Consider the following 288,358-nt stretch of genomic DNA (forward strand, 5'->3'; position numbering starts at 1 on the left):
TCACTTTCCTTTGAAAGTGCCTTAAGCTACTTACAAGCATTCCACAGAAATTCACATGCGTTTCTCTGAAAGAGAAGAAGTCTGTTCCAACACTTCAATTCACTGTGCGAAGTGAATGGAGTGTTGCTTCACTTTCTAAATGCTGTCCTTTCAGAGAAAATCACTTTCCTTTGAAAGTGCCTTAAGCTACGTACAAGCATTCACAAGAAACTCACATGCATTTTTCTGAAAGAGTAGTCTGTTCCAACACTTCAATTCACTGTGCGAAATGAATGGAGTGTTGCTTCACTTTCTAAATGCTGTCCTTTCTGAGAAAATCACTTTCTTTTGAAAGTGCCTTAGCTACTTACAAGCATTCAATAGAAATTAACATACGTTTCTATGAAAGAGAAGCTGTCTGTTCCAACACTTCAATTCACTGTGCGAAGTGAATGGAGTGTTGCTTCACTTTCTAAATGCTGTCCTTTCAGAGAAAATCACTTTCCTTTGAAAGTGCCTTAAGCTACTTACTAGCATTCACAAGAAACTCACATGCATTTTTCTGAAAGAGAAGCAGTCTGTTCCAACACTTCAATTCACTGTGCGTAGTGAATGGAGTGTTGCTTCACTTTCTAAATGCTGTCCTTTCTGAGAAAATCACTTCCTTTTGAAAGTGCCTTAGCTACTTACAAGCATTCAATAGAAATTCACATGCGTTTCTCTGAAAGAGAAGCAGTCTGTTCCAACTCTTCAATTCACTGTGCGAAGTGAATGGAGTGTTGCTTCACTTTCTAAATGCTGTCCTTTCAGAGAAAATCACTTTCCTTTGAAAGTGCCTTAAGCTACTTACAAGCATTCACAAAAAACTCATATTTGTTTCTGTGAAAGAGAAATGGTCTGTTCCAACACTTCAATTCACTGTGCGAAGTGAATGGAGAGTTGTTTCACTTTCTAAATGCTGTCCTTTCAGAGAAAATCACTTTCCTTTGAAAGTGCCTTAAGCTACTTACAAGCATTCCACAGAAATTCACATGCGTTTCTCTGAAAGAGAAGAAGTCTGTTCCAACACTTCAATTCACTGTGCGAAGTGAATGGAGTGTTGCTTCACTTTCTAAATGCTGTCCTTTCAGAGAAAATCACTTTCCTTTGAAAGTGCCTTAAGCTACGTACAAGCATTCACAAGAAACTCACATGCATTTTTCTGAAAGAGTAGTCTGTTCCAACACTTCAATTCACTGTGCGAAATGAATGGAGTGTTGTTTCACTTTCTAAATGCTGTCCTTTCAGAGAAAATCACTTTCCTTTGAAAGTGCCTTAAGCTACTTACAAGCATTCCACAGAAATTCACATGCGTTTCTCTGAAAGAGAAGAAGTCTGTTCCAACACTTCAATTCACTGTGCGAAGTGAATGGAGTGTTGCTTCACTTTCTAAATGCTGTCCTTTCAGAGAAAATCACTTTCCTTTGAAAGTGCCTTAAGCTACGTACAAGCATTCACAAGAAACTCACATGCATTTTTCTGAAAGAGCAGTCTGTTCCAACACTTCAATTCACTGTGCGAAATGAATGGAGTGTTGTTTCACTTTGTAATGCTGTCCTTTCAGAGAAAATCACTTTCCTTTGAAAGTTCCTTAAGCTACTTACAAGCATTCCACAGAAATTCACATGCGTTTCTCTGAAAGAGAAGCAGTCTGTTCCAACACTTCAATTCACTGTGCGAAGTGAATGGAGTGTTGTTTCACTTTCTAAATGCTGTCCTTTCAGAGAAAATCACTTTGCTTTGAACGTGCCTTAAGCTACTTACACACATTCACAGGAAACTCAAATGCGTTTCTATGAAAGAGAAGCTGTCTGTTCCAACACTTCAATTCACTGTGCGAAGTGAATGGAGAGTTGTTTCACTTTCTAAATGCTGTCCTTTCAGAGAAAATCACTTTCCTTTGAAAGTGCCTTAAGCTACTTACAAGCATTCCACAGAAATTCACATGCGTTTCTCTGAAAGAGAAGAATTCTGTTCCAACACTTCAATTCACTGTGTGAAGTGAATGGAGTGTTGTTTCACTTTCTAAATGCTGTCCTTTCAGAGAAAATCACTTTCCTTTGAAAGTGCCTTAAGCTACTTACAAGCATTCACAAGAAACTCACATGCATTTTTCTGAAAGAGAAACAGTCTGTTCCAACACTTCAATTCACTGTGCGTAGTGAATGAAGTGTTGCTTCACTTTCTAAATGCTGTCCTTTCTGAGAAAATCACTTTCTTTTGAAAGTGCCTTAGCTACCTACAAGCATTCAATAGAAATTAACAAGCGTTTCTATGAAAGAGAAGCTGTCTGTTCCAACACTTCAATTCACTGTGCGAAGTGAATGGAGTGTTGCATCACTTTCTAAATGCTGTCCTTTCAGAGAAAATCACTTTCCTTTGAAAGTGCCTTAAGCTACTTGCAAGCATTCCACAGAAATTCACATGCATTTCTCTGAAAAAGAAGCAGTCTGTTCCAACACTTCAGTTCACTGTGCGAAGTGAATGGAGTGTTGCTTCCCTTTCTAAATGCTGTCCTTTCAGAGAAAATCACTTTCCTTTGAAAGTGCCTTAAGCTACTAACAAGCATTCACAAGAAACTCACATGCATTTTTCTGAAAGAGAAGCAGTCTGTTCCAACACTTCAATTCACTGTGCGTAGTGAATGGAGTGTTGCTTCACTTTCTAAATGCTGTCCTTTCTGAGAAAATCACTTTGTTTTGAAAGTGCCTTAGCTACTTACAAGCATTCAATAGAAATTCACATGCGTTTCTATGAAAGAGAAGCTATCTGTTCCAACACTTCAATTCACTGTGCGAAGTGAATGGAGTGTTTCTTCACTTTCTAAATGCTGTCCTTTCGGAGAAAATCACCTTCCTTTGAAAGTGCCTTAAGCTACTTACAAGCATTCAACAGAAATTCACATGTGTTTCACTGAAAGAGAAGCAGTCTGTTCCAACACTTCAATTCACTGTGCGTAGTGATTGGAGTGTTGCTTCACTTTCTAAATGCTGTCCTTTCAGAGAAAATCACTTTCCTTTGAAAGTGCCTTAAGCTACTTACAAGCATTCAATAGAAATTTACATGCGTTTCTCTGAAAGAGAAGCAGTGTGTTCCAACACTTCAATTCACTGTGCGAAGTGAATGGAGTGTTGCTTCACTTTCTAAATGCTGTCCTTTCAGAGAAAATCACTTTCCTTTGAAAGTGCCTAAAGCTACTTACAAGCATTCACAAAAAACTCATATTTGTTTCTCTGAAAGAGAAATGGTCTGTTCCAACACTTCAATTCACTGTGCGAAGTGAATGGAGAGTTGTTTCACTTTCTAAATGCTGTCCTTTCAGAGAAAATCACTTTCCTTTGAAAGTGCCTTAAGCTACTTACAAGCATTCCACAGAAATTCACATGCGTTTCTCTGAAAGAGAAGAAGTCTGTTCCAACACTTCAATTCACTGTGCGAAGTGAATGGAGTGTTGCTTCACTTTCTAAATGCTGTCCTGTCAGAGAAAATCACTTTCCTTTGAAAGTGCCTTAAGCTACGTACAAGCATTCACAAGAAACTCACATGCATTTTTCTGAAAGAGAAGCAGTCTGTTCCAACACTTCAATTCACTGTGCGTAGTGAATGGAGTGTTGTTTCACTTTCTAAATGCTGTCCTTTCAGAGAAAATCACTTTCCTTTGAAAGTGCCTTAAGCTACTTACAAGCATTCAATAGAAATTCACATGTGTTTCTATGAAAAAGAAGCAGTCTGTTCTAACACTTCAATTCACTGTGCGAAGTGAATGGAGTGTTGCTTCTCTTTCTAAATGCTGTCCTTTCAGAGAAAATCACTTTCCTTTGAAAGTGCCTTAAGCTACTTACAAGCATTCAACAGAAATTCACATGCGTTTCACTGAAAGAGAAGCAGTCTGTTCCAACACTTCAATTCACTGTGCGAAGTGAATGGAGTGTTGCTTCACTTTCTAAATGCTGTCCTTTCAGAGAAAATCACTTTCCTTTAAAAGTGCCTTAAGCTACTTGCAAGCATTCCACAGAAATTCACATGCATTTCTCTGAAAAAGAAGCAGTCTGTTCCAACACTTCAATTCACTGTGCGAAGTGAATGGAGTGTTGCTTCTCTTTCTAAATGCTGTCCTTTCAGAGACAATCACTTTCTTTGGAAGTGCCTTAAGCTACTTACAAGCATTCACAAAAAACTCATATTTGTTTCTCTGAAAGAGAAATGGTCTGTTCCAACACTTCAATTCACTGTGCGAAGTGAATGGAGAGTTGTTTCACTTTCTAAATGCTGTCCTTTCAGAGAAAATCACTTTCCTTTGAAAGTGCCTTAATCTACTTACACACATTCACAGGAAACTCAAATGCGTTTCTCTGAAAGAGAAGAAGTCTGTTCCAACACTTCAATTCACTGTGCGAAGTGAATGGAGTGTTGCTTCACTTTCTAAATGCTGTCCTTTCAGAGAAAATCACTTTCCTTTGAAAGTGCCTTAAGCTACGTACAAGCATTCACAAGAAACTCACATGCATTTTTCTGAAAGAGAAGCAGTCTGTTCCAACACTTCAATTCACTGTGCGTAGTGAATGGAGTGTTGTTTCACTTTCTAAATGCTGTCCTTTCAGAGAAAATCACTTTCCTTTGAAAGTGCCTTAAGCTACTTACACACATTCACAAAAAACTCATATCTGTTTCTCTGAAAGAGAAGTAGTCTGTTCCCACACTTCAATTCACTGTGCGAAATGAATGGAGTGTTGTTTCACTTTCTAAATGCTGTCCTTTCAGAGAAAATCACTTTCCTTTGAAAGTGCCTTAAGCTACTTACAAGCATTCCACAGAAATTCACATGCATTTCTCTGAAAGAGAAGCAGTCTGTTCCAACACTTCAATTCACTGTGCGAAGTGAATGGAGTGTTGCTTCACTTTCTAAATGCTGTCCTTTTAGAGAAAATCGCTTTCCTTTGAAAGTGCCTTAAGCTACTTACAAGCATTCAACAGAAATTCACATGCGTTTCACTGAAAGAGAAGCATTCTGTTCCAACACTTCAATTCACTGTGCGAAGTGAATGGAGTGTTGCATCACTTTCTAAATGCTGTCCTTTCAGAGAAAATCACTTTCCTTTGAAAGTGCCTTAAGCTACTTACACACATTCACAGGAAACTCAAATGCGTTTCTATGAAAGAGAAGCTGTCTGTTCCAACATTTCAATTCACTGTGCGAAGTGAATGGAGTGTTGCTTCACTTTCTAAATGCTGTCCTTTCAGAGAAAATCACTTTCCTTTGAAAGTGCCTTAAGCTACTTACAAGCATTCAACAGAAATTCACATGTGTTTCACTGAAAGAGAAGCAGTCTGTTCCAACACTTCAATTCACTGTGCGAAGTGAATGGAGTGTTGCTTCACTTTCTAAATGCTGTCCTTTCAGAGAAAATCACTTTCCTTTGAAAGTGCCTTAAGCTACGTACAAGCATTCACAAGAAACTCACATGCATTTTTCTGAAAGAGTAGTCTGTTCCAACACTTCAATTCACTGTGCGAAATGAATGGAGTGTTGTTTCACTTTCTAAATGCTGTCCTTTCAGAGAAAATCCCTTTCCTTTGAAAGTGCCTTAAGCTACTTACAAGCATTCCACAGAAATTCACATGCGTTTCTCTGAAAGAGAAGCAGTCTGTTACAACACTTCAATTCACTGTGCGAAGTGAATGGAGTGTTGTTTCACTTTCTAAATGCTGTCCTTTCAGAGAAAATCACTTTCCTTTGAAAGTGCCTTAAGCTACTTACACACATTCACAGGAAACTCAAATGCGTTTCTATGAAAGAGAAGCTGTCTGTTCCAACACTTCAATTCACTGTGCGAAGTGAATGGAGTGTTACTTCACTTTCTAAATGCTGTCCTTTCAGAGAAAATCACTTTCCTTTGAAAGTGCCTTAAGCTACTTACAAGCATTCAACAGAAATTCACATGTGTTTCACTGAAAGAGAAGCAGTCTGTTCCAACACTTCAATTCACTGTGCGAAGTGAATGGAGTGTTGCTTCACTTTCTAAATGCTGTCCTTTCAGAGAAAATCACTTTCCTTTGAAAGTGCCTTAAGCTACTTACAAGCATTCACAGAAACTCACATGCATTTCTCTGAAAGAGAAGCAGTCTGTTCCAACACTTCAATTCACTGTGAGAAGTGAATGGAGTGTTGCTTCACTTTCTAAATACTGTCCTTTCAGAGAAAATCACTTTCCTTTGAAAGTGCCTTAAGCTTCTTACAACCATTCACAAGAAACTCACATGCATTTTTCTGAAAGAGAAGCAGTCTGTTCCAACACTTCAATTCACTGTGCGTAGTGATTGGAGTGTTGCTTCACTTTCTAAATGCTGTCCTTTCAGAGAAAATCACTTTCCTTTGAAAGTGCCTTAAGCTACTTGCAAGCATTCCACAGAAATTCACATGCGTTTCTCTGAAAAAGAAGCAGTCTGTTCCAACACTTCAATTCACTGTGCGAAGTGAATGGAGTGTTGCATCACTTTCTAAATGCTGTCCTTTCAGAGAAAATCACTTTCCTTTGAAAGTGCCTTAAGCTACTTACAAGCATTCACAAAAAACTCATATCTGTTTCTGTGAAAGAGAAATGGTCTGTTCCAACACTTCAATTCACTGTGCGAAGTGAATGGAGAGTTGTTTCACTTTCTAAATGCTGTCCTTTCAGAGAAAATCACTTTCCTTTGAAAGTGCCTTAAGCTACTTACAAGCATTCCACAGAAATTCACATGCGTTTCTCTGAAAGAGAAGAAGTCTGTTCCAACACTTCAATTCACTGTGCGAAGTGAATGGAGTGTTGCTTCACTTTCTAAATGCTGTCCTTTCAGAGAAAATCACTTTCCTTTGAAAGTGCCTTAAGCTACGTACAAGCATTCACAAGAAACTCACATGCATTTTTCTGAAAGAGTAGTCTGTTCCAACACTTCAATTCACTGTGCGAAATGAGTGGAGTGTTGCTTCACTTTCTAAATGCTGTCCTTTCTGAGAAAATCACTTTCTTTTGAAAGTGCCTTAGCTACTTACAAGCATTCAATAGAAATTAACATACGTTTCTATGAAAGAGAAGCTGTCTGTTCCAACACTTCAATTCACTGTGCGAAGTGAATGGAGTGTTGCTTCACTTTCTAAATGCTGTCCTTTCAGAGAAAATCACTTTCCTTTGAAAGTGCCTTAAGCTACTTACTAGCATTCACAAGAAACTCACATGCATTTTTCTGAAAGAGAAGCAGTCTGTTCCAACACTTCAATTCACTGTGCGTAGTGAATGGAGTGTTGCTTCACTTTCTAAATGCTGTCCTTTCTGAGAAAATCACTTCCTTTTGAAAGTGCCTTAGCTACTTACAAGCATTCAATAGAAATTCACATGCGTTTCTCTGAAAGAGAAGCAGTCTGTTCCAACTCTTCAATTCACTGTGCGAAGTGAATGGAGTGTTGCTTCACTTTCTAAATGCTGTCCTTTCAGAGAAAATCACTTTCCTTTGAAAGTGCCTTAAGCTACTTACAAGCATTCACAAAAAACTCATATTTGTTTCTGTGAAAGAGAAATGGTCTGTTCCAACACTTCAATTCACTGTGCGAAGTGAATGGAGAGTTGTTTCACTTTCTAAATGCTGTCCTTTCAGAGAAAATCACTTTCCTTTGAAAGTGCCTTAAGCTACTTACAAGCATTCCACAGAAATTCACATGCGTTTCTCTGAAAGAGAAGAAGTCTGTTCCAACACTTCAATTCACTGTGCGAAGTGAATGGAGTGTTGCTTCACTTTCTAAATGCTGTCCTTTCAGAGAAAATCACTTTCCTTTGAAAGTGCCTTAAGCTACGTACAAGCATTCACAAGAAACTCACATGCATTTTTCTGAAAGAGTAGTCTGTTCCAACACTTCAATTCACTGTGCGAAATGAATGCAGTGTTGTTTCACTTTCTAAATGCTGTCCTTTCAGAGAAAATCACTTTCCTTTGAAAGTGCCTTAAGCTACTTACAAGCATTCCACAGAAATTCACATGCGTTTCTCTGAAAGAGAAGAAGTCTGTTCCAACACTTCAATTCACTGTGCGAAGTGAATGGAGTGTTGCTTCACTTTCTAAATGCTGTCCTTTCAGAGAAAATCACTTTCCTTTGAAAGTGCCTTAAGCTACGTACAAGCATTCACAAGAAACTCACATGCATTTTTCTGAAAGAGTAGTCTGTTCCAACACTTCAATTCACTGTGCGAAATGAATGGAGTGTTGTTTCACTTTGTAATGCTGTCCTTTCAGAGAAAATCACTTTCCTTTGAAAGTTCCTTAAGCTACTTACAAGCATTCCACAGAAATTCACATGCGTTTCTCTGAAAGAGAAGCAGTCTGTTCCAACACTTCAATTCACTGTGCGAAGTGAATGGAGTGTTGTTTCACTTTCTAAATGCTGTCCTTTCAGAGAAAATCACTTTGCTTTGAACGTGCCTTAAGCTACTTACACACATTCACAGGAAACTCAAATGCGTTTCTATGAAAGAGAAGCTGTCTGTTCCAACACTTCAATTCACTGTGCGAAGTGAATGGAGAGTTGTTTCACTTTCTAAATGCTGTCCTTTCAGAGAAAATCACTTTCCTTTGAAAGTGCCTTAAGCTACTTACAAGCATTCCACAGAAATTCACATGCGTTTCTCTGAAAGAGAAGAATTCTGTTCCAACACTTCAATTCACTGTGTGAAGTGAATGGAGTGTTGTTTCACTTTCTAAATGCTGTCCTTTCAGAGAAAATCACTTTCCTTTGAAAGTGCCTTAAGCTACTTACAAGCATTCACAAGAAACTCACATGCATTTTTCTGAAAGAGAAACAGTCTGTTCCAACACTTCAATTCACTGTGCGTAGTGAATGAAGTGTTGCTTCACTTTCTAAATGCTGTCCTTTCTGAGAAAATCACTTTCTTTTGAAAGTGCCTTAGCTACCTACAAGCATTCAATAGAAATTAACAAGCGTTTCTATGAAAGAGAAGCTGTCTGTTCCAACACTTCAATTCACTGTGCGAAGTGAATGGAGTGTTGCATCACTTTCTAAATGCTGTCCTTTCAGAGAAAATCACTTTCCTTTGAAAGTGCCTTAAGCTACTTGCAAGCATTCCACAGAAATTCACATGCATTTCTCTGAAAAAGAAGCAGTCTGTTCCAACACTTCAGTTCACTGTGCGAAGTGAATGGAGTGTTGCTTCCCTTTCTAAATGCTGTCCTTTCAGAGAAAATCACTTTCCTTTGAAAGTGCCTTAAGCTACTAACAAGCATTCACAAGAAACTCACATGCATTTTTCTGAAAGAGAAGCAGTCTGTTCCAACACTTCAATTCACTGTGCGTAGTGAATGGAGTGTTGCTTCACTTTCTAAATGCTGTCCTTTCTGAGAAAATCACTTTGTTTTGAAAGTGCCTTAGCTACTTACAAGCATTCAATAGAAATTCACATGCGTTTCTATGAAAGAGAAGCTATCTGTTCCAACACTTCAATTCACTGTGCGAAGTGAATGGAGTGTTTCTTCACTTTCTAAATGCTGTCCTTTCGGAGAAAATCACCTTCCTTTGAAAGTGCCTTAAGCTACTTACAAGCATTCAACAGAAATTCACATGTGTTTCACTGAAAGAGAAGCAGTCTGTTCCAACACTTCAATTCACTGTGCGTAGTGATTGGAGTGTTGCTTCACTTTCTAAATGCTGTCCTTTCAGAGAAAATCACTTTCCTTTGAAAGTGCCTTAAGCTACTTACAAGCATTCAATAGAAATTTACATGCGTTTCTCTGAAAGAGAAGCAGTCTGTTCCAACACTTCAATTCACTGTGCGAAGTGAATGGAGTGTTGCTTCACTTTCTAAATGCTGTCCTTTCAGAGAAAATCACTTTCCTTTGAAAGTGCCTAAAGCTACTTACAAGCATTCACAAAAAACTCATATTTGTTTCTCTGAAAGAGAAATGGTCTGTTCCAACACTTCAATTCACTGTGCGAAGTGAATGGAGAGTTGTTTCACTTTCTAAATGCTGTCCTTTCAGAGAAAATCACTTTCCTTTGAAAGTGCCTTAAGCTACTTACAAGCATTCCACAGAAATTCACATGCGTTTCTCTGAAAGAGAAGAAGTCTGTTCCAACACTTCAATTCACTGTGCGAAGTGAATGGAGTGTTGCTTCACTTTCTAAATGCTGTCCTGTCAGAGAAAATCACTTTCCTTTGAAAGTGCCTTAAGCTACGTACAAGCATTCACAAGAAACTCACATGCATTTTTCTGAAAGAGAAGCAGTCTGTTCCAACACTTCAATTCACTGTGCGTAGTGAATGGAGTGTTGTTTCACTTTCTAAATGCTGTCCTTTCAGAGAAAATCACTTTCCTTTGAAAGTGCCTTAAGCTACTTACAAGCATTCAATAGAAATTCACATGTGTTTCTATGAAAAAGAAGCAGTCTGTTCTAACACTTCAATTCACTGTGCGAAGTGAATGGAGTGTTGCTTCTCTTTCTAAATGCTGTCCTTTCAGAGAAAATCACTTTCCTTTGAAAGTGCCTTAAGCTACTTACAAGCATTCAACAGAAATTCACATGCGTTTCACTGAAAGAGAAGCAGTCTGTTCCAACACTTCAATTCACTGTGCGAAGTGAATGGAGTGTTGCTTCACTTTCTAAATGCTGTCCTTTCAGAGAAAATCACTTTCCTTTAAAAGTGCCTTAAGCTACTTGCAAGCATTCCACAGAAATTCACATGCATTTCTCTGAAAAAGAAGCAGTCTGTTCCAACACTTCAATTCACTGTGCGAAGTGAATGGAGTGTTGCTTCTCTTTCTAAATGCTGTCCTTTCAGAGACAATCACTTTCTTTGGAAGTGCCTTAAGCTACTTACAAGCATTCACAAAAAACTCATATTTGTTTCTCTGAAAGAGAAATGGTCTGTTCCAACACTTCAATTCACTGTGCGAAGTGAATGGAGAGTTGTTTCACTTTCTAAATGCTGTCCTTTCAGAGAAAATCACTTTCCTTTGAAAGTGCCTTAATCTACTTACACACATTCACAGGAAACTCAAATGCGTTTCTCTGAAAGAGAAGAAGTCTGTTCCAACACTTCAATTCACTGTGCGAAGTGAATGGAGTGTTGCTTCACTTTCTAAATGCTGTCCTTTCAGAGAAAATCACTTTCCTTTGAAAGTGCCTTAAGCTACGTACAAGCATTCACAAGAAACTCACATGCATTTTTCTGAAAGAGAAGCAGTCTGTTCCAACACTTCAATTCACTGTGCGTAGTGAATGGAGTGTTGTTTCACTTTCTAAATGCTGTCCTTTCAGAGAAAATCACTTTCCTTTGAAAGTGCCTTAAGCTACTTACACACATTCACAAAAAACTCATATCTGTTTCTCTGAAAGAGAAGTAGTCTGTTCCCACACTTCAATTCACTGTGCGAAATGAATGGAGTGTTGTTTCACTTTCTAAATGCTGTCCTTTCAGAGAAAATCACTTTCCTTTGAAAGTGCCTTAAGCTACTTACAAGCATTCCACAGAAATTCACATGCATTTCTCTGAAAGAGAAGCAGTCTGTTCCAACACTTCAATTCACTGTGCGAAGTGAATGGAGTGTTGCTTCACTTTCTAAATGCTGTCCTTTTAGAGAAAATCGCTTTCCTTTGAAAGTGCCTTAAGCTACTTACAAGCATTCAACAGAAATTCACATGCGTTTCACTGAAAGAGAAGCATTCTGTTCCAACACTTCAATTCACTGTGCGAAGTGAATGGAGTGTTGCATCACTTTCTAAATGCTGTCCTTTCAGAGAAAATCACTTTCCTTTGAAAGTGCCTTAAGCTACTTACACACATTCACAGGAAACTCAAATGCGTTTCTATGAAAGAGAAGCTGTCTGTTCCAACATTTCAATTCACTGTGCGAAGTGAATGGAGTGTTGCTTCACTTTCTAAATGCTGTCCTTTCAGAGAAAATCACTTTCCTTTGAAAGTGCCTTAAGCTACTTACAAGCATTCAACAGAAATTCACATGTGTTTCACTGAAAGAGAAGCAGTCTGTTCCAACACTTCAATTCACTGTGCGAAGTGAATGGAGTGTTGCTTCACTTTCTAAATGCTGTCCTTTCAGAGAAAATCACTTTCCTTTGAAAGTGCCTTAAGCTACGTACAAGCATTCACAAGAAACTCACATGCATTTTTCTGAAAGAGTAGTCTGTTCCAACACTTCAATTCACTGTGCGAAATGAATGGAGTGTTGTTTCACTTTCTAAATGCTGTCCTTTCAGAGAAAATCCCTTTCCTTTGAAAGTGCCTTAAGCTACTTACAAGCATTCCACAGAAATTCACATGCGTTTCTCTGAAAGAGAAGCAGTCTGTTACAACACTTCAATTCACTGTGCGAAGTGAATGGAGTGTTGTTTCACTTTCTAAATGCTGTCCTTTCAGAGAAAATCACTTTCCTTTGAAAGTGCCTTAAGCTACTTACACACATTCACAGGAAACTCAAATGCGTTTCTATGAAAGAGAAGCTGTCTGTTCCAACACTTCAATTCACTGTGCGAAGTGAATGGAGTGTTACTTCACTTTCTAAATGCTGTCCTTTCAGAGAAAATCACTTTCCTTTGAAAGTGCCTTAAGCTACTTACAAGCATTCAACAGAAATTCACATGTGTTTCACTGAAAGAGAAGCAGTCTGTTCCAACACTTCAATTCACTGTGCGAAGTGAATGGAGTGTTGCTTCACTTTCTAAATGCTGTCCTTTCAGAGAAAATCACTTTCCTTTGAAAGTGCCTTAAGCTACTTACAAGCATTCACAGAAACTCACATGCATTTCTCTGAAAGAGAAGCAGTCTGTTCCAACACTTCAATTCACTGTGAGAAGTGAATGGAGTGTTGCTTCACTTTCTAAATACTGTCCTTTCAGAGAAAATCACTTTCCTTTGAAAGTGCCTTAAGCTTCTTACAACCATTCACAAGAAACTCACATGCATTTTTCTGAAAGAGAAGCAGTCTGTTCCAACACTTCAATTCACTGTGCGTAGTGATTGGAGTGTTGCTTCACTTTCTAAATGCTGTCCTTTCAGAGAAAATCACTTTCCTTTGAAAGTGCCTTAAGCTACTTACAAGCATTCAACAGAAATTCACATGCGTTTCACTGAAAGAGAAGCAGTCTGTTCCAACACTTCAATTCACTGTGCGAAGTGAATGGAGTGTTGCATCACTTTCTAAATGCTGTCCTTTAAGAGAAAATCACTTTCCTTTGAAAGTGCCTTAAGCTACTTGCAAGCATTCCACAGAAATTCACATGCGTTTCTCTGAAAAAGAAGCAGTCTGTTCCAACACTTCAGTTCACTGTGCGAAGTGAATGGAGTGTTGCTTACTTTCTAAATGCTGTCCTTTCAGAGAAAATCACTTTCCTTTGAAAGTGCCTTAAGCTACTTACAAGCATTCACAAAAAACTCATATCTGTTTCTCTGAAAGAGAAGTAGTCTGTTCCAACACTTCAATTCACTGTGCGAAATGAATGGAGTGTTGTTTCACTTTCTAAATGCTGTCCTTTCAGAGAAAATCACTTTCCTTTGAAAGTGCCTTAAGCTACTTACAAGCATTCCACAGAAATTCACTTGCGTTTCTCTGAAAAAGAAGCAGTCTGTTCCAACACTTCAATTCACTGTGCGAAGTGAATGGAGTGTTGCTTTACTTTCTAAATGCTGTTTTTTCAGAGAAAATCACTTTCCTTTGAAAGTGCCTTAAGCTACTTGCAAGCATTCCACAGAAATTCACATGCGTTTCTCTGAAAAAGAAGCATTCTGTTCCAACACTTCAGTTCACTGTGCGAAGTGAATGGAGTGTTGCTTCACTTTCTAAATACTGTCCTTTCAGAGAAAATCACTTTCCTTTGAAAGTGCCTTAAGCTACTTACAAGCATTCACAAGAAACTCACATGCATTTTTCTGAAAGAGAAGCAGTCTGTTCCAACACTTCAATTCACTGTGCGTAGTGAATGGAGTGTTGCTTCACTTTCTAAATGCTGTCCTTTCTGAGAAAATCACTTTCTTTTGAAAGTGCCTTAGCTACTTACAAGCATTCAATAGAAATTCACATGCGTTTCTATGAAAGAGAAGCTGTCTGTTCCAACACTTCAATTCACTGTGCGAAGTGAATGGAGTGTTTCTTCACTTTCTAAATGCTGTCCTTTCAGAGAAAATCACCTTCCTTTGAAAGTGCCTTAAGCTACTTACAAGCATTCAACAGAAATTCACATGTGTTTCACTGAAAGAGAAGCAGTCTGTTCCAACACTTCAATTCACTGTGCGTAGTGATTGGAGTGTTGCTTCACTTTCTAAATGCTGTCCTTTCAGAGAAAATCACTTTCCTTTGAAAGTGCCTTAAGCTACTTACAAGCATTCAATAGAAATTCACATGCGTTTCTCTGAAAGAGAAGCAGTCTGTTCCAACATTTCAATTCACTGTGCGAAGTGAATGGAGTGTTGCTTCACTTTCTAAATGCTGTCCTTTCAGAGAAAATCACTTTCCTTTGAAAGTGCCTTAAGCTACGTACAAGCATTCACAAGAAACTCACATGCATTTTTCTTAAAGAGAAGCAGTCTGTTCCAACACTTCAATTCACTGTGCGTAGTGAATGGAGTGTTGCTTCACTTTCTAAATGCTGTCCTTTCAGAGAAAATCACTTTCCTTTGAAAGTGCCTTAAGCTTCTTACAAGCGTTCAATAGAAATTCACATGTGTTTCTATGAAAAAGAAGCAGTCTGTTCTAACACTTCAATTCACTGTGCGAAGTGAATGGAGTGTTGCTTCTCTTTCTAAATGCTGTCCTTTCAGAGACAATCACTTTCCTTTGAAAGTGCCTTAGCTACTTACAAGCATTCACAAGAAACTCACATGCATTTTTCTGAAAGAGAAGCAGTCTGTTCCAACACTTCAATTCACTGTGCGTAGTGAATGGAGTGTTGCTTCACTTTCTAAATGCTGTCCTTTCAGAGAAAATCACTTTCCTTTGAAAGTGCCTTAAGCTACTTACAAGCATTCAACAAAAATTCACATGCGTTTCACTGAAAGAGAAGCAGTCTGTTCCAACACTTCAATTCACTGTGCGAAGTGAATGGAGTGTTGCATCACTTTCTAAATGCTGTCCTTTCAGAGAAAATCACTTTCCTTTGAAAGTGCCTTAAGCTACTTGCAAGCATTCCACAGAAATTCACATGCGTTTCTCTGAAAAAGAAGCATTCTGTTCCAACACTTCAGTTCACTGTGCGAAGTGAAAGGAGTGTTGCTTCACTTTCTAAATACTGTCCTTTCAGAGAAAATCACTTTCCTTTGAAAGTGCCTTAAGCTACTTACAAGCATTCACAAGAAACTCACATGCATTTTTCTGAAAGAGAAGCAGTCTGTTCCAACACTTCAATTCACTGTGCGTAGTGAATGGAGTGTTGCTTCACTTTCTAAATGCTGTCCTTTCTGAGAAAATCACTTTCTTTTGAAAGTGCCTTAGCTACTTACAAGCATTCAATAGAAATTCACATGCGTTTCTATGAAAGAGAAGCTGTCTGTTCCAACACTTCAATTCACTGTGCGAAGTGAATGGAGTGTTTCTTCACTTTCTAAATGCTGTCCTTTCGGAGAAAATCACCTTCCTTTGAAAGTGCCTTAAGCTACTTACAAGCATTCAACAGAAATTCACATGTGTTTCACTGAAAGAGAAGCAGTCTGTTCCAACACTTCAATTCACTGTGCGTAGTGATTGGAGTGTTGCTTCACTTTCTAAATGCTGTCCTTTCAGAGAAAATCACTTTCCTTTGAAAGTGCCTTAAGCTACTTACAAGCATTCAATAGAAATTCACATGCATTTCTCTGAAAGAGAAGCAGTCTGTTCCAACATTTCAATTCACTGTGCGAAGTGAATGGAGTGTTGCTTCACTTTCTAAATGCTGTCCTTTCAGAGAAAATCACTTTCCTTTGAAAGTGCCTTAAGCTACTTACAAGCATTCACAAAAAACTCATATTTGTTTCTCTGAAAGAGAAATGGTCTGTTCCAACACTTCAATTCACTGTGCGAAGTGAATGGAGAGTTGTTTCACTTTCTAAATGCTGTCCTTTCAGAGAAAATCACTTTCCTTTGAAAGTGCCTTAAGCTACTTACAAGCATTCCACAGAAATTCACATGCGTTTCTCTGAAAGAGAAGTCTGTTCCAACACTTCAATTCACTGTGCGAAGTGAATGGAGTGTTGCTTCACTTTCTAAATGCTGTCCTTTCAGAGAAAATCACTTTCCTTTGAAAGTGCCTTAAGCTACGTACAAGCATTCACAAGAAACTCACATGCATTTTTCTGAAAGAGAAGCAGTCTGTTCCAACACATCAATTCACTGTGCGTAGTGAATGGAGTGTTGCTTCACTTTCTAAATGCTGTCCTTTCAGAGAAAATCACTTTCCTTTGAAAGTGCCTTAAGCTACTTACAAGCATTCAATAGAAATTCACATGTGTTTCTATGAAAAAGAAGCAGTCTGTTCTAACACTTCAATTCACTGTGCGAAGTGAATGGAGTGTTGCTTCTCTTTCTAAATGCTGTCCTTTCAGAGACAATCACTTTCCTTTGAAAGTGCCTTAGCTACTTACAAGCATTCACAAGAAACTCACATGCATTTTTCTGAAAGAGAAGCAGTCTGTTCCAACACTTCAATTCACTGTGCGTAGTGAATGGAGTGTTGCTTCACTTTCTAAATGCTGTCCTTTCAGAGAAAATCACTTTCCTTTGAAAGTGCCTTAAGCTACTTACAAGCATTCAACAGAAATTCACATGCGTTTCACTGAAAGAGAAGCAGTCTGTTCCAACACTTCAATTCACTGTGCGAAGTGAATGGAGTGTTGCATCACTTTCTAAATGCTGTCCTTTCAGAGAAAATCACTTTCCTTTGAAAGTGCCTTAAGCTACTTGCAAGCATTCCACAGAAATTCACATGCGTTTCTCTGAAAAAGAAGCAGTCTGTTCCAACTCTTCAGTTCACTGTGCGAAGTGAATGGAGTGTTGCTTCACTTTCTAAATGCTGTCCTTTTAGAGAAAATCACTTTCCTTTGAAAGTGCCTTAAGCTACTTACAAGCATTCACAAAAAACTCATATCTGTTTCTCTGAAAGAGAAGTAGTCTGTTCCAACACTTCAATTCACTGTGCGAAATGAATGGAGTGTTGTTTCACTTTCTAAATGCTGTCCTTTCAGAGAAAATCACTTTCCTTTGAAAGTGCCTTAAGCTACTTACAAGCATTCCACAGAAATTCACATGCATTTCTCTGAAAGAGAAGCAGTCTGTTACAACACTTCAATTCACTGTGCGAAGTGAATGGAGTGTTGTTTCACTTTCTAAATGCTGTCCTTTCAGAGAAAATCACTTTCCTTTGAAAGTGCCTTAAGCTACTTACACACATTCACAGGAAACTCAAATGCGTTTCTATGAAAGAGAAGCTGTCTGTTCCAACACTTCAATTCACTGTGCGAAGTGAATGGAGTGTTGCTTCACTTTCTAAATGCTGTCCTTTTAGAGAAAGTCGCTTTCCTTTGAAAGTGCCTTAAGCTACTTACAAGCATTCAACAGAAATTCACATGCGTTTCACTGAAAGAGAAGCAGTCTGTTCCAACACTTCAATTCACTGTGCGAAGTGAATGGAGTGTTGCTTCACTTTCTAAATGCTGTCCTTTCAGAGAAAATCACTTTCCTTTGAAAGTGCCTTAAGCTACGTACAAGCATTCACAAGAAATTCACATGCATTTTTCTGAAAGAGTAGTCTGTTCCAACACTTCAATTCACTGTGCGAAATGAATGGAGTGTTGTTTCACTTTCTAAATGCTGTCCTTTCAGAGAAAATCACTTTCCTTTGAAAGTGCCTTAAGCTACTTACAAGCATTCCACAGAAATTCACATGCGTTTCTCTGAAAGAGAAGCAGTCTCTTACAACACTTCAATTCACTGTGCGAAGTGAATGGAGTGTTGTTTCACTTTCTAAATGCTGTCCTTTCAGAGAAAATCACTTTCCTTTGAAAGTGCCTTAAGCTACTTACACACATTCACAGGAAACTCAAATGCGTTTCTATGAAAGAGAAGCTGTCTGTTCCAACACTTCAATTCACTGTGCGAAGTGAATGGAGTGTTACTTCACTTTCTAAATGCTGTCCTTTCAGAGAAAATCACTTTCCTTTGAAAGTGCCTTAAGCTACTTACAAGCATTCAACAGAAATTCACATGTGTTTCACTGAAAGAGAAGCAGTCTGTTCCAACACTTCAATTCACTGTGCGAAGTGAATGGAGTTTTGCTTCACTTTCTAAATGCTGTCCTTTCAGAGAAAATCACTTTCCTTTGAAAGTGCCTTAAGCTACTTACACACATTCACAGGAAACTCAAATGCGTTTCTATGAAAGAGAAGCTGTCTGTTCCAACACTTCAATTCACTGTGCGAAGTGAATGGAGTGTTGCTTCACTTTCTAAATGCTGTCCTTTCAGAGAAAATCACTTTCCTTTGAAAGTGCCTTAAGCTACGTACAAGCATTCACAAGAAACTCACATGCATTTTTCTTAAAGAGAAGCAGTCTGTTCCAACACTTCAATTCACTGTGCGTAGTGAATGGAGTGTTGCTTCACTTTCTAAATGCTGTCCTTTCAGAGAAAATCACTTTCCTTTGAAAGTGCCTTAAGCTTCTTACAAGCGTTCAATAGAAATTCACATGTGTTTCTATGAAAAAGAAGCAGTCTGTTCTAACACTTCAATTCACTGTGCGAAGTGAATGGAGTGTTGCTTCTCTTTCTAAATGCTGTCCTTTCAGAGACAATCACTTTCCTTTGAAAGTGCCTTAGCTACTTACAAGCATTCACAAGAAACTCACATGCATTTTTCTGAAAGAGAAGCAGTCTGTTCCAACACTTCAATTCACTGTGCGTAGTGAATGGAGTGTTGCTTCACTTTCTAAATGCTGTCCTTTCAGAGAAAATCACTTTCCTTTGAAAGTGCCTTAAGCTACTTACAAGCATTCAACAAAAATTCACATGCGTTTCACTGAAAGAGAAGCAGTCTGTTCCAACACTTCAATTCACTGTGCGAAGTGAATGGAGTGTTGCATCACTTTCTAAATGCTGTCCTTTCAGAGAAAATCACTTTCCTTTGAAAGTGCCTTAAGCTACTTGCAAGCATTCCACAGAAATTCACATGCGTTTCTCTGAAAAAGAAGCATTCTGTTCCAACACTTCAGTTCACTGTGCGAAGTGAAAGGAGTGTTGCTTCACTTTCTAAATACTGTCCTTTCAGAGAAAATCACTTTCCTTTGAAAGTGCCTTAAGCTACTTACAAGCATTCACAAGAAACTCACATGCATTTTTCTGAAAGAGAAGCAGTCTGTTCCAACACTTCAATTCACTGTGCGTAGTGAATGGAGTGTTGCTTCACTTTCTAAATGCTGTCCTTTCTGAGAAAATCACTTTCTTTTGAAAGTGCCTTAGCTACTTACAAGCATTCAATAGAAATTCACATGCGTTTCTATGAAAGAGAAGCTGTCTGTTCCAACACTTCAATTCACTGTGCGAAGTGAATGGAGTGTTTCTTCACTTTCTAAATGCTGTCCTTTCGGAGAAAATCACCTTCCTTTGAAAGTGCCTTAAGCTACTTACAAGCATTCAACAGAAATTCACATGTGTTTCACTGAAAGAGAAGCAGTCTGTTCCAACACTTCAATTCACTGTGCGTAGTGATTGGAGTGTTGCTTCACTTTCTAAATGCTGTCCTTTCAGAGAAAATCACTTTCCTTTGAAAGTGCCTTAAGCTACTTACAAGCATTCAATAGAAATTCACATGCATTTCTCTGAAAGAGAAGCAGTCTGTTCCAACATTTCAATTCACTGTGCGAAGTGAATGGAGTGTTGCTTCACTTTCTAAATGCTGTCCTTTCAGAGAAAATCACTTTCCTTTGAAAGTGCCTTAAGCTACTTACAAGCATTCACAAAAAACTCATATTTGTTTCTCTGAAAGAGAAATGGTCTGTTCCAACACTTCAATTCACTGTGCGAAGTGAATGGAGAGTTGTTTCACTTTCTAAATGCTGTCCTTTCAGAGAAAATCACTTTCCTTTGAAAGTGCCTTAAGCTACTTACAAGCATTCCACAGAAATTCACATGCGTTTCTCTGAAAGAGAAGTCTGTTCCAACACTTCAATTCACTGTGCGAAGTGAATGGAGTGTTGCTTCACTTTCTAAATGCTGTCCTTTCAGAGAAAATCACTTTCCTTTGAAAGTGCCTTAAGCTACGTACAAGCATTCACAAGAAACTCACATGCATTTTTCTGAAAGAGAAGCAGTCTGTTCCAACACATCAATTCACTGTGCGTAGTGAATGGAGTGTTGCTTCACTTTCTAAATGCTGTCCTTTCAGAGAAAATCACTTTCCTTTGAAAGTGCCTTAAGCTACTTACAAGCATTCAATAGAAATTCACATGTGTTTCTATGAAAAAGAAGCAGTCTGTTCTAACACTTCAATTCACTGTGCGAAGTGAATGGAGTGTTGCTTCTCTTTCTAAATGCTGTCCTTTCAGAGACAATCACTTTCCTTTGAAAGTGCCTTAGCTACTTACAAGCATTCACAAGAAACTCACATGCATTTTTCTGAAAGAGAAGCAGTCTGTTCCAACACTTCAATTCACTGTGCGTAGTGAATGGAGTGTTGCTTCACTTTCTAAATGCTGTCCTTTCAGAGAAAATCACTTTCCTTTGAAAGTGCCTTAAGCTACTTACAAGCATTCAACAGAAATTCACATGCGTTTCACTGAAAGAGAAGCAGTCTGTTCCAACACTTCAATTCACTGTGCGAAGTGAATGGAGTGTTGCATCACTTTCTAAATGCTGTCCTTTCAGAGAAAATCACTTTCCTTTGAAAGTGCCTTAAGCTACTTGCAAGCATTCCACAGAAATTCACATGCGTTTCTCTGAAAAAGAAGCAGTCTGTTCCAACTCTTCAGTTCACTGTGCGAAGTGAATGGAGTGTTGCTTCACTTTCTAAATGCTGTCCTTTTAGAGAAAATCACTTTCCTTTGAAAGTGCCTTAAGCTACTTACAAGCATTCACAAAAAACTCATATCTGTTTCTCTGAAAGAGAAGTAGTCTGTTCCAACACTTCAATTCACTGTGCGAAATGAATGGAGTGTTGTTTCACTTTCTAAATGCTGTCCTTTCAGAGAAAATCACTTTCCTTTGAAAGTGCCTTAAGCTACTTACAAGCATTCCACAGAAATTCACATGCATTTCTCTGAAAGAGAAGCAGTCTGTTACAACACTTCAATTCACTGTGCGAAGTGAATGGAGTGTTGTTTCACTTTCTAAATGCTGTCCTTTCAGAGAAAATCACTTTCCTTTGAAAGTGCCTTAAGCTACTTACACACATTCACAGGAAACTCAAATGCGTTTCTATGAAAGAGAAGCTGTCTGTTCCAACACTTCAATTCACTGTGCGAAGTGAATGGAGTGTTGCTTCACTTTCTAAATGCTGTCCTTTTAGAGAAAGTCGCTTTCCTTTGAAAGTGCCTTAAGCTACTTACAAGCATTCAACAGAAATTCACATGCGTTTCACTGAAAGAGAAGCAGTCTGTTCCAACACTTCAATTCACTGTGCGAAGTGAATGGAGTGTTGCTTCACTTTCTAAATGCTGTCCTTTCAGAGAAAATCACTTTCCTTTGAAAGTGCCTTAAGCTACGTACAAGCATTCACAAGAAATTCACATGCATTTTTCTGAAAGAGTAGTCTGTTCCAACACTTCAATTCACTGTGCGAAATGAATGGAGTGTTGTTTCACTTTCTAAATGCTGTCCTTTCAGAGAAAATCACTTTCCTTTGAAAGTGCCTTAAGCTACTTACAAGCATTCCACAGAAATTCACATGCGTTTCTCTGAAAGAGAAGCAGTCTCTTACAACACTTCAATTCACTGTGCGAAGTGAATGGAGTGTTGTTTCACTTTCTAAATGCTGTCCTTTCAGAGAAAATCACTTTCCTTTGAAAGTGCCTTAAGCTACTTACACACATTCACAGGAAACTCAAATGCGTTTCTATGAAAGAGAAGCTGTCTGTTCCAACACTTCAATTCACTGTGCGAAGTGAATGGAGTGTTACTTCACTTTCTAAATGCTGTCCTTTCAGAGAAAATCACTTTCCTTTGAAAGTGCCTTAAGCTACTTACAAGCATTCAACAGAAATTCACATGTGTTTCACTGAAAGAGAAGCAGTCTGTTCCAACACTTCAATTCACTGTGCGAAGTGAATGGAGTGTTGCTTCACTTTCTAAATGCTGTCCTTTCAGAGAAAATCACTTTCCTTTGAAAGTGCCTTAAGCTACTTACAAGCATTCACAGAAACTCACATGAATTTCTCTGAAAGAGAAGCAGTCTGTTCCAACACTTCAATTCTCTGTGCGAAGTGAATGGAGTGTTGCTTCACTTTCTAAATACTGTCCTTTCAGAGAAAATCACTTTCCTTTGAAAGTGCCTTAAGCTTCTTACAACCATTCACAAGAAACTCACATGCATTTTTCTGAAAGAGAAGCAGTCTGTTCCAACACTTCAATTCACTGTGCGTAGTGAATGGAGTGTTGCTTCACTTTCTAAATGCTGTCCTTTCAGAGAAAATCACTTTCTTTTGAAAGTGCCTTAGCTACTTACAAGCATTCAATAGAAATTCACATGCGTTTCTATGAAAGAGAAGCTATCTGTTCCAACACTTCAATTCACTGTGCGAAGTGAATGGAGTGTTTCTTCACTTTCTAAATGCTGTCCTTTCGGAGAAAATCACCTTCCTTTGAAAGTGCCTTAAGCTACTTACAAGCATTCAACAGAAATTCACATGTGTTTCACTGAAAGAGAAGCAGTCTGTTCCAACACTTCAATTCACTGTGCGTAGTGATTGGAGTGTTGCTTCACTTTCTAAATGCTGTCCTTTCAGAGAAAATCACTTTCCTTTGAAAGTGCCTTAAGCTACTTACATGCATTCAATAGAAATTCACATGCGTTTCTCTGAAAGAGAAGAAGTCTGTTCCAACACTTCAATTCACTGTGCGAAGTGAATGGAGTGTTGCTTCACTTTCTAAATGCTGTCCTTTCAGAGAAAATCACTTTCCTTTGAAAGTGCCGTAAGCTACGTACAAGCATTCACAAGAAACTCACATGCATTTTTCTGAAAGAGAAGCAGTCTGTTCCAACACTTCAATTCACTGTGCGTAGTGAATGGAGTGTTGTTTCACTTTCTAAAAGCTGTCCTTTCAGAGAAAATCACTTTCCTTTGAAAGTGCCTTAAGCTACTTACAAGCATTCAATAGAAATTCACATGTGTTTCTATGAAAAAGAAGCAGTCTGTTCTAACACTTCAATTCACTGTGCGAAGTGAATGGAGTGTTGCTTCTCTTTCTAAATGCTGTCCTTTCAGAGACAATCACTTTCCTTTGAAAGTGCCTTAAGCTACTTACAAGCATTCACAAGAAACTCACATGCATTTTTCTGAAAGAGAAGCAGTCTGTTCCAACATTTCAATTCACTGTGCGTAGTGAATGGAGTGTTGCTTCACTTTCTAAATGCTGTCCTTTCAGAGAAAATCACTTTCCTTTGAAAGTGCCTTAAGCTACTTACAAGCATTCAACAGAAATTCACATGTGTTTCACTGAAAGAGAAGCAGTCTGTTCCAACACTTCAATTCACTGTGCGAAGTGAATGGAGTGTTGCATCACTTTCTAAATGCTGTCCTTTCAGAGAAAATCACTTTCCTTTGAAAGTGCCTTAAGCTACTTGCAAGCATTCCACAGAAATTCACATGCATTTCTCTGAAAAAGAAGCAGTCTGTTCCAACACTTCAGTTCACTGTGCGAAGTGAATGGAGTGTTGCTTCACTTTCTAAATGCTGTCCTTTCAGAGAAAATCACTTTCCTTTGAAAGTGCCTTAAGCTACTTACAAGCATTCACAAGAAACTCACATGCATTTTTCTGAAAGAGAAGCAGTCTGTTCCAACACTTCAATTCACTGTGCGTAGTGAATGGAGTGTTGCTTCACTTTCTAAATGCTGTCCTTTCTGAGAAAATCACTTTCTTTTGAAAGTGCTTTAGCTACTTACAAGCATTCAATAGAAATTCACATGCGTTTCTATGAAAGAGAAGCTATCTGTTCCAACACTTCAATTCACTGTGAGAAGTGAATGGAGTGTTTCTTCACTTTCTAAATGCTGTCCTTTCGGAGAAAATCACCTTCCTTTGAAAGTGCCTTAGCTACTTACAAGCATTCACAAGGAACTCACATGCATTTTTCTGAAAGAGAAGCAGTCTGTTCCAACACTTCAATTCACTGTGCGTAGTGAATGGAGTGTTGCTTCACTTTCTAAATGCTGTCCTTTCAGAGAAAATCACTTTCCTTTGAAAATGCCTTAAGCTACTTACAAGCATTCAACAGAAATTCACATGCGTTTCACTGAAAGAGAAGCAGTCTGTTCCAACACTTCAATTCACTGTGCGAAGTGAATGGAGTGTTGCATCACTTTCTAAATGCTGTCCTTTCATAGAAAATCACTTTCCTTTGAAAGTGCCTTAAGCTACTTGCAAGCATTCCACAGAAATTCACATGCGTTTCTCTGAAAAAGAAGCAGTCTGTTCCAACTCTTCAGTTCACTGTGCGAAGTGAATGGAGTGTTGCTTCACTTTCTAAATGCTGTCCTTTTAGAGAAAATCACTTTCCTTTGAAAGTGCCTTAAGCTACTTACAAGCATTCACAAAAAACTCATATCTGTTTCTCTGAAAGAGAAGTAGTCTGTTCCAACACTTCAATTCACTGTGCGAAATGAATGGAGTGTTGTTTCACTTTCTAAATGCTGTCCTTTCAGAGAAAATCACTTTCCTTTGAAAGTGCCTTAAGCTACTTACAAGCATTCCACAGAAATTCACATGCATTTCTCTGAAAGAGAAGCAGTCTGTTACAACACTTCAATTCACTGTGCGAAGTGAATGGAGTGTTGTTTCACTTTCTAAATGCTGTCCTTTCAGAGAAAATCACTTTCCTTTGAAAGTGCCTTAAGCTACTTACACACATTCACAGGAAACTCAAATGCGTTTCTATGAAAGAGAAGCTGTCTGTTCCAACACTTCAATTCACTGTGCGAAGTGAATGGAGTGTTGCTTCACTTTCTAAATGCTGTCCTTTTAGAGAAAGTCGCTTTCCTTTGAAAGTGCCTTAAGCTACTTACAAGCATTCAACAGAAATTCACATGCGTTTCACTGAAAGAGAAGCAGTCTGTTCCAACACTTCAATTCACTGTGCGAAGTGAATGGAGTGTTGCTTCACTTTCTAAATGCTGTCCTTTCAGAGAAAATCACTTTCCTTTGAAAGTGCCTTAAGCTACGTACAAGCATTCACAAGAAACTCACATGCATTTTTCTGAAAGAGTAGTGTGTTCCAACACTTCAATTCACTGTGCGAAATGAATGGAGTGTTGTTTCACTTTCTAAATGCTGTCCTTTCAGAGAAAATCACTTTCCTTTGAAAGTGCCTTAAGCTACTTACAAGCATTCCACAGAAATTCACATGCGTTTCTCTGAAAGAGAAGCAGTCTGTTACAACACTTCAATTCACTGTGCGAAGTGAATGGAATGTTGTTTCACTTTCTAAATGCTGTCCTTTCAGAGAAAATCACTTTCCTTTGAAAGTGCCTTAAGCTACTTACACACATTCACAGGAAACTCAAATGCGTTTCTATGAAAGAGAAGCTGTCTGTTCCAACACTTCAATTCACTGTGCGAAGTGAATGGAGTGTTACTTCACTTTCTAAATGCTGTCCTTTCGGAGAAAATCACCTTCCTTTGAAAGTGCCTTAAGCTACTTACAAGCATTCAACAGAAATTCACATGTGTTTCACTGAAAGAGAAGCAGTCTGTTCCAACACTTCAATTCACTGTGCGTAGTGATTGGAGTGTTGCTTCACTTTCTAAATGCTGTCCTTTCAGAGAAAATCACTTTCCTTTGAAAGTGCCTTAAGCTACTTACATGCATTCAATAGAAATTCACATGCGTTTCTCTGAAAGAGAAGCAGTCTGTTCCAACACTTCAATTCACTGTGCGAAGTGAATGGAGTGTTGCTTCACTTTCTAAATGCTGTCCTTTCAGAGAAAATCACTTTCCTTTGAAAGTGCCTTAAGCTACTTACAAGCATTCAGAAAAAACTCATATTTGTTTCTCTGAAAGAGAAATGGTCTGTTCCAACACTTCAATTCACTGTGCGAAGTGAATGGAGAGTTGTTTCACTTTCTAAATGCTGTCCTTTCAGAGAAAATCACTTTCCTTTGAAAGTGCCTTAAGCTACTTACAAGCATTCCACAGAAATTCACATGCGTTTCTCTGAAAGAGAAGAAGTCTGTTCCAACACTTCAATTCACTGTGCGAAGTGAATGGAGTGTTGCTTCACTTTCTAAATGCTGTCCTTTCAGAGAAAATCACTTTCCTTTGAAAGTGCCTTAAGCTACGTACAAGCATTCACAAGAAACTCACATGCATTTTTCTGAAAGAGAAGCAGTCTGTTCCAACACTTCAATTCACTGTGCGTAGTGAATGGAGTGTTGTTTCACATTCTAAAAGCTGTCCTTTCAGAGAAAATCACTTTCCTTTGAAAGTGCCTTAAGCTACTTACAAGCATTCAATAGAAATTCACATGTGTTTCTATGAAAAAGAAGCAGTCTGTTCTAACACTTCAATTCACTGTGCGAAGTGAATGGAGTGTTGCTTCTCTTTCTAAATGCTGTCCTTTCAGAGACAATCACTTTCCTTTGAAAGTGCCTTAAGCTACTTACAAGCATTCACAAGAAACTCACATGCATTTTTCTGAAAGAGAAGCAGTCTGTTCCAACATTTCAATTCACTGTGCGTAGTGAATGGAGTGTTGCTTCACTTTCTAAATGCTGTCCTTTCAGAGACAATCACTTTCCTTTGAAAGTGCCTTAAGCTACTTACAAGCATTCACAAGAAACTCACATGCGTTTCACTGAAAGAGAAGCAGTCTGTTCCAACACTTCAATTCACTATGCGAAGTGAATGGAGTGTTGCTTCACTTTCTAAATGCTGTACTTTCTGAGAAAATCACTTTCTTTTGAAAGTGCTTTAGCTACTTACAAGCATTCAATAGAAATTCACATGCGTTTCTATGAAAGAGAAGCTATCTGTTCCAACACTTCAATTCACTGTGAGAAGTGAATGGAGTGTTTCTTCACTTTCTAAATGCTGTCCTTTCGGAGAAAATCACCTTCCTTTGAAAGTGCCTTAGCTACTTACAAGCATTCACAAGAAACTCACATGCATTTTTCTGAAAGAGAAGCAGTCTGTTCCAACACTTCAATTCACTGTGCGTAGTGAATGGAGTGTTGCTTCACTTTCTAAATGCTGTCCTTTCAGAGAAAATCACTTTCCTTTGAAAGTGCCTTAAGCTACTTGCAAGCATTCCACAGAAATTCACATGCATTTCTCTGAAAGAGAAGCAGTCTGTTACAACACTTCAATTCACTGTGCGAAGTGAATGGAGTGTTGTTTCACTTTCTAAATGCTGTCCTTTCAGAGAAAATCACTTTCCTTTGAAAGTGCCTTAAGCTACTTACACACATTCACAGGAAACTCAAATGCGTTTCTATGAAAGAGAAGCTGTCTGTTCCAACACTTCAATTCACTGTGCGAAGTGAATGGAGTGTTGCTTCACTTTCTAAATGCTGTCCTTTTAGAGAAAGTCGCTTTCCTTTGAAAGTGCCTTAAGCTACTTACAAGCATTCAACAGAAATTCACATGCGTTTCACTGAAAGAGAAGCAGTCTGTTCCAACACTTCAATTCACTGTGCGAAGTGAATGGAGTGTTGCTTCACTTTCTAAATGCTGTCCTTTCAGAGAAAATCACTTTCCTTTGAAAGTGCCTTAAGCTACGTACAAGCATTCACAAGAAACTCACATGCATTTTTCTGAAAGAGTAGTCTGTTCCAACACTTCAATTCACTGTGCGAAATGAATGGAGTGTTGTTTCACTTTCTAAATGCTGTCCTTTCAGAGAAAATCACTTTCCTTTGAAAGTGCCTTAAGCGACTTACAAGCATTCCACAGAAATTCACATGCGTTTCTCTGAGAGAGAAGCAGTCTGTTACAACACTTCAATTCACTGTGCGAAGTGAATGGAGTGTTGTTTCACTTTCTAAATGCTGTCCTTTCAGAGAAAATCACTTTCCTTTGAAAGTGCCTTAAGCTACTTACACACATTCACAGGAAACTCAAATGCGTTTCTATGAAAGAGAAGCTGTCTGTTCCAACACTTCAATTCACTGTGCGAAGTGAATGGAGTGTTACTTCACTTTCTAAATGCTGTCCTTTCAGAGAAAATCACTTTCCTTTGAAAGTGCCTTAAGCTACTTACAAGCATTCAACAGAAATTCACATGTGTTTCACTGAAAGAGAAGCAGTCTGTTCCAACACTTCAATTCACTGTGCGAAGTGAATGGAGTGTTGCTTCACTTTCTAAATGCTGTCCTTTCAGAGAAAATCACTTTCCTTTGAAAGTGCCTTAAGCTACTTACAAGCATTCACAGAAACTCACATGCATTTCTCTGAAAGAGAAGCAGTCTGTTCCAACACTTCAATTCTCTGTGCGAAGTGAATGGAGTGTTGCTTCACTTTCTAAATACTGTCCTTTCAGAGAAAATCACTTTCCTTTGAAAGTGCCTTAAGCTTCTTACAACCATTCACAAGAAACTCACATGCATTTTTCTGAAAGAGAAGCAGTCTGTTCCAACACTTCAATTCACTGTGCGTAGTGAATGGAGTGTTGCTTCACTTTCTAAATGCTGTCCTTTCGGAGAAAATCACCTTCCTTTGAAAGTGCCTTAAGCTACTTACAAGCATTCAACAGAAATTCACATGTGTTTCACTGAAAGAGAAGCAGTCTGTTCCAACCCTTCAATTCACTGTGCGTAGTGATTGGAGTGTTGCTTCACTTTCTAAATGCTGTCCTTTCAGAGAAAATCACTTTCCTTTGAAAGTGCCTTAAGCTACTTACATGCATTCAATAGAAATTCACATGCGTTTCTCTGAAAGAGAAGCAGTCTGTTCCAACACTTCAATTCACTGTGCGAAGTGAATGGAGTGTTGCTTCACTTTCTAAATGCTGTCCTTTCAGAGAAAATCACTTTCCTTTGAAAGTGCCTTAAGCTACTTACAAGCATTCACAAAAAACTCATATTTGTATCTCTGAAAGAGAAATGGTCTGTTCCAACACTTCAATTCACTGTGCGAAGTGAATGGAGAGTTGTTTCACTTTCTAAATGCTGTCCTTTCAGAGAAAATCACTTTCCTTTGAAAGTGCCTTAAGCTACTTACAAGCATTCCACAGAAATTCACATGCGTTTCTCTGAAAGAGAAGAAGTCTGTTCCAACACTTCAATTCACTGTGCGAAGTGAATGGAGTGTTGCTTCACTTTCTAAATGCTGTCCTTTCAGAGAAAATCACTTTCCTTTGAAAGTGCCTTAAGCTACGTACAAGCATTCACAAGAAACTCACATGCATTTTTCTGAAAGAGAAGCAGTCTGTTCCAACACTTCAATTCACTGTGCGTAGTGAATGGAGTGTTGTTTCACTTTCTAAAAGCTGTCCTTTCAGAGAAAATCACTTTCCTTTGAAAGTGCCTTAAGCTACTTACAAGCATTCAATAGAAATTCACATGTGTTTCTATGAAAAAGAAGCAGTCTGTTCTAACACTTCAATTCACTGTGCGAAGTGAATGGAGTGTTGCTTCTCTTTCTAAATGCTGTCCTTTCAGAGAAAATCACTTTCCTTTGAAAGTGCCTTAAGCTACTTTCAAGCATTCCACAGAAATTCACATGCATTTCTCTGAAAAAGAAGCAGTCTGTTCCAACACTTCAGTTCACTGTGCGAAGTGAATGGAGTGTTGCTTCACTTTCTAAATGCTGTCCTTTCAGAGAAAATCACTTTCCTTTGAAAGTGCCTTAAGCTACTTACAAGCATTCACAAGAAACTCACATGCATTTTTCTGAAAGAGAAGCAGTCTGTTCCAACACTTCAATTCACTGTGCGTAGTGAATGGAGTGTTGCTTGACTTTCTAAATGCTGTCCTTTCTGAGAAAATCACTTTCTTTTGAAAGTGCTTTAGCTACTTACAAGCATTCAATAGAAATTCACATGCGTTTCTATGAAAGAGAAGCTATCTGTTCCAACACTTCAATTCACTGTGAGAAGTGAATGGAGTGTTTCTTCACTTTCTAAATGCTGTCCTTTCGGAGAAAATCACCTTCCTTTGAAAGTGCCTTAAGCTACTTACAAGCATTCAACAGAAATTCACATATGTTTCACTGAAAGAGAAGCAGTCTGTTCCAACACTTCAATTCACTGTGCGTAGTGATTGGAGTGTTGCTTCACTTTCTAAATGCTGTCCTTTCAGAGAAAATCACTTTCCTTTGAAAGTGCCTTAAGCTACTTACAAGCATTCAATAGAAATTCACATGCGTTTCTCTGAAATAGAAGCAGTCTGTTCCAACACTTCAATTCACTGTGCGAAGTGAATGGAGTGTTGCTTCACTTTCTAAATGCTGTCCTTTCAGAGAAAATCACTTTCCTTTGAAAGTGCCTTAAGCTACTTACAAGCATTCACAAAAAACTCATATTTGTTTCTCTGAAAGAGAAATGGTCTGTTCCAACACTTCAATTCACTGTGCGAAGTGAATGGAGAGTTGTTTCACTTTCTAAATGCTGTCCTTTCAGAGAAAATCACTTTCCTTTGAAAGTGCCTTAAGCTACTTACAAGCATTCCACAGAAATTCACATGCGTTTCTCTGAAAGAGAAGAAGTCTGTTCCAACACTTCAATTCACTGTGCGAAGTGAATGGAGTGTTGCTTCACTTTCTAAATGCTGTCCTTTCAGAGAAAATCACTTTCCTTTGAAAGTGCCTTAAGATACGTACAAGCATTCACAAGAAACTCACATGCATTTTTCTGAAAGAGAAGCAGTCTGTTCCAACACTTCAATTCACTGTGCGTAGTGAATGGAGTGTTGTTTCACTTTCTAAATGCTGTCCTTTCAGAGAAAATCACTTTCCTTTGAAAGTGCCTTAAGCTACTTACAAGCATTCAATAGAAATTCACATGTGTTTCTATGAAAAAGAAGCAGTCTGTTCTAACACTTCAATTCACTGTGCGAAGTGAATGGAGTGTTGCTTCTCTTTCTAAATGCTGTCCTTTCAGAGACAATCACTTTCCTTTGAAAGTGCCTTAAGCTACTTACAAGCATTCACAAGAAACTCACATGCATTTTTCTGAAAGAGAAGCAGTCTGTTCCAACACTTCAATTCACTGTGCGTAGTGAATGGAGTGTTGCTTCACTTTCTAAATGCTGTCCTTTCAGAGAAAATCACTTTCTTTTGAAAGTGCCTTAGCTACTTACAAGCATTCAATAGAAATTCACATGCGTTTCTATGAAAGAGAAGCTATCTGTTCCAACACTACAATTCACTGTGCGAAGGGAATGGAGTGTTTCTTCACTTTCTAAATGCTGTCCTTTCGGAGAAAATCACCTTCCTTTGAAAGTGCCTTAAGCTACTTACAAGCATTCAACAGAAATTCACATGTGTTTCACTGAAAGAGAAGCAGTCTGTTCCAACCCTTCAATTCACTGTGCGTAGTGATTGGAGTGTTGCTTCACTTTCTAAATGCTGTCCTTTCAGAGAAAATCACTTTCCTTTGAAAGTGCCTTAAGCTACTTACATGCATTCAATAGAAATTCACATGCGTTTCTCTGAAAGAGAAGCAGTCTGTTCCAACACTTCAATTCACTGTGCGAAGTGAATGGAGTGTTGCTTCACTTTCTAAATGCTGTCCTTTCAGAGAAAATCACTTTCCTTTGAAAGTGCCTTAAGCTACTTACAAGCATTCACAAAAAACTCATATTTGTATCTCTGAAAGAGAAATGGTCTGTTCCAACACTTCAATTCACTGTGCGAAGTGAATGGAGAGTTGTTTCACTTTCTAAATGCTGTCCTTTCAGAGAAAATCACTTTCCTTTGAAAGTGCCTTAAGCTACTTACAAGCATTCCACAGAAATTCACATGCGTTTCTCTGAAAGAGAAGAAGTCTGTTCCAACACTTCAATTCACTGTGCGAAGTGAATGGAGTGTTGCTTCACTTTCTAAATGCTGTCCTTTCAGAGAAAATCACTTTCCTTTGAAAGTGCCTTAAGCTACGTACAAGCATTCACAAGAAACTCACATGCATTTTTCTGAAAGAGAAGCAGTCTGTTCCAACACTTCAATTCACTGTGCGTAGTGAATGGAGTGTTGTTTCACTTTCTAAAAGCTGTCCTTTCAGAGAAAATCACTTTCCTTTGAAAGTGCCTTAAGCTACTTACAAGCATTCAATAGAAATTCACATGTGTTTCTATGAAAAAGAAGCAGTCTGTTCTAACACTTCAATTCACTGTGCGAAGTGAATGGAGTGTTGCTTCTCTTTCTAAATGCTGTCCTTTCAGAGAAAATCACTTTCCTTTGAAAGTGCCTTAAGCTACTTTCAAGCATTCCACAGAAATTCACATGCATTTCTCTGAAAAAGAAGCAGTCTGTTCCAACACTTCAGTTCACTGTGCGAAGTGAATGGAGTGTTGCTTCACTTTCTAAATGCTGTCCTTTCAGAGAAAATCACTTTCCTTTGAAAGTGCCTTAAGCTACTTACAAGCATTCACAAGAAACTCACATGCATTTTTCTGAAAGAGAAGCAGTCTGTTCCAACACTTCAATTCACTGTGCGTAGTGAATGGAGTGTTGCTTGACTTTCTAAATGCTGTCCTTTCTGAGAAAATCACTTTCTTTTGAAAGTGCTTTAGCTACTTACAAGCATTCAATAGAAATTCACATGCGTTTCTATGAAAGAGAAGCTATCTGTTCCAACACTTCAATTCACTGTGAGAAGTGAATGGAGTGTTTCTTCACTTTCTAAATGCTGTCCTTTCGGAGAAAATCACCTTCCTTTGAAAGTGCCTTAAGCTACTTACAAGCATTCAACAGAAATTCACATATGTTTCACTGAAAGAGAAGCAGTCTGTTCCAACACTTCAATTCACTGTGCGTAGTGATTGGAGTGTTGCTTCACTTTCTAAATGCTGTCCTTTCAGAGAAAATCACTTTCCTTTGAAAGTGCCTTAAGCTACTTACAAGCATTCAATAGAAATTCACATGCGTTTCTCTGAAATAGAAGCAGTCTGTTCCAACACTTCAATTCACTGTGCGAAGTGAATGGAGTGTTGCTTCACTTTCTAAATGCTGTCCTTTCAGAGAAAATCACTTTCCTTTGAAAGTGCCTTAAGCTACTTACAAGCATTCACAAAAAACTCATATTTGTTTCTCTGAAAGAGAAATGGTCTGTTCCAACACTTCAATTCACTGTGCGAAGTGAATGGAGAGTTGTTTCACTTTCTAAATGCTGTCCTTTCAGAGAAAATCACTTTCCTTTGAAAGTGCCTTAAGCTACTTACAAGCATTCCACAGAAATTCACATGCGTTTCTCTGAAAGAGAAGAAGTCTGTTCCAACACTTCAATTCACTGTGCGAAGTGAATGGAGTGTTGCTTCACTTTCTAAATGCTGTCCTTTCAGAGAAAATCACTTTCCTTTGAAAGTGCCTTAAGATACGTACAAGCATTCACAAGAAACTCACATGCATTTTTCTGAAAGAGAAGCAGTCTGTTCCAACACTTCAATTCACTGTGCGTAGTGAATGGAGTGTTGTTTCACTTTCTAAATGCTGTCCTTTCAGAGAAAATCACTTTCCTTTGAAAGTGCCTTAAGCTACTTACAAGCATTCAATAGAAATTCACATGTGTTTCTATGAAAAAGAAGCAGTCTGTTCTAACACTTCAATTCACTGTGCGAAGTGAATGGAGTGTTGCTTCTCTTTCTAAATGCTGTCCTTTCAGAGACAATCACTTTCCTTTGAAAGTGCCTTAAGCTACTTACAAGCATTCACAAGAAACTCACATGCATTTTTCTGAAAGAGAAGCAGTCTGTTCCAACATTTCAATTCACTGTGCGTAGTGAATGGAGTGTTGCTTCACTTTCTAAATGCTGTCCTTTCAGAGAAAATCACTTTCCTTTGAAAGTGCCTTAAGCTACTTACAAGCATACAACAGAAATTCACATGCGTTTCACTGAAAGAGAAGCAGTCTGTTCCAACACTTCAATTCACTGTGCGTAGTGAATGGAGTGTTGCTTCACTTTCTAAATGCTGTCCTTTCAGAGAAAATCACTTTCCTTTGAAAGTGCCTTAAGCTACTTACAAGCATTCAACAGAAATTCACATGCGTTTCACTGAAAGAGAAGCAGTCTGTTCCAACACTTCAATTCACTGTGCGAAGTGAATGGAGTGTTGCATCACTTTCTAAATGCTGTCCTTTCAGAGAAAATCACTTTCCTTTGAAAGTGCCTTAAGCTACTTGCAAGCATTCCACAGAAATTCACATGCATTTCTCTGAAAAAGAAGCAGTCTGTTCCAACACTTCAGTTCACTGTGCGAAGTGAATGGAGTGTTGCTTCACTTTCTAAATGCTGTCCTTTCAGAGAAAATCACTTTCCTTTGAAGTGCCTTAAGCTACTTACAAGCATTCACAAGAAACTCACATGCATTTTTCTGAAAGAGAAGCAGTCTGTTCCAACACTTCAATTCACTGTGCGTAGTGAATGGAGTGTTGCTTCACTTTCTAAATGCTGTCCTTTCTGAGAAAATCACTTTCTTTTGAAAGTGCTTTAGCTACTTACAAGCATTCAATAGAAATTCACATGCGTTTCTATGAAAGAGAAGCTATCTGTTCCAACACTTCAATTCACTGTGAGAAGTGAATGGAGTGTTTCTTCACTTTCTAAATGCTGTCCTTTCGGAGAAAATCACCTTCCTTTGAAAGTGCCTTAAGCTACTTACAAGCATTCAACAGAAATTCACATGTGTTTCACTGAAAGAGAAGCAGTCTGTTCCAACACTTCAATTCACTGTGCGTAGTGATTGGAGTGTTGCTTCACTTTCTAAATGCTGTCCTTTCAGAGAAAATCACTTTCCTTTGAAAGTGCCTTAAGCTACTTACAAGCATTCAATAGAAATTCACATGCGTTTCTCTGAAAGAGAAGCAGTCTGTTCCAACACTTCAATTCACTGTGCGAAGTGAATGGAGTGTTGCTTCACTTTCTAAATGCTGTCCTTTCAGAGAAAATCACTTTCCTTTGAAAGTGCCTTAAGCTACTTACAAGCATTCACAAAAAACTCATATTTGTTTCTCTGAAAGAGAAATGGTCTGTTCCAACACTTCAATTCACTGTGCGAAGTGAATGGAGAGTTGTTTCACTTTCTAAATGCTGTCCTTTCAGAGAAAATCACTTTCCTTTGAAAGTGCCTTAAGCTACTTACAAGCATTCCACAGAAATTCACATGCATTTCTCTGAAAGAGAAGAAGTCTGTTCCAACACTTCAATTCACTGTGCGAAGTGAATGGAGTGTTGCTTCACTTTCTAAATGCTGTCCTTTCAGAGAAAATCACTTTCCTTTGAAAGTGCCTTAAGCTACGTACAAGCATTCACAAGAAACTCACATGCATTTTTCTGAAAGAGAAGCAGTCTGTTCCAACACTTCAATTCACTGTGCGTAGTGAATGGAGTGTTGTTTCACTTTCTAAATGCTGTCCTTTCAGAGAAAATCACTTTCCTTTGAAAGTGCCTTAAGCTACTTACAAGCATTCAATAGAAATTCACATGTGTTTCTATGAAAAAGAAGCAGTCTGTTCTAACACTTCAATTCACTGTGCGAAGTGAATGGAGTGTTGCTTCTCTTTCTAAATGCTGTCCTTTCAGAGACAATCACTTTCCTTTGAAAGTGCCTTAAGCTACTTACAAGCATTCACAAGAAACTCACATGCATTTTTCTGAAAGAGAAGCAGTCTGTTCCAACATTTCAATTCACTGTGCGTAGTGAATGGAGTGTTGCTTCACTTTCTAAATGCTGTCCTTTCAGAGAAAATCACTTTCCTTTGAAAGTGCCTTAAGCTACTTACAAGCATTCAACAGAAATTCACATGCGTTTCACTGAAAGAGAAGCAGTCTGTTCCAACACTTCAATTCACTGTGCGTAGTGAATGGAGTGTTGCTTCACTTTCTAAATGCTGTCCTTTCAGAGAAAATCACTTTCCTTTGAAAGTGCCTTAAGCTACTTACAAGCATTCAACAGAAATTCACATGCGTTTCACTGAAAGAGAAGCAGTCTGTTCCAACACTTCAATTCACTGTGCGAAGTGAATGGAGTGTTGCATCACTTTCTAAATGCTGTCCTTTCAGAGAAAATCACTTTCCTTTGAAAGTGCCTTAAGCTACTTGCAAGCATTCCACAGAAATTCACATGCGTTTCTCTGAAAAAGAAGCAGTCAGTTCCAACTCTTCAGTTCACTGTGCGAAGTGAATGGAGTGTTGCTTCACTTTCTAAATGCTGTCCTTTTAGAGAAAATCACTTTCCTTTGAAAGTGCCTTAAGCTACTTACACACATTCACAAAAAACTCATATCTGTTTCTCTGAAAGAGATGTAGTCTGTTCCCACACTTCAATTCACTGTGCGAAATGAATGGAGTGTTGTTTCACTTTCTAAATGCTGTCCTTTCAGAGAAAATCACTTTCCTTTGAAAGGGCCTTAAGCTACTTACAAGCATTCCACAGAAATTCACATGCATTTCTCTGAAAGAGAAGCAGTCTGTTCCAACACTTCAATTCACTGTGCGAAGTGAATGGAGTGTTGTTTCACTTTCTAAATGCTGTCCTTTCAGAGAAAATCACTTTCCTTTGAAAGTGCCTTAAGCTACTTACACACATTCACAGGAAACTCAAATGCGTTTCTATGAAAGAGAAGCTGTCTTTTCCAACACTTCAATTCACTGTGCGAAGTGAATGGAGTGTTGCTTCACTTTCTAAATGCTGTCCTTTTAGAGAAAATCGCTTTCCTTTGAAAGTGCCTTAAGCTACTTACAAGCATTCCACAGAAATTCACATGCGTTTCACTGAAAGAGAAGCAGTCTGTTCCAACACTTCAATTCACTGTGCGAAGTGAATGGAGTGTTGCTTCACTTTCTAAATGCTGTCCTTTCAGAGAAAATCACTTTCCTTTGAAAGTGCCTTAAGCTACTTACACACATTCACAGGAAACTCAAATGCGTTTCTATGAAAGAGAAGCTGTCTGTTCCAACATTTCAATTCACTGTGGGAAGTGAATGGAGTGTTGCTTCACTTTCTAAATGCTGTCCTTTCAGAGAAAATCACTTTCCTTTGAAAGTGCCTTAAGCTACTTACAAGCATTCAACAGAAATTCACATGCGTTTCACTGAAAGAGAAGCAGTCTGTTCCAACACTTCAATTCACTGTGCGAAGTGAATGGAGTGTTGCTTCACTTTCTAAATGCTGTCCTTTCAGAGAAAATCACTTTCCTTTGAAAGTGACTTAAGCTACGTACAAGCATTCACAAGAAACTCACATGCATTTTTCTGAAAGAGTAGTCTGTTCCAACACTTCAATTCACTGTGCGAAGTGAATGGAGTGTTGCTTCACTTTCTAAATGCTGTCCTTTCAGAGAAAATCACTTTCCTTTGAAAGTGCCTTAAGCTACTTACAAGCATTCACAGAAACTCACATGCATTTCTCTGAAAGAGAAGCAGTCTGTTCCAACACTTCAATTCACTGTGCGAAGTGAATGGAGTGTTGCTTCACTTTCTAAATACTGTCCTTTCAGAGAAAATCACTTTCCTTTGAAAGTGCCTTAAGCTTCTTACAACCATTCACAAGAAACTCACATGCATTTTTCTGAAAGAGAAGCAGTCTGTTCCAACACTTCAATTCACTGTGCGTAGTGAATGGAGTGTTGCTTCACTTTCTAAATGCTGTCCTTTCAGAGAAAATCACTTTCCTTTGAAAGTGCCTTAAGCTACTTACAAGCATTCAACAGAAATTCACATGCGTTTCACTGAAAGAGAAGCAGTCTGTTCCAACACTTCAATTCACTGTGCGAAGTGAATGGAGTGTTGCATCACTTTCTAAATGCTGTCCTTTCATAGAAAATCACTTTCCTTTGAAAGTGCCTTAGCTACTTGCATGCATTCCACAGAAATTCTCATGCGTTTCTCTGAAAAAGAAGCAGTCTGTTCCAACACTTCAGTTCACTATGCGAAGTGAATGGAGTGTTGCTTCACTTTCTAAATGCTGTCCTTTCAGAGAAAATCACTTTCCTTTGAAAGTGCCTTAAGCTACTTACAAGCATTCACAAAAAACTCATATCTGTTTCTCTGAAAGAGAAGTAGTCTGTTCCAACACTTCAATTCACTGTGCGAAGTGAATGGAGTGTTGCTTCACTTTCTAAATGCTGTCCTTTCAGAGAAAATCACTTTCCTTTGAAGTGCCTTAAGCTACTTACAAGCATTCACAAGAAACTCACATGCATTTTTCTGAAAGAGAAGCAGTCTGTTCCAACACTTCAATTCACTGTGCGTAGTGAATGGAGTGTTGCTTCACTTTCTAAATGCTGTCCTTTCTGAGAAAATCACTTTCTTTTGAAAGTGCTTTAGCTACTTACAAGCATTCAATAGAAATTCACATGCGTTTCTATGAAAGAGAAGCTATCTGTTCCAACACTTCAATTCACTGTGAGAAGTGAATGGAGTGTTTCTTCACTTTCTAAATGCTGTCCTTTCGGAGAAAATCACCTTCCTTTGAAAGTGCCTTAAGCTACTTACAAGCATTCAACAGAAATTCACATGTGTTTCACTGAAAGAGAAGCAGTCTGTTCCAACACTTCAATTCACTGTGCGTAGTGATTGGAGTGTTGCTTCACTTTCTAAATGCTGTCCTTTCAGAGAAAATCACTTTCCTTTGAAAGTGCCTTAAGCTACTTACAAGCATTCAATAGAAATTCACATGCGTTTCTCTGAAAGAGAAGCAGTCTGTTCCAACACTTCAATTCACTGTGCGAAGTGAATGGAGTGTTGCTTCACTTTCTAAATGCTGTCCTTTCAGAGAAAATCACTTTCCTTTGAAAGTGCCTTAAGCTACTTACAAGCATTCACAAAAAACTCATATTTGTTTCTCTGAAAGAGAAATGGTCTGTTCCAACACTTCAATTCACTGTGCGAAGTGAATGGAGAGTTGTTTCACTTTCTAAATGCTGTCCTTTCAGAGAAAATCACTTTCCTTTGAAAGTGCCTTAAGCTACTTACAAGCATTCCACAGAAATTCACATGCATTTCTCTGAAAGAGAAGAAGTCTGTTCCAACACTTCAATTCACTGTGCGAAGTGAATGGAGTGTTGCTTCACTTTCTAAATGCTGTCCTTTCAGAGAAAATCACTTTCCTTTGAAAGTGCCTTAAGCTACGTACAAGCATTCACAAGAAACTCACATGCATTTTTCTGAAAGAGAAGCAGTCTGTTCCAACACTTCAATTCACTGTGCGTAGTGAATGGAGTGTTGTTTCACTTTCTAAATGCTGTCCTTTCAGAGAAAATCACTTTCCTTTGAAAGTGCCTTAAGCTACTTACAAGCATTCAATAGAAATTCACATGTGTTTCTATGAAAAAGAAGCAGTCTGTTCTAACACTTCAATTCACTGTGCGAAGTGAATGGAGTGTTGCTTCTCTTTCTAAATGCTGTCCTTTCAGAGACAATCACTTTCCTTTGAAAGTGCCTTAAGCTACTTACAAGCATTCACAAGAAACTCACATGCATTTTTCTGAAAGAGAAGCAGTCTGTTCCAACATTTCAATTCACTGTGCGTAGTGAATGGAGTGTTGCTTCACTTTCTAAATGCTGTCCTTTCAGAGAAAATCACTTTCCTTTGAAAGTGCCTTAAGCTACTTACAAGCATTCAACAGAAATTCACATGCGTTTCACTGAAAGAGAAGCAGTCTGTTCCAACACTTCAATTCACTGTGCGTAGTGAATGGAGTGTTGCTTCACTTTCTAAATGCTGTCCTTTCAGAGAAAATCACTTTCCTTTGAAAGTGCCTTAAGCTACTTACAAGCATTCAACAGAAATTCACATGCGTTTCACTGAAAGAGAAGCAGTCTGTTCCAACACTTCAATTCACTGTGCGAAGTGAATGGAGTGTTGCATCACTTTCTAAATGCTGTCCTTTCAGAGAAAATCACTTTCCTTTGAAAGTGCCTTAAGCTACTTGCAAGCATTCCACAGAAATTCACATGCGTTTCTCTGAAAAAGAAGCAGTCAGTTCCAACTCTTCAGTTCACTGTGCGAAGTGAATGGAGTGTTGCTTCACTTTCTAAATGCTGTCCTTTTAGAGAAAATCACTTTCCTTTGAAAGTGCCTTAAGCTACTTACACACATTCACAAAAAACTCATATCTGTTTCTCTGAAAGAGATGTAGTCTGTTCCCACACTTCAATTCACTGTGCGAAATGAATGGAGTGTTGTTTCACTTTCTAAATGCTGTCCTTTCAGAGAAAATCACTTTCCTTTGAAAGTGCCTTAAGCTACTTACAAGCATTCCACAGAAATTCACATGCATTTCTCTGAAAGAGAAGCAGTCTGTTCCAACACTTCAATTCACTGTGCGAAGTGAATGGAGTGTTGTTTCACTTTCTAAATGCTGTCCTTTCAGAGAAAATCACTTTCCTTTGAAAGTGCCTTAAGCTACTTACACACATTCACAGGAAACTCAAATGCGTTTCTATGAAAGAGAAGCTGTCTTTTCCAACACTTCAATTCACTGTGCGAAGTGAATGGAGTGTTGCTTCACTTTCTAAATGCTGTCCTTTTAGAGAAAATCGCTTTCCTTTGAAAGTGCCTTAAGCTACTTACAAGCATTCCACAGAAATTCACATGCGTTTCACTGAAAGAGAAGCAGTCTGTTCCAACACTTCAATTCACTGTGCGAAGTGAATGGAGTGTTGCTTCACTTTCTAAATGCTGTCCTTTCAGAGAAAATCACTTTCCTTTGAAAGTGCCTTAAGCTACTTACACACATTCACAGGAAACTCAAATGCGTTTCTATGAAAGAGAAGCTGTCTGTTCCAACATTTCAATTCACTGTGGGAAGTGAATGGAGTGTTGCTTCACTTTCTAAATGCTGTCCTTTCAGAGAAAATCATTTTCCTTTGAAAGTGCCTTAAGCTACTTACAAGCATTCAACAGAAATTCACATGCGTTTCACTGAAAGAGAAGCAGTCTGTTCCAACACTTCAATTCACTGTGCGAAGTGAATGGAGTGTTGCTTCACTTTCTAAATGCTGTCCTTTCAGAGAAAATCACTTTCCTTTGAAAGTGACTTAAGCTACGTACAAGCATTCACAAGAAACTCACATGCATTTTTCTGAAAGAGTAGTCTGTTCCAACACTTCAATTCACTGTGCGAAGTGAATGGAGTGTTGCTTCACTTTCTAAATGCTGTCCTTTCAGAGAAAATCACTTTCCTTTGAAAGTGCCTTAAGCTACTTACAAGCATTCACAGAAACTCACATGCATTTCTCTGAAAGAGAAGCAGTCTGTTCCAACACTTCAATTCACTGTGCGAAGTGAATGGAGTGTTGCTTCACTTTCTAAATACTGTCCTTTCAGAGAAAATCACTTTCCTTTGAAAGTGCCTTAAGCTTCTTACAACCATTCACAAGAAACTCACATGCATTTTTCTGAAAGAGAAGCAGTCTGTTCCAACACTTCAATTCACTGTGCGTAGTGAATGGAGTGTTGCTTCACTTTCTAAATGCTGTCCTTTCAGAGAAAATCACTTTCCTTTGAAAGTGCCTTAAGCTACTTACAAGCATTCAACAGAAATTCACATGCGTTTCACTGAAAGAGAAGCAGTCTGTTCCAACACTTCAATTCACTGTGCGAAGTGAATGGAGTGTTGCATCACTTTCTAAATGCTGTCCTTTCATAGAAAATCACTTTCCTTTGAAAGTGCCTTAGCTACTTGCATGCATTCCACAGAAATTCTCATGCGTTTCTCTGAAAAAGAAGCAGTCTGTTCCAACACTTCAGTTCACTGTGCGAAGTGAATGGAGTGTTGCTTCACTTTCTAAATGCTGTCCTTTCAGAGAAAATCACTTTCCTTTGAAAGTGCCTTAAGCTACTTACAAGCATTCACAAAAAACTCATATCTGTTTCTCTGAAAGAGAAGTAGTCTGTTCCAACACTTCAATTCACTGTGCGAAATGAATGGAGTGTTGTTTCACTTTCTAAATGCTGTCCTTTCAGAGAAAATCACTTTCCTTTGAAAGTGCCTTAAGCTACTTACAAGCATTCCACAGAAATTCACTTGCGTTTCTCTGAAAAAGAAGCAGTCTGTTCCAACACTTCAATTCACTGTGCGAAGTGAATGGAGTGTTGCTTCACTTTCTAAATGCTGTTTTTCAGAGAAAATCACTTTCCTTTGAAAGTGCCTTAAGCTACTTGCAAGCATTCCACAGAAATTCACATGCGTTTCTCTGAAAAAGAAGCATTCTGTTCCAACACTTCAGTTCACTGTGCGAAGTGAATGGAGTGTTGCTTCACTTTCTAAATACTGTCCTTTCAGAGAAAATCACTTTCCTTTGAAAGTGCCTTAAGCTAATTACAAGCATTCACAAGAAACTCACATGCATTTTTCTGAAAGAGAAGCAGTCTGTTCCAACACTTCAATTCACTGTGCGTAGTGAATGGAGTGTTGCTTCACTTTCTAAATGCTGTCCTTTCGGAGAAAATCACCTTCCTTTGAAAGTGCCTTAAGCTACTTACAAGCATTCAACAGAAATTCACATGTGTTTCACTGAAAGAGAAGCAGTCTGTTCCAACACTTCAATTCACTGTGCGTAGTGATTGGAGTGTTGCTTCACTTTCTAAATGCTGTCCTTTCAGAGAAAATCACTTTCCTTTGAAAGTGCCTTAAGCTACTTACAAGCATTCAATAGAAATTCACATGCGTTTCTCTGAAAGAGAAGCAGTCTGTTCCAACATTTCAATTCACTGTGCGAAGTGAATGGAGTGTTGCTTCACTTTCTAAATGCTGTCCTTTCAGAGAAAATCACTTTCCTTTGAAAGTGCCTTAAGCTACTTACAAGCATTCACAAAAAACTCATATTTGTTTCTCTGAAAGAGAAATGGTCTGTTCCAACACTTCAATTCACTGTGCGAAGTGAATGGAGAGTTGTTTCACTTTCTAAATGCTGTCCTTTCAGAGAAAATCACTTTCCTTTGAAAGTGCCTTAAGCTACTTACAAGCATTCCACAGAAATTCACATGCGTTTCTCTAAAAGAGAAGTCTGTTCCAACACTTCAATTCACTGTGCGAAGTGAATGGAGTGTTGCTTCACTTTCTAAATGCTGTCCTTTCAGAGAAATCACTTTCCTTTGAAAGTGCCTTAAGCTACGTACAAGCATTCACAAGAAACTCACATGCATTTTTCTGAAAGAGAAGCAGTCTGTTCCAACACTTCAATTCACTGTGCGTAGTGAATGGAGTGTTGCTTCACTTTCTAAATGCTGTCCTTTCAGAGAAAATCACTTTCCTTTGAAAGTGCCTTAAGCTACTTACACACATTCACAGGAAACTCAAATGCGTTTCTATGAAAGAGAAGCTGTCTGTTCCAACATTTCAATTCACTGTGGGAAGTGAATGGAGTGTTGCTTCACTTTCTAAATGCTGTCCTTTCAGAGAAAATCACTTTCCTTTGAAAGTGCCTTAAGCTACTTACAAGCATTCAACAGAAATTCACATGTGTTTCACTGAAAGAGAAGCAGTCTGTTCCAACACTTCAATTCACTGTGCGAAGTGAATGGAGTGTTGCTTCACTTTCTAAATGCTGTCCTTTCAGAGAAAATCACTTTCCTTTGAAAGTGCCTTAAGCTACGTACAAGCATTCACAAGAAACTCACATGCATTTTTCTGAAAGAGTAGTCTGTTCCAACACTTCAATTACTGTGCGAAATGAATGGAGTGTTGTTTCACTTTCTAAATGCTGTCCTTTCAGAGAAAATCCCTTTCCTTTGAAAGTGCCTTAAGCTACTTACAAGCATTCCACAGAAATTCACATGCGTTTCTCTGAAAGAGAAGCAGTCTGTTACAACACTTCAATTCACTGTGCTAAGTGAATGGAGTGTTGTTTCACTTTCTAAATGCTGTCCTTTCAGAGAAAATCACTTTCCTTTGAAAGTGCCTTAAGCTACTTACACACATTCACAGGAAACTCAAATGCGTTTCTATGAAAGAGAAGCTGTCTGTTCCAACACTTCAATTCACTGTGCGAAGTGAATGGAGTGTTACTTCACTTTCTAAATGCTGTCCTTTCAGAGAAAATCACTTTCCTTTGAAAGTGCCTTAAGCTACTTACAAGCATTCAACAGAAATTCACATGTGTTTCACTGAAAGAGAAGCAGTCTGTTCCAACACTTCAATTCACTGTGCGAAGTGAATGGAGTGTTGCTTCACTTTCTAAATGCTGTCCTTTCAGAGAAAATCACTTTCCTTTGAAAGTGCCTTAAGCTACTTACAAGCATTCACAGAAACTCACATGCATTTCTCTGAAAGAGAAGCAGTCTGTTCCAACAATTCAATACACTGTGCGAAGTGAATGGAGTGTTGCTTCACTTTCTAAATACTGTCCTTTCAGAGAAAATCACTTTCCTTTGAAAGTGCCTTAAGCTTCTTACAACCATTCACAAGAAACTCACATGCATTTTTCTGAGAGAGAAGCAGTCTGTTCCAACACTTCAATTCACTGTGCGTAGTGAATGGAGTGTTGCTTCACTTTCTAAATGCTGTCCTTTCAGAGAAAATCACTTTCCTTTGAAAGTGCCTTAAGCTACTTACAAGCATTCAACAGAAATTCACATGCGTTTCACTGAAAGAGAAGCAGTCTGTTCCAACACTTCAATTCACTGTGCGAAGTGAATGGAGTGTTGCATCACTTTCTAAATGCTGTCCTTTCAGAGAAAATCACTTTCCTTTGAAAGTGCCTTAAGCTACTTGCAAGCATTCCACAGAAATTCACATGCGTTTCTCTGAAAAAGAAGCAGTCTGTTCCAACACTTCAGTTCACTGTGCGAAGTGAATGGAGTGTTGCTTCACTTTCTTAATGCTGTCCTTTCAGAGAAAATCACTTTCCTTTGAAAGTGCCTTAAGCTACTTACAAGCATTCACAAAAAACTCATATCTGTTTCTCTGAAAGAGAAGTAGTCTGTTCCAACACTTCAATTCACTGTGCGAAATGAATGGAGTGTTGTTTCACTTTCTAAATGCTGTCCTTTCAGAGAAAATCACTTTCCTTTGAAAGTGCCTTAAGCTACTTACAAGCATTCCACAGAAATTCACTTGCGTTTCTCTGAAAAAGAAGCAGTCTGTTCCAACACTTCAATTCACTGTGCGAAGTGAATGGAGTGTTGCTTCACTTTCTAAATGCTGTTTTTTCAGAGAAAATCACTTTCCTTTGAAAGTGCCTTAAGCTACTTGCAAGCATTCCACAGAAATTCACATGCGTTTCTCTGAAAAAGTAGCATTCTGTTCCAACACTTCAGTTCACTGTGCGAAGTGAATGGAGTGTTGCTTCACTTTCTAAATACTGTCCTTTCAGAGAAAATCACTTTCCTTTGAAAGTGCCTTAAGCTACTTACAAGCATTCACAAGAAACTCACATGCATTTTTCTGAAAGAGAAGCAGTCTGTTCCAACACTTCAATTCACTGTGCAAAGTGAATGGAGAGTTGTTTCACTTTCTAAATGCTGTCCTTTCAGAGAAAATCACTTTCCTTTGAAAGTGCCTTAAGCTACTTACAAGCATTCCACAGAAATTAACATGCGTTTCTCTGAAAGAGAAGTCTGTTCCAACACTTCAATTCACTGTGCGAAGTGAATGGAGTGTTGCTTCACTTTCTAAATGCTGTCGTTTCAGAGAAAATCACTTTCCTTTGAAAGTGCCTTAAGCTACGTACAAGCATTCACAAGAAACTCACATGCATTTTTCTGAAAGAGAAGCAGTCTGTTCCCACACTTCAATTCACTGTGCGAAGTGAATGGAGTGTGGCTTCTCTTTCTAAATGCTGTCCTTTCAAAGACAATCACTTTCCTTTGAAAGTGCCTTAAGCTACTTACAAGCATTCACAAGAAACTCACATGCATTTTTCTGAAAGAGAAGCAGTCTGTTCCAACACTTCAATTCACTGTGCGTAGTGAATGGAGTGTTGCTTCACTTTCTAAATGCTGTCCTTTCAGAGAAAATCACTTTCCTTTGAAAGTGCCTTAAGCTACTTACATGCATTCAATAGAAATTCACATGTGTTTCTCTGAAAAAGAAGCAGTCTGTTCTAACACTTCAATCACTGTGCGAAGTGAATGGAGTGTTGCTTCTCTTTCTAAATGCTGTCCTTTCAGAGACAATCACTTTCCTTTGAAAGTGCCTTAAGCTACTTACAAGCATTCACAAGAAACTCACATGCATTTTTCTGAAAGAGAAGCAGTCTGTTCCAACACTTCAATTCACTGTGCGTAGTGAATGGAGTGTTGCTTCACTTTCTAAATGCTGTCCTTTCAGAGAAAATCACTTTCCTTTGAAAGTGCCTTAAGCTACTTACAAGCATTCAACAGAAATTCACATGCGTTTCACTGAAAGAGAAGCAGTCTGTTCCAACACTTCAATTCACTGTGCGAAGTGAATGGAGTGTTGCATCACTTTCTAAATGCTGTACTTTCAGAGAAAATCACTTTCCTTTGAAAGTGCCTTAATCTACTTGCAAGCATTGCACAGAAATTCACATGCGTTTCTCTGAAAAAGAAGCAGTCTGTTCCAACACTTCAGTTCACTGTGCGAAGTGAATGGAGTGTTGCTTCACTTTCTAAATGCTGTCCTTTTAGAGAAAATCACTTTCCTTTGAAAGTGCCTTAAGCTACTTACAAGCATTCACAAAAAATTCATATCTGTTTCTCTGAAAGAGAAGTAGTCTGTTCCAACACTTCAATTCACTGTGCGAAATGAATGGAGTGTTGTTTCACTTTCTAAATGCTGTCCTTTCAGAGAAAATCACTTTCCTTTGAAAGTGCCTTAAGCTACTTACAAGCATTCCACAGAAATTCACATGCATTTCTCTGAAAGAGAAGCAGTCTGTTCCAACATTTCAATTCACTGTGCGAAGTGAATGGAGTGTTGTTTCACTTTCTAAATGCTGTCCTTTCAGAGAAAATCACTTTCCTTTGAAAGTGCCTTAAGCTACTTACACACATTCACAGGAAACTCAAATGCGTTTCTATGAAAGAGAAGCTGTCTGTTCCAACACTTCAATTCACTGTGCGAAGTGAATGGAGTGGTGCTTCACTTTCTAAATGCTGTCCTTTCAGAGACAATCACTTTCCTTTGAAAGTGCCTTAAGCTACTTACAAGCATTCAACACAAATTCACATGTGTTTCACTGAAAGAGAAGCAGTCTGTTCCAACACTTCAATTCACTGTGCGAAGTGAATGGAGTGTTGCTTCACTTTCTAAATGCTGTCCTTTCAGAGAAAATCACTTTCCTTTGAAAGTGCCTTAAGCTACGTACAAGCATTCACAAGAAACTCACATGCATTTTTCTGAAAGAGTAGTCTGTTCCAACACTTCATTTCACTGTGCGAAATGAATGGAGTGTTGTTTCACTTTCTAAATGCTGTCCTTTCAGAGAAAATCCCTTTCCTTTGAAAGTGCCTTAAGCTACTTACAAGCATTCCACAGAAATTCACATGCGTTTCTCTGAAAGAGAAGCAGTCTCTTACAACACTTCAATTCACTGTGCGAAGTGAATGGAGTGTTGTTTCACTTTCTAAATGCTGTCCTTTCAGAGAAAATCACTTTCCTTTGAAAGTGCCTTAAGCTACTTACACACATTCACAGGAAACTCAAATGCGTTTCTATGAAAGAGAAGCTGTCTGTTCCAACACTTCAATTCACTGTGCGAAGTGAATGGAGTGTTACTTCACTTTCTAAATGCTGTCCTTTCAGAGAAAATCACTTTCCTTTGAAAGTGCCTTAAGCTACTTACAAGCATTCAACAGAAATTCACATGTGTTTCACTGAAAGAGAAGCAGTCTGTTCCAACACTTCAATTCACTGTGCGAAGTGAATGGAGTGTTGCTTCACTTTCTAAATGCTGTCCTTTCAGAGAAAATCACTTTCCTTTGAAAGTGCCTTAAGCTACTTACAAGCATTCACAGAAACTCACATGCATTTCTCTGAAAGAGAAGCAGTCTGTTCCAACACTTCAATTCACTGTGCGAAGTGAATGGAGTGTTGCTTCACTTTCTAAATACTGTCCTTTCAGAGAAAATCACTTTCCTTTGAAAGTGCCTTAAGCTTCTTACAACCATTCACAAGAAACTCACATGCATTTTTCTGAAAGAGAAGCAGTCTGTTCCAACACTTCAGTTCACTGTGCGTAGTGAATGGAGTGTTGCTTCACTTTCTAAATGCTGTCCTTTCAGAGAAAATCACTTTCCTTTGAAAGTGCCTTAAGCTACTTACAAGCATTCAACAGAAATTCACATGCGTTTCACTGAAAGAGAAGCAGTCTGTTCCAACACTTCAATTCACTGTGCGAAGTGAATGGAGTGTTGCATCACTTTCTAAATGCTGTCCTTTCAAAGAAAATCACTTTCCTTTGAAAGTGCCTTAAGCTACTTGCAAGCATTCCACAGAAATTCACATGCGTTTCTCTGAAAAAGAAGCAGTCTGTTCCAACACTTCAGTTCACTGTGCGAAGTGAATGGAGTGTTGCTTCACTTTCTAAATGCTGTCCTTTCAGAGAAAATCACTTTCCTTTGAAAGTGCCTTAAGCTACTTACAAGCATTCAACAGAAATTCACATGCGTTTCACTGAAAGAGAAGCAGTCTGTTCCAACACTTCAATTCACTGTGCGAAGTGAATGGAGTGTTGTTTCATTTTCTAAATGCTGTCCTTTCAGAGAAAATCACTTTCCTCTGAAAGTGCCTTAAGCTACTTACACACATTCACAGGAAACTCAAATGCGTTTCTATGAAAGAGAAGCTGTCTGTTCCAACACTTCAATTCACTGTGCGAAGTGAATGGAGTGTTGCTTCACTTTCTAAATGCTGTCCTTTCAGAGACAATCACTTTCCTTTGAAAGTGCCTTAAGCTACTTACAAGCATTCAACAGAAATTCACATGTGTTTCACTGAAAGAGAAGCAGTCTGTTCCAACACTTCAATTCACTGTGCGAAGTGAATGGAGTGTTGCTTCACTTTCTAAATGCTGTCCTTTCAGAGAAAATCACTTTCCTTTGAAAGTGCCTTAAGCTACGTACAAGCATTCACAAGAAACTCACATGCATTTTTCTGAAAGAGTAGTCTGTTCCAACACTTCAATTCACTGTGCGAAATGAATGGAGTGTTGTTTCACTTTCTAAATGCTGTCCTTTCAGAGAAAATCCCTTTCCTTTGAAAGTGCCTTAAGCTACTTACAAGCATTCCACAGAAATTCACATGCGTTTCTCTGAAAGAGAAGCAGTCTGTTACAACACTTCAATTCACTGTGCGAAGTGAATGGAGTGTTGTTTCACTTTCTAAATGCTGTCCTTTCAGAGAAAATCACTTTCCTTTGAAAGTGCCTTAAGCTACTTACACACATTCACAGGAAACTCAAATGCGTTTCTATGAAAGAGAAGCTGTCTGTTCCAACACTTCAATTCACTGTGCGAAGTGAATGGAGTGTTACTTCACTTTCTAAATGCTGTCCTTTCAGAGAAAATCACTTTCTTTGAAAGTGCCTTAAGCTACTTACAAGCATTCAACAGAAATTCACATGTGTTTCACTGAAAGAGAAGCAGTCTGTTCCAACACTTCAATTCACTGTGCGAAGTGAATGGAGTGTTGCTTCACTTTCTAAATGCTGTCCTTTCAGAGAAAATCACTTTCCTTTGAAAGTGCCTTAAGCTACTTACAAGCATTCACAGAAACTCACATGCATTTCTCTGAAAGAGAAGCAGTCTGTTCCAACACTTCAATTCACTGTGCGAAGTGAATGGAGTGTTGCTTCACTTTCTAAATACTGTCCTTTCAGAGAAAATCACTTTCCTTTGAAAGTGCCTTAAGCTTCTTACAACCATTCACAAGAAACTCACATGCATTTTTCTGAAAGAGAAGCAGTGTGTTCCAACACTTCAATTCACTGTGCGTAGTGAATGGAGTGTTGTTTCACTTTCTAAATGCTGTCCTTTCAGAGAAAATCACTTTCCTTTGAAAGTGCCTTAAGCTACTTACAAGCATTCAACAGAAATTCACATGCGTTTCACTGAAAGAGAAGCAGTCTGTTCCAACACTTCAATTCACTGTGCGAAGTGAATGGAGTGTTGCATCACTTTCTAAATGCTGTCCTTTCAAAGAAAATCACTTTCCTTTGAAAGTGCCTTAAGCTACTTGCAAGCATTCCACAGAAATTCACATGCGTTTCTCTGAAAAAGAAGCAGTCTGTTCCAACACTTCAGTTCACTGTGCGAAGTGAATGGAGTGTTGCTTCACTTTCTAAATGCTGTCCTTTCAGAGAAAATCACTTTCCTTTGAAAGTGCCTTAAGCTACTTACAAGCATTCACAAAAAAACTCATATCTGTTTCTCTGAAAGAGAAGTAGTCTGTTCCAACACTTCAATTCACTGTGCGAAATGAATGGAGTGTTGTTTCACTTTCTAAATGCTGTCCTTTCAGAGAAAATCACTTTCCTTTGAAAGTGCCTTAAGCTACTTACAAGCATTCCACAGAAATTCACTTGCGTTTCTCTGAAAAAGAAGCAGTCTGTTCCAACACTTCAATTCACTGTGCGAAGTGAATGGAGTGTTGTTTCACTTTCTAAATGCTGTCCTTTCAGAGAAAATCACTTTCCTCTGAAAGTGCCTTAAGCTACTTACACACATTCACAGGAAACTCAAATGCGTTTCTATGAAAGAGAAGCTGTCTGTTCCAACACTTCAATTCACTGTGCGAAGTGAATGGAGTGTTGCTTCACTTTCTAAATGCTGTCCTTTCAGAGACAATCACTTTCCTTTGAAAGTGCCTTAAGCTACTTACAAGCATTCAACAGAAATTCACATGTGTTTCACTGAAAGAGAAGCAGTCTGTTCCAACACTTCAATTCACTGTGCGAAGTGAATGGAGTGTTGCTTCACTTTCTAAATGCTGTCCTTTCAGAGAAAATCACTTTCCTTTGAAAGTGCCTTAAGCTACGTACAAGCATTCACAAGAAACTCACATGCATTTTTCTGAAAGAGTAGTCTGTTCCAACACTTCAATTCACTGTGCGAAATGAATGGAGTGTTGTTTCACTTTCTAAATGCTGTCCTTTCAGAGAAAATCCCTTTCCTTTGAAAGTGCCTTAAGCTACTTACAAGCATTCCACAGAAATTCACATGCGTTTCTCTGAAAGAGAAGCAGTCTGTTACAACACTTCAATTCACTGTGCGAAGTGAATGGAGTGTTGTTTCACTTTCTAAATGCTGTCCTTTCAGAGAAAATCACTTTCCTTTGAAAGTGCCTTAAGCTACTTACAAGCATTCAACAGAAATTCACATGCGTTTCACTGAAAGAGAAGCAGTCTGTTCCAACACTTCAATTCACTGTGCGAAGTGAATGGAGTGTTGCATCACTTTCTAAATGCTGTCCTTTCAAAGAAAATCACTTTCCTTTGAAAGTGCCTTAAGCTACTTGCAAGCATTCCACAGAAATTCACATGCGTTTCTCTGAAAAAGAAGCAGTCTGTTCCAACACTTCAGTTCACTGTGCGAAGTGAATGGAGTGTTGCTTCACTTTCTAAATGCTGTCCTTTCAGAGAAAATCACTTTCCTTTGAAAGTGCCTTAAGCTACTTACAAGCATTCAACAGAAATTCACATGCGTTTCACTGAAAGAGAAGCAGTCTGTTCCAACACTTCAATTCACTGTGCGAAGTGAATGGAGTGTTGTTTCATTTTCTAAATGCTGTCCTTTCAGAGAAAATCACTTTCCTCTGAAAGTGCCTTAAGCTACTTACACACATTCACAGGAAACTCAAATGCGTTTCTATGAAAGAGAAGCTGTCTGTTCCAACACTTCAATTCACTGTGCGAAGTGAATGGAGTGTTGCTTCACTTTCTAAATGCTGTCCTTTCAGAGACAATCACTTTCCTTTGAAAGTGCCTTAAGCTACTTACAAGCATTCAACAGAAATTCACATGTGTTTCACTGAAAGAGAAGCAGTCTGTTCCAACACTTCAATTCACTGTGCGAAGTGAATGGAGTGTTGCTTCACTTTCTAAATGCTGTCCTTTCAGAGAAAATCACTTTCCTTTGAAAGTGCCTTAAGCTACGTACAAGCATTCACAAGAAACTCACATGCATTTTTCTGAAAGAGTAGTCTGTTCCAACACTTCAATTCACTGTGCGAAATGAATGGAGTGTTGTTTCACTTTCTAAATGCTGTCCTTTCAGAGAAAATCCCTTTCCTTTGAAAGTGCCTTAAGCTACTTACAAGCATTCCACAGAAATTCACATGCGTTTCTCTGAAAGAGAAGCAGTCTGTTACAACACTTCAATTCACTGTGCGAAGTGAATGGAGTGTTGTTTCACTTTCTAAATGCTGTCCTTTCAGAGAAAATCACTTTCCTTTGAAAGTGCCTTAAGCTACTTACACACATTCACAGGAAACTCAAATGCGTTTCTATGAAAGAGAAGCTGTCTGTTCCAACACTTCAATTCACTGTGCGAAGTGAATGGAGTGTTACTTCACTTTCTAAATGCTGTCCTTTCAGAGAAAATCACTTTCCTTTGAAAGTGCCTTAAGCTACTTACAAGCATTCAACAGAAATTCACATGTGTTTCACTGAAAGAGAAGCAGTCTGTTCCAACACTTCAATTCACTGTGCGAAGTGAATGGAGTGTTGCTTCACTTTCTAAATGCTGTCCTTTCAGAGAAAATCACTTTCCTTTGAAAGTGCCTTAAGCTACTTACAAGCATTCACAGAAACTCACATGCATTTCTCTGAAAGAGAAGCAGTCTGTTCCAACACTTCAATTCACTGTGCGAAGTGAATGGAGTGTTGCTTCACTTTCTAAATACTGTCCTTTCAGAGAAAATCACTTTCCTTTGAAAGTGCCTTAAGCTTCTTACAACCATTCACAAGAAACTCACATGCATTTTTCTGAAAGAGAAGCAGTGTGTTCCAACACTTCAATTCACTGTGCGTAGTGAATGGAGTGTTGTTTCACTTTCTAAATGCTGTCCTTTCAGAGAAAATCACTTTCCTTTGAAAGTGCCTTAAGCTACTTACAAGCATTCACAAGAAACTCACATGCATTTTTCTGAAAGAGAAGCAGTCTGTTCCAACACTTCAATTCACTGTGCGTAGTGAATGGAGTGTTGCTTCACTTTCTAAATGCTGTCCTTTCAGAGAAAATCACTTTCCTTTGAAAGTGCCTTAAGCTACTTACATGCATTCAATAGAAATTCACATGTGTTTCTCTGAAAAAGAAGCAGTCTGTTCTAACACTTCAATCACTGTGCGAAGTGAATGGAGTGTTGCTTCTCTTTCTAAATGCTGTCCTTTCAGAGACAATCACTTTCCTTTGAAAGTGCCTTAAGCTACTTACAAGCATTCACAAGAAACTCACATGCATTTTTCTGAAAGAGAAGCAGTCTGTTCCAACACTTCAATTCACTGTGCGTAGTGAATGGAGTGTTGCTTCACTTTCTAAATGCTGTCCTTTCAGAGAAAATCACTTTCCTTTGAAAGTGCCTTAAGCTACTTACAAGCATTCACAGAAACTCACATGCGTTTCTCTGAAAAAGAAGCAGTCTGTTCCAACACTTCAGTTCACTGTGCGAAGTGAATGGAGTGTTGCTTCACTTTCTAAATGCTGTCCTTTTAGAGAAAATCACTTTCCTTTGAAAGTGCCTTAAGCTACTTACAAGCATTCACAAAAAATTCATATCTGTTTCTCTGAAAGAGAAGTAGTCTGTTCCAACACTTCAATTCACTGTGCGAAATGAATGGAGTGTTGTTTCACTTTCTAAATGCTGTCCTTTCAGAGAAAATCACTTTCCTTTGAAAGTGCCTTAAGCTACTTACAAGCATTCCACAGAAATTCACATGCATTTCTCTGAAAGAGAAGCAGTCTGTTCCAACACTTCAATTCACTGTGCGAAGTGAATGGAGTGTTGTTTCACTTTCTAAATGCTGTCCTTTCAGAGAAAATCACTTTCCTTTGAAAGTGCCTTAAGCTACTTACACACATTCACAGGAAACTCAAATGCGTTTCTATGAAAGAGAAGCTGTCTGTTCCAACACTTCAATTCACTGTGCGAAGTGAATGGAGTGTTGCTTCACTTTCTAAATGCTGTCCTTTCAGAGACAATCACTTTCCTTTGAAAGTGCCTTAAGCTACTTACAAGCATTCAACACAAATTCACATGTGTTTCACTGAAAGAGAAGCAGTCTGTTCCAACACTTCAATTCACTGTGCGAAGTGAATGGAGTGTTGCTTCACTTTCTAAATGCTGTCCTTTCAGAGAAAATCACTTTCCTTTGAAAGTGCCTTAAGCTACGTACAAGCATTCACAAGAAACTCACATGCATTTTTCTGAAAGAGTAGTCTGTTCCAACACTTCAATTCACTGTGCGAAATGAATGGAGTGTTGTTTCACTTTCTAAATGCTGTCCTTTCAGAGAAAATCCCTTTCCTTTGAAAGTGCCTTAAGCTACTTACAAGCATTCCACAGAAATTCACATGCGTTTCTCTGAAAGAGAAGCAGTCTGTTACAACACTTCAATTCACTGTGCGAAGTGAATGGAGTGTTGTTTCACTTTCTAAATGCTGTCCTTTCAGAGAAAATCACTTTCCTTTGAAAGTGCCTTAAGCTACTTACACACATTCACAGGAAACTCAAATGCGTTTCTATGAAAGAGAAGCTGTCTGTTCCAACACTTCAATTCACTGTGCGAAGTGAATGGAGTGTTACTTCACTTTCTAAATGCTGTCCTTTCAGAGAAAATCACTTTCCTTTGAAAGTGCCTTAAGCTACTTACAAGCATTCAACAGAAATTCACATGTGTTTCACTGAAAGAGAAGCAGTCTGTTCCAACACTTCAATTCACTGTGCGAAGTGAATGGAGTGTTGCTTCACTTTCTAAATGCTGTCATTTCAGAGAAAATCACTTTCCTTTGAAAGTGCCTTAAGCTACTTACAAGCATTCACAGAAACTCACATGCATTTCTCTGAAAGAGAAGCAGTCTGTTCCAACACTTCAATTCACTGTGCGAAGTGAATGGAGTGTTGCTTCACTTTCTAACTACTGTCCTTTCAGAGAAAATCACTTTCCTTTGAAAGTGCCTTAAGCTTCTTACAACCATTCACAAGAAACTCACATGCATTTTTCTGAAAGAGAAGCAGTCTGTTCCAACACTTCAGTTCACTGTGCGTAGTGAATGGAGTGTTGCTTCACTTTCTAAATGCTGTCCTTTCAGAGAAAATCACTTTCCTTTGAAAGTGCCTTAAGCTACTTACAAGCATTCAACAGAAATTCACATGCGTTTCACTGAAAGAGAAGCAGTCTGTTCCAACACTTCAATTCACTGTGCAAAGTGAATGGAGTGTTGCATCACTTTCTAAATGCTGTCCTTTCAAAGAAAATCACTTTCCTTTGAAAGTGCCTTAAGCTACTTGCAAGCATTCCACAGAAATTCACATGCGTTTCTCTGAAAAAGAAGCAGTCTGTTCCAACACTTCAGTTCACTGTGCGAAGTGAATGGAGTGTTGCTTCACTTTCTAAATGCTGTCCTTTCAGAGAAAATCACTTTCCTTTGAAAGTGCCTTAAGCTACTTACAAGCATTCAACAGAAATTCACATGCGTTTCACTGAAAGAGAAGCAGTCTGTTCCAACACTTCAATTCACTGTGCGAAGTGAATGGAGTGTTGTTTCACTTTCTAAATGCTGTCCTTTCAGAGAAAATCACTTTTCTCTGAAAGTGCCTTAAGCTACTTACACACATTCACAGGAAACTCAAATGCGTTTCTATGAAAGAGAAGCTGTCTGTTCCAACACTTCAATTCACTGTGCGAAGTGAATGGAGTGTTGCTTCACTTTCTAAATGCTGTCCTTTCAGAGACAATCACTTTCCTTTGAAAGTGCCTTAAGCTACTTACAAGCATTCAACAGAAATTCACATGTGTTTCACTGAAAGAGAAGCAGTCTGTTCCAACACTTCAATTCACTGTGCGAAGTGAATGGAGTGTTGCTTCACTTTCTAAATGCTGTCCTTTCAGAGAAAATCACTTTCCTTTGAAAGTGCCTTAAGCTACGTACAAGCATTCACAAGAAACTCACATGCATTTTTCTGAAAGAGTAGTCTGTTCCAACACTTCAATTCACTGTGCGAAATGAATGGAGTGTTGTTTCACTTTCTAAATGCTGTCCTTTCAGAGAAAATCCCTTTCCTTTGAAAGTGCCTTAAGCTACTTACAAGCATTCCACAGAAATTCACATGCGTTTCTCTGAAAGAGAAGCAGTCTGTTACAACACTTCAATTCACTGTGCGAAGTGAATGGAGTGTTGTTTCACTTTCTAAATGCTGTCCTTTCAGAGAAAATCACTTTCCTTTGAAAGTGCCTTAAGCTACTTACACACATTCACAGGAAACTCAAATGCGTTTCTATGAAAGAGAAGCTGTCTGTTCCAACACTTCAATTCACTGTGCGAAGTGAATGGAGTGTTACTTCACTTTCTAAATGCTGTCCTTTCAGAGAAAATCACTTTCCTTTGAAAGTGCCTTAAGCTACTTACAAGCATTCAACAGAAATTCACATGTGTTTCACTGAAAGAGAAGCAGTCTGTTCCAACACTTCAATTCACTGTGCGAAGTGAATGGAGTGTTGCTTCACTTTCTAAATGCTGTCCTTTCAGAGAAAATCACTTTCCTTTGAAAGTGCCTTAAGCTACTTACAAGCATTCACAGAAACTCACATGCATTTCTCTGAAAGAGAAGCAGTCTGTTCCAACACTTCAATTCACTGTGCGAAGTGAATGGAGTGTTGCTTCACTTTCTAAATACTGTCCTTTCAGAGAAAATCACTTTCCTTTGAAAGTGCCTTAAGCTTCTTACAACCATTCACAAGAAACTCACATGCATTTTTCTGAAAGAGAAGCAGTGTGTTCCAACACTTCAATTCACTGTGCGTAGTGAATGGAGTGTTGTTTCACTTTCTAAATGCTGTCCTTTCAGAGAAAATCACTTTCCTTTGAAAGTGCCTTAAGCTACTTACAAGCATTCAACAGAAATTCACATGCGTTTCACTGAAAGAGAAGCAGTCTGTTCCAACACTTCAATTCACTGTGCGAAGTGAATGGAGTGTTGCATCACTTTCTAAATGCTGTCCTTTCAAAGAAAATCACTTTCCTTTGAAAGTGCCTTAAGCTACTTGCAAGCATTCCACAGAAATTCACATGCGTTTCTCTGAAAAAGAAGCAGTCTGTTCCAACACTTCAGTTCACTGTGCGAAGTGAATGGAGTGTTGCTTCACTTTCTAAATGCTGTCCTTTCAGAGAAAATCACTTTCCTTTGAAAGTGCCTTAAGCTACTTACAAGCATTCACAAAAAAACTCATATCTGTTTCTCTGAAAGAGAAGTAGTCTGTTCCAACACTTCAATTCACTGTGCGAAATGAATGGAGTGTTGTTTCACTTTCTAAATGCTGTCCTTTCAGAGAAAATCACTTTCCTTTGAAAGTGCCTTAAGCTACTTACAAGCATTCCACAGAAATTCACTTGCGTTTCTCTGAAAAAGAAGCAGTCTGTTCCAACACTTCAATTCACTGTGCGAAGTGAATGGAGTGTTGTTTCACTTTCTAAATGCTGTCCTTTCAGAGAAAATCACTTTCCTCTGAAAGTGCCTTAAGCTACTTACACACATTCACAGGAAACTCAAATGCGTTTCTATGAAAGAGAAGCTGTCTGTTCCAACACTTCAATTCACTGTGCGAAGTGAATGGAGTGTTGCTTCACTTTCTAAATGCTGTCCTTTCAGAGACAATCACTTTCCTTTGAAAGTGCCTTAAGCTACTTACAAGCATTCAACAGAAATTCACATGTGTTTCACTGAAAGAGAAGCAGTCTGTTCCAACACTTCAATTCACTGTGCGAAGTGAATGGAGTGTTGCTTCACTTTCTAAATGCTGTCCTTTCAGAGAAAATCACTTTCCTTTGAAAGTGCCTTAAGCTACGTACAAGCATTCACAAGAAACTCACATGCATTTTTCTGAAAGAGTAGTCTGTTCCAACACTTCAATTCACTGTGCGAAATGAATGGAGTGTTGTTTCACTTTCTAAATGCTGTCCTTTCAGAGAAAATCCCTTTCCTTTGAAAGTGCCTTAAGCTACTTACAAGCATTCCACAGAAATTCACATGCGTTTCTCTGAAAGAGAAGCAGTCTGTTACAACACTTCAATTCACTGTGCGAAGTGAATGGAGTGTTGTTTCACTTTCTAAATGCTGTCCTTTCAGAGAAAATCACTTTCCTTTGAAAGTGCCTTAAGCTACTTACACACATTCACAGGAAACTCAAATGCGTTTCTATGAAAGAGAAGCTGTCTGTTCCAACACTTCAATTCACTGTGCGAAGTGAATGGAGTGTTACTTCACTTTCTAAATGCTGTCCTTTCAGAGAAAATCACTTTCCTTTGAAAGTGCCTTAAGCTACTTACAAGCATTCAACAGAAATTCACATGTGTTTCACTGAAAGAGAAGCAGTCTGTTCCAACACTTCAATTCACTGTGCGAAGTGAATGGAGTGTTGCTTCACTTTCTAAATGCTGTCCTTTCAGAGAAAATCACTTTCCTTTGAAAGTGCCTTAAGCTATTTACAAGCATTCACAGAAACTCACATGCATTTCTCTGAAAGAGAAGCAGTCTGTTCCAACACTTCAATTCACTGTGCGAAGTGAATGGAGTGTTGCTTCACTTTCTAAATACTGTCCTTTCAGAGAAAATCACTTTCCTTTGAAAGTGCCTTAAGCTTCTTACAACCATTCACAAGAAACTCACATGCATTTTTCTGAAAGAGAAGCAGTGTGTTCCAACACTTCAATTCACTGTGCGTAGTGAATGGAGTGTTGTTTCACTTTCTAAATGCTGTCCTTTCAGAGAAAATCACTTTCCTTTGAAAGTGCCTTAAGCTACTTACAAGCATTCAACAGAAATTCACATGCGTTTCACTGAAAGAGAAGCAGTCTGTTCCAACACTTCAATTCACTGTGCGAAGTGAATGGAGTGTTGCATCACTTTCTAAATGCTGTCCTTTCAAAGAAAATCACTTTCCTTTGAAAGTGCCTTAAGCTACTTGCAAGCATTCCACAGAAATTCACATGCGTTTCTCTGAAAAAGAAGCAGTCTGTTCCAACACTTCAGTTCACTGTGCGAAGTGAATGGAGTGTTGCTTCACTTTCTAAATGCTGTCCTTTCAGAGAAAATCACTTTCCTTTGAAAGTGCCTTAAGCTACTTACAAGCATTCACAAAAAAACTCATATCTGTTTCTCTGAAAGAGAAGTAGTCTGTTCCAACACTTCAATTCACTGTGCGAAATGAATGGAGTGTTGTTTCACTTTCTAAATGCTGTCCTTTCAGAGAAAATCACTTTCCTTTGAAAGTGCCTTAAGCTACTTACAAGCATTCCACAGAAATTCACTTGCGTTTCTCTGAAAAAGAAGCAGTCTGTTCCAACACTTCAATTCACTGTGCGAAGTGAATGGAGTGTTGCTTCACTTTCTAAATGCTGTTTTTTCAGAGAAAATCACTTTCCTTTGAAAGTGCCTTAAGCTACTTGCAAGCATTCCACAGAAATTCACATGCGTTTCTCTGAAAAAGAAGCATTCTGTTCCAACACTTCAGTTCACTGTGCGAAGTGAATGGAGTGTTGCTTCATTTTCTAAATACTGTCCTTTCAGAGAAAATCACTTTCCTTTGAAAGTGCCTTAAGCTACTTACAAGCATTCACAAGAAACTCACATGCATTTTTCTGAAAGAGAAGCAGTCTGTTCCAACACTTCAATTCACTGTGCGTAGTGAATGGAGTGTTGCTTCACTTTCTAAATGCTGTCCTTTCTGAGAAAATCACTTTCTTTTGAAAGTGCCTTAGCTACTTACAAGCATTCAATAGAAATTCACATGCGTTTCTATGAAAGAGAAGCTGTCTGTTCCAACACTTCAATTCACTGTGCGAAGTGAATGGAGTGTTTCTTCACTTTCTAAATGCTGTCCTTTCGGAGAAAATCACCTTCCTTTGAAAGTGCCTTAAGCTACTTACAAGCATTCACAAGAAACTCACATGCATTTTTCTGAAAGAGAAGCAGTCTGTTCCAACACTTCAATTCACTGTGCGTAGTGAATGGAGTGTTGCTTCACTTTCTAAATGCTGTCCTTTCAGAGAAAATCACTTTCCTTTGAAAGTGCCTTAAGCTACTTACAAGCATTCAACAGAAATTCACATGCGTTTCACTGAAAGAGAAGCAGTCTGTTCCAACACTTCAATTCACTGTGCGAAGTGAATGGAGTGTTGCATCACTTTCTAAATGCTGTCCTTTCAGAGAAAATCACTTTCCTTTGAAAGTGCCTTAAGCTACTTGCAAGCATTGCACAGAAATTCACATGCGTTTCTCTGAAAAAGAAGCAGTCTGTTCCAACACTTCAGTTCACTGTGCGAAGTGAATGGAGTGTTGCTTCACTTTCTAAATGCTGTCCTTTTAGAGAAAATCACTTTCCTTTGAAAGTGCCTTAAGCTACTTACAAGCATTCACAAAAAATTCATATCTGTTTCTCTGAAAGAGAATTAGTCTGTTCCAACACTTCAATTCACTGTGCGAAATGAATGGAGTGTTGTTTCACTTTCTAAATGCTGTCCTTTCAGAGAAAATCACTTTCCTTTGAAAGTGCCTTAAGCTACTTACAAGCATTCCACAGAAATTCACATGCATTTCTCTGAAAGAGAAGCAGTCTGTTCCAACACTTCAATTCACTGTGCGAAGTGAATGGAGTGTTGTTTCACTTTCTAAATGCTGTCCTTTCAGAGAAAATCACTTTCCTTTGAAAGTGCCTTAAGCTACTTACACACATTCACAGGAAACTCAAATGCGTTTCTATGAAAGAGAAGCTGTCTGTTCCAACACTACAATTCACTGTGCGAAGTGAATGGAGTGTTACTTCACTTTCTAAATGCTGTCCTTTCAGAGAAAATCACTTTCCTTTGAAAGTGCCTTAAGCTACTTACAAGCATTCAACAGAAATTCACATGTGTTTCACTGAAAGAGAAGCAGTCTGTTCCAACACTTCAATTCACTGTGCGAAGTGAATGGAGTGTTGCTTCACTTTCTAAATGCTGTCCTTTCAGAGAAAATCACTTTCCTTTGAAAGTGCCTTAAGCTACTTACAAGCATTCACAGAAACTCACATGCATTTCTCTGAAAGAGAAGCAGTCTGTTCCAACACTTCAATTCACTGTGCGAAGTGAATGGAGTGTTGCTTCACTTTCTAAATACTGTCCTTTCAGAGAAAATCACTTTCCTTTGAAAGTGCCTTAAGCTTCTTACAACCATTCACAAGAAACTCACATGCATTTTTCTGAAAGAGAAGCAGTCTGTTCCAACACTTCAGTTCACTGTGCGTAGTGAATGGAGTGTTGCTTCACTTTCTAAATGCTGTCCTTTCAGAGAAAATCACTTTCCTTTGAAAGTGCCTTAAGCTACTTACAAGCATTCAACAGAAATTCACATGCGTTTCACTGAAAGAGAAGCAGTCTGTTCCAACACTTCAATTCACTGTGCGAAGTGAATGGAGTGTTGCATCACTTTCTAAATGCTGTCCTTTCAAAGAAAATCACTTTCCTTTGAAAGTGCCTTAAGCTACTTGCAAGCATTCCACAGAAATTCACATGCGTTTCTCTGAAAAAGAAGCAGTCTGTTCCAACACTTCAGTTCACTGTGCGAAGTGAATGGAGTGTTGCTTCACTTTCTAAATGCTGTCCTTTCAGAGAAAATCACTTTCCTTTGAAAGTGCCTTAAGCTACTTACAAGCATTCAACAGAAATTCACATGCGTTTCACTGAAAGAGAAGCAGTCTGTTCCAACACTTCAATTCACTGTGCGAAGTGAATGGAGTGTTGTTTCACTTTCTAAATGCTGTCCTTTCAGAGAAAATCACTTTCCTTTGAAAGTGCCTTAAGCTACTTACACACATTCACAGGAAACTCAAATGCGTTTCTATGAAAGAGAAGCTGTCTGTTCCAACACTTCAATTCACTGTGCGAAGTGAATGGAGTGTTGCTTCACTTTCTAAATGCTGTCCTTTCAGAGACAATCACTTTCCTTTGAAAGTGCCTTAAGCTACTTACAAGCATTCAACAGAAATTCACATGTGTTTCACTGAAAGAGAAGCAGTCTGTTCCAACACTTCAATTCACTGTGCGAAGTGAATGGAGTGTTGCTTCACTTTCTAAATGCTGTCCTTTCAGAGAAAATCACTTTCCTTTGAAAGTGCCTTAAGCTACGTACAAGCATTCACAAGAAACTCACATGCATTTTTCTGAAAGAGTAGTCTGTTCCAACACTTCAATTCACTGTGCAAAATGAATGGAGTGTTGTTTCACTTTCTAAATGCTGTCCTTTCAGAGAAAATCCCTTTCCTTTGAAAGTGCCTTAAGCTACTTACAAGCATTCCACAGAAATTCACATGCGTTTCTCTGAAAGAGAAGCAGTCTGTTACAACACTTCAATTCACTGTGCGAAGTGAATGGAGTGTTGTTTCACTTTCTAAATGCTGTCCTTTCAGAGAAAATCACTTTCCTTTGAAAGTGCCTTAAGCTACTTACACACATTCACAGGAAACTCAAATGCGTTTCTATGAAAGAGAAGCTGTCTGTTCCAACACTTCAATTCACTGTGCGAAGTGAATGGAGTGTTACTTCACTTTCTAAATGCTGTCCTTTCAGAGAAAATCACTTTCCTTTGAAAGTGCCTTAAGCTACTTACAAGCATTCAACAGAAATTCACATGTGTTTCACTGAAAGAGAAGCAGTCTGTTCCAACACTTCAATTCACTGTGCGAAGTGAATGGAGTGTTGCTTCACTTTCTAAATGCTGTCCTTTCAGAGAAAATCACTTTCCTTTGAAAGTGCCTTAAGCTACTTACAAGCATTCACAGAAACTCACATGCATTTCTCTGAAAGAGAAGCAGGCTGTTCCAACACTTCAATTCACTGTGCGAAGTGAATGGAGTGTTGCTTCACTTTCTAATTACTGTCCTTTCAGAGAAAATCACTTTCCTTTGAAAGTGCCTTAAGCTTCTTACAACCATTCACAAGAAACTCACATGCATTTTTCTGAAAGAGAAGCAGTGTGTTCCAGCACTTCAATTCACTGTGCGTAGTGAATGGAGTGTTGCTTCACTTTCTAAATGCTGTCCTTTCAGAGAAAATCACTTTCCTTTGAAAGTGCCTTAAGCTACTTACAAGCATTCAACAGAAATTCACATGCGTTTCACTGAAAGAGAAGCAGTCTGTTCCAACACTTCAATTCACTGTGCGAAGTGAATGGAGTGTTGCATCACTTTCTAAATGCTGTCCATTCAAAGAAAATCACTTTCCTTTGAAAGTGCCTTAAGCTACTTGCAAGCATTCCACAGAAATTCACATGCGTTTCTCTGAAAAAGAAGCAGTCTGTTCCAACACTTCAGTTCACTGTGCGAAGTGAATGGAGTGTTGCTTCACTTTCTAAATGCTGTCCTTTCAGAGAAAATCACTTTCCTTTGAAAGTGCCTTAAGCTACTTACAAGCATTCACAAAAAAACTCATATCTGTTTCTCTGAAAGAGAAGTAGTCTGTTCCAACACTTCAATTCACTGTGCGAAATGAATGGAGTGTTGTTTCACTTTCTAAATGCTGTCCTTTCAGAGAAAATCACTTTCCTTTGAAAGTGCCTTAAGCTACTTACAAGCATTCCACAGAAATTCACTTGCGTTTCTCTGAAAAAGAAGCAGTCTGTTCCAACACTTCAATTCACTGTGCGAAGTGAATGGAGTGTTGCTTCACTTTCTAAATGCTGTTTTTTCAGAGAAAATCACTTTCCTTTGAAAGTGCCTTAAGCTACTTGCAAGCATTCCACAGAAATTCACATGCGTTTCTCTGAAAAAGAAGCATTCTGTTCCAACACTTCAGTTCACTGTGCGAAGTGAATGGAGTGTTGCTTCACTTTCTAAATACTGTCCTTTCAGAGAAAATCACTTTCCTTTGAAAGTGCCTTAAGCTACTTACAAGCATTCACAAGAAACTCACATGCATTTTTCTGAAAGAGAAGCAGTCTGTTCCAACACTTCAATTCACTGTGCGTAGTGAATGGAGTGTTGCTTCACTTTCTAAATGCTGTCCTTTCTGAGAAAATCACTTTCTTTTGAAAGTGCCTTAGCTACTTACAAGCATTCAATAGAAATTCACATGCGTTTCTATGAAAGAGAAGCTGTCTGTTCCAACACTTCAATTCACTGTGCGAAGTGAATGGAGTGTTTCTTCACTTTCTAAATGCTGTCCTTTCGGAGAAAATCACCTTCCTTTGAAAGTGCCTTAAGCTACTTACAAGCATTCAACAGAAATTCACATGTGTTTCACTGAAAGAGAAGCAGTCTGTTCCAACACTTCAATTCACTGTGCGTAGTTATTGGAGTGTTGCTTCACTTTCTAAATGCTGTCCTTTCAGAGAAAATCACTTTCCTTTGAAAGTGCCTTAAGCTACTTACAAGCATTCAATAGAAATTCACATGCGTTTCTCTGAAAGAAAAGCAGTCTGTTCCAACACTTCAATTCACTGTGCGAAGTGAATGGAGTGTTGCTTCACTTTCTAAATGCTGTCCTTTCAGAGAAAATCACTTTCCTTTGAAAGTGCCTTAAGCTACTTACAAGCATTCACAAAAAAACTCATATCTGTTTCTCTGAAAGAGAAGTAGTCTGTTCCAACACTTCAATTCACTGTGCGAAATGAATGGAGTGTTGTTTCACTTTCTAAATGCTGTCCTTTCAGAGAAAATCACTTTCCTTTGAAAGTGCCTTAAGCTACTTACAAGCATTCCACAGAAATTCACTTGCGTTTCTCTGAAAAAGAAGCAGTCTGTTCCAACACTTCAATTCACTGTGCGAAGTGAATGGAGTGTTGCTTCACTTTCTAAATGCTGTTTTTTCAGAGAAAATCACTTTCCTTTGAAAGTGCCTTAAGCTACTTGCAAGCATTCCACAGAAATTCACATGCGTTTCTCTGAAAAAGAAGCATTCTGTTCCAACACTTCAGTTCACTGTGCGAAGTGAATGGAGTGTTGCTTCACTTTCTAAATACTGTCCTTTCAGAGAAAATCACTTTCCTTTGAAAGTGCCTTAAGCTACTTACAAGCATTCACAAGAAACTCACATGCATTTTTCTGAAAGAGAAGCAGTCTGTTCCAACACTTCAATTCACTGTGCGTAGTGAATGGAGTGTTGCTTCACTTTCTAAATGCTGTCCTTTCTGAGAAAATCACTTTCTTTTGAAAGTGCCTTAGCTACTTACAAGCATTCAATAGAAATTCACATGCGTTTCTATGAAAGAGAAGCTGTCTGTTCCAACACTTCAATTCACTGTGCGAAGTGAATGGAGTGTTTCTTCACTTTCTAAATGCTGTCCTTTCGGAGAAAATCACCTTCCTTTGAAAGTGCCTTAAGCTACTTACAAGCATTCAACAGAAATTCACATGTGTTTCACTGAAAGAGAAGCAGTCTGTTCCAACACTTCAATTGACTGTGCGTAGTTATTGGAGTGTTGCTTCACTTTCTAAATGCTGTCCTTTCAGAGAAAATCACTTTCCTTTGAAAGTGCCTTAAGCTACTTACAAGCATTCAATAGAAATTCACATGCGTTTCTCTGAAAGAAAAGCAGTCTGTTCCAACACTTCAATTCACTGTGCGAAGTGAATGGAGTGTTGCTTCACTTTCTAAATGCTGTCCTTTCAGAGAAAATCACTTTCCTTTGAAAGTGCCTTAAGCTACTTACAAGCATTCACAAAAAACTCATATTTGTTTCTCTGAAAGAGAAATGGTCTGTTCCAACACTTCAATTCACTGTGCGAAGTGAATGGAGAGTTGTTTCACTTTCTAAATGCTGTCCTTTCAGAGAAAATCACTTTCCTTTGAAAGTGCCTTAAGCTACTTACAAGCATTCCACAGAAATTCACATGCGTTTCTCTGAAAGAGAAGTCTGTTCCAACACTTCAATTCATTGTGCGAAGTGAATGGAGTGTTGCTTCACTTTCTAAATGCTGTCCTTTCAGAGAAAATCACTTTCCTTTGAAAGTGCCTTAAGCTACGTACAAGCATTCACAAGAAACTCACATGCATTTTTCTGAAAGAGAAGCAGTCTGTTTCCACACTTCAATTCACTGTGCGAAGTGAATGGAGTGTTGCTTCTCTTTCTAAATGCTGTCCTTTCAGAGACAATCAATTTCCTTTGAAAGTGCCTTAAGCTACTTACAAGCATTCACAAGAAACTCACATGCATTTTTCTGAAAGAGAAGCAGTCTGTTCCAACACTTCAATTCACTGTGCGTAGTGAATGGAGTGTTGCTTCACTTTCTAAATGCTGTCCTTTCAGAGAAAATCACTTTCCTTTGAAAGTGCCTTAAGCTACTTACAAGCATTCAATAGAAATTCACATGTGTTTCTCTGAAAAAGAAGCAGTCTGTTCTAACACATCAATTCACTGTGCGAAGTGAATGGAGTGTTGCTTCTCTTTCTAAATGCTGTCCTTTCAGAGACAATCACTTTCCTTTGAAAGTGCCTTAAGCTACTTAAAAGCATTCACAAGAAACTCACATGCATTTTTCTGAAAGAGAAGCAGTCTGTTCCAACACTTCAATTCACTGTGCGTAGTGAATGGAGTGTTGCTTCACTTTCTAAATGCTGTCCTTTCAGAGAAAATCACTTTCCTTTGAAAGTGCCTTAAGCTACTTACAAGCATTCAACAGAAATTCACATGCGTTTCTCTGAAAGAGAAGCAGTCTGTTCCAACACTTCAATTCACTGTGCGAAGTGAATGGAGTGTTGCATCACTTTCTAAATGCTGTCCTTTCAGAGAAAATCACTTTCCTTTGAAAGTGCCTTAAGCTACTTGCCAGCATTCCACAGAAATTCACATGCGTTTCTCTGAAAAAAAAGCAGTCTGTTCCAACACTTCAGTTCACTGTGCGAAGTGAATGGAGTGTTGCTTCACTTTCTAAATGCTATCCTTTTAGAGAAAATCACTTTCCTTTGAAAGTGCCTTAAGCTACTTACAAGCATTCACAAAAAACTCATATCTGTTTCTCTGAAAGAGAAGTAGTCTGTTCCAACACTTCAATTCACTGTGCGAAATGAATGGAGTGTTGTTTCACTTTCTAAATGCTGTCCTTTCAGAGAAAATCACTTTCCTTTGAAAGTGCCTTAAGCTACTTACAAGCATTCCACAGAAATTCACATGCATTTCTCTGAAAGAGAAGCAGTCTGTTCCAACACTTCAATTCACTGTGCGAAGTGAATGGAGTGTTGTTTCACTTTCTAAATGCTGTCCTTTCAGAGAAAATCACTTTCCTTTGAAAGTGCCTTAAGCTACTTACACACATTCACAGGAAACTCAAATGCGTTTCTTTGAAAGAGAAGCTGTCTGTTCCAACACTTCAATTCACTGTGCGAAGTGAATGGAGTGTTGCTTCACTTTCTAAATGCTGTCCTTTCAGAGACAATCACTTTCCTTTGAAAGTGCCTTAAGCTACTTACAAGCATTCAACAGAAATTCACATGTGTTTCACTGGAAGAAAAGCAGTCTGTTCCCACACTTCAATTCACTGTGCGAAGTGAATGGAGTGTTGCTTCACTTTCTAAATGCTGTCCTTTCAGAGAAAATCACTTTCCTTTGAAAGTACCTTAAGTACGTACAAGCATTCACAAGAAACTCACATGCATTTTTCTGAAAGAGTATTCTGTTCCAACACTTCAATTCACTGTGCGAAATGAATGGAGTGTTGTTTCACTTTCTAAATGCTGTCCTTTCAGAGAAAATCCCTTTCCTTTGAAAGTGCCTTAAGCTACTTACAAGCATTCACAAGAAATTCACATGCGTTTCTCTGAAAGAGAAGCAGTCTGTTCCAACACTTCAATTCACTGTGCGAAGTGAATGGAGTGTTGCTTCACTTTCTAAATGCTGTCCTTTCAGAGAAAATCACTTTCCTTTGAAAGTGCCTTAAGCTACTTACACACATTCACAGGAAACTCAAATGCGTTTCTATGAAAGAGAAGCTGTCTGTTCCAACACTTCAATTCACTGTGCGAAGTGAATGGAGTGTTACTTCACTTTCTAAATGCTGTCCTTTCAGAGAAAATCACTTTCCTTTGAAAGTGCCTTTAGCTACTTACAAGCATTCAACAGAAATTCACATGTGTTTCACTGAAAGAGAAGCAGTCTGTTCCAACACTTCAATTCACTGTGCGAAGTGAATGGAGTGTTGCTTCACTTTCTAAATGCTGTCCTTTCAGAGAAAATCACTTTCCTTTGAAAGTGCCTTAAGCTACTTACAAGCATTCACAAGAAACTCACATGCATTTTTCTTAAAGAGAAGCAGTCTGTTCCAACACTTCAATTCACTGTGCGTAGTGAATGGAGTGTTGCTTCACTTTCTAAATGCTGTCCTTTCAGAGAAAATCCCTTTCCTTTGAAAGTGCCTTAAGCTACTTACAAGCATTCCACAGAAATTCACATGCGTTTCTCTGAAAGAGAAGCAGTCTGTTACAACACTTCAATTCACTGTGCGAAGTGAATGGAGTGTTGTTTCACTTTCTAAATGCTGTCCTTTCAGAGAAAATCACTTTCCTTTGAAAGTGCCTTAAGCTACTTACACACATTCACAGGAAACTCAAATGCGCTTCTATGAAAGAGAAGCTGTCTGTTCCAACACTTCAATTCACTGTGCGAAGTGAATGGAGTGTTACTTCACTTTCTAAATGCTGTCCTTTCAGAGAAAATCACTTTCCTTTGAAAGTGCCTTAAGCTACTTACAAGCATTCAACAGAAATTCACATGTGTTTCACTGAAAGAGAAGCAGTCTGTTCCAACATTTCAATTCACTGTGCGAAGTGAATGGAGTGTTGCTTCACTTTCTAAATGCTGTCCTTTCAGAGAAAATCACTTTCCTTTGAAAGTGCCTTAAGCTACTTACAAGCATTCACAGAAACTCACATGCATTTCTCTGAAAGAGAAGCAGTCTGTTCCAACACTTCAATTCACTGTGCGAAGTGAATGGAGTGTTGCTTCACTTTCTAAATACTGTCCTTTCAGAGAAAATCACTTTCCTTTGAAAGTGCCTTAAGCTTCTTACAACCATTCACAAGAAACTCACATGCATTTTTCTGAAAGAGAAGCAGTGTGTTCCAACACTTCAATCACTGTGCGTAGTGAATGGAGTGTTGCTTCACTTTCTAAATGCTGTCCTTTCAGAGAAAATCACTTTCCTTTGAAAGTGCCTTAAGCTACTTACAAGCATTCAACAGAAATTCACATGCGTTTCACTGAAAGAGAAGCAGTCTGTTCCAACACTTCAATTCACTGTGCGAAGTGAATGGAGTGTTGCATCACTTTCTAAATGCTGTCCTTTCAAAGAAAATCACTTTCCTTTGAAAGTGCCTTAAGCTACTTGCAAGCATTCCACAGAAATTCACATGCGTTTCTCTGAAAAAGAAGCAGTCTGTTCCAACACTTCAGTTCACTGTGCGAAGTGAATGGAGTGTTGCTTCACTTTCTAAATGCTGTCCTTTCAGAGAAAATCACTTTCCTTTGAAAGTGCCTTAAGCTACTTACAAGCATTCACAAAAAAACTCATATCTGTTTCTCTGAAAGAGAAGTAGTCTGTTCCAACACTTCAATTCACTGTGCGAAATGAATGGAGTGTTGTTTCACTTTCTAAATGCTGTCCTTTCAGAGAAAATCACTTTCCTTTGAAAGTGCCTTAATCTACTTACAAGCATTCCACAGAAATTCACTTGCGTTTCTCTGAAAAAGAAGCAGTCTGTTCCAACACTTCAATTCACTGTGCGAAGTGAATGGAGTGTTGCTTCACTTTCTAAATGCTGTTTTTTCAGAGAAAATCACTTTCCTTTGAAAGTGCCTTAAGCTACTTGCAAGCATTCCACAGAAATTCACATGCGTTTCTCTGAAAAAGAAGCATTCTGTTCCAACACTTCAGTTCACTGTGCAAAGTGAATGGAGTGTTGCTTCACTTTCTAAATACTGTCCTTTCAGAGAAAATCACTTTCCTTTGAAAGTGCCTTAAGCTACTTACAAGCATTCACAAGAAACTCACATGCATTTTTCTGAAAGAGAAGCAGTCTGTTCCAACACTTCAATTCACTGTGCGTAGTGAATGGAGTGTTGCTTCACTTTTTAAATGCTGTCCTTTCTGAGAAAATCACTTTCTTTTGAAAGTGCCTTAGATACTTACAGGCATTCAATAGAAATTCACATGCGTTTCTATGAAAGAGAAGCTGTCTGTTCCAACACTTCAATTCACTGTGCGAAGTGAATGGAGTGTTTCTTCACTTTCTAAATGCTGTCCTTTCGGAGAAAATCACCTTCCTTTGAAAGTGCCTTAAGCTACTTACAAGCATTCAACAGAAATTCACATGTGTTTCACTGAAAGAGAAGCAGTCTGTTCCAACACTTCAATTCACTGTGCGAAGTGAATGGAGTGTTGCTTCACTTTCTAAATGCTGTCCTTTCAGAGAAAATCACTTTCCTTTGAAAGTGCCTTAAGCTACTTACAAACATTCCACAGAAATTCACATGCGTTTCTCTGAAAGAGAAGTCTGTTCCAACACTTCAATTCACTGTGCGAAGTGAATGGAGTGTTGCTTCACTTTCTAAATGCTGTCCTTTCAGAGAAAATCACTTTCCTTTGAAAGTGCCTTAAGCTACGTACAAGCATTCACAAGAAACTCACATGCATTTTTCTGAAAGAGAAGCAGTCTGTTCCCACACTTCAATTCACTGTGCGAAGTGAATGGAGTGTTGCTTCTCTTTCTAAATGCTGTCCTTTCAGAGACAATCACTTTCCTTTGAAAGTGCCTTAAGCTACTTACAAGCATTCACAAGAAACTCACATGCATTTTTCTGAAAGAGAAGCAGTCTGTTCCAACACTTCAATTCACTGTGCGTAGTGAATGGAGTGTTGCTTCACTTTCTAAATGCTGTCCTTTCAGAGAAAATCACTTTCCTTTGAAAGTGCCTTAAGCTACTTACAAGCATTCAATAGAAATTCACATGTGTTTCTCTGAAAAAGAAGCAGTCTGTTCTAACACATCAATTCACTGTGCGAAGTGAATGGAGTGTTGCTTCTCTTTCTAAATGCTGTCCTTTCAGAGACAATCACTTTCCTTTGAAAGTGCCTTAAGCTACTTAAAAGCATTCACAAGAAACTCACATGCATTTTTCTGAAAGAGAAGCAGTCTGTTCCAACACTTCAATTCACTGTGCGTAGTGAATGGAGTGTTGCTTCACTTTCTAAATGCTGTCCTTTCAGAGAAAATCACTTTCCTTTGAAAGTGCCTTAAGCTACTTACAAGCATTCAACAGAAATTCACATGCGTTTCTCTGAAAGAGAAGCAGTCTGTTCCAACACTTCAATTCACTGTGCGAAGTGAATGGAGTGTTGCATCACTTTCTAAATGCTGTCCTTTCAGAGAAAATCACTTTCCTTTGAAAGTGCCTTAAGCTACTTGCAAGCATTCCACAGAAATTCACATGCGTTTCTCTGAAAAAGAAGCAGTCTGTTCCAACACTTCAGTTCACTGTGCGAAGTGAATGGAGTGTTGCTTCACTTTCTAAATGCTGTCCTTTCAGAGAAAATCACTTTCCTTTGAAAGTGCCTTAAGCTACTTACAAGCATTCACAAAAAACTCATATCTGTTTCTCTGAAAGTGAAGTAGTCTGTTCCAACACTTCAATTCACTGTGCGAAATGAATGGAGTGTTGTTTCACTTTCTAAATGCTGTCCTTTCAGAGAAAATCCCTTTCCTTTGAAAGTGCCTTAAGCTACTGACAAGCATTCCACAGAAATTCACATGCGTTTCTCTGAAAGAGAAGCAGTCTGTTACAACACTTCAATTCACTGTGCGAATTGAATGGAGTGTTGTTTCACTTTCTAAATGCTGTCCTTTCAGAGAAAATCACTTTCCTTTGAAAGTGCCTTAAGCTACTTACACACATTCACAGGAAACTCAAATGCGTTTCTATGAAAGAGAAGCTGTCTGTTCCAACACTTCAATTCACTGTGCAAAGAGAATGGAGTGTTACTTCACTTTCTAAATGCTGTCCTTTCAGAGAAAATCACTTTCCTTTGAAAGTGCCTTAAGCTACTTACAAGCATTCAACAGAAATTCACATGTGTTTCACTGAAAGAGAAGCAGTCTGTTCCAACACTTCAATTCACTGTGCGAAGTGAATGGAGTGTTGCTTCACTTTCTAAATGCTGTCCTTTCAGAGAAAATCACTTTCCTTTGAAAGTGCCTTAAGCTACTTACAAGCATTCACAGAAACTCACATGCATTTCTCTGAAAGAGAAGCAGTCTGTTCCAACACTTCAATTCACTGTGCGAAGTGAATGGAGTGTTGCTTCACTTTCTAAATACTGTCCTTTCAGAGAAAATCACTTTCCTTTGAAAGTGCCTTAAGCTTCTTACAACCATTCACAAGAAACTCACATGCATTTTTCTGAAAGAGAAGCAGTGGGTTCCAACACTTCAATTCACTGTGCGTAGTGAATGGAGTGTTGCTTCACTTTCTAAATGCTGTCCTTTCAGAGAAAATCACTTTCCTTTGAAAGTGCCTTAAGCTACTTACAAGCATTCAACAGAAATTCACATGCGTTTCACTGAAAGAGAAGCAGTCTGTTCCAACACTTCAATTCACTGTGCGAAGTGAATGGAGTGTTGCATCACTTTCTAAATGCTGTCCTTTCAAAGAAAATCACTTTCCTTTGAAAGTGCCTTAAGCTACTTGCAAGCATTCCACAGAAATTCACATGCGTTTCTCTGAAAAAGAAGCAGTCTGTTCCAACACTTCAGTTCACTGTGCGAAGTGAATGGAGTGTTGCTTCACTTTCTAAATGCTGTCCTTTCAGAGAAAATCACTTTCCTTTGAAAGTGCCTTAAGCTACTTACAAGCATTCACAAAAAAACTCATATCTGTTTCTCTGAAAGAGAAGTAGTCTGTTCCAACACTTCAATTCACTGTGCGAAATGAATGGAGTGTTGTTTCACTTTCTAAATGCTGTCCTTTCAGAGAAAATCACTTTCCTTTGAAAGTGCCTTAATCTACTTACAAGCATTCCACAGAAATTCACTTGCGTTTCTCTGAAAAAGAAGCAGTCTGTTCCAACACTTCAATTCACTGTGCGAAGTGAATGGAGTGTTGCTTCACTTTCTAAATGCTGTTTTTTCAGAGAAAATCACTTTCCTTTGAAAGTGCCTTAAGCTACTTGCAAGAATTCCACAGAAATTCACATGCGTTTCTCTGAAAAAGAAGCATTCTGTTCCAACACTTCAGTTCACTGTGCGAAGTGAATGGAGTGTTGCTTCACTTTCTAAATACTGTCCTTTCAGAGAAAATCACTTTCCTTTGAAAGTGCCTTAAGCTACTTACAAGCATTCACAAGAAACTCACATGCATTTTTCTGAAAGAGAAGCAGTCTGTTCCAACACTTCAATTCACTGTGCGTAGTGAATGGAGTGTTGCTTCACTTTCTAAATGCTGTCCTTTCTGAGAAAATCACTTTCTTTTGAAAGTGCCTTAGCTACTTACAAGCATTCAATAGAAATTCACATGCGTTTCTATGAAAGAGAAGCTGTCTGTTCCAACACTTCAATTCACTGTGCGAAGTGAATGGAGTGTTGCTTCACTTTCTAAATGCTGTCCTTTCGGAGAAAATCACCTTCCTTTGAAAGTGCCTTAAGCTACTTACAAGCATTCAACAGAAATTCACATGTGTTTCACTGAAAGAGAAGCAGTCTGTTCCAACACTTCAATTCACTGTGCGTAGTGATTGGAGTGTTGCTTCACTTTCTAAATGCTGTCCTTTCAGAGAAAATCACTTTCCTTTGAAAGTGCCTTAAGCTACTTACAAGCATTCAATAGAAATTCACATGCGTTTCTCTGAAAGAAAAGCAGTCTGTTCCAACACTTCAATTCACTGTGCGAAGTGAATGGAGTGTTGCTTCACTTTCTAAATGCTGTCCTTTCAGAGAAAATCACTTTCCTGTGAAAGTGCCTTAAGCTACTTACAAGCATTCACAAAAAACTCATATTTGTTTCTCTGAAAGAGAAATGGTCTGTTCCAACACTTCAATTCACTGTGCGAAGTGAATGGAGAGTTGTTTCACTTTCTAAATGCTGTCCTTTCAGAGAAAATCACTTTCTTTGAAAGTGCCTTAAGCTACTTACAAGCATTCCACAGAAATTCACATGCGTTTCTCTGAAAGAGAAGTCTGTTCCAACACTTCAATTCACTGTGCGAAGTGAATGGAGTGTTGCTTCACTTTCTAAATGCTGTCCTTTCAGAGAAAATCACTTTCCTTTGAAAGTGCCTTAAGCTACGTACAAGCATTCACAAGAAACTCACATGCATTTTTCTGAAAAAGAAGCAGTCTGTTCTAACACATCAATTCACTGTGCGAAGTGAATGGAGTGTTGCTTCTCTTTCTAAATGCTGTCCTTTCAGAGACAATCACTTTCCTTTGAAAGTGCCTTAAGCTACTTAAAAGCATTCACAAGAAACTCACATGCATTTTTCTGAAAGAGAAGCAGTCTGTTCCAACACTTCAATTCACTGTGCGTAGTGAATGGAGTGTTGCTTCACTTTCTAAATGCTGTCCTTTCAGAGAAAATCACTTTCCTTTGAAAGTGCCTTAAGCTACTTACAAGCATTCAACAGAAATTCACATGCGTTTCTCTGAAAGAGAAGCAGTCTGTTCCAACACTTCAATTCACTGTGCGAAGTGAATGGAGTGTTGCATCACTTTCTAAATGCTGTCCTTTCAGAGAAAATCACTTTCCTTTGAAAGTGCCTTAAGCTACTTGCAAGCATTCCACAGAAATTCACATGCGTTTCTCTGAAAAAGAAGCAGTCTGTTCCAACACTTCAGTTCACTGTGCGAAGTGAATGGAGTGTTGCTTCACTTTCTAAATGCTATCCTTTTAGAGAAAATCACTTTCCTTTGAAAGTGCCTTAAGCTACTTACAAGCATTCACAAAAAACTCATATCTGTTTCTCTGAAAGAGAAGTAGTCTGTTCCAACACTTCAATTCACTGTGCGAAATGAATGGAGTGTTGTTTCACTTTCTAAATGCTGTCCTTTCAGAGAAAATCACTTTCCTTTGAAAGTGCCTTAAGCTACTTACAAGCATTCCACAGAAATTCACATGCATTTCTCTGAAAGAGAAGCAGTCTGTTCCAACACTTCAATTCACTGTGCGAAGTGAATGGAGTGTTGCTTCACTTTCTAAATGCTGTCCTTTCAGAGAAAATCACTTTCCTTTGAAAGTGCCTTTAGCTACTTACAAGCATTCAACAGAAATTCACATGTGTTTCACTGAAAGAGAAGCAGTCTGTTCCAACACTTCAATTCACTGTGCGAAGTGAATGGAGTGTTGCTTCACTTTCTAAATGCTGTCCTTTCAGAGAAAATCACTTTCCTTTGAAAGTGCCTTAAGCTACTTACAAGCATTCACAAGAAACTCACATGCATTTTTCTGAAAGAGAAGCAGTCTGTTCCAACACTTCAATTCACTGTGCGTAGTGAATGGAGTGTTGCTTCACTTTCTAAATGCTGTCCTTTCAGAGAAAATCACTTTCCTTTGAAAGTGCCTTAAGCTACTTACAAGCATTCAACAGAAATTCACATGCGTTTCACTGAAAGAGAAGCAGTCTATTCCAACACTTCAATTCACTGTGCGAAGTGAATGGAGTGTTGCATCACTTTCTAAATGCTGTCCTTTCAGAGAAAATCACTTTCCTTTGAAAGTGCCTTAAGCTACATGCAAGCATTCCACAGAAATTCACATGCGTTTCTCTGAAAAAGAAGCAGTCTGTTCCAACACTTCAATTCACTGTGCGAAGTGAATGGAGTGTTGCTTCACTTTCTAAATGCTGTCCTTTCAGAGAAAATCACTTTCCTTTGAAAGTGCCTTAAGCTACTTACAAGCATTCACAAAAAACTCATATCTGTTTCTCTGAAAGAGAAGTAGTCTGTTCCAACACTTCAATTCACTGTGCGAAATGAATGGAGTGTTGTTTCACTTTCTAAATGCTGTCCTTTCAGAGAAAATCACTTTCCTTTGAAAGTGCCTTAAGCTACTTACAAGCATTCCACAGAAATTCACTTGCGTTTCTCTGAAAAAGAAGCTGTCTGTTCCAACACTTCAATTCACTGTGCGAAGTGAATGGAGTGTTGCTTCACTTTCTAAATGCTGTTTTTTCAGAGAAAATCACTTTCCTTTGAAAGTGCCTTAAGCTACTTACAAGCATTCAAAAGAAACTCACATGCATTTTTCTGAAAGAGAAGCAGTCTGTTCCAACAATTCAATTCACTGTGCGAAGTGAATGGAGTGTTGCTTCACTTTCTAAATGCTGTCCTTTCAGAGACAATCACTTTCCTTTGAAAGTGCCTTAAGCTACTTACAAGCATTCAACAGAAATTCACATGTGTTTCACTGAAAGAGAAGCAGTCTGTTCCAACACTTCAATTCACTGTGCGAAGTGAATGGAGTGTTGCTTCACTTTCTAAATGCTGTCCTTTCAGAGAAAATCACTTTCCTTTGAAAGTGCCTTAAGCTACGTACAAGCATTCACAAGAAACTCACATGCATTTTTCTGAAAGAGTAGTCTGTTCCAACACTTCAATTCACTGTGCGAAATGAATGGAGTGTTGTTTCACTTTCTAAATGCTGTCCTTTCAGAGAAAATCCCTAACCTTTGAAAGTGCCTTAAGCTACTTACAAGCATTCCACAGAAATTCACATGCGTTTCTCTGAAAGAGAAGCAGTCTGTTACAACACTTCAATTCACTGTGCGAAGTGAATGGAGTGTTGTTTCACTTTCTAAATGCTGTCCTTTCAGAGAAAATCACTTTCCTTTGAAAGTGCCTTAAGCTACTTACACACATTCACAGGAAACTCAAATGCGTTTCTATGAAAGAGAAGCTGTCTGTTCCAACACTTCAATTCACTGTGCGAAGTGAATGGAGTGTTACTTCACTTTCTAAATGCTGTCCTTTCAGAGAAAATCACTTTCCTTTGAAAGTGCCTTAAGCTACTTACAAGCATTCAACAGAAATTCACATGTGTTTCACTGAAAGAGAAGCAGTCTGTTCCAACACTTCAATTCACTGTGCGAAGTGAATGGAGTGTTGCTTCACTTTCTAAATGCTGTCCTTTCAGAGAAAATCACTTTCCTTTGAAAGTGCCTTAAGCTACTTACAAGCATTCACAGAAACTCACATGCATTTCTCTGAAAGAGAAGCAGTCTGTTCCAACACTTCAATTCACTGTGCGAAGTGAATGGAGTGTTGCTTCACTTTCTAAATACTGTCCTTTCAGAGAAAATCACTTTCCTTTGAAAGTGCCTTAAGCTTCTTACAACCATTCACAAGAAACTCACATGCATTTTTCTGAAAGAGAAGCAGTGTGTTCCAACACTTCAATTCACTGTGCGTAGTGAATGGAGTGTTGTTTCACTTTCTAAATGCTGTCCTTTCAGAGAAAATCACTTTCCTTTGAAAGTGCCTTAAGCTACTTACAAGCATTCAACAGAAATTCACATGCGTTTCACTGAAAGAGAAGCAGTCTGTTCCAACACTTCAATTCACTGTGCGAAGTGAATGGAGTGTTGCATCACTTTCTAAATGCTGTCCTTTCAAAGAAAATCACTTTCCTTTGAAAGTGCCTTAAGCTACTTGCAAGCATTCCACAGAAATTCACATGCGTTTCTCTGAAAAAGAAGCAGTCTGTTCCAACACTTCAGTTCACTGTGCGAAGTGAATGGAGTGTTGCTTCACTTTCTAAATGCTGTCCTTTCAGAGAAAATCACTTTCCTTTGAAAGTGCCTTAAGCTACTTACAAGCATTCACAAAAAAACTCATATCTGTTTCTCTGAAAGAGAAGTAGTCTGTTCCAACACTTCAATTCACTGTGCGAAATGAATGGAGTGTTGTTTCACTTTCTAAATGCTGTCCTTTCAGAGAAAATCACTTTCCTTTGAAAGTGCCTTAAGCTACTTACAAGCATTCCACAGAAATTCACTTGCGTTTCTCTGAAAAAGAAGCAGTCTGTTCCAACACTTCAATTCACTGTGCGAAGTGAATGGAGTGTTGTTTCACTTTCTAAATGCTGTCCTTTCAGAGAAAATCACTTTCCTCTGAAAGTGCCTTAAGCTACTTACACACATTCACAGGAAACTCAAATGCGTTTCTATGAAAGAGAAGCTGTCTGTTCCAACACTTCAATTCACTGTGCGAAGTGAATGGAGTGTTGCTTCACTTTCTAAATGCTGTCCTTTCAGAGACAATCACTTTCCTTTGAAAGTGCCTTAAGCTACTTACAAGCATTCAACAGAAATTCACATGTGTTTCACTGAAAGAGAAGCAGTCTGTTCCAACACTTCAATTCACTGTGCGAAGTGAATGGAGTGTTGCTTCACTTTCTAAATGCTGTCCTTTCAGAGAAAATCACTTTCCTTTGAAAGTGCCTTAAGCTACGTACAAGCATTCACAAGAAACTCACATGCATTTTTCTGAAAGAGTAGTCTGTTCCAACACTTCAATTCACTGTGCGAAATGAATGGAGTGTTGTTTCACTTTCTAAATGCTGTCCTTTCAGAGAAAATCCCTTTCCTTTGAAAGTGCCTTAAGCTACTTACAAGCATTCCACAGAAATTCACATGCGTTTCTCTGAAAGAGAAGCAGTCTGTTACAACACTTCAATTCACTGTGCGAAGTGAATGGAGTGTTGTTTCACTTTCTAAATGCTGTCCTTTCAGAGAAAATCACTTTCCTTTGAAAGTGCCTTAAGCTACTTACACACATTCACAGGAAACTCAAATGCGTTTCTATGAAAGAGAAGCTGTCTGTTCCAACACTTCAATTCACTGTGCGAAGTGAATGGAGTGTTACTTCACTTTCTAAATGCTGTCCTTTCAGAGAAAATCACTTTCCTTTGAAAGTGCCTTAAGCTACTTACAAGCATTCAACAGAAATTCACATGTGTTTCACTGAAAGAGAAGCAGTCTGTTCCAACACTTCAATTCACTGTGCGAAGTGAATGGAGTGTTGCTTCACTTTCTAAATGCTGTCCTTTCAGAGAAAATCACTTTCCTTTGAAAGTGCCTTAAGCTACTTACAAGCATTCACAGAAACTCACATGCATTTCTCTGAAAGAGAAGCAGTCTGTTCCAACACTTCAATTCACTGTGCGAAGTGAATGGAGTGTTGCTTCACTTTCTAAATACTGTCTTTTCAGAGAAAATCACTTTCCTTTGAAAGTGCCTTAAGCTTCTTACAACCATTCACAAGAAACTCACATGCATTTTTCTGAAAGAGAAGCAGTGTGTTCCAACACTTCAATTCACTGTGCGTAGTGAATGGAGTGTTGTTTCACTTTCTAAATGCTGTCCTTTCAGAGAAAATCACTTTCCTTTGAAAGTGCCTTAAGCTACTTACAAGCATTCAACAGAAATTCACATGCGTTTCACTGAAAGAGAAGCAGTCTGTTCCAACACTTCAATTCACTGTGCGAAGTGAATGGAGTGTTGCATCACTTTCTAAATGCTGTCCTTTCAAAGAAAATCACTTTCCTTTGAAAGTGCCTTAAGCTACTTGCAAGCATTCCACAGAAATTCACATGCGTTTCTCTGAAAAAGAAGCAGTCTGTTCCAACACTTCAGTTCACTGTGCGAAGTGAATGGAGTGTTGCTTCACTTCCTAAATGCTGTCCTTTCAGAGAAAATCACTTTCCTTTGAAAGTGCCTTAAGCTACTTACAAGCATTCACAAAAAAACTCATATCTGTTTCTCTGAAAGAGAAGTAGTCTGTTCCAACACTTCAATTCACTGTGCGAAATGAATGGAGTGTTGTTTCACTTTCTAAATGCTGTCCTTTCAGAGAAAATCACTTTCCTTTGAAAGTGCCTTAAGCTACTTACAAGCATTCCACAGAAATTCACTTGCGTTTCTCTGAAAAAGAAGCAGTCTGTTCCAACACTTCAATTCACTGTGCGAAGTGAATGGAGTGTTGCTTCACTTTCTAAATGCTGTTTTTTCAGAGAAAATCACTTTCCTTTGAAAGTGCCTTAAGCTACTTGCAAGCATTCCACAGAAATTCACATGCGTTTCTCTGAAAAAGAAGCATTCTGTTCCAACACTTCAGTTCACTGTGCGAAGTGAATGGAGTGTTGCTTCACTTTCTAAATACTGTCCTTTCAGAGAAAATCACTTTCCTTTGAAAGTGCCTTAAGCTACTTACAAGCATTCACAAGAAACTCACATGCATTTTTCTGAAAGAGAAGCAGTCTGTTCCAACACTTCAATTCACTGTGCGTAGTGAATGGAGTGTTGCTTCACTTTCTAAATGCTGTCCTTTCTGAGAAAATCACTTTCTTTTGAAAGTGCCTTAGCTACTTACAAGCATTCAATAGAAATTCACATGCGTTTCTATGAAAGAGAAGCTGTCTGTTCCAACACTTCAATTCACTGTGCGAAGTGAATGGAGTGTTTCTTCACTTTCTAAATGCTGTCCTTTCGGAGAAAATCACCTTCCTTTGAAAGTGCCTTAAGCTACTTACAAGCATTCACAAGAAACTCACATGCATTTTTCTGAAAGAGAAGCAGTCTGTTCCAACACTTCAATTCACTGTGCGTAGTGAATGGAGTGTTGCTTCACTTTCTAAATGCTGTCCTTTCAGAGAAAATCACTTTCCTTTGAAAGTGCCTTAAGCTACTTACAAGCATTCAACAGAAATTCACATGCGTTTCACTGAAAGAGAAGCAGTCTGTTCCAACACTTCAATTCACTGTGCGAAGTGAATGGAGTGTTGCATCACTTTCTAAATGCTGTCCTTTCAGAGAAAATCACTTTCCTTTGAAAGTGCCTTAAGCTACTTGCAAGCATTGCACAGAAATTCACATGCGTTTCTCTGAAAAAGAAGCAGTCTGTTCCAACACTTCAGTTCACTGTGCGAAGTGAATGGAGTGTTGCTTCACTTTCTAAATGCTGTCCTTTTAGAGAAAATCACTTTCCTTTGAAAGTGCCTTAAGCTACTTACAAGCATTCACAAAAAATTCATATCTGTTTCTCTGAAAGAGAATTAGTCTGTTCCAACACTTCAATTCACTGTGCGAAATGAATGGAGTGTTGTTTCACTTTCTAAATGCTGTCCTTTCAGAGAAAATCACTTTCCTTTGAAAGTGCCTTAAGCTACTTACAAGCATTCCACAGAAATTCACATGCATTTCTCTGAAAGAGAAGCAGTCTGTTCCAACACTTCAATTCACTGTGCGAAGTGAATGGAGTGTTGTTTCACTTTCTAAATGCTGTCCTTTCAGAGAAAATCACTTTCCTTTGAAAGTGCCTTAAGCTACTTACACACATTCACAGGAAACTCAAATGCGTTTCTATGAAAGAGAAGCTGTCTGTTCCAACACTTCAATTCACTGTGCGAAGTGAATGGAGTGTTGCTTCACTTTCTAAATGCTGTCCTTTCAGAGACAATCACTTTCCTTTGAAAGTGCCTTAAGCTACTTACAAGCATTCAACAGAAATTCACATGTGTTTCACTGAAAGAGAAGCAGTCTGTTCCAACACTTCAATTCACTGTGCGAAGTGAATGGAGTGTTGCTTCACTTTCTAAATGCTGTCCTTTCAGAGAAAATCACTTTCCTTTGAAAGTGCCTTAAGCTACGTACAAGCATTCACAAGAAACTCACATGCATTTTTCTGAAAGAGTAGTCTGTTCCAACACTTCAATTCACTGTGCGAAATGAATGGAGTGTTGTTTCACTTTCTAAATGCTGTCCTTTCAGAGAAAATCCCTTTCCTTTGAAAGTGCCTTAAGCTACTTACAAGCATTCCACAGAAATTCACATGCATTTCTCTGAAAGAGAAGCAGTCTGTTCCAACACTTCAATTCACTGTGCGAAGTGAATGGAGTGTTGTTTCACTTTCTAAATGCTGTCCTTTCAGAGAAAATCACTTTCCTTTGAAAGTGCCTTAAGCTACTTACACACATTCACAGGAAACTCAAATGCGTTTCTATGAAAGAGAAGCTGTCTGTTCCAACACTACAATTCACTGTGCGAAGTGAATGGAGTGTTACTTCACTTTCTAAATGCTGTCCTTTCAGAGAAAATCACTTTCCTTTGAAAGTGCCTTAAGCTACTTACAAGCATTCAACAGAAATTCACATGTGTTTCACTGAAAGAGAAGCAGTCTGTTCCAACACTTCAATTCACTGTGCGAAGTGAATGGAGTGTTGCTTCACTTTCTAAATGCTGTCCTTTCAGAGAAAATCACTTTCCTTTGAAAGTGCCTTAAGCTACTTACAAGCATTCACAGAAACTCACATGCATTTCTCTGAAAGAGAAGCAGTCTGTTCCAACACTTCAATTCACTGTGCGAAGTGAATGGAGTGTTGCTTCACTTTCTAAATACTGTCCTTTCAGAGAAAATCACTTTCCTTTGAAAGTGCCTTAAGCTTCTTACAACCATTCACAAGAAACTCACATGCATTTTTCTGAAAGAGAAGCAGTCTGTTCCAACACTTCAGTTCACTGTGCGTAGTGAATGGAGTGTTGCTTCACTTTCTAAATGCTGTCCTTTCAGAGAAAATCACTTTCCTTTGAAAGTGCCTTAAGCTACTTACAAGCATTCAACAGAAATTCACATGCGTTTCACTGAAAGAGAAGCAGTCTGTTCCAACACTTCAATTCACTGTGCGAAGTGAATGGAGTGTTGTTTCACTTTCTAAATGCTGTCCTTTCAGAGAAAATCACTTTCCTTTGAAAGTGCCTTAAGCTACTTACACACATTCACAGGAAACTCAAATGCGTTTCTATGAAAGAGAAGCTGTCTGTTCCAACACTTCAATTCACTGTGCGAAGTGAATGGAGTGTTGCTTCACTTTCTAAATGCTGTCCTTTCAGAGACAATCACTTTCCTTTGAAAGTGCCTTAAGCTACTTACAAGCATTCAACAGAAATTCACATGTGTTTCACTGAAAGAGAAGCAGTCTGTTCCAACACTTCAGTTCACTGTGCGAAGTGAATGGAGTGTTGCTTCACTTTCTAAATGCTGTCCTTTTAGAGAAAATCACTTTCCTTTGAAAGTGCCTTAAGCTACTTACAAGCATTCACAAAAAATTCATATCTGTTTCTCTGAAAGAGAATTAGTCTGTTCCAACACTTCAATTCACTGTGCGAAATGAATGGAGTGTTGTTTCACTTTCTAAATGCTGTCCTTTCAGAGAAAATCACTTTCCTTTGAAAGTGCCTTAAGCTACTTACAAGCATTCCACAGAAATTCACATGCATTTCTCTGAAAGAGAAGCAGTCTGTTCCAACACTTCAATTCACTGTGCGAAGTGAATGGAGTGTTGTTTCACTTTCTAAATGCTGTCCTTTCAGAGAAAATCACTTTCCTTTGAAAGTGCCTTAAGCTACTTACACACATTCACAGGAAACTCAAATGCGTTTCTATGAAAGAGAAGCTGTCTGTTCCAACACTTCAATTCACTGTGCGAAGTGAATGGAGTGTTGCTTCACTTTCTAAATGCTGTCCTTTCAGAGACAATCACTTTCCTTTGAAAGTGCCTTAAGCTACTTACAAGCATTCAACAGAAATTCACATGTGTTTCACTGAAAGAGAAGCAGTCTGTTCCAACACTTCAATTCACTGTGCGAAGTGAATGGAGTGTTGCTTCACTTTCTAAATGCTGTCCTTTCAGAGAAAATCACTTTCCTTTGAAAGTGCCTTAAGCTACGTACAAGCATTCACAAGAAACTCACATGCATTTTTCTGAAAGAGTAGTCTGTTCCAACACTTCAATTCACTGTGCGAAATGAATGGAGTGTTGTTTCACTTTCTAAATGCTGTCCTTTCAGAGAAAATCCCTTTCCTTTGAAAGTGCCTTAAGCTACTTACAAGCATTCCACAGAAATTCACATGCATTTCTCTGAAAGAGAAGCAGTCTGTTCCAACACTTCAATTCACTGTGCGAAGTGAATGGAGTGTTGTTTCACTTTCTAAATGCTGTCCTTTCAGAGAAAATCACTTTCCTTTGAAAGTGCCTTAAGCTACTTACACACATTCACAGGAAACTCAAATGCGTTTCTATGAAAGAGAAGCTGTCTGTTCCAACACTACAATTCACTGTGCGAAGTGAATGGAGTGTTACTTCACTTTCTAAATGCTGTCCTTTCAGAGAAAATCACTTTCCTTTGAAAGTGCCTTAAGCTACTTACAAGCATTCAACAGAAATTCACATGTGTTTCACTGAAAGAGAAGCAGTCTGTTCCAACACTTCAATTCACTGTGCGAAGTGAATGGAGTGTTGCTTCACTTTCTAAATGCTGTCCTTTCAGAGAAAATCACTTTCCTTTGAAAGTGCCTTAAGCTACTTACAAGCATTCACAGAAACTCACATGCATTTCTCTGAAAGAGAAGCAGTCTGTTCCAACACTTCAATTCACTGTGCGAAGTGAATGGAGTGTTGCTTCACTTTCTAAATACTGTCCTTTCAGAGAAAATCACTTTCCTTTGAAAGTGCCTTAAGCTTCTTACAACCATTCACAAGAAACTCACATGCATTTTTCTGAAAGAGAAGCAGTCTGTTCCAACACTTCAGTTCACTGTGCGTAGTGAATGGAGTGTTGCTTCACTTTCTAAATGCTGTCCTTTCAGAGAAAATCACTTTCCTTTGAAAGTGCCTTAAGCTACTTACAAGCATTCAACAGAAATTCACATGCGTTTCACTGAAAGAGAAGCAGTCTGTTCCAACACTTCAATTCACTGTGCGAAGTGAATGGAGTGTTGTTTCACTTTCTAAATGCTGTCCTTTCAGAGAAAATCACTTTCCTTTGAAAGTGCCTTAAGCTACTTACACACATTCACAGGAAACTCAAATGCGTTTCTATGAAAGAGAAGCTGTCTGTTCCAACACTTCAATTCACTGTGCGAAGTGAATGGAGTGTTGCTTCACTTTCTAAATGCTGTCCTTTCAGAGACAATCACTTTCCTTTGAAAGTGCCTTAAGCTACTTACAAGCATTCAACAGAAATTCACATGTGTTTCACTGAAAGAGAAGCAGTCTGTTCCAACACTTCAATTCACTGTGCGAAGTGAATGGAGTGTTGCTTCACTTTCTAAATGCTGTCCTTTCAGAGAAAATCACTTTCCTTTGAAAGTGCCTTAAGCTACGTACAAGCATTCACAAGAAACTCACATGCATTTTTCTGAAAGAGTAGTCTGTTCCAACACTTCAATTCACTGTGCAAAATGAATGGAGTGTTGTTTCACTTTCTAAATGCTGTCCTTTCAGAGAAAATCCCTTTCCTTTGAAAGTGCCTTAAGCTACTTACAAGCATTCCACAGAAATTCACATGCGTTTCTCTGAAAGAGAAGCAGTCTGTTACAACACTTCAATTCACTGTGCGAAGTGAATGGAGTGTTGTTTCACTTTCTAAATGCTGTCCTTTCAGAGAAAATCACTTTCCTTTGAAAGTGCCTTAAGCTACTTACACACATTCACAGGAAACTCAAATGCGTTTCTATGAAAGAGAAGCTGTCTGTTCCAACACTTCAATTCACTGTGCGAAGTGAATGGAGTGTTACTTCACTTTCTAAATGCTGTCCTTTCAGAGAAAATCACTTTCCTTTGAAAGTGCCTTAAGCTACTTACAAGCATTCAACAGAAATTCACATGTGTTTCACTGAAAGAGAAGCAGTCTGTTCCAACACTTCAATTCACTGTGCGAAGTGAATGGAGTGTTGCTTCACTTTCTAAATGCTGTCCTTTCAGAGAAAATCACTTTCCTTTGAAAGTGCCTTAAGCTACTTACAAGCATTCACAGAAACTCACATGCATTTCTCTGAAAGAGAAGCAGGCTGTTCCAACACTTCAATTCACTGTGCGAAGTGAATGGAGTGTTGCTTCACTTTCTAATTACTGTCCTTTCAGAGAAAATCACTTTCCTTTGAAAGTGCCTTAAGCTTCTTACAACCATTCACAAGAAACTCACATGCATTTTTCTGAAAGAGAAGCAGTGTGTTCCAACACTTCAATTCACTGTGCGTAGTGAATGGAGTGTTGCTTCACTTTCTAAATGCTGTCCTTTCAGAGAAAATCACTTTCCTTTGAAAGTGCCTTAAGCTACTTACAAGCATTCAACAGAAATTCACATGCGTTTCACTGAAAGAGAAGCAGTCTGTTCCAACACTTCAATTCACTGTGCGAAGTGAATGGAGTGTTGCATCACTTTCTAAATGCTGTCCTTTCAAAGAAAATCACTTTCCTTTGAAAGTGCCTTAAGCTACTTGCAAGCATTCCACAGAAATTCACATGCGTTTCTCTGAAAAAGAAGCAGTCTGTTCCAACACTTCAGTTCACTGTGCGAAGTGAATGGAGTGTTGCTTCACTTTCTAAATGCTGTCCTTTCAGAGAAAATCACTTTCCTTTGAAAGTGCCTTAAGCTACTTACAAGCATTCACAAAAAAACTCATATCTGTTTCTCTGAAAGAGAAGTAGTCTGTTCCAACACTTCAATTCACTGTGCGAAATGAATGGAGTGTTGTTTCACTTTCTAAATGCTGTCCTTTCAGAGAAAATCACTTTCTTTTGAAAGTGCCTTAGCTACTTACAAGCATTCAATAGAAATTCACATGCATTTCTATGAAAGAGAAGCTGTCTGTTCCAACACTTCAATTCACTGTGCGAAGTGAATGGAGTGTTTCTTCACTTTCTAAATGCTGTCCTTTCGGAGAAAATCACCTTCCTTTGAAAGTGCCTTAAGCTACTTACAAGCATTCAACAGAAATTCACATGTGTTTCACTGAAAGAGAAGCAGTCTGTTCCAACACTTCAATTCACTGTGCGTAGTTATTGGAGTGTTGCTTCACTTTCTAAATGCTGTCCTTTCAGAGAAAATCACTTTCCTTTGAAAGTGCCTTAAGCTACTTACAAGCATTCAATAGAAATTCACATGCGTTTCTCTGAAAGAAAAGCAGTCTGTTCCAACACTTCAATTCACTGTGCGAAGTGAATGGAGTGTTGCTTCACTTTCTAAATGCTGTCCTTTCAGAGAAAATCACTTTCCTTTGAAAGTGCCTTAAGCTACTTACAAGCATTCACAAAAAAACTCATATCTGTTTCTCTGAAAGAGAAGTAGTCTGTTCCAACACTTCAATTCACTGTGCGAAATGAATGGAGTGTTGTTTCACTTTCTAAATGCTGTCCTTTCAGAGAAAATCACTTTCCTTTGAAAGTGCCTTAAGCTACTTACAAGCATTCCACAGAAATTCACTTGCGTTTCTCTGAAAAAGAAGCAGTCTGTTCCAACACTTCAATTCACTGTGCGAAGTGAATGGAGTGTTGCTTCACTTTCTAAATGCTGTTTTTTCAGAGAAAATCACTTTCCTTTGAAAGTGCCTTAAGCTACTTGCAAGCATTCCACAGAAATTCACATGCGTTTCTCTGAAAAAGAAGCATTCTGTTCCAACACTTCAGTTCACTGTGCGAAGTGAATGGAGTGTTGCTTCACTTTCTAAATACTGTCCTTTCAGAGAAAATCACTTTCCTTTGAAAGTGCCTTAAGCTACTTACAAGCATTCACAAGAAACTCACATGCATTTTTCTGAAAGAGAAGCAGTCTGTTCCAACACTTCAATTCACTGTGCGTAGTGAATGGAGTGTTGCTTCACTTTCTAAATGCTGTCCTTTCTGAGAAAATCACTTTCTTTTGAAAGTGCCTTAGCTACTTACAAGCATTCAATAGAAATTCACATGCGTTTCTATGAAAGAGAAGCTGTCTGTTCCAACACTTCAATTCACTGTGCGAAGTGAATGGAGTGTTTCTTCACTTTCTAAATGCTGTCCTTTCGGAGAAAATCACCTTCCTTTGAAAGTGCCTTAAGCTACTTACAAGCATTCAACAGAAATTCACATGTGTTTCACTGAAAGAGAAGCAGTCTGTTCCAACACTTCAATTCACTGTGCGTAGTTATTGGAGTGTTGCTTCACTTTCTAAATGCTGTCCTTTCAGAGAAAATCACTTTCCTTTGAAAGTGCCTTAAGCTACTTACAAGCATTCAATAGAAATTCACATGCGTTTCTCTGAAAGAAAAGCAGTCTGTTCCAACACTTCAATTCACTGTGCGAAGTGAATGGAGTGTTGCTTCACTTTCTAAATGCTGTCCTTTCAGAGAAAATCACTTTCCTTTGAAAGTGCCTTAAGCTACTTACAAGCATTCACAAAAAACTCATATTTGTTTCTCTGAAAGAGAAATGGTCTGTTCCAACACTTCAATTCACTTTGCGAAGTGAATGGAGAGTTGTTTCACTTTCTAAATGCTGTCCTTTCAGAGAAAATCACTTTCCTTTGAAAGTGCCTTAAGCTACTTACAAGCATTCCACAGAAATTCACATGCGTTTCTCTGAAAGAGAAGTCTGTTCCAACACTTCAATTCACTGTGCGAAGTGAATGGAGTGTTGCTTCACTTTCTAAATGCTGTCCTTTCAGAGAAAATCACTTTCCTTTGAAAGTGCCTTAAGCTACGTACAAGCATTCACAAGAAACTCACATGCATTTTTCTGAAAGAGAAGCAGTCTGTTTCCACACTTCAATTCACTGTGCGAAGTGAATGGAGTGTTGCTTCTCTTTCTAAATGCTGTCCTTTCAGAGACAATCACTTTCCTTTGAAAGTGCCTTAAGCTACTTACAAGCATTCACAAGAAACTCACATGCATTTTTCTGAAAGAGAAGCAGTCTGTTCCAACACTTCAATTCACTGTGCGTAGTGAATGGAGTGTTGCTTCACTTTCTAAATGCTGTCCTTTCAGAGAAAATCACTTTCCTTTGAAAGTGCCTTAAGCTACTTACAAGCATTCAATAGAAATTCACATGTGTTTCTCTGAAAAAGAAGCAGTCTGTTCTAACACATCAATTCACTGTGCGAAGTGAATGGAGTGTTGCTTCTCTTTCTAAATGCTGTCCTTTCAGAGACAATCACTTTCCTTTGAAAGTGCCTTAAGCTACTTAAAAGCATTCACAAGAAACTCACATGCATTTTTCTGAAAGAGAAGCAGTCTGTTCCAACACTTCAATTCACTGTGCGTAGTGAATGGAGTGTTGCTTCACTTTCTAAATGCTGTCCTTTCAGAGAAAATCACTTTCCTTTGAAAGTGCCTTAAGCTACTTACAAGCATTCAACAGAAATTCACATGCGTTTCTCTGAAAGAGAAGCAGTCTGTTCCAACACTTCAATTCACTGTGCGAAGTGAATGGAGTGTTGCATCACTTTCTAAATGCTGTCCTTTCAGAGAAAATCACTTTCCTTTGAAAGTGCCTTAAGCTACTTGCCAGCATTCCACAGAAATTCACATGCGTTTCTCTGAAAAAAAAGCAGTCTGTTCCAACACTTCAGTTCACTGTGCGAAGTGAATGGAGTGTTGCTTCACTTTCTAAATGCTATCCTTTTAGAGAAAATCACTTTCCTTTGAAAGTGCCTTAAGCTACTTACAAGCATTCACAAAAAACTCATATCTGTTTCTCTGAAAGAGAAGTAGTCTGTTCCAACACTTCAATTCACTGTGCGAAATGAATGGAGTGTTGTTTCACTTTCTAAATGCTGTCCTTTCAGAGAAAATCACTTTCCTTTGAAAGTGCCTTAAGCTACTTACAAGCATTCCACAGAAATTCACATGCATTTCTCTGAAAGAGAAGCAGTCTGTTCCAACACTTCAATTCACTGTGCGAAGTGAATGGAGTGTTGTTTCACTTTCTAAATGCTGTCCTTTCAGAGAAAATCACTTTCCTTTGAAAGTGCCTTAAGCTACTTACACACATTCACAGGAAACTCAAATGCGTTTCTTTGAAAGAGAAGCTGTCTGTTCCAACACTTCAATTCACTGTGCGAAGTGAATGGAGTGTTGCTTCACTTTCTAAATGCTGTCCTTTCAGAGACAATCACTTTCCTTTGAAAGTGCCTTAAGCTACTTACAAGCATTCAACAGAAATTCACATGTGTTTCACTGGAAGAGAAGCAGTCTGTTCCAACACTTCAATTCACTGTGCGAAGTGAATGGAGTGTTGCTTCACTTTCTAAATGCTGTCCTTTCAGAGAAAATCACTTTCCTTTGAAAGTACCTTAAGTACGTACAAGCATTCACAAGAAACTCACATGCATTTTTCTGAAAGAGTATTCTGTTCCAACACTTCAATTCACTGTGCGAAATGAATGGAGTGTTGTTTCACTTTCTAAATGCTGTCCTTTCAGAGAAAATCCCTTTCCTTTGAAAGTGCCTTAAGCTACTTACAAGCATTCACAAGAAATTCACATGCGTTTCTCTGAAAGAGAAGCAGTCTGTTCCAACACTTCAATTCACTGTGCGTAGTGAATGGAGTGTTGCTTCACTTTCTAAATGCTGTCCTTTCAGAGAAAATCACTTTCCTTTGAAAGTGCCTTAAGCTACTTACACACATTCACAGGAAACTCAAATGCGTTTCTATGAAAGAGAAGCTGTCTGTTCCAACACTTCAATTCACTGTGCGAAGTGAATGGAGTGTTACTTCACTTTCTAAATGCTGTCCTTTCAGAGAAAATCACTTTCCTTTGAAAGTGCCTTTAGCTACTTACAAGCATTCAACAGAAATTCACATGTGTTTCACTGAAAGAGAAGCAGTCTGTTCCAACACTTCAATTCACTGTGCGAAGTGAATGGAGTGTTGCTTCACTTTCTAAATGCTGTCCTTTCAGAGAAAATCACTTTCCTTTGAAAGTGCCTTAAGCTACTTACAAGCATTCACAAGAAACTCACATGCATTTTTCTTAAAGAGAAGCAGTCTGTTCCAACACTTCAATTCACTGTGCGTAGTGAATGGAGTGTTGCTTCACTTTCTAAATGCTGTCCTTTCAGAGAAAATCCCTTTCCTTTGAAAGTGCCTTAAGCTACTTACAAGCATTCCACAGAAATTCACATGCGTTTCTCTGAAAGAGAAGCAGTCTGTTACAACACTTCAATTCACTGTGCGAAGTGAATGGAGTGTTGTTTCACTTTCTAAATGCTGTCCTTTCAGAGAAAATCACTTTCCTTTGAAAGTGCCTTAAGCTACTTACACACATTCACAGGAAACTCAAATGCGCTTCTATGAAAGAGAAGCTGTCTGTTCCAACACTTCAATTCACTGTGCGAAGTGAATGGAGTGTTACTTCACTTTCTAAATGCTGTCCTTTCAGAGAAAATCACTTTCCTTTGAAAGTGCCTTAAGCTACTTACAAGCATTCAACAGAAATTCACATGTGTTTCACTGAAAGAGAAGCAGTCTGTTCCAACATTTCAATTCACTGTGCGAAGTGAATGGAGTGTTGCTTCACTTTCTAAATGCTGTCCTTTCAGAGAAAATCACTTTCCTTTGAAAGTGCCTTAAGCTACTTACAAGCATTCACAGAAACTCACATGCATTTCTCTGAAAGAGAAGCAGTCTGTTCCAACACTTCAATTCACTGTGCGAAGTGAATGGAGTGTTGCTTCACTTTCTAAATACTGTCCTTTCAGAGAAAATCACTTTCCTTTGAAAGTGCCTTAAGCTTCTTACAACCATTCACAAGAAACTCACATGCATTTTTCTGAAAGAGAAGCAGTGTGTTCCAACACTTCAATCACTGTGCGTAGTGAATGGAGTGTTGCTTCACTTTCTAAATGCTGTCCTTTCAGAGAAAATCACTTTCCTTTGAAAGTGCCTTAAGCTACTTACAAGCATTCAACAGAAATTCACATGCGTTTCACTGAAAGAGAAGCAGTCTGTTCCAACACTTCAATTCACTGTGCGAAGTGAATGGAGTGTTGCATCACTTTCTAAATGCTGTCCTTTCAAAGAAAATCACTTTCCTTTGAAAGTGCCTTAAGCTACTTGCAAGCATTCCACAGAAATTCACATGCGTTTCTCTGAAAAAGAAGCAGTCTGTTCCAACACTTCAGTTCACTGTGCGAAGTGAATGGAGTGTTGCTTCACTTTCTAAATGCTGTCCTTTCAGAGAAAATCACTTTCCTTTGAAAGTGCCTTAAGCTACTTACAAGCATTCACAAAAAAACTCATATCTGTTTCTCTGAAAGAGAAGTAGTCTGTTCCAACACTTCAATTCACTGTGCGAAATGAATGGAGTGTTGTTTCACTTTCTAAATGCTGTCCTTTCAGAGAAAATCACTTTCCTTTGAAAGTGCCTTAATCTACTTACAAGCATTCCACAGAAATTCACTTGCGTTTCTCTGAAAAAGAAGCAGTCTGTTCCAACACTTCAATTCACTGTGCGAAGTGAATGGAGTGTTGCTTCACTTTCTAAATGCTGTTTTTTCAGAGAAAATCACTTTCCTTTGAAAGTGCCTTAAGCTACTTGCAAGCATTCCACAGAAATTCACATGCGTTTCTCTGAAAAAGAAGCATTCTGTTCCAACACTTCAGTTCACTGTGCAAAGTGAATGGAGTGTTGCTTCACTTTCTAAATACTGTCCTTTCAGAGAAAATCACTTTCCTTTGAAAGTGCCTTAAGCTACTTACAAGCATTCACAAGAAACTCACATGCATTTTTCTGAAAGAGAAGCAGTCTGTTCCAACACTTCAATTCACTGTGCGTAGTGAATGGAGTGTTGCTTCACTTTTTAAATGCTGTCCTTTCTGAGAAAATCACTTTCTTTTGAAAGTGCCTTAGATACTTACAGGCATTCAATAGAAATTCACATGCGTTTCTATGAAAGAGAAGCTGTCTGTTCCAACACTTCAATTCACTGTGCGAAGTGAATGGAGTGTTTCTTCACTTTCTAAATGCTGTCCTTTCGGAGAAAATCACCTTCCTTTGAAAGTGCCTTAAGCTACTTACAAGCATTCAACAGAAATTCACATGTGTTTCACTGAAAGAGAAGCAGTCTTTTCCAACACTTCAATTCACTGTGCGTAGTGATTGGAGTGTTGCTTCATTTTCTAAATACTGTCCTTTCAGAGAAAATCACTTTCCTTTGAAAGTGCCTTAAGCTACTTACAACCATTCACAAGAAACTCACATGCATTTTTCTGAAAGAGAAGCAGTCTGTTCCAACACTTCAGTTCACTGTGCGTAGTGAATGGAGTGTTGCTTCACTTTCTAAATGCTGTCCTTTCAGAGAAAATCACTTTCCTTTGAAAGTGCCTTAAGCTACTTACAAGCATTCAATAGAAATTCACATGCGTTTCTATGAAAGAGAAGCTGTCTGTTCCAACACTTCAATTCACTGTGCGAAGTGAATGGAGTGTTGCTTCACTTTCTAAATGCTGTCCTTTCAGAGAAAATCACTTTCCTTTGAGAGTGCCTTAAGCTACTTACAAGCATTCCACAGAAATTCACATGCGTTTCTCTGAAAGAGAAGTCTGTTCCAACACTTCAATTCACTGTGCGAAGTGAATGGAGTGTTGCTTCACTTTCTAAATGCTGTCCTTTCAGAGAAAATCACTTTCCTTTGAAAGTGCCTTAAGCTACGTACAAGCATTCACAAGAAACTCACATGCATTTTTCTGAAAGAGAAGCAGTCTGTTCCCACACTTCAATTCACTGTGCGAAGTGAATGGAGTGTTGCTTCTCTTTCTAAATGCTGTCCTTTCAGAGACAATCACTTTCCTTTGAAAGTGCCTTAAGCTACTTACAAGCATTCACAAGAAACTCACATGCATTTTTCTGAAAGTGAAGCAGTCTGTTCCAACACTTCAATTCACTGTGCGTAGTGAATGGAGTGTTGCTTCACTTTCTAAATGCTGTCCTTTCAGAGAAAATCACTTTCCTTTGAAAGTGCCTTAAGCTACTTACAAGCATTCAATAGAAATTCACATGTGTTTCTCTGAAAAAGAAGCAGTCTGTTCTAACACATCAATTCACTGTGCGAAGTGAATGGAGTGTTGCTTCTCTTTCTAAATGCTGTCCTTTCAGAGAAAATCACTTTCCTTTGAAAGTGCCTTAAGCTACTTGCAAGCATTCCACAGAAATTCACATGCGTTTCTCTGAAAAAGAAGCAGTCTGTTCCAACACTTCAGTTCACTGTGCGAAGTGAATGGAGTGTTGCTTCACTTTCTAAATGCTGTCCTTTCAGAGAAAATCACTTTCCTTTGAAAGTGCCTTAAGCTACTTACAAGCATTCACAAAAAACTCATATCTGTTTCTCTGAAAGTGAAGTAGTCTGTTCCAACACTTCAATTCACTGTGCGAAATGAATGGAGTGTTGTTTCACTTTCTAAATGCTGTCCTTTCAGAGAAAATCCCTTTCCTTTGAAAGTGCCTTAAGCTACTGACAAGCATTCCACAGAAATTCACATGCGTTTCTCTGAAAGAGAAGCAGTCTGTTACAACACTTCAATTCACTGTGCGAATTGAATGGAGTGTTGTTTCACTTTCTAAATGCTGTCCTTTCAGAGAAAATCACTTTCCTTTGAAAGTGCCTTAAGCTACTTACACACATTCACAGGAAACTCAAATGCGTTTCTATGAAAGAGAAGCTGTCTGTTCCAACACTTCAATTCACTGTGCGAAGTGAATGGAGTGTTACTTCACTTTCTAAATGCTGTCCTTTCAGAGAAAATCACTTTCCTTTGAAAGTGCCTTAAGCTACTTACAAGCATTCAACAGAAATTCACATGTGTTTCACTGAAAGAGAAGCAGTCTGTTCCAACACTTCAATTCACTGTGCGAAGTGAATGGAGTGTTGCTTCACTTTCTAAATGCTGTCCTTTCAGAGAAAATCACTTTCCTTTGAAAGTGCCTTAAGCTACTTACAAGCATTCACAGAAACTCACATGCATTTCTCTGAAAGAGAAGCAGTCTGTTCCAACACTTCAATTCACTGTGCGAAGTGAATGGAGTGTTGCTTCACTTTCTAAATACTGTCCTTTCAGAGAAAATCACTTTCCTTTGAAAGTGCCTTAAGCTTCTTACAACCATTCACAAGAAACTCACATGCATTTTTCTGAAAGAGAAGCAGTGTGTTCCAACACTTCAATTCACTGTGCGTAGTGAATGGAGTGTTGCTTCACTTTCTAAATGCTGTCCTTTCAGAGAAAATCACTTTCCTTTGAAAGTGCCTTAAGCTACTTACAAGCATTCAACAGAAATTCACATGCGTTTCACTGAAAGAGAAGCAGTCTGTTCCAACACTTCAATTCACTGTGCGAAGTGAATGGAGTGTTGCATCACTTTCTAAATGCTGTCCTTTCAAAGAAAATCACTTTCCTTTGAAAGTGCCTTAAGCTACTTGCAAGCATTCCACAGAAATTCACATGCGTTTCTCTGAAAAAGAAGCAGTCTGTTCCAACACTTCAGTTCACTGTGCGAAGTGAATGGAGTGTTGCTTCACTTTCTAAATGCTGTCCTTTCAGAGAAAATCACTTTCCTTTGAAAGTGCCTTAAGCTACTTACAAGCATTCACAAAAAAACTCATATCTGTTTCTCTGAAAGAGAAGTAGTCTGTTCCAACACTTCAATTCACTGTGCGAAATGAATGGAGTGTTGTTTCACTTTCTAAATGCTGTCCTTTCAGAGAAAATCACTTTCCTTTGAAAGTGCCTTAAGCTACTTACAAGCATTCCACAGAAATTCACTTGCGTTTCTCTGAAAAAGAAGCAGTCTGTTCCAACACTTCAATTCACTGTGCGAAGTGAATGGAGTGTTGTTTCACTTTCTAAATGCTGTTTTTTCAGAGAAAATCACTTTCCTTTGAAAGTGCCTTAAGCTACTTGCAAGCATTCCACAGAAATTCACATGCGTTTCTCTGAAAAAGAAGCATTCTGTTCCAACACTTCAGTTCACTGTGCGAAGTGAATGGAGTGTTGCTTCACTTTCTAAATACTGTCCTTTCAGAGAAAATCACTTTCCTTTGAAAGTGCCTTAAGCTACTTACAAGCTTTCACAAGAAACTCACATGCATTTTTCTGAAAGAGAAGCAGTCTGTTCCAACACTTCAATTCACTGTGCGTAGTGAATGGAGTGTTGCTTCACTTTCTAAATGCTGTCCTTTCTGAGAAAATCACTTTCTTTTGAAAGTGCCTTAGCTACTTACAAGCATTCAATAGAAATTCACATGCGTTTCTATGAAAGAGAAGCTGTCTGTTCCAACACTTCAATTCACTGTGCGAAGTGAATGGAGTGTTTCTTCACTTTCTAAATGCTGTCCTTTCGGAGAAAATCACCTTCCTTTGAAAGTGCCTTAAGCTACTTACAAGCATTCAACAGAAATTCACATGTGTTTCACTGAAAGAGAAGCAGTCTGTTCCAACACTTCAATTCACTGTGCGTAGTGATTGGAGTGTTGCTTCACTTTCTAAATGCTGTCCTTTCAGAGAAAATCACTTTCCTTTGAAAGTGCCTTAAGCTACTTACAAGCATTCAATAGAAATTCACATGCGTTTCTCTGAAAGAAAAGCAGTCTGTTCCAACACTTCAATTCACTGTGCGAAGTGAATGGAGTGTTGCTTCACTTTCTAAATGCTGTCCTTTCAGAGAAAATCACTTTCCTGTGAAAGTGCCTTAAGCTACTTACAAGCATTCACAAAAAACTCATATTTGTTTCTCTGAAAGAGAAATGGTCTGTTCCAACACTTCAATTCACTGTGCGAAGTGAATGGAGAGTTGTTTCACTTTCTAAATGCTGTCCTTTCAGAGAAAATCACTTTCTTTGAAAGTGCCTTAAGCTACTTACAAACATTCCACAGAAATTCACATGCGTTTCTCTGAAAGAGAAGTCTGTTCCAACACTTCAATTCACTGTGCGAAGTGAATGGAGTGTTGCTTCACTTTCTAAATGCTGTCCTTTCAGAGAAAATCACTTTCCTTTGAAAGTGCCTTAAGCTACGTACAAGCATTCACAAGAAACTCACATGCATTTTTCTGAAAAAGAAGCAGTCTGTTCTAACACATCAATTCACTGTGCGAAGTGAATGGAGTGTTGCTTCTCTTTCTAAATGCTGTCCTTTCAGAGACAATCACTTTCCTTTGAAAGTGCCTTAAGCTACTTAAAAGCATTCACAAGAAACTCACATGCATTTTTCTGAAAGAGAAGCAGTCTGTTCCAACACTTCAATTCACTGTGCGTAGTGAATGGAGTGTTGCTTCACTTTCTAAATGCTGTCCTTTCAGAGAAAATCACTTTCCTTTGAAAGTGCCTTAAGCTACTTACAAGCATTCAACAGAAATTCACATGCGTTTCTCTGAAAGAGAAGCAGTCTGTTCCAACACTTCAATTCACTGTGCGAAGTGAATGGAGTGTTGCATCACTTTCTAAATGCTGTCCTTTCAGAGAAAATCACTTTCCTTTGAAAGTGCCTTAAGCTACTTGCAAGCATTCCACAGAAATTCACATGCGTTTCTCTGAAAAAGAAGCAGTCTGTTCCAACACTTCAGTTCACTGTGCGAAGTGAATGGAGTGTTGCTTCACTTTCTAAATGCTATCCTTTTAGAGAAAATCACTTTCCTTTGAAAGTGCCTTAAGCTACTTACAAGCATTCACAAAAAACTCATATCTGTTTCTCTGAAAGAGAAGTAGTCTGTTCCAACACTTCAATTCACTGTGCGAAATGAATGGAGTGTTGTTTCACTTTCTAAATGCTGTCCTTTCAGAGAAAATCACTTTCCTTTGAAAGTGCCTTAAGCTACTTACAAGCATTCCACAGAAATTCACATGCATTTCTCTGAAAGAGAAGCAGTCTGTTCCAACACTTCAATTCACTGTGCGAAGTGAATGGAGTGTTGCTTCACTTTCTAAATGCTGTCCTTTCAGAGAAAATCACTTTCCTTTGAAAGTGCCTTTAGCTACTTACAAGCATTCAACAGAAATTCACATGTGTTTCACTGAAAGAGAAGCAGTCTGTTCCAACACTTCAATTCACTGTGCGAAGTGAATGGAGTGTTGCTTCACTTTCTAAATGCTGTCCTTTCAGAGAAAATCACTTTCCTTTGAAAGTGCCTTAAGCTACTTACAAGCATTCACAAGAAACTCACATGCATTTTTCTGAAAGAGAAGCAGTCTGTTCCAACACTTCAATTCACTGTGCGTAGTGAATGGAGTGTTGCTTCACTTTCTAAATGCTGTCCTTTCAGAGAAAATCACTTTCCTTTGAAAGTGCCTTAAGCTACTTACAAGCATTCAACAGAAATTCACATGCGTTTCACTGAAAGAGAAGCAGTCTATTCCAACACTTCAATTCACTGTGCGAAGTGAATGGAGTGTTGCATCACTTTCTAAATGCTGTCCTTTCAGAGAAAATCACTTTCCTTTGAAAGTGCCTTAAGCTACATGCAAGCATTCCACAGAAATTCACATGCGTTTCTCTGAAAAAGAAGCAGTCTGTTCCAACACTTCAATTCACTGTGCGAAGTGAATGGAGTGTTGCTTCACTTTCTAAATGCTGTCCTTTCAGAGAAAATCACTTTCCTTTGAAAGTGCCTTAAGCTACTTACAAGCATTCACAAAAAACTCATATCTGTTTCTCTGAAAGAGAAGTAGTCTGTTCCAACACTTCAATTCACTGTGCGAAATGAATGGAGTGTTGTTTCACTTTCTAAATGCTGTCCTTTCAGAGAAAATCACTTTCCTTTGAAAGTGCCTTAAGCTACTTACAAGCATTCCACAGAAATTCACTTGCGTTTCTCTGAAAAAGAAGCTGTCTGTTCCAACACTTCAATTCACTGTGCGAAGTGAATGGAGTGTTGCTTCACTTTCTAAATGCTGTTTTTTCAGAGAAAATCACTTTCCTTTGAAAGTGCCTTAAGCTACTTACAAGCATTCAAAAGAAACTCACATGCATTTTTCTGAAAGAGAAGCAGTCTGTTCCAACAATTCAATTCACTGTGCGTAGTGAATGGAGTGTTGCTTCACTTTCTAAATGCTGTCCTTTCAGAGAAAATCACTTTCCTTTGAAAGTGCCTTAAGCTACTTACAAGCATTCAATAGAAATTCACATGTGTTTCTCTGAAAAAGAAGCAGTCTGTTCCAACACTTCAATTCACTGTGCGAAGTGAATGGAATGTTGCTTCACTTTCTAAATGCTGTCCTTTCAGAGACAATCACTTTCCTTTGAAAGTGCCTTAAGCTACTTACAAGCATTCACAAGAAACTCACATGCATTTTTCTGAAAGAGAAGCAGTCTGTTCCAACACTTCAATTCACTGTGCGTAGTGAATGGAGTGTTGCTTCACTTTCTAAATGCTGTGCTTTCAGAGAAAATCACTTTCCTTTGAAAGTGCCTTAAGCTACTTACAAGCATTCAACAGAAATTCACATGCGTTTCACTGAAAGAGAAGCAGTCTGTTCCAACACTTCAATTCACTGTGCGAAGTGAATGGAGTGTTGCATCACTTTCTAAATGCTGTCCTTTCAGAGAAAATCACTTTCCTTTGAAAGTGCCTTAAGCTACTTGCAAGCATTCCACAGAAATTCACATGCGTTTCTCTGAAAAAGAAGCAGTCTGTTCCAACACTTCAGTTCACTGTGCGAAGTGAATGGAGTGTTGCTGCACTTTCTAAATGCTGTCCTTTTAGAGAAAATCACTTTCCTTTGAAAGTGCCTTAAGCTACTTACAAGCATTCACAAAAAACTCATATCTGTTTCTCTGAAAGAGAAGTAGTCTGTTCCAACACTTCAATTAACTGTGCGAAATGAATGGAGTGTTGTTTCACTTTCTAAATGCTGTCCTTTCAGAGAAAATCACTTTCCTTTGAAAGTGCCTTAAGCTACTTACAAGCATTCCACAGAAATTCACATGCATTTCTCTGAAAGAGAAGCAGTCTGTTCCAACACTTCAATTCACTGTGCGAAGTGAATGGAGTGTTGTTTCACTTTCTAAATGCTGTCCTTTCAGAGAAAATCACTTTCCTTTGAAAGTGCCTTAAGCTACTTACACACATTCACAGGAAACTCAAATGCGTTTCTTTGAAAGAGAAGCTGTCTGTTCCAACACTTCAATTCACTGTGCGAAGTGAATGGAGTGTTGCTTCACTTTCTAAATGCTGTCCTTTCAGAGACAATCACTTTCCTTTGAAAGTGCCTTAAGCTACTTACAAGCATTCAACAGAAATTCACATGTGTTTCACTGGAAGAGAAGCAGTCTGTTCCAACACTTCAATTCACTGTGCGAAGTGAATGGAGTGTTGCTTCACTTTCTAAATGCTGTCCTTTCAGAGAAAATCACTTTCCTTTGAAAGTACCTTAAGTACGTACAAGCATTCACAAGAAACTCACATGCATTTTTCTGAAAGAGTATTCTGTTCCAACACTTCAATTCACTGTGCGAAATGAATGGAGTGTTGTTTCACTTTCTAAATGCTGTCCTTTCAGAGAATATCCCTTTCCTTTGAAAGTGCCTTAAGCTACTTACAAGCATTCCACAGAAATTCACATGCGTTTCACTGAAAGAGAAGCAGTCTGTTCCAACACTTCAATTCACTGTGCGAAGTGAATGGAGTGTTGTTTCACTTTCTAAATGCTGTCCTTTCAGAGAAAATCACTTTCCTTTGAAAGTGCCTTAAGCTACTTACACACATTCACAGGAAACTCAAATGCGTTTCTATGAAAGAGAAGCTGTCTGTTCCAACACTTCAATTCACTGTGCGAAGTGAATGGAGTGTTACTTCACTTTCTAAATGCTGTCCTTTCAGAGAAAATCACTTTCCTTTGAAAGTGCCTTTAGCTACTTACAAGCATTCAACAGAAATTCACATGTGTTTCACTGAAAGAGAAGCAGTCTGTTCCAACACTTCAATTCACTGTGCGAAGTGAATGGAGTGTTGCTTCACTTTCTAAATGCTGTCCTTTCAGAGAAAATCACTTTCCTTTGAAAGTGCCTTAAGCTACTTACAAGCATTCACAAGAAACTCACATGCATTTTTCTGAAAGAGAAGCAGTCTGTTCCAACACTTCAATTCACTGTGCGTAGTGAATGGAGTGTTGCTTCACTTTCTAAATGCTGTCCTTTCAGAGAAAATCACTTTCCTTTGAAAGTGCCTTAAGCTACTTACAAGCATTCAACAGAAATTCACATGCGTTTCACTGAAAGAGAAGCAGTCTATTCCAACACTTCAATTCACTGTGTGAAGTGAATGGAGTGTTGCATCACTTTCTAAATGCTGTCCTTTCAGAGAAAATCACTTTCCTTTGAAAGTGCCTTAAGCTACTTGCAAGCATTCCACAGAAATTCACATGCGTTTCTCTGAAAAAGAAGCAGTCTGTTCCAACACTTCAGTTCACTGTGCGAAGTGAATGGAGTGTTGCTTCACTTTCTAAATGCTGTCCTTTCAGAGAAAATCACTTTCCTTTGAAAGTGCCTTAAGCTACTTACAAGCATTCACAAAAAACTCATATCTGTTTCTCTGAAAGAGAAGTAGTCTGTTCCAACACTTCAATTCACTGTGCGAAGTGAATGGAGTGTTGCTTCACTTTCTAAATGCTGTTTTTTCAGAGAAAATCACTTTCCTTTGAAAGTGCCTTAAGCTACTTACAAGCATTCAAAAGAAACTCACATGCATTTTTCTGAAAGAGAAGCAGTCTGTTCCAACAATTCAATTCACTGTGCGTAGTGAATGGAGTGTTGCTTCACTTTCTAAATGCTGTCCTTTCAGAGAAAATCACTTTCCTTTGAAAGTGCCTTAAGCTACTTACAAGCATTCAATAGAAATTCACATGTGTTTCTCTGAAAAAGAAGCAGTCTGTTCCAACACTTCAATTCACTGTGCGAAGTGAATGGAGTGTGGCTTCACTTTCTAAATGCTGTCCTTTCAGAGACAATCACTTTCCTTTGAAAGTGCCTTAAGCTACTTACAAGCATTCACAAGAAACTCACATGCATTTTTCTGAAAGAGAAGCAGTCTGTTCCAACACTTCAATTCACTGTGCGTAGTGAATGGAGTGTTGCTTCACTTTCTAAATGCTGTGCTTTCAGAGAAAATCACTTTCCTTTGAAAGTGCCTTAAGCTACTTACAAGCATTCAACAGAAATTCACATGCGTTTCACTGAAAGAGAAGCAGTCTGTTCCAACACTTCAATTCACTGTGCGAAGTGAATGGAGTGTTGCATCACTTTCTAAATGCTGTCCTTTCAGAGAAAATCACTTTCCTTTGAAAGTGCCTTAAGCTACTTGCAAGCATTCCACAGAAATTCACATGCGTTTCTTTGAAAAAGAAGCAGTCTGTTCCAACACTTCAGTTCACTGTGCGAAGTGAATGGAGTGTTGCTGCACTTTCTAAATGCTGTCCTTTTAGAGAAAATCACTTTCCTTTGAAAGTGCCTTAAGCTACTTACAAGCATTCACAAAAATCTCATATCTGTTTCTCTGAAAGAGAAGTAGTCTGTTCCAACACTTCAATTAACTGTGCGAAATGAATGGAGTGTTGTTTCACTTTCTAAATGCTGTCCTTTCAGAGAAAATCACTTTCCTTTGAAAGTGCCTTAAGCTACTTACAAGCATTCCACAGAAATTCACATGCATTTCTCTGAAAGAGAAGCAGTCTGTTCCAACACTTCAATTCACTGTGCGAAGTGAATGGAGTGTTGCTTCACTTTCTAAATGCTGTCCTTTCAGAGAAAATCACTTTCCTTTGAAAGTGCCTTAAGCTACTTACACACATTCACAGGAAACTCAAATGCGTTTCTATGAAAGAGAAGCTGTCTGTTCCAACACTTCAATTCACTGTGCGAAGTGAATGGAGTGTTGCTTCACTTTCTAAATGCTGTCCTTTTAGAGAAAATCGCTTTCCTTTGAAAGTGCCTTAAGCTACTTACAAGCATTCAACAGAAATTCACATGCGTTTCACTGAAAGAGAAGCAGTCTGTTCCAACACTTCAATTCACTGTGCGAAGTGAATGGAGTGTTGCTTCACTTTCTAAATGCTGTCCTTTCAGAGAAAATCACTTTCCTTTGAAAGTGCCTTAAGCTACTTACAAGCATTCAACAGAAATTCACATGTGTTTCACTGAAAGAGAAGCAGTCTGTTCCAACACTTCAATTCACTGTGCGAAGTGAATGGAGTGTTGCTTCACTTTCTAAATGCTGTCCTTTCAGAGAAAATCACTTTCCTGTGAAAGTGCCTTAAGCTACGTACAAGCATTCACAAGAAACTCACATGCATTTTTCTGAAAGAGTAGTCTGTTCCAACACTTCAATTCACTGTGCGAAATGAATGGAGTGTTCTTTCACTTTCTAAATGCTGTCCTTTCAGAGAAAATCCCTTTCCTTTGAAAGTGCCTTAAGCTACTTACAAGCATTCCACAGAAATTCACATGCGTTTCTCTGAAAGAGAAGCAGTTTGTTACAACACTTCAATTCACTGTGCGAAGTTAATGGAGTGTTGTTTCACTTTCTAAATGCTGTCCTTTCAGAGAAAATCACTTTCCTTTGAAAGTGCCTTAAGCTGCTTACACACATTCACAGGAAACTCAAATGCGTTTCTCTGAAAGAGAAGCTGTCTGTTCCAACACTTCAATTCACTGTGCGAAGTGAATGGAGTGTTACTTCACTTTCTAAATGCTGTCCTTTCAGAGAAAATCACTTTCCTTTGAAAGTGCCTTAAGCTACTTACAAGCATTCACAGAAACTCACATGCATTTCTCTGAAAGAGAAGCAGTCTGTTCCAACACTTCAATTCACTGTGCGAAGTGAATGGAGTGTTGCTTCACTTTCTAAATACTGTCCTTTCAGAGAAAATCACTTTCCTTTGAAAGTGCCTTAAGCTTCTTACAACCATTCACAAGAAACTCACATGCATTTTTCTGAAAGAGAAGCAGTCTGTTCCAACACTTCAATTCACTGTGCGTAGTGAATGGAGTGTTGCTTCACTTTCTAAATGCTGTCCTTTCAGAGAAAATCACCTTCCTTTTAAAGTGCCTTAAGCTACTTACAAGCATTCAACAGAAATTCACATGCGTTTCACTGAAAGAGAAGCAGTCTGTTCCAACACTTCAATTCACTGTGCGAAGTGAATGGAGTGTTGCATCACTTTCTAAATGCTGTCCTTTCAGAGAAAATCACTTTCCTTTGAAAGTGCCTTAAGCTACTTGCAAGCATTCCACAGAAATTCACATGCGTTTCTCTGAAAAAGAAGCAGTCTGTTCCAACACTTCAGTTCACTGTGCGAAGTGAATGGAGTGTTGCTTCACTTTCTAAATGCTGTCCTTTCAGAGAAAATCACTTTCCTTTGAAAGTGCCTTAAGCTACTTACAAGCATTCATAAAAAACTCATATCTGTTTCTCTGAAAGTGAAGTAGTCTGTTCCAACACTTCAATTCACTGTGCGAAATGAATGGAGTGTTGTTTCACTTTCTAAATGCTGTCCTTTCAGAGAAAATCCCTTTCCTTTGAAAGTGCCTTAAGCTACTTACAAGCATTCCACAGAAATTCACTTGCGTTTCTCTGAAAAAGAAGCAGTCTGTTCCAACACTTCAATTCACTGTGCGAAGTGAATGGAGTGTTGCTTCACTTTCTAAATGCTGTCCTTTCAGAGAAAATTACTTTGCTTTGAAAGTGCCTTAAGCTACTTACAAGCATTCACAAGAAACTCACATGCATTTTTCTGAAAGAGAAGCAGTCTGTTCCAACAATTCAATTCACTGTGCGTAGAGAATGGAGTGTTGCTTCACTTTCTAAATGCTGTCCTTTCAGAGAAAATCACTTTCCTTTGAAAGTGCCTTAAGCTACTTACAAGCATTCAATAGAAATTCACATGTGTTTCTCTGAAAAAGAAGCAGTCAGTTCCAACACTTCAATTCACTGTGCGAAGTGAATGGAGTGTTGCTTCACTTTCTAAATGCTGTCCTTTCAGAGACAATCACTTTCCTTTGAAAGTGCCTTAAGCTACTTACAAGCATTCAACAGAAATTCACATGTGTTTCACTGGAAGAGAAGCAGTCTGTTCCAACACTTCAATTCACTGTGCGAAGTGAATGGAGTGTTGCTTCACTTTCTAAATGCTGTCCTTTCAGAGAAAATCACTTTCCTTTGAAAGTACCTTAAGTACGTACAAGCATTCACAAGAAACTCACATGCATTTTTCTGAAAGAGTATTCTGTTCCAACACTTCAATTCACTGTGCGAAATGAATGGAGTGTTGTTTCACTTTCTAAATGCTGTCCTTTCAGAGAAAATCCCTTTCCTTTGAAAGTGCCTTAAGCTACTTACAAGCATTCCACAGAAATTCACATGCGTTTCTCTGAAAGAGAAGCAGTCTGTTCCAACACTTCAATTCACTGTGCGAAGTGAATGGAGTGTTACTTCACTTTCTAAATGCTGTCCTTCAGAGAAAATCACTTTCCTTTGAAAGTGCCTTTAGCTACTTACAAGCATTCATCAGAAATTCACATGTGTTTCACTGAAAGAGAAGCAGTCTATTCCAACACTTCAATTCACTGTGCGAAGTGAATGGAGTGTTGCTTCACTTTCTAAATGCTGTCCTTTCAGAGAAAATCACTTTCCTTTGAAAGTGCCTTAAGCTACTTACAAGCATTCACAAGAAACTCACATGCATTTTTCTGAAAGAGAAGCAGTCTGTTCCAACACTTCAATTCACTGTGCGTAGTGAATGGAGTGTTGCTTCACTTTCTAAATGCTGTCCTTTCAGAGAAAATCACTTTCCTTTGAAAGTGCCTTAAGCTTCTTACAAGCATTCAACAGAAATTCACATGCGTTTCACTGAAAGAGAAGCAGTCTGTTCCAACACTTCAATTCACTGTGCGAAGTGAATGGAGTGTTGCATCACTTTCTAAATGCTGTCCTTTCAGAGAAAATCACTTTCCTTTGAAAGTGCCTTAAGCTACTTGCAAGCATTCCACAGAAATTCACATGCATTTCTCTGAAAAAGAAGCAGTCTGTTCCAACACTTCAGTTCACTGTGCGAAGTGAATGGAGTGTTGCTTCACTTTCTAAATGCTGTCCTTTCAGAGAAAATCACTTTCCTTTGAAAGTGCCTTAAGCTACTTACAAGCATTCACAAAAAACTCATATCTGTTTCTCTGAAAGAGAAGTAGTCTGTTCCAACACTTCAATTCACTGTGCGAAATGAATGGAGTGTTGTTTCACTTTCTAAATGCTGTCCTTTCAGAGAAAATCACTTTCCTTTGAAAGTGCCTTAAGCTACTTACAAGCATTCCACAGAAATTCACTTGCGTTTCTCTGAAAAAGAAGCAGTCTGTTCCAACACTTCAATTCACTGTGCGAAGTGAATGGAGTGTTGCTTCACTTTCTAAATGCTGTTTTTTCAGAGAAAATCACTTTCCTTTGAAAGTGCCTTAAGCTACTTACAAGCATTCAAAAGAAACTCACATGCATTTTTCTGAAAGAGAAGCAGTCTGTTCCAACAATTCAATTCACTGTGCGTAGTGAATGGAGTGTTGCTTCACTTTCTAAATGCTGTCCTTTCAGAGAAAATCACTTTCCTTTGAAAGTGCCTTAAGCTACTTACAAGCATTCAATAGAAATTCACATGTGTTTCTCTGAAAAATAAGCAGTCTGTTCCAACACTTCAGTTCACTGTGCGAAGTGAATGGAGTGTTGCTTCACTTTCTAAATGCTGTCCTTTCAGAGACAATCACTTTCCTTTGAAAGTGCCTTAAGCTACTTACAAGCATTCACAAGAAACTCACATGCATTTTTCTGAAAGAGAAGCAGTCTGTTCCAACACTTCAATTCACTGTGCGTAGTGAATGGAGTGTTGCTTCACTTTCTAAATGCTGTCCTTTCAGAGAAAATCACTTTCCTTTGAAAGTGCCTTAAGCTACTTACAAGCATTCAACAGAAATTCACATGCGTTTCACTGAAAGAGAAGCAGTCTGTTCCAACACTTCAATTCACTGTGCGAAGTGAATGGAGTGTTGCATCACTTTCTAAATGCTGTCCTTTCAGAGAAAATCACTTTCCTTTGAAAGTGCCTTAAGCTACTTGCAAGCATTCCACAGAAATTCACATGCGTTTCTCTGAAAAAGAAGCAGTCTGTTCCAATACTTCAGTTCACTGTGCAAAGTGAATGGAGTGTTGCTTCACTTTCTAAATGCTGTCCTTTTAGAGAAAATCACTTTCTTTGAAAGTGCCTTAAGCTACTTACAAGCATTCACAAAAAACTCATATCTGTTTCTCTGAAAGAGAAGTAGTCTGTTCCAACACTTCAATTCACTGTGTGAAATGAAGGGAGTGTTGTTTCACTTTCTAAATGCTGTCCTTTCAGAGAAAATCACTTTCCTTTGAAAGTGCCTTAAGCTACTTACAAGCATTCCACAGAAATTCACATGCATTTCTCTGAAAGAGAAGCAGTCTGTTCCAACACTTCAATTCACTGTGCGAAGTGAATGGAGTGTTGCTTCACTTTCTAAATGCTGTCCTTTCAGAGAAAATCACTTTCCTTTGAAAGTGCCTTAAGCTACATACACACATTCACAGGAAACTCAAATGCGTTTCTATTTAGAGAAGCTGTCTGTTCCAACACTTCAATTCACTGTGCGAAGTGAATGGAGTGTTGCTTCACTTTCTAAATGCTGTCCTTTTAGAGAAAATCGCTTTCCTTTGAAAGTGCCTTAAGCTACTTACAAGCATTCAACAGAAATTCACATGCGTTTCACTGAAAGAGAAGCAGTCTGTTCCAACACTTCAATTCACTCTGCGAAGTGAATGGAGTGTTGCTTCACTTTCTAAATGCTGTCCTTTCAGAGAAAATCACTTTCCTTTGAAAGTGCCTTAAGCTACTTACAAGCATTCCACAGAAATTCACATGCATTTCTCTGAAAGAGAAGCAGTCTGTTCCAACACTTCAATTCACTGTGCGAAGTGAATGGAGTGTTGTTTCACTTTCTAAATGCTGTCCTTTCAGAGAAAATCCCATTACTTTGAAAGTGCCCTAAGTTAGTTACACACATTCACAGGAAACTCAAATGCGTTTCTATGAAAGAGAAGCTGTCTGTTCCAACACTTCAATTCACTGTGCGAAGTGAATGGAGTGTTGCTTCACTTTCTAAATGCTGTCCTTTTAGAGAAAATCGCTTTCGTTTGAAAGTGCCTTAAGCTACTTACAAGCATTCAACAGAAATTCACATGCGTTTCACTGAAAGAGAAGCAGTCTGTTCCAACACTTCAATTCACTGTGCGAAGTGAATGGAGTGTTGCTTCACTTTCTAAATGCTGTCCTTTCAGAGAAAATCACTTTCCTTTGAAAGTGCCTTAAGCTACTTACACACATTCAACAGAAATTCACATGTGTTTCACTGAAAGAGAAGCAGTCTGTTCCAACACTTCAATTCACTGTGCGAAGTGAATGGAGTGTTGCTTCACTTTCTAAATGCTGTTTTTTCAGAGAAAATCACTTTCCATTGAAAGTGCCTTAAGCTACGTACAAGCATTCACAAGAAACTCACATGCATTTTTCTGAAAGAGTAGTCTGTTCCAACACTTCAATTCACTGTGCGAAATGAATGGAGTGTTCTTTCACTTTCTAAATGCTGTCCTTTCAGAGAAAATCCCTTTCCTTTGAAAGTGCCTTAAGCTACTTACAAGCATTCCACAGAAATTCACATGCGTTTCTCTGAAAGAGAAGCAGTCTGTTACAACACTTCAATTCACTGTGCGAAGTGAATGGAGTGTTGTTTCACTTTCTAAATGCTGTCCTTTCAGAGAAAATCACTTTCCTTTGAAAGTGCCTTAAGCTGCTTACACACATTCACAGGAAACTCAAATGCGTTTCTCTGAAAGAGAAGCTGTCTGTTCCAACACTTCAATTCACTGTGCGAAGTGAATGGAGTGTTACTTCACTTTCTAAATGCTGTCCTTTCAGAGAAAATCACTTTCCTTTGAAAGTGCCTTAAGCTACTTACAAGCATTCACAGAAACTCACATGCATTTCTCTGAAAGAGAAGCAGTCTGTTCCAACACTTCAATTCACTGTGCGAAGTGAATGGAGTGTTGCTTCACTTTCTAAATACTGTCCTTTCAGAGAAAATCACTTTCCTTTGAAAGTGCCTTAAGCTTCTTACAACCATTCACAAGAAACTCACATGCATTTTTCTGAAAGAGAAGCAGTCTGTTCCAACACTTCAATTCACTGTGCGTAGTGAATGGAGTGTTGCTTCACTTTCTAAATGCTGTCCTTTCAGAGAAAATCACTTTCCTTTGAAAGTGCCTTAAGCTACTTACAAGCATTCACAAAAAACTCATATCTGTTTCTCTGAAAGTGAAGTAGTCTGTTCCAACACTTCAATTCACTGTGCGAAATGAATGGAGTGTTGTTTCACTTTCTAAATGCTGTCCTTTCTGAGAAAATCACTTTCCTTTGAAAGTGCCTTAAGCTACTTACAAGCATTCCACAGAAATTCACTTGCGTTTCTCTGAAAAAGAAGCAGTCTGTTCCAACACTTCAATTCACTGTGCGAAGTGAATGGAGTGTTGCTTCACTTTCTAAATGCTGTTTTTTCAGAGAAAATTACTTTGCTTTGAAAGTGCCTTAAGCTACTTACAAGCATTCACAAGAAACTCACATGCATTTTTCTGAAAGAGAAGCAGTCTGTTCCAACAATTCAATTCACTGTGCGTAGAGAATGGAGTGTTGCTTCACTTTCTAAATGCTGTCCTTTCAGAGAAAATCACTTTCCTTTGAAAGTGCCTTAAGCTACTTACAAGCATTCAATAGAAATTCACATGTGTTTCTCTGAAAAAGAAGCAGTCAGTTCCAACACTTCAATTCACTGTGCGAAGTGAATGGAGTGTTGCTTCACTTTCTAAATGCTGTCCTTTCAGAGACAATCACTTTCCTTTGAAAGTGCCTTAAGCTACTTACAAGCATTCACAAGAAACTCACATGCATTTTTCTGAAAGAGAAGCAGTCTGTTCCAACACTTCAATTCACTGTGCGTAGTGAATGCAGTGTTGCTTCACTTTCTAAATGCTGTCCTTTCAGAGAAAATCACTTTCCTTTGAAAGTGCCTTAAGCTACTTACAAGCATTCAACAGAAATTCACATGCGTTTCACTGAAAGAGAAGCAGTCTGTTCCAACACTTCAATTCACTGTGCGAAGTGAATGGAGTGTTGCATCACTTTCTAAATGCTGTCCTTTCAGAGAAAATCACTTTCCTTTGAAAGTGCCTTAAGCTACTTGCAAGCATTCCACAGAAATTCACATGCGTTTCTCTGAAAAAGAAGCAGTCTGTTCCAATACTTCAGTTCACTGTGCAAAGTGAATGGAGTGTTGCTTCACTTTCTAAATGCTGTCCTTTTAGAGAAAATCACTTTCTTTGAAAGTGCCTTAAGCTACTTACAAGCATTCACAAAAAACTCATATCTGCTTCTCTGAAAGAGAAGTAGTCTGTTCCAACACTTCAATTCACTGTGCGAAATGAATGGAGTGTTGTTTCACTTTCTAAATGCTGTCCTTTCAGAGAAAATCACTTTCCTTTGAAAGTGCCTTAAGCTACTTACAAGCATTCCACAGAAATTCACTTGCGTTTCTCTGAAAAAGAAGCAGTCTGTTCCAACACTTCAATTCACTGTGCGAAGTGAATGGAGTGTTGCTTCACTTTCTAAATGCTGTTTTTTCAGAGAAAATCACTTTCCTTTGAAAGTGCCTTAAGCTACGTACAAGCATTCACAAGAAACTCACATGCATTTTTCTGAAAGAGTAGTCTGTTCCAACACTTCAATTCACTGTGCGAAATGAATGGAGTGTTCTTTCACTTTCTAAATGCTGTCCTTTCAGAGAAAATCCCTTTCCTTTGAAAGTGCCTTAAGCTACTTACAAGCATTCCACAGAAATTCACATGCGTTTCTCTGAAAGAGAAGCAGTCTGTTACAACACTTCAATTCACTGTGCGAAGTGAATGGAGTGTTGTTTCACTTTCTAAATGCTGTCCTTTCAGAGAAAATCACTTTCCTTTGAAAGTGCCTTAAGCTGCTTACACACATTCACAGGAAACTCACATGCGTTTCTCTGAAAGAGAAGCTGTCTGTTCCAACACTTCAATTCACTGTGCGAAGTGAATGGAGTGTTACTTCACTTTCTAAATGCTGTCCTTTCAGAGAAAATCACTTTCCTTTGAAAGTGCCTTAAGCTACTTACAAGCATTCACAGAAACTCACATGCATTTCTCTGAAAGAGAAGCAGTCTGTTCCAACACTTCAATTCACTGTGCGAAGTGAATGGAGTGTTGCTTCACTTTCTAAATACTGTCCTTTCAGAGAAAATCACTTTCCTTTGAAAGTGCCTTAAGCTTCTTACAACCATTCACAAGAAACTCACATGCATTTTTCTGAAAGAGAAGCAGTCTGTTCCAACACTTCAATTCACTGTGCGTAGTGAATGGAGTGTTGCTTCACTTTCTAAATGCTGTCCTTTCAGAGAAAATCACCTTCCTTTTAAAGTGCCTTAAGCTACTTACAAGCATTCAACAGAAATTCACATGCGTTTCACTGAAAGAGAAGCAGTCTGTTCCAACACTTCAATTCACTGTGTGAAGTGAATGGAGTGTTGCATCACTTTCTAAATGCTGTCCTTTCAGAGAAAATCACTTTCCTTTGAAAGTGCCTTAAGCTACTTGCAAGCATTCCACAGAAATTCACATGCGTTTCTCTGAAAAAGAAGCAGTCTGTTCCAACACTTCAATTCACTGTGCGAAGTGAATGGAGTGTTGCTTCACTTTCTAAATGCTGTTTTTTCAGAGAAAATCACTTTCCTTTGAAAGTGCCTTAAGCTACGTACAAGCATTCACAAGAAACTCACATGCATTTTTCTGAAAGAGTAGTCTGTTCCAACACTTCAATTCACTGTGCGAAATGAATGGAGTGTTCTTTCACTTTCTAAATGCTGTCCTTTCAGAGAAAATCCCTTTCCTTTGAAAGTGCCTTAAGCTACTTACAAGCATTCCACAGAAATTCACATGCGTTTCTCTGAAAGAGAAGCAGTCTGTTACAACACTTCAATTCACTGTGCGAAGTGAATGGAGTGTTGTTTCACTTTCTAAATGCTGTCCTTTCAGAGAAAATCACTTTCCTTTGAAAGTGCCTTAAGCTGCTAACACACATTCACAGGAAACTCAAATGCGTTTCTCTGAAAGAGAAGCTGTCTGTTCCAACACTTCAATTCACTGTGCGAAGTGAATGGAGTGATACTTCACTTTCTAAATGCTGTCCTTTCAGAGAAAATCACTTTCCTTTGAAAGTGCCTTAAGCTACTTACAAGCATTCACAGAAACTCACATGCATTTCTCTGAAAGAGAAGCAGTCTGTTCCAACACTTCAATTCACTGTGCGAAGTGAATGGAGTGTTGCTTCACTTTCTAAATACTGTCCTTTCAGAGAAAATCACTTTCCTTTGAAAGTGCCTTAAGCTTCTTACAACCATTCACAAGAAACTCACATGCATTTTTCTGAAAGAGAAGCAGTCTGTTCCAACACTTCAATTCACTGTGCGTAGTGAATGGAGTGTTGCTTCACTTTCTAAATGCTGTCCTTTCAGAGAAAATCACCTTCCTTTTAAAGTGCCTTAAGCTACTTACAAGCATTCAACAGAAATTCACATGCGTTTCACTGAAAGAGAAGCAGTCTGTTCCAACACTTCAATTCACTGTGCGAAGTGAATGGAGTGTTGCATCACTTTCTAAATGCTGTCCTTTCAGAGAAAATCACTTTCCTTTGAAAGTGCCTTAAGCTACTTACAAGCATTCAACAGAAATTCACATGCGTTTCACTGAAAGAGAAGCAGTCTGTTCCAACACTTCAATTCACTGTGCTAAGTGAATGGAGTGTTGCATCACTTTCTAAATGCTGTCCTTTCAGAGAAAATCACTTTCCTTTGAAAGTGCCTTAAGCTACTTGCAAGCATTCCACAGAAATTCACATGCGTTTCTCTGAAAAAGAAGCAGTCTGTTCCAATACTTCAGTTCACTGTGCAAAGTGAATGGAGTGTTGCTTCACTTTCTAAATGCTGTCCTTTTAGAGAAAATCACTTTCTTTGAAAGTGCCTTAAGCTACTTACAAGCATTCACAAAAAACTCATATCTGTTTCTCTGAAAGAGAAGTAGTCTGTTCCAACACTTCAATTCACTGTGTGAAATGAAGGGAGTGTTGTTTCACTTTCTAAATGCTGTCCTTTCAGAGAAAATCACTTTCCTTTGAAAGTGCCTTAAGCTACTTACAAGCATTCCACAGAAATTCACATGCATTTCTCTGAAAGAGAAGCAGTCTGTTCCAACACTTCAATTCACTGTGCGAAGTGAATGGAGTGTTGCTTCACTTTCTAAATGCTGTCCTTTCAGAGAAAATCACTTTCCTTTGAAAGTGCCTTAAGCTACTTACACACATTCACAGGAAACTCAAATGCGTTTCTATTTAGAGAAGGTGTCTGTTCCAACACTTCAATTCACTGTGCGAAGTGAATGGAGTGTTGCTTCACTTTCTAAATGCTGTCCTTTTAGAGAAAATCGCTTTCCTTTGAAAGTGCCTTAAGCTACTTACAAGCATTCAACAGAAATTCACATGCGTTTCACTGAAAGAGAAGCAGTCTGTTCCAACACTTCAATTCACTGTGCGAAGTGAATGGAGTGTTGCTTCACTTTCTAAATGCTGTCCTTTCAGAGAAAATCACTTTCCTTTGAAAGTGCCTTAAGCTACTTACAAGCATTCCACAGAAATTCACATGCATTTCTCTGAAAGAGAAGCAGTCTGTTCCAACACTTCAATTCACTGTGCGAAGTGAATGGAGTGTTGTTTCACTTTCTAAATGCTGTCCTTTCAGAGAAAATCACTTTACTTTGAAAGTGCCCTAAGTTAGTTACACACATTCACAGGAAACTCAAATGCGTTTCTATGAAAGAGAAGCTGTCTGTTCCAACACTTCAATTCACTGTGCGAAGTGAATGGAGTGTTGCTTCACTTTCTAAATGCTGTCCTTTTAGAGAAAATCGCTTTCGTTTGAAAGTGCCTTAAGCTACTTACAAGCATTCAACAGAAATTCACATGCGTTTCACTGAAAGAGAAGCAGTCGGTTCCAACACTTCAATTCACTGTGCGAAGTGAATGGAGTGTTGCTTCACTTTCTAAATGCTGTCCTTTCAGAGAAAATCACTTTCCTTTGAAAGTGCCTTAAGCTACTTACACACATTCACAGGAAACTCAAATGCGTTTCTATGAAAGAGAAGCTGTCTGTTCCAACACTTCAATTCACTGTGCGAAGTGAATGGAGTGTTGCTTCACTTTCTAAATGCTGTCCTTTCAGAGAAAATCACTTTCCTTTGAAAGTGCCTTAAGCTACTTACAAGCATTCAACAGAAATTCACATGTGTTTCACTGAAAGAGAAGCAGTCTGTTCCAACACTTCAATTCACTGTGCGAAGTGAATGGAGTGTTGCTTCACTTTCTAAATGCTGTCCTTTCAGAGAAAATCACTTTCCTTTGAAAGTGCCTTAAGCTACTTGCAAGCATTCCACAGAAATTCACATGCGTTTCTCTGAAAAAGAAGCAGTCTGTTCCAACACTTCAGTTCAGTGTGAGAAGTGAATGGAGTGTTGCTTCACTTTCTAAATGCTGTCCTTTCAGAGAAAATCACTTTCCTTTGAATGTGCCTTAAGCTACTTACAAGCATTCACAAAAAACTCATATCTGTTTCTCTGAAAGAGAAGTAGTCTGTTCCAACACTTCAATTCACTTTGCGAAATGAATGGAGGGTTGTTTCACTTTCTAAATGCTGTCCTTTCAGAGAAAATCACTTTCCTTTGAAAGTGCCTTAAGCTACTTACAAGCATTCCACAGAAATTCACTTGCGTTTCTCTGAAAAAGAAGCAGTCTGTTCCAACACTTCAATTCACTGTGCGAAGTGAATGGAGTGTTGCTTCACTTTCTAAATGCTGTTTTTTCAGAGAAAATCACTTTCCTTTGAAAGTGCCTTAAGCTACTTACAAGCATTCACAAGAAACTCACATGCATTTTTCTGAAAGAGAAGCAGTCTGTTCCAACACTTCAATTCACTGTGCGTAGTGAATGGAGTGTTGCTTCACTTTCTAAATGCTGTCCTTTCAGAGAAAATCACTTTCCTTTGAAAGTGCCTTAAGCTACTTGCAAGCATTCAATAGAAATTCACATGTGTTTCTCTGAAATAGAAGCAGTCTGTTCCAACACTTCAATTCACTGTGCGAAGTGAATGGAGTGTTGCTTCACTTTCTAAATGCTGTCCTTTCAGAGACAATCACTTTCCTTTGAAAGTGCCTTAAGCTACTTACAAGCATTCACAAGAAACTCACATGCATTTTTCTGAAAGAGAAGCAGTCTGTTCCAACACTTCAATTCACTGTGCGTAGTGAATGGAGTGTTGCTTCACTTTCTAAATGCTGTCCTTTCAGAGAAAATCACGTTCCTTTGAAAGTGCCTTAAGCTACTTACAAGCATTCAACAGAAATTCACATGCGTTTCACTGAAAGAGAAGCAGTCTGTTCCAACACTTCAATTCACTGTGCGAAGTGAATGGAGTGTTGCATCACTTTCTAAATGCTGTCCTTTCAGAGAAAATCACTTTTCTTTGAAAGTGCCTTAAGCTACCTGCAAGCATTCCACAGAAATTCACATGCGTTTCTCTGAAAAAGAAGCAGTCTGTTCCAACACTTCAGTTCACTGTGCGAAGTGAATGGAGTGTTGCTTCACTTTCTAAATGCTGTCCTTTTAGAGAAAAACACTTTCCTTTGAAAGTGCCTTAAGCTACTTACAAGCATTCACAAAAAACTCATATCTGTTTCTCTGAAAGAGAAGTAGTCTGTTCCAACACTTCAATTCACTGTGTGAAATGAAGGGAGTGTTGTTTCACTTTCTAAATGCTGTCCTTTCAGAGAAAATCACTTTCCTTTGAAAGTGCCTTAAGCTACTTACAAGCATTCCACAGAAATTCACATGCATTTCTCTGAAAGAGAAGCAGTCTGTTCCAACACTTCAATTCACTGTGCGAAGTGAATGGAGTGTTGCTTCACTTTCTAAATGCTGTCCTTTCAGAGAAAATCACTTTCCTTTGAAAGTGCCTTAAGCTACTTACACACATTCACAGGAAACTCAAATGCGTTTCACTGAAAGAGAAGCAGTCTGTTCCAACACTTCAATTCACTGTGCGAAGTGAATGGAGTGTTGCTTCACTTTCTAAATGCTGTCCTTTTAGAGAAAATCGCTTTCCTTTGAAAGTGCCTTAAGCTACTTACAAGCATTCAACAGAAATTCACATGCGTTTCACTGAAAGAGAAGCAGTCTGTTCCAACACTTCAATTCACTGTGCGAAGTGAATGGAGTGTTGCTTCACTTTCTAAATGCTGTCCTTTCAGAGAAAATCACTTTCCTTTGAAAGTGCCTTAAGCTACTTACAAGCATTCCACAGAAATTCACATGCATTTCTCTGAAAGAGAAGCAGTCTGTTCCAACACTTCAATTCACTGTGCGAAGTGAATGGAGTGTTGTTTCACTTTCTAAATGCTGTCCTTTCAGAGAAAATCACTTTACTTTGAAAGTGCCCTAAGTTAGTTACACACATTCACAGGAAACTCAAATGCGTTTCTATGAAAGAGAAGCTGTCTGTTCCAACACTTCAATTCACTGTGCGAAGTGAATGGAGTGTTGCTTCACTTTCTAAATGCTGTCCTTTTAGAGAAAATCGCTTTCGTTTGAAAGTGCCTTAAGCTACTTACAAGCATTCAACAGAAATTCACATGCGTTTCACTGAAAGAGAAGCAGTCGGTTCCAACACTTCAATTCACTGTGCGAAGTGAATGGAGTGTTGCTTCACTTTCTAAATGCTGTCCTTTCAGAGAAAATCACTTTCCTTTGAAAGTGCCTTAAGCTACTTACACACATTCACAGGAAACTCAAATGCGTTTCTATGAAAGAGAAGCTGTCTGTTCCAACACTTCAATTCACTGTGCGAAGTGAATGGAGTGTTGCTTCACTTTCTAAATGCTGTCCTTTCAGAGAAAATCACTTTCCTTTGAAAGTGCCTTAAGCTACTTACAAGCATTCAACAGAAATTCACATGTGTTTCACTGAAAGAGAAGCAGTCTGTTCCAACACTTCAATTCACTGTGCGAAGTGAATGGAGTGTTGCTTCACTTTCTAAATGCTGTCCTTTCAGAGAAAATCACTTTCCTTTGAAAGTGCCTTAAGCTACTTGCAAGCATTCCACAGAAATTCACATGCGTTTCTCTGAAAAAGAAGCAGTCTGTTCCAACACTTCAGTTCAGTGTGAGAAGTGAATGGAGTGTTGCTTCACTTTCTAAATGCTGTCCTTTCAGAGAAAATCACTTTCCTTTGAAAGTGCCTTAAGCTACTTACAAGCATTCACAAAAAACTCATATCTGTTTCTCTGAAAGAGAAGTAGTCTGTTCCAACACTTCAATTCACTTTGCGAAATGAATGGAGTGTTGTTTCACTTTCTAAATGCTGTCCTTTCAGAGAAAATCACTTTCCTTTGAAAGTGCCTTAAGCTACTTACAAGCATTCCACAGAAATTCACTTGCGTTTCTCTGAAAAAGAAGCAGTCTGTTCCAACACTTCAATTCACTGTGCGAAGTGAATGGAGTGTTGCTTCACTTTCTAAATGCTGTTTTTTCAGAGAAAATCACTTTCCTTTGAAAGTGCCTTAAGCTACTTACAAGCATTCACAAGAAACTCACATGCATTTTTCTGAAAGAGAAGCAGTCTGTTCCAACACTTCAATTCACTGTGCGTAGTGAATGGAGTGTTGCTTCACTTTCTAAATGCTGTCCTTTCAGAGAAAATCACTTTCCTTTGAAAGTGCCTTAAGCTACTTGCAAGCATTCAATAGAAATTCACATGTGTTTCTCTGAAATAGAAGCAGTCTGTTCCAACACTTCAATTCACTATGCGAAGTGAATGGAGTGTTGCTTCACTTTCTAAATGCTGTCCTTTCAGAGACAATCACTTTCCTTTGAAAGTGCCTTAAGCTACTTACAAGCATTCACAAGAAACTCACATGCATTTTTCTGAAAGAGAAGCAGTCTGTTCCAACACTTCAATTCACTGTGCGTAGTGAATGGAGTGTTGCTTCACTTTCTAAATGCTGTCCTTTCAGAGAAAATCACTTTCCTTTGAAAGTGCCTTAAGCTACTTACAAGCATTCAACAGAAATTCACATGCGTTTCACTGAAAGAGAAGCAGTCTGTTCCAACACTTCAATTCACTGTGCGAAGTGAATGGAGTGTTGCATCACTTTCTAAATGCTGTCCTTTCAGAGAAAATCACTTTTCTTTGAAAGTGCCTTAAGCTACTTGGAAGCATTCCACAGAAATTCACATGCGTTTCTCTGAAAAAGAAGCAGTCTGTTCCAACACTTCAGTTCACTGTGCGAAGTGAATGGAGTGTTGCTTCACTTTCTAAATGCTGTCCTTTTAGAGAAAAACACTTTCCTTTGAAAGTGCCTTAAGCTACTTACAAGCATTCACAAAAAACTCATATCTGTTTCTCTGAAAGAGAAGTAGTCTGTTCCAACACTTCAATTCACTGTGTGAAATGAAGGGAGTGTTGTTTCACTTTCTAAATGCTGTCCTTTCAGAGAAAATCACTTTCCTTTGAAAGTGCCTTAAGCTACTTACAAGCATTCCACAGAAATTCACATGCATTTCTCTGAAAGAGAAGCAGTCTGTTCCAACACTTCAATTCACTGTGCGAAGTGAATGGAGTGTTGCTTCACTTTCTAAATGCTGTCCTTTCAGAGAAAATCACTTTCCTTTGAAAGTGCCTTAAGCTACTTACACACATTCACAGGAAACTCAAATGCGTTTCACTGAAAGAGAAGCAGTCTGTTCCAACACTTCAATTCACTGTGCGAAGTGAATGGAGTGTTGCTTCACTTTCTAAATGCTGTCCTTTTAGAGAAAATCGCTTTCCTTTGAAAGTGCCTTAAGCTACTTACAAGCATTCAACAGAAATTCACATGCGTTTCACTGAAAGAGAAGCAGTCTGTTCCAACACTTCAATTCACTGTGCGAAGTGAATGGAGTGTTGCTTCACTTTCTAAATGCTGTCCTTTCAGAGAAAATCACTTTCCTTTGAAAGTGCCTTAAGCTACTTACAAGCATTCCACAGAAATTCACATGCATTTCTCTGAAAGAGAAGCAGTCTGTTCCAACACTTCAATTCACTGTGCGAAGTGAATGGAGTGTTGTTTCACTTTCTAAATGCTGTCCTTTCAGAGAAAATCACTTTACTTTGAAAGTGCCCTAAGTTAGTTACACACATTCACAGGAAACTCAAATGCGTTTCTATGAAAGAGAAGCTGTCTGTTCCAACACTTCAATTCACTGTGCGAAGTGAATGGAGTGTTGCTTCACTTTCTAAATGCTGTCCTTTTAGAGAAAATCGCTTTCGTTTGAAAGTGCCTTAAGCTACTTACAAGCATTCAACAGAAATTCACATGCGTTTCACTGAAAGAGAAGCAGTCTGTTCCAACACTTCAATTCACTCTGCGAAGTGAATGGAGTGTTGCTTCACTTTCTAAATGCTGTCCTTTCAGAGAAAATCACTTTCCTTTGAAAGTGCCTTAAGCTACTTACACACATTCACAGGAAACTCAAATGCGTTTCTATGAAAGAGAAGCTGTCTGTTCCAACACTTCAATTCACTGTGCGAAGTGAATGGAGTGTTGCTTCACTTTCTAAATGCTGTCCTTTCAGAGAAAATCACTTTCCTTTGAAAGTGCCTTAAGCTACTTACAAGCATCAACAGAAATTCACATGTGTTTCACTGAAAGAGAAGCAGTCTGTTCCAACACTTCAATTCACTCTGCGAAGTGAATGGAGTGTTGCTTCACTTTCTAAATGCTGTCCTTTCAGAGAAAATCACTTTCCTTTGAAAGTGCCTTAAGCTACTTACAAGCATTCCACAGAAATTCACATGCATTTTTCTGAAAGAGAAGCAGTCTGTTCCAACACTTCAATTCACTGTGCGAAGTGAATGGAGTGTTGTTTCACTTTCTAAATGCTGTCCTTTCAGAGAAAATCACTTTACTTTGAAAGTGCCCTAAGTTAGTTACACACATTCACAGGAAACTCAAATGCGTTTCTATGAAAGAGAAGCTGTCTGTTCCAACACTTCAATTCACTGTGCGAAGTGAATGGAGTGTTGCTTCACTTTCTAAATGCTGTCCTTTTAGAGAAAATCGCTTTCGTTTGAAAGTGCCTTAAGCTACTTACAAGCATTCAACAGAAATTCACATGCGTTTCACTGAAAGAGAAGCAGTCTGTTCCAACACTTCAATTCACTCTGCGAAGTGAATGGAGTGTTGCTTCACTTTCTAAATGCTGTCCTTTCAGAGAAAATCACTTTCCTTTGAAAGTGCCTTAAGCTACTTACGCACATTCACAGGAAACTCAAATGCGTTTCTATGAAAGAGAAGCTGTCTGTTCCAACACTTCAATTCACTGTGCGAAGTGAATGGAGTGTTGCTTCACTTTCTAAATGCTGTCCTTTCAGAGAAAATCACTTTCCTTTGAAAGTGCCTTAAGCTACTTACAAGCATTCAACAGAAATTCACATGTGTTTCACTGAAAGAGAAGCAGTCAGTTCCAACACTTCAATTCACTGTGCGTAGTGAATGGAGTGTTGCTTCACTTTCTAAATGCTGTCCTTTCAGAGAAAATCACTTTCCTTTGAAAGTGCCTTAAGCTACTTACAAGCATTCAAAAGAAATTCACATGCGTTTCACTGAAAGAGAAGCAGTCTGTTCCAACACTTCAATTCACTGTGCGAAGTGAATGGAGTGTTGCATCACTTTCTAAATGCTGTCCTTTCAGAGAAAATCACTTTCCTTTGAAAGTGCCTTAAGCTACTTACAAGCATTCCACAGAAATTCACATGCGTTTCTCTGAAAAAGAAGCAGTCTGTTCCAACACTTCAGTTCACTGTGCGAAGTGAATGGAGTGTTGCTTCACTTTCTAAATGCTGTCCTTTCAGAGAAAATCACTTTCCTTTGAAAGTGCCTTAAGCTACTTACAAGCATTCACAAAAAACTCATATCTGTTTCTCTGAAAGAGAAGCAGTCTGTTCCAACACTTCAATTCACTGTGCGAAATGAATGGAGTGTTGTTTCACTTTCTAAATGCTGTCCTTTCAGAGAAAATCACTTTCCTTTGAAAGTGCCTTAAGCTACTTACAAGCATTCCACAGAAATTCACTTGCGTTTCTCTGAAAAAGAAGCAGTCTGTTCCAACACTTCAATTCACTGTGCGAAGTGAATGGAGTGTTGCTTCACTTTCTAAATGCTGTTTTTTCAGAGAAAATCACTTTCCTTTGAAAGTGCCTTAAGCTACTTACAAGCATTCACAAGTAACTCACATGCATTTTTCTGAAAGAGAAGCAGTCTGTTCCAACACTTCAATTCACTGTGCGTAGTGAATGGAGTGTTGCTTCACTTTCTAAATGCTGTCCTTTCAGAGAAAATCACTTTCCTTTGAAAGTGCCTTAAGCTACTTACAAGCATTCAATAGAAATTCACATGTGTTTCTCTGAAAAAGAAGCAGTCTGTTCCAACACTTCAATTCACTGTGCGAAGTGAATGGAGTGTTGCTTCACTTTCTAAATGCTGTCCTTTCAGAGACAATCACTTTCCTTTGAAAGTGCCTTAAGCTACTTACAAGCATTCACAAGAAACTCACATGCATTTTTCTGAAAGAGAAGCAGTCTGTTCCAACACTTCAATTCACTGTGCGTAGTGAATGGAGTGTTGCTTCACTTTCTAAATGCTGTCCTTTCAGAGAAAATCACTTTCCTTTGAAAGTGCCTTAAGCTACTTACAAGCATTCCACAGAAATTAACATGCATTTCTCTGAAAGAGAAGCAGTCTGTTCCAACACTTTAATTCACTGTGCGAATTGAATGGAGTGTTGTTTCACTTTCTAAATGCTGTCCTTTCAGAGAAAATCACTTTCCTTTGAAAGTGCCTTAAGCTACTTACACACATTCACAGGAAACTCAAATGCGTTTCTATGAAAGAGAAGCTGTCTGTTCCAACACTTCAATTCACTGTGCGAAGTGAATGGAGTGTTGCTTCACTTTCTAAATGCTGTCCTTTTAGAGAAAATCGCTTTCCTTTGAAAGTGCCTTAAGCTACTTACAAGCATTCAACAGAAATTCACATGCGTTTCACTGAAAGAGAAGCAGTCTGTTCCAACACTTCAATTCACTGTGCGAAGTGAATGGAGTGTTGCTTCACTTTCTAAATGCTGTCCTTTCAGAGAAAATCACTTTCCTTTGAAAGTGTCTTAAGCTACTTACACACATTCACAGGAAACTCAAATGCGTTTCTATGAAAGAGAAGCTGTCTGTTCCAACACTTCAATTCACTGTGCGAAGTGAATGGAGTATTGCTTCACTTTCTAAATGCTGTCCTTTCAGAGAAAATCACTTTCCTTTGAAAGTGCCTTAAGCTACTTACAAGCATTCCACAGAAATTAACATGCATTTCTCTGAAAGAGAAGCAGTCTGTTCCAACACTTTAATTCACTGTGCGAATTGAATGGAGTGTTGTTTCACTTTCTAAATGCTGTCCTTTCAGAGAAAATCACTTTCCTTTGAAAGTGCCTTAAGCTACTTACACACATTCACAGGAAACTCAAATGCGTTTCTATGAAAGAGAAGCTGTCTGTTCCAACACTTCAATTCACTGTGCGAAGTGAATGGAGTGTTGCTTCACTTTCTAAATGCTGTCCTTTTAGAGAAAATCGCTTTCCTTTGAAAGTGCCTTAAGCTACTTACAAGCATTCAACAGAAATTCACATGCGTTTCACTGAAAGAGAAGCAGTCTGTTCCAACACTTCAATTCACTGTGCGAAGTGAATGGAGTGTTGCTTCACTTTCTAAATGCTGTCCTTTCAGAGAAAATCACTTTCCTTTGAAAGTGCCTTAAGCTACTTACACACATTCACAGGAAACTCAAATGCGTTTCTATGAAAGAGAAGCTGTCTGTTCCAACACTTCAATTCACTGTGCGAAGTGAATGGAGTATTGCTTCACTTTCTAAATGCTGTCCTTTCAGAGAAAATCACTTTCCTTTGAAAGTGCCTTAAGCTACTTACAAGCATTCAACAGAAATTCACATGTGTTTCACTGAAAGAGAAGCAGTCTGTTCCAACACTTCAATTCACTGTGCGAAGTGAATGGAGTGTTGCTTCACTTTCTAAATGCTGTCCTTTCAGAGAAAATCACTTTCCTTTGAAAGTGCCTTAAGCTACTTACACACATTCACAAGAAACTCAAATGCGTTTCTATGAAAGAGAAGCTGTCTGTTCCAACACTTCAATTCACTGTGCGAAGTGAATGGAGTGTTGCTTCACTTTCTAAATGCTGTCCTTTCAGAGAAAATCACTTTCCTTTGAAAGTGCCTTAACCTACGTACAAGCATTCACAAGAAACTCACATGCATTTTTCTGAAAGAGTAGTCTGTTCCAACACTTCAATTCACTGTGCGAAGTGAATGGAGTGTTGCTTCACTTTCTAAATGCTGTCCTTTTAGAGAAAATCGCTTTCCTTTGAAAGTGCCTTAAGCTACTTACAAGCATTCAACAGAAATTCACATGCGTTTTACTGAAAGAGAAGCAGTCTGTTCCAACACTTCAATTCACTGTGCGAAGTGAATGGAGTGTTGCTTCACTTTCTAAATGCTGTCCTTTCAGAGAAAATCACTTTCCTTTGAAAGTGCCTTAAGCTACTTACACACATTCACAGGAAACTCAAATGCGTTTCTATGAAAGAGAAGCTGTCTGTTCCAACACTTCATTTCACTGTGCAAAGTGAATGGAGTGTTGCTTCACTTTCTAAATGCTGTCCTTTCAGAGAAAATCACTTTCCTTTGAAAGTGCCTTAAGCTACTTACAAGCATTCAACAGAAATTCACATGTGTTTCACTGAAAGAGAAGCAGTCTGTTCCAACACTTCAATTCACTGTGCGAAGTGAATGGAGTGTTGCTTCACTTTCTAAATGCTGTCCTTTCAGAGAAAATCACTTTCCTTTGAAAGTGCCTTAAGCTACTTACACACATTCACAGCAAACTCAAATGCGTTTCTATGAAAGAGAAGCTGTCTGTTCCAACACTTCAATTCACTGTGCGAAGTGAATGGAGTGTTGCTTCACTTTCTAAATGCTGTCCTTTCAGAGAAAATCACTTTCCTTTGAAAGCGCCTTAACCTACGTACAAGCATTCACAAGAAACTCACATGCATTTTTCTGAAAGAGTAGTCTGTTCCAACACTTCAATTCACTGTGCGAAATGAATGGAGTGTTGCTTCACTTTCTAAATGCTGTCCTTTCAGAGAAAATCCCTTTCCTTTGAAAGTGCCTTAAGCTACTTACAAGCATTCCACAGAAATTCACATGCGTTTCTCTGAAAGAGAAGCAGTCTGTTACAACACTTCAATTCACTGTGCGAAGTGAATGGAGTGTTACTTCACTTTCTAAATGCTGTCCTTTTAGAGAAAATCGCTTTCCTTTGAAAGTGCCTTAAGCTACTTACAAGCATTCAACAGAAATTCACATGTGTTTCACTGAAAGAGAAGCAGTCTGTTCCAACACTTCAATTCACTGTGCGAAGTGAATGGAGTGTTGCTTCACTTTCTAAATGCTGTCCTTTCAGAGAAAATCACTTTCCTTTGAAAGTGCCTTAAGCTTCTTACAACCATTCACAAGAAACTCACATGCATTTTTCTGAAAGAGAAGCAGTCTGTTCCAACACTTCAATTCACTGTGCGTAGTGAATGGAGTGTTGCTTCACTTTCTAAATGCTGTCCTTTCAGAGAAAATCACTTTCCTTTGAAAGTGCCTTAAGCTACTTACAAGCATTCAACAGAAATTCACATGCATTTCACTGAAAGAGAAGCAGTCTGTTCCAACACTTCAATTCACTGTGCGAAGTGAATGGAGTGTTGCATCACTTTCTAAATGCTGTCCTTTCAGAGAAAATCACTTTCCTTTGAAAGTGCCTTAAGCTACTTGCAAGCATTCCACAGAAATTCACATGCGTTTCTCTGAAAAAGATGCAGTCTGTTCCAACACTTCAGTTCACTGTGCGAAGTGAATGGAGTGTTGCTTCACTTTCTAAATGCTGTCCTTTCAGAGAAAATCACTTTCCTTTGAAAGTGCCTTAAGCTACTTACAAGCATTCACAAAAAACTCATATCTGTTTCTCTGAAAGAGAAGTAGTCTGTTCCAACACTTCAATTCAAAGTGCGAAATGAATGGAATGTTGTTTCACTTTCTAAATGCTATCCTTTCAGAGAAAATCACTGTCCTTTGAAAGTGCCTTAAGATACTTACAAGCATTCCACAGAAATTCACTTGCGTTTCTCTGAAAAAGAAGCAGTCTGTTCCAACACTTCAATTCACTGTGCGAAGTGAATGGAGTGTTGCTTCACTTTCTAAATGCTGTTTTTTCAGAGAAAATCACTTTCCTTTGAAAGTGCCTTAGCTACTTACAAGCATTCACAAGAAACTCACATGCATTTTCCTGAAAGAGAAGCAGTCTGTTCCAACACTTCAATTCACTGTGCGTAGTGAATGGAGTGTTGCTTCACTTTCTAAATGCTGTCCTTTCAGAGAAAATCACTTTCCTTTGAAAGTGCCTTAAGCTACTTACAAGCATTCAATAGAAATTCACATGTGTTTCTCTGAAAAAGAAGCAGTCTGTTCCAACACTTCAATTCACTGTGCGAAGTGAATGGAGTGTTGCTTCACTTTCTAAATGCTGTCCTTTCAGAGACAATCACTTTCCTTTGAAAGTGCCTTAAGCTACTTACAAGCATTCACAAGAAACTCACATGCATTTTTCTGAAAGAGAAGCAGTCTGTTCCAACACTTCAATTCACTGTGCGTAGTGAATGGAGTGTTGCTTCACTTTCTAAATGCTGTCCTTTCAGAGAAAATCACTTTCCTTTGAAAGTGCCTTAAGCTACTTACAAGCATTCAACAGAAATTCACATGCGTTTCACTGAAAGAGAAGCAGTCTGTTCCAACACTTCAATTCACTGTGCGAAGTGAATGGAGTGTTGCATCACTTTCTAAATGCTGTCCTTTCAGAGAAAATCACTTTCCTTTGAAAGTGCCTTAAGCTACTTGCAAGCATTCCACAGAAATTCACATGCGTTTCTCTGAAAAAGAAGCAGTCTGTTCCAACACTTCAGTTCACTGTGCGAAGTGAATGGAGTGTTGCTTCACTTTCTAAATGCTGTCCTTTTAGAGAAAATCACTTTCCTTTGAAAGTGCCTTAAGCTACTTACAAGCATTCACAAAAAACTCATATCTGTTTCTCTGAAAGAGAAGTAGTCTGTTCCAACACTTCAATTCACTGTGCGAAATGAATGGAGTGTTGTTTCACTTTCTTAATGCTGTCCTTTCAGAGAAAATCACTTTCCTTTGAAAGTGCCTTAAGCTACTTACAAGCATTCCACAGAAATTCACATGCATTTCTCTGAAAGAGAAGCAGTCTGTTCCAAAACTTCAATTCACTGTGCGAATTGAATGGAGTGTTGTTTCACTTTCTAAATGCTGTCCTTTCAGAGAAAATCACTTTCCTTTGAAAGTGCCTTAAGCTACTTACACACATTCACAGGAAACTCAAATGCGTTTCTATGAAAGAGAAGCTGTCTGTTCCAACACTTCAATTCACTGTGCGAAGTGAATGGAGTGTTGCTTCACTTTCTAAATGCCGTCCTTTTAGAGAAAATCGCTTTCCTTTGAAAGTGCCTTAAGCTACTTACAAGCATTCAACAGAAATTCACATGCGTTTCTCTGAAAGAGAAGCAGTCTGTTCCAACACTTCAATTCACTGTGCGTAGTGAATGGAGTGTTGCTTCACTTTCTAAATGCTGTCCTTTCAGAGAAAATCACTTTCCTTTGAAAGTGCCTTAAGCTACTTACAAGCATTCAATAGAAATTCACATGTGTTTCTCTGAAAAAGAAGCAGTCTGTTCCAACACTTCAATTCACTGTGCGAAGTGAATGGAGTGTTGCTTCACTTTCTAAATGCTGTCCTTTCAGAGACAATCACTTTCCTTTGAAAGTGCCTTAAGCTACTTACAAGCATTCACAAGAAACTCACATGCATTTTTCTGAAAGAGAAGCAGTCTGTTCCAACACTTCAATTCACTGTGCGTAGTGAATGGAGTGTTGCTTCACTTTCTAAATGCAGTCCTTTCAGAGAAAATCACTTTCCTTTGAAAGTGCCTTAAGCTACTTACAAGCATTCAACAGAAATTCACATGCGTTTCACTGAAAGAGAAGCAGTCTGTTCCAACACTTCAATTCACTGTGCGAAGTGAATGGAGTGTTGCATCACTTTCTAAATGCTATCCTTTCAGAGAAAATCACTTTCCTTTGAAAGTGCCTTAAGCTACTTGCAAGCATTCCACAGAAATTCACATGCGTTTCTCTGAAAAAGAAGCAGTCTGTTCCAACACTTCAGTTCACTGTGCGAAGTGAATGGAGTGTTGCTTCACTTTCTAAATGCTGTCCTTTTAGAGAAAATCACTTTCCTTTGAAAGTGCCTTAAGCTACTTACAAGCATTCACAAAAAACTCATATCTGTTTCTCTGAAAGAGAAGTAGTCTGTTCCAACTCTTCAATTCACTGTGCGAAATGAATGGAGTGTTGTTTCACTTTCTTAATGCTGTCCTTTCAGAGAAAATCCCTTTCCTTTGAAAGTGCCTTAAGCTACTTACAAGCATTCCACAGAAATTCACATGCGTTTCTCTGAAAGAGAAGCAGTCTGTTACAACACTTCAATTCACTGTGCGAAGTGAATGGAGTGTTACTTCACTTTCTAAATGCTGTCCTTTTAGAGAAAATCGCTTTCCTTTGAAAGTGCCTTAAGCTACTTACAAGCATTCAACAGAAATTCACATGTGTTTCACTGAAAGAGAAGCAGTCTGTTCCAACACTTCAATTCACTGTGCGAAGTGAATGGAGTGTTGCTTCACTTTCTAAATGCTGTCCTTTCAGAGAAAATCACTTTCCTTTGAAAGTGCCTTAAGCTTCTTACAACCATTCACAAGAAACTCACATGCATTTTTCTGAAAGAGAAGCAGTCTGTTCCAACACTTCAATTCACTGTGCGTAGTGAATGGAGTGTTGCTTCACTTTCTAAATGCTGTCCTTTCAGAGAAAATCACTTTCCTTTGAAAGTGCCTTAAGCTACTTACAAGCATTCAACAGAAATTCACATGCATTTCACTGAAAGAGAAGCAGTCTGTTCCAACACTTCAATTCACTGTGCGAAGTGAATGGAGTGTTGCATCACTTTCTAAATGCTGTCCTTTCAGAGAAAATCACTTTCCTTTGAAAGTGCCTTAAGCTACTTGCAAGCATTCCACAGAAATTCACATGCGTTTCTCTGAAAAAGATGCAGTCTGTTCCAACACTTCAGTTCACTGTGCGAAGTGAATGGAGTGTTGCTTCACTTTCTAAATGCTGTCCTTTCAGAGAAAATCACTTTCCTTTGAAAGTGCCTTAAGCTACTTACAAGCATTCACAAAAAACTCATATCTGTTTCTCTGAAAGAGAAGTAGTCTGTTCCAACACTTCAATTCAAAGTGCGAAATGAATGGAATGTTGTTTCACTTTCTAAATGCTATCCTTTCAGAGAAAATCACTGTCCTTTGAAAGTGCCTTAAGATACTTACAAGCATTCCACAGAAATTCACTTGCGTTTCTCTGAAAAAGAAGCAGTCTGTTCCAACACTTCAATTCACTGTGCGAAGTGAATGGAGTGTTGCTTCACTTTCTAAATGCTGTTTTTTCAGAGAAAATCACTTTCCTTTGAAAGTGCCTTAGCTACTTACAAGCATTCACAAGAAACTCACATGCATTTTCCTGAAAGAGAAGCAGTCTGTTCAAACACTTCAATTCACTGTGCGTAGTGAATGGAGTGTTGCTTCACTTTCTAAATGCTGTCCTTTCAGAGAAAATCACTTTCCTTTGAAAGTGCCTTAAGCTACTTACAAGCATTCAATAGAAATTCACATGTGTTTCTCTGAAAAAGAAGCAGTCTGTTCCAACACTTCAATTCACTGTGCGAAGTGAATGGAGTGTTGCTTCACTTTCTAAATGCTGTCCTTTCAGAGACAATCACTTTCCTTTGAAAGTGCCGTAAGCTACTTACAAGCATTCACAAGAAACTCACATGCATTTTTCTGAAAGAGAAGCAGTCTGTTCCAACACTTCAATTCACTGTGCGTAGTGAATGGAGTGTTGCTTCACTTTCTAAATGCTGTCCTTTCAGAGAAAATCACTTTCCTTTGAAAGTGCCTTAAGCTACTTACAAGCATTCAACAGAAATTCACATGCGTTTCACTGAAAGAGAAGCAGTCTGTTCCAACACTTCAATTCACTGTGCGAAGTGAATGGAGTGTTGCATCACTTTCTAAATGCTGTCCTTTCAGAGAAAATCACTTTCCTTTGAAAGTGCCTTAAGCTACTTGCAAGCATTCCACAGAAATTCACATGCGTTTCTCTGAAAAAGAAGCAGTCTGTTCCAACACTTCAGTTCACTGTGCGAAGTGAATGGAGTGTTGCTTCACTTTCTAAATGCTGTCCTTTTAGAGAAAATCACTTTCCTTTGAAAGTGCCTTAAGCTACTTACAAGCATTCACAAAAAACTCATATCTGTTTCTCTGAAAGAGAAGTAGTCTGTTCCAACACTTCAATTCACTGTGCGAAATGAATGGAGTGTTGTTTCACTTTCTTAATGCTGTCCTTTCAGAGAAAATCACTTTCCTTTGAAAGTGCCTTAAGCTACTTACAAGCATTCCACAGAAATTCACATGCATTTCTCTGAAAGAGAAGCAGTCTGTTCCAAAACTTCAATTCACTGTGCGAATTGAATGGAGTGTTGTTTCACTTTCTAAATGCTGTCCTTTCAGAGAAAATCACTTTCCTTTGAAAGTGCCTTAAGCTACTTACACACATTCACAGGAAACTCAAATGCGTTTCTATGAAAGAGAAGCTGTCTGTTCCAACACTTCAATTCACTGTGCGAAGTGAATGGAGTGTTGCTTCACTTTCTAAATGCCGTCCTTTTAGAGAAAATCGCTTTCCTTTGAAAGTGCCTTAAGCTACTTACAAGCATTCAACAGAAATTCACATGCGTTTCTCTGAAAGAGAAGCAGTCTGTTCCAACACTTCAATTCACTGTGCGTAGTGAATGGAGTGTTGCTTCACTTTCTAAATGCTGTCCTTTCAGAGAAAATCACTTTCCTTTGAAAGTGCCTTAAGCTACTTACAAGCATTCAATAGAAATTCACATGTGTTTCTCTGAAAAAGAAGCAGTCTGTTCCAACACTTCAATTCACTGTGCGAAGTGAATGGAGTGTTGCTTCACTTTCTAAATGCTGTCCTTTCAGAGACAATCACTTTCCTTTGAAAGTGCCTTAAGCTACTTACAAGCATTCACAAGAAACTCACATGCATTTTTCTGAAAGAGAAGCAGTCTGTTCCAACACTTCAATTCACTGTGCGTAGTGAATGGAGTGTTGCTTCACTTTCTAAATGCAGTCCTTTCAGAGAAAATCACTTTCCTTTGAAAGTGCCTTAAGCTACTTACAAGCATTCAACAGAAATTCACATGCGTTTCACTGAAAGAGAAGCAGTCTGTTCCAACACTTCAATTCACTGTGCGAAGTGAATGGAGTGTTGCATCACTTTCTAAATGCTATCCTTTCAGAGAAAATCACTTTCCTTTGAAAGTGCCTTAAGCTACTTGCAAGCATTCCACAGAAATTCACATGCGTTTCTCTGAAAAAGAAGCAGTCTGTTCCAACACTTCAGTTCACTGTGCGAAGTGAATGGAGTGTTGCTTCACTTTCTAAATGCTGTCCTTTTAGAGAAAATCACTTTCCTTTGAAAGTGCCTTAAGCTACTTACAAGCATTCACAAAAAACTCATATCTGTTTCTCTGAAAGAGAAGTAGTCTGTTCCAACTCTTCAATTCACTGTGCGAAATGAATGGAGTGTTGTTTCACTTTCTTAATGCTGTCCTTTCAGAGAAAATCACTTTCCTTTGAAAGTGCCTTAAGCTACTTACAAGCATTCCACAGAAATTCACATGCATTTCTCTGAAAGAGAAGCAGTCTGTTCCAACACTTCAATTCACTGTGCGAATTGAATGGAGTGTTGTTTCACTTTCTAAATGCTGTCCTTTCAGAGAAAATCACTTTCCTTTGAAAGTGCCTTAAGCTACTTACACACATTCACAGGAAACACAAATGCGTTTCTATGAAAGAGAAGCTGTCTGTTCCAACACTTCAATTCACTGTGCGACTTGAATGGAGTGTTGCTTCACTTTCTAAATGCTGTCCTTTTAGAGAAAATCGCTTTCCTTTGAAAGTGCCTTAAGCTACTTACAAGCATTCAACAGAAATTCACATGCGTTTCACTGAAAGAGAAGCAGTCTGTTCCAACACTTCAATTCACTGTGCGAAGTGAATGGAGTGTTGCTTCACTTTCTAAATGCTGTCCTTTCAGAGAAAATCACTTTCCTTTGAAAGTGCCTTAAGCTACTTACAAGCATTCAACAGAAATTCACATGTGTTTCACTGAAAGAGAAGCAGTCTGTTCCAACACTTCAATTCACTGTGCTAAGTGAATGGAGTGTGGCTTCACTTTCTAAATGCTGTCCTTTCAGAGAAAATCACTTTCCTTTGAAAGTGCCTTAAGCTACGTACAAGCATTCACAAGAAACTCACATGTATTTTTCTGAAAGAGTAGTCTGTTCCAACACTTCAATTCACTGTGCGAAATGAATGGAGTGTTGTTTCACTTTCTAAATGCTGTCCTTTCAGAGAAAATCTTTATCCTTTGAAAGTGCCTTAAGCTACTTACAAGCATTCCACAGAAATTCACTTGCGTTTCTTTGAAAGAGAAGCAGTCTGTTACAACACTTCAATTCACTGTGCGAAGTGAATGGAGTGTTGTTTCACTTTCTAAATGCTGTCCTTTCAGAGAAAATCACTTTCCTTTGAAAGTGCCTTAAGCTACTTACACACATTCACAGGAAACTCAAATGCGTTTCTATGAAAGAGAAGCTGTCTGTCATAACACTTCAATTCACTGTGCGAAGTGAATGGAGTGTTACTTCACTTTCTAAATGCTGTCCTTTCAGAGAAAATCACTATCCTTTGAAAGTGCCTTAAGCTACTTACAAGCATTCAACAGAAATTCACATGTGTTTCACTGAAAGAGAAGCAGTCTGTTCCAACACTTCAATTCACTGTGCGAAGTGAATGGAGTGTTGCTTCACTTTCTAAATGCTGTCCTTTCAGAGAAAATCACTTTCCTTTGAAAGTGCCTTAAGCTGCTTACAAGCATTCACAAGAAACTCACATGCATTTTTCTGAAAGAGAAATGGTCTGTACCAACACTTCAATTCACTGTGCGAAGTGAATTGAGAGTTGTTTCACTTTCTAAATGCTGTCCTTTCAGAGAAAATCACTTTCCTTTGAAAGTGCCTTAAGCTACTTACAAGCATTCCACAGAAATACACATGCGTTTCTCTGAAAGAGAAGAAGTCTGTTCCAACACTTCAATTCACTGTGCGAAGTGAATGGAGTGTTGTTTCACTTTCTAAATGCTGTCCTTTCAGAGAAAATCACTTTGCATTGAAAGTGCCTTAAGCTACTTACACACATTCACAGGAAACTCAAATGCGTTTCTACGAAAGAGAAGCTGTCTGTTCCAACACTTCAATTCACTGTGCGAAGTGAATGGAGTGTTGCTTCACTTTCTAAATTCTGTCCTTTCAGAGAAAATCACTTTCCTTTGAAAGTGCCTTAAGCTACTTACAAGCATTCCACAGAAATTCACATGCATTTCTCTGAAAGAGAAGCAGTCTGTTCCAACACTTCAATTCACTGTGCGAAGTGAATGGAGTGTTGTTTCACTTTCTAAATGCTGTCCTTTCAGAGAAAATCACTTTCCTTTGAAAGTGCCTTAAGCTACTTACACACATTCACAGGAAACTCAAATGCGTTTCTATGAAAAAGAAGCTGTTTGTTCCAACACTTCAATTCACTGTGCGAAGTGAATGGAGTGTTGCTTCACTTTCTAAATGCTGTCCTTTTAGAGAAAATCGCTTTCCTTTGAAAGTGCCTTAAGCTACTTACAAGCATTCAACAGAAATTCACATGCGTTTCACTGAAAGAAAAGCAGTCTGTTCCAACACTTCAATTCACTATGCGAAGTGAATGGAGTGTTGCTTCACTTTCTAAATGCTCTCCTTTCAGAGAAAATCACTTTCCTTTGAAAGTGCCTTAAGCTACTTACACACATTCACAGGAAACTCAAATGCGTTTCTATGAAAGAGAAGCTGTCTGTTCCAACACTTCAATTCACTGTGCGAAGTGAATGGAGTGTTGCTTCACTTTCTAAATGCTGTCCTTTCAGAGAAAATCACTTTCCTTTGAAAGTGCCTTAAGCTACTTACAAGCATTCAACAGAAATTCACATGTGTTTCACTGAAAGAGAAGCAGTCTGTTCCAACACTTCAATTCACTGTGCGAAGTGAATGGAGTGTTGCTTCACTTTCTAAATGCTGTCCTTTCAGAGAAAATCACTTTCCTTTGAAAGTGCCTTAAGCTACTTACAAGCATTCCACAGAAATTCACATGCGTTTCTCTGAAAAAGAAGCAGTCTGTTCCAACACTTCAGTTCACAGTGCGAAGTGAATGGAGTGTTGCTTCACTTTCTAAATGCTGTCCTTTTAGAGAAAATCACTTTCCTTTGAAAGTGCCTTAAGCTACTTACAAGCATTCACAAAAAACTCATATCTGTTTCTCTGAAAGAGAAGTAGTCTGTTCCAACACTTCAATTCACTGTGCGAAATGAATGGAGTGTTGTTTCACTTTCTAAATGCTGTCCTTTCAGAGAAAATCACTTTCCTTTGAAAGTGCCTTAAGCTACTTACAAGCATTCCACAGAAATTCACATGCATTTCTCTGAAAGAGAAGCAGTCTGTTCCAACACTTCAATTCACTGTGCGAAGTGAATGGAGTGTTGTTTCACTTTCTAAATGCTGTCCTTTCAGAGAAAATCACTTTCCTTTGAAAGTGCCTTAAGCTACTTACACACATTCACAGGAAACTACAATGCATTTCTATGAAAGAGAAGCTGTCTGTTCCAACACTTCAATTCACTGTGCGAAGTGAATGGAGTGTTGCTTCACTTTCAAAATGCTGTCCTTATAGAGAAAATCGCTTTCCTTTGAAAGTGCCTTAAGCTACTTACAAGCATTCAACAGAAATTCACATGCGTTTCACTGAAAGAGAAGCAGTCTTTTCCAACACTTCAATTCACTGTGCGAAGTGAATGGAGTGTGGCTTCACTTTCTAAATGCTGTCCTTTCAGAGAAAATCACTTTCCTTTGAAAGTGCCTTAAGCTACTTACAAGAATTCCACAGAAATTCACATGCGTTTCTCTGAAAAAGAAGCAGTCTGTTCCAACACTTCAGTTCACTGTGTGAAGTGAATGGAGTGTTGCTTCACTTTCTAAATGCTGTCTTTTTAGAGAAAATCTCTTTCCTTTGAAAGTGCCTTAAGCTACTTACAAGCATTCACAAAAAACTCATATCTGTTTCTCTGAAAGAGAAGTAGTCTGTTCCAACACTCCAATTCACTGTGCGAAATGAATGGAGTGTTGTTTCACTTTCTAAATGCTGTCCTTTCAGAGAAAATCACTTTCCTTTGAAAGTGCCTTAAGCTACTTACAAGCATTCCACAGAAATTCACATGCATTTCTCTGAAAGAGAAGCAGTCTGTTCCAACACTTCAATTCACTGTGCGAAGTGAATGGAGTGTTTTTTCACTTTCTAAATGCTGTCCTTTCAGAGAAAATCACTTTCCTTTGAAAGTGCCTTAAGCTACTTACACACATTCACAGGAAACTCAAATGCGTTTCTATGAAAGAGAAGCTGTCTGTTCCAACACTTCAATTCACTGTGCGAAGTGAATGGAGTGTTGCTTCACTTTCTAAATGCTGTCCTTTTAGAGAAAATCGCTTTCCTTTTAAAGTGCCTTAAGCTACTTACAAGCATTCCACAGAAATTCACATGCGTTTCACTGAAAGAGAAGCAGTCTGTTCCAACACTTCAATTCACTGTGCGAAGTGAATGGAGTTTTGCTTCACTTTCTAAATGCTGTCCTTTCAGAGAAAATCACTTTCCTTTGAAAGTGCCTTAAGCTACTTACACACATTCACAGGAAACTCAAATGTGTTTCTATGAAAGAGAAGCTGTCTGTTCCAACACTTCAATTCACTGTGCGAAGTGAATGGAGTGTTGCTTCACTTTCTAAATGCTGTCCTTTCAGAGAAAATCACTTTCCTTTGAAAGTGCCTTAAGCTACTTACAAGCATTCAACAGAAATTCACATGTGTTTCACTGAAAGGGAAGCAGTCTGTTCCAACACTTCAATTCACTGTGCGAAGTGAATGGAGTGTTGCTTCACTTTCTAAATGCTGTCCTTTCAGAGAAAATCACTTTCCTTTGAAAGTGCCTTAAGCTACTTGCAAGCATTCCACAGAAATTCACATGCGTTTCTCTGAAAAAGAAGCAGTCTGTTCCAACATTTCAGTTCACTTTGCGAAGTGAATAGAGTGTTGCTTCACTTTCTAAATGCTGTCCTTTTAGAGAAAATCACTTTCCTTTGAAAGTGCCTTAAGCTACTTACAAGCATTCACAAAAAACTCATATCTGTTTCTCTGAAAGAGAAGCAGTCTGTTCCAACACTTCAATTCACTGTGCGAAGTGAATGGAGTGTTTCTTCACTTTCTAAATGCTGTCCTTTCAGAGAAAATCACTTTCCTTTGAAAGTGCCTTAAGCTACTTACAAGCATTCAACAGAAATTCACATGCGTTTCACTGAAAGAGAAGCAGTCTGTTCCAACACTTCAATTCACTGTGCGAAGTGAATTCAGTGTTGCATCACTTTCTAAATGCTGTCCTTTCAGAGAAAATCACTTTCCTTTGAAAGTGCCTTAAGCTACTTGCAAGCATTCCACAGAAATTCACATGCGTTTCTCTGAAAAAGAAGCAGTCTGTTCCAACACTTCAGTTCACTGTGTGAAGTGAATGGAGTGTTGCTTCACTTTTTAAATGCTGTCCTTTTAGAGAAAATCTCTTTCCTTTGAAAGTGCCTTAAGCTACTTACAAGCATTCACAAAAAACTCATATCTGTTTCTCTGAAAGAGAAGTAGTCTGTTCCAACACTTCAATTCACTGTGCGAAATGAATGGAGTGTTGTTTCACTTTCTAAATGCTGTCCTTTCAGAGAAAATCGCTTTCCTTTGAAAGTGCCTTAAGCTACTTACAAGCATTCCACAGAAATTCACATGCATTTCTCTGAAAGAGAAGCAGTCTGTTCCAACACTTCAATTCACTGTGCGAAGTGAATGGAGTGTTGTTTCACTTTCTAAATGCTGTCCTTTCGGAGAAAATCACTTTCCTTTGAAAGTGCCTTAAGCTACTTACACACATTCACAGGAAACTCAAATGCGTTTCTATGAAAGAGAAGCTGTCTGTTCCAACACTTCAATTCACTGTGCGAAGTGAATGGAGTGTTGCTTCACTTTCTAAATACTGTCCTTTCAGAGAAAATCACTTTCCTTTGAAAGTGCCTTAAGCTACTTACAAGCATTCAACAGAAATTCACATGCGTTTCTCTGAAAAAGAAGCAGTCTGTTCCAACACTTCAGTTCACTGTGCGAAGTGAATGGAGTGTTGCTTCACTTTCTAAATGCTGTCCTTTCAGAGAAAATCACTTTCCTTTGAAAGTGCCTTAAGCTAATTGCAAGCATTCCACAGAAATTCACATGCGTTTCTCTGAAAAAGAAGCAGTCTGTTCCAACACTTCAGTTCACTGTGCGAAGTGAATGGAGTGTTGCTTCACTTTCTAAATACTGTCCTTTCAGAGAAAATCACTTTCCTTTGAAAGTGCCTTAAGCTACTTACAACCATTCACAAGAAACTCACATGCATTTTTCTGAAAGAGAAGCAGTCTGTTCCAACACTTCAGTTCACTGTGCGTAGTGAATGGAGTGTTGCTTCACTTTCTAAATGCTGTCCTTTCAGAGAAAATCACTTTCCTTTGAAAGTGCCTTAAGCTACTTACAAGCATTCAATAGAAATTCACATGCGTTTCTATGAAAGAGAAGCTGTCTGTTCCAACACTTCAATTCACTGTGCGAAGTGAATGGAGTGTTTCTTCACTTTCTAAATGCTGTCTTTTCGGAGAAAATCACCTTCCTTTGAAAGTGCCTTAAGCTACTTACAAGCATTCAACAGAAATTCACATGTGTTTCACTGAAAGAGAAGCAGTCTTTTCCAACACTTCAATTCACTGTGCGTAGTGATTGGAGTGTTGCTTCATTTTCTAAATGCTGTCCTTTCAGAGAAAATCACTTTCCTTTGAAAGTGCCTTAAGCTACTTACAAGCATTCAATAGAAATTCACATGCGTTTCTCTGAAAGAGAAGCAGTCTGTTCCAACACTTCAATTCACTGTGCGAAGTGAATGGAGTGTTGCTTCACTTTCTAAATGCTGTCCTTTCAGAGAAAATCACTTTCCTTTGAAAGTGCCTTAAGGTACTTACAAGCATTCACAAAAAACTCATATCTGTTTCTCTGAAAGAGAAATGGTCTGTTCCAACACTTCAATTCACTGTGCGAAGTGAATGGAGAGTTGTTTCACTTTCTAAATGCTGTCCTTTCAGAGAAAATCACTTTCCTTTGAAAGTGCCTTAAGCTACTTACAAGCATTCCACAGAAATTCACATGCGTTTCTCTGAAAGAGAAGAAGTCTGTTCCAACACTTCAATTCACTGTGCGAAGTGAATGGAGTGTTGTTTCACTTTCTAAATGCTGTCCTTTCAGAGAAAATCACTTTGCATTGAAAGTGCATTAAGCTACTTACACACATTCACAGGAAACTCAAATGCGTTTCTACGAAAGAGAAGCTGTCTGTTCCAACACTTCAATTCACTGTGCGAAGTGAATGGAGTGTTGCTTCACTTTCTAAATGCTGTCCTTTCAGAGAAAATCACTTTCCTTTGAAAGTGCCTTAACCTACTTACAAGCATTCCACAGAAATTCACATGCATTTCTTTGAAAGAGAAGCAGTCTGTTCCAACACTTCAATTCACTGTGCGAAGTGAATGGAGTGTTGTTTCACTTTCTAAATGCTGTCCTTTCAGAGAAAATCACTTTCCTTTGAAAGTGCCTTAAGCTACTTACACACATTCACAGGAAACTCAAAAGCGTTTCTACGAAACAGAAGCTGTCTGTTCCAACACTTCAATTCACTGTGCAAAGTGAATGGAGTGTTGCTTCACTTTCTAAATGCTGTCCTTTCAGAGAAAATCACTTTCCTTTGAAAGTGCCTTAAGCTACTTACAAGCATTCCACAGAAATTCACATGCATTTCTCTGAAAGAGAAGCAGTCTGTTCCAACACTTCAATTCACTGTGCGAAGTGAGTGGAGTGTTGCTTCACTTTCTAAATGCTGTCCTTTCACAGAAAATCACTTTCCTTTGAAAGTGCCTTAAGCTACTTACAAGCATTCAACAGAAATTCACATGCGTTTCACTGAAAGAGAAGCAGTCTGTTCCAACACTTCAATTCACTGTGCGAAGTGAATGGAGTGTGGCTTAACTTTCTTAATGCTGTCCTTTCAGAGAAAATCACTTTCCTTTGAAAGTGCCTTAAGCTACTTACAAGCATTCAACAGAAATTCACATGCGTTTCACTGAAAGAGAAGCAGTCTGTTCCAACACTTCAATTCACTGTGCGAAGTGAATTGAGTGTTGCATCACTTTCTAAATGCTGTCCTTTCAGAGAAAATCACTTTCCTTTGAAAGTGCCTTAAGCTACTTGCAAGCATTCCACCGAAATTCACATGCGTTTCTCTGAAAAAGAAGCAGTCAGTTCCAACACTTCAGTTCACTGTGTGAAGTGAATGGAGTGTTGCTTCACTTTCTAAATGCTGTCCTTTTAGAGAAAATCTCTTTCCTTTGAAAGTGCCTTAAGCTACTTACAAGCATTCACAAAAAACTCATACCTGTTTCTCTGAAAGAGAAGTAGTCTGTTCCAACACTTCAATTCACTGTGCGAAATGAATGGAGTGTTGTTTCACTTTCTAAATGCTGTCCTTTCAGAGAAAATCGCTTTCCTTTGAAAGTGCCTTAAGCTACTAACAAGTATTCCACAGAAATTCACATGCATTTCTCTGAAAGAGAAGCAGTCTGTTCCAACACTTCAATTCACTGTGCGAAGTGAATGGAGTGTCGTTTCACTTTCTAAATGCTGTCCTTTCAGAGAAAATCACTTTCCTTTGAAAGTGCCTTAAGCTACTTACACACATTCACAGGAAACTCAAATGCGTTTCTATGAAAGAGAAGCTGTCTGTTCCAACACTTCATTTCACTGTGCGAAGTGAATGGAGTGTTGCTTCACTTTCTAAATGCTGTCCTTTTAGAGAAAATCGCTTTCCTTTTAAAGTGCCTTAAGCTACTTACAAGCATTCAACAGAAATTCACATGCGTTTCACTGAAAGAGAAGCAGTCTGTTCCAACACTTCAATTCACTGTGCGAAATGAATGGAGTGTTGCTTCACTTTCTAAATGCTGTCCTTTTAGAGAAAATCGCTTTCGTTTGAAAGTGCCTTAAGCTACTTACAAGCATTCAACAGAAATTCACATGCGTTTCACTGAAAGAGAAGCAGTCGGTTCCAACACTTCAATTCACTGTGCGAAGTGAATGGAGTGTTGCTTCACTTTCTAAATGCTGTCCTTTCAGAGAAAATCACTTTCCTTTGAAAGTGCCTTAAGCTACTTACACACATTCACAGGAAACTCAAATGCGTTTCTATGAAAGAGAAGCTGTCTGTTCCAACACTTCAATTCACTGTGCGAAGTGAATGGAGTGTTGCTTCACTTTCTAAATGCTGTCCTTTCAGAGAAAATCACTTTCCTTTGAAAGTGCCTTAAGCTACTTACAAGCATTCAACAGAAATTCACATGTGTTTCACTGAAAGAGAAGCAGTCTGTTCCAACACTTCAATTCACTGTGCGAAGTGAATGGAGTGTTGCTTCACTTTCTAAATGCTGTCCTTTCAGAGAAAATCACTTTCCTTTGAAAGTGCCTTAAGCTACTTGCAAGCATTCCACAGAAATTCACATGCGTTTCTCTGAAAAAGAAGCAGTCTGTTCCAACACTTCAGTTCAGTGTGAGAAGTGAATGGAGTGTTGCTTCACTTTCTAAATGCTGTCCTTTCAGAGAAAATCACTTTCCTTTGAAAGTGCCTTAAGCTACTTACAAGCATTCACAAAAAACTCATATCTGTTTCTCTGAAAGAGAAGTAGTCTGTTCCAACACTTCAATTCACTTTGCGAAATGAATGGAGTGTTGTTTCACTTTCTAAATGCTGTCCTTTCAGAGAAAATCACTTTCCTTTGAAAGTGCCTTAAGCTACTTACAAGCATTCCACAGAAATTCACTTGCGTTTCTCTGAAAAAGAAGCAGTCTGTTCCAACACTTCAATTCACTGTGCGAAGTGAATGGAGTGTTGCTTCACTTTCTAAATGCTGTTTTTTCAGAGAAAATCACTTTCCTTTGAAAGTGCCTTAAGCTACTTACAAGCATTCATAAGAAACTCACATGCATTTTTCTGAAAGAGAAGCAGTCTGTTCCAACACTTCAATTCACTGTGCGTAGTGAATGGAGTGTTGCTTCACTTTCTAAATGCTGTCCTTTCAGAGAAAATCACTTTCCTTTGAAAGTGCCTTAAGCTACTTGCAAGCATTCAATAGAAATTCACATGTGTTTCTCTGAAATAGAAGCAGTCTGTTCCAACACTTCAATTCACTATGCGAAGTGAATGGAGTGTTGCTTCACTTTCTAAATGCTGTCCTTTCAGAGACAATCACTTTCCTTTGAAAGTGCCTTAAGCTACTTACAAGCATTCACAAGAAACTCACATGCATTTTTCTGAAAGAGAAGCAGTCTGTTCCAACACTTCAATTCACTGTGCGTAGTGAATGGAGTGTTGCTTCACTTTCTAAATGCTGTCCTTTCAGAGAAAATCACTTTCCTTTGAAAGTGCCTTAAGCTACTTACAAGCATTCAACAGAAATTCACATGCGTTTCACTGAAAGAGAAGCAGTCTGTTCCAACACTTCAATTCACTGTGCGAAGTGAATGGAGTGTTGCATCACTTTCTAAATGCTGTCCTTTCAGAGAAAATCACTTTTCTTTGAAAGTGCCTTAAGCTACTTGGAAGCATTCCACAGAAATTCACATGCGTTTCTCTGAAAAAGAAGCAGTCTGTTCCAACACTTCAGTTCACTGTGCGAAGTGAATGGAGTGTTGCTTCACTTTCTAAATGCTGTCCTTTTAGAGAAAAACACTTTCCTTTGAAAGTGCCTTAAGCTACTTACAAGCATTCACAAAAAACTCATATCTGTTTCTCTGAAAGAGAAGTAGTCTGTTCCAACACTTCAATTCACTGTGTGAAATGAAGGGAGTGTTGTTTCACTTTCTAAATGCTGTCCTTTCAGAGAAAATCACTTTCCTTTGAAAGTGCCTTAAGCTACTTACAAGCATTCCACAGAAATTCACATGCATTTCTCTGAAAGAGAAGCAGTCTGTTCCAACACTTCAATTCACTGTGCGAAGTGAATGGAGTGTTGCTTCACTTTCTAAATGCTGTCCTTTCAGAGAAAATCACTTTCCTTTGAAAGTGCCTTAAGCTACTTACACACATTCACAGGAAACTCAAATGCGTTTCACTGAAAGAGAAGCAGTCTGTTCCAACACTTCAATTCACTGTGCGAAGTGAATGGAGTGTTGCTTCACTTTCTAAATGCTGTCCTTTTAGAGAAAATCGCTTTCCTTTGAAAGTGCCTTAAGCTACTTACAAGCATTCAACAGAAATTCACATGCGTTTCACTGAAAGAGAAGCAGTCTGATCCAACACTTCAATTCACTGTGCGAAGTGAATGCAGTGTTGCTTCACTTTCTAAATGCTGTCCTTTCAGAGAAAATCACTTTCCTTTGAAAGTGCCTTAAGCTACTTACAAGCATTCCACAGAAATTCACATGCATTTCTCTGAAAGAGAAGCAGTCTGTTCCAACACTTCAATTCACTGTGCGAAGTGAATGGAGTGTTGTTTCACTTTCTAAATGCTGTCCTTTCAGAGAAAATCACTTTACTTTGAAAGTGCCCTAAGTTAGTTACACACATTCACAGGAAACTCAAATGCGTTTCTATGAAAGAGAAGCTGTCTGTTCCAACACTTCAATTCACTGTGCGAAGTGAATGGAGTGTTGCTTCACTTTCTAAATGCTGTCCTTTTAGAGAAAATCGCTTTCGTTTGAAAGTGCCTTAAGCTACTTACAAGCATTCAACAGAAATTCACATGCGTTTCACTGAAAGAGAAGCAGTCTGTTCCAACACTTCAATTCACTCTGCGAAGTGAATGGAGTGTTGCTTCACTTTCTAAATGCTGTCCTTTCAGAGAAAATCACTTTCCTTTGAAAGTGCCTTAAGCTACTTACACACATTCACAGGAAACTCAAATGCGTTTCTATGAAAGAGAAGCTGTCTGTTCCAACACTTCAATTCACTGTGCGAAGTGAATGGAGTGTTGCTTCACTTTCTAAATGCTGTCCTTTCAGAGAAAATCACTTTCCTTTGAAAGTGCCTTAAGCTACTTACAAGCATTCAACAGAAATTCACATGTGTTTCACTGAAAGAGAAGCAGTCTGTTCCAACACTTCAATTCACTCTGCGAAGTGAATGGAGTGTTGCTTCACTTTCTAAATGCTGTCCTTTCAGAGAAAATCACTTTCCTTTGAAAGTGCCTTAAGCTACTTACAAGCATTCCACAGAAATTCACATGCATTTCTCTGAAAGAGAAGCAGTCTGTTCCAACACTTCAATTCACTGTGCGAAGTGAATGGAGTGTTGTTTCACTTTCTAAATGCTGTCCTTTCAGAGAAAATCACTTTACTTTGAAAGTGCCCTAAGTTAGTTACACACATTCACAGGAAACTCAAATGCGTTTCTATGAAAGAGAAGCTGTCTGTTCCAACACTTCAATTCAGTGTGCGAAGTGAATGGAGTGTTGCTTCACTTTCTAAATGCTGTCCTTTTAGAGAAAATCGCTTTCGTTTGAAAGTGCCTTAAGCTACTTACAAGCATTCAACAGAAATTCACATGCGTTTCACTGAAAGAGAAGCAGTCTGTTCCAACACTTCAATTCACTCTGCGAAGTGAATGGAGTGTTGCTTCACTTTCTAAATGCTGTCCTTTCAGAGAAAATCACTTTCCTTTGAAAGTGCCTTAAGCTACTTACGCACATTCACAGGAAACTCAAATGCGTTTCTATGAAAGAGAAGCTGTCTGTTCCAACACTTCAATTCACTGTGCGAAGTGAATGGAGTGTTGCTTCACTTTCTAAATGCTGTCCTTTCAGAGAAAATCACTTTCCTTTGAAAGTGCCTTAAGCTACTTACAAGCATTCAACAGAAATTCACATGTGTTTCACTGAAAGAGAAGCAGTCTGTTCCAACACTTCAATTCACTGTGCGAAGTGAATGGAGTGTTGCTTCACTTTCTAAATGCTGTCCTTTCAGAGAAAATCACTTTCCTTTGAAAGTGCCTTAAGCTTCTTACAACCATTCACAAGAAACTCACATGCATTTTTCTGAAAGAGAAGCAGTCAGTTCCAACACTTCAATTCACTGTGCGTAGTGAATGGAGTGTTGCTTCACTTTCTAAATGCTGTCCTTTCAGAGAAAATCACTTTCCTTTGAAAGTGCCTTAAGCTACTTACAAGCATTCAAAAGAAATTCACATGCGTTTCACTGAAAGAGAAGCAGTCTGTTCCAACACTTCAATTCACTGTGCGAAGTGAATGGAGTGTTGCATCACTTTCTAAATGCTGTCCTTTCAGAGAAAATCACTTTCCTTTGAAAGTGCCTTAAGCTACTTACAAGCATTCCACAGAAATTCACATGCGTTTCTCTGAAAAAGAAGCAGTCTGTTCCAACACTTCAGTTCACTGTGCGAAGTGAATGGAGTGTTGCTTCACTTTCTAAATGCTGTCCTTTCAGAGAAAATCACTTTCCTTTGAAAGTGCCTTAAGCTACTTACAAGCATTCACAAAAAACTCATATCTGTTTCTCTGAAAGAGAAGCAGTCTGTTCCAACACTTCAATTCACTGTGCGAAATGAATGGAGTGTTGTTTCACTTTCTAAATGCTGTCCTTTCAGAGAAAATCACTTTCCTTTGAAAGTGCCTTAAGCTACTTACAAGCATTCCACAGAAATTCACTTGCGTTTCTCTGAAAAAGAAGCAGTCTGTTCCAACACTTCAATTCACTGTGCGAAGTGAATGGAGTGTTGCTTCACTTTCTAAATGCTGTTTTTTCAGAGAAAATCACTTTCCTTTGAAAGTGCCTTAAGCTACTTACAAGCATTCACAAGTAACTCACGTGCATTTTTCTGAAAGAGAAGCAGTCTGTTCCAACACTTCAATTCACTGTGCGTAGTGAATGGAGTGTTGCTTCACTTTCTAAATGCTGTCCTTTCAGAGAAAATCACTTTCCTTTGAAAGTGCCTTAAGCTACTTACAAGCATTCAATAGAAATTCACATGTGTTTCTCTGAAAAAGAAGCAGTCTGTTCCAACACTTCAATTCACTGTGCGAAGTGAATGGAGTGTTGCTTCACTTTCTAAATGCTGTCCTTTCAGAGACAATCACTTTCCTTTGAAAGTGCCTTAAGCTACTTACAAGCATTCACAAGAAACTCACATGCATTTTTCTGAAAGAGAAGCAGTCTGTTCCAACACTTCAATTCACTGTGCGTAGTGAATGGAGTGTTGCTTCACTTTCTAAATGCTGTCCTTTCAGAGAAAATCACTTTCCTTTGAAAGTGCCTTAAGCTACTTACAAGCATTCAACAGAAATTCACATGCATTTCACTGAAAGAGAAGCACTCTGTTCCAACACTTCAATTCACTGTGCGAAGTGAATGGAGTGTTGCATCACTTTCTAAATGCTGTCCTTTCAGAGAAAATCACTTTTCTTTGAAAGTGCCTTAAGCTACTTGCAAGCATTCCACAGAAATTCACATGCGTTTCTCTGAAAAAGAAGCAGTCTGTTCCAACACTTCAGTTCACTGTGCGAAGTGAATGGAGTGTTGCTTCACTTTCTAAATGCTGTCCTTTTAGAGAAAAACACTTTCCTTTGAAAGTGCCTTAAGCTACTTACAAGCATTCACAAAAAACTCATATCTGTTTCTCTGAAAGAGAAGTAGTCTGTTCCAACACTTCAATTCACTGTGCGAAATGAATGGAGTGTTGTTTCACTTTCTAAATGCTGTCCTTTCAGAGAAAATCACTTTCCTTTGAAAGTGCCTTAAGCTACTTACAAGCATTCCACAGAAATTAACATGCATTTCTCTGAAAGAGAAGCAGTCTGTTACAACACTTTAATTCACTGTGCGAATTGAATGGAGTGTTGTTTCACTTTCTAAATGCTGTCCTTTCAGAGAAAATCACTTTCCTTTGAAAGTGCCTTAAGCTACTTACACACATTCACAGGAAACTCAAATGCGTTTCTATGAAAGAGAAGCTGTCTGTTCCAACACTTCAATTCACTGTGCGAAGTGAATGGAGTGTTGCTTCACTTTCTAAATGCTGTCCTTTTAGAGAAAATCGCTTTCCTTTGAAAGTGCCTTAAGCTACTTACAAGCATTCAACAGAAATTCACATGCTTTTCACTGAAAGAGAAGCAGTCTGTTCCAACACTTCAATTCACTGTGCGAAGTGAATGGAGTGTTGCTTCACTTTCTAAATGCTGTCCTTTCAGAGAAAATCACTTTCCTTTGAAAGTGCCTTAAGCTACTTACACACATTCACAGGAAACTCAAATGCGTTTCTATGAAAGAGAAGCTGTCTGTTCCAACACTTCAATTCACTGTGCGAAGTGAATGGAGTGTTGCTTCACTTTCTAAATGCTGTCCTTTCAGAGAAAATCACTTTCCTTTGAAAGTGCCTTAAGCTACTTACAAGCATTCAACAGAAATTCACATGTGTTTCACTGAAAGAGAAGCAGTCTGTTCCAACACTTCAATTCACTGTGCGAAGTGAATGGAGTGTTGCTTCACTTTCTAAATGCTGTCCTTTCAGAGAAAATCACTTTCCTTTGAAAGTGCCTTAAGCTACTTACACACATTCACAAGAAACTCAAATGCGTTTCTATGAAAGAGAAGCTGTCTGTTCCAACACTTCAATTCACTGTGCGAAGTGAATGGAGTGTTGCTTCACTTTCTAAATGCTGTCCTTTCAGAGAAAATCACTTTCCTTTGAAAGTGCCTTAACCTACGTACAAGCATTCACAAGAAACTCACATGCATTTTTCTGAAAGAGTAGTCTGTTCCAACACTTCAATTCACTGTGCGAAGTGAATGGAGTGTTGCTTCACTTTCTAAATGCTGTCCTTTTAGAGAAAATCGCTTTCCTTTGAAAGTGCCTTAAGCTACTTACAAGCATTCAACAGAAATTCACATGCGTTTTACTGAAAGAGAAGCAGTCTGTTCCAACACTTCAATTCACTGTGCGAAGTGAATGGAGTGTTGCTTCACTTTCTAAATGCTGTCCTTTCAGAGAAAATCACTTTCCTTTGAAAGTGCCTTAAGCTACTTACACACATTCACAGGAAACTCAAATGCGTTTCTATGAAAGAGAAGCTGTCTGTTCCAACACTTCATTTCACTGTGCAAAGTGAATGGAGTGTTGCTTCACTTTCTAAATGCTGTCCTTTCAGAGAAAATCACTTTCCTTTGAAAGTGCCTTAAGCTACTTACAAGCATTCAACAGAAATTCACATGTGTTTCACTGAAAGAGAAGCAGTCTGTTCCAACACTTCAATTCACTGTGCGAAGTGAATGGAGTGTTGCTTCACTTTCTAAATGCTGTCCTTTCAGAGAAAATCACTTTCCTTTGAAAGTGCCTTAAGCTACTTACACACATTCACAGCAAACTCAAATGCATTTCTATGAAAGAGAAGCTGTCTGTTCCAACACTTCAATTCACTGTGCGAAGTGAATGGAGTGTTGCTTCACTTTCTAAATGCTGTCCTTTCAGAGAAAATCACTTTCCTTTGAAAGCGCCTTAACCTACGTACAAGCATTCACAAGAAACTCACATGCATTTTTCTGAAAGAGTAGTCTGTTCCAACACTTCAATTCACTGTGCGAAATGAATGGAGTGTTGCTTCACTTTCTAAATGCTGTCCTTTCAGAGAAAATCCCTTTCCTTTGAAAGTGCCTTAAGCTACTTACAAGCATTCCACAGAAATTCACATGCGTTTCTCTGAAAGAGAAGCAGTCTGTTACAACACTTCAATTCACTGTGCGAAGTGAATGGAGTGTTACTTCACTTTCTAAATGCTGTCCTTTTAGAGAAAATCGCTTTCCTTTGAAAGTGCCTTAAGCTACTTACAAGCATTCAACAGAAATTCACATGTGTTTCACTGAAAGAGAAGCAGTCTGTTCCAACACTTCAATTCACTGTGCGAAGTGAATGGAGTGTTGCTTCACTTTCTAAATGCTGTCCTTTCAGAGAAAATCACTTTCCTTTGAAAGTGCCTTAAGCTTCTTACAACCATTCACAAGAAACTCACATGCATTTTTCTGAAAGAGAAGCAGTCTGTTCCAACACTTCAATTCACTGTGCGTAGTGAATGGAGTGTTGCTTCACTTTCTAAATGCTGTCCTTTCAGAGAAAATCACTTTCCTTTGAAAGTGCCTTAAGCTACTTAAAAGCATTCACAAAAAACTCATATCTGTTTCTCTGAAAGAGAAGTAGTCTGTTCCAACACTTCAATTCAAAGTGCGAAATGAATGGAGTGTTGTTTCACTTTCTAAATGCTATCCTTTCAGAGAAAATCACTGTCCTTTGAAAGTGCCTTAAGATACTTACAAGCATTCCACAGAAATTCACTTGCGTTTCTCTGAAAAAGAAGCAGTCTGTTCCAACACTTCAATTCACTGTGCGAAGTGAATGGAGTGTTGCTTCACTTTCTAAATGCTGTTTTTTCAGAGAAAATCACTTTCCTTTGAAAGTGCCTTAGCTACTTACAAGCATTCACAAGAAACTCACATGCATTTTCCTGAAAGAGAAGCAGTCTGTTCCAACAGTTCAATTCACTGTGCGTAGTGAATGGAGTGTTGCTTCACTTTCTAAATGCTGTCCTTTCAGAGAAAATCACTTTCCTTTGAAAGTGCCTTAAGCTACTTACAAGCATTCAATAGAAATTCACATGTGTTTCTCTGAAAAAGAAGCAGTCTGTTCCAACACTTCAATTCACTGTGCGAAGTGAATGGAGTGTTGCTTCACTTTCTAAATGCTGTCCTTTCAGAGACAATCACTTTCCTTTGAAAGTGCCTTAAGCTACTTACAAGCATTCACAAGAAACTCACATGCATTTTTCTGAAAGAGAAGCAGTCTGTTCCAACACTTCAATTCACTGTGCGTAGTGAATGGAGTGTTGCTTCACTTTCTAAATGCTGTCCTTTCAGAGAAAATCACTTTCCTTTGAAAGTGCCTTAAGCTACTTACAAGCATTCAACAGAAATTCACATGCGTTTCACTGAAAGAGAAGCAGTCTGTTCCAACACTTCAATTCACTGTGCGAAGTGAATGGAGTGTTGCATCACTTTCTAAATGCTGTCCTTTCAGAGAAAATCACTTTCCTTTGAAAGTGCCTTAAGCTACTTGCAAGCATTCCACAGAAATTCACATGCGTTTTTCTGAAAAAGAAGCAGTCTGTTCCAACACTTCAGTTCACTGTGCGAAGTGAATGGAGTGTTGCTTCACTTTCTAAATGCTGTCCTTTTAGAGAAAATCACTTTCCTTTGAAAGTGCCTTAAGCTACTTACAAGCATTCACAAAAAACTCATATCTGTTTCTCTGAAAGAGAAGTAGTCTGTTCCAACACTTCAATTCACTGTGCGAAATGAATGGAGTGTTGTTTCACTTTCTTAATGCTGTCCTTTCAGAGAAAATCACTTTCCTTTGAAAGTGCCTTAAGCTACTTACAAGCATTCCACAGAAATTCACATGCATTTCTCTGAAAGAGAAGCAGTCTGTTCCAAAACTTCAATTCACTGTGCGAATTGAATGGAGTGTTGTTTCACTTTCTAAATGCTGTCCTTTCAGAGAAAATCACTTTCCTTTGAAAGTGCCTTAAGCTACTTACACACATTCACAGGAAACTCAAATGCGTTTCTATGAAAGAGAAGCTGTCTGTTCCAACACTTCAATTCACTGTGCGAAGTGAATGGAGTGTTGCTTCACTTTCTAAATGCCGTCCTTTTAGAGAAAATCGCTTTCCTTTGAAAGTGCCTTAAGCTACTTACAAGCATTCAACAGAAATTCACATGCGTTTCTCTGAAAGAGAAGCAATCTGTTCCAACACTTCAATTCACTGTGCGTAGTGAATGGAGTGTTGCTTCACTTTCTAAATGCTGTCCTTTCAGAGAAAATCACTTTCCTTTGAAAGTGCCTTAAGCTACTTACAAGCATTCAATAGAAATTCACATGTGTTTCTCTGAAAAAGAAGCAGTCTGTTCCAACACTTCAATTCACTGTGCGAAGTGAATGGAGTGTTGCTTCACTTTCTAAATGCTGTCCTTTCAGAGACAATCACTTTCCTTTGAAAGTGCCTTAAGCTACTTACAAGCATTCACAAGAAACTCACATGCATTTTTCTGAAAGAGAAGCAGTCTGTTCCAACACTTCAATTCACTGTGCGTAGTGAATGGAGTGTTGCTTCACTTTCTAAATGCAGTCCTTTCAGAGAAAATCACTTTCCTTTGAAAGTGCCTTAAGCTACTTACAAGCATTCAACAGAAATTCACATGCGTTTCACTGAAAGAGAAGCAGTCTGTTCCAACACTTCAATTCACTGTGCGAAGTGAATGGAGTGTTGCATCACTTTCTAAATGCTATCCTTTCAGAGAAAATCACTTTCCTTTGAAAGTGCCTTAAGCTACTTGCAAGCATTCCACAGAAATTCACATGCGTTTCTCTGAAAAAGAAGCAGTCTGTTCCAACACTTCAGTTCACTGTGCGAAGTGAATGGAGTGTTGCTTCACTTTCTAAATGCTGTCCTTTTAGAGAAAATCACTTTCCTTTGAAAGTGCCTTAAGCTACTTACAAGCATTCACAAAAAACTCATATCTGTTTCTCTGAAAGAGAAGTAGTCTGTTCCAACTCTTCAATTCACTGTGCGAAATGAATGGAGTGTTGTTTCACTTTCTTAATGCTGTCCTTTCAGAGAAAATCACTTTCCTTTGAAAGTGCCTTAAGCTACTTACAAGCATTCCACAGAAATTCACATGCATTTCTCTGAAAGAGAAGCAGTCTGTTCCAACACTTCAATTCACTGTGCGAATTGAATGGAGTGTTGTTTCACTTTCTAAATGCTGTCCTTTCAGAGAAAATCACTTTCCTTTGAAAGTGCCTTAAGCTACTTACACACATTCACAGGAAACACAAATGCGTTTCTATGAAAGAGAAGCTGTCTGTTCCAACACTTCAATTCACTGTGCGAAGTGAATGGAGTGTTGCTTCACTTTCTAAATGCTGTCCTTTTAGAGAAAATCGCTTTCCTTTGAAAGTGCCTTAAGCTACTTACAAGCATTCAACAGAAATTCACATGCGTTTCACTGAAAGAGAAGCAGTCTGTTCCAACACTTCAATTCACTGTGCTAAGTGAATGGAGTGTTGCTTCACTTTCTAAATGCTGTCCTTTCAGAGAAAATCACTTTCCTTTGAAAGTGCCTTAAGCTACGTACAAGCATTCACAAGAAACTCACATGTATTTTTCTGAAAGAGTAGTCTGTTCCAACACTTCAATTCACTGTGCGAAATGAATGGAGTGTTGTTTCACTTTCTAAATGCTGTCCTTTCAGAGAAAATCTTTATCCTTTGAAAGTGCCTTAAGCTACTTACAAGCATTCCACAGAAATTCACTTGCGTTTCTCTGAAAGAGAAGCAGTCTGTTACAACACTTCAATTCACTGTGCGAAGTGAATGGAGTGTTGTTTCACTTTCTAAATGCTGTCCTTTCAGAGAAAATCACTTTCCTTTGAAAGTGCCTTAAGCTACTTACACACATTCACAGGAAACTCAAATGCGTTTCTATGAAAGAGAAGCTGTCTGTCATAACACTTCAATTCACTGTGCGAAGTGAATGGAGTGTTACTTCACTTTCTAAATGCTGTCCTTTCAGAGAAAATCACTTTCCTTTGAAAGTGCCTTAAGCTACTTACAAGCATTCAACAGAAATTCACATGTGTTTCACTGAAAGAGAAGCAGTCTGTTCCAACACTTCAATTCACTGTGCGAAGTGAATGGAGTGTTGCTTCACTTTCTAAATGCTGTCCTTTCAGAGAAAATCACTTTCCTTTGAAAGTGCCTTAAGCTGCTTACAAGCATTCACAAGAAACTCACATGCATTTTTCTGAAAGAGAAATGGTCTGTACCAACACTTCAATTCACTGTGCGAAGTGAATTGAGAGTTGTTTCACTTTCTAAATGCTGTCCTTTCAGAGAAAAACACTTTCCTTTGAAAGTGCCTTAAGCTACTTACAAGCATTCCACAGAAATACACATGCGTTTCTCTGAAAGAGAAGAAGTCTGTTCCAACACTTCAATTCACTGTGCGAAGTGAATGGAGTGTTGTTTCACTTTCTAAATGCTGTCCTTTCAGAGAAAATCACTTTGCATTGAAAGTGCCTTAAGCTACTTACACACATTCACAGGAAACTCAAATGCGTTTCTACGAAAGAGAAGCTGTCTGTTCCAACACTTCAATTCACTGTGCGAAGTGAATGGAGTGTTGCTTCACTTTCTAAATGCTGTCCTTTCAGAGAAAATCACTTTCCTTTGAAAGTGCCTTAAGCTACTTACAAGCATTCCACAGAAATTCACATGCATTTCTCTGAAAGAGAAGCAGTCTGTTCCAACACTTCAATTCACTGTGCGAAGTGAATGGAGTGTTGTTTCACTTTCTAAATGCTGTCCTTTCAGAGAAAATCACTTTCCTTTGAAAGTGCCTTAAGCTACTTACACACATTCACAGGAAACTACAATGCATTTCTATGAAAGAGAAGCTGTCTGTTCCAACACTTCAATTCACTGTGCGAAGTGAATGGAGTGTTGCTTCACTTTCAAAATGCTGTCCTTATAGAGAAAATCGCTTTCCTTTGAAAGTGCCTTAAGCTACTTACAAGCATTCAACAGAAATTCACATGCGTTTCACTGAAAGAGAAGCAGTCTTTTCCAACACTTCAATTCACTGTGCGAAGTGAATGGAGTGTGGCTTCACTTTCTAAATGCTGTCCTTTCAGAGAAAATCACTTTCCTTTGAAAGTGCCTTAAGCTACTTACAAGAATTCCACAGAAATTCACATGCGTTTCTCTGAAAAAGAAGCAGTCTGTTCCAACACTTCAGTTCACTGTGTGAAGTGAATGGAGTGTTGCTTCACTTTCTAAATGCTGTCTTTTTAGAGAAAATCTCTTTCCTTTGAAAGTGCCTTAAGCTACTTACAAGCATTCACAAAAAACTCATATCTGTTTCTCTGAAAGAGAAGTAGTCTGTTCCAACACTCCAATTCACTGTGCGAAATGAATGGAGTGTTGTTTCACTTTCTAAATGCTGTCCTTTCAGAGAAAATCACTTTCCTTTGAAAGTGCCTTAAGCTACTTACAAGCATTCCACAGAAATTCACATGCATTTCTCTGAAAGAGAAGCAGTCTGTTCCAACACTTCAATTCACTGTGCGAAGTGAATGGAGTGTTTTTTCACTTTCTAAATGCTGTCCTTTCAGAGAAAATCACTTTCCTTTGAAAGTGCCTTAAGCTACTTACACACATTCACAGGAAACTCAAATGCGTTTCTATGAAAGAGAAGCTGTCTGTTCCAACACTTCAATTCACTGTGCGAAGTGAATGGAGTGTTGCTTCACTTTCTAAATGCTGTCCTTTTAGAGAAAATCGCTTTCCTTTTAAAGTGCCTTAAGCTACTTACAAGCATTCCACAGAAATTCACATGCGTTTCACTGAAAGAGAAGCAGTCTGTTCCAACACTTCAATTCACTGTGCGAAGTGAATGGAGTTTTGCTTCACTTTCTAAATGCTGTCCTTTCAGAGAAAATCACTTTCCTTTGAAAGTGCCTTAAGCTACTTACACACATTCACAGGAAACTCAAATGTGTTTCTATGAAAGAGAAGCTGTCTGTTCCAACACTTCAATTCACTGTGCGAAGTGAATGGAGTGTTGCTTCACTTTCTAAATGCTGTCCTTTCAGAGAAAATCACTTTCCTTTGAAAGTGCCTTAAGCTACTTACAAGCATTCAACAGAAATTCACATGTGTTTCACTGAAAGGGAAGCAGTCTGTTCCAACACTTCAATTCACTGTGCGAAGTGAATGGAGTGTTGCTTCACTTTCTAAATGCTGTCCTTTCAGAGAAAATCACTTTCCTTTGAAAGTGCCTTAAGCTACTTGCAAGCATTCCACAGAAATTCACATGCGTTTCTCTGAAAAAGAAGCAGTCTGTTCCAACATTTCAGTTCACTTTGCGAAGTGAATAGAGTGTTGCTTCACTTTCTAAATGCTGTCCTTTTAGAGAAAATCACTTTCCTTTGAAAGTGCCTTAAGCTACTTACAAGCATTCACAAAAAACTCATATCTGTTTCTCTGAAAGAGAAGCAGTCTGTTCCAACACTTCAATTCACTGTGCGAAGTGAATGGAGTGTTTCTTCACTTTCTAAATGCTGTCCTTTCAGAGAAAATCACTTTCCTTTGAAAGTGCCTTAAGCTACTTACAAGCATTCAACAGAAATTCACATGCGTTTCACTGAAAGAGAAGCAGTCTGTTCCAACACTTCAATTCACTGTGCGAAGTGAATTCAGTGTTGCATCACTTTCTAAATGCTGTCCTTTCAGAGAAAATCACTTTCCTTTGAAAGTGCCTTAAGCTACTTGCAAGCATTCCACAGAAATTCACATGCGTTTCTCTGAAAAAGAAGCAGTCTGTTCCAACACTTCAGTTCACTGTGTGAAGTGAATGGAGTGTTGCTTCACTTTTTAAATGCTGTCCTTTTAGAGAAAATCTCTTTCCTTTGAAAGTGCCTTAAGCTACTTACAAGCATTCACAAAAAACTCATATCTGTTTCTCTGAAAGAGAAGTAGTCTGTTCCAACACTTCAATTCACTGTGCGAAATGAATGGAGTGTTGTTTCACTTTCTAAATGCTGTCCTTTCAGAGAAAATCGCTTTCCTTTGAAAGTGCCTTAAGCTACTTACAAGCATTCCACAGAAATTCACATGCATTTCTCTGAAAGAGAAGCAGTCTGTTCCAACACTTCAATTCACTGTGCGAAGTGAATGGAGTGTTGTTTCACTTTCTAAATGCTGTCCTTTCGGAGAAAATCACTTTCCTTTGAAAGTGCCTTAAGCTACTTACACACATTCACAGGAAACTCAAATGCGTTTCTATGAAAGAGAAGCTGTCTGTTCCAACACTTCAATTCACTGTGCGAAGTGAATGGAGTGTTGCTTCACTTTCTAAATACTGTCCTTTCAGAGGAAATCACTTTCCTTTGAAAGTGCCTTAAGCTACTTGCAAGCATTCCACAGAAATTCACATGCGTTTCTCTGAAAAAGAAGCAGTCTGTTCCAACACTTCAGTTCACTGTGCGAAGTGAATGGAGTGTTGCTTCACTTTCTAAATGCTGTCCTTTCAGAGAAAATCACTTTCCTTTGAAAGTGCCTTAAGCTAATTGCAAGCATTCCACAGAAATTCACATGCGTTTCTCTGAAAAAGAAGCAGTCTGTTCCAACACTTCAGTTCACTGTGCGAAGTGAATGGAGTGTTGCTTCACTTTCTAAATACTGTCCTTTCAGAGAAAATCACTTTCCTTTGAAAGTGCCTTAAGCTACTTACAACCATTCACAAGAAACTCACATGCATTTTTCTGAAAGAGAAGCAGTCTGTTCCAACACTTCAGTTCACTGTGCGTAGTGAATGGAGTATTGCTTCACTTTCTAAATGCTGTCCTTTCAGAGAAAATCACTTTCCTTTGAAAGTGCCTTAAGCTACTTACAAGCATTCAATAGAAATTCACATGCGTTTCTATGAAAGAGAAGCTGTCTGTTCCAACACTTCAATTCACTGTGCGAAGTGAATGGAGTGTTTCTTCACTTTCTAAATGCTGTCTTTTCGGAGAAAATCACCTTCCTTTGAAAGTGCCTTAAGCTACTTACAAGCATTCAACAGAAATTCACATGTGTTTCACTGAAAGAGAAGCAGTCTGTTCCAACACTTCAATTCACTGTGCGTAGTGATTGGAGTGTTGCTTCATTTTCTAAATGCTGTCCTTTCAGAGAAAATCACTTTCCTTTGAAAGTGCCTTAAGCTACTTACAAGCATTCAATAGAAATTCACATGCGTTTCTCTGAAAGAGAAGCAGTCTGTTCCAACACTTCAATTCACTGTGCGAAGTGAATGGAGTGTTGCTTCACTTTCTAAATGCTGTCCTTTCAGAGAAAATCACTTTCCTTTGAAAGTGCCTTAAGGTACTTACAAGCATTCACAAAAAACTCATATCTGTTTCTCTGAAAGAGAAATGGTCTGTTCCAACACTTCAATTCACTGTGCGAAGTGAATGGAGAGTTGTTTCACTTTCTAAATGCTGTCCTTTCAGAGAAAATCACTTTGCATTGAAAGTGCATTAAGCTACTTACACACATTCACAGGAAACTCAAATGCGTTTCTACGAAAGAGAAGCTGTCTGTTCCAACACTTCAATTCACTGTGCGAAGTGAATGGAGTGTTGCTTCACTTTCTAAATGCTGTCCTTTCAGAGAAAATCACTTTCCTTTGAAAGTGCCTTAACCTACTTACAAGCATTCCACAGAAATTCACATGCATTTCTTTGAAAGAGAAGCAGTCTGTTCCAACACTTCAATTCACTGTGCGAAGTGAATGGAGTGTTGTTTCACTTTCTAAATGCTGTCCTTTCAGAGAAAATCACTTTCCTTTGAAAGTGCCTTAAGCTACTTACACACATTCACAGGAAACTCAAAAGCGTTTCTACGAAAGAGAAGCTGTCTGTTCCAACACTTCAATTCACTGTGCGAAGTGAATGGAGTGTTGCTTCACTTTCTAAATGCTGTCCTTTCAGAGAAAATCACTTTCCTTTGAAAGTGCCTTAAGCTACTTACAAGCATTCCACAGAAATTCACATGCATTTCTCTGAAAGAGAAGCAGTCTGTTCCAACACTTCAATTCACTGTGCGAAGTGAGTGGAGTGTTGCTTCACTTTCTAAATGCTGTCCTTTCACAGAAAATCACTTTCCTTTGAAAGTGCCTTAAGCTACTTACAAGCATTCAACAGAAATTCACATGCGTTTCACTGAAAGAGAAGCAGTCTGTTCCAACACTTCAATTCACTGTGCGAAGTGAATGGAGTGTGGCTTAACTTTCTTAATGCTGTCCTTTCAGAGAAAATCACTTTCCTTTGAAAGTGCCTTAAGCTACTTACAAGCATTCAACAGAAATTCACATGCGTTTCACTGAAAGAGAAGCAGTCTGTTCCAACACTTCATTTCACTGTGCGAAGTGAATTGAGTGTTGCATCACTTTCTAAATGCTGTCCTTTCAGAGAAAATCACTTTCCTTTGAAAGTGCCTTAAGCTACTTGCAAGCATTCCACCGAAATTCACATGCGTTTCTCTGAAAAAGAAGCAGTCAGTTCCAACACTTCAGTTCACTGTGTGAAGTGAATGGAGTGTTGCTTCACTTTCTAAATGCTGTCCTTTTAGAGAAAATCTCTTTCCTTTGAAAGTGCCTTAAGCTACTTACAAGCATTCACAAAAAACTCATACCTGTTTCTCTGAAAGAGAAGTAGTCTGTTCCAACACTTCAATTCACTGTGCGAAATGAATGGAGTGTTGTTTCACTTTCTAAATGCTGTCCTTTCAGAGAAAATCGCTTTCCTTTGAAAGTGCCTTAAGCTACTAACAAGTATTCCACAGAAATTCACATGCATTTCTCTGAAAGAGAAGCAGTCTGTTCCAACACTTCAATTCACTGTGCGAAGTGAATGGAGTGTCGTTTCACTTTCTAAATGCTGTCCTTTCAGAGAAAATCACTTTCCTTTGAAAGTGCCTTAAGCTACTTACACACATTCACAGGAAACTCAAATGCGTTTCTATGAAAGAGAAGCTGTCTGTTCCAACACTTCATTTCACTGTGCGAAGTGAATGGAGTGTTGCTTCACTTTCTAAATGCTGTCCTTTTAGAGAAAATCGCTTTCCTTTTAAAGTGCCTTAAGCTACTTACAAGCATTCAACAGAAATTCACATGCGTTTCACTGAAAGAGAAGCAGTCTGTTCCAACACTTCAATTCACTGTGCGAAGTGAATGGAGTTTTGCTTCACTTTCTAAATGCTGTCCTTTCAGAGAAAATCACTTTCCTTTGAAAGTGCCTTAAGCTACTTACACACATTCACAGGAAACTCAAATGCGTTTCTATGAAAGAGAAGCTGTCTGTTCCAACACTTCAATTCACTGTGCGAAGTGAATGGAGTGTTGCTTCACTTTCTAAATGCTGTCCTTTCAGAGAAAATCACTTTCCTTTGAAAGTGCCTTAAGCTACTTACAAGCATTCAACAGAAATTCACATGTGTTTCACTGAAAGGGAAGCAGTCTGTTCCAACACTTCAATTCACTGTGCGAAGTGAATGGAGTGTTGCTTCACTTTCTAAATGCTGTCCTTTCAGAGAAAATCACTTTTCTTTGAAAGTACCTTAAGCTACTTGCAAGCATTCCACAGAAATTCACATGAGTTTCTCTGAAAAAGAAGCAGTCTGTTCTAACACTTCAATTCACTGTGCGAAGTGAATGGAGTGTTGCTTCACTTTCTAAATACTGTCCTTTCAGAGAAAATCACTTTCCTTTGAAAGTGCCTTAAGCTACTTACAACCATTCACAAGAAACTCACATGCATTTTTCTGAAAGAGAAGCAGTCTGTTCCAACACTTCAGTTCACTGTGCGTAGTGAATGGAGTGTTGCTTCACTTTCTAAATGCTGTCCTTTCAGAGAAAATCACTTTCCTTTGAAAGTGCCTTAAGCTACTTACAAGCATTCAATAGAAATTCACATGCGTTTCTATGAAAGAGAAGCTGTCTGTTCCAGCACTTCAATTCACTGTGCGAAGTGAATGGAGTGTTTCTTCACTTTCTAAATGCTGTCTTTTCGGAGAAAATCACCTTCCTTTGAAAGTGCCTTAAGCTACTTACAAGCATTCAACAGAAATTCACATGTGTTTCACTGAAAGAGAAGCAGTCTGTTCCAACACTTCAATTCACTGTGCGTAGTGATTGGAGTGTTGCTTCACTTTCTAAATGCTGTCCTTTCAGAGAAAATCACTTTCCTTTGAAAGTGCCTTAAGCTACTTACAAGCATTCAATAGAAATTCACATGTGTTTCTCTGAAAGAGAAGCAGTCTGTTCCAACACTTCAATTCACTGTGCGAAGTGAATGGAGTGTTGCTTCACTTTCTAAATGCTGTCCTTTCAGAGAAAATCACTTTCCTTTGAAAGTGCCTTAAGCTACTTACAAGCATTCACAAAAAACTCATATCTGTTTCTCTGAAAGAGAAATGGTCTGTTCCAACACTTCAATTCACTGTGCGAAGTGAATGGAGAGTTGTTTCACTTTCTAAATTCTGTCCTTTCAGTGAAAATCACTTTCCTTTGAAAGTGCCTTAAGCTACTTACAAGCATTCCACAGAAATTCACATGCGTTTCTCTGAAAGAGAAGAAGTCTGTTCCAACACTTCAATTCACTGTGCGAAGTGAATGGAGTGTTGTTTCACTTTCTAAATGCTGTCCTTTCAGAGAAAATCACTTTGCATTGAAAGTGCCTTAAGCTACTTACACACATTCACAGGAAACTCAAATGCGTTTCTACGAAAGAGAAGCTGTCTGTTCCAACACTTCAATTCACTGTGCGAAGTGAATGGAGTGTTGCTTCACTTTCTAAATGCTGTCCTTTCAGAGAAAATCACTTTCCTTTGAAAGTGCCTTAAGCTACTTACAAGCATTCCACAGAAATTCACATGCGTTTCTCTGAAAGAGAAGCAGTCTGTTCCAACACTTCAATTCACTGTGCGAAGTGAATGGAGTGTTGTTTCACTTTCTAAATGCTGTCCTTTCAGAGAAAATCACTTTCCTTTGAAAGTGCCTTAAGCTACTTACAAGCATTCAACAGAAATTCACATGAGTTTCACTGAAAGAGAAGCAGTCTGTTCCAACACTTCAATTCACTGTGCGAAGTGAATGGAGTGTTGCTTCACTTTCTAAATGCTGTCCTTTCAGAGAAAATCACTTTCCTTTGAAAGTGCCTTAAGCTACTTACAAGCATTCACAAAAAACTCATATCTGTTTCTCTGAAAGAGAAATGGTCTGTTCCAACATTTCAATTCACTGTGCGAAGTGAATGGAGCATTGTTTCACTTTCTAAATGCTGTCCTTTCAGAGAAAATCACTTTCCTTTGAAAGTGCCTTAAGCTACTTGCAAGCATTCCACAGAAATTCACATGCGTTTCTCTGAAAGAGAAGAAGTCTGTTCCAACACTTCAATTCACTGTGCGAAGTGAATGGAGTGTTGTTTCACTTTCTAAATGCTGTCCTTTCAGAGAAAATCACTTTGCATTGAAAGTGCCTTAAGCTATTTACACACATTCACAGGAAACGCAAATGCGTTTCTACGAAAGAGAAGCTGTCTGTTCCAACACTTCAATTCACTGTGCGAAGTGAATGGAGTGTTGCTTCACTTTCTAAATGCTGTTCTTTCAGAGAAAATCACTTTCCTTTGAAAGTGCCTTAAGCTACTTACAAGCATTCCACAGAAATTCACATGCATTTCTCTGAAAGAGAAGCAGTCTGTTCCAACACTTCAATTCACTGTGCGAAGTGAATGGAGTGTTGTTTCACTTTCTAAATGCTGTCCTTTCAGAGAAAATCCCTTTCCTTTGAAAGTGCCTTAAGCTACTTACACACATTCACAGGAAACTCAAATGCGTTTCTATGAAGAGAAGATGTCTGTTCCAACACTTCAATTCACTGTGCGAAGTGAATGGAGTGTTGCTTCACTTTCTAAATGCTGTCCCTTTAGAGAAAATCGCTTTCCTTTGAAAGTGCCTTAAGCTACTTACAAGCATTCAACAGAAATTCACATGCGTTTCACTGAAAGAGAAGCAGTCTGTTCCAACACTTCAATTCACTGTGCGAAGTGAATGGAGTGTTGCTTCTCTTTCTAAATGCTGTCCTTTCAGAGAAAATCACATTCCTTTGAAAGTGCCTTAAGCTACTTACAAGCATTCAACAGAAATTCACATGCGTTTCACTGAAAGAGAAGCAGTCTGTTCCAACACTTCAGTTCACTGTGCGAAGTGAATGGAGTGTTGTTTCACTTTCTAAATGCTGTCCTTTTAGAGAAAATCACTTTCCTTTGAAAGTGCCTTAAGCTACTTACAAGCATTCACAAAAAACTCATATCTGTTTCTCTGAAAGAGAAGTAGTCTGTTCCAACACTTCAATTCACTGTGCGAAATGAATGGAGTGTTGTTTCACTTTCTAAATGCTGTCCTTTCAGAGAAAATCACTTTCCTTTGAAAGTGCCTTAAGCTACTTACAAGCATTCCACAGAAATTCACATGCATTTCTCTGAAAGAGAAGCAGTCTGTTCCAACACTTCAATTCACTGTGCGAAGTGAATGGAGTGTTGTTTCATTTTCTAAATGCTGTCCTTTCAGAGAAAATCACTTTACTTTGAAAGTGCCCTAAGTTAGTTACACACATTCACAGGAAACTCAAATGCGTTTCTATGAAAGAGAAGCTGTCTGTTCCAACACTTCAATTCACTGTGCGAAGTGAATGGAGTGTTGCTTCACTTTCTAAATGCTGTCCTTTTAGAGAAAATCGCTTTCGTTTGAAAGTGCCTTAAGCTACTTACAAGCATTCAACAGAAATTCACATGCGTTTCACTGAAAGAGAAGCAGTCTGTTCCAACACTTCAATTCACTGTGCGAAGTGAATGGAGTGTTGCTTCACTTTCTAAATGCTGTCCTTTCAGAGAAAATCACTTTCCTTTGAAAGTGCCTTAAGCTACTTACACACATTCACAGGAAACTCAAATGCGTTTCTATGAAAGAGAAGCTGTCTGTTCCAACACTTCATTTCACTGTGCGAAGTGAATGGAGTGTTGCTTCACTTTCTAAATGCTGTCCTTTCAGAGAAAATCACTTTCCTTTGAAAGTGCCTTAAGCTACTTACAAGCATTCAACAGAAATTCACATGTGTTTCACTGAAAGAGAAGCAGTCTGTTCCAACACTTCAATTCACTGTGCGAAGTGAATGGAGTGTTGCTTCACTTTCTAAATGCTGTCCTTTCAGAGAAAATCACTTTCCTTTGAAAGTGCCTTAAGCTAATTGCAAGCATTCCACAGAAATTCACATGCGTTTCTCTGAAAAAGAAGCAGTCAGTTCCAACACTTCAGTTCACTGTGCGAAGTGAATGGAGTGTTGCTTCACTTTCTAAATGCTGTCCTTTTAGAGAAAATCACTTTTCTTTGAAAGTGCCTTAAGCTACTTACAAGCATTCACAAAAAACTCATATCTGCTTCTCTGAAAGAGAAGTAGTCTGTTCCAACACTTCAATTCACTGTGCGAAATGAATGGAGTGTTGTTTCACTTTCTAAATGCTGTCCTTTCAGAGAAAATCACTTTCCTTTGAAAGTGCCTTAAGCTACTTACAAGCATTCCACAGAAATTCACATGCATTTCTCTGAAAGAGAAGCAGTCTGTTCCAACACTTCAATTCACTGTGCGAAGTGAATGGAGTGTTGTTTCACTTTCTAAATGCTGTCCTTTCAGAGAAAATCACTTTCCTTTGAAAGTGCCTTAAGCTACTTACACACATTCACAGGAAACTACAATGCATTTCTATGAAAGAGAAGCTGTCTGTTCCAACACTTCAATTCACTGTGCGAAGTGAATGGAGTGTTGCTTAACTTTCTAAATGCTGTCCTTTTAGAGAAAATCGCTTTCCTTTGAAAGTGCCTTAAGCTACTTACAAGCATTCAACAGAAATTCACATGCGTTTCACTGAAAGAGAAGCAGTCTGTTCCAACACTTCAATTCACTGTGCGAAGAGAATGGAGTGTTGCTTCACTTTCTAAATGCTGTCCTTTCAGAGAAAATCACTTTCCTTTGAAAGTGCCTTAAGCTACTTACAAGCATTCAACAGAAATTCACATGCGTTTCACTGAAAGAGAAGCAGTCTGTTCCAACACTTCAATTCACTGTGCGAAGTGAATGGAGTTTTGCTTCACTTTCTAAATGCTGTCCTTTCAGAGAAAATCACTTTCCTTTGAAAGTGCCTTAAGCTACTTACACACATTCACAGGAAACTCAAATGCGTTTCTATGAAAGAGAAGCTGTCTGTTCCAACACTTCAATTCACTGTGCGAAGTGAATGGAGTGTTGCTTCACTTTTTAATGCTGTCCTTTCAGAGAAAATCACTTTCCTTTGAAAGTGCCTTAAGCTACTTACAAGCATTCAACAGAAATTCACATGCGTTTCACTGAAAGAGAAGCAGTCTGTTCCAACACTTCAATTCACTGTGCGAAGTGAATGGAGTTTTGCTTCACTTTCTAAATGCTGTCCTTTCAGAGAAAATCACTTTCCTTTGAAAGTGCCTTAAGCTACTTACACACATTCACAGGAAACTCAAATGCGTTTCTATGAAAGAGAAGCTGTCTGTTCCAACACTTCAATTCACTGTGCGAAGTGAATGGAGTGTTGCTTCACTTTCTAAATGCTGTCCTTTCAGAGAAAATCACTTTCCTTTGAAAGTGCCTTAAGCTACTTGCAAGCATTCCAAAGAAATTCACATGCGTTTCTCTGAAAAAGAAGCAGTCTGTTCCAACACTTCAGTTCACTGTGCGAAGTGAATGGAGTGTTGCTTCACTTTCTAAATGGTGTCCTTTTAGAGAAAATCACTTTCCTTTGAAAGTGCCTTAAGCTACTTACAAGCATTCACAAAAAACTCATATCTGTTTCTCTGAAAGAGAAGTAGTCTGTTCCAACACTTCAATTCACTGTGCGAAATGAATGGAGTGTTGTTTGACTTTCTAAATGCTGTCCTTTCAGAGAAAATCACTTTCCTTTGAAAGTGCCTTAAGCTACTTACAAGCATTCCACAGAAATTCACATGCATTTCTCTGAAAGTAAAGCAGTCTATTCCAACACTTCAATTCACTGTGCAAAGTGAATGGAGTGTTGTTTCACTTTCTAAATGCTGTCCTTTCAGAGAAAATCACTTTCCTTTGAAAGTGCCTTAAGCTACTTACACACATTCACAGGAAACTACAATGCATTTCTATGAAAGAGAAGCTGTCTGTTCCAACACTTCAATTCACTGTGCGAAGTGAATGGAGTGTTGCTTCCCTTTCTAAATGCTGTCCTTTTAGAGAAAATCGCTTTCCTTTGAAAGTGCCTTAAGCTACTTACAAGCATTCACCAGAAATTCACATGCGTTTCACTGAAAGAGAAGCAGTCTGTTCCAACACTTCAATTCACTGTGCGAAGTGAATGGAGTGTTGCTTCACTTTCTAAATGCTGTCCTTTCAGAGAAAATCACTTTCCTTTGAAAGTGCCTTAAGCTACTTAAAAGCATTCAACAGAAATTCACATGCGTTTCACTGAAAGAGAAGCAGTCTGTTCCAACACTTCAATTCACTGTGCGAAGTGAATTGAGTGTTGCATCACTTTCTAAATGCTGTCCTTTCAGAGAAAATCACTTTCCTTTGAAAGTGCCTTAAGCTACTTGCAAGCATTCCACAGAAATTCACATGCGTTTCTCTGAAAAAGAAGCAGTCTGTTCCAACACTTCAGTTCGGTGTGCGAAGTGAATGGAGTGTTGCTTCACTTTCTAAATACTGTCCTTTCAGAGAAAATCACTTTCCTTTGAAAGTGCCTTACGCTACTTACAACCATTCACAAGAAACTCACATGCATTTTTCTGAAAGAGAAGCAGTCTGTTCCAACACTTCAGTTCACTGTGCGTAGTGAATGGAGTGTTGCTTCACTTTCTAAATGCTGTATTTTCAGAGAAAATCACTTTCCTTTGAAAGTGCCTTAAGCTACTTACAAGCATTCAATAGAAATTCACATGCGTTTCTATGAAAGAGAAGCTGTCTGTTCCAACACTTCAATTCACTGTGCGAAGTGAATGGAGTGTTTCTTCACTTTCTAAATGCTGTCTTTTCGGAGAAAATCACCTTCCTTTGAAAGTGCCTTAAGCTACTTACAAGCATTCAACAGAAATTCACATGTGTTTCACTGAAAGAGAAGCAGTCTGTTCCAACACTTCAATTCACTGTGCATAGTGATTGGAGTGTTGCTTCACTTTCTAAATGCTGTCCTTTCAGAGAAAATCACGTTCCTTTGAAAGTGCCTTAAGCTACTTACAAGCATTCAATAGAAATTCACATGTGTTTCTCTGAAAGAGAAGCAGTCTGTTCCAACACTTCAATTCACTGTGCGAAGTGAATGGAGTGTTGCTTCACTTTCTAAATGCTGTCCTTTCAGAGAAAATCACTTTCCTTTGAAAGTGCCTTAAGCTACTTACAAGCATTCACAAAAAACTCATATCTGTTTCTCTGAAAGAGAAATGGTCTGTTCCAACACTTCAATTCACTGTGCGAAGTGAATGGAGAGTTGTTTCACTTTCTAAATGCTGTCCTTTCAGAGAAAATCACTTTCCTTTGAAAGTGCCTTAAGCTACTTACAAGCATTCCACAGAAATTCACATGCGTTTCTCTGAAAGAGAAGAAGTCTGTTCCAACACTTCAATTCACTGTGCGAAGTGAATGGAGTGTTGTTTCACTTTCTAAATGCTGTCCTTTCAGAGAAAATCACTTTGCATTGAAAGTGCCTTAAGCTACTTACACACATTCACAGGAAACTCAAATGCGTTTCTATGAAAGAGAAGCTGTCTGTTCCAACACTTCAATTCACTGTGCGAAGTGAATGGAGTGTTGCTTCACTTTCTAAATGCTGTCCTTTCAGAGAAAATCACTTTTCTTTTAAAGTGCCTTAAGCTACTTACAAGCATTCCACAGAAATTCACATGCATTTCTCTGAAAGAGAAGCAGTCTGTTCCAACACTTCAATTCACTGTGCGAAGTGAATGGAGTGTTGTTTCACTTTCTAAATGCTGTCCTTTCAGAGAAAATCACTTTCATTTGAAAGTGCCTTAAGCTACTTACACACATTCACAGGAAACTCAAATGCGTTTCTATGAAAGAGAAGCTGTCTGTTCCAACACTTCAATTCACTGTGCGAAGTGAATGGAGTGTTGCTTCACTTTCTAAATGCTGTCCTTTTAGAGAAAATCGCTTTCCTTTGAAAGTGCCTTAAGCTACTTACAAGCATTCAACAGAAATTCACATGCGTTTCACTGAAAGAGAAGCAGTCTGTTCCAACACTTCAATTCACTGTGCGAAGTGAATGGAGTGTTGCTTCACTTTCTAAATGCTGTCCTTTCAGAGAAAATCACTTTCCTTTGAAAGTGCCTTAAGCTACTTACAAGCATTCACAAAAAACTCATATCTGTTTCTCTGAAAGAGAAATGGTCTGTTCCAACATTTCAATTCACTGTGCGAAGTGAATGGAGAGTTGTTTCACTTTCTAAATGCTGTCCTTTCAGAGAAAATCACTTTCCTTTGAAAGTGCCTTAAGCTACTTGCAAGCATTCCACAGAAATTCACATGCGTTTCTCTGAAAGAGAAGAAGTCTGTTCCAACACTTCAATTCACTGTGCGAAGTGAATGGAGTGTTGTTTCACTTTCTAAATGCTGTCCTTTCAGAGAAAATCACTTTGCATTGAAAGTGCCTTAAGCTATTTACACACATTCACAGGAAACGCAAGTGCGTTTCTACGAAAGAGAAGCTGTCTGTTCCAACACTTCAATTCACTGTGCGAAGTGAATGGAGTGTTGCTTCACTTTCTAAATGCTGTTCTTTCAGAGAAAATCACTTTCCTTTGAAAGTGCCTTAAGCTACTTACAAGCATTCCACAGAAATTCACATGCATTTCTCTGAAAGAGAAGCAGTCTGTTCCAACACTTCAATTCACTGTGCGAAGTGAATGGAGTGTTGTTTCACTTTCTAAATGCTGTCCTTTCAGAGAAAATCCTTTTCCTTTGAAAGTGCCTTAAGCTACTTACACACATTCACAGGAAACTCAAATGCGTTTCTATGAAAGAGAAGCTGTCTGTTCCAACACTTCAATTCACTGTGCGAAGTGAATGGAGTGTTGCTTCACTTTCTAAATGCTGTCCTTTCAGAGAAAATCACTTTCCTTTGAAAGTGCCTTAAGCTACTTACAAGCATTCAACAGAAATTCACATGTGTTTCACTGAAAGGGAAGCAGTCTGTTCCAACTTCAATTCACTGTGCGAAGTGAATGGAGTGTTGCTTCACTTTCTAAATGCTGTCCTTTCAGAGAAAATCACTTTCCTTTGAAAGTGCCTTAAGCTACTTGCAAGCATTCCACAGAAATTCACATGCGTTTCTCTGAAAAAGAAGCAGTCTGTTCCAACACTTCAGTTCACTGTGCGAAGTGAATGGAGTGTTGCTTCACTTTCTAAATGGTGTCCTTTTAGAGAAAATCACTTTCCTTTGAAAGTGCCTTAAGCTACTTACAAGCATTCACAAAAAACTCATATCTGTTTCTCTGAAAGAGAAGTAGTCTGTTCCAACACTTCAATTCACTGTGCGAAATGAATGGAGTGTTGGTTGACTTTCTAAATGCTGTCCTTTCAGAGAAAATCACTTTCCTTTGAAAGTGCCTTAAGCTACTTACAAGCATTCCACAGAAATTCACATGCATTTCTCTGAAAGTAAAGCAGTCTATTCCAACACTTCAATTCACTGTGCAAAGTGAATGGAGTGTTGTTTCACTTTCTAAATGCTGTCCTTTCAGAGAAAATCACTTTCCTTTGAAAGTGCCTTAAGCTACTTACACACATTCACAGGAAACTACAATGCATTTCTATGAAAGAGAAGCTGTCTGTTCCAACACTTCAATTCACTGTGCGAAGTGAATGGAGTGTTGCTTCCCTTTCTAAATGCTGTCCTTTTAGAGAAAATCGCTTTCCTTTGAAAGTGCCTTAAGCTACTTACAAGCATTCAACAGAAATTCACATGCGTTTCACTGAAAGAGAAGCAGTCTGTTCCAACACTTCAATTCACTGTGCGAAGTGAATGGAGTGTTGCTTCACTTTCTAAATGCTGTCCTTTCAGAGAAAATCACTTTCCTTTGAAAGTGCCTTAAGCTACTTACAAGCATTCAACAGAAATTCACATGCGTTTCACTGAAAGAGAAGCAGTCTGTTCCAACACTTCAATTCACTGTGCGAAGTGAATTGAGTGTTGCATCACTTTCTAAATGCTGTCCTTTCAGAGAAAATCACTTTCCTTTGAAAGTGCCTTAAGCTACTTGCAAGCATTCCACAGAAATTCACATGCGTTTCTCTGAAAAAGAAGCAGTCTGTTACAACACTTCAGTTCGGTGTGCGAAGTGAATGGAGTGTTGCTTCACTTTCTAAATACTGTCCTTTCAGAGAATATCACTTTCCTTTGAAAGTGCCTTACGCTACTTACAACCATTCACAAGAAACTCACATGCATTTTTCTGAAAGAGAAGCAGTCTGTTCCAACACTTCAGTTCACTGTGCGTAGTGAATGGAGTGTTGCTTCACTTTCTAAATGCTGTATTTTCAGAGAAAATCACTTTCCTTTGAAAGTGCCTTAAGCTACTTACAAGCATTCAATAGAAATTCACATGCGTTTCTATGAAAGAGAAGCTGTCTGTTCCAACACTTCAATTCACTGTGCGAAGTGAATGGAGTGTTTCTTCACTTTCTAAATGCTGTCTTTTCGGAGAAAATCACCTTCCTTTGAAAGTGCCTTAAGCTACTTACAAGCATTCAACAGAAATTCACATGTGTTTCACTGAAAGAGAAGCAGTCTGTTCCAACACTTCAATTCACTGTGCATAGTGATTGGAGTGTTGCTTCACTTTCTAAATGCTGTCCTTTCAGAGAAAATCACTTTCCTTTGAAAGTGCCTTAAGCTACTTACAAGCATTCAATAGAAATTCACATGTGTTTCTCTGAAAGAGAAGCAGTCTGTTCCAACACTTCAATTCACTGTGCGAAGTGAATGGAGTGTTGCTTCACTTTCTAAATGCTGTCCTTTCAGAGAAAATCACTTTCCTTTGAAAGTGCCTTAAGCTACTTACAAGCATTCACAAAAAACTCATATCTGTTTCTCTGAAAGAGAAATGGTCTGTTCCAACACTTCAATTCACTGTGCGAAGTGAATGGAGAGTTGTTTCACTTTCTAAATGCTGTCCTTTCAGAGAAAATCACTTTCCTTTGAAAGTGCCTTAAGCTACTTACAAGCATTCCACAGAAATTCACATGCGTTTCTCTGAAAGAGAAGAAGTCTGTTCCAACACTTCAATTCACTGTGCGAAGTGAATGGAGTGTTGTTTCACTTTCTAAATGCTGTCCTTTCAGAGAAAATCACTTTGCATTGAAAGTGCCTTAAGCTACTTACACACATTCACAGGAAACTCAAATGCGTTTCTACGAAAGAGAAGCTGTCTGTTCCAACACTTCAATTCACTGTGCGAAGTGAATGGAGTGTTGCTTCACTTTCTAAATGCTGTCCTTTCAGAGAAAATCACTTTTCTTTTAAAGTGCCTTAAGCTACTTACAAGCATTCCACAGAAATTCACATGCATTTCTCTGAAAGAGAAGCAGTCTGTTCCAACACTTCAATTCACTGTGCGAAGTGAATGGAGTGTTGTTTCACTTTCTAAATGCTGTCCTTTCAGAGAAAATCACTTTCCTTTGAAAGTGCCTTAAGCTACTTACACACATTCACAGGAAACTCAAATGCGTTTCTATGAAAGAGAAGCTGTCTGTTCCAACACTTCAATTCACTGTGCGAAGTGAATGGAGTGTTGCTTCACTTTCTAAAGCTGTCCTTTTAGAGAAAATCGCTTTCCTTTGAAAGTGCCTTAAGCTACTTACAAGCATTCAACAGAAATTCACATGCGTTTCACTGAAAGAGAAGCAGTCTGTTCCAACACTTCAGTTCACTGTGCGAAGTGAATGGAGTGTTGCTTCACTTTCTAAATGCTGTCCTTTTAGAGAAAATCACTTTCCTTTGAAAGTGCCTTAAGCTACTTACAAGCATTCACAAAAAACTCATATCTGTTTCTCTGAAAGAGAAGTAGTCTGTTCCAACACTTCAATTCACTGTGCGAAATGAATGGAGTGTTGTTTCACTTTCTAAATGCTGTCCTTTCAGAGAAAATCACTTTCCTTTGAAAGTGCCTTAAGCTACTTACAAGCATTCAACAGAAATTCACATGCGTTTCACGGAAAGAGAAGCAGTCTGTTCCAACACTTCAATTCACTGTGCGAAGTGAATGGAGTGTTGCTTCACTTTCTAAATGCTGTCCTTTCAGAGAAAATCACTTTCCTTTGAAAGTGCCTTAAGCTACTTACACACATTCACAGGAAACTCAAATGCGTTTCTATGAAAGAGAAGCTGTCTGTTCCAAAACTTCAATTCACTGTGCGAAGTGAATGGAGTGTTGCTTCACTTTCTAAATGCTGTCCTTTCAGAGAAAATCACTTTCCTTTGAAAGTGCCTTAAGCTACTTACAAGCATTCCACAGAAATTCACATGTGTTTCACTGAAAGAGAAGCAGTCTGTTCCAACACTTCAATAAACTGTGCGAAGTGAATGGAGTGTTGCTTCACTTTCTAAATGCTGTCCTTTCAGAGAAAATCACTTTCCTTTGAAAGTGCCTTAAGCTACTTGCAAGCATTCCACAGAAATTCACATGCGTTTCTCTGAAAAAGAAGCAGTCTGTTCCAACACTTCAATTCACTGTGCGAAGTGAATGGAGTGTTGCTTCACTTTCTAAATGCTGTCCTTTTAGAGAAAATCACTTTCCTTTGAAAGTGCCTTAAGCTACTTACAAGCATTCCACAGAAATTCACATGCATTTCTCTGAAAGAGAAGCAGTCTGTTCCAACACTTCAATTCACTGTGCGAAGTGAATGGAGTGTTGTTTTACTTTCTAAATGCTGTCCTTTCAGAGAAAATCACTTTCCTTTGAAAGTGCCTTAAGCTACTTACACACATTCACAGGAAACTACAATGCATTTCTATGAAAGAGAAGCTGTCTGTTCCAACACTTCAATTCACTGTGCGAAGTGAATGGAGTGTTGCTTAACTTTCTAAATGCTGTCCTTTTAGAGAAAATCGCTTTCCTTTGAAAGTGCCTTAAGCTACTTACAAGCATTCAACAGAAATTCACATGCGTTTCACTGAAAGAGAAGCAGTCTGTTCCAACACTTCAATTCACTGTGCGAAGTGAATGGAGTGTTGCTTCACTTTCTAAATGCTGTCCTTTCAGAGAAAATCACGTTCCTTTGAAAGTGCCTTAAGCTACTTACAAGCATTCAACAGAAATTCACATGCGTTTCACTGAAAGAGAAGTAGTCTGTTCCAACACTTCAGTTCACTGTGCGAAGTGAATGGAGTGTTGCTTCACTTTCTAAATACTGTCCTTTCAGAGAAAATCACTTTCCTTTGAAAGTGCCTTAAGCTACTTACAACCATTCACAAGAAACTCACATGCATTTTTCTGAAAGAGAAGCAGTCTGTTCCAACACTTCAATTCACTGTGCGAAGTGAATGGAGAGTTGTGTCACTTTCTAAATGCTGTCCTTTCAGAGAAAGTCACTTTCCTTTGAAAGTGCCTTAAGCTACTTACAAGCATTCCACAGAAATTCACATGCGTTTCTCTGAAAGAGAAGAAGTCTGTTCCAACACTTCAATTCACTGTGCGAAGTGAATGGAGTGTTGTTTCACTTTCTAAATGCTGTCCTTTCAGAGAAAATCACTTTGCATTGAAAGTGCCTTAAGCTACTTATACACATTCACAGGAAACTCAAATGCGTTTCTACGAAAGAGAAGCTGTCTGTTCCAACACTTCAATTCACTGTGCGAAGTGAATGGAGTGTTGCTTCACTTTCTAAATGCTGTCCTTTCAGAGAAAATCACTTTCCTTTGAAAGTGCCTTAAGCTACTTGCAAGCATTCCACAGAAATTCACATGCGTTTCTCTGAAAAAGAAGCAGTCTATTCCAACACTTCAGTTCACTGTGCGAAGTGAATGGAGTGTTGCTTCACTTTCTAAATGCTGTCCTTTTAGAGAAAATCACTTTCCTTTGAAAGTGCCTTAAGCTACTTACAAGCATTCACAAAAAACTCATATCTGTTTCTCTGAAAGAGAAGTAGTCTGTTCCAACACTTCAATTCACTGTGCGAAATGAATGGAGTGTTGTTTCACTTTCTAAATGCTGTCCTTTCAGAGAAAATCACTTTCCTTTGAAAGTGCCTTAAGCTACTTACAAGCATTCCACAGAAATTCACATGCATTTCTCTGAAAGAGAAGCAGTCTGTTCCAACACTTCAATTCACTGTGCGTAGTGAATGGAGTGTTGTTTCACTTTCTAAATGCTGTCTTTTCAGAGAAAATCACTTTCCTTTGAAAGTGCCTTAAGCTACTTACACACATTCACAGGAAACTACAATGCATTTCTATGAAAGAGAAGCTGTGTGTTCCAACACTTCAATTCACTGTGCGAAGTGAATGGAGTGTTGCTTCACTTTCTAAATGCTGTCCTTTTAGAGAAAATCGCTTTCCTTTGAAAGTGCCTTAAGCTACTTACAAGCATTCAACAGAAATTCACATGCGTTTCACTGAAAGAGAAGCAGTCTGTTCCAACACTTCAATTCACTGTGCGAAGTGAATGGAGTGTTGCTTCACTTTCTAAATGCTGTCCTTTCAGAGAAAATCACTTTCCTTTGAAAGTGCCTTAAGCTACTTACAAGCATTCAACAGAAATTCACATGCGTTTCACTGAAAGAGAAGCAGTCTGTTCCAACACTTCAATTCACTGTGCGTAGTGAATTGAGTGTTGCATCACTTTCTAAATGCTGTCCTTTCAGAGAAAATCACTTTCCTTTGAAAGTGCCTTAAGCTACTTGCAAGCATTCCACAGAAATTCACATGCGTTTCTCTGAAAAAGAAGCAGTCTGTTCCAACACTTCAGTTCACTGTGCGAAGTGAATGGAGTGTTGCTTCACTTTCTAAATGCTGTCCTTTCAGAGAAAATCACTTTCCTTTGAAAGTGCCTTAAGCTACTTACAAGCATTCACAAAAAACTCATATCTGTTTCTCTGAAAGAGAAGTAGTCTGTTCCAACACTTCAATTCACTGTGCGAAGTGAATGGAGTGTTGTTTCACTTTCTAAATGCTGTCCTTTCAGAGAAAATCACTTTCCTTTGAAAGTGCCTTAAGCTACTTACAAGCATTCCACAGAAATTCACATGCATTTCTCTGAAAGAGAAGCAGTCTGTTCCAACACTTCAGTTCACTGTGCGAAGTGAATGGAGGAGTGTTGTTTAACTTTCTAAATGCTGTCCTTTCAGAGAAAATCACTTTCCTTTGAAAGTGCCTCAAGCTACTTACACACATTCACAGGAAACTCAAATGCGTTTCTATGAAAGAGAAGCTGTCTGTTCCAACACTTCAATTCACTGTGGGAAGTGAATGGAGTGTTGCTTCACTTTCTAAATGCTGTCCTTTTAGAGAAAATCGCTTTCCTTTGAAAGTGCCTTAAGCTACTTACAAGCATTCAACAGAAATTCACATGTGTTTCACTGAAAGAGAAGCAGTCTGTTCCAACACTTCAATTCACTGTGCGAAGTGAATGGAGTGTTGCTTCACTTTCTAAATGCTGTCCTTTCAGAGAAAATCACTTTCCTTTGAAAGTGCCTTAAGCTACTTGCAAGCATTCCACAGAAATTCACATGCATTTCTCTGAAAAAGAAGCAGTCTGTTCCAACACTTCAGTTCACTGTGCGAAGTGAATGGAGTGTTGCTTCACTTTCTAAATGCTGTCCTTTTAGAGAAAATCACTTTCCTTTGAAAGTGCCTTAAGCTACTTACAAGCATTCACAAAAAACTCATATCTGTTTCTCTGAAAGAGAAGTAGTCTGTTCCAACACTTCAATTCACTGTGCGAAATGAATGGAGTGTTGTTTCACTTTCTAAATGCTGTCCTTTCAGAGAAAATCACTTTCCTTTGAAAGTGCCTTAAGCTACTTACAAGCATTCCACAGAAATTCAAATGCATTTCTCTGAAAGAGAAGCAGTCTGTTCCAACACTTCAATTCACTGTGCGAAGTGAATGGAGTGTTGTTTCACTTTCTAAATGCTGTCCTTTCAGAGACAACCACTTTCCTTTGAAAGTGCCTTAAGCTACTTACACACATTCACAGGAAACTACAATGCATTTCTATGAAAGAGAAGCTGTCTGTTCCAACACTTCAATTCACTGTGCGAAGTGAATGGAGTGTTGCTTCACTTTCTAAATGCTGTCCTTTTAGAGAAAATCGCTTTCCTTTGAAAGTGCCTTAAGCTACTTACAAGCATTCAACAGAAATTCACATGCGTTTCACTGAAAGAGAAGCAGTCTGTTCCAACACTTCAATTCACTGTGCGAAGTGAATGGAGTGTTGCTTCACTTTCTAAATGCTGTCCTTTCAAAGACAATCACTTTCCTTTGAAAGTGCCTTAAGCTACTTACAAGCATTCACAAGAAACTCACATGCATTTTTCTGAAAGAGAAGCAGTCTGTTCCAACACTTCAATTCACTGTGCGTAGTGAATGGAGTGTTGCTTCACTTTCTAAATGCTGTCCTTTCTGAGAAAATCACTTCCTTTTGAAAGTGCCTTAGCTACTTACAAGCATTCAATAGAAATTCACATGCGTTTCTCTGAAAGAGAAGCAGTCTGTTCCAACACTTCAATTCACTGTGTGAAGTGAATGGAGTGTTTCTTCACTTTCTAAATGCTGTCTTTTCGGAGAAAATCACCTTCCTTTGAAAGTGCCTTAAGCTACTTACAAGCATTCAACAGAAATTCACATGTGTTTCACTGAAAGAGAAGCAGTCTGTTCCAACACTTCAATTCACTGTGCGTTGTGATTGGAGTGTTGCTTCACTTTCTAAATGCTGTCCTTTCAGAGAAAATCACTTTCCTTTGAAAGTGCCTTAAGCTACTTACAAGCATTCAATAGAAATTCACATGCGTTTCTCTGAAAGAGAAGCAGTCTGTTCTAACACTTCAATTCACTGTGCGAAGTGAATGGAGTGTTGCTTCACTTTCTAAATGCTGTCCTTTCAGAGACAATCACTTTCCTTTGAAAGTGCCTTAAGCTACTTACAAGCATTCACAAAAAACTCATATCTGTTTCTCTGAAAGAGAAATGGTCTGTTCCAACACTTCAATTCACTGTGCGAAGTGAATGGAGAGTTGTTTCACTTTCTAAATGCTGTCCTTTCAGAGAAAATCACTTTCCTTTGAAAGTGCCTTAAGCTACTTACAAGCATTCCACAGAAATTCACATGCGTTTCTCTGAAAGAGAAGAAGTCTGTTCCAACACTTCAATTCACTGTGCGAAGTGAATGGAGTGTTGTTTCACATTCTAAATGCTGTCCTTTCAGAGAAAATCACTTTGCATTGAAAGTGCCTTAAGCTACTTACACACATTCACAGGAAACTCAAATGCGTTTCTACGAAAGAGAAGCTGTCTGTTCCAACACTTCAATTCACTGTGCGAAGTGAATGGAGTGTTGCTTCACTTTCTAAATGCTGTCCTTTCAGAGAAAATCACTTTCCTATGAAAGTGCCTTAAGCTACTTACAAGCATTCAACAGAAATTCACATGTGTTTCACTAAAAGAGAAGCAGTCTGTTCCAACACTTCAATTCACTGTGCGAAGTGAATGGAGTGTTGCTTCACTTTCTAAATGCTGTCCTTTCAGAGAAAATCACTTTCCTTTGAAAGTGCCTTAAGCTACTTACAAGCATTCCACAGAAATTCACATGCATTTCTCTGAAAGAGAAGCTGTCTGTTCCAACACTTCAATTCACTGTGCGAAGTGAATGGAGTGTTGTTTCACTTTCTAAATGCTGTCCTTTCAGAGAAAATCACTTTCCTTTGAAAGTGCCTTAAGCTACTTGCAAGCATTCACAGGAAACTACAATGCATTTCTATGAAAGAGAAGCTGTCTGTTCCAACACTTCAATTCACTGTGCGAAGTGAACGGAGTGTTGCGTCACTTTCTAAATGCTGTCCTTTTAGAGAAAATCGCTTTCCTTTGAAAGTGCCTTAAGCTACTTACAAGCATTCAACAGTAATTCACATGCGTTTCACTGAAAGAGAAGCAGTCTGTTCCAACACTTCAATTCACTGTGCGAAGTGAATGGAGTGTTGCTTCACTTTCTAAATGCTGTCCTTTCAGAGAAAATCACTTTCCTTTGAAAGTGCCTTAAGCTACTTACAAGCATTCAACAGAAATTCACATGCGTTTCACTGAAAGAGAAGCAGTCTGTTCCAACACTTCAATTCACTGTGCGAAGTGAATTGAGTGTTGCATCACTTTCTAAATGCTGTCCTTTCAGAGAAAATCACTTTCCTTTGAAAGTGCCTTAAGCTACTACAAGCATTCCACAGAAATTCACATGCGTTTCTCTGAAAAAGAAGCAGTCTGTTCCAACACTTCAGTTCACTGTGCGAAGTGAATGGAGTGTTGCTTCACTTTCTAAATGCTGTCCTTTTAGAGAAAATCACTTTCCTTTGAAAGTGCCTTAAGCTACTTACAAGCATTCACAAAAAACTCATATCTGTTTCTCTGAAAGAGAAATGGTCTGTTCCAACACTTCAATTCACTGTGCGAAGTGAATGGAGAGTTGTTTCACTTTCTAAATGCTGTCCTTTCAGAGAAAATCACTTTCCTTTGAAAGTGCCTTAAGCTACTTACAAGCATTCACAAAAAACTCATATCTGTTTCTCTGAAAAAGAAATGGTCTGTTCCAACACTTCAATTCACTGTGCGAAGTGAATGGAGAGTTGTTTCACTTTCTAAATGCTGTCCTTTCAGAGAAAATCACTTTCCTTTGAAAGTGCCTTAAGCTACTTACAAGCATTCCACAGAAATTCACATGCGTTTCTCTGAAAGAGAAGAAGTCTGTTCCAACACTTCAAATCACTGTGCGAAGTGAATGGAGTGTTGTTTCACTTTCTAAATGCTGTCCTTTCAGAGAAAATCACTTTGCATTGAAAGTGCCTTAAGCTACTTACACACATTCACAGGAAACTCAAATGCGTTTCTACGAAAGAGAAGCTGTCTGTTCCAACACTTCAATTCACTGTGCGAAGTGAATGGAGTGTTGCTTCACTTTCTAAATGCTGTCCATTCAGAGAAAATCACTTTCCTTTGAAAGTGCCTTAAGCTACTTACAAGCATTCAACAGAAATTCACATGTGTTTCACTGAAAGAGAAGCAGTCTGTTCCATACTTCAATTCACTGTGCGAAGTGAATGGAGTGTTGCTTCACTTTCTAAATGCTGTCCTTTCAGAGAAAATCACTTTCCTTTGAAAGTGCCTTAAGCTACTTACAAGCATTCCACAGAAATTCACATGCATTTCTCTGAAAGAGAAGCTGTCTGTTCCAACACTTCAATTCACTGTGCGAAGTGAATGGAGTGTTGTTTCACTTTCTAAATGCTGTCCTTTCAGAGAAAATCACTTTCCTTTGAAAGTGCCTTAAGCTACTTACACACATTCACAGGAAACTACAATGCATTTCTATGAAAGAGAAGCTGTCTGTTCCAACATTTCAATTCACTGTGCGAAGTGAATGGAGTGTTGCTTCACTTTCTAAATACTGTCCTTTCAGAGAAAATCACTTTCCTTTGAAAGTGCCTTAAGCTACTTACAAGCATTCAACAGAAATTCACATGTGTTTCACTGAAAGAGAAGCAGTGTGTTCCAACACTTCAATTCACTGTGCGAAGTGAATGGAGTGTTGCTTCACTTTCTAAATGCTGTCCTTTCAGAGAAAATCACTTTCCTTTGAAAGTGCCTTAAGCTACTTGCAAGCATTCCACAGAAATTCACATGCGTTTCTCTGAAAAAGAAGCAGTCTGTTCCAACACTTCAGTTCACTGTGCGAAGTGAATGGAGTGTTGCTTCACTTTCTAAATGGTGTCCTTTTAGAGAAGATCACTTTCCTTTGAAAGTGCCTTAAGCTACTTACAAGCATTCACAAAAAACTCATATCTGTTTCTCTGAAAGAGAAGTAGTCTGTTCCAACACTTCAATTCACTGTGCGAAATGAATGGAGTGTTGTTTCACTTTCTAAATGCTGTCCTTTCAGAGAAAATCACTTTCCTTTGAAAGTGCCTTAAGCTACTTACAAGCATTCCACAGAAATTCACATGCATTTCTCTGAAAGATAAGCAGTCTGTTCCAACACTTCAATTCACTGTGCGAAGTGAATCTAGTGTTGTTTCACTTTCTAAATGCTGTCCTTTCAGAGAAAATCACTTTCCTTTGAAAGTGCCTTAAGCTACTTACACACATTCACAGGACACTACAATGCATTTCTATGAAAGAGAAGCTGTCTGTTCCAACACTTCAATTCACTGTGCGAAGTGAATCTAGTGTTGCTTCACTTTCTAAATGCTGTCCTTTTAGAGAAAATCGCTTTCCTTTGAAAGTGCCTTAAGCTACTTACAAGCATTCAACAGAAATTCACATGCGTTTCACTGAAAGAGAAGCAGTCTGTTCCAACACTTCAATTCACTGTGCGAAGTGAATGGAGTGTTGCTTCACTTTCTAAATGCTGTCCTTTCAGAGAAAATCACTTTCCTTTGAAAGTGCCTTAAGCTACTTACACACATTCACAGGAAACTCAAATGCGTTTCACTGAAAGAGAAGCAGTCTGTTCCAACACTTCAATTCACTGTGCAAAGTGAATTGAGTGTTGTATCACTTTCTAAATGCTGTCCTTTAAGAGAAAATCACTTTCCTTTGAAAGTGCCTTAAGCTACTTACACACATTCACAGGAAACTCAAATGCGTTTCTATGAAAGAGAAGCTCTCTGTTCCAACACTTCAATTCACTGTGCGAAGAGAATGGAGTGTTACTTCACTTTCTAAATGCTGTCCTTTCAGAGAAAATCACTTTCCTTTGAAAGTGCCTTAAGCTACTTACAAGCATTCACAAAAAACTCATATCTGTTTCTCTGAAAGAGAAGTAGTCTGTTCCAACACTTCAATTCACTGTGCGAAATGAATGGAGTGTTGCATCACTTTCTAAATGCTGTCCTTTCAGAGAAAATCACTTTCCTTTGAAAGTGCCTTAAGCTACTTGCAAGCATTCCACAGAAATTCACATGCGTTTCTCTGAAAAAGAAGCAGTCTGTTCCAACACTTCAGTTCACTGTGCGAAGAGAATGGAGTGTTGCTTCACGTTCTAAATGCTGTCCTTTTAGAGAAAATCACTTTCCTTTGAAAGTGCCTTAAGCTACTTACAAGCATTCACAAAAAACTCATATCTGTTTCTCTGAAAGAGAAGTAGTCTGTTCCAACACTTCAATTCACTGTGCGAAATGAATTGAGTGTTGTTTCACTTTCTAAATGCTGTCCTTTCAGAGAAAATCACTTTCCTTTGAAAGTGCCTTAAGCTACTTACAAGCATTCAACAGAAATTCACATGCGTTTCACTGAAAGAGAAGCAGTCAGTTCCAACACTTCAATTCACTGTGCGAAGTGAATTGAGTGTTGCATCACTTTCTAAATGCTGTCCTTTCAGAGAAAATCACTTTCCTTTGAAAGTGCCTTAAGCTACTACAAGCATTCCACAGAAATTCACATGCGTTTCTCTGAAAAAGAAGCAGTCTGTTCCAACACTTCAGTTCACTGTGCGAAGTGAATGGAGTGTTGCTTCACTTTCTAAATACTGTCCTTTTAGAGAAAATCACTTTCCTTTGAAAGTGCCTTAAGCTACTTACAAGCATTCACAAAAAACTCATATCTGTTTCTCTGAAAGAGAAATGGTCTGTTCCAACACTTCAATTCACTGTGCGAAGTGAATGGAGAGTTGTTTCACTTTCTAAATGCTGTCCTTTCAGAGAAAATCACTTTCCTTTGAAAGTGCCTTAAGCTACTTACAAGCATTCACAAAAAACTCATATCTGTTTCTCTGAAAAAGAAATGGTCTGTTCCAACACTTCAATTCACTGTGCGAAGTGAATGGAGAGTTGTTTCACTTTCTAAATGCTGTCCTTTCAGAGAAAATCACTTTCCTTTGAAAGTGCCTTAAGCTACTTACAAGCATTCACAAAAAACTCATATCTGTTTCTCTGAAAAAGAAATGGTCTGTTCCAACACTTCAATTCACTGTGCGAAGTGAATGGAGAGTTGTTTCACTTTCTAAATGCTGTCCTTTCAGAGAAAATCACTTTCCTTTGAAAGTGCCTTAAGCTACTTACAAGCATTCCACAGAAATTCACATGCGTTTCTCTGAAAGAGAAGAAGTCTGTTCCAACACTTCAAATCACTGTGCGAAGTGAATGGAGTGTTGTTTCACTTTCTAAATGCTGTCCTTTCAGAGAAAATCACTTTGCATTGAAAGTGCCTTAAGCTACTTACACACATTCACAGGAAACTCAAATGCGTTTCTACGAAAGAGAAGCTGTCTGTTCCAACACTTCAATTCACTGTGCGAAGTGAATGGAGTGTTGCTTCACTTTCTAAATGCTGTCCATTCAGAGAAAATCACTTTGCATTGAAAGTGCCTTAAGCTACTTACAAGCATTCAACAGAAATTCACATGTGTTTCACTGAAAGAGAAGCAGTCTGTTCCATACTTCAATTCACTGTGCGAAGTGAATGGAGATTTGCTTCACTTTCTAAATGCTGTCCTTTCAGAGAAAATCACTTTCCTTTGAAAGTGCCTTAAGCTACTTACAAGCATTCCACAGAAATTCACATGCATTTCTCTGAAAGAGAAGCTGTCTGTTCCAACACTTCAATTCACTGTGCGAAGTGAATGGAGTGTTGTTTCACTTTCTAAATGCTGTCCTTTCAGAGAAAATCACTTTCCTTTGAAAGTGCCTTAAGCTACTTACACACATTCACAGGAAACTACAATGCATTTCTATGAAAGAGAAGCTGTCTGTTCCAACATTTCAATTCACTGTGCGAAGTGAATGGAGTGTTGCTTCACTTTCTAAATACTGTCCTTTCAGAGAAAATCACTTTCCTTTGAAAGTGCCTTAAGCTACTTACAAGCATTCAACAGAAATTCACATGTGTTTCACTGAAAGAGAAGCAGTGTGTTCCAACACTTCAATTCACTGTGCGAAGTGAATGGAGTGTTGCTTCACTTTCTAAATGCTGTCCTTTCAGAGAAAATCACTTTCCTTTGAAAGTGCCTTAAGCTACTTGCAAGCATTCCACAGAAATTCACATGCGTTTCTCTGAAAAAGAAGCAGTCTGTTCCAACACTTCAGTTCACTGTGCGAAGTGAGTGGAGTGTTGCTTCACTTTCTAAATGGTGTCCTTTTAGAGAAAATCACTTTCCTTTGAAAGTGCCTTAAGCTACTTACAAGCATTCACAAAAAACTCATATCTGTTTCTCTGAAAGAGAAGTAGTCTGTTCCAACACTTCAATTCACTGTGCGAAATGAATGGAGTGTTGTTTCACTTTCTAAATGCTGTCCTTTCAGAGAAAATCACTTTCCTTTGAAAGTGCCTTAAGCTACTTACAAGCATTCCACAGAAATTCACATGCATTTCTCTGAAAGATAAGCAGTCTGTTCCAACACTTCAATTCACTGTGCGAAGTGAATGGAGTGTTGTTTCACTTTCTAAATGCTGTCCTTTCAGAGAAAATCACTTTCCTTTGAAAGTGCCTTAAGCTACTTACACACATTCACAGGACACTACAATGCATTTCTATGAAAGAGAAGCTGTCTGTTCCAACACTTCAATTCTCTGTGCGAAGTGAATCTAGTGTTGCTTCACTTTCTAAATGCTGTCCTTTTAGAGAAAATCGCTTTCCTTTGAAAGTGCCTTAAGCTACTTACAAGCATTCAACAGAAATTCACATGCGTTTCACTGAAAGAGAAGCAGTCTGTTCCAACACTTCAATTCACTGTGCGAAGTGAATGGAGTGTTGCTTCACTTTCTAAATGCTGTCCTTTCAGAGAAAATCACTTTCCTTTGAAAGTGCCTTAAGCTACTTACACACATTCACAGGAAACTCAAATGCGTTTCACTGAAAGAGAAGCAGTCTGTTCCAACACTTCAATTCACTGTGCAAAGTGAATTGAGTGTTGTATCACTTTCTAAATGCTGTCCTTTAAGAGAAAATCACTTTCCTTTGAAAGTGCCTTAAGCTACTTACACACATTCACAGGAAACTCAAATGCGTTTCTATGAAAGAGAAGCTCTCTGTTCCAACACTTCAATTCACTGTGCGAAGTGAATTGAGTGTTGCATCACTTTCTAAATGCTGTCCTTTCAGAGAAAATCACTTTCCTTTGAAAGTGCCTTAAGCTACTACAAGCATTCCACAGAAATTCACATGCGTTTCTCTGAAAAAGAAGCAGTCTGTTCCAACACTTCAGTTCACTGTGCGAAGTGAATGGAGTGTTGCTTCACTTTCTAAATGCTGTCCTTTTAGAGAAAATCACTTTCCTTTGAAAGTGCCTTAAGCTACTTACAAGCATTCACAAAAAACTCATATCTGTTTCTCTGAAAGAGAAATGGTCTGTTCCAACACTTCAATTCACTGTGCGAAGTGAATGGAGAGTTGTTTCACTTTCTAAATGCTGTCCTTTCAGAGAAAATCACTTTCCTTTGAAAGTGCCTTAAGCTACTTACAAGCATTCACAAAAAACTCATATCTGTTTCTCTGAAAAAGAAATGGTCTGTTCCAACACTTCAATTCACTGTGCGAAGTGAATGGAGAGTTGTTTCACTTTCTAAATGCTGTCCTTTCAGAGAAAATCACTTTCCTTTGAAAGTGCCTTAAGCTACTTACAAGCATTCCACAGAAATTCACATGCGTTTCTCTGAAAGAGAAGAAGTCTGTTCCAACACTTCAAATCACTGTGCGAAGTGAATGGAGTGTTGTTTCACTTTCTAAATGCTGTCCTTTCAGAGAAAATCACTTTGCATTGAAAGTGCCTTAAGCTACTTACACACATTCACAGGAAACTCAAATGCGTTTCTACGAAAGAGAAGCTGTCTGTTCCAACACTTCAATTCACTGTGCGAAGTGAATGGAGTGTTGCTTCACTTTCTAAATGCTGTCCATTCAGAGAAAATCACTTTGCATTGAAAGTGCCTTAAGCTACTTACAAGCATTCAACAGAAATTCACATGTGTTTCACTGAAAGAGAAGCAGTCTGTTCCATACTTCAATTCACTGTGCGAAGTGAATGGAGATTTGCTTCACTTTCTAAATGCTGTCCTTTCAGAGAAAATCACTTTCCTTTGAAAGTGCCTTAAGCTACTTACAAGCATTCCACAGAAATTCACATGCATTTCTCTGAAAGAGAAGCTGTCTGTTCCAACACTTCAATTCACTGTGCGAAGTGAATGGAGTGTTGTTTCACTTTCTAAATGCTGTCCTTTCAGAGAAAATCACTTTCCTTTGAAAGTGCCTTAAGCTACTTACACACATTCACAGGAAACTACAATGCATTTCTATGAAAGAGAAGCTGTCTGTTCCAACATTTCAATTCACTGTGCGAAGTGAATGGAGTGTTGCTTCACTTTCTAAATACTGTCCTTTCAGAGAAAATCACTTTCCTTTGAAAGTGCCTTAAGCTACTTACAAGCATTCAACAGAAATTCACATGTGTTTCACTGAAAGAGAAGCAGTGTGTTCCAACACTTCAATTCACTGTGCGAAGTGAATGGAGTGTTGCTTCACTTTCTAAATGCTGTCCTTTCAGAGAAAATCACTTTCCTTTGAAAGTGCCTTAAGCTACTTGCAAGCATTCCACAGAAATTCACATGCGTTTCTCTGAAAAAGAAGCAGTCTGTTCCAACACTTCAGTTCACTGTGCGAAGTGAGTGGAGTGTTGCTTCACTTTCTAAATGGTGTCCTTTTAGAGAAAATCACTTTCCTTTGAAAGTGCCTTAAGCTACTTACAAGCATTCACAAAAAACTCATATCTGTTTCTCTGAAAGAGAAGTAGTCTGTTCCAACACTTCAATTCACTGTGCGAAATGAATGGAGTGTTGTTTCACTTTCTAAATGCTGTCCTTTCAGAGAAAATCACTTTCCTTTGAAAGTGCCTTAAGCTACTTACAAGCATTCCACAGAAATTCACATGCATTTCTCTGAAAGATAAGCAGTCTGTTCCAACACTTCAATTCACTGTGCGAAGTGAATGGAGTGTTGTTTCACTTTCTAAATGCTGTCCTTTCAGAGAAAATCACTTTCCTTTGAAAGTGCCTTAAGCTACTTACACACATTCACAGGACACTACAATGCATTTCTATGAAAGAGAAGCTGTCTGTTCCAACACTTCAATTCTCTGTGCGAAGTGAATCTAGTGTTGCTTCACTTTCTAAATGCTGTCCTTTTAGAGAAAATCGCTTTCCTTTGAAAGTGCCTTAAGCTACTTACAAGCATTCAACAGAAATTCACATGCGTTTCACTGAAAGAGAAGCAGTCTGTTCCAACACTTCAATTCACTGTGCGAAGTGAATGGAGTGTTGCTTCACTTTCTAAATGCTGTCCTTTCAGAGAAAATCACTTTCCTTTGAAAGTGCCTTAAGCTACTTACACACATTCACAGGAAACTCAAATGCGTTTCACTGAAAGAGAAGCAGTCTGTTCCAACACTTCAATTCACTGTGCAAAGTGAATTGAGTGTTGTATCACTTTCTAAATGCTGTCCTTTAAGAGAAAATCACTTTCCTTTGAAAGTGCCTTAAGCTACTTACACACATTCACAGGAAACTCAAATGCGTTTCTATGAAAGAGAAGCTCTCTGTTCCAACACTTCAATTCACTGTGCGAAGAGAATGGAGTGTTACTTCACTTTCTAAATGCTGTCCTTTCAGAGAAAATCACTTTCCTTTGAAAGTGCCTTAAGCTACTTACAAGCATTCACAAAAAACTCATATCTGTTTCTCTGAAAGAGAAGTAGTCTGTTCCAACACTTCAATTCACTGTGCGAAATGAATGGAGTGTTGCATCACTTTCTAAATGCTGTCCTTTCAGAGAAAATCACTTTCCTTTGAAAGTGCCTTAAGCTACTTGCAAGCATTCCACAGAAATTCACATGCGTTTCTCTGAAAAAGAAGCAGTCTGTTCCAACACTTCAGTTCACTGTGCGAAGAGAATGGAGTGTTGCTTCACGTTCTAAATGCTGTCCTTTTAGAGAAAATCACTTTCCTTTGAAAGTGCCTTAAGCTACTTACAAGCATTCACAAAAAACTCATATCTGTTTCTCTGAAAGAGAAGTAGTCTGTTCCAACACTTCAATTCACTGTGCGAAATGAATTGAGTGTTGTTTCACTTTCTAAATGCTGTCCTTTCAGAGAAAATCACTTTCCTTTGAAAGTGCCTTAAGCTACTTACAAGCATTCAACAGAAATTCACATGCGTTTCACTGAAAGAGAAGCAGTCTGTTCCAACACTTCAATTCACTGTGCGAAGTGAATTGAGTGTTGCATCACTTTCTAAATGCTGTCCTTTCAGAGAAAATCACTTTCCTTTGAAAGTGCCTTAAGCTACTACAAGCATTCCACAGAAATTCACATGCGTTTCTCTGAAAAAGAAGCAGTCTGTTCCAACACTTCAGTTCACTGTGCGAAGTGAATGGAGTGTTGCTTCACTTTCTAAATGCTGTCCTTTTAGAGAAAATCACTTTCCTTTGAAAGTGCCTTAAGCTACTTACAAGCATTCACAAAAAACTCATATCTGTTTCTCTGAAAGAGAAATGGTCTGTTCCAACACTTCAATTCACTGTGCGAAGTGAATGGAGAGTTGTTTCACTTTCTAAATGCTGTCCTTTCAGAGAAAATCACTTTCCTTTGAAAGTGCCTTAAGCTACTTACAAGCATTCACAAAAAACTCATATCTGTTTCTCTGAAAAAGAAATGGTCTGTTCCAACACTTCAATTCACTGTGCGAAGTGAATGGAGAGTTGTTTCACTTTCTAAATGCTGTCCTTTCAGAGAAAATCACTTTCCTTTGAAAGTGCCTTAAGCTACTTACAAGCATTCCACAGAAATTCACATGCGTTTCTCTGAAAGAGAAGAAGTCTGTTCCAACACTTCAAATCACTGTGCGAAGTGAATGGAGTGTTGTTTCACTTTCTAAATGCTGTCCTTTCAGAGAAAATCACTTTGCATTGAAAGTGCCTTAAGCTACTTACACACATTCACAGGAAACTCAAATGCGTTTCTACGAAAGAGAAGCTGTCTGTTCCAACACTTCAATTCACTGTGCGAAGTGAATGGAGTGTTGCTTCACTTTCTAAATGCTGTCCATTCAGAGAAAATCACTTTCCTTTGAAAGTGCCTTAAGCTACTTACAAGCATTCAACAGAAATTCACATGTGTTTCACTGAAAGAGAAGCAGTCTGTTCCATACTTCAATTCACTGTGCGAAGTGAATGGAGATTTGCTTCACTTTCTAAATGCTGTCCTTTCAGAGAAAATCACTTTCCTTTGAAAGTGCCTTAAGCTACTTACAAGCATTCAACAGAAATTCACATGTGTTTCACTGAAAGAGAAGCAGTGTGTTCCAACACTTCAATTCACTGTGCGAAGTGAATGGAGTGTTGCTTCACTTTCTAAATGCTGTCCTTTCAGAGAAAATCACTTTCCTTTGAAAGTGCCTTAAGCTACTTGCAAGCATTCCACAGAAATTCACATGCGTTTCTCTGAAAAAGAAGCAGTCTGTTCCAACACTTCAGTTCACTGTGCGAAGTGAGTGGAGTGTTGCTTCACTTTCTAAATGGTGTCCTTTTAGAGAAAATCACTTTCCTTTGAAAGTGCCTTAAGCTACTTACAAGCATTCACAAAAAACTCATATCTGTTTCTCTGAAAGAGAAGTAGTCTGTTCCAACACTTCAATTCACTGTGCGAAATGAATGGAGTGTTGTTTCACTTTCTAAATGCTGTCCTTTCAGAGAAAATCACTTTCCTTTGAAAGTGCCTTAAGCTACTTACAAGCATTCCACAGAAATTCACATGCATTTCTCTGAAAGATAAGCAGTCTGTTCCAACACTTCAATTCACTGTGCGAAGTGAATGGAGTGTTGTTTCACTTTCTAAATGCTGTCCTTTCAGAGAAAATCACTTTCCTTTGAAAGTGCCTTAAGCTACTTACACACATTCACAGGACACTACAATGCATTTCTATGAAAGAGAAGCTGTCTGTTCCAACACTTCAATTCACTGTGCGAAGTGAATCTAGTGTTGCTTCACTTTCTAAATGCTGTCCTTTTAGAGAAAATCGCTTTCCTTTGAAAGTGCCTTAAGCTACTTACAAGCATTCAACAGAAATTCACATGCGTTTCACTGAAAGAGAAGCAGTCTGTTCCAACACTTCAATTCACTGTGCGAAGTGAATGGAGTGTTGCTTCACTTTCTAAATGCTGTCCTTTCAGAGAAAATCACTTTCCTTTGAAAGTGCCTTAAGCTACTTACACACATTCACAGGAAACTCAAATGCGTTTCACTGAAAGAGAAGCAGTCTGTTCCAACACTTCAATTCACTGTGCAAAGTGAATTGAGTGTTGTATCACTTTCTAAATGCTGTCCTTTAAGAGAAAATCACTTTCCTTTGAAAGTGCCTTAAGCTACTTACACACATTCACAGGAAACTCAAATGCGTTTCTATGAAAGAGAAGCTCTCTGTTCCAACACTTCAATTCACTGTGCGAAGAGAATGGAGTGTTACTTCACTTTCTAAATGCTGTCCTTTCAGAGAAAATCACTTTCCTTTGAAAGTGCCTTAAGCTACTTACAAGCATTCACAAAAAACTCATATCTGTTTCTCTGAAAGAGAAGTAGTCTGTTCCAACACTTCAATTCACTGTGCGAAATGAATGGAGTGTTGCATCACTTTCTAAATGCTGTCCTTTCAGAGAAAATCACTTTCCTTTGAAAGTGCCTTAAGCTACTTGCAAGCATTCCACAGAAATTCACATGCGTTTCTCTGAAAAAGAAGCAGTCTGTTCCAACACTTCAGTTCACTGTGCGAAGAGAATGGAGTGTTGCTTCACGTTCTAAATGCTGTCCTTTTAGAGAAAATCACTTTCCTTTGAAAGTGCCTTAAGCTACTTACAAGCATTCACAAAAAACTCATATCTGTTTCTCTGAAAGAGAAGTAGTCTGTTCCAACACTTCAATTCACTGTGCGAAATGAATTGAGTGTTGTTTCACTTTCTAAATGCTGTCCTTTCAGAGAAAATCACTTTCCTTTGAAAGTGCCTTAAGCTACTTACAAGCATTCAACAGAAATTCACATTCGTTTCACTGAAAGAGAAGCAGTCTGTTCCAACACTTAAATTCACTGTGCGAAGTGAATGGAGTGTTGCTTCACTTTCTAAATGCTGTCCTTTCAGAGAAAATCACTTTCCTTTGAAAGTGCCTTAAGCTACTTACACACATTCACAGGAAACTCAAATGCGTTTCTATGAAAGAGAAGCTGTCTGTTCCAACACTTCAATTCACTGTGCGAAGTGAATGGAGTGTTGCTTCACTTTCTAAATGCTGTCCTTTCAGAGAAAATCACTTTCCTTTGAAAGTGCCTTAAGCTACTTACAAGCATTCAACAGAAATTCACATGTGCTTCACTGAAAGAGAAGCAGTCTGTTCCAACACTTCAATTCACTGTGCGAAGTGAATGGAGTGCTGCTTCACTTTCTAAATGCTGTCCTTTCAGAGAAAATCACTTTCCTTTGAAAGTGCCTTAAGCTACGTACAAGCATTCACAAGAAACTCACATGCATTTTTCTGAAAGAGAAGTCTGTTCCAACACTTCAATTCACTGTGCGAAATGAATGGAGTGTTGTTTCACTTTCTAAATGCTGTCCTTTCAGAGAAAATCCCTTTCCTTTGAAAGTGCCTTAAGCTACTTACAAGCATTCCACAGAAATTCACATGCGTTTCTCTGAAAGAGAAGCAGTCTGTTACAACACTTCAATTCACTGTGCGAAGTGAATGGAGTGTTACTTCACTTTCTAAATGCTGTCCTTTCAGAGAAAATCACTTTCCTTTGAATGTGCCTTAAGCTACTTACAAGCATTCAACAGAAATTCACATGTGTTTCACTGAAAGAGAAGCAATCTGTTCCAACATTTCAATTCACTGTGCGAAGTGAATGGAGTGTTGCTTCACTTTCTAAATGCTGTCCTTTCAGAGAAAATCACTTTCCTTTGAAAGTGCCTTAAGCTACGTACAAGCATTCACAAGAAACTCACATGCATTTTTCTGAAAGAGAAGTAGTCTGTTCCAACACTTCAATTCACTGTGCAAAATGAATGGAGTGTTGTTTCACTTTCTAAATGCTGTCCTTTCAGAGAAAATCACTTTCCTTTGAAAGTGCCTTAAGCTACTTACAAGCATTCAACAGAAATTCACATGCGTTTCTTTGAAAGAGAAGCAGTCTGTTCCAACACTTCAATTCACTGTGCGAAGTGAATGGAGTGTTGTTTCACTTTCTAAATGCTGTCCTTTCAGAGAAAATCACTTTCCTTTGAAAGTGCCTTAAGCTGCTTACACACATTCACAGGAAACTCAAATGCGTTTCTATGAAAGAGAAGCTGTCTGTTCCAACACTTCAATTCACTGTGCGAAGTGAATGGAGTATTGTTTCACTTTCTAAATGCTGTCCTTTCAGAGAAAATCACTTTCCTTTGAAAGTGCCTTAAGCTACTTACAAGCATTCACAAAAAACTCATATCTGTTTCTCTGAAAGAGAAGTAGTCTGTTCCAACACTTCAATTCACTGTGCGAAATGAATTGAGTGTTGTTTCACTTTCTAAATGCTGTCCTTTCAGAGAAAATCACTTTCCTTTGAAAGTGCCTTAAGCTACTTACAAGCATTCAACAGAAATTCACATTCGTTTCACTGAAAGAGAAGCAGTCTGTTCCAACACTTAAATTCACTGTGCGAAGTGAATGGAGTGTTGCTTCACTTTCTAAATGCTGTCCTTTCAGAGAAAATCACTTTCCTTTGAAAGTGCCTTAAGCTACTTACACACATTCACAGGAAACTCAAATGCGTTTCTATGAAAGAGAAGCTGTCTGTTCCAACACTTCAATTCACTGTGCGAAGTGAATGGAGTGTTGCTTCACTTTCTAAATGCTGTCCTTTCAGAGAAAATCACTTTCCTTTGAAAGTGCCTTAAGCTACTTACAAGCATTCAACAGAAATTCACATGTGCTTCACTGAAAGAGAAGCAGTCTGTTCCAACACTTCAATTCACTGTGCGAAGTGAATGGAGTGCTGCTTCACTTTCTAAATGCTGTCCTTTCAGAGAAAATCACTTTCCTTTGAAAGTGCCTTAAGCTACGTACAAGCATTCACAAGAAACTCACATGCATTTTTCTGAAAGAGAAGTCTGTTCCAACACTTCAATTCACTGTGCGAAATGAATGGAGTGTTGTTTCACTTTCTAAATGCTGTCCTTTCAGAGAAAATCCCTTTCCTTTGAAAGTGCCTTAAGCTACTTACAAGCATTCCACAGAAATTCACATGCGTTTCTCTGAAAGAGAAGCAGTCTGTTACAACACTTCAATTCACTGTGCGAAGTGAATGGAGTGTTACTTCACTTTCTAAATGCTGTCCTTTCAGAGAAAATCACTTTCCTTTGAATGTGCCTTAAGCTACTTACAAGCATTCAACAGAAATTCACATGTGTTTCACTGAAAGAGAAGCAATCTGTTCCAACATTTCAATTCACTGTGCGAAGTGAATGGAGTGTTGCTTCACTTTCTAAATGCTGTCCTTTCAGAGAAAATCACTTTCCTTTGAAAGTGCCTTAAGCTACGTACAAGCATTCACAAGAAACTCACATGCATTTTTCTGAAAGAGAAGTAGTCTGTTCCAACACTTCAATTCACTGTGCAAAATGAATGGAGTGTTGTTTCACTTTCTAAATGCTGTCCTTTCAGAGAAAATCACTTTCCTTTGAAAGTGCCTTAAGCTACTTACAAGCATTCAACAGAAATTCACATGCGTTTCTTTGAAAGAGAAGCAGTCTGTTCCAACACTTCAATTCACTGTGCGAAGTGAATGGAGTGTTGTTTCACTTTCTAAATGCTGTCCTTTCAGAGAAAATCACTTTCCTTTGAAAGTGCCTTAAGCTGCTTACACACATTCACAGGAAACTCAAATGCGTTTCTATGAAAGAGAAGCTGTCTGTTCCAACACTTCAATTCACTGTGCGAAGTGAATGGAGTATTGTTTCACTTTCTAAATGCTGTCCTTTCAGAGAAAATCACTTTCCTTTGAAAGTGCCTTAAGCTACTTACAAGCATTCACAAAAAACTCATATCTGTTTCTCTGAAAGAGAAGTAGTCTGTTCCAACACTTCAATTCACTGTGCGAAATGAATGGAGTGTTGTTTCACTTTCTAAATGCTGTCCTTTCAGAGAAAATCACTTTCCTTTGAAAGTGCCTTAAGCTACTTACAAGCATTCCACAGAAATTCACTTGCGTTTCTCTGAAAAAGAAGCAGTCTGTTCCAACACTTCAATTCACTGTGCGAAGTGAATGGAGTGTTGCTTCACTTTCTAAATGCTGTTTTTTCAGAGAAAATCACTTTCCTTTGAAAGTGCCTTAAGCTACTTACAAGCATTCACAAGAAACTCACATGCATTTTTCTGAAAGAGAAGCAGTCTGTTCCAACACTTCAATTCACTGTGCGAAGTGAATGGAGTGTTGCTTCACTTTCTAAATGCTGTTTTTTCAGAGAAAATCACTTTCCTTTGAAAGTGCCTTAAGCTACTTACAAGCATTCAATAGAAATTCACATGTGTTTCTCTGAAAAACAAGCAGTCTGTTCCAACACTTCAATTCACTGTGCGAAGTGAATGGAGTGTTGCTTCACTTTCTAAATGCTGTCCTTTCAGAGACAATCACTTTCCTTTGAAAGTGCCTTAAGCTACTTACAAGCATTCACAAGAAACTCACATGCATTTTTCTGAAAGAGAAGCAGTCTGTTCCAACACTTCAATTCACTGTGCGTAGTGAATGGAGTGTTGCTTCACTTTCTAAATGCTGTCCTTTCAGAGAAAATCACTTTCCTTTGAAAGTGCCTTAAGCTACTTACAAGCATTCAACAGAAATTCACATGCGTTTCACTGAAAGAGAAGCAGTCTGTTCCAACACTTCAATTCACTGTGCGAAGTGAATGGAGTGTTGCATCACTTTCTAAATGCTGTCCTTTCAGAGAAAATAACTTTCCTATGAAAGTGCCTTAAGCTACTTGCAAGCATTCCACAGAAATTCACATGCGTTTCTCTGAAAAAGAAGCAGTCTGTTCCAACACTTCAGTTCACTGTGCAAAGTGAATGGAGTGTTGCTTCACTTTCTAAATGCTGTCCTTTTAGAGAAAATCACTTTCCTTTGAAAGTGCCTTAAGCTACTTACAAGCATTCACAAAAAACTCATATCTGTTTCTCTGAAAGAGAAGTAGTCTGTTCCAACACTTCAATTCACTGTGCGAAATGAATGGAGTGTTGTTTCACTTTCTAAATGCTGTCCTTTCAGAGAAAATCACTTTCCTTTGAAAGTGCCTTAAGCTACTTACAAGCATTCCACAAAAATTCACATGCATTTCTCTGAAAGAGAAGCAGTCTGTTCCAACACTTCAATTCACTGTGCGAAGTGAATGGAGTGTTGTTTCACTTTCTAAATGCTGTCCTTTCAGAGAAAATCACTTTCCTTTGAAAGTGCCTTAAGCTACTTACACACATTCACAGGAAACTCAAATGCGTTTCTATGACAGAGAAGCTGTCTGTTCCAACACTTCAATTCACTGTGCGAAGTGAATGGAGTGTTGCTTCACTTTCTAAATGCTGTCCTTTTAGAGAAAATCGCTTTCCTTTGAAAGTGCCTTAAGCTACTTACAAGCATTCCACAGAAATTCACATGCGTTTCACTGAAAGAGAAGCAGTCTGCTCCCACACTTCAATTCACTGTGCGAAGTGAATGGAGTGTTGCTTCACTTTCTAAATGCTGTCCTTTCAGAGAAAATCACTTTCCTTTGAAAGTGCCTTAAGCTACTTACACACATTCACAGGAAACTCAAATGCGTTTCTATGAAAGAGAAGCTGTCTGTTCCAACACTTCAATTCACTGTGCGAAGTGAATGGAGTGTTGCTTCACATTCTAAATGCTGTCCTTTCAGAGAAAATCACTTTCCTTTGAAAGTGCCTTAAGCTACTTACAAGCATTCAACAGAAATTCACATGTGTTTCACTGAAAGAGAAGCAGTCTGTTCCAACACTTCAATTCACTGTGCGAAGTGAATGGAGTGCTGCTTCACTTTCTAAATGCTGTCCTTTCAGAGAAAATCACTTTCCTTTGAAAGTGCCTTAAGCTACTTACAAGCATTCACAAGAAAGTCACATGCATTTTTCTGAAAGAGTAGTCTGTTCCAACACTTCAATTCACTGTGCGAAATGAATGGAGTGTTGTTTCACTTTCTAAATGCTGTCCTTTCAGAGAAAATCCCTTTCCTTTGAAAGTGCCTTAAGCTACTTACAAGCATTCCACAGAAATTCACATGCGTTTCTCTGAAAGAGAAGCAGTCTGTTACAACACTTCAATTCACTGTGCGAAGTGAATGGAGTGTTGTTTCACTTTCTAAATGCTGTCCTTTCAGAGAAAATCACTTTCCTTTGAAAGTGCCTTAAGCTACTTACACACATTCACAGGAAACTCAAATGCGTTTCTATGAAAGAGAAGCTGTCTGTTCCAACACTTCAATTCACTGTGCGAAGTGAATGGAGTGTTACTTCCCTTTCTAAATGCTGTCCTTTCAGAGAAAATCACTTACTTTTGAAAGTGCCTTAAGCTACTTACAAGCATTCAACAGAAATTCACATGTGTTTCACTGAAAGAGAAGCAGTCTGTTCCAACACTTCAATTCACTGTGCGAAGTGAATGGAGTGTTGCTTCACTTTCTAAATGCTGTCCTTTTAGAGAAAATCGCTTTCCTTTGAAAGTGCCTTAAGCTACTTACAAGCATTCCACAGAAATTCACTTGCGTTTCTCTGAAAGAGAAGCAGTCTGTTACAACACTTCAATTCACTGTGCGAAGTGAATGGAGTGTTGTTTCACTTTCTAAATGCTGTCCTTTCAGAGAAAATCACTTTCCTTTGAAAGTGCCTTAAGCTACTTACACACATTCACAGGAAACTCAAATGCGTTTCTTTGAAAGAGAAGCTGTCTGTTCCAACACTTCAATTCACTGTGCGAAGTGAATGGAGTGTTACTTCACTTTCTAAATGCTGTCCTTTCAGAGAAAATCACTTTCCTTTGAAAGTGCCTTAAGCTACTTACAAGCATTCACAAAAAACTCATATCTGTTTCTCTGAAAGAGAAGTAGTCTGTTCCAACACTTCAATTCACTGTGCGAAATGAATGGAGTGTTGTTTCACTTTCTAAATGCTGTCCTTTCAGAGAAAATCACTTTCCTTTGAAAGTGCCTTAAGCTACTTACAAGCATTCCACAGAAATTCACTTGCGTTTCTCTGAAAAAGAAGCAGTCTGTTCCAACACTTCAATTCACTGTGCGAAGTGAATGGAGTGTTGCTTCACTTTCTAAATGCTGTTTTTTCAGAGAAAATCACTTTCCTTTGAAAGTGCCTTAAGCTACTTACAAGCATTCACAAGAAACTCACATGCATTTTTCTGAAAGAGAAGCAGTCTGTTCCAACACTTCAATTCACTGTGCGAAGTGAATGGAGTGTTGCTTCACTTTCTAAATGCTGTTTTTTCAGAGAAAATCACTTTCCTTTGAAAGTGCCTTAAGCTACTTACAAGCATTCAATAGAAATTCACATGTGTTTCTCTGAAAAAGAAGCAGTCTGTTCCAACACTTCAATTCACTGTGCGAAGTGAATGGAGTGTTGCTTCACTTTCTAAATGCTGTCCTTTCAGAGACAATCACTTTCCTTTGAAAGTGCCTTAAGCTACTTACAAGCATTCACAAGAAACTCACATGCATTTTTCTGAAAGAGAAGCAGTCTGTTCCAACACTTCAATTCACTGTGCGTAGTGAATGGAGTGTTGCTTCACTTTCTAAATGCTGTCCTTTCAGAGAAAATAACTTTCCTTTGAAAGTGCCTTAAGCTACTTGCAAGCATTCCACAGAAATTCACATGCGTTTCTCTGAAAAAGAAGCAGTCTGTTCCAACACTTCAGTTCACTGTGCAAAGTGAATGGAGTGTTGCTTCACTTTCTAAATGCTGTCCTTTTAGAGAAAATCACTTTCCTTTGAAAGTGCCTTAAGCTACTTACAAGCATTCACAAAAAACTCATATCTGTTTCTCTGAAAGAGAAGTAGTCTGTTCCAACACTTCAATTCACTGTGCGAAATGAATGGAGTGTTGTTTCACTTTCTAAATGCTGTCCTTTCAGAGAAAATCACTTTCCTTTGAAAGTGCCTTAAGCTACTTACAAGCATTCCACAGAAATTCACATGCATTTCTCTGAAAGAGAAGCAGTCTGTTCCAACACTTCAATTCACTGTGCGAAGTGAATGGAGTGTTGTTTCACTTTCTAAATGCTGTCCTTTCAGAGAAAATCACTTTCCTTTGAAAGTGCCTTAAGCTACTTACACACATTCACAGGAAACTCAAATGCGTTTCTATGAAAGAGAAGCTGTCTGTTCCAACACTTCAATTCACTGTGCGAAGTGAATGGAGTGTTGCTTCACTTTCTAAATGCTGTCCTTTCAGAGAAAATCACTTTCCTTTGAAAGTGCCTTAAGCTACTTACAAGCATTCAACAGAAATTCACATGTGTTTCACTGAAAGAGAAGCAGTCTGTTCCAACACTTCAATTCACTGTGCGAAGTGAATGGAGTGCTGCTTCACTTTCTAAATGCTGTCCTCTCAGAGAAAATCACTTTCCTTTGAAAGTGCCTTAAGCTGCTTACAAGCATTCACAAGAAAGTCACATGCATTTTTCTGAAAGAGTAGTCTGTTCCAACACTTCAATTCACTGTGCGAAATGAATGGATTGTTGTTTCACTTTCTAAATGCTGTCCTTTCAGAGAAAATCCCTTTCCTTTGAAAGTGCCTTAAGCTACTTACAAGCATTCCACAGAAATTCACATGCGTTTCTCTGAAAGAGAAGCAGTCTGTTACAACACTTCAATTCACTGTGCGAAGTGAATGGAGTGTTGTTTCACTTTCTAAATGCTGTCCTTTCAGAGAAAATCACTTTCCTTTGAAAGTGCCTTAAGCTACTTACACACATTCACAGGAAACTCAAATGCGTTTCTATGAAAGAGAAGCTGTCTGTTCCAACACTTCAATTCACTGTGCGAAGTGAATGGAGTGTTACTTCCCTTTCTAAATGCTGTCCTTTCAGAGAAAATCACTTACTTTTGAAAGTGCCTTAAGCTACTTACAAGCATTCAACAGAAATTCACATGTGTTTCACTGAAAGAGAAGCAGTCTGTTCCAACACTTCAATTCACTGTGCGAAGTGAATGGAGTGTTGCTTCACTTTCTAAATGCTGTCCTTTTAGAGAAAATCGCTTTCCTTTGAAAGTGCCTTAAGCTACTTACAAGCATTCCACAGAAATTCACTTGCGTTTCTCTGAAAGAGAAGCAGTCTGTTACAACACTTCAATTCACTGTGCGAAGTGAATGGAGTGTTGTTTCACTTTCTAAATGCTGTCCTTTCAGAGAAAATCACTTTCCTTTGAAAGTGCCTTAAGCTACTTACACACATTCACAGGAAACTCAAATGCGTTTCTTTGAAAGAGAAGCTGTCTGTTCCAACACTTCAATTCACTGTGCGAAGTGAATGGAGTGTTACTTCACTTTCTAAATGCTGTCCTTTCAGAGAAAATCACTTTCCTTTGAAAGTGCCTTAAGCTACTTACAAGCATTCACAAAAAACCCATATCTGTTTCTCTGAAAGAGAAGTAGTCTGTTCCAACAATTCAATTCACTGTGCGAAATGAATGGAGTGTTGTTTCACTTTCTAAATGCTGTCCTTTCAGAGAAAATCACTTTCCTTTGAAAGTGCCTTAAGCTACTTACAAGCATTCCACAGAAATTCACTTGCGTTTCTCTGAAAAAGATGCAGTCTGTTCCAACACTTCAATTCACTGTGCGAAGTGAACGGAGTGTTGCTTCACTTTCTAAATGCTGTCCTTTCAGAGACAATCACTTTCCTTTGAAAGTGCCTTAAGCTACTTACAAGCATTCACAAGAAACTCAGATGCATTTTTCTGAAAGAGAAGCAGTCTGTTCCAACACTTCAATTCACTGTGCGTAGTGAATGGAGTGTTGCTTCACTTTCTAAATGCTGTCCTTTCAGAGAAAATCACTTTCCTTTGAAAGTGCCTTAAGCTACTTACAAGCATTCAACAGAAATTCACATGCGTTTCACTGAAAGAGAAGCAGTCTGTTCCAACACTTCAATTCACTGTGCGAAGTGAATGGAGTGTTGCATCACTTTCTAAATGCTGTCCTTTCAGAGAAAATCACTTTCCTTTGAAAGTGCCTTAAGCTACTTGCAAGCATTCCACAGAAATTCACATGCGTTTCTCTGAAAAAGAAGCAGTCTGTTCCAACACTTCAGTTTACTGTGCAAAGTGAATGGAGTGTTGCTTCACTTTCTAAATGCTGTCCTTTTAGAGAAAATCACTTTCCTTTGAAAGTGCCTTAAGCTACTTACAAGCATTCACAAAAAACTCATATCTGTTTCTCTGAAAGAGAAGTAGTCTGTTCCAACACTTCAATTCACTGTGCGAAATGAATGGAGTGTTGTTTCACTTTCTAAATGCTGTCCTTTCAGAGAAAATCACTTTCCTTTGAAAGTGCCTTAAGCTACTTACACACATTCACAGGAAACTCAAATGCGTTTCTATGAAAGAGAAGCTGTCTGTTCCAACACTTCAATTCACTGTGCGTAGTGAATGGAGTGTTGCTTCACTTTCTAAAAGCTGTCCTTTCAGAGAAAAACACTTTCCTTTGAAAGTGCCTTAAGCTACTTACAAGCATTCAACAGAAATTCACATGTGTTTCACTGAAAGAGAAGCAGTCTGTTCCAACACTTCAATTCACTGTGCGAAGTGAATGGAGTGTTGCTTCACTTTCTAAATGCTGTCCTTTTAGAGAAAATCGCTTTCCTTTGAAAGTGCCTTAAGCTACTTACAAGCATTCCACAGAAATTCACTTGCGTTTCTCTGAAAGAGAAGCAGTCTGTTACAACACTTCAATTCACTGTGCGAAGTGAATGGAGTGTTGTTTCACTTTCTAAATGCTGTCCTTTCAGAGAAAATCACTTTCCTTTGAAAGTGCCTTAAGCTACTTACACACATTCACAGGAAACTCAAATGCGTTTCACTGAAAGAGAAGCAGTCTGTTCCAACACTTCAATTCACTGTGCGAAGTGAATGGAGTGTTGCATCACTTTCTAAATGCTGTCCTTTCACAGAAAATCACTTTCCTTTGAAAGTGCCTTAAGCTACTTGCAAGCATTCCACAGAAATTCACATGTGTTTCTCTGAAAAAGAAGCAGTCTGTTCCAACACTTCAGTTCACTGTGCAAAGTGAATGGAGTGTTGCTTCACTTTCTAAATGCTGTCCTTTTAGAGAAAATCACTTTCCTTTGAAAGTGCCTTAAGCTACTTACAAGCATTCACAAAAAACTCATATCTGTTTCTCTGAAAGAGAAGTAGTCTGTTCAAACACTTCAATTCACTGTGCGAAATGAATGGAGTGTTGTTTCACTTTCTAAATGCTGTCCTTTCAGAGAAAATCACTTTCCTTTGAAAGTGCCTTAAGCTACTTACAAGCATTCCACAGAAATTCACATGCATTTCTCTGAAAGAGAAGTAGTCTGTTCCAACACTTCAATTCACTCTGCGAAGTGAATGGAGTGTTGTTTCACTTTCTAAATGCTGTCCTTTCAGAGAAAATCACTTTCCTTTGAAAGTGCCTTAAGCTACTTACACACATTCACAGGAAACTCAAATGCGTTTCTATGAAAGAGAAGCTGTCTGTTCCAACACTTCAATTCACTGTACGAAGTGAATGGAGTGTTGCTTCACTTTCTAAATGCTGTCCTTTTAGAGAAAATCGCTGTCCTTTGAAAGTGCCTTAAGCTACTTACAAGCATTCCACAGAAATTCACATGTGTTTCACTGAAAGAGAAGCAGTCTGTTCCAACACTTCAATTCACTGTGCGAAGTGAATGGAGTGTTGCTTCACTTTCTAAATGCTGTCCTTTCAGAGAAAATCACTTTCCTTTGAAAGTGCCTTAAGCTACTTACACACATTCACAGGAAACTCAAATGCGTTTCTATGAAAGAGAAGCTGCCTGTTCCAACACTTCAATTCACTGTGCGAAGTGAATGGAGTGTTGCTTCACTTTCTAAATGCTGTCCTTTCAGAGAAAATCACTTTCCTTTGAAAGTGCCTTAAGCTAATTACAAGCATTCAACAGAAATTCACATGTGTTTCACTGAAAGAGAAGCAGTCTGTTCCAACACTTCAATTCACTGTGCGAAGTGAATGGAGTGTTGCTTCACTTTCTAAATGCTGTCCTTTCAGAGAAAATCACTTTCCTTTGAAAGTGCCTTTAGCTACTTACAAGCATTCACAAGAAACTCACATGCATTTTTCTGAAAGAGAAGCAGTCTGTTCCAACACTTCAGTTCACTGTGCGTAGTGAATGGAGTGTTGCTTCACTTTCTAAATGCTGTCCTTTCAGAGAAAATCACTTTCCTTTGGAAGTGCTTTAAGCTACTTACAAGCATTCAATAGAAATTCACATGTGTTTCACTGAAAGAAAAGCAGTCTGTTCCAACACTTCAATTCACTGTGCGAAGTGAATGGAGTGTTGCTTCACTTTCTAAATGCTGTTTTTTCAGAGAAAATCACTTTCCTTTGAAAGTGCCTTAAGCTACTTACAAGCATTCACAAGAAACTCACATGCATTTTTCTGAAAGAGAAGCAGTCTGTTCCAACACTTCAATTCACTGTGCGTAGTGAATGGAGTGTTGCTTCACTTTCTAAATGCTGTCCTTTCAGAGAAAATCACTTTCCTTTGAAAGTGCCTTAAGCTACTTACAAGCATTCAACAGAAATTCACATGTGTTTCACTGAAAGAGAAGCAGTCTGTTCCAACACTTCAATTCACTGTGCGAAGTGAATGGAGTGTTGCTTCACTTTCTAAATGCTGTCCTTTAGAGAAAATCACTTTCCTTTGAAAGTGCCTTAAGCTGCTTACAAGCATTCACAAGAAACTCACATGCATTTTTCTGAAAGAGAAGCAGTCTGTTCCAACACTTCAATTCACTGTGCGAAGTGAATGGAGTGTTGCTTCACTTTCTAAATGCTGTCCTTTTAGAGAAAATCGCTTTCCTTTGAAAGTGCCTTAAGCTACTTACAAGCATTCCACAGAAATTCACTTGCGTTTCTCTGAAAGAGAAGCAGTCTGTTACAACACTTCAATTCACTGTGCGAAGTGAATGGAGTGTTGTTTCACTTTCTAAATGCTGTCCTTTCAGAGAAAATCACTTTCCTTTGAAAGTGCCTTAAGCTACTTACACACATTCACAGGAAACTCAAATGCGTTTCACTGAAAGAGAAGCAGTCTGTTCCAACACTTCAATTCACTGTGCGAAGTGAATGGAGTGTTGCATCACTTTCTAAATGCTGTCCTTTCACAGAAAATCACTTTCCTTTGAAAGTGCCTTAAGCTACTTGCAAGCATTCCACAGAAATTCACATGTGTTTCTCTGAAAAAGAAGCAGTCTGTTCCAACACTTCAGTTCACTGTGCAAAGTGAATGGAGTGTTGCTTCACTTTCTAAATGCTGTCCTTTTAGAGAAAATCACTTTCCTTTGAAAGTGCCTTAAGCTACTTACAAGCATTCACAAAAAACTCATATCTGTTTCTCTGAAAGAGAAGTAGTCTGTTCAAACACTTCAATTCACTGTGCGAAATGAATGGAGTGTTGTTTCACTTTCTAAATGCTGTCCTTTCAGAGAAAATCACTTTCCTTTGAAAGTGCCTTAAGCTACTTACAAGCATTCCACAGAAATTCACATGCATTTCTCTGAAAGAGAAGTAGTCTGTTCCAACACTTCAATTCACTCTGCGAAGTGAATGGAGTGTTGTTTCACTTTCTAAATGCTGTCCTTTCAGAGAAAATCACTTTCCTTTGAAAGTGCCTTAAGCTACTTACACACATTCACAGGAAACTCAAATGCGTTTCTATGAAAGAGAAGCTGTCTGTTCCAACACTTCAATTCACTGTACGAAGTGAATGGAGTGTTGCTTCACTTTCTAAATGCTGTCCTTTTAGAGAAAATCGCTGTCCTTTGAAAGTGCCTTAAGCTACTTACAAGCATTCCACAGAAATTCACATGTGTTTCACTGAAAGAGAAGCAGTCTGTTCCAACACTTCAATTCACTGTGCGTAGTGAATGGAGTTTTGCTTCACTTTCTAAATGCTGTCCTTTCAGAGAAAATCACTTTCCTTTGAAAGTGCCTTAAGCTACTTACGCACATTCACAGGAAACTCAAATGCGTTTCTATGAAAGAGAAGCTGCCTGTTCCAACACTTCAATTCACTGTTCGAAGTGAATGGAGTGTTGCTTCACTTTCTAAATGCTGTCCTTTCAGAGAAAATCACTTTCCTTTGAAAGTGCCTTAAGCTACTTACAAGCATTCAACAGAAATTCACATGTGTTTCACTGAAAGAGAAGCAGTCTGTTCCAACACTTCAATTCACTGTGCGAAGTGAATGGAGTGTTGCTTCACTTTCTAAATGCTGTCCTTTCAGAGAAAATCACTTTCCTTTGAAAGTGCCTTTAGCTACTTACAAGCATTCACAAGAAACTCACATGCATTTTTCTGAAAGAGAAGCAGTCTGTTCCAACACTTCAGTTCACTGTGCGTAGTGAATGGAGTGTTGCTTCACTTTCTAAATGCTGTCCTTTCAGAGAAAATCACTTTCCTTTGGAAGTACTTTAAGCTACTTACAAGCATTCAACAGAAATTCACATGTGTTTCACTGAAAGAGAAGCAGTCTGTTCCAACACTTCAATTCACTGTGCGAAGTGAATGGAGTGTTGCTTCACTTTCTAAATGCTGTTTTTTCAGAGAAAATCACTTTCCTTTGAAAGTGCCTTAAGCTACTTACAAGCATTCACAAGAAACTCACATGCATTTTTCTGAAAGAGAAGCAGTCTGTTCCAACACTTCAATTCACTGTGCGAAGTGAATGGAGTGTTGCTTCACTTTCTAAATGCTGTCCTTTAGAGAAAATCACTTTCCTTTGAAAGTGCCTTAAGCTGCTTACAAGCATTCACAAGAAACTCACATGCATTTTTCTGAAAGAGAAGCAGTCTGTTCCAACACTTCAATTCACTGTGCATAGTGAATGGAGTGTTGCTTCACTTTATAAATGCTGTCCTTTCAGAGAAAATCACTTTCCTTTGAAAGTGCCTTAAGCTACTTACAAGCAATCAACAGAAATTCACATGCGTCTCACTAAAAGAGAAGCAGTCTGTTCCAACACTTCAATTCACTGTGCGAAGTGAATGGAGTGTTGCTTCACTTTCTAAATGCTGTCCTTTCAGAGAAAATCACTTTCCTTTGAAAGTGCCTTAAGCTACTTACAAGCATTCACAAGAAACTCACATGCATTTTTCTGAAAGAGAAGCAGTCTGTTCCAACACTTCAATTCACTGTTCGTAGTGAATGGAGTGTTGCTTCACTTTCTAAATCCTGTCCTTTCTGAGAAAATCACTTCCTTTTGAAAGTGCCTTAGCTACTTACAAGCATTCAATAGAAATTCACATGCGTTTCTATGAAAGAGAAGCTGTCTGTTCCAACACTTCAATTCACTGTGCGAAGTGAATGGAGTGTTTCTTCACTTTCTAAATGCTGTCTTTTCGGAGAAAATCACCTTCCTTTGAAAGTGCCTTAAGCTACTTACAAGCATTCAACAGAAATTCACATGTGTTTCACTGAAAGAGAAGCAGTCTGTTCCAACACTTCAATTCACTGTGCGTAGTGATTGGAGTGTTGCTTCACTTTCTAAATGCTGTCCTTTCAGAGAAAATCACTTTCCTTTGAAAGTGCCTTAAGCTACTTACAAGCATTCAATAGAAATTCACATGCGTTTCTCTGAAAGAGAAGCAGTCTGTTCCAACACTTCAATTCACTGTGCGAAGTGAATGGAGTGTTGCTTCACTTTCTAAATGCTGTCCTTTCAGAGAAAATCACTTTCCTTTGAAAGTGCCTTAAGCTACTTACAAGCATTCACAAAAAACTCATATCTGTTTCTCTGAAAGAGAAATGGTCTGTTCCAACACTTGAATTCACTGTGCGAAGTGAATGAAGAGTTGTTTCACTTTCTAAATGCTGTCCTTTCAGAGAAAATCACTTTCCTTTGAAAGTGCCTTAAGCTACTTACAAGCATTCCACAGAAATTCACATGCGTTTCTCTGAAAGAGAAGAAGTCTGTTCCAACACTTCAATTCACTGTGCGAAGTGAATGGAGTGCTGTTTCACTTTCTCAATGCTGTCCTTTCAGAGAAAATCACTTTGCATTGAAAGTGCCTTAAGCTACTTACACACATTCACAGGAAACTCAAATGCGATTCTACGAAAGAGAAGCTGTCTGTTCCAACACTTCAATTCACTGTGCGAAGTGAATGGAGTGTTGCTTCACTTTCTAAATGCTGTCCTTTCAGAGAAAATCACTTTCCTTTGAAAGTGCCTTAAGCTACTTACAAGCATTCAACAGAAATACACATGTGTTTCACTGAAAGAGAAGCAGTCTGTTCCAACACTTCAATTCACTGTGCGAGGTGAATGGAGTGTTGCTTCACTTTCTAAATGCTGTCCTTTCAGAGAAAATCACTTTCCTTTGAAAGTGCCTTAAGCTACTTACAAGCATTCCACAGAAATTCACATGCATTTCCCTGAAAGAGAAGCTGTCTGTTCCAACACTTCAATTCACTGTGCGGAGTGAATGGAGTGTTGTTTCACTTTCTAAATGCTGTCCTTTCAGAGAAAATCACTTTCCTTTGAAAGTGCCTTAAGCTACTTACACACATTCACAGGAAACTACAATGCATTTCTATGAAATAGAAGCTGTCTGTTCCAACACTTCAATTCACTGTGCGAAGTGAATGGAGTGTTGTTTCACTTTCTAAATGCTGTCCTTTTAGAGAAAATCGCTTTCCTTTGAAAGTGCCTTAAGCTACTTACAAGCATTCAACAGAAATTCACATGTGTTTCACTGAAAAAGAAGCAGTCTGTTCCAACACTTCAATTCACTGTGCGAAGTGAATGGAGTGTTGCTTCACTTTCTAAATGCTGTCCTTTAAGAGAAAATCACTTTCCTTTGAAAGTGCCTTAAGCTACTTACAAGCATTCAACAGTAATTCACATGCATTTCACTGAAAGAGAAGCAGTCTGTTCCAACACTTCAATTCACTGTGCGAAGTGAATTGAGTGTTGCATCCCTTTCTAAATGCTGTCCTTTCAGAGAAAATCACTTTCCTTTGAAAGTGCCTTAAGCTACTACAAGCATTCCACAGAAATTCACATGCGTTTCTCTGAAAAAGAAGCAGTCTGTTCCAACACTTCAGTTCACTGTGCGAAGTGAATGGAGTGTTGCTTCACTTTCTAAATGCTGTCCTTTCAGAGAAAATCACTTTCCTTTGAAAGTGCCTTAAGCTACGTACAAGCATTCACAAGAAACTCACATGCATTTTTCTGAAAGAGAAGTAGTCTGTTCCAACACTTCAATTCACTGTGCAAAATGAATGGAGTGTTGTTTCACTTTCTAAATGCTGTCCTTTCAGAGAAAATCACTTTCCTTTGAAAGTGCCTTAAGCTAATTACAAGCATTCCACAGAAATTCACATGCATTTCTCTGAAAGAGAAGCAGTCTGTTCCAACACTTCAATTCACTGTGCGAAGTGAATGGAGGAGTGTTGTTTCACTTTCTAAATGCTGTCCTTTCAGAGAAAATCACTTTCCTTTGAAAGTGCCTTAAGCTACTTACACACATTCACAGGAAACTCAAATGAGTTTCTATGAAAGAGAAGCTGTCTGTTCCAACACTTCAATTCACTGTGCGAAGTGAATGGAGTGTTGCTTCACTTTCTAAATGCTGTCCTTTTAGAGAAAATCGCTTTCCTTTAAAGTGCCTTAAGCTACTTACAAGCATTCAACAGAAATTCACATGCGTTTCACTGAAAGAGAAGCAGTCTGTTCCAACACTTCAATTCACTGTGCGAAGTGAATGGAGTGTTGCTTCACTTTCTAAATGCTGTCCTTTCAGAGAAAATCACTTTCCTTTGAAAGTGCCTTAAGCTACTTACACACATTCACAGGAAACTCAAATGCGTTTCTATGAAAGAGAAGCTGTCTGTTCCAACACTTCAATTCACTGTGCGAAGTGAATGGAGTGTTGCTTCACTTTCTAAATGCTGTCCTTTCAGAGAAAATCACTTTCCTTTGAAAGTGCCTTAAGCTACTTACAAGCATTCAACAGAAATTCAAATGTGTTTCACTGAAAGAGAAGCAGTCTGTTCCAACACTTCAATTCACTGTGCGAAGTGAAAGGAGTGTTGCTTCACTTTCTAAATGCTGTCCTTTCAGAGAAAATCACTTTCCTTTGAAAGTGCCTTAAGCTACTTACAAGCATTCACAAAAAACTCATATCTGTTTCTCTGAAAGAGAAGTAGTCTGTTCCAACACTTCAATTCACTGTGCGAAATGAATGGAGAGTTGTTTCACTTTCTAAATGCTGTCCTTTCAGAGAAAATCACTTTCCTTTGAAAGTGCCTTAAGCTACTTACAAGCATTCCACAGAAATTCACATGCATTTCTCTGAAAGAGAAGCAGTCTGCTCCAACACTTCAATTCACTTTGCGAAGTGAATGGAGTGTTGTTTCACTTTCTAAATGCTGTCCTTTCAGAGAAAATCACTTTCCTTTGAAAGTGCCTTAAGCTACTTACAAGCATTCACAAGAAACTCACATGCATTTTTCTGAAAGAGAAGCTGTCTGTTCCAACACTTCAATTCACTGTGCGAAGTGAATGGAGTGTTGCTTCACTTTCTAAATGCTGTCCTTTTAGAGAAAATCGCTTTCCTTTGAAAGTGCCTTAAGCTACTTACAAGCATTCAACAGAAATTCACATGCGTTTCACTGAAAGAGAAGCAGTCTGTTCCAACACTTCAATTCACTGTGCGAAGTGAATGGAGTGTTGCTTCACTTTCTAAATGCTGTCCTTTCAGAGAAAATCACTTTCCTTTGAAAGTGCCTTAAGCTACTTACAAGCATTCAACAGAAATTCACATGCGTTTCTCTGAAAGAGAAGCAGTCTGTTCCAACACTTCAATTCACTGTGCGAAGTGAATTGAGTGTTGCATCACTTTCTAAATGCTGTCCTTTCAGAGAAAATCACTTTCCTTTGAAAGTGCCTTAAGCTACTTACACACATTCACAGGAAACTCAAATGCGTTTCTATGAAAGAGAAGCTGTCTGTTCCAACACTTCAATTCACTGTGCGAAGTGAATGGAGTGTTTCTTCACTTTCTAAATGCTGTCCTTTCAGAGAAAATCACTTTCCTTTGAAAGTGCCTTAAGCTACTTACAAGCATTCACAAAAAACTCATATCTGTTTCTCTGAAAGAGAAGTAGTCTGTTCCAACACTTCAATTCACTGTGCGAAATGAATGGAGTGTTTCATCACTTTCTAAATGCTGTCCTCTCAGAGAAAATCACTTTCCTTTGAAAGTGCCTTAAGCTACTTGCAAGCATTCCACAGAAATTCACAAGCGTTTCTCTGAAAAAGAAGCAGTCTGTTCCAACACTTCAGTTCATTGTGCGAAGTGAATGGAGTGTTGCTTCACTTTCTAAATGCTGTCCTTTTAGAGAAAATCACTTTACTTTGAAAGTGCCTTAAGCTACTTACAAGCATTCACAAAAAACTCATGTCTGTTTCTCTGAAAGAGAAGTAGTCTGTTCCAATACTTCAATTCACTGTGCGAAATGAATGGAGTGTTGTTTCACTTTCTAAATGCTGTCCTTTCAGAGAAAATCACTTTCCTTTGAATGTGCCTTAAGCTACTTACAAGCATTCAACAGAAATTCACATGCGTTTCACTGAAAGAGAAGCAGTCTGTTCCAACACTTCAATTCACTGTGCGAAGTGAATGGAGTGTTGCTTCACTTTCTAAATGCTGTCCTTTCAGAGAAAATCACTTTCCTTTGAAAGTGCCTTAAGCTACTTACACACATTCACAGGAAACTCAAATGCGTTTCTATGAAAGAGAAGCTGTCTGTTCCAACACTTCAATTCACTGTGTTAAGTGAATGGAGTGTTGCTTCACTTTCTAAATACTGTCCTTTCAGAGAAAATCACTTTCCTTTGAAAGTGCCTTTAGCTACTTACAAGCATTCAACAGAAATTCACAAGTGTTTCACTGAAAGAGAAGCAGTCTGTTCCAACACTTCAATTCACTGTGCGAAGTGAATGGAGTGCTGCTTCACTTTCTAAATGCTGTCCTTTCAGAGAAAATCACTTTCCTTTGAAAGTGCCTTAAGCTACTTACACACATTCACAGGAAACTCAAATGCGTTTCACTGAAAGAGAAGCAGTCTGTTCCAACACTTCAATTCACTGTGCGAAGTGAATGGAGTGTTGCATCACTTTCTAAATGCTGTCCTTTCAGAGAAAATCACTTTCCTTTGAAAGTGCCTTAAGCTACTTGCAAGCATTCCACAGAAATTCACATGCGTTTCTCTGAAAGAGAAGCAGTCTGTTCCAACACTTCAGTTCTCTGTGCAAAGTGAATGGAGTGTTGCTTCACTTTCTAAATGCTGTCCTTTTAGAGAAAATCACTTTCCTTTGAAAGTGCCTTAAGCTACTTACAAGCATTCACAAAAAACTCATATCTGTTTCTCTGAAAGAGAAGTAGTCTGTTCCAACACTTCAATTCACTGTGCGAAATGAATGGAGTGTTGTTTCACTTTCTAAATGCTGTCCTTTCAGAGAAAATCACTTTCCTTTGAAAGTGCCTTAAGCTACTTACAAGCATTCCACAGAAATTCACATGCATTTCTCTGAAAGAGAAGCAGTCTGTTCCAACACTTCAATTCACTGTGCGAAGTGAATGGAGTGTTGTTTGACTTTCTAAATGCTGTCCTTTCAGAGAAAATCACTTTCCTTTGAAAGTGCCTTAAGCTACTTACACACATTCACAGGAAACTCAAATGCGTTTCTATGAAAGAGAAGCTGTCTGTTCCAACACTTCAATTCACTGTGCGAAGTGAATGGAGTGTTGCTTCACTTTTTAAATGCTGTCCTTTTAGAGAAAATCGCTGTCCTTTGAAAGTGCCTTAAGCTACTTACAAGCATTCCACAGAAATTCACATGCGTTTCACTGAAAGAGAAGCAGTCTGTTCCAACACTTCAATTCACTGTGCGAAGTGAATGGAGTGTTGCTTCACGTTCTAAATGCTGTCCTTTCAGAGAAAATCACTTTCCTTTGAAAGTGCCTTAAGCTACTTACACACATTCACAGGAAACTCAAATGCGTTTCTATGAAAGAGAAGCTGTCTGTTCCAACACTTCAATTCACTGTGCGAAGTGAATGGAGTGTTGCTTCACTTTCTAAATGCTGTCCTTTCAGAGAAAATCACTTTCCTTTGAAAGTGCCTTAAGCTACTTACATGCATTCAACAGAAATTCACATGCGTTTCACTGAAAGAGAAGCAGTCTGTTCCAACACTTCAATTCACTGTGCGAAGTGAATGGAGTGCTGCTTCACTTTCTAAATGCTGTCCTTTCAGAGAAAATCACTTTCCTTTGAAAGTGCCTTAAGCTACGTACAAGCATTCAGAAGAAACTCACATGCATTTTTCTGAAAGAGTAGTCTGTTCCAACACTTCAATTCACTGTGCGAAATGAATGGAGTGTTGTTTCACTTTCTAAATGCTGTCCTTTCAGGGAAAATCCCTTTCCTTTGAAAGTGCCTTAAGCTACTTACAAGCATTCCACAGAAATTCACATGCGTTTCTCTGAAAGAGAAGCAGTCTGTTACAACACTTCAATTCACTGTGCGAAGTGAATGGAGTGTTGTTTCACTTTCTAAATGCTGTCCTTTCAGAGAAAATCACTTTCCTTTGAAAGTGCCTTAAGCTACTTACACACATTCACAGGAAACTCAAATGCGTTTCTATGAAAGAGAAGCTGTCTGTTCCAACACTTCAATTCACTGTGCGAAGTGAATGGAGTGTTGCTTCACTTTCTAAATGCTGTCCTTTTAGAGAAAATCGCTTTCCTTTGAAAGTGCCTTAAGCTACTTACAAGCATTCAACAGAAATTCACATGCGTTTCACTGAAAGAGAAGCAGTCTGTTCCAACACTTCAATTCACTGTGCGAAGTGAATGGAGTGTTGCTTCACTTTCTAAATGCTGTCCTTTCAGAGAAAATCACTTTCCTTTGAAAGTGCCTTAAGCTACTTACAAGCATTCAACAGAAATTCACATGCGTTTCTCTGAAAGAGAAGCAGTCTGTTCCAACACTTCAATTCACTGTGCGAAATGAATGGAGTGTTGCATCACTTTCTAAATGCTGTCCTTTCAGAGAAAATCACTTTCCTTTGAAAGTGCCTTAAGCTACTTGCAAGCATTCCACAGAAATTCACATGCGTTTCTCTGAAAAAGAAGCAGTCTGTTCCAACACTTCAGTTCACTGTGCGAAGTGAATGGAGTGTTGCTTCACTTTCTAAATGCTGTCCTTTTAGAGAAAATCACTTTCCTTTGAAAGTGCCTTAAGCTACTTACAAGCATTCACAAAAAACTCATATCTGTTTCTCTGAAAGAGAAGTAGTCTGTTCCAATACTTCAATTCACTGTGCGAAATGAATGGAGTGTTGTTTCACTTTCTAAATGCTGTCCTTTCAGAGAAAATCACTTTCCTTTGAAAGTGCCTTAAGCTAATTACAAGCATTCAACAGAAATTCACATGCGTTTCACTGAAAGAGAAGCAGTCTGTTCCAACACTTCAATTCACTGTGCGAAGTGAATGGAGTGTTGCTTCACTTTCTAAATGCTGTCCTTTCAGAGAAAATCACTTTCCTTTGAAAGTGCCTTAAGCTACTTACACACATTCACAGGAAACTCAAATGCGTTTCTATGAAAGAGAAGCTGTCTGTTCCAACACTTCAATTCACTGTGTTAAGTGAATGGAGTGTTGCTTCACTTTCTAAATACTGTCCTTTCAGAGAAAATCACTTTCCTTTGAAAGTGCCTTTAGCTACTTACAAGCATTCAACAGAAATTCACAAGTGTTTCACTGAAAGAGAAGCAGTCTGTTCCAACACTTCAATTCACTGTGCGAAGTGAATGGAGTGTTGCTTCACTTTCTAAATGCTGTCCTTTCAGAGAAAATCACTTTCCTTTGAAAGTGCCTTAAGCTACTTACAAGCATTCACAAGAAACTCACATGCATTTTTCTGAAAGAGAAGCAGTCTGTTCCAACACTTCAATTCACTGTGCGAAGTGAATGGAGTGTTGCTTCACTTTCTAAATGCTGTCCTTTCAGAGAAAATCACTTTCCTTTGAAAGTGCCTTAAGCTACTTACAAGCATTCAACAGAAATTCACATGTGTTTCACTGAAAGAGAAGCAGTCTGTTCCAACACTTCAATTCACTGTGCGAAGTGAATGGAGTGTTGCTTCACTTTCTAAATGCTGTTTTTTCAGAGAAAATCACTTTCCTTTGAAAGTGCCTTAAGCTACTTACAAGCATTCACAAGAAACTCACATGCATTTTTCTGAAAGAGAAGCAGTCTGTTCCAACACTTCAATTCACTGGTCGTAGTGAATGGAGTGTTGCTTCACTTTCTAAATGCTGTCCTTTCAGAGAAAATCACTTCCCTTTGAAAGTGCCTTAAGCTACTTACAAGCATTCAATAGAAATTCACATGTGTTTCTCTGAAAAAGAAGCAGTCTGTTCCAAAACTTCAATTCACTGTGCGAAGTGAATGGAGTGTTGCTTCACTTTCTAAATGCTGTCCTTTCAGAGACAATCACTTTCCTTTGAAAGTGCCTTAAGCTACTTACAAGCATTCACAAGAAACTCACATGCATTTTTCTGAAAGAGAAGCAGTCTGTTCCAACACTTCAATTCACTGTGCGTAGTGAATGGAGTGTTGCTTCACTTTATAAATGCTGTCCTTTCAGAGAAAATCACTTTCCTTTGAAAGTGCCTTAAGCTACTTACAAGCATTCAACAGAAATTCACATGCGTTTCACTGAAAGAGAAGCAGTCTGTTCCAACACTTCAATTCACTGTGCGAAGTGAATGGAGTGTTGCTTCACTTTCTAAATGCTGTCCTTTCAGAGAAAATCACTTTCCTTTGAAAGTGCCTTAAGCTACTTACAAGCATTCACAAGAAACTCACATGCATTTTTCTGAAAGAGAAGCAGTCTGTTCCAACACTTCAATTCACTGTGCGTAGTGAATGGAGTGTTGCTTCACTTTCTAAATCCTGTCCTTTCTGAGAAAATCACTTCCTTTTGAAAGTGCCTTAGCTACTTACAAGCATTCAATAGAAATTCACATGCGATTCTATGAAAGAGAAGCTGTCTGTTCCAACACTTCAATTCACTGTGCGAAGTGAATGGAGTGTTTCTTCACTTTCTAAATGCTGTCTTTTCGGAGAAAATCACCTTCCTTTGAAAGTGCCTTAAGCTACTTACAAGCTTTCAACAGAAATTCACATGTGTTTCACTGAAAGAGAAGCAGTCTGTTCCAACACTTCAATTCACTGTGCGTAGTGATTGGAGTGTTGCTTCACTTTCTAAATGCTGTCCTTTCAGAGAAAATCACTTTCCTTTGAAAGTGCCTTAAGCTACTTACAAGCATTCAATAGAAATTCACATGCGTTTCTCTGAAAGAGAAGCAGTCTGTTCCAACACTTCAATTCACTGTGCGAAGTGAATGGAGTGTTGCTTCACTTTCTAAATGCTGTCCTTTCAGAGAAAATCACTTTCCTTTGAAAGTGCCTTAAGCTACTTACAAGCATTCACAAAAAACTCATATCTGTTTCTCTGAAAGAGAAATGGTCTGTTCCAACATTTCAATTCACTGTGCGAAGTGAATGGAGAGTTGTTTCACTTTCTAAATGCTGTCCTTTCAGAGAAAATCACTTTCCTTTGAAAGTGCCTTAAGCTACTTACAAGCATTCCACAGAAATTCACATGCGTTTCTCTGAAAGAGAAGAAGTCTGTTCCAACACTTCAATTCACTGTGCGAAGTGAATGGAGTGTTGTTTCACTTTCTCAATGCTGTCCTTTCAGAGAAAATCACTTTGCATTGAAAGTGCCTTAAGCTCCTTACACACATTCACAGGAAACTCAAATGCGTTTCTACGAAAGAGAAGCTGTCTGTTCCAACACTTCAATTTACTGTGCGAAGTGAATGGAGTGTTGCTTCACTTTCTAAATGCTGTCCTTTCAGAGAAAATCACTTTCCTTTGAAAGTGCCTTAAGCTACTTACAAGCATTCAACAGAAATTCACATGTGTTTCACTGAAAGAGAAGCAGTCTGTTCCAACACTTCAATTCACTGTGCGAAGTGAATGGAGTGTTGCTTCACTTTCTAAATGCTGTCCTTTCAGAGAAAATCACTTTCCTTTGAAAGTGCCGTAAGCTACTTACAAGCATTCCACAGAAATTCACATGCATTTCTCTGAAAGAGAAGCTGTCTGTTCCAACACTTCAATTCACTGTGCAAAGTGAATGGAGTGTTGTTTCACTTTCTAAATGCTGTCCTTTCAGAGAAAATCACTTTCCTTTGAAAGTGCCTTAAGCTACTTACACACATTCACAGGAAACTACAATGCATTTCTATGAAAGAGAAGCTGTCTGTTCCAACACTTCAATTCACTGTGCGAAGTGAATGGAGTGTTGCTTCACTTTCTAAATGCTGTCCTTTCAGAGAAAATCACTTTCCTTTGAAAGTGCCTTAAGCTACTTACAAGCATTCAACAGAAATTTACATGTGTTTCACTAAAAGAGAAGCAGTCTGTTCCAACACTTCAATTCACTGTGCGAAGTGAATGGAGTGTTGCTTCACTTTCTAAATGCTGTCCTTTCAGAGAAAATCACTTTCCTTTGAAAGTGCCTTAAGCTACTACAAGCATTCCACAGAAATTCACATGCGTTTCTCTGAAAAAGAAGCAGTCTGTTCCAACATTTCAGTTCACTGTGCGCAGTGAATGGAGTGTTGCTTCACTTTCGAAATGCTGTCCTTTTAGAGAAAATCACTTTCCTTTGAAAGTGCCTTAAGCTACTTACAAGCATTCACAAAAAACTCATATCTGTTTCTCTGAAAGAGAAGTAGTCTGTTCCAACACTTCAATTCACTGTGCGAAATGAATGGAGTGTTGTTTCACTTTCTAAATGCTGTCCTTTCAGAGAAAATCACTTTCCTTTGAAAGTGCCTTAAGCTAATTACAAGCATTCCACAGAAATTCACATGCATTTCTCTGAAAGAGAAGCAGTCTGTTCCAACACTTCAATTCACTGTGCGAAGTGAATGGAGGAGTGTTGATTCACTTTCTAAATGCTGTCCTTTCAGAGAAAATCACTTTCCTTTGAAAGTGCCTTAAGCTACTTACACACATTCACAGGAAACTCAAATGCGTTTCTATGAAAGAGAAGCTGTCTGTTCCAACACTTCAATTCACTGTGCGAAGTGAATGGAATGTTGCTTCACTTTCTAAATGCTGTCCTTTTAGAGAAAATCGCTTTCCTTTGAGAGTGCCTTAAGCTACTTACAAGCATTCAACAGAAATTCACATGCGTTTCACTGAAAGAGAAGCAGTCTGTTCCAACACTTCAATTCACTGTGCGAAGTGAATGGAGTGTTGCTTCACTTTCTAAATGCTGTCCTTTCAGAGAAAATCACTTTCCTTTGAAAGTGCCTTAAGCTACTTACACACATTCACAGGAAACTCAAATGCGTTTCTATGAAAGAGAAGCTGTCTGTTCCAACACTTCAATTCACTGTGCGACGTGAATGGAGTGTTGCTTCACTTTCTAAATGCTGTCCTTTCAGAGAAAATCACTTTCCTTTGAAAGTGCCTTAAGCTACTTGCAAGCATTCCACAGAAATTCACATGCGTTTCTCTGAAAAAGAAGCAGTCTGTTCCAACACTTCAGTTCACTGTGCAAAGTGAATGGAGTGTTGCTTCACTTTCTAAATGCTGTCCTTTCAGAGAAAATCACTTTCCTTTGAAAGTGCCTTAAGCTACTTACAAGCATTCACAAAAAACTCATGTCTGTTTCTCTGAAAGAGAAGTAGTCTGTTCCAACACTTCAATTCACTGTGCGAAATGAATGGAGTGTTGTTTCACTTTCTAAATGCTGTCCTTTCAGAGAAAATCACTTTCCTTTGAAAGTGCCTTAAGCTACTTACAAGCATTCCACAGAAATTCACATGCATTTCTCTGAAAGAGAAGCAGTCTGTTCCAACACTTCAATTCACTGTGCGAAGTGAATGGAGTGTTGTTTCACTTTCTAAATGCTGTCCTTTCAGAGAAAATCACTTTCCTTTTAAAGTGCCTTAAGCTACTTACACACATTCACAGGAAACTACAATGCATTTCTATGAAAGAGAAGCTGTCTGTTCCAACACTTCAATTCACTGTGCGAAGTGAATGGAGTGTTGTTTCACTTTCTCAATGCTGTCCTTTCAGAGAAAATCACTTTGCATTGAAAGTGCCTTAAGCTACTTACACACATTCACAGGAAACTCAAATGCGTTTCTACGAAAGAGAAGCTGTCTGTTCCAACACTTCAATTCACTGTGCGAAGTGAATGGAGTGTTGCTTCACTTTATAAATGCTGTCCTTTCAGAGAAAATCACTTTCCTTTCAAAGTGCCTTAAGCTACTTACAAGCATTCAACAGAAATTCACATGTGTTTCACTGAAAGAGAAGCAGTCTGTTCCAACACTTCAATTCACTGTGCGAAGTGAATGGAGTGTTGCTTCACTTTCTAAATGCTGTCCTTTCAGAGAAAATCACTTTCCTTTGAAAGTGCCTTAAGCTACCTACAAGCATTCCACAGAAATTCACATGCATTTCTCTGAAAGAGAAGCTGTCTGTTCCAACACTTCAATTCACAGTGCAAAGTGAATGGAGTGTTGTTTCACTTTCTAAATGCTGTCTTTTCAGAGAAAATCACTTTCCTTTGAAAGTGCCTTAAGCTACTTACACACATTCACAGGAAACTACAATGCATTTCTCTGAAAGAGAAGCTGTCTGTTCCAACACTTCAATTCACTGTGCGAAGTGAATGCAGTGTTGCTTCACTTTCTAAATGCTGTCCTTTTAGAGAAAATCGCTTTCCTTTGAAAGTGCCTTAAGCTACTTACAAGCATTCAACAGAAATTCACATGCGTTTCACTGAAAAAGAAGCAGTCTGTTCCAACACTTGAATTCACTGTGCGAAGTGAATGGAGTGTTGCTTCACTTTCTAAATGCTGTCCTTTCAGAGAAAATCACTTTCCTTTGAAAGTGCCTTAAGCTACTTACAAGCATTCAACAGAAATTCACATGCGTTTCACTGAAAGAGAAGCAGTCTGTTCCAACACTTCAATTCACTGTGCGAAGTGAATTGAGTGTTGCATCACTTTCTAAATGTTGTCCTTTCAGAGAAAATCACTTTCCTTTGAAAGTGCCTTAAGCTACTACAAGCATTCCACAGAAATTCACATGCGTTTCTCTGAAAAAGAAGCAGTCTGTTCCAACATTTCAGTTCACTGTGCGCAGTGAATGGAGTGTTGCTTCACTTTCTAAATGCTGTCCTTTTAGAGAAAATCACTTTCCTTTGAAAGTGCCTTAAGCTACTTACAAGCATTCACAAAAAACTCATATCTGTTTCTCTGAAAGAGAAGTAGTCTGTTCCAACACTTCAATTCACTGTGCGAAATGAATGGAGTGTTGTTTCACTTTCTAAATGCTGTCCTTTCAGAGAAAATCACTTTCCTTTGAAAGTGCCTAAGCTAATTACAAGCATTCCACAGAAATTCACATGCATTTCTCTGAAAGAGAAGCAGTCTGTTCCAACACTTCAATTCACTGTGCGAAGTGAATGGAGGAGTGTTGATTCACTTTCTAAATGCTGTCCTTTCAGAGAAAATCACTTTCCTTTGAAAGTGCCTTAAGCTACTTACACACATTCACAGGAAACTCAAATGCGTTTCTATGAAAGAGAAGCTGTCTGTTCCAACACTTCAATTCACTGTGCGAAGTGAATGGAGGAGTGTTGATTCACTTTCTAAATGCTGTCCTTTTAGAGAAAATCGCTTTCCTTTGAAAGTGCCTTAAGCTACTTACAAGCATTCAACAGAAATTCACATGCGTTTCACTGAAAGAGAAGCAGTCTGTTCCAACACTTCAATTCACTGTGCGAAGTGAATGGAGTGTTGCTTCACTTTCTAAATGCTGTCCTTTCAGAGAAAATCACTTTCCTTTGAAAGTGCCTTAAGCTACTTACACACATTCACAGGAAACTCAAATGCGTTTCTATGAAAGAGAAGCTGTCTGTTCCAACACTTCAATTCACTGTGCGAAGTGAATGGAGTGTTGCTTCACTTTCTAAATGCTGTCCTTTCAGAGAAAATCACTTTCCTTTGAAACTGCCTTAAGCTACTTGCAAGCATTCCACAGAAATTCACATGCGTTTCTCTGAAAAAGAAGCAGTCTGTTCCAACACTTCAGTTCACTGTGCAAAGTGAATGGAGTGTTGCTTCACTTTCTAAATGCTGTCCTTTTAGAGAAAATCACTTTCCTTTGAAAGTGCCTTAAGCTACTTACAAGCATTCACAAAAAACTCATGTCTGTTTCTCTGAAAGAGAAGTAGTCTGTTCCAACACTTCAATTCACTGTGCGAAATGAATGGAGTGTTGTTTCACTTTCTAAATGCTGTCCTTTCAGAGAAAATCACTTTCCTTTGAAAGTGCCTTAAGCTACTTACAAGCATTCCACAGAAATTCACATGCATTTCTCTGAAAGAGAAGCAGTCTGTTCCAACACTTCAATTCACTGTGCGAAATGAATGGAGTGTTGTTTCACTTTCTAAATGCTGTCCTTTCAGAGAAAATCACTTTCCTTTGAAAGTGCCTTAAGCTACTTACAAGCATTCAACAGAAATTCACATGCGTTTCACTGAAAGAGAAGCAGTCTGTTCCAACACTTCAATTCACTGTGCGAAGTGAATGGAGTGTTGCTTCACTTTCTAAATGCTGTCCTTTCAGAGAAAATCACTTTCCTTTGAAAGTGCCTTAAGCTACTTACACACATTCACAGGAAACTCAAATGCGTTTCTATGAAAGAGAAGCTGTCTGTTCCAACACTTCAATTCACTGTGCGAAGTGAATGGAGGAGTGTTGATTCACTTTCTAAATGCTGTCCTTTTAGAGAAAATCGCTTTCCTTTGAAAGTGCCTTAAGCTACTTACAAGCATTCAACAGAAATTCACATGCGTTTCACTGAAAGAGAAGCAGTCTGTTCCAACACTTCAATTCACTGTGCGAAGTGAATGGAGTGTTGCTTCACTTTCTAAATGCTGTCCTTTCAGAGAAAATCACTTTCCTTTGAAAGTGCCTTAAGCTACTTACACACATTCACAGGAAACTCAAATGCGTTTCTATGAAAGAGAAGCTGTCTGTTCCAACACTTCAATTCACTGTGCGAAGTGAATGGAGTGTTGCTTCACTTTCTAAATGCTGTCCTTTCAGAGAAAATCACTTTCCTTTGAAACTGCCTTAAGCTACTTGCAAGCATTCCACAGAAATTCACATGCGTTTCTCTGAAAAAGAAGCAGTCTGTTCCAACACTTCAGTTCACTGTGCAAAGTGAATGGAGTGTTGCTTCACTTTCTAAATGCTGTCCTTTTAGAGAAAATCACTTTCCTTTGAAAGTGCCTTAAGCTACTTACAAGCATTCACAAAAAACTCATGTCTGTTTCTCTGAAAGAGAAGTAGTCTGTTCCAACACTTCAATTCACTGTGCGAAATGAATGGAGTGTTGTTTCACTTTCTAAATGCTGTCCTTTCAGAGAAAATCACTTTCCTTTGAAAGTGCCTTAAGCTACTTACAAGCATTCCACAGAAATTCACATGCATTTCTCTGAAAGAGAAGCAGTCTGTTCCAACACTTCAATTCACTGTGCGAAATGAATGGAGTGTTGTTTCACTTTCTAAATGCTGTCCTTTCAGAGAAAATCACTTTCCTTTGAAAGTGCCTTAAGCTACTTACAAGCATTCAACAGAAATTCACATGCGTTTCACTGAAAGAGAAGCAGTCTGTTCCAACACTTCAATTCACTGTGCGAAGTGAATGGAGTGTTGCTTCACTTTCTAAATGCTGTCCTTTCAGAGAAAATCACTTTCCTTTGAAAGTGCCTTAAGCTACTTACACACATTCACAGGAAACTCAAATGCATTTCTATGAAAGAGAAGCTGTCTGTTCCAACACTTCAATTCACTGTGCGAAGTGAATGGAGTGTTGCTTCACTTTCTAAATGCTGTCCTTTCAGAGAAAATCACTTTCCTTTGAAAGTGCCTTAAGCTACTTACAAGCATTCAACAGAAATTCACATGTGTTTCACTGAAAGAGAAACAGTCTGTTCCAACACTTCAATTCACTGTGCGAAGTGAATGGAGTGCTGCTTCACTTTCTAAATGCTGTCCTTTCAGAGAAAATCACTTTCCTTTGAAAGTGCCTTAAGCTACGTACAAGCATTCACAAGAAACTCACATGCATTTTTCTGAAAGAGAAGTCTGTTCCAACACTTCAATTCACTGTGCGAAATGAATGGAGTGTTGTTTCACTTTCTAAATGCTGTCCTTTCAGAGAAAATCCCTTTCCTTTGAAAGTGCCTTAAGCTACTTACAAGCATTCCACAGAAATTCACATGCGTTTCTCTGAAAGAGAAGCAGTCTGTTCCAACACTTCAATTCACTGTGCGTAGTGAATGGAGTGTTGCATCACTTTCTAAATGCTGTCCTTTCAGAGAAAATCACTTTCCTTTGAAAGTGCCTTAAGCTACTTATACACATTCACAGGAAACTCAAATGCGTTTCTATGAAAGAGAAGCTGTCTGTTCCAACACTTCAATTCACTGTGCGAAGTGAATGGAGTGTTACTTCACTTTCTAAATGCTGTCCTTTCAGAGAAAATCACTTTCCTTTGAAAGTGCCTTAAGCTACTTACAAGCATTCACAAAAAACTCATATCTGTTTCTCTGAAAGAGAAGTAGTCTGTTCCAACACTTCAATTCACTGTGCGAAATGAATGGAGTTTTGTTTCACTTTCTAAATGCTGTCCTTTCAGAGAAAATCACTTTCCTTTGAAAGTGCCTTAAGCTACTTACAAGCATTCCACAGAAATTCACTTGTGTTTCTCTGAAAAAGAAGCAGTCTGTTCCAACACTTCAATTCACTGTGCGAAGTGAATGGAGTGTTGCTTCACTTTCTAAATGCTGTTTTTTCAGAGAAAATCACTTTCCTTTGAAAGTGCCTTAAGCTACTTACAAGCATTCACAAGGAACTCACATGCATTTTTCTGAAAGAGAAGCAGTCTGTTCCAACACTTCAATTCACTGTGCGTAGTGAATGGAGCGTTGCTTCACTTTCTAAATGCTGTCTTTTCAGAGAAAATCACTTTCCTTTGAAAGTGCCTTAAGCTACTTACAAGCATTCAATAGAAATTCACATGTGTTTCTCTGAAAAAGAAGCAGTCTGATCCAACACTTCAGTTCACTGTGCGAAGTGAATGGAGTGCTGCTTCACTTTCTAAATGCTGTACTTTCAGAGACAATTACTTTCCTTTGAAAGTGCCTTAAGCTACTTACAAGCATTCACAAGAAACTCACATGCATTTTCCTGAAAGAGAAGCAGTCTGTTCCAACACTTCAATTCACTGTGCGTAGTGAATGGAGTGTTGCTTCACTTTCTAAATGCTGTCCTTTCAGAGAAAATCACTTTCCTTTGAAAGTGCCTTAAGCTACTTACAAGCATTCAACAGAAATTCACATGCGTTTCACTGAAAGAGAAGCAGTCTGTTCCAACACTTCAATTCACTGTGCGAAGTGAATGGAGTGTTGCATCACTTTCTAAATGCTGTCCTTTCAGAGAAAATCACTTTCCTTTGAAAGTGCCTTAAGCTACTTGCAAGCATTCCACAGAAATTCACATGCGTTTCTCTGAAAAAGAAGCAGTCTGTTCCAACACTTCAGTTCACTGTGCAAAGTGAATGGAGTGTTGCTTCACTTTCTAAATGCTTTCCTTTTAGAGAAAATCACTTTCTTTGAAAGTGCCTTAAGCTACTTACAAGCATTCAAAAAAAACTCATATCTGTTTCTCTGAAAGAGAAGTAGTCTGTTCCAACACTTCAATTCACTGTGCGAAATGAATGGAGTGTTGTTTCACTTTCTAAATGCTGTCCTTTCAGAGAAAATCACTTTCCTTTGAAAGTGCCTTAAGCTACTTACAAGCATTCCACAGAAATTCACATGCATTTCTCTGAAAGAGAAGCAGTCTGTTCCAACACTTCAATTCACTGTGCGAAGTGAATGGAGTGTTGTTTCACTTTCTAAATGCTGTCCTTTCAGAGAAAATCACTTTCCTTTGAAAGTGCCTTAAGCTACTTACACACATTCACAGGAAACTCAAATGCGTTTCTATGAAAGAGAAGCTGTCTGTTCCAACACTTCAATTCACTGTGCGAAGTGAATGGAGTGTTGCTTCACTTTCTAAATGCTGTCCTTTTAGAGAAAATCGCTTTCCTTTGAAAGTGTCTTAAGGTACTTACAAGCATTCCACAGGAATTCACATGCGTTTCACTGAAAGAGAAGCAGTCTGTTCCAACACTTCAATTCACTGTGCGAAGTGAATGGAGTGTTGCTTCACTTTCTAAATGCTGTCCTTTCAGAGAAAATCACTTTCCTTTGAAAGTGCCTTAAGCTACTTACACACATTCACAGGAAACTCAAATGCGTTTCTATGAAAGAGAAGCTGTCTGTTCCAACACTTCAATTCACTGTGCGAAGTGAATGGAGTGTTGCTTCACTTTCTAAATGCTGTCCTTTCAGAGAAAATCACTTTCCTTTGAAAGTGCCTTAAACTACTTACAAGCATTCAACAGAAATTCACATGTGTTTCACTGAAAGAGAAGCAGTCTGTTCCAACACTTCAATTCACTGTGCGAAGTGAATGGAGTGTTGCTTCACTTTCTAAATGCTGTCCTTTCAGAGAAAATCACTTTCCTTTGAAAGTGCCTTAAGCTACTTACACACATTCACAGGAAACTCACATGCGTTTCTATGAAAGAGAAGCTGTCTGTTCCAACACTTCAATTCACTGTGCGAAGTGAATGGAGTGTTGCTTCACTTTCTAAATGCTGTCCTTTCAGAGAAAATCACTTTCCTTTGAAACTGCCTTAAGCTACTTGCAAGCATTCCACAGAAATTCACATGCGTTTCTCTGAAAAAGAAGCAGTCTGTTCCAACACTTCAGTTCACTGTGCAAAGTAAATGGAGTGTTGTTTCACTTTCTAAATGCTGTTCTTTCAGAGAAAATCACTTTCCTTTGAAAGTGCCTTAAGCTACTTACACACATTCACAGGAAACTCAAATGCGTTTCTATGAAAGAGAAGCTGTCTGTTCCAACACTTCAATTCACTGTGCGAAGTGAATGGAGTGTTGCTTCACTTTCTAAATGCTGTCCTTTCAGAGAAAATCACTTTCCTTTGAAAGTGCCTTAAGCTACTTACAAGCATTCAACAGAAATTCACATGTGTTTCACTGAAAGAGAAGCAGTCTGTTCCAACACTTCAATTCAATGTGCGAAGTGAATGGAGTGTTGCTTCACTTTCTAAATGCTGTCCTTTCAGAGAAAATCACTTTCCTTTGAAAGTGCCTTAAGCTACTTACACACATTCACAGGAAACTCAAATGCGTTTCTGTGAAAGAGAAGCTGTCTGTTCCAACACTTCAATTCACTGTGCGAAGTGAATGGAGTGTTGCTTCACTTTCTAAATGCTGTCCTTTCAGAGAAAATCACTTTCCTTTGAAACTGCCTTAAGCTACTTGCAAGCATTCCACAGAAATTCACATGCGTTTCTCTGAAAAAGAAGCAGTCTGTTCCAACACTTCAGTTCACTGTGCAAAGTGAATGGAGTGTTGCTTCACTTTCTAAGTGCTGTCCTTTTAGAGAAAATCACTTTCCTTTGAAAGTGCCTTAAGCTACTTACAAGCATTCACAAAAAACTCATGTCTGTTTCTCTGAAAGAGAAGTAGTCTGTTCCAACACTTCCATTCACTGTGCGAAATGAATGGAGTGTTGTTTCACTTTCTAAATGCTGTCCTTTCAGAGAAAATCACTTTCCTTTGAAAGTGCCTTAAGCTACTTACAAGCATTCCACAGAAATTCACATGCATTTCTCTGAAAGAGAAGCAGTCTGTTCCAACACTTCAATTCACTGTGCGAAGTGAATGGAGTGTTGTTTCACTTTCTAAATGCTGTCCTTTGAGAGAAAATCACTTTCCTTTGAAAGTGCCTTAAGCTACTTACACACATTCACAGGAAACTACAATGCATTTCTATGAAAGAGAAGCTGTCTGTTCCAACACTTCAATTCACTGTGCGAAGTGAATGGAGTGTTGCTTCACTTTCTAAATGCTGTCCTTTTAGAGAAAATCGCTTTCCTTTGAAAGTGCCTTAAGCTACTTACAAGCATTCAACAGAAATTCACATGTGTTTCACTGAAAGAGAAGCAGTCTGTTCCAACACTTCAATTCACTGTGCGAAGTGAATGGAGTGTTGCTTCACTTTCTAAATGCTGTCCTTTCAGAGAAAATCACTTTCCTTTGAAAGTGCCTTAAGCTACTTACAAGCATTCAACAGAAATTCACATGCGTTTCACTGAAAGAGAAGCAGTCTGTTCCAACACTTCAATTCACTGTGCGAAGTGAATTGAGTGTTGCATCACTTTCTAAATGCTGTCCTTTCAGAGAAAATCACTTTCCTTTGAAAGTGCCTTAAGCTACTTACACACATTCACAGGAAACTCAAATGCGTTTCTATGAAAGAGAAGCTGTCTGTTCCAACACTTCAATTCACTGTGCGAAGTGAATGGAGTGTTACTTCACTTTCTAAATGCTGTCCTTTCGGAGAAAATCACTTTCCTTTGAAAGTGCCTTAAGCTACTTACAAGCATTCACAAAAAACTCATATCTGTTTCTCTGAAAGAGAAGTAGTCTGTTCCAACACTTCAATTCACTGTGCGAAATGAATGGAGTGTTGCATCACTTTCTAAATGCTGTCCTTTCAGAGAAAATCACTTTCCTTTGAAAGTGCCTTAAGCTACTTGCAAGCATTCCACAGAAATTCACATGCGTTTCTCTGAAAAAGAAGCAGTCTGTTCCAACACTTCAGTTCACTGTGCGAAGTGAATGGAGTGTTGCTTCACTTTCGAAATGCTGTCCTTTTAGAGAAAATCACTTTCCTTTGAAAGTGCCTTAAGCTACTTACAAGCATTCACAAAAAACTCATATCTGTTTCTCTGAAAGAGAAGTAGTCTGTTCCAACACTTCAATTCACTGTGCGAAATGAATGGAGTGTTGTTTCACTTTCTAAATGCTGTCCTTTCAGAGAAAATCATTTTCCTTTGAAAGTGCCTTAAGCTACTTACAAGCATTCAACAGAAATTCACATGCGTTTCACTGAAAGAGAAGCAGACTGTTCCAACACTTCAATTCACTGTGCGAAGTGAATGGAGTGTTGCTTCACTTTCTAAATGCTGTCCTTTCAGAGAAAATCACTTTCCTTTGAAAGTGCCTTAAGCTACTTTCACACATTCACAGGAAACTCAAATGTGTTTCTATGAAAGAGAAGCTGTTTGTTCCAACACTTCAATTCACTGTGCGAAGTGAATGGAGTGTTGCTTCACTTTCTAAATGCTGTCCTTTCAGAGAAAATCACTTTCCTTTGAAAGTGCCTTAAGCTACTTACAAGCATTCAACAGAAATTCACATGTGTTTCACTGAAAGAGAAGCAGTCTGTTCCAACACTTCAATTCACTGTGCGAAGTGAATGGAGTGCTGCTTCACTTTCTAAATGCTGTCCTTTCAGAGAAAATCACTTTCCTTTGAAAGTGCCTTAAGCTACGTACAAGCATTCACAAGAAACTCACATGCATTTTTCTGAAAGAAAAGTCTGTTCCAACACTTCAATTCACTGTGCGAAATGAATGGAGTGTTGTTTCACTTTCTAAATGCTGTCCTTTCAGAGAAAATCACTTTCCTTTGAAAGTGCCTTAAGCTACTTACAAGCATTCCACAGAAATTCACATGCGTTTCTCTGAAAGAGAAGCAGTCTGTTCCAACACTTCAATTCACTGTGCGTAGTGAAAGGAGTGTTGCATCACTTTCTAAATGCTGTCCTTTCAGAGAAAATCACTTTCCTTTGAAAGTGCCTTAAGCTACTTACACACATTCACAGGAAACTCAAATGCGTTTCTATGAAAGAGAAGCTGTCTGTTCCAACACTTCAATTCACTGTGCGAAGTGAATGGAGTGTTGCTTCACTTTCTAAATGCTGTCCTTTCAGAGAAAATCACTTTCCTTTGAAAGTGCCTTAAGCTACTTACACACATTCACAGGAAACTCAAATGCGTTTCTATGAAAGAGAAGCTGTCTGTTCCAACACTTCAATTCACTGTGCGAAGTGAATGGAGCGTTGCTTCACTTTCTAAATGCTGTCCTTTCAGAGAAAATCACTTTCCTTTGAAAGTGCCTTAAGCTACGTACAAGCATTCAATAGAAATTCACATGTGTTTCTCTGAAAAAGAAGCAGTCTGTTCCAACACTTCAATTCACTGTGCGAAGTGAATGGAGTGCTGCTTCACTTTCTAAATGCTGTACTTTCAGAGACAATCACTTTCCTTTGAAAGAGCCTTAAGCTACTTACAAGCATTCACAAGAAACTCACATGCATTTTCCTGAAAGAGAAGCAGTCTGTTCCAACACTTCAATTCACTGTGCGTAGTGAATGGAGTGTTGCTTCACTTTCTAAATGCTGTCCTTTCAGAGAAAATCACTTTCCTTTGAAAGTGCCTTAAGCTACTTACAAGCATTCAACAGAAATTCACATGCGTTTCACTGAAAGAGAAGCAGTCTGTTCCAACACTTCAATTCACTGTGCGAAGTGAATGGAGTGCTGCATCACTTTCTAAATGCTGTCCTTTCAGAGAAAATCACTTTCCTTTGAAAGTGCCTTAAGCTACTTGCAAGCATTCCACAGAAATTCACATGCGTTTCTCTGAAAAAGAAGCAGTCTGTTCCAACACTTCAGTTCACTGTGCAAAGTGAATGGAGTGTTGCTTCACTTTCTAAATGCTTTCCTTTTAGAGAAAATCACTTTCCTTTGAAAGTGCCTTAAGCTACTTACAAGCATTCACAAAAAACTCATATCTGTTTCTCTGAAAGAGAAGTAGTCTGTTCCAACACTTCAATTCACTGTGCGAAATGAATGGAGTGTTGTTTCACTTTCTAAATGCTGTCCTTTCAGAGAAAATCACTTTCCTTTGAAAGTGCCTTAGGCTACTTACAAGCATTCCACAGAAATTCACATGCATTTCTCTGAAAGAGAAGCAGTCTGTTCCAACACTTCAATTCACTGTGCGAAGTGAATGGAGTGTTGTTTCACTTTCTAAATGCTGTCCTTTCAGAGAAAATCACTTTCCTTTGAAAGTGCCTTAAGCTACTTACACACATTCACAGGAAACTCAAATGCGTTTCTATGAAAGAGAAGCTGTCTGTTCCAACACTTCAATTCACTGTGCGAAGTGAATGGAGTGTTGCTTCACTTTCTAAATGCTGTCCTTTTAGAGAAAATCGCTTTCCTTTGAAAGTGTCTTAAGCTACTTACAAGCATTCCACAGAAATTCACATGCATTTCACTGAAAGAGAAGCAGTCTGTTCCAACACTTCAATTCACTGTGCGAAGTGAATGGAGTGTTGCTTCACTTTCTAAATGCTGTCCTTTCAGAGAAAATCACTTTCCTTTGAAAGTGCCTTAAGCTACTTACACACATTCACAGGAAACTCAAATGCATTTCTATGAAAGAGAAGCTGTCTGTTCCAACACTTCAATTCACTCTGCGAAGTGAATGGAGTGTTGCTTCACTTTCTATATGCTGTCCTTTCAGAGAAAATCACTTTCCTTTGAAAGTGCCTTAAGCTACTTACAAGCATTCAACAGAAATTCACATGTGTTTCACTGAAAGAGAAGCAGTCTTTTCCAACACTTCAATTCACTGTGCGAAGTGAATGGAGTGTTGCTTCACTTTCTAAATGCTGTCCTTTCAGAGAAAATCACTTTCCTTTGAAAGTGCCTTTAGCTACTTACACACATTCACAGGAAACTCAAATGCGTTTCTATGAAAGAGAAGCTGTCTCTTCCAACACTTCAATTCACTGTGCGAAGTGAATGGAGTGTTGCTTCACTTTCTAAATGCTGTCCTTTCAGAGAAAATCACTTTCCTTTGAAACTGCCTTAAGCTACTTGCAAGCATTCCACAGAAATTCACATGCGTTTCTCTGAAAAAGAAGCAGTCTGTTCCAACACTTCAGTTCACTGTGCAAAGTGAATGGAGTGTTGCTTCACTTTCTAAATGCTGTCCTTTTAGAGAAAATCACTTTCCTTTGAAAGTGCCTTAAGCTACTTACAAGCATTCACAAAAAACTCATGTCTGTTTCTCTGAAAGAGAAGTAGTCTGTTCCAACACTTCAATTCACTGTGCGAAATGAATGGAGTGTTGTTTCACTTTCTAAATGCTGTCCTTTCAGAGAAAATCACTTTCCTTTGAAAGTGCCTTAAGCTACTTACAAGCATTCCACAGAAATTCACATGCATTTCTCTGAAAGAGAAGCAGTCTGTTCCAACACTTCAATTCACTCTGCGAAGTGAATGGAGTGTTGTTTCACTTTCTAAATGCTGTCCTTTCAGAGAAAATCACTTTCCTTTGAAAGTGCCTTAAGCTACTTACACACATTCACAGGAAACTACAATGCATTTCTATGAAAGAGAAGCTGTCTGTTCCAACACTTCAATTCACTGTGCGAAGTGAATGGAGTGTTGCTTCACTTTCTAAATGCTGTCCTTTTAGAGAAAATCGCTTTCCTTTGAAAGTGCCTTAAGCTACTTACAAGCATTCAACAGAAATTCACATGCGTTTCACTGAAAGAGAAGCAGTCTGTTCCAACACTTCAATTCACTGTGCGAAGTGAATGGAGTGTTGCTTCACTTTCTAAATGCTGTCCTTTCAGAGAAAATCACTTTCCTTTGAAAGTGCCTTAAGCTACTTACAAGCATTCAACAGAAATTCACATGCGTTTCACTGAAAGAGAAGCAGTCTGTTCCAACACTTCAATTCACTGTGCGAAGTGAATGGAGTGTTGCTTCACTTTCTAAATGCTGTCCTTTCAGAGAAAATCACTTTCCTTTGAAAGTGCCTTAAGCTACTTACACACATTGACAGGAAACTCAAATGCGTTTCTATGAAAGAGAAGCTGTCTGTTCCAACACTTCAATTCACTGTGCGAAGTGAATGGAGTGTTACTTCACTTTCTAAATGCTGTCCTTTCAGAGAAAATCACTTTCCTTTGAAAGTGCCTTACGCTACTTACAAGCATTCACAAAAAACTCATATCTGTTTCTCTGAAAGAGAAGTAGTCTGTTCCAACACTTCAATTCACTGTGCGAAATGAATGGAGTGTTGCATCACTTTCTAAATGCTGTCCTTTCAGAGAAAATCACTTTCCTTTGAAAGTGCCTTAAGCTACTTGCAAGCATTCCACAGAAATTCACATGCGTTTCTCTGAAAAAGAAGCAGTCTGTTCCAACACTTCAGTTCACTGTGCGAAGTGAACGGAGTGTTGCTTCACTTTCTAAATGCTGTCCTTTTAGAGAAAATCACTTTCCTTTGAAAGTGCCTTAAGCTACTTACAAGCATTCACAAAAAACTCATATCTGTTTCTCTGAAAGAGAAGCAGTCTGTTCCAACACTTCAATTCACTGTGCAAAATGAATGGAGTGTTGTTTCACTTTCTAAATGCTGTCCTTTCAGAGAAAATCACTTTCCTTTGAAAGTGCCTTAAGCTACTTACAAGCATTCAACAGAAATTCACATGCGTTTCACTGAAAGTGAAGCAGTCTGTTCCAACACTTCAATTCACTGTGCGAAGTGAATGGAGTGTTGCTTCACTTTCTAAATGCTGTCCTTTCAGAGAAAATCACTTTCCTTTGAAAGTGCCTTAAGCTACTTATACACATTCACAGGAAACTCAAATGCGTTTCTATGAAAGAGAAGCTGTCTGTTCCAACACTTCAATTCACTGTGCGAAGTGAATGGAGTGTTGCTTCACTTTCTAAATGCTGTCCTTTCAGAGAAAATCACTTTCCTTTGAACGTGCCTTAAGCTACTTACAAGCATTCAACAGAAATTCACATGTGTTTCACTGAAAGAGAAGCAGTCTGTTCCAACACTTCAATTCACTGTGCGAAGTGAATGGAGTGCTGCTTCACTTTCTAAATGCTGTCCTTTCAGAGAAAATCACTTTCCTTTGAAAGTGCCTTAAGCTACGTACAAGCATTCACAAGAAACTCACATGCATTTTTCTGAAAGAGAAGTCTGTTACAACACTTCAATTCACTGTGCGAAATGAATGGAGTGTTGTTTCACTTTCTAAATGCTGTCCTTTCAGAGAAAATCCCTTTCCTTTGAAAGTGCCTTAAGCTACTTACAAGCATTCCACAGAAATTCACATGCGTTTCTCTGAAAGAGAAGCAGTCGGTTCCAACACTTCAATTCACTGTGCGTAGTGAATGGAGTGTTGCATCACTTTCTAAATGCTTTCCTTTCAGAGAAAATCACTTTCCTTTGAAAGTGCCTTAAGCTACTTACACACATTCACAGGAAACTCAAATGCGTTTCTATGAAAGAGAAGCTGTCTGTTCCAACACTTCAATTCACTGTGCGAAATGAATGGAGTGTTACTTCACTTTCTAAATGCTGTCCTTTCAGAGAAAATCACTTTCCTTTGAAAGTGCCTTAAGCTACTTACAAGCATTCACAAAAAACTCATATCTGTCTCTCTGAAAGAGAAGTAGTCTGTTCCAACACTTCAATTCACTGTGCGAAATGAATGGAGTGTTGTTTCACTTTCTAAATGCTGTCCTTTCAGAGAAAATCACTTTCCTTTGAAAGTGCCTTAAGCTACTTACAAGCATTCCACAGAAATTCACTTGCGTTTCTCTGAAAGAGAAGCAGTCTGTTCCAACACTTCAATTCACTGTGCGTAGTGAATGGAGTGTTGCTTCACTTTCTAAATGCTGTCCTTTCAGAGAAAATCACTTTCCTTTGAAAGTGCCTTAAGCTACTTACAAGCATTCAATAGAAATTCACATGTGTTTCTCTGAAAAAGAAGCAGTCTGTTCCAACACTACAATTCACTGTGCGAAGTGAATGGAGTGCTGCTTCACTTTCTAAATGCTGTCCTTTCAGAGACAATCACTTTCCTTTGAAAGTGCCTTAAGCTACTTACAAGCATTCACAAGAAACTCACATGCATTTTCCTGAAAGAGAAGCAGTCTGTTCCAACACTTCAATTCACTGTGCGTAGTGAATGGAGTGTTGCTTCACTTTCTAAATGCTGTCCTTTCAGAGAAAATCACTTTCCTTTGAAAGTGCGTTAAGCTACTTACAAGCATTCAACAGAAATTCACATGCGTTTCAGTGAAAGAGAAGCAGTCTGTTCCAACACTTCAATTCACTGTGCGAAGTGAATGGAGTGTTGCATCACTTTCTAAATGCTGTCCTTTCAGAGAAAATCACTTTCCTTTGAAAGTGCCTTAAGCTACTTGCAAGCATTCCACAGAAATTCACATGCGTTTCTCTGAAAAAGAAGCAGTCTGTTCCAACACTTCAGTTCACTGTGCAAAGTGAATGGAGTGTTGCTTCACTTTCTAAATGCTTTCCTTTTAGAGAAAATCACTTTCCTTTGAAAGTGCCTTAAGCTACTTACAAGCATTCACAAAAAACTCATATCTGTTTCTCTGAAAGAGAAGTAGTCTGTTCCAACACTTCAATTCACTGTGCGAAATGAATGGAGTGTTGTTTCACTTTCTAAATGCTGTCCTTTCAGAGAAAATCACTTTCCTTTGAAAGTGCCTTAAGCTACTTACAAGCATTCCACAGAAATTCACATGCATTTCTCTGAAAGAGAAGCAGTCTGTTCCAACACTTCAATTCACTGTGCGAAGTGAATGGAGTGTTGTTTCACTTTCTAAATGCTGTCCTTTCAGAGAAAATCACTTTCCTTTGAAAGTGCCTTAAGCTACTTACACACATTCACAGGAAACTCAAATGCGTTTCTATGAAAGAGAAGCTGTCTGTTCCAACACTTCAATTCACTGTGCGAAGTGAATGGAGTGTTGCTTCACTTTCTAAATGCTGTCCTTTTAGAGAAAATCACTTTCCTTTGAAAGTGCCTTAAGCTACTTACAAGCATTCCACAGAAATTCACATGCGTTTCACTGAAAGAGAAGCAGTCTGTTCCAACACTTCAATTCACTGTGCGAAGTGAATGGAGTGTTGCTTCACTTTCTAAATGCTGTCCTTTCAGAGAAAATCACTTTCCTTTGAAAGTGCCTTAAGCTACTTACACACATTCACAGGAAACTCAAATGCGTTTCTATGAAAGAGAAGCTGTCTGTTCCAACACTTCAATTCACTGTGCGAAGTGAATGGAGTGTTGCTTCACTTTCTAAATGCTGTCCTTTCAGAGAAAATCACTTTCCTTTGAAAGTGCCTTAAGCTACTTACAAGCATTCAACAGAAATTCACATGTGTTTCACTGAAAGAGAAGCAGTCTGTTCCAACACTTCAATTCACTGTGCGAAGTGAATGGAGTGCTGCTTCACTTTCTAAATGCTGTCCTTTCAGAGAAAATCACTTTCCTTTGAAAGTGCCTTAAGCTACGTACAAGCATTCACAAGAAACTCACAAGCATTTTTCTGAAAGAGTAGTCTGTTCCAACACTTCAATTCACTGTGCGAAATGAATGGAGTGTTGTTTCACTTTCTAAATGCTGTCCTTTCAGAGAAAATCACTTTCCTTTGAAAGTGCCTTAAGCTACTTACAAGCATTCAACAGAAATTCACATGCGTTTCACTGAAAGTGAAGCAGTCTGTTCCAACACTTCAATTCACTGTGCGAAGTGAATGGAGTGTTGCTTCACTTTCTAAATGCTGTCCTTTCAGAGAAAATCACTTTCCTTTGAAAGTGCCTTAAGCTACTTATACACATTCACAGGAAACTCAAATGCGTTTCTATGAAAGAGAAGCTGTCTGTTCCAACACTTCAATTCACTGTGCGAAGTGAATGGAGTGTTGCTTCACTTTCTAAATGCTGTCCTTTCAGAGAAAATCACTTTCCTTTGAACGTGCCTTAAGCTACTTACAAGCATTCAACAGAAATTCACATGTGTTTCACTGAAAGAGAAGCAGTCTGTTCCAACACTTCAATTCACTGTGCGAAGTGAATGGAGTGCTGCTTCACTTTCTAAATGCTGTCCTTTCAGAGAAAATCACTTTCCTTTGAAAGTGCCTTAAGCTACGTACAAGCATTCACAAGAAACTCACATGCATTTTTCTGAAAGAGAAGTCTGTTCCAACACTTCAATTCACTGTGCGAAATGAATGGAGTGTTGTTTCACTTTCTAAATGCTGTCCTTTCAGAGAAAATCCCTTTCCTTTGAAAGTGCCTTAAGCTACTTACAAGCATTCCACAGAAATTCACATGCGTTTCTCTGAAAGAGAAGCAGTCGGTTCCAACACTTCAATTCACTGTGCGTAGTGAATGGAGTGTTGCATCACTTTCTAAATGCTTTCCTTTCAGAGAAAATCACTTTCCTTTGAAAGTGCCTTAAGCTACTTACACACATTCACAGGAAACTCAAATGCGTTTCTATGAAAGAGAAGCTGTCTGTTCCAACACTTCAATTCACTGTGCGAAATGAATGGAGTGTTACTTCACTTTCTAAATGCTGTCCTTTCAGAGAAAATCACTTTCCTTTGAAAGTGCCTTAAGCTACTTACAAGCATTCACAAAAAACTCATATCTGTCTCTCTGAAAGAGAAGTAGTCTGTTCCAACACTTCAATTCACTGTGCGAAATGAATGGAGTGTTGTTTCACTTTCTAAATGCTGTCCTTTCAGAGAAAATCACTTTCCTTTGAAAGTGCCTTAAGCTACTTACAAGCATTCCACAGAAATTCACTTGCGTTTCTCTGAAAGAGAAGCAGTCTGTTCCAACACTTCAATTCACTGTGCGTAGTGAATGGAGTGTTGCTTCACTTTCTAAATGCTGTCCTTTCAGAGAAAATCACTTTCCTTTGAAAGTGCCTTAAGCTACTTACAAGCATTCAATAGAAATTCACATGTGTTTCTCTGAAAAAGAAGCAGTCTGTTCCAACACTACAATTCACAGTGCGAAGTGAATGGAGTGCTGCTTCACTTTCTAAATGCTGTCCTTTCAGAGACAATCACTTTCCTTTGAAAGTGCCTTAAGCTACTTACAAGCATTCACAAGAAACTCACATGCATTTTCCTGAAAGAGAAGCAGTCTGTTCCAACACTTCAATTCACTGTGCGTAGTGAATGGAGTGTTGCTTCACTTTCTAAATGCTGTCCTTTCAGAGAAAATCACTTTCCTTTGAAAGTGCGTTAAGCTACTTACAAGCATTCAACAGAAATTCACATGCGTTTCAGTGAAAGAGAAGCAGTCTGTTCCAACACTTCAATTCACTGTGCGAAGTGAATGGAGTGTTGCATCACTTTCTAAATGCTGTCCTTTCAGAGAAAATCACTTTCCTTTGAAAGTGCCTTAAGCTACTTGCAAGCATTCCACAGAAATTCACATGCGTTTCTCTGAAAAAGAAGCAGTCTGTTCCAACACTTCAGTTCACTGTGCAAAGTGAATGGAGTGTTGCTTCACTTTCTAAATGCTTTCCTTTTAGAGAAAATCACTTTCCTTTGAAAGTGCCTTAAGCTACTTACAAGCATTCACAAAAAACTCATATCTGTTTCTCTGAAAGAGAAGTAGTCTGTTCCAACACTTCAATTCACTGTGCGAAATGAATGGAGTGTTGTTTCACTTTCTAAATGCTGTCCTTTCAGAGAAAATCACTTTCCTTTGAAAGTGCCTTAAGCTACTTACAAGCATTCCACAGAAATTCACATGCATTTCTCTGAAAGAGAAGCAGTCTGTTCCAACACTTCAATTCACTGTGCGAAGTGAATGGAGTGTTGTTTCACTTTCTAAATGCTGTCCTTTCAGAGAAAATCACTTTCCTTTGAAAGTGCCTTAAGCTACTTACACACATTCACAGGAAACTCAAATGCGTTTCTATGAAAGAGAAGCTGTCTGTTCCAACACTTCAATTCACTGTGCGAAGTGAATGGAGTGTTGCTTCACTTTCTAAATGCTGTCCTTTTAGAGAAAATCACTTTCCTTTGAAAGTGCCTTAAGCTACTTACAAGCATTCCACAGAAATTCACATGCGTTTCACTGAAAGAGAAGCAGTCTGTTCCAACACTTCAATTCACTGTGCGAAGTGAATGGAGTGTTGCTTCACTTTCTAAATGCTGTCCTTTCAGAGAAAATCACTTTCCTTTGAAAGTGCCTTAAGCTACTTACACACATTCACAGGAAACTCAAATGCGTTTCTATGAAAGAGAAGCTGTCTGTTCCAACACTTCAATTCACTGTGCGAAGTGAATGGAGTGTTGCTTCACTTTCTAAATGCTGTCCTTTCAGAGAAAATCACTTTCCTTTGAAAGTGCCTTAAGCTACTTACAAGCATTCAACAGAAATTCACATGTGTTTCACTGAAAGAGAAGCAGTCTGTTCCAACACTTCAATTCACTGTGCGAAGTGAATGGAGTGCTGCTTCACTTTCTAAATGCTGTCCTTTCAGAGAAAATCACTTTCCTTTGAAAGTGCCTTAAGCTACGTACAAGCATTCACAAGAAACTCACAAGCATTTTTCTGAAAGAGTAGTCTGTTCCAACACTTCAATTCACTGTGCGAAATGAATGGAGTGTTGTTTCACTTTCTAAATGCTGTCCTTTCAGAGAAAATCCCTTTCCTTTGAAAGTGCCTTAAGCTACTTACAAGCATTCCACAGAAATTCACATGCGTTTCTCTGAAAGAGAAGCAGTCTGTTACAACACTTCAATTCACTGTGCGAAGTGAATGGAGTGTTGTTTCACTTTCTAAATGCTGTCCTTTCAGAGAAAATCACTTTCCTTTGAAAGTGTCTTAAGCTACTTACACACATTCACAGGAAACTCAAATGCGTTTCTATGAAAGAGAAGCTGTCTGTTCCAACACTTCAATTCACTGTGCGAAGTGAATGGAGTGTTGCTTCACTTTCTAAATGCTGTCCTTTTAGAGAAAATCACTTTCCTTTGAAAGTGCCTTAAGCTACTTACAAGCATTCCACAGAAATTCACATGCGTTTCTCTGAAAGAGAAGCAGTCTGTTACAACACTTCAATTCACTGTGCGAAGTGAATGGAGTGTTGTTTCACTTTCTAAATGCTGTTCTTTCAGAGAAAATCACTTTCCTTTGAAGGTGCCTTAAGCTACTTACACCCATTCACAGGAAACTCAAATGCGTTTCTATGAAAGAGAAGCTGTCTGTTCCAACACTTCAATTCACTGTGCGAAGTGAATGGAGTTGTACTTCACTTTCTGAATGCTGTCCTTTCAGAGAAAATCACTTTCCTTTGAAAGTGCCTTAAGCTACTTACAAGCATTCAACAGAAATTCACTTGCGTTTCTCTGAAAAAGAAGCAGTCTGTTCCAACACTTCAATTCACTGTGCGAAGTGAATGGAGTGTTGCTTCACTTTCTAAATGCTGTTTTTTCAGAGAAAATCACTTTCCTTTGAAAGTGCTTTAAGCTACTTACAAGCATTCACAAGGAACTCACATGCATTTTTCTGAAAGAGAAGCAGTCTGTTCCAACACTTCAATTCACTGTGCGTAGTGAATGGAGTTTTGCTTCACTTTCTAAATGCTGTTTTTTCAGAGAAAATCACTTTCCTTTGAAAGTGCCTTAAGCTACTTACAAGCATTCAATAGAAATTCACATGTGTTTCTCTGAAAAAGAAGCAGTCTGTTCCAACACTTCAATTCACTGTGCGAAGTGAATGGAGTGTTGCTTCACTTTCTAAATACTTTCCTTTCAGAGACAATCACTTTCCTTTGAAAGTGCCTTAAGCTACTTACAAGCATTCACAAGAAACTCACATGCATTTTTCTGAAAGAGAAGCATTCTGTTCCAACACTTCAATTCACTGTGCGTAGTGAATGGAGTGTTGCTTCACTTTCTAAATGCTGTCCTTTCAGAGAAAATCACTTTCCTTTGAAAGTGCCTTAAGCTACTTACAAGCATTCAACAGAAATTCACATGCGTTTCACTGAAAGAGAAGCAGTCTGTTCCAACACTTCAATTCACTGTGCGAAGTGAATGGAGTATTGCATCACTTTCTAAATGCTGTCCTTTCAGAGAAAATCACTTTCCTTTGAAAGTGCCTTAAGCTACTTGCAAGCATTCCACAGAAATTCAGATGCGTTTCTCTGAAAAAGAGCAGTCTGTTCCAACACTTCAGTTCACTGTGCAAAGTGAATGGAGTGTTGCTTCACTTTCTAAATGCTGTCCTTTTAGAGAAAATCACATTCCTTTGAAAGTGCCTTAAGCTACTTACAAGCATTCACAAAAAACTCATATCTGTTTCTCTGAAAGAGAAGTAGTCTGTTCCAACACTTCAATTCACTGTGCGAAATGAATGGAGTGTTGTTTCACTTTCTAAATGCTGTCCTTTCAGAGAAAATCACTTTCCTTTGAAAGTGCCTTAAGCTACTTACAAGCATTCCACAGAAATTCACATGCATTTCTCTGAAAGAGAAGCAGTCTGTTCCAATACTTCAATTCACTGTGCGAAGTGAATGGAGTGTTGTTTCACTTTCTAAATGCTGTCCTTTCAGAGAAAATCACTTTCCTTTGAAAGTGCCTTAAGCTACTTACACACATTCACAGGAAACTCAAATGCGTTTCTATGAAAGAGAAGCTGTCTGTTCCAACACTTCAATTCACTGTGCGAAGTGAATGGAGTGTTGCTTCACTTTCTAAATGCTGTCCTTTTAGAGAAAATCGCTTTCCTTTGAAAGTGCCTTAAGCTACTTACAAGCATTCCACAGAAATTCACATGCGTTTCACTGAAAGAGAAGCAGTCTGTTCCAACACTTCAATTCACTGTGCGAAGTGAATGGAGTGTTGCTTCACTTTCTAAATGCTGTCCTTTCAGAGAAAATCACTTTACTTTGAAAGTGCCTTAAGCTACTTACACAGATTCACAGGAAACTCAAATGCGTTTCTATGAAAGAGAAGCTGTCTGTTCCAACACTTCAATTCACTGTGCGAAGTGAATGGAGTGTTGCTTCACTTTCTAAATGCTGTCCTTTCAGAGAAAATCACTTTCCTTTGAAAGTGCCTTAAGCTACTTACAAGCATTCACAAGAAACTCACATGCATTTTTCTGAAAGAGAAGCAGTCTGTTCCAACACTTCAATTCACTGTGCGTAGTGAATGGAGTGTTGCTTCACTTTCTAAATGCTGTCCTTTCAGAGAAAATCACTTTCCTTTGAAAGTGCCTTAAGCTACTTACAAGCATTCAACAGAAATTCACATGTGTTTCACTGAAAGAGAAGCAGTCTGTTCCAACACTTCAATTCACTGTGCGAAGTGAATGGAGTGTTGCTTCACTTTCTAAATGCTGTCCTTTTAGAGAAAATCACTTTCCTTTGAAAGTGCCTTAAGCTACTTACAAGCATTCACAAGAAACTCACATGCATTTTTCTGAAAGAGTAGTCTGTTCCAACACTTCAATTCACACTGCGAAATGAATGGAGTGTTGTTTCACTTTCTAAATGCTGTCCTTTCAGAGAAAATCACTTTCCTTTGAAAGTGCCTTAAGCTACTTACAAGCATTCCACAGAAATTCACATGCGTTTCTCTGAAAGAGAAGCAGTCTGTTCCAACACTTCAATTCAGTGTGCGAAGTGAATGGAGTGTTGTTTCATTTTCTAAATGCTGTCCTTTCAGAAAAAATCACTTTCCTTTGAAAGTGCCTTAAGCTACTTACACACATTCACAGGAAACTCTAATGCGTTTCTATGAAAGAGAAGCTGTCTGTTCCAACACTTCAATTCACTGTGCGAAGTGAATGGAGTGTTACTTCACTTTCTAAATGCTGTCCTTTCAGAGAAAATCACTTTCCTTTGAAAGTGCCTTAAGCTACTTACAAGCATTCAACAGAAATTCACATGTGTTTCACTGAAAGAGAAGCAGTCTGTTCCAACACTTCAATTCACTGTGAGAAGTGAATGGAGTGTTGCTTCACTTTCTAAATGCTGTCCTTTAGAGAAAATCACTTTCCTTTGAAAGTGCCTTAAGCTACTTACAAGCATTCACAAGAAACTCACATGCATTTTTCTGAAAGAGAAGCAGTCTGTTTCAACACTTCAATTCACTGTGCGTAGTGAATGGAGTGTTGCTTCACTTTCTAAATGCTGTCCTTTCTGAGAAAATCACTTCCTTTTGAAAGTGCCTTAGCTACTTACAAGCATTCAATAGAAATTCACATGCGTTTCTATGAAAGAGAAGCTGTCTGTTCCAACACTTCAATTCACTGTGCGAAGTGAATGGAGTGTTTCTTCACTTTCTAAATGCTGTCCATTCGGAGAAAATCACCTTCCTTTGAAAGTGCCTTAAGCTACTTACAAGCATTCAACAGAAATTCACATGTGTTTCACTGAAAGAGAAGCAGTCTGTTCCAACACTTCAATTCACTGTGCGTAGTGATTGGAGTGTTGCTTCACTTTCTAAATGCTGTCCTTTCAGAGAAAATCACTTTCCTTTGAAAGTGCCTTAAGCTACTTACACACATTCACAGGAAACTCAAATGCGTTTCTATGAAAGAGAAGCTGTCTGTTCCAACACTTCAATTCACTGTGCAAAGTGAATGGAGTGTTACTTCACTTTCTAAATGCTGTCCTTTCAGAGAAAATCACTTTCCTTTGAAAGTGCCTTAAGCTACTTACAAGCATTCAACAGAAATTCACATGCGTTTCACTGAAAGAGAAGCAGTCTGTTCCAACACTTCAATTCACTGTGCGAAGTGTATGGAGTGTTGCTTCACTTTCTAAATGCTGTCCTTTCAGAGAAAATCACTTTCCTTTGAAAGTGCCTTAAGCTACTTACACACATTCACAGGAAACTCAAATGCGTTTCTTTGAAAGAGAAGCTGTCTGTTCCAACACTTCAATTCACTGTGCGAAGTGAATGGAGTGTTGCTTCACTTTCTAAATGCTGTCCTTTCAGAGAAAATCACTTTCCTTTGAAAGTGCCTTAAGCTACTTACAAGCATTCACAAGAAACTCACATGCATTTTTCTGAAAGAGAAGCAGTCTGTTCCAACACTTCAATTCACTGTGCGTAGTGAATGGAGTGTTGCTTCACTTTCTAAATGCTGTCCTTTCAGAGAAAATCACTTTCCTTTGAAAGTGCCTTAAGCTACTTACAAGCATTCAACAGAAATTCACATGTGTTTCACTGAAAGAGAAGCAGTCTGTTCCAACACTTCAATTCACTGTGCGAAGTGAATGGAGTGTTGCTTCACTTTCTAAATGCTGTCCTTTTAGAGAAAATCGCTTTCCTTTGAAAGTGCCTTAAGCTACTTACAAGCATTCACAAGAAACTCACATGCATTTTTCTGAAAGAGTAGTCTGTTCCAACACTTCAATTCACACTGCGAAATGAATGGAGTGTTGTTTCACTTTCTAAATGTTGTCCTTTCAGAGAAAATCACTTTCCTTTGAAAGTGCCTTAAGCTACTTACAAGCATTCAACAGAAATTCACATGTGTTTCACTGAAAGAGAAGCAGTCTGTTCCAACACTTCAATTCACTGTGCGAAGTGAATGGAGTGTTGCTTCACTTTCTAAATGCTGTCCTTTAGAGAAAATCACTTTCCTTTGAAAGTGCCTTAAGCTATTTACAAGCATTCACAAGAAACTCACATGCATTTTTCTGAAAGAGAAGCAGTCTGTTCCAACACTTCAATTCACTGTGCGTAGTGAATGGAGTGTTGCTTCACTTTCTAAATGCTGTCCTTTCTGAGAAAATCACTTCCTTTTGAAAGTGCCTTAGCTACTTACAAGCATTCAATAGAAATTCACATGCGTTTCTATGAAAGAGAAGCTGTCTGTTCCAATACTTCAATTCACTGTGCGAAGTGAATGGAGTGTTGTTTCACTTTCTAAATGCTGTCCTTTCAGAGAAAATCACTTTCCTTTGAAAGTGCCTTAAGCTACTTACAAGCATTCCACAGAAATTCACATGCATTTCTCTGAAAGAGAAGCAGTCTGTTCTAATACTTCAATTCACTGTGCGAAGTGAATGGAGTGTTGTTTCACTTTCTAAATGCTGTCCTTTCAGAGAAAATCACTTTCCTTTGAAAGTGCCTTAAGCTACTTACACACATTCACAGGAAACTCGAATGCGTTTCTATGAAAGAGAAGCTGTCTGTTCCAACACTTCAATTCACTGTGCGAAGTGAATGGAGTGTTGCTTCACTTTCTAAATGCTGTCCTTTTAGAGAAAATCGCTTTCCTTTGAAAGTGCCTTAAGCTACTTACAAGCATTCAACAGAAATTCACATGCGTTTCACTGAAAGAGAAGCAGTCTGTTCCAACACTTCAATTCACTGTGCGAAGTGAATGGAGTGTTGCTTCACTTTCTAAATGCTGTCCTTTCAGAGAAAATCACTTTACTTTGAAAGTGCCTTAAGCTACTTACACAGATTCACAGGAAACTCAAATGCGTTTCTATGAAAGAGAAGCTGTCTGTTCCAACACTTCAATTCACTCTGCGAAGTGAATGGAGTGTTGCTTCACTTTCTAAATGCTGTCCTTTCAGAGAAAATCACTTTCCTTTGAAAGTGCCTTAAGCTACTTACAAGCATTCACAAGAAACTCACATGCATTTTTCTGAAAGAGTAGTCTGTTCCAACACTTCAATTCACACTGCGAAATGAATGGAGTGTTGTTTCACTTTCTAAATGCTGTCCTTTCAGAGAAAATCACTTTCCTTTGAAAGTGCCTTAAGCTACTTACAAGCATTCCACAAAAATTCACATGCGTTTCTCTGAAAGAGAAGCAGTCTGTTCCAACACTTCAATTCACTGTGCGAAGTGAATGGAGTGTTGTTTCACTTTCTAAATGCTGTCCTTTCAGAGAAAATCACTTTCCTTTGAAAGTGCCTTAAGCTACTTACACACATTCACAGGAAACTCTAATGCTTTTCTATGAAAGAGAAGCTGTCTGTTCCAACACTTCAATTCACTGTGCGAAGTGAATGGAGTGTTACTTCACTTTCTAAATGCTGTCCTTTCAGAGAAAATCACTTTCCTTTGAAAGTGCCTTAAGCTACTTACAAGCATTCAACAGAAATTCACATGTGTTTCACTGAAAGAGAAGCAGTCTGTTCCAACACTTCAATTCACTGTGCGAAGTGAATGGAGTGTTGCTTCACTTTCTAAATGCTGTCCTTTAGAGAAAATCACTTTCCTTTGAAAGTGCCTTAAGCTACTTACAAGCATTCACAAGAAACTCACATGCATTTTTCTGAAAGAGAAGCAGTCTGTTTCAACACTTCAATTCACTGTGCGTAGTGAATGGAGTGTTGCTTCACTTTCTAAATGCTGTCCTTTCTGAGAAAATCACTTCCTTTTGAAAGTGCCTTAGCTACTTACAAGCATTCAATAGAAATTCACATGCGTTTCTATGAAAGAGAAGCTGTCTGTTCCAACACTTCAATTCACTGTGCGAAGTGAATGGAGTGTTTCTTCACTTTCTAAATGCTGTCCATTCGGAGAAAATCACCTTCCTTTGAAAGTGCCTTAAGTTACTTACAAGCATTCAACAGAAATTCACATGTGTTTCACTGAAAGAGAAGCAGTCTGTTCCAACACTTCAATTCACTGTGCGTAGTGATTGGAGTGTTGCTTCACTTTCTAAATGCTGTCCTTTCAGAGAAAATCACTTTCCTTTGAAAGTGCCTTAAGCTACTTACACACATTCACAGGAAACTCAAATGCGTTTCTTTGAAAGAGAAGCTGTCTGTTCCAACACTTCAATTCACTGTGCGAAGTGAATGGAGTGTTGCTTCACTTTCTAAATGCTGTCCTTTCAGAGAAAATCACTTTCCTTTGAAAGTGCCTTAAGCTACTTACACACATTCACAGGAAACTCAAATGCGTTTCTTTGAAAGAGAAGCTGTCTGTTCCAACACTTCAATTCACTGTGCGAAGTGAATGGAGTGTTGCTTCACTTTCTAAATGCTGTCCTTTCAGAGAAAATCACTTTCCTTTGAAAGTGCCTTAAGCTACTTACAAGCATTCACAAGAAACTCACATGCATTTTTCTGAAAGAGAAGCAGTCTGTTCCAACACTTCAATTCACTGTGCGTAGTGAATGGAGTGTTGCGTCACTTTCTAAATGCTGTCCTTTCAGAGAAAATCACTTTCCTTTGAAAGTGCCTTAAGCTACTTACAAGCATTCAACAGAAATTCACATGTGTTTCACTGAAAGAGAAGCAGTCTGTTCCAACACTTCAATTCACTGTGCGAAGTGAATGGAGTGTTGCTTCACTTTCTAAATGCTGTCCTTTTAGAGATAATCACTTTCCTTTGAAAGTGCCTTAAGCTACTTACAAGCATTCACAAGAAACTCACATGCATTTTTCTGAAAGAGTAGTCTGTTCCAACACTTCAATTCACACTGCGAAATGAATGGAGTGTTGTTTCACTTTCTAAATGCTGTCCTTTCAGAGAAAATCACTTTCCTTTGAAAGTGCCTTAAGCTACTTACAAGCATTCCACAGAAATTCACATGCGTTTCTCTGAAAGAGAAGCAGTCTGTTCCAACACTTCAATTCACTGTGCGAAGTGAATGGAGTGTTGTTTCACTTTCTAAATGCTGTCCTTTCAGAGAAAATCACTTTCCTTTGAAAGTGCCTTAAGCTACTTACACACATTCACAGGAAACTCAAATGTGTTTCTATGAAAGAGAAGCTGTCTGTTCCAACACTTCAATTCACTGTGCGAAGTGAATGGAGTGTTACTTCACTTTCTAAATGCTGTCCTTTCAGAGAAAATCACTTTCCTTTGAAAGTGCCTTAAGCTACTTACAAGCATTCAACAGAAATTCACATGTGTTTCACTGAAAGAGAAGCAGTCTGTTCCAACACTTCAATTCACTGTGCGAAGTGAATGGAGTGTTGCTTCACTTTCTAAATGCTGTCCTTTAGACAAAATCACTTTCCTTTGAAAGTGCCTTAAGCTATTTACAAGCATTCACAAGAAACTCACATGCATTTTTCTGAAAGAGAAGCAGTCTGTTCCAACACTTCAATTCACTGTGCGTAGTGAATGGAGTGTTGCTTCACTTTCTAAATGCTGTCCTTTCTGAGAAAATCACTTCCTTTTGAAAGTGCCTTAGCTACTTACAAGCATTCAATAGAAATTCACATGCGTTTCTATGAAAGAGAAGCTGTCTGTTCCAACACTTCAATTCACTGTGCGAAGTGAATGGAGTGTTTCTTCACTTTCTAAATGCTGTCCATTCAGAGAAAATCACCTTCCTTTGAAAGTGCCTTAAGCTACTTACAAGCATTCAACAGAAATTCACATGTGTTTCACTGAAAGAGAAGCAGTCTGTTCCAACACTTCAATTCACTGTGCGTAGTGATTTGAGTGTTCCTTCACTTTCTAAATGCTGTCCTTTCAGAGAAAATCACTTTCCTTTGAAAGTGCCTTAAGCTACATACAAGCATTCAATAGAAATTCACATGCGTTTCTCTGAAAGAGAAGCAGTCTTTTCCAACACTTCAATTCACTGTGCGAAGTGAATGGAGTGTTGCTTCACTTTCTAAATGCTGTCCTTTCAGAGAAAATCACTTTCCTTTGAAAGTGCCTTAAGCTACTTACAAACATTCACAGGAAACTCAAATGCGTTTCTATGAAAGAGAAGCTGTCTGTTCCAACACTTCAATTCACTGTGCGAAGTGAATGGAGTGTTACTTCACTTTCTAAATGCTGTCCTTTCAGAGAAAATCACATTCCTTTGAAAATGCCTTAAGCTACTTACAAGCATTCAACAGAAATTCACATGTGTTTCACTGAAAGAGAAGCAGTCTGTTCCAACACTTCAATTCACTGTGCGAAGTGAATGGAGTGTTGCTTCACTTTCTAAATGCTGTCCTTTAGAGAAAATCACTTTCCTTTGAAAGTGCCTTAAGCTACTTACAAGCATTCACAAGAAACTCACATGCATTTTTCTGAAAGAGAAGCAGTCTGTTCCAACACTTCAATTCACTGTGCGTAGTGAATGGAGTGTTTCTTCACTTTCTAAATGCTGTCCTTTCTGAGAAAATCACTTCCTTTTGAAAGTGCCTTAGCTACTTACAAGCATTCAATAGAAATTCACATGCGTTTCTATGAAAGAGAAGCTGTCTGTTCCAACACTTCAATTCACTGTGCGAAGTGAATGGAGTGTTTCTTCACTTTCTAAATGCTGTCCTTTCGGAGAAAATCACCTTCCTTTGAAAGTGCCTTAAGCTACTTACAAGCATTCAACAGAAATTCACATGTGTTTCACTGAAAGAGAAGCAGTCTGTTCCAACACTTCAATTCACTGTGCATAGTGATTGGAGTGTTGCTTCACTTTCTAAATGCTGTCCTTTCAGAGAAAATCACTTTCCTTTGAAAGTGCCTTAAGCTACTTACAAGCATTCAATAGAAATTCACATGCGTTTCTCTGAAAGAGAAGCAGTCTGTTCCAACACTTCAATTCACTGTGCAAAGTGAATGGAGTGTTGCTTCACTTTCTAAATGCTGTCCTTTCAGAGAAAATCACTTTCCTTTGAAAGTGCCTTAAGCTACTTACACACATTCACAGGAAACTCAAATGCGTTTCTATGAAAGAGAAGCTGTCTGTTCCAACACTTCAATTCACTGTGCGAAGTGAATGGAGTGTTACTTCACTTTCTAAATGCTGTCCTTTCAGAGAAAATCACTTTCCTTTGAAAGTGCCTTAAGCTACTTACAAGCATTCAACAGAAATTCACATGTGTTTCACTGAAAGAGAAGCAGTCTGTTCCAACACTTCAATTCACTGTGCGAAGTGAATGGAGTGTTGCTTCACTTTCTAAATGCTGTCCTTTCAGAGAAAATCACTTTCCTTTGAAAGTGCCTTAAGCTACTTACAAGCATTCACAAGAAACTCACATGCATTTTTCTGAAAGAGAAGCAGTCTGTTCCAACACTTCAATTCACTGTGCGTAGTGAATGGAGTGTTGCTTCACTTTCTAAATGCTGTCCTTTCTGAGAAAATCACTTCCTTTTGAAAGTGCCTTAGCTACTTACAAGCATTCAATAGAAATTCACATGCGTTTCTATGAAAGAGAAGCTGTCTGTTCCAACACTTCAGTTCACTGTGCGAAGTGAATGGAGTGTTGCTTCACTTTCTAAATGCTGTCCTTTTAGAGAAAATCACTTTCCTTTGAAAGTGCCTTAAGCTACTTACAAGCATTCACAAAAAACTCATATCTGTTTCTCTGAAAGAGAAGTAGTCTGTTCCAACACTTCAATTCACTGTGCGAAATGAATGGAGTGTTGTTTCACTTTCTAAATGCTGTCCTTTCAGAGAAAATCACTTTCCTTTGAAAGTGCCTTAAGCTACTTACAAGCATTCCACAGAAATTCACATGCATTTCTCTGAAAGAGAAGCAGTCTGTTCCAACACTTCAATTCACTGTGCGAAGTGAATGGAGTGTTGCTTCACTTTCTAAATGCTGTCCTTTCAGAGAAAATCACTTTCCTTTGAAAGTGCCTTAAGCTACTTACACACATTCACAGGAAACTCCAATGCGTTTCTATGAAAGAGAAGCTGTCTGTTCCAACACTTCAATTCACTGTGCGAAGTGAATGGAGTGTTGCTTCACTTTCTAAATGCTGTCCTTTCAGAGAAAATCACTTTCCTTTGAAAGTGCCTTAAGCTACTTACAAGCATTCACAAGAAACTCACATGCATTTTTCTGAAAGAGAAGCAGTCTGTTCCAACACTTCAATTCACTGTGCGTAGAGAATGGAGTGTTGCTTCACTTTCTAAATGCTGTCCTTTCTGAGAAAATCACTTTCTTTTGAAAGTGCCCTTGCTACTTACAAGCATTCAATAGAAATTCACATGCGTTTCTATGAAAGAGAAGCTGTCTGTTCCAACACTTCAATTCACTGTGCGAAGTGAATAGAGTGTTTCTTCACTTTCTAAATGCTGTCCTTTCGGAGAAAATCACCTTCCTTTGAAAGTGCCTTAAGCTACTTACAAGCATTCAACAGAAATTCACATGTGTTTCACTGAAAGAGAAGCAGTCTGTTCCAACACTTCAATTCACTGTGCGAAGTGAATGGAGTGTTGCATCACTTTCTAAATGCTGTCCTTTCAGAGAAAATCACTTTCCTTTGAAAGTGCCTTAAGCTACATGCAAGCATTCCACAGAAATTCACATGCGTTTCTCTGAAAAAGAAGCAGTCTGTTCCAACACTTCAGTTCACTGTGCGAAGTGAATGGAGTGTTGCTTCACTTTCTAAATGCTGTCCTTTCAGAGAAAATCACTTTCCTTTGAAAGTGCCTTAAGCTACTTACAAGCATTCACAAAAAACTCATATCTGTTTCTCTGAAAGAGAAGTAGTCTGTTCCAACACTTCAATTCACTGTGCGAAATGAATGGAGTGTTGTTTCACTTTCTAAATGCTGTCCTTTCAGAGAAAATCACTTTTCTTTGAAAGTGCCTTAAGCTACTTACAAGCATTCCACAGAAATTCACATGCATTTCTCTGAAAGAGAAGCAGTCTGTTCCAACACTTCAATTCACTGTGCGAAGTGAATGGAGTGTTGCTTCACTTTCTAAATGCTGTCCTTTCAGAGAAAATCACTTTCCTTTGAAAGTGCCTTAAGTACTTACAAGCATTCCACAGAAATTCACATGTGTTTCACTGAAAGAGAAGCAGTCTGTTCCAACACTTCAATTCACTGTGCGAAGTGAATGGAGTGTTGCTTCACTTTCTAAAGGCTGTCCTTTCAGAGAAAATCACTTTCCTTTGAAAGTGCCTTAAGCTACTTACACACATTCACAGGAAACTCAAATGCGTTTCTATGAAAGAGAAGCTGTCTGTTCCAACACTTCAATTCACTGTGCGAAGTGTATGGAGTGTTACTTCACTTTCTAAATGCTGTCCTTTCAGAGAAAATCACTTTCCTTTGAAAGTGCCTTAAGCTACTTACAAGCATTCAACAGAAATTCACATTTGTTTCACTGAAAGAGAAGCAGTCTGTTCCAACACTTCAATTCACTGTGCGAAGTGAATGGAGTGTTGCTTCACTTTCTAAATGCTGTCCTTTCAGAGAAAATCACTTTCCTTTGAAAGTGCCTTAAGCTACTTACAAGCATTCACAAGAAACTCACATGCATTTTTCTGAAAGAGAAGCAGTCTGTTCCAACACTTCAATTCACTGTGCGAAGTGAATGGAGTGTTGCTTCACTTTCTAAATGCTGTCCTTTCAGAGAAAATCACTTTCCTTTGATAGTGCCTTAAGCTACTTACACACATTCACAGGAAACTCCAATGCGTTTCTATGAAAGAGAAGCTGTCTGTTCCAACACTTCAATTCACTGTGCGAAGTGAATGGAGTGTTGCTTCACTTTCTAAATGCTGTCCTTTTAGAGAAAATCGCTTTCCTTTGAAAGTGCCTTAAGCTGCTTACACACATTCACAGGAAACTCCAATGCGTTTCACTGAAAGAGAAGCAGTCTGTTCCAACACTTCAATTCACTGTGCGAAGTGAATGGAGTGTTGCTTCACTTTCTAAATGCTGTCCTTTCAGAGAAAATCACTTTCCTTTGAAAGTGCCTTAAGCTACTTACACACATTCACAGGAAACTCAAATGCGTTTCACTGTAAGAGAAGCTGTCTGTTCCAACACTTCAATTCACTGTGCGAAGTGAATGGAGTGTTGCTTCACTTTCTAAATGCTGTCCTTTCAGAGAAAATCACTTTCCTTTCAAAGTGCCTTAAGCTACTTACAAGCATTCCACAGAAATTCACATGTGTTTCACTGAAAGAGAAGCAGTCTGTTCCAACACTTCAATTCACTGTGCGAAGTGAATGGAGTGTTGTTTCACTTTCTAAATGCTGTCCTTTCAGAGAAAATCACTTTCCTTTGAAAGTGCCTTAAGCTACTTACACACACTCACAGGAAACTCAAATGCGTTTCTATGAAAGAGAAGCTGTCTGTTCCAACACTTCAATTCACTGTGCGAAGTGAATGGAGTGTTACTTCACTTTCTAAATGCTGTCCTTTCAGAGAAAATCACTTTCCTTTGAAAGTGCCTTAAGCTACTTACAAGCATTCAACAAAAATTCACAAGTGTTTCACTGAAAGTGAAGCAGTCTGTTCCAACACTTCAATATACTGTGCGAAGTGAATGGAGTGTTGCTTCACTTTCTAAATGCTGTCCTTTCAGAGAAAATCACTTTCCTTTGAAAGTGCCTTAAGCTACTTACAAGCATTCACAAGAAACTCACATGCATTTTTCTGAAAGAGAAGCAGTCTGTTCCAACACTTCAATTCACTGTGCGTAGAGAATGGAGTGTTGCTTCACTTTCTAAATGCTGTCCTTTCTGAGAAAATCACTTTCTTTTGAAAGTGCCCTTGCTACTTACAAGCATTCAATAGAAATTCACATGCGTTTCTATGAAAGAGAAGCTGTCTGTTCCAACACTTCAATTCACTGTGCGAAGTGAATAGAGTGTTTCTTCACTTTCTAAATGCTGTCCTTTCGGAGAAAATCACCTTCCTTTGAAAGTGCCTTAAGCTACTTACAAGCATTCAACAGAAATTCACATGTGTTTCACTGAAAGAGAAGCAGTCTGTTCCAACACTTCAATTCACTGTGCGAAGTGAATGGAGTGTTGCATCACTTTCTAAATGCTGTCCTTTCAGAGAAAATCACTTTCCTTTGAAAGTGCCTTAAGCTACATGCAAGCATTCCACAGAAATTCACATGTGTTTCTCTGAAAAAGAAGCAGTCTGTTCCAACACTTCAGTTCACTGTGCGAAGTGAATGGAGTGTTGCTTCACTTTCTAAATGCTGTCCTTTCAGAGAAAATCACTTTCCTTTGAAAGTGCCTTAAGCTACTTACAAGCATTCACAAAAAACTCATATCTGTTTCTCTGAAAGAGAAGTAGTCTGTTCCAACACTTCAATTCACTGTGCGAAATGAATGGAGTGTTGTTTCACTTTCTAAATGCTGTCCTTTCAGAGAAAATCACTTTTCTTTGAAAGTGCCTTAAGCTACTTACAAGCATTCCACAGAAATTCACATGCATTTCTCTGAAAGAGAAGCAGTCTGTTCCAACACTTCAATTCACTGTGCGAAGTGAATGGAGTGTTGCTTCACTTTCTAAATGCTGTCCTTTCAGAGAAAATCACTTTCCTTTGAAAGTGCCTTAAGTACTTACAAGCATTCCACAGAAATTCACATGTGTTTCACTGAAAGAGAAGCAGTCTGTTCCAACACTTCAATTCACTGTGCGAAGTGAATGGAGTGTTGCTTCACTTTCTAAAGGCTGTCCTTTCAGAGAAAATCACTTTCCTTTGAAAGTGCCTTAAGCTACTTACACACATTCACAGGAAACTCAAATGCGTTTCTATGAAAGAGAAGCTGTCTGTTCCAACACTTCAATTCACTGTGCGAAGTGTATGGAGTGTTACTTCACTTTCTAAATGCTGTCCTTTCAGAGAAAATCACTTTCCTTTGAAAGTGCCTTAAGCTACTTACAAGCATTCAACAGAAATTCACATTTGTTTCACTGAAAGAGAAGCAGTCTGTTCCAACACTTCAATTCACTGTGCGAAGTGAATGGAGTGTTGCTTCACTTTCTAAATGCTGTCCTTTCAGAGAAAATCACTTTCCTTTGAAAGTGCCTTAAGCTACTTACAAGCATTCACAAGAAACTCACATGCATTTTTCTGAAAGAGAAGCAGTCTGTTCCAACACTTCAATTCACTGTGCGAAGTGAATGGAGTGTTGCTTCACTTTCTAAATGCTGTCCTTTCAGAGAAAATCACTTTCCTTTGATAGTGCCTTAAGCTACTTACACACATTCACAGGAAACTCCAATGCGTTTCTATGAAAGAGAAGCTGTCTGTTCCAACACTTCAATTCACTGTGCGAAGTGAATGGAGTGTTGCTTCACTTTCTAAATGCTGTCCTTTTAGAGAAAATCGCTTTCCTTTGAAAGTGCCTTAAGCTGCTTACACACATTCACAGGAAACTCCAATGCGTTTCACTGAAAGAGAAGCAGTCTGTTCCAACACTTCAATTCACTGTGCGAAGTGAATGGAGTGTTGCTTCACTTTCTAAATGCTGTCCTTTCAGAGAAAATCACTTTCCTTTGAAAGTGCCTTAAGCTACTTACACACATTCACAGGAAACTCAAATGCGTTTCACTGTAAGAGAAGCTGTCTGTTCCAACACTTCAATTCACTGTGCGAAGTGAATGGAGTGTTGCTTCACTTTCTAAATGCTGTCCTTTCAGAGAAAATCACTTTCCTTTCAAAGTGCCTTAAGCTACTTACAAGCATTCCACAGAAATTCACATGTGTTTCACTGAAAGAGAAGCAGTCTGTTCCAACACTTCAATTCACTGTGCGAAGTGAATGGAGTGTTGTTTCACTTTCTAAATGCTGTCCTTTCAGAGAAAATCACTTTCCTTTGAAAGTGCCTTAAGCTACTTACACACACTCACAGGAAACTCAAATGCGTTTCTATGAAAGAGAAGCTGTCTGTTCCAACACTTCAATTCACTGTGCGAAGTGAATGGAGTGTTACTTCACTTTCTAAATGCTGTCCTTTCAGAGAAAATCACTTTCCTTTGAAAGTGCCTTAAGCTACTTACAAGCATTCAACAAAAATTCACAAGTGTTTCACTGAAAGTGAAGCAGTCTGTTCCAACACTTCAATATACTGTGCGAAGTGAATGGAGTGTTGCTTCACTTTCTAAATGCTGTCCTTTCAGAGAAAATCACTTTCCTTTGAAAGTGCCTTAAGCTACTTACAAGCATTCACAAGAAACTCACATGCATTTTTCTGAAAGAGAAGCAGTCTGTTCCAACACTTCAATTCACTGTGCGTAGTGAATGGAGTGTTGCTTCACTTTCTAAATGCTGTCCTTTCTGAGAAAATCACTTCCTTTTGAAAGTGCCTTAGCTACTTACAAGCATTCAATAGAAATTCACATGCGTTTCTATGAAAGAGAAGCTGTCTGTTCCAACACTTCAATTCACTGTGCGTAGTGATTGGAGTGTTGCTTCACTTTCTAAATGCTGTCCTTTCAGAGAAAATCACTTTCCTTTGAAAGTGCCTTAAGCTACTTACAAGCATTCACAAAAAACTCATATTTGTTTCTCTGAAAGAGAAATGGTCTGTTCCAACACTTCAATTCACTGTGCGAAGTGAATGGAGAGTTGTTTCACTTTCTAAATGCTGTCCTTTCAGAGAAAATCACTTTCCTTTGAAAGTGCCTTAAGCTACTTACAAGCATTCCACAGAAATTCACATGCGTTTCTCTGAAAGAGAAGAAGTCTGTTCCAACACTTCAATTCACTGTGCGAAGTGAATGGAGTGTTGTTTCACTTTCTAAATTCTGTCCTTTCAGAGAAAATCACTTTCCTTTGAAAGTGCCTTAGGCTGCTTACACACATTCACAGGAAACTCAAATTCGTTTCACTGAAAGAGAAGCTGTCTGTTCCAACACTTCAATTCACTGTGCGAAGTGAATGGAGTGTTGCTTCACTTTCTAAATGCTGTCCTTTCAGAGAAAATCGCTTTCCTTTGAAAGTGCCTTAAGCTACTTACAAGCATTCAACAGAAATTCACATGCGTTTCACTGAAAGACAAGCAGTCTGTTCCAACACTTCAATTCACTGTGCGAAGTGAATGGAGTGTTGCTTCACTTTCTAAATGCTGTCCTTTCAGAGAAAATCACTTTCCTTTGAAAGTGCCTTAAGCTACTTACAAGCATTCAACAGAAATTCACATGTGTTTCACTGAAAGAGAAGCAGTCTGTTCCAACACTTCAATTCACTGTGCGAAGTGAATGGAGTGTTGCTTCACTTTCTAAATGCTGTCCTTTCAGAGAAAATCACTTTCCTTTGAAAGTGCCTTAAGCTACTTACAAGCATTCACAAGAAACTCACATGCATTTTTCTGAAAGAGAAGCAGTCTGTTCCAACACTTCAATTCACTGTGCGTAGTGAATGGAGTGTTGCTTCACTTTCTAAATGCTGTCCTTTCCGAGAAAATCACTTCCTTTTGAAAGTGCCTTAGCTACTTACAAGCATTCAATAGAAATTCACATGCGTTTCTATGAAAGAGAAGCTGTCTGTTCCAACACTTCAATTCACTGTGCGAAGTGAATGGAGTGTTTCTTCACTTTCTAAATGCTGTCCTTTCGGAGAAAATCACCTTCCTTTGAAAGTGCCTTAAGCTACTTACAAGCATTCAACAGAAATTCACATGTGTTTCACTGAAAGAGAAGCAGTCTGTTCCAACACTTCAATTCACTGTGCGTAGTGATTGGAGTGTTGCTTCACTTTCTAAATGCTGTCCTTTCAGAGAAAATCACTTTCCTTTGAAAGTGCCTTAAGCTACTTACAAGCATTCAATGGAAATTCACATGCGTTTCTCTGAAAGAGAAGCAGTCTGTTCCAACACTTCAATTCACTGTGCGAAGTGAATGGAGTGTTGCTTCACTTTGTAAATGCTGTCCTTTCAGAGAAAATCACTTTCCTTTGAAAGTGCCTTAAGCTACTTACACACATTCACAGGAAACTCAAATGCGTTTCTTTGAAAGAGAAGCTGTCTGTTCCAACACTTCAATTCACTGTGCGAAGTGAATGGAGTGTTACTTCACTTTCTAAATGCTGTCCTTTCAGAGAAAATCACTTTCCTTTGAAAGTGACTTAAGCTACTTACAAGCATTCAACAGAAATTCACATGTGTTTCACTGAAAGAGAAGCAGTCTGTTCCATCACTTCAATTCACTGTGCGAAGTGAATGGAGTGTTGCTTCACTTTCTAAATGCTGTCCTTTCAGAGAAAATCACTTTCCTTTGAAAGTGCCTTAAGCTACTTACAAGCATTCACAAGAAACTCACATGCATTTTTCTGAAAGAGAAGCAGTCTGTTCCAACACTTCAATTCACTGTGCGTAGAGAATGGAGTGTTGCTTCACTTTCTAAATGCTGTCCTTTCTAAGAAAATCACTTTCTTTTGAAAGTGCCTTAGCTACTTACAAGCATTCAATAGAAATTCACATGCGTTTCTATGAAAGAGAAGCTGTCTGTTCCAACACTTCAATTCACTGTGCGAAGTGAATGGAGTGTTTCTTCACTTTCTAAATGCTGTCCTTTCGGAGAAAATCACCTTCCTTTGAAAGTGCCTTAAGCAACTTACAAGCATTCAACAGAAATTCACATGTGTTTCACTGAAAGAGAAGCAGTCTGTTCCAACACTTCAATTCACTGTGCGAAGTGAATGGAGTGTTGCATCACTTTCTAAATGCTGTCCTTTCAGAGAAAATCACTTTCCTTTGAAAGTGCCTTAAGCTACTTGCAAGCATTCCACAGAAATTCACATGCGTTTCTCTGAAAAAGAAGCAGTCTGTTCCAACACTTCAGTTCACTGTGCGAAGTGAATGGAGTGTTGCTTCACTTTCTAAATGCTGTCCTTTTAGAGAAAATCACTTTCCTTTGAAAGTGCCTTAAGCTACTTACAAGCATTCACAAAAAACTCATATCTGTTTCTCTGAAAGAGAAGTAGTCTGTTCCAACACTTCAATTCACTGTGCGAAATGAATGGAATGTTGTTTCACTTTCTAGATGCTGTCCTTTCAGAGAAAATCACCTTTCTTTGAAAGTGCCTTAAGCTACTTACAAGCATTCCACAGAAATTCACATGCATTTCTCTGAAAGAGAAGCAGTCTGTTCCAACACTTCAATTCACTGTGCGAAGTGAATGGAGTGTTGTTTCACTTTCTAAATGCTGTCCTTTCAGAGAAAATCACTTTCCTTTGAAAGTGCCTTAAGCTACTTACACACATTCACAGGAAACTCAAATGCGTTTCACTGTAAGAGAAGCTGTCTGTTCCAACACTTCAATTCACTGTGCGAAGTGAATGGAGTGTTGCTTCACTTTCTAAATGCTGTCCTTTCAGAGAAAATCACTTTCCTTTGAAAGTGCCTTAAGCTACTTACAAGCATTGAACAGAAATTCACATGCGTTTCTCTGAAAGAGAAGCAGTCTGTTCCAACACTTCAATTCACTGTGCGAAGTGAATGGAGTGTTGTTTCACTTTCTAAATGCTGTCCTTTCAGAGAAAATCACTTTCCTTTGAAAGTGCCTTAAGCTACTTACACACATTCACAGGAAACTCAAATGCGTTTCTATGAAAGAGAAGCTGTCTGTTCCAACACTTCAATTCACTGTGCGAAGTGAATGGAGTGTTACTTCACTTTCTAAATGCTGTCCTTTCAGGGAAAATCACTTTCCTTTGAAAGTGCCTTAAGCTACTTACAAGCATTCAACAGAAATTCACATGTGTTTCACTGAAAGAGAAGCAGTCTGTTCCAACACTTCAATTCACTGTGCGAAGTGAATGGAGTGTTGCTTCACTTTCTAAATGCTGTCCTTTCAGGGAAAATCACTTTCCTTTGAAAGTGCCTTAATCTACTTACAAGCATTCACAAGAAACTCACATGCATTTTTCTGAAAGAGAAGCAGTCTGTTCCAACACTTCAATTCACTGTGCGTAGTGAATGGAGTGTTGCTTCACTTTCTAAATGCTGTCCTTTCTGAGAAAATCACTTCCTTTTGAAAGTGCCTTAGCTACTTACAAGCATTCAATAGAAATTCACATGCGTTTCTATGAAAGAGAAGCTGTCTGTTCCAACACTTCAATTCACTGTGCGAAGTGAATGGAGTGTTTCTTCACTTTCTAAATGCTGTCCTTTCGGAGAAAATCACCTTCCTTTGAAAGTGCCTTAAGCTACTTACAAGCATTCAACAGAAATTCACATGTATTTCACTGAAAGAGAAGCAGTCTGTTCCAACACTTCAATTCACTGTGCGTAGTGATTGGAGTGTTGCTTCACTTTCTAAATGCTGTCCTTTCAGAGAAAATCACTTTCCTTTGAAAGTGCCTTAAGCTACTTACAAGCATTCAATAGAAATTCACATGCGTTTCTCTGAAAGAGAAGCAGTCTGTTCCAACACTTCAATTCACTGTGCGAAGTGAATGGAGTGTTGCTTCACTTTGTAAATGCTGTCCTTTCAGAGAAAATCACTTTCCTTTGAAAGTGCCTTAAGCTACTTACACACATTCACAGGAAACTCAAATGCGTTTCTATGAAAGAGAAGCTGTCTGTTCCAACACTTCAATTCACTGTGCGAAGTGAATGGAGTGTTACTTCACTTTCTAAATGCTGTCCTTTCAGAGAAAATCACTTTCCTTTGAAAGTGACTTAAGCTACTTACAAGCATTCAACAGAAATTCACATGTGTTTCACTGAAAGAGAAGCAGTCTGTTCCAACACTTCAATTCACTGTGCGAAGTGAATGGAGTGTTGCTTCACTTTCTAAATGCTGTCCTTTCAGAGAAAATCACTTTCCTTTGAAAGTGCCTTAAGCTACTTACAAGCATTCACAAGAAACTCACATGCATTTTTCTGAAAGAGAAGCAGTCTGTTCCAACACTTCAATTCACTGTGCGTAGAGAATGGAGTGTTGCTTCACTTTCTAAATGCTGTCCTTTCTAAGAAAATCACTTTCTTTTGAAAGTGCCTTAGCTACTTACAAGCATTCAATAGAAATTCACATGCGTTTCTATGAAAGAGAAGCTGTCTGTTCCAACACTTCAATTCACTGTGCGAAGTGAATGGAGTGTTTCTTCACTTTCTAAATGCTGTCCTTTCGGAGAAAATCACCTTCCTTTGAAAGTGCCTTAAGCTACTTACAAGCATTCAACAGAAATTCACATGTGTTTCACTGAAAGAGAAGCAGTCTGTTCCAACACTTCAATTCACTGTGCGAAGTGAATGGAGTGTTGCATCACTTTCTAAATGCTGTCCTTTCAGAGAAAATCACTTTCCTTAGAAAGTGCCTTAAGCTACTTGCAAGCATTCCACAGAAATTCACATGCGTTTCTCTGAAAAAGAAGCAGTCTGTTCCAACACTTCAGTTCACTGTGCGAAGTGAATGGAGTGTTGCTTCACTTTCTAAATGCTGTCCTTTTAGAGAAAATCACTTTCCTTTGAAAGTGCCTTAAGCTACTTACAAGCATTCACAAAAAACTCATATCTGTTTCTCTGAAAGAGAAGTAGTCTGTTCCAACACTTCAATTCACTGTGCGAAATGAATGGAGTGTTGTTTCACTTTCTAAATGCTGTCCTTTCAGAGAAAATCACCTTTCTTTGAAAGTGCCTTAAGCTACTTACAAGCATTCCACAGAAATTCACATGCATTTCTCTGAAAGAGAAGCAGTCTGTTCCAACACTTCAATTCACTGTGCGAAGTGAATGGAGTGTTGTTTCACTTTCTAAATGCTGTCCTTTCAGAGAAAATCACTTTCCTTTGAAAGTGCCTTAAGCTACTTACACACATTCACAGGAAACTCCAATGCGTTTCTATGAAAGAGAAGCAGTCTGTTCCAACACTTCAATTCACTGTGCGAAGTGAATGGAGTGTTGCTTCACTTTCTAAATGCTGTCCTTTCAGAGAAAATCACTTTCCTTTGAAAGTGCCTTAAGCTACTTACACACATTCACAGGAAACTCAAATGCGTTTCACTGTAAGAGAAGCTGTCTGTTCCAACACTTCAATTCACTGTGCGAAGTGAATGGAGTGTTGCTTCACTTTCTAAATGCTGTCCTTTCAGAGAAAATCACTTTCCTTTGAAAGTGCCTTAAGCTACTTACAAGCATTGAACAGAAATTCACATGTGTTTCACTGAAAGAAAAGCAGTCTGTTCCAACACTTCAATTCACTGTGCGAAGTGAATGGAGTGTTGCTTCACTTTCTAAATGCTGTCCTTTCAGAGAAAATCACTTTCCTTTGAAAGTGCCTTAAGCTACTTACAAGCATTCACAAGAAACTCACATGCATTTTTCTGAAAGAGAAGCAGTCTGTTCAAACACTTCAATTCACTGTGCGTAGTGAATGGAGTGTTGCTTCACTTTCTAAATGCTGTCCTTTCTGAGAAAATCACTTCCTTTTGAAAGTGCCTTAGCTACTTACAAGCATTCAATAGAAATTCACATGCGTTTCTATGAAAGAGAAGCTGTCTGTTAAAACACTTCAATTCACTGTGCGTAGTGATTGGAGTGTTGCTTCACTTTCTAAATGCTGTCCTTTCAGAGAAAATCACTTTCCTTTGAAAGTGCCTTAAGCTACTTACAAGCATTCACAAAAAACTCATATTTGTTTCTCTGAAAGAGAAATGGTCTGTTCCAACACTTCAATTCACTGTGCGAACTGAATGGAGAGTTGTTTCACTTTCTAAATGCTGTCCTTTCAAAGAAAATCACTTTCCTTTGAAAGTGCCTTAAGCTACTTACAAGCATTCCACAGAAATTCACATGCGTTTCTCTGAAAGAGAAGAAGTCTGTTCCAACACTTCAATTCACTGTGCAAAGTGAATGGAGTGTTGTTTCACTTTCTAAATGCTGTCCTTTCAGAGAAAATAACTTGCATTGAAAGTGCCTTAAGCTACTTACACACATTCACAGGAAACTCAAATGCGTTTCTACGAAAGAGAAGCTGTCTGTTCCAACACTTCAATTCACTGTGCGAAGTGAATGGAGTGTTGCTTCACTTTCTAAATGCTGTCCTTTCAGAGAAAATCACTTTCCTTTGAAAGTGCCTTAAGCTACGTACAAGCATTCACATGAAACTCACATGCATTTTTCTAAAAGAGAAGTAGTCTGTTCCAACACTTCAATTCACTGTGCGAAAGAATGGAGTGTTGTTTCACTTTCTAAATGCTGTCCTTTCAGAGAAAATCACTTTCCTTTGAAAGTGCCTTAGGCTGCTTACACACATTCACAGGAAACTCAAATGCGTTTCTATGAAAGAGAAGCTGTCTCTTCCAACACTTCAATTCACTGTGCGAAGTGAATGGAGTGTTGCTTCACTTTCTAAATGCTGTCCTTTCAGAGAAAATCACTTTCCTTTGAAAGTGCCTTAAGCTACTTACAAGCATTCCACAGAAATTCACATGCGTTTCTCTGAAAGAGAAGCAGTCTGTTCCAACACTTCAATTCACTGTGCGAAGTGAATGGAGTGTTGTTTCACTTTCTAAATGCTGTCCTTTCAGAGAAAATCACTTTCCTTTGAAAGTGCCTTAAGCTACTTACACACATTCACAGGAAACTCAAATGCGTTTCTATGAAAGAGAAGCTGTCTGTTCCAACACTTCAATTCACTGTGCGAAGTGAATGGAGTGTTACTTCACTTTCTAAATGCTGTCCTTTCAGAGAAAATCACTTTCCTTTGAAAGTGCCTTAAGCTACTTACAAGCATTCAACAGAAATTCACATGTGTTTCACTGAAAGAGAAGCAGTCTGTTCCAACACTTCAATTCACTGTGCGAAGTGAATGGAGTGTTGCTTCACTTTCTAAATGCTGTCCTTTCAGAGAAAATCACTTTCCTTTGAAAGTGCCTTAAGCTACTTACAAGCATTCACAAGAAACTCACATGCATTTTTCTGAAAGAGAAGCAGTCTGTTCCAACACTTCAATTCACTGTGCGTAGTGAATGGAGTGTTGCTTCACTTTCTAAATGCTGTCCTTTCAGAGAAAATCACTTTCCTTTGAAAGTGCCTTAAGCTACTTACAAGCATTCAACAGAAATTCACATGCGTTTCTATGAAAGAGAAGCTGTCTGTTCCAACACTTCAATTCACTGTGCGAATTGAATGGAGTGTTGCTTCACTTTCTAAATGCTGTCCTTTCAGAGAAAATCACTTTCCTTTGAAAGTGCCTTAAGCTACTTACACACATTCACAGGAAACTCCAATGCGTTTCTATGAAAGAGAAGCTGTCTGTTCCAACACTTCAATTCACTGTGCGAAGTGAATGGAGTGTTGCTTCACTTTCTAAATGCTGTCCTTTCAGAGAAAATCACTTTCCTTTGAAAGTGCCTTAAGCTACGTACAAGCATTCACATGAAACTCACATGCATTTTTCTGAAAGAGATGTAGTCTGTTCCAACACTTCAATTCACTGTGCGAAAGAATGGAGTGTTGTTTCACTTTCTAAATGCTGTCCTTTCAGAGAAAATCACTTTCCTTTGAAAGTGCCTTAGGCTGCTTACACACATTCACAGGAAACTCAAATGCGTTTCTATGAAAGAGAAGCTGTCTCTTCCAACACTTCAATTCACTGTGCGAAGTGAATGGAGTGTTACTTCACTCTCTAAATGCTGTCCTTTCAGAGAAAATCACTTTCCTTTGAAAGTGCCTTAAGCTACTTACAAGCATTCAACAGAAATTCACATGTGTTTCACTGAAAGAGAAGCAGTCTGTTCCAACACTTCAATTCACTGTGCGAAGTGAATGGAGTGTTGCTTCACTTTCTAAATGCTGTCCTTTCAGAGAAAATCACTTTCCTTTGAAAGTGCCTTAAGCTACTTACAAGCATTCACAAGAAACTCACATGCATTTTTCTGAAAGAGAAGCAGTCTGTTCCAACACTTCAATTCACTGTGCGTAGTGAATGGATTGTTGCTTCACTTTCTAAATGCTGTCCTTTCTGAGAAAATCACTTCCTTTTGAAAGTGCCTTAGCTACTTACAAGCATTCAATAGAAATTCACATGCGTTTCTATGAAAGAGAAGCTGTCTGTTCCAACACTTCAATTCACTGTGCGAAGTGAATGGAGTGTTTCTTCACTTTCTAAATGCTGTCCTTTCGGAGAAAATCACCTTCCTTTGAAAGTGCCTTAAGCTACTTACAAGCATTCAACAGAAATTCACATGTGTTTCACTGAAAGAGAAGCAGTCTGTTCCAACACTTCAATTCACTGTGCGTAGTGATTGGAGTGTTGCTTCACTTTCTAAATGCTGTCCTTTCAGAGAAAATCACTTTCCTTTGAAAGTGCCTTAAGCTACTTACAAGCATTCAATAGAAATTCACATGCGTTTCTCTGAAAGAGAAGAAGTCTGTTCCAACACTTCAATTCACTGTGCGAAGTGAATGGAGTGTTGCTTCACTTTCTAAATGCTGTCCTTTCAGAGAAAATCACTTTCCTTTGAAAGTGCCTTAAGCTACTTACACACATTCACAGGAAACTCAAATGCGTTTCTATGAAAGAGAAGCTGTCTGTTCCAACACTTCAATTCACTGTGCGAAGTGAATGGAGTGTTACTTCACTTTCTAAATGCTGTCCTTTCAGAGAAAATCACTTTCCTTTGAAAGTGCCTTAAGCTACGTACAAGCATTCACATGAAACTCACATGCATTTTTCTAAAAGAGAAGTAGTCTGTTCCAACACTTCAATTCACTGTGCGAAAGAATGGAGTGTTGTTTCACTTTCTAAATGCTGTCCTTTCAGAGAAAATCACTTTCCTTTGAAAGTGCCTTAAGTACTTACAAGCATTCCACAGAAATTCACATGTGTTTCACTGAAAGAGAAGCAGTCTGTTCCAACACTTCAATTCACTGTGCGAAGTGAATGGAGTGTTGCTTCACTTTCTAAATGCTGTCCTTTCAGAGAAAATCACTTTCCTTTGAAAGTGCCTTAAGCTACTTACACACATTCACAGGAAACTCAAATGCGTTTCTATGAAAGAGAAGCTGTCTGTTCCAACACTTCAATTCACTGTGCGAAGTGTATGGAGTGTTACTTCACTTTCTAAATGCTGTCCTTTCAGAGAAAATCACTTTCCTTTGAAAGTGCCTTAAGCTACTTACAAGCATTCAACAGAAATTCACATTTGTTTCACTGAAAGAGAAGCAGTCTGTTCCAACACTTCAATTCACTGTGCGAAGTGAATGGAGTGTTGCTTCACTTTCTAAATGCTGTCCTTTCAGAGAAAATCACTTTCCTTTGAAAGTGCCTTAAGCTACTTACAAGCATTCACAAGAAACTCACATGCATTTTTCTGAAAGAGAAGCAGTCTGTTCCAACACTTCAATTCACTGTGCGAAGTGAATGGAGTGTTGCTTCACTTTCTAAATGCTGTCCTTTCAGAGAAAATCACTTTCCTTTGATAGTGCCTTAAGCTACTTACACACATTCACAGGAAACTCCAATGCGTTTCTATGAAAGAGAAGCTGTCTGTTCCAACACTTCAATTCACTGTGCGAAGTGAATGGAGTGTTGCTTCACTTTCTAAATGCTTTCCTTTTAGAGAAAATCGCTTTCCTTTGAAAGTGCCTTAAGCTGCTTACACACATTCACAGGAAACTCCAATGCGTTTCACTGAAAGAGAAGCAGTCTGTTCCAACACTTCAATTCACTGTGCGAAGTGAATGGAGTGTTGCTTCACTTTCTAAATGCTGTCCTTTCAGAGAAAATCACTTTCCTTTGAAAGTGCCTTAAGCTACTTACACACATTCACAGGAAACACAAATGCGTTTCACTGTAAGAGAAGCTCTCTGTTCCAACACTTCAATTCACTGTGCGAAGTGAATGGAGTGTTGCTTCACTTTCTAAATGCTGTCCTTTCAGAGAAAATCACTTTCCTTTCAAAGTGCCTTAAGCTACTTACAAGCATTCCACAGAAATTCACATGTGTTTCACTGAAAGAGAAGCAGTCTGTTCCAACACTTCAATTCACTGTGCGAAGTGAATGGAGTGTTGTTTCACTTTCTAAATGCTGTCCTTTCAGAGAAAATCACTTTCCTTTGAAAGTGCCTTAAGCTACTTACACACACTCACAGGAAACTCAAATGCGTTTCTATGAAAGAGAAGCTGTCTGTTCCAACACTTCAATTCACTGTGCGAAGTGAATGGAGTGTTGCTTCACTTTCTAAATGCTGTCCTTTCAGAGAAAATCACTTTCCTTTGAAAGTGCCTTAAGCTATTTACACACATTCACAGGAAACTCAAATGCGTTTCACTGTAAGAGAAGCTGTCTGTTCCAACACTTCAATTCACTGTGCGAATTGAATGGAGTGTTGCTTCACTTTCTAAATGCTGTCCTTTCAGAGAAAATCACTTTCCTTTGAAAGTGCCTTAAGCTACTTACAAGCATTCAACAGAAATTCACATGTGTTTCACTGAAAGAGAAGCAGTCTGTTCCAACACTTCAATTCACTGTGCGAAGTGAATGGAGTGTTGCTTCACTTTCTAAATGCTGTCCTTTTAGAGAAAATCGCTTTCCTTTGAAAGTGCCTTAAGCTACTTACAAGCATTCAACAGAAATTCAAATGCGTTTCACTGAAAGAGAAGCAGTTTGTTCCAACACTTCAATTCACTGTGCGAAGTGAATGGAGTGTTGCTTCACTTTCTAAATGCTGTCCTTTCAGAGAAAATCACTTTCCTTTGAAAGTGCCTTAAGCTACTTACACACATTCACAGGAAACTCAAATGCGTTTCACTGTAAGAGAAGCTGTCTGTTCCAACACTTCAATTCACTGTGCGAAGTGAATGGAGTGTTGCTTCACTTTCTAAATGCTGTCCTTTCAGAGAAAATCACTTTCCTTTGAAAGGGCCTTAAGCTACTTACAAGCATTCAACAGAAATTCACATGTGTTTCACTGAAAGAGAAGCAGTCTGTTCCAACACTTCAATTCACTGTGCGAAGTGAATGGAGTGTTGCTTCACTTTCTAAATGCTGTCCTTTCAGAGAAAATCACTTTCCTTTGAAAGTGCCTTAAGCTACTTACAAGCATTCACAAGAAACTCACATGCATTTTTCTGAAAGAGAAGCAGTCTGTTCCAACACTTCAATTCACTGTGCGTAGAGAATGGAGTGTTGCTTCACTTTCTAAATGCTGTCCTTTCTGAGAAAATCACTTTCTTTTGAAAGTGCCTTAGCTACTTACAAGCATTCAATAGAAATTCACATGCGTTTCTATGAAAGAGAAGCAGTCTGTTCCAACACTTCAATTCACTGTGCGAAGTGAATGGAGTGTTTCTGCACTTTCTAAATGCTGTCCTTTCGGAGAAAATCACCTTCCTTTGAAAGTGCCTTAAGCTACTTACAAGCATTCAACAGAAATTCACATGTGTTTCACTGAAAGAGAAGCAGTATGTTCCAACACTTCAATTCACTGTGCGAAGTGAATGGAGTGTTGCATCACTTTCTAAATGCTGTCCTTTCAGAGAAAATCACTTTCCTTTGAAAGTGCCTTAAGCTACTTGCAAGCATTCCACAGAAATTCACATGCGTTTCTCTGAAAAAGAAGCAGTCTATTCCAACACTTCAGTTCACTGTGCGAAGTGAATGGAGTGTTGCTTCACTTTCTAAATGCTGTCCTTTTAGAGAAAATCACTTTCCTTTGAAAGTGCCTTAAGCTACTTACAAGCATTCACAAAAAACTCATATCTGTTTCTCTGAAAGAGAAGTAGTCTGTTCCCACACTTCAATTCACTGTGCGAAATGAATGGAGTGTTGTTTCACTTTCTAAATGCTGTCCTTTCAGAGAAAATCACTTTTCTTTGAAAGTGCCTTAAGCTACTTACAAGCATTCCACAGAAATTCACATGCATTTCTCTGAAAGAGAAGCAGTCTGTTCCAACACTTCAATTCACTGTGCGAAGTGAATGGAGTGTTGTTTCACTTTCTAAATGCTGTCCTTTCAGAGAAAATCACTTTCCTTTGAAAGTGCCTTAAGCTACTTACACACATTCACAGGAAACTCCAATGCGTTTCTATGAAAGAGAAGCTGTCTGTTCCAACACTTCAATTCACTGTGCGAAGTGAATGGAGTGTTGCTTCACTTTCTAAATGCTGTCCTTTTAGAGAAAATCGCTTTCCTTTGAAAGTGCCTTAAGCTACTTACAAGCATTCAACAGAAATTTACATGCGTTTCACTGAAAGAGAAGCAGTCTGTTCCAACACTTCAATTCACTGTGCGAAGTGAATGGAGTGTTGCTTCACTTTCTAAATGCTGTCCTTTCAGAGAAAATCACTTTCCTTTGAAAGTGCCTTAAGCTATTTACACACATTCACAGGAAACTCAAATGCGTTTCACTGTAAGAGAAGCTGTCTGTTCCAACACTTCAATTCACTGTGCAAAGTGAATGGAGTGTTGCTTCACTTTCTAAATGCTGTCCTTTCAGAGAAAATCACATTCCTTTGAAAGTGCCTTAAGCTACTTACAAGCATTCAACAGAAATTCACATGTGTTTCACTGAAAGAGAAGCAGTCTGTTCCAACACTTCAATTCACTGTGCGAAGTGAATGGAGTGTTGCTTCACTTTCTAAATGCTGTCCTTTCAGAGAAAATCACTTTCCTTTGAAAGTGCCTTAAGCTACTTACAAGCATTCACAAGAAACTCACGTGCATTTTTCTGAAAGAGAAGCAGTCTTTTCCAACACTTCAATTCACTGTGCGTAGTGAATGGAGTGTTGCTTCACTTTCTAAATGCTGTCCTTTCTGAGAAAATCACTTCCTTTTGAAAGTGCCTTAGCTACTTACAAGCATTCAATAGAAATTCACATGCGTTTCTATGAAAGAGAAGCTGTCTGTTCCAGCACTTCAATTCACTGTGCGTAGTGATTGGAGTGTTGCTTCACTTTCTAAATGCTGTCCTTTCAGAGAAAATCACTTTCCTTTGAAAGTGCCTTAAGCTACTTACAAGCATTCAATAGAAATTCACATGCGTTTCTCTGAAAGAGAAGCAGTCTGTTCCAACACTTCAGTTCACTGTGCGAAGTGAATGGAGTGTTGCTTCACTTTCTAAATGCTGTCCTTTCAGAGAAAATCACTTTCCTTTGAAAGTGCCTTAAGCTACTTACAAGCATTCACAAAAAACTCATATTTGTTTCTCTGAAAGAGAAATGGTCTGTTCCAACACTTCAATTCACTGTGCGAAGTGAATGGAGAGTTGTTTCACTTTCTAAATGCTGTCCTTTCAGAGAAAATCACTTTCCTTTGAAAGTGCCTTAAGCTACTTACAAGCATTCCACAGAAATTCACATGCGTTTCTCTGAAAGAGAAGAAGTCTGTTCCAACACTTCAATTCACTGTGCGAAGTGAATGGAGTGTTGTTTCACTTTCTAAATGCTGTCCTTTCAGAGAAAATCACTTTCCTTTGAAAGTGCCTTAAGCTACTTACACACATTCACAGGAAACTCCAATGCGTTTCTATGAAAGAGAAGCTGTCTGTTCCAACACTTCAATTCACTGTGCGAAGTGAATGGAGTGTTGCTTCACTTTCTAAATGCTGTCCTTTTAGAGAAAATCGCTTTCCTTTGAAAGTGCCTTAAGCTACTTACAAGCATTCAACAGAAATTCACATGCGTTTCACTGAAAGAGAAGCAGTTTGTTCCAACACTTCAATTCACTGTGCGAAGTGAATGGAGTGTTGCTTCACTTTCTAAATGCTGTCCTTTCAGAGAAAATCACTTTCCTTTGAAAGTGCCTTAAGCTACTTACACACATTCACAGGAAACTTAAATGCGTTTCACTGTAAGAGAAGCTGTCTGTTCCAACACTTCAATTCACTGTGCAAAGTGAATGGAGTGTTGCTTCACTTTCTAAATGCTGTCCTTTCAGAGAAAATCACTTTCCTTTGAAAGTGCCTTAAGCTACTTACAAGCATTCAACAGAAATTCACATGTGTTTCACTGAAAGAGAAGCAGTCTGTTCCAACACTTCAATTCACTGTGCGAAGTGAATGGAGTGTTGCTTCACTTTCTAAATGCTGTCCTTTCAGAGAAAATCACTTTCCTTTGAAAGTGCCTTAAGCTACTTACAAGCATTCACAAGAAACTCACATGCATTTTTCTGAAAGAGAAGCAGTCTGTTCCAACACTTCAATTCACTGTGCGTAGTGAATGGAGTGTTGCTTCACTTTCTAAATGCTGTCCTTTCTGAGAAAATCACTTCCTTTTGAAAGTGCCTTAGCTACTTACAAGCATTCAATAGAAATTCACATGCGTTTCTATGAAAGAGAAGCTGTCTGTTCCAACACTTCAATTCACTGTGCGTAGTGATTGGAGTGTTGCTTCACTTTCTAAATGCTGTCCTTTCAGAGAAAATCACTTTCCTTTGAAAGTGCCTTAAGCTACTTACAAGCATTCAATAGAAATTCACATGCGTTTCTCTGAAAGAGAAGCAGTCTGTTCCAACACTTCAGTTCACTGTGCGAAGTGAATGGAGTGTTGCTTCACTTTCTAAATGCTGTCCTTTCAGAGAAAATCACTTTCCTTTGAAAGTGCCTTAAGCTACTTACAAGCATTCACAAAAAACTCATATTTGTTTCTCTGAAAGAGAAATGGTCTGTTCCAACACTTCAATTCACTGTGCGAAGTGAATGGAGAGTTGTTTCACTTTCTAAATGCTGTCCTTTCAGAGAAAATCACTTTCCTTTGAAAGTGCCTTAAGCTACTTACAAGCATTCCACAGAAATTCACATGCGTTTCTCTGAAAGAGAAGAAGTCTGTTCCAACACTTCAATTCACTGTGCGAAGTGAATGTAGTGTTGCTTCACTTTCTAAATGCTGTCCTTTTAGAGAAAATCGCTTTCCTTTGAAAGTGCCTTAAGCTACTTACAAGCATTCAACAGAAATTCACATGCGTTTCACTGAAAGAGAAGCAGTTTGTTCCAACACTTCAATTCACTGTGCGAAGTGAATGGAGTGTTGCTTCACTTTCTAAATGCTGTCCTTTCAGAGAAAATCACTTTCCTTTGAAAGTGCCTTAAGCTACTTACACACATTCACAGGAAACTCAAATGCGTTTCACTGTAAGAGAAGCTGTCTGTTCCAACACTTCAATTCACTGTGCGAAGTGAATGGAGTGTTGCTTCACTTTCTAAATGCTGTCCTTTCAGAGAAAATCACTTTCCTTTGAAAGGGCCTTAAGCTACTTACAAGCATTGAACAGAAATTCACATGTGTTTCACTGAAAGAGAAGCAGTCTGTTCCAACACTTCAATTCACTGTGCGAAGTGAATGGAGTGTTGCTTCACTTTCTAAATGCTGTCCTTTCAGAGAAAATCACTTTCCTTTGAAAGTGCCTTAAGCTACTTACAAGCATTCACAAGAAACTCACATGCATTTTTCTGAAAGAGAAGTAGTCTGTTCCAACACTTCAATTCACTGTGCGAAAGAATGGAGTGTTGTTTCACTTTCTAAATGCTGTCCTTTCAGAGAAAATCACTTTCCTTTGAAAGTGCCTTAGGCTGCTTACACACATTCACAGGAAACTCAAATGCGTTTCTATGAAAGAGAAGCTGTCTCTTCCAACACTTCAATTCACTGTGCGAAGTGAATGGAGTGTTGCTTCACTTTCTAAATGCTGTCCTTTCAGAGAAAATCGCTTTCCTTTGAAAGTGCCTTAAGCTACTTACAAGCATTCCACAGAAATTCACATGCGTTTCTCTGAAAGAGAAGCAGTCTGTTCCAACACTTCAATTCACTGTGCGAAGTGAATGGAGTGTTGTTTCACTTTCTAAATGCTGTCCTTTCAGAGAAAATCACTTTCCTTTGAAAGTGCCTTAAGCTACTTACACACATTCACAGGAAACTCAAATGCGTTTCTATGAAAGAGAAGCTGTCTGTTCCAACACTTCAATTCACTGTGCGAAGTGAATGGAGTGTTACTTCACTTTCTAAATGCTGTCCTTTCAGAGAAAATCACTTTCCTTTGAAAGTGCCTTAAGCTACTTACAAGCATTCAACAGAAATTCACATGTGTTTCACTGAAAGAGAAGCAGTCTGTTCCAACACTTCAATTCACTGTGCGAAGTGAATGGAGTGTTGCTTCACTTTCTAAATGCTGTCCTTTCAGAGAAAATCACTTTCCTTTGAAAGTGCCTTAAGCTACTTACAAGCATTCAACAGAAATTCACATGTGTTTCACTGAAAGAGAAGCAGTCTGTTCCAACACTTCAATTCACTGTGCGTAGTGACTGGAGTGTTGCTTCACTTTCTAAATGCTGTCCTTTCAGAGAAAATCACATTCCTTTGAAAGTGCCTTAAGCTACTTACAAGCATTCAATAGAAATTCACATGCGTTTCTCTGAAAGAGAAGCAGTCTGTTCCAACACTTCAATTCACTGTGCGAAGTGAATGGAGTGTTACTTCACTTTGTAAATGCTGTCCTTTCAGAGAAAATCACTTTCCTTTGAAAGTGCCTTAAGCTACTTACACACATTCACAGGAAACTCAAATGCGTTTCTATGAAAGAGAAGCTGTCTGTTCCAACACTTCAATTCACTGTGCGAAGTGAATGGAGTGTTACTTCACTTTCTAAATGCTGTCCTTTCAGAGAAAATCACTTTCCTTTGAAAGTGCCTTAAGCTACTTACAAGCATTCAACAGAAATTCACATGTGTTTCACTGAAAGAGAAGCAGTCTGTTCCAACACTTCAGTTCACTGTGCGATGTGAATGGAGTGTTGCTTCACTTTCTAAATGCTGTCCTTTCAGAGAAAATCACTTTCCTTTGAAAGTGCCTTAAGCTACTTACAAGCATTCACAAGAAACTCACATGCATTTTTCTGAAAGAGAAGCAGTCTGTTCCAACACTTCAATTCACTGTGCGTAGAGAATGGAGTGTTGCTTCACTTTCTAAATGCTGTCCTTTCTGAGAAAATCACTTTCTTTTGAAAGTGCCTTAGCTACTTACAAGCATTCAATAGAAATTCACATGCGTTTCTATGAAAGAGAAGCTGTCTGTTCCAACACTTCAATTCACTGTGCGAAGTGAATGGAGTGTTTCTTCACTTTCTAAATGCTGTCCTTTCAGAGAAAATCACTTTCCTTTGAAAGTGCCTTAAGCTACTTACAAGCATTCCACAGAAATTCACATGCGTTTCTCTGAAAGAGAAGAAGTCTGTTCCAACACTTCAATTCACTGTGCGAAGTGAATGGAGTGTTTCTTCACTTTCTAAATGCTGTCCTTTCGGAGAAAATCACCTTCCTTTGAAAGTGTCTTAAGCTACTTAAAAGCATTCAACAGAAATTCACATGTGTTTCACTGAAAGAGAAGCAGTCTGTTCCAACACTTCAATTCACTGTGCGAAGTGAATGGAGTGTTGCATCACTTTCTAAATGCTGTCCTTTCAGAGAAAATCACTTTCCTTTGAAAGTGCCTCAAGCTACTTGCAAGCATTCCACAGAAATTCACATGCGTTTCTCCGAAAAGGAAGCAGTCTTTTCCAACACTTCAGTTCACTGTGCGAAGTGAATGGAGTGTTGCTTCACTTTCTAAATGCTGTCCTTTTAGAGAAAATCACTTTCCTTTGAAAGTGCCTTAAGCTACTTACAAGCATTCACAAAAAACTCATATCTGTTTCTCTGAAAGAGAAGTAGTCTGTTCCAACACTTCAATTCACTGTGCGAAATGAATGGAGTGTTGTTTCACTTTCTAAATGCTGTCCTTTCAGAGAAAATCACCTTTCTTTGGAAGTGCCTTAAGCTACTTACAAGCATTCCACAGAAATTCACATGCATTTCTCTGAAAGAGAAGCAGTCTGTTCCAACACTTCAATTCACTGTGCGAAGTGAATGGAGTGTTGTTTCACTTTCTAAATGCTGTCCTTTCAGAGAAAATCACTTTCCTTTGAAAGTGCCTTAAGCTACTTACACACATTCACAGGAAACTCCAATGCGTTTCTATGAAAGAGAAGCTGTCTGTTCCAACACTTCAATTCACTGTGCGAAGTGAATGGAGTGTTGTTTCACTTTCTAAATGCTGTCCTTTTAGAGAAAATCGCTTTCCTTTGAAAGTGCCTTAAGCTACTTACAAGCATTCAACAGAAATTCACATGCGTTTTACTGAAAGAGAAGGAGTCTGTTCCAACACTTCAATTCACTGTGCGAAGTGAATGGAGTGTTGCTTCACTTTCTAAATGCTGTCCTTTCAGAGAAAATCACTTTCCTTTGAAAGTGCCTTAAGCTACTTACACACATTCACAGGAAACTCAAATGCGTTTCACTGTAAGAGAAGCTGTCTGTTCCAACACTTCAATTCACTGTGCGAAGTGAATGGAGTGTTGCTTCACTTTCTAAATGCTGTCCTTTCAGAGAAAATCACTTTCCTTTGAAAGTGCCTTAAGCTACTTACAAGCATTGAACAGAAATTCACATGTGTTTCACTGAAAGAGAAGCAGTCTGTTCCAACACTTCAATTCACTGTGCGAAGTGAATGGAGTGTTGCTTCACTTTCTAAATGCTGTCCTTTCAGAGAAAATCACTTTCCTTTGAAAGTGCCTTAAGCTACTTACAAGCATTCACAAGAAACTCACATGCATTTTTCTGAAAGAGAAGCAGTCTGTTCCAACACTTCAATTCACTGTGCGTAGTGAATGGAGTGTTGCTTTACTTTCTATATGCTGTCCTTTCTGAGAAAATCACTTCCTTTTGAAAGTGCCTTAGATACTTACAAGCATTCAATAGAAATTCACATGCGTTTCTATGAAAGAGAAGTTGTCTGTTCCAACACTTCAATTCACTGTGCGCAGTGATTGGAGTGTTGCTTCACTTTCTAAATGCTGTCCTTTCAGAGAAAATCACTTTCCTTTGAAAGTGCCTTAAGCTACTTACAAGCATTCAATAGAAATTCACATGCGTTTCTCTGAAAGAGAAGCAGTCTGTTCCAACACTTCAGTTCACTGTGCGAAGTGAATGGAGTGTTGCTTCACTTTCTAAATGCTGTCCTTTCAGAGAAAATCACTTTACTTTGAAAGTGCCTTAAGCTACGTACAAGCATTCACATGAAACTCACATGCATTTTTCTGAAAGAGAAGTAGTCTGTTCCAACACTTCAATTCACTGTGCGAAAGAATGGAGTGTTGTTTCACTTTCTAAATGCTGACCTTTCAGAGAAAATCACTTTTCTTTGAAAGTGCCTTAGGCTGCTTACACACATTCACAGGAAACTCAAATGCGTTTCTATGAAAGAGAAGCTGTCTCTTCCAACACTTCAATTCTCTGTGCGAAGTGAGTGGAGTGTTGCTTCACTTTCTAAATGCTGTCCTTTCAGAGAAAATCGCTTTCCTTTGAAAGTGCCTTAAGCTACTTACAAGCATTCCACAGAAATTCACATGCGTTTCTCTGAAAGAGAAGCAGTCTGTTCCAACACTTCAATTCACTGTGCGAAGTGAATGGAGTGTTGTTTCACTTTCTAAATGCTGTCCTTTCAGAGAAAATCACTTTCCTTTGAAAGTGCCTTAAGCTACTTACACACATTCACAGGAAACTCAAATGCGTTTCTATGAAAGAGAAGCTGTCTGTTCCAACACTTCAATTCACTGTGCGAAGTGAATGGAGTGTTACTTCACTTTCTAAATGCTGTCCTTTCAGAGAAAATCACTTTCCTTTGAAAGTGCCTTAAGCTACTTACAAGCATTCAACAGAAATTCACATGTGTTTCACTGAAAGAGAAGCAGTCTGTTCCAACACTTCAATTCACTGTGCGAAGTGAATGGAGTGTTGCTTCACTTTCTAAATGCTGTCCTTTCAGAGAAAATCACTTTCCTTTGAAAGTGCCTTAAGCTACTTACAAGCATTCACAAGAAACTCACATGCATTTTTCTGAAAGAGAAGCAGTCTGTTCCAACACTTCAATCCACTGTGCGTAGTGAATGGAGTGTTGCTTCACTTTCTAAATGCTGTCCTTTCTGAGAAAATCACTTCCTTTTGAAAGTGCCTTAGCTACTTACAAGCATTCAATAGAAATTCACATGCGTTTCTATGAAAGAGAAGCTGTCTGTTCCAACACTTCAATTCACTGTGCGAAGTGAATGGAGTGTTTCTTCACTTTCTAAATGCTGTCCTTTAGGAGAAAATCACCTTCCTTTGAAAGTGCCTTAAGCTACTTACAAGCATTCAACAGAAATTCACATGTGTTTCACTGAAAGAGAAGCAGTCTGTTCCAACACTTCAATTCACTGTGCGTAGTGATTGGAGTGTTGCTTCACTTTCTAAATGCTGTCCTTTCAGAGAAAATCACTTTCCTTTGAAAGTGCCTTAAGCTACTTACAAGCATTCAATAGAAATTCACATGCGTATCTCTGAAAGAGAAGCAGTCTGTTCCAACACTTCAATTCACTGTGCGAAGTGAATGGAGTGTTGCTTCACTTTCTAAATGCTGTCCTTTCAGAGAAAATCACTTTCCTTTGAAAGTGCCTTAAGCTACTTACACACATTCACAGGAAACTCAAATGCGTTTCTATGAAAGAGAAGCTGTCTGTTCCAACACTTCAATTCACTGTGCGAAGTGAATGGAGTGTTACTTCACTTTCTAAATGCTGTCCTTTCAGAGAAAATCACTTTCCTTTGAAAGTGCCTTAAGCTACTTACAAGCATTCAACAGAAATTCACATGTGTTTCACTGAAAGAGAAGCAGTCTGTTCCAACACTTCAATTCACTGTGCGAAGTGAATGGAGTGTTGCTTCACTTTCTAAATGCTGTCCTTTCAGAGAAAATCACTTTCCTTTGAAAGTGCCTTAAGCTACTTACAAGCATTCACAAGAAACTCACATGCATTTTTCTGAAAGAGAAGCAGTCTGTTCCAACACTTCAATCCACTGTGCGTAGTGAATGGAGTGTTGCTTCACTTTCTAAATGCTGTCCTTTCTGAGAAAATCACTTCCTTTTGAAAGTGCCTTAGCTACTTACAAGCATTCAATAGAAATTCACATGCGTTTCTATGAAAGAGAAGCTGTCTGTTCCAACACTTCAATTCACTGTGCGAAGTGAATGGAGTGTTTCTTCACTTTCTAAATGCTGTCCTTTAGGAGAAAATCACCTTCCTTTGAAAGTGCCTTAAGCTACTTACAAGCATTCAACAGAAATTCACATGTGTTTCACTGAAAGAGAAGCAGTCTGTTCCAACACTTCAATTCACTGTGCGTAGTGATTGGAGTGTTGCTTCACTTTCTAAATGCTGTCCTTTCAGAGAAAATCACTTTCCTTTGAAAGTGCCTTAAGCTACTTACAAGCATTCAATAGAAATTCACATGCGTATCTCTGAAAGAGAAGCAGTCTGTTCCAACACTTCAATTCACTGTGCGAAGTGAATGGAGTGTTGCTTCACTTTCTAAATGCTGTCCTTTCAGAGAAAATCACTTTCCTTTGAAAGTGCCTTAAGCTACTTACACACATTCACAGGAAACTCAAATGCGTTTCTATGAAAGAGAAGCTGTCTGTTCCAACACTTCAATTCACTGTGCGAAGTGAATGGAGTGTTACTTCACTTTCTAAATGCTGTCCTTTCAGAGAAAATCACTTTCCTTTGAAAGTGCCTTAAGCTACTTACAAGCATTCAACAGAAATTCACATGTGTTTCACTGAAAGAGAAGCAGTCTGTTCCAACACTTCAATTCACTGTGCGAAGTGAATGGAGTGTTGCTTCACTTTCTAAATGCTGTCCTTTCAGAGAAAATCACTTTCCTTTGAAAGTGCCTTAAGCTACTTACAAGCATTCAGAAGAAACTCACATGCATTTTTCTGAAAGACAAGCAGTCTGTTCCAACACTTCAATTCACTGTGCGTAGAGAATGGAGTGTTGCTTCACTTTCTAAATGCTGTCCTTTCTGAGAAAATCACTTTCTTTTGAAAGTGCCTTAGCTACTTACAAGCATTCAATAGAAATTCACATGCGTTTCTATAAAAGAGAAGCTGTCTGTTCCAACACTTCAATTCACTGTGCGAAGTGAATGGAGTGTTTCTTCACTTTCTAAATGCTGTCCTTTCGGAGAAAATCACCTTCCTTTGAAAGTGCCTTAAGCTACTTGCAAGCATTCCACAGAAATTCACATGCGTTTCTCTGAAAAAGAAGCAGTCTGTTCCAACACTTCAGTTCACTGTGCGAAGTGAATGGAGTGTTGCTTCACTTTCTAAATGCTGTCCTTTTAGAGAAAATCACTTTCCTTTGAAAGTGCCTTAAGCTACTTACAAGCATTCACAAAGAACTCATATCTGTTTCTCTGAAAGAGAAGTAGTCTGTTCCAACACTTCAATTCACTGTGCGAAATGAATGGAGTGTTGTTTCACTTTCTAAATGCTGTCCTTTCAGAGAAAATCACTTTTCTTTGAAAGTGCCTTAAGCTACTTACAAGCATTCCACAGAAATTCACATGCATTTCTCTGAAAGAGAAGCAGTCTGTTCCAACACTTCAATTCACTGTGCGAAGTGAATGGAGTGTTGTTTCACTTTCTAATGCTGTCCTTTCAGAGAAAATCACTTTCCTTTGAAAGTGCCTTAAGCTACTTACACACATTCACAGGAAACTCCAATGCGTTTCTATGAAAGAGAAGCTGTCTGTTCCAACACTTCAATTCACTGTGCGAAGTGAATGGAGTGTTGCTTCACTTTCTAAATGCTGTCCTTTTAGAGAAAATCGCTTTCCTTTGAAAGTGCCTTAAGCTACTTACAAGCATTCAACAGAAATTCACATGCGTTTCACTGAAAGAGGAGCAGTCTGTTCCAACACTTCAATTCACTGTGCGAATTGAATGGAGTGTTGCTTCACTTTCTAAATGCTGTCCTTTCAGAGAAAATCACTTTCCTTTGAAAGTGCCTTAAGCTACTTACACACATTCACAGGAAACTCAAATGCGTTTCACTGTAAGAGAAGCTGTCTGTTCCAACACTTCAATTCACTGTGCAAAGTGAATGGAGTGTTGCTTCACTTTCTAAATGCTGTCCTTTCAGAGAAAATCACTTTCCTTTGAAAGTGCCTTAAGCTACTTACAAGCATTCAACAGAAATTCACATGTGTTTCACTGAAAGAGAAGCAGTCCGTTCCAACACTTCTATTCACTGTGCGAAGTGAATGGAGTGTTGCTTCACTTTCTAAATGCTGTCCTTTCAGAGAAAATCACTTTCCTTTGAAAGTGCCTTAAGCTACTTACAAGCATTCACAAGAAACTCACATGCATTTTTCTGAAAGAGACGCAGTCTGTTCCAACACTTCAATTCACTGTGCGTAGTGAATGGAGTGTTGCTTCACTTTCTAAATGCTGTCCTTTCTGAGAAAATCACTTCCTTTTGAAAGTGCCTTAGCTACTTACAAGCATTCAATAGAAATTCACATGCGTTTCTATGAAAGAGAAGCTGTCTGTTCCAACACTTCAATTCACTGTGCGTAGTGATTGGAGTGTTGCTTCACTTTCTAAATGCTGTCCTTTCAGAGAAAATCACTTTCCTTTGAAAGTGCCTTAAGCTACTTACAAGCATTCAATAGAAATTCACATGAGTTTCTCTGAAAGAGAAGCAGTCTGTTCCAACACTTCAGTTCACTGTGCGAAGTGAATGGAGTGTTGCTTCACTTTCTAAATGCTGTCCTTTCAGAGAAAATCACTTTCCTTTGAAAGTGCCTTAAGCTACTTACAAGCATTCACAAAAAACTCATATTTGTTTCTCTGAAAGAGAAATGGTCTGTTCCAACACTTCAATTCACTGTGCGAAGTGAATGGAGAGTTGTTTCACTTTCTAAATGCTGTCCTTTCAGAGAAAATCACTTTCCTTTGAAAGTGCCTTAAGCTACTTACAAGCATTCCACAGAAATTCACATGCGTTTCTCTGAAAGAGAAGAAGTCTGTTCCAACACTTCAATTCACTGTGCGAAGTGAATGGAGTGTTGTTTCACTTTCTAAATGCTGTCCTTTCAGAGAAAATCACTTTGCATTGAAAGTGCCTTAAGCTACTTACACACATTCACAGGAAACTCAAATGCGTTTCTACGAAAGAGAAGCTGTCTGTTCCAACACTTCAATTCACTGTGCGAAGTGAATGGAGTGTTGCTTCACTTTCTAAATGCTGTCCTTTCAGAGAAAATCACTTTCCTTTGAAAGTGCCTTAAGCTACTTACAAGCATTCAACAGAAATTCACATGCGTTTCACTGAAAGAGAAGCAGTCTGTTCCAACACTTCAATTCACTGTGCGAAGTGAATGGAGTGTTGCTTCACTTTCTAAATGCTGTCCTTTCAGAGAAAATCACTTTCCTTTGAAAGTGCCTTAAGCTACTTACACACATTCACAGGAAACTCAAATGCGTTTCACTGAAAGAGAAGCTGTCTGTTCCAACACTTCAATTCACTGTGCGAAGTGAATGGAATGTTGCTTCACTTTCTAAATGCTGTCCTTTCAGAGAAAATCACTTTCCTTTGAAAGTGCCTTAAGCTACTTACAAGTTTTCAACAGAAATTCACATGTGTGTCACTGAAAGAGAAGCAGTCTGTTCCAACACTTCAATTCACTGTGCGAAGTGAATGGAGTGTTGCTTCACTTTCTAAATGCTGTCCTTTCAGAGAAAATCACTTTCCTTTGAAAGTGCCTTAAGCTACGTACAAGCATTCACAAGAAACTCACATGCATTTTTCTGAAAGAGTAATCTGTTCCAACACTTCAATTCACTGTGCGAAATGAATGGAGTGTTGTTTCACTTTCTAAATGCTGTCCTTTCAGAGAAAATCACTTTCCTTTGAAAGTGCCTTAAGCTACTTACAAGCATTCAACAGAAATTCACATGTGTTTCACTGAAAGAGAAGCAGTCTGTTCCAACACTTCAATTCACTGTTTGAAGTGAATGGAGTGTTGCTTCACTTTCTAAATGCTGTCCTTTCAGACAAAATCACTTTCCTTTGAAAGTGCCTTAAGATACTTACAAGCATTCACATAAAACTCATATCTGTTTCTCTGAAAGAGAAATGGTCTGTTCCAACACTTCAATTCACTGTGCGAAGTGAATGGAGAGTTGTTTCACTTTCTAAATGCTGTCCTTTCAGAGAAAATCACTTTCCTTTGAAAGTGCCTTAAGCTACTTACAAGCATTCCACAGAAATTCACATGCGTTTCTCTGAAAGAGAAGAAGTCTGTTCCAACACTTCAATTCACTGTGCGAAGTGAATGGAGTGTTGTTTCACTTTCTAAATGCTATCCTTTCAGAGAAAATCACTTTGCATTGAAAGTGCCTTAAGCTACTTACACACATTCACAGGAAACTCAAATGCGTTTCTACGAAAGAGAAGCTGTCTGTTCCAACACTTCAATTCACTGTGCGAAGTGAATGGAGTGTTGCTTCACTTTCTAAATGCTGTCCTTTCAGAGAAAATCACTTTCCTTTGAAAGTGCCTTAAGCTACTTACACACATTCACAGGAAACTCAAATGCGTTTCTCTGAAAGAGAAGCAGTCTGCTCCAACACTTCAATTCACTGTGCGAAGTGAATGGAGTGTTGCTTCACTTTCTAAATGCTGTCCTTTCAGAGAAAATCACTTTCCTTTGAAAGTGCCTTAAGCTACTTACAAGCATTCACAGGAATATCAAATGCGGTTCTATGAAAGAGAAGCTGTCTGTTCCAACACTTGAATTCACTGTGCATAGTGAATGGAGTGTTGCTTCACTTTCTAAATGCTGTCCTTTCAGAGAAAATCACTTTCCTCTGAAAGTGCCTTAAGCTACTGACAAGCATTTAACAGAAATTCACATGCGTTTCTCTGAAAAAGAAGCAGTCTGTTCCAACACTTCAATTCACTGTGCGAAGTGAATGGAGTGTTGCTTCACTTTCTAAATGCTGTCCTTTCTGAGAAAATCACTTTCCTTTGTAAGTGCCTTAAGCTACTTACAAGCATTCACAAGAAATTCACATGCATTTTTCTGAAAGAGAAGCAGTCTGTTCCAACACTTCAATTCACTGTGCGTAGTGATTGGAGTGTTTCTTCACTTTCTAAATGCTGTCCTTTCAGAGAAAATCACTTTCCTTTGAAAGTGCCTTAAGCTACTTACAAGCATTCAATAGAAATTCACATGCGTTTCTCTGAAAGAGAAGCAGTCTGTTCCAACACTTCAGTTCACTGTGCGAAGTGAATGGAGTGTTGCTTCACTTTCTAAATGCTGTCCTTTCAGAGAAAATCACTTTCCTTTGAAAGTGCCTTAAGCTACTTACAAGCATTCACAAAAAACTCATATTTGTTTCTCTGAAAGAGAAATGGTCTGTTCCAACACTTCAATTCACTGTGCGAAGTGAATGGAGAGTTGTTTCACTTTCTAAATGCTGTCCTTTCAGAGAAAATCACTTTCCTTTGAAAGTGCCTTAAGCTACTTACAAGCATTCCACAGAAATTCACATGCGTTTCTCTGAAAGAGAAGAAGTCTGTTCCAACACTTCAATTCACTGTGCGAAGTGAATGGAGTGTTGTTTCACTTTCTAAATGCTGTCCTTTCAGAGAAAATCACTTTGCATTGAAAGTGCCTTAAGCTACTTACACACATTCACAGGAAACTCAAATGCGTTTCTACGAAAGAGAAGCTGTCTGTTCCAACACTTCAATTCACTGTGCGAAGTGAATGGAGTGTTGCTTCACTTTCTAAATGCTGTCCTTTCAGAGAAAATCACTTTCCTTTGAAAGTGCCTTAAGCTACGTACAAGCATTCACATGAAACTCACATGCATTTTTCTGAAAGAGAAGTAGTCTGTTCCAACACTTCAATTCACTGTGCGAAAGAATGGAGTGTTGTTTCACTTTCTAAATGCTGTCTTTTCAGAGAAAATCACTTCCCTTTGAAAGTGCCTTAGGCTGCTTACACACATTCACAGGAAACTCAAATGCGTTTCTATGAAAGAGAAGCTGTCTCTTCCAACACATCAATTCACTGTGCGAAGTGAATGGAGTGTTGCTTCACTTTCTAAATGCTGTCCTTTCAGAGAAAATCGCTTTCCTTGAAAGTGCCTTAAGCTACTTACAAGCATTCAACAGAAATTCACATGCGTTTCACTGAAAGAGAAGCAGTCTGTTCCAACACTTCAATTCACTGTGCGAAGTGAATGGAGTGTTGCTTCACTTTCTAAATGCTGTCCTTTCAGAGAAAATCACTTTCCTTTGAAAGTGCCTTAAGCTACTTACACACATTCACAGGAAACTCAAATGCGTTTCACTGAAAGAGAAGCTGTCTGTTCCAACACTTCAATTCACTGTGCGAAGTGAATGGAATGTTGCTTCACTTTCTAAATGCTGTCCTTTCAGAGAAAATCACTTTCCTTTGAAAGTGCCTTAAGCTACTTACAAGTTTTCAACAGAAATTCACATGTGTGTCACTGAAAGAGAAGCAGTCTGTTCCAACACTTCAATTCACTGTGCGAAGTGAATGGAGTGTTGCTTCACTTTCTAAATGCTGTCCTTTCAGAGAAAATCACTTTCCTTTGAAAGTGCCTTAAGCTACGTACAAGCATTCACAAGAAACTCACATGCATTTTTCTGAAAGAGTAATCTGTTCCAACACTTCAATTCACTGTGCGAAATGAATGGAGTGTTGTTTCACTTTCTAAATGCTGTCCTTTCAGAGAAAATCACTTTCCTTTGAAAGTGCCTTAAGCTACTTACAAGCATTCAACAGAAATTCACATGTGTTTCACTGAAAGAGAAGCAGTCTGTTCCAACACTTCAATTCACTGTTTGAAGTGAATGGAGTGTTGCTTCACTTTCTAAATGCTGTCCTTTCAGACAAAATCACTTTCCTTTGAAAGTGCCTTAAGATACTTAGAAGCATTCACATAAAACTCATATCTGTTTCTCTGAAAGAGAAATGGTCTGTTCCAACACTTCAATTCACTGTGCGAAGTGAATGGAGAGTTGTTTCACTTTCTAAATGCTGTCCTTTCAGAGAAAATCACTTTCCTTTGAAAGTGCCTTAAGCTACTTACAAGCATTCCACAGAAATTCACATGCGTTTCTCTGAAAGAGAAGAAGTCTGTTCCAACACTTCAATTCACTGTGCGAAGTGAATGGAGTGTTGTTTCACTTTCTAAATGCTATCCTTTCAGAGAAAATCACTTTGCATTGAAAGTGCCTTAAGCTACTTACACACATTCACAGGAAACTCAAATGCGTTTCTACGAAAGAGAAGCTGTCTGTTCCAACAATTCAATTCACTGTGCGAAGTGAATGGAGTGTTGCTTCACTTTCTAAATGCTGTCCTTTCAGAGAAAATCACTTTCCTTTGAAAGTGCCTTAAGCTACTTACAAGCATTCACAAGAAACTCACATGCATTTTTCTGAAAGAGAAGTGGTCTGTTCCAACACTTCAATTCACTGTGCGTAGTGAATGGAGTGTTGCTTCACTTTCTAAATGCTGTCCTTTCAGAGAAAATCACTTTCCTTTGAAAGTGCCTTAAGCTACTTACAAGCATTCAATAGAAATTCACATGCGTTTCAATGAAAGAGAAACAGTCTGTTCCAACACTTCAATTCACTGTGCGAAGTGAATGGAGTGTTGCTTCACTTTCTAAATGCTGTCCTTTCAGAGAAAATCACTTTCCTTTGAAAGTGCCTTAAGCTACTTACACACATTCACAGGAAACTCAAATGCGTTTCTCTGAAAGAGAAGCAGTCTGCTCCAACACTTCAATTCACTGTGCGAAGTGAATGGAGTGTTGCTTCACTTTCTAAATGCTGTCCTTTCAGAGAAAATCACTTTCCTTTGAAAGTGCCTTAAGCTACTTACAAGCATTCACAGGAATATCAAATGCGGTTCTATGAAAGAGAAGCTGTCTGTTCCAACACTTGAATTCACTGTGCATAGTGAATGGAGTGTTGCTTCACTTTCTAAATGCTGTCCTTTCAGAGAAAATCACTTTCCTCTGAAAGTGCCTTAAGCTACTGACAAGCATTTAACAGAAATTCACATGCGTTTCTCTGAAAAAGAAGCAGTCTGTTCCAACACTTCAATTCACTGTGCGAAGTGAATGGAGTGTTGCTTCACTTTCTAAATGCTGTCCTTTCTGAGAAAATCACTTTCCTTTGAAAGTGCCTTAAGCTACTTACAAGCATTCACAAGAAATTCACATGCATTTTTCTGAAAGAGAAGCAGTCTGTTCCAACACTTCAATTCACTGTGCGTAGTGATTGGAGTGTTTCTTCACTTTCTAAATGCTGTCCTTTCAGAGAAAATCACTTTCCTTTGAAAGTGCCTTAAGCTACTTACAAGCATTCAATAGAAATTCACATGCGTTTCTCTGAAAGAGAAGCAGTCTGTTCCAACACTTCAGTTCACTGTGCGAAGTGAATGGAGTGTTGCTTCACTTTCTAAATGCTGTCCTTTCAGAGAAAATCACTTTCCTTTGAAAGTGCCTTAAGCTACTTACAAGCATTCACAAAAAACTCATATTTGTTTCTCTGAAAGAGAAATGGTCTGTTCCAACACTTCAATTCACTGTGCGAAGTGAATGGAGAGTTGTTTCACTTTCTAAATGCTGTCCTTTCAGAGAAAATCACTTTCCTTTGAAAGTGCCTTAAGCTACTTACAAGCATTCCACAGAAATTCACATGCGTTTCTCTGAAAGAGAAGAAGTCTGTTCCAACACTTCAATTCACTGTGCGAAGTTAATGGAGTGTTGTTTCACTTTCTAAATGCTGTCCTTTCAGAGAAAATCACTTTGCATTGAAAGTGCCTTAAGCTACTTACACACATTCACAGGAAACTCAAATGCGTTTCTACGAAAGAGAAGCTGTCTGTTCCAACACTTCAATTCACTGTGTGAAGTGAATGGAGTGTTGCTTCACTTTCTAAATGCTGTCCTTTCAGAGAAAATCACTTTCCTTTGAAAGTGCCTTAAGCTACGTACAAGCATTCACATGAAACTCACATGCATTTTTCTGAAAGAGAAGTAGTCTGTTCCAACACTTCAATTCACTGTGCGAAAGAATGGAGTGTTGTTTCACTTTCTAAATGCTGTCCTTTCAGAGAAAATCACTTTCCTTTGAAAGTGCCTTAGGCTGCTTACACACATTCACAGGAAACTCAAATGCGTTTCTATGAAAGAGAAGCTGTCTCTTCCAACACATCAATTCACTGTGCGAAGTGAATGGAGTGTTGCTTCACTTTCTAAATGCTGTCCTTTCAGAGAAAATCGCTTTCCTTGAAAGTGCCTTAAGCTACTTACAAGCATTCAACAGAAATTCACATGCGTTTCACTGAAAGAGAAGCAGTCTGTTCCAACACTTCAATTCACTGTGCGAAGTGAATGGAGTGTTGCTTCACTTTCTAAATGCTGTCCTTTCAGAGAAAATCACTTTCCTTTGAAAGTGCCTTAAGCTACTTACACACATTCACAGGAAACTCAAATGCGTTTCACTGAAAGAGAAGCTGTCTGTTCCAACACTTCAATTCACTGTGCGAAGTGAATGGAATGTTGCTTCACTTTCTAAATGCTGTCCTTTCAGAGAAAATCACTTTCCTTTGAAAGTGCCTTAAGCTACTTACAAGTTTTCAACAGAAATTCACATGTGTGTCACTGAAAGAGAAGCAGTCTGTTCCAACACTTCAATTCACTGTGCGAAGTGAATGGAGTGTTGCTTCACTTTCTAAATGCTGTCCTTTCAGAGAAAATCACTTTCCTTTGAAAGTGCCTTAAGCTACGTACAAGCATTCACAAGACTCACATGCATTTTTCTGAAAGAGTAATCTGTTCCAACACTTCAATTCACTGTGCGAAATGAATGGAGTGTTGTTTCACTTTCTAAATGCTGTCCTTTCAGAGAAAATCACTTTCCTTTGAAAGTGCCTTAAGCTACTTACAAGCATTCAACAGAAATTCACATGTGTTTCACTGAAAGAGAAGCAGTCTGTTCCAACACTTCAATTCACTGTTTGAAGTGAATGGAGTGTTGCTTCACTTTCTAAATGCTGTCCTTTCAGACAAAATCACTTTCCTTTGAAAGTGCCTTAAGATACTTACAAGCATTCACATAAAACTCATATCTGTTTCTCTGAAAGAGAAATGGTCTGTTCCAACACTTCAATTCACTGTGCGAAGTGAATGGAGAGTTGTTTCACTTTCTAAATGCTGTCCTTTCAGAGAAAATCACTTTCCTTTGAAAGTGCCTTAAGCTACTTACAAGCATTCCACAGAAATTCACATGCGTTTCTCTGAAAGAGAAGAAGTCTGTTCCAACACTTCAATTCACTGTGCGAAGTGAATGGAGTGTTGTTTCACTTTCTAAATGCTATCCTTTCAGAGAAAATCACTTTGCATTGAAAGTGCCTTAAGCTACTTACACACATTCACAGGAAACTCAAATGCGTTTCTACGAAAGAGAAGCTGTCTGTTCCAACACTTCAATTCACTGTGCGAAGTGAATGGAGTGTTGCTTCACTTTCTAAATGCTGTCCTTTCAGAGAAAATCACTTTCCTTTGAAAGTGCCTTAAGCTACTTACAAGCATTCACAAGAAACTCACATGCATTTTTCTGAAAGAGAAGTGGTCTGTTCCAACACTTCAATTCACTGTGCGTAGTGAATGGAGTGTTGCTTCACTTTCTAAATGCTGTCCTTTCAGAGAAAATCACTTTCCTTTGAAAGTGCCTTAAGCTACTTACAAGCATTCAATAGAAATTCACATGCGTTTCAATGAAAGAGAAGCAGTCTGTTCCAACACTTCAATTCACTGTGCGAAGTGAATGGAGTGTTGCTTCACTTTCTAAATGCTGTCCTTTCAGAGAAAATCACTTTCCTTTGAAAGTGCCTTAAGCTACTTACACACATTCACAGGAAACTCAAATGCGTTTCTCTGAAAGAGAAGCAGTCTGCTCCAACACTTCAATTCACTGTGCGAAGTGAATGGAGTGTTGCTTCACTTTCTAAATGCTGTCCTTTCAGAGAAAATCACTTTCCTTTGAAAGTGCCTTAAGCTACTTACAAGCATTCACAGGAATATCAAATGCGGTTCTATGAAAGAGAAGCTGTCTGTTCCAACACTTGAATTCACTGTGCATAGTGAATGGAGTGTTGCTTCACTTTCTAAATGCTGTCCTTTCAGAGAAAATCACTTTCCTCTGAAAGTGCCTTAAGCTACTGACAAGCATTTAACAGAAATTCACATGCGTTTCTCTGAAAAAGAAGCAGTCTGTTCCAACACTTCAATTCACTGTGCGAAGTGAATGGAGTGTTGCTTCACTTTCTAAATGCTGTCCTTTCTGAGAAAATCACTTTCCTTTGAAAGTGCCTTAAGCTACTTACAAGCATTCACAAGAAATTCACATGCATTTTTCTGAAAGAGAAGCAGTCTGTTCCAACACTTCAATTCACTGTGCGTAGTGAATGGAGTGTTGCTTCACTTTCTAAATGCTGTCCTTTCAGAGAAAATCACTTTCCTTTGAAAGTGCCTTAAGCTACTGACAAGCATTTAACAGAAATTCACATGCGTTTCTCTGAAAAAGAAGCAGTCTGTTCCAACACTTCAGTTCACTGTGCGAAGTGAATGGAGTGTTGCTTCACTTTCTAAATGCTGTCCTTTTAGAGAAAATCACTTTCCTTTGAAAGTGCCTTAAGCTACTTACAAGCATTCACAAAAAACTCATATCTGTTTCTCTGAAAGAGAAGTAGTCTGTTCCAACACTTCAATTCACTGTGCGAAATGAATGGAGTGTTGTTTCACTTTCTAAATGCTGTCCTTTCAGAGAAAATCACTTTCCTTTGAAAGTGCCTTAAGCTACTTACAAGCATTCCACAGAAATTCACATGCATTTCTCTGAAAGAGAAGTAGTCTCTTCCAACACTTCAATTCACTGTGCGAAGTGAATGGAGTGTTGTTTCACTTTCTAAATGCTGTCCTTTCAGAGAAAATCACTTTCCTTTGAAAGTGCCTTAAGCTACGTACAAGCATTCAACAGAAATTCACATGTGTTTCACTGAAAGAGAAGCAGTCTGTTCCAACACTTCAATTCACTGTGCGAAGTGAATGGAGTGTTGCTTCACTTTCTAAATGCTGTCCTTTCAGAGAAAATCGCTTTCCTTTGAAAGTGCCTTAAGCTACTTACAAGCATTCACAAGAAATTCACATGCATTTTTCTGAAAGAGAAGCAGTCTGTTCCAACACTTCAATTCACTGTGCGTAGTGAATGGAGTGTTTCTTCACTTTCTAAATGCTGTCCTTTCAGAGAAAATCACTTTCCTTTGAAAGTGCCTTAAGCTACTTGCAAGCATTCCACAGAAATTCACATGCGTTTCTCTGAAAAAGAAGCAGTCTGTTCCAACACTTCAGTTCACTGTGCGAAGTGAATGGAGTGTTGCTTCACTTTCTAAATGCTGTCCTTTTAGAGAAAATCACTTTCCTTTGAAAGTGCCTTAAGCTACTTACAAGCATTCACAAAAAACTCATATCTGTTTCTCTGAAAGAGAATTAGTCTGTTCCAACACTTCAATTCACTGTGCGAAGTGAATGGAGTGTTGCTTCACTTTCTAAATGCTGTCCTTTCAGAGAAAATCACTTTCCTTTGAAAGTGCCTTAAGCTACTTACAAGCATTCAACAGAAATTCACATGTGTTTCACTGAAAGAGAAGCAGTCTGTTCCAACACTTCAATTCACTGTGCGAAGTGAATGGAGTGTTGCTTCACTTTCTAAATGCTGTCCTTTCAGAGAAAATCACTTTCCTTTGAAAGTGCCTTAAGCTACGTACAAGTATTCACAAGAAACTCACATGCATTTTTCTGAAAGAGTAGTCTGTTCCAACACTTCAATTCACTGTGAGAAATGAATGGAGTGTTGTTTCACTTTCTAAATGCTGTCTTTTCAGAGAAAATCACTTTCCTTTGAAAGTGCCTTAAGCTACTTACAAGCATTCCACAGAAATTCACATGCGTTTCTCTGAAAGAGAAGCAGTCTGTTCCAACACTTCAATTCACTGTGTGAAGTGAATGGAGTGTTGCTTCACTTTCTAAATGCTGTCCTTTCAGAGAAAATCACTTTCCTTTGAAAGTGCCTTAAGATACTTACAAGCATTCACAAAAAACTCATATCTGATTCTCTGAAAGAGAAATGGTCTGTTCCAACACTTCAATTCACTGTGCGAAGTGAATGGAGAGTTGTTTCACTTTCTAAATGCTGTCCTTTCAGAGAAAATCACTTTCCTTTGAAAGTGCCTTAACCTACTTACAAGCATTCCACAGAAATTCACATGCCTTTCTCTGAAAGAGAAGCAGTCTGTTCCAACACTTCAATTCACTGTGCGAAGTGAATGGAGTGTTGCTTCACTTTCTAAATGCTGTCCTTTCAGAGAAAATCACTTTCCTTTGAAAGTGCCTTAAGCTACTTACACACATTCACAGGAAACTCAAATGCGTTTCTATGAAAGAGAAGCTGTCTGTTCCAACACTTCAATTCACTGTGCGTAGTGATTGGAGTGTTGCTTCACTTTCTAAATGCTGTCCTTTCAGAGAAAATCACTTTCCTTTGAAAGTGCCTTAAGCTACTTACAAGCATTCAATAGAAATTCACATGCGTTTCTCTGAAAGAGAAGCAGTCTGTTCCAACACTTCAATTCACTGTGTGAAGTGAATGGAGTGTTGCTTCACTTTCTAAATGCTGTCCATTCAGACAAAATCACTTTCCTTTGAAAGTGCCTTAAGCTACGTACAAGCATTCACAAGAAACTCACATGCATTTTTCTGAAAGAGTAGTCTGTTCCAACACTTCAATTCACTGTGAGAAATGAATGGAGTGTTGTTTCACTTTCTAAATGCTGTCCTTTCAGAGAAAATCACTTTCCATTGAAAGTGCCTTAAGCTACTTACAAGCATTCCGCAGAAATTCACATGCGTTTCTCTGAAAGAGAAGCAGTCTGTTCCAACACTTCAATTCACTGTGTGAAGTGAATGGAGTGTTGCTTCACTTTCTAAATGCTGTCCTTTCAGAGAAAATCACTTTCCTTTGAAAGTGCCTTAAGATACTTACAAGCATTAACAAAAAACTCATATCTGTTTCTCTGAAAGAGAAATGGTCTGTTCCAACACTTCAATTCACTGTGCGAAGTGAATGGAGAGTTGTTTCACTTTCTAAATGCTGTCCTTTCAGAGAAAATCACTTTCCTTTGAAAGTGCCTTAAGCTACTTACAAGCATTCCACAGAAATTAACTTGCGTTTCTCTGAAAGAGAAGCAGTCTGTTCCAACACTTCAATTCACTGTGCGAAATGAAGGGAGTGTTGCTTCACTTTCTAAATGCTGTCCTTTCAGAGAAAATCACTTTCCTTTGAAAGTGCCTTAAGCTACTTACACACATTCACAGGAAACTCAAATGCGTTTCTATGAAAGAGAAGCTGTCTGTTCCAACACTTCAATTCACTGTGCGTAGTGATTGGAGTGTTGCTTCACTTTCTAAATGCTGTCCTTTTAGAGAAAATCACTTTCCTTTGAAAGTGCCTTAAGCTACTTAAAAGCATTCAATAGAAATTCACATGCGTTTCTCTGAAAGAGAAGCAGTCTGTTCCAACACTTCAATTCACTGTGTGAAGTGAATGGAGTGTTGCTTCACTTTCTAAATGCTGTCCTTTCAGACAAAATCACTTTCCTTTGAAAGTGCCTTAAGATACTTACAAGCATTCAAAAAAACTCATATCTGTTTCTCTGAAAGAGTAATGGTCTGTTCCAACACTTCAATTCACTGTGCGAAGTGAATGGAGAGTTGTTTCACTTTCTAAATGCTGTCCTTTCAGAGAAAATCACTTTCCTTTGAAAGTGCCTTAAGCTACTTACAAGCATTCCACAGAAATTCACATGCGTTTCTCTGAAAGAGAAGAAGTCTGTTCCAACACTTCAATTCACTGTGCGAAGTGAATGGAGTGTTGTTTCACTTTCTAAATGCTGTCCTTTCAGAGAAAATCACTTTGCATTGAAAGTGCCTTAAGCTACTTACACACATTCACAGGAAACTCAAATGCGTTTCTACGAAAGAGAAGCTGTCTGTTCCAAGACTTCAATTCACTGTGCGAATTGAATGGAGTGTTGCTTCACTTTCTAAATGCTGTCCTTTTAGAGAAAATCGCTTTCCTTTGAAAGTGCCTTAAGCTACTTACAAGCATTCAACAGAAATTCACATGCGTTTCTCTGAAAGAGAAGCAGTCTGTTCCAACACTTCAATTCACTGTGCGAAGTGAATGGAGTGTTGCTTCACTTTCTAAATGCTGTCCTTTCAGAGAAAATCACTTTCCTTTGAAAGTGCCTTAAGCTACTTACACACATTCACAGGAAACTCAAATGCGTTTCTATGAAAGAGAAGCTGTCTGTTCCAACACTTCAATTCACTGTGCGTAGTGATTGGAGTGTTGCTTCACTTTCTAAATGCTGTCCTTTTAGAGAAAATCACTTTCCTTTGAAAGTGCCTTAAGCTACTTACAAGCATTCAATAGAAATTCACATGCGTTTCTCTGAAAGAGAAGCAGTCTGTTCCAACACTTCAATTCACTGTGCGAAGTGAATGGAGTGTTGCTTCACTTTCTAAATGCTGTCCTTTCAGAGAAAATCACTTTCTTTGAAAGTGCCTTAAGCTACTTACACACATTCACAGGAAACTCAAATGCGTTTCACTGAAAGAGAAGCTGTCTGTTCCAACACTTCAATTCACTGTGCGAAGTGAATGGAGTGTTGCTTCACTTTCTAAATGCTGTCCTTTTAGAGAAAATCGCTTTCCTTTGAAAGTGCCTTAAGCTACTTACAAGCATTCAACAGAAATTCACATGCGTTTCACTGAAAGAGAAGCAGTCTGTTCCAACACTTCAATTCACTGTGCGAAGTGAATGGAGTGTTGCTTCACTTTCTAAATGCTGTCCTTTCAGAGAAAATCACTTTCCTTTGAAAGTGCCTTAAGCTACTTACACACATTCACAGGAAACTCAAATGCGTTTCACTGAAAGAGAAGCTGTCTGTTCCAACACTTCAATTCACTGTGCGAAGTGAATGGAATGTTGCTTCACTTTCTAAATGCTGTCCTTTCAGAGAAAATCACTTTCCTTTGAAAGTGCCTTAAGCTACTTACAAGCATTCAACAGAAATTCACATGTGTTTCACTGAAAGAGAAGCAGTCTGTTCCAACACTTCAATTCACTGTGCGAAGTGAATGGAGTGTTGCTTCACTTTCTAAATGCTGTCCTTTCAGAGAAAATCACTTTCCTTTGAAAGTGCCTTAAGCTACGTACAAGCATTCACAAGAAACTCACATGCATTTTTCTGAAAG

This window comes from Myodes glareolus, chromosome 16 (genome assembly GCF_982192425.1).
Source record: "Myodes glareolus chromosome 16, mMyoGla1.1, whole genome shotgun sequence".
In the NCBI taxonomy this organism is placed as follows: domain Eukaryota; kingdom Metazoa; phylum Chordata; class Mammalia; order Rodentia; family Cricetidae; genus Myodes; species Myodes glareolus.